Consider the following 288,358-nt stretch of genomic DNA (forward strand, 5'->3'; position numbering starts at 1 on the left):
AAATGGCAACCCGCTCCAGTGTTCTTGCCTGGAGAATCCCAGGGATGGCGGAGCCTGGTGGGCTGCTGTCTATGGGGTCGTACAGAGTCGGACACGACTGAAGCGACTTAGCAGCAGTAGCAGCAGCAGAAGAACTATATTAAGCTATATAATAATGATTTTAAAAAATCATGGCAAAAGCAAGTTCAAAAATTCTCTACTAATGTAGTCAATGGCAACCCAATCCAGTATGCTTGCCTGAAAAATCCCATGGACAGAGGAGCCTGGCAGACTATAGTTCATGGGGTTGCAAGAGTTGGATACGGCTTTGCGACTAAACCACCACCATAGGCCTAGTACTTAGTTGGCGTACAGTAGTTCATTTGAGCAAACTGGGTATTTCTGCATATCCAAGGAAAAGACCCTGCATAGTCTAGACTCCCCTGAAAGACAGTGTTGTACACATTACCTCAATACAGACGATCGCTGTAGAAGCAGAAACAGCTACTTATTTCATTTAGTCCAGCATTTCACAGACTTAAACATATCACTTTTTAAGTAGATACCAATACTAAATGATACCCATTCTAGGCCAGTTCTTCTATTTGACCTGGGCCCTAGAGCATTGGTCTTCAAATTCTAACCTGCATACTAATTACTTAAGGATCTTGTTGAATTATTGATTCTGATTCAGTAGGCTTGGAGTGGAGTCTGAGATTCTGCATTCGAATAAGCTCCTGGGTTATGCTAGCCTGCTGTGAATAGCTTCTACCAGAAAGACCCTAGATTAGAAGACAGGATGTAAGTCATGTCAAAGGAAGTTGTTTTAATCACAGGAAATGGCAGGAAGCGGAAATGAGATTGACATTTTAAATTCATTAAAGGAACTTTGACCCCTTTATTTTGTAGTGATTCATTTGTTGGTGCTTTACATTTGAGGGAATTTTTAGTGCTGTCTTTGAATATGGGTTAGGAAAGATCTCTAAGGGGAAGTAGCATGCTTAATATTTTATGTGGAATATTATTTAACAGAACCGTATTAGCCAGATTTGGGAGTAAGTAAGATAAATGAGCTAAGAGAGAAATGTTGTTGTTGTTTTATTCCCCCTGCCAAGTACCACTGTCCTTTGCCTGATATGTGTGGAGTTGCATGGCAGGCTTTTTAAAGTGGGTAAGCTGTTCGACATACATAACAGATGAGGTCATAACTTCCCAATTCCATAAACATGGTCTCCACTCCTGGAGGCAGTAATGTACTAAAGATGCTTTTTCAATGTTTATAGTAGGTGCATTGCCAGCATTTTACAAGTTATTGAAGCTCAAGGCAGCAATAACTTGTAATGTAGTTTTCAACACAGCTTCAATGTGTTTGTAGGGGTGAGGTACAATGGATAAGAAATACCTTAGTAAATTATTCTTTTTTTTCCTGTCAGTTGGTGCAGTTGTGCTCTGCCCTGGCATTTGAGTGGAAATTTTCAATTATTTTGGCATCGTTATTTTCATATTTTGTCTTTTGTAGGACAGTTTTGTCAGATTTTCAGTTACCTCTGGTAAATGACCTCGCTCTATAGGACATACATATTGCCCCCAAGATGGACAGAAGATACTACTCTCCAAAATCCAGTTAGCCTCAGTGGAGATTTGACATTCTTAAAGACAAGAAAAATATGACTCCTTTGAAACATGTGGAAAATATATTTCAGGAGGGTTAGTTTTATTTTAAGGTCTTTCTGTGAGTATTATCTTCGTCCATTGAGCAACAGTGTATATAAAATATCTAGCAAGCACAACAGGCCATTGCTGTGTGCTGAGTCATGTCCGACTCTTTGCAGTCTCTTGGACTGTAGCCTGTCAGACTCCTCTGTCCATGGGATTCTGCAGGCAAGGATACAGGAAAGGGTTGCATGCCCTTCTTCAGCGGATCTTCCCAACACAAGGATTGAACCTTCGTCTCCTGCACTGGCGGGTGGCTTCTTACCACTGAGCCACCTGGGAAGCTGCAATAGGCAGCTGATAATATTAATTTTTGTGTCTTTAGCATTCAAATGTCCAAAACTTGATTTCAAATAAAATGAAACAGTGATAAGAAAATAAGTACTGCTATCCAGAAACTCAAAGTCTAGTGAGGAAAGCAGAAAAGTAAAGAATTGGAATATATTAATATATTATAGCAAATGCTTGTATGTATTATATGTAGGGGTGTGTGTGTATATATATAGTGAAAGAGAAAATATCTTATTCAGTTTGAAATGTATCTGTTGATGGGAGAAGTGAATGGATAGGGAAGCAAAGATATTATTAACTATTATTACCTGGAATTGAGATGTGAAAATGCTTACCACCACCTCCACTCCTTTTTATTTCCCACATAAATACTATTCTGTGTTCCATAGACATAGATATTGCATTTTTGTTTATTCTCCATAATATTTGAGGCATTTTAACCTTTTATTACAGTGTTATACATGATTGATATCAGATTTAAGGACAATGACCAGAAAATTAGAGTTTACTTATTTACCACTATATCCTTGTCCCCACCATTTACCTTCCACCTTCAATCCTGAGTGCACACTAATGGACACTATAAATGCTCAGAGTTAAAAATGGTATTATTTCTGGTTTGATGAACTGTGATAAAATACATAAAGAAATGGTTACAGAAAATAGACCTATGATATTATGCAAAGTTTGACCAAGTTAATGGGGATAGCACTTTATAAAATTTTGGAGGTTAGTTGATTGAAATGAAAAATATTTTTCTTTGGCTTATAATAATTATTGTTTCTCCTTCTCTGGAGAATTCAGACTAACACAGCAAATATATGGTAAAAATTAAAAAGATGTTAAAGGCCATGGGGAGAGAGGTTTGGGGAAAATTAGGAAAGTTCAGATTTAAACATGTTGAATTAGAGACATCTATTAAATAAACTAGTGAAGATCACAGGAATGCATATTTTTGGAGAATCTGGCCTACATATAGACATTTGTTGTTCAGTCACTAAGTTGACTCTCTGCAACCCCATTGTAGCACACCAGTCTTCCATGCCCTTCACTATCTCACTAAGTTTGCTCAAACTCATGTCCATTGAATTGGTGATACTATCAAACCATCTCATCCTCTGTCACCCTGCTCTTCTACCCTCAAGCTTCCCCAGCATCAGGGTCTTTACCAATGACTTGGTTCTTTGCATCAGGTGGCCAGACTACTGGAGTTTCAGCTTCAGCTTCAGCGTCAGCCCTTCCAGTGAATATTCAGGACTGATTTCCTTTAGGATTGACTGGTTTGATCTCCTTGTAGTCCAAAGGACTCTCAAGATTCCTCTCCAGCACCATAATTCGAAAGCATCAAACCATGCAATTACTTTTATATTTATAGTAAAGCAGAGGATTAAAAGAGTAAGGTCTTTCAATCTTATAAACAGGGATGAAGAAGAGTCAGAAAAGATGACTGAGAAAAAAGTAGGGTAGGAGGTATGTCAAGAGGATGTAAAGTCCTGGGAACCAGATGAAAAGAAAAATCATCAAGAAGGCGGTAGTAATCACCTGTGTTGAATGCTGACTACTGGTCCAATGAGATGTGTAATGAGAGAGATAAACGCTGAATTTCACAGCATGAAGTTTATTGATGGCATTAACAACAAGAGTTTTAATCATATAACGAGGACAAGAGCCTAATTAGAGTTCGTCTATAAGAGGAAAAGGGGGAAGAAGAGAGGGAGAAGATATGTTCTAGTGGCCACAACTACTCACCACCTGCTGATTGGCTTAAACAACAGAAATTTGTTGATTCAGTTCTGGAGCCTAAATATCCAGGCTCAACATGTCAGCAGGGATGATTTCATTCTTAGGCCTCTTTGCCTGGCTGGTAGATGGCCATCTTCTCCCTGTTTCTTCACATGGTCTTCCTTTCCTGTATCTGTGACCTAATTTCCTCCTCTTATAATGATATCAGTCCTATTGGAATAGGGCCAACCCTAACCACCTCTTTTTAACTTAATTACCTTTTCAAAGACTACTTTCTGAGATACTGAGGATTATAACTTCGATTTGAATTTTGGAGGGAAATATTTCAGTCTATAACACTCCACTTTTTAGCCACTCAGACTTCATATCCTCATCTTCAAATTACCTTCACCCTATCCCAGCAGCCCCAAAAGTCTAAACCTATTCCAGCATCAATGCTAAACCCAAAATCTCGACTAAATCACCTATGGCTGAGAATGATTCATTCTGAGACAAAGTTCCTCTCTAGCTGTGAACCTGTGAAAGCAGACAGATAATCTGTTCCTCCCAAAACAATGATGGGACAGGCATGGGAATAGATACTCCCATTCTGAAAGGGAGGAATTGGAAAGAAGAAAAAGATCACAGGTTCTAAGCAAGTCTGAAACGTAGCAGGGAAAATTCCACTAGATTTTTAAGACTTGAGAAAATTTCTTTGTCTCAAGGCTCTGTCCTCTAGGTGGCACCGTTAGGGTGGCAGCTCTACTTCGTGTGCCCACGAGCGTGGTGGTCCCCTTCTCCTAATTTCCACTTACTTAAAGACCCTATCTTCTGATGTATAGAACAGTCTTTTGGACTCTGTGGGAGAGGGAGAGGGTGGGATGATTTGAGAGAATGGCATTGAAACATGTATAATATCATATATGAAATGAGTCGCCAGTCCAGGTTCGATGCACGATACTGGATGCTTGGGGCTGGTGCACCGGGACGACCCAGAGGGATGGTACGGGGAGGGAGGAGGGAGGAGGGTTCAGGATGGGGAACACATATACCTGTGGTGGATTCATGTTGATATATGGCAAAATCAATACAATATTGTAAAGTTAAAAAAAAAAAAAAACCCTATCTTCAATTACAGTATCATTGTAAGGTATGGAGATTAGGGAAGGCAAACGCAACTCAGTCCACAACAGACACTACAGACAATTTTGAGGGTTAATTTTAAAACGTCAGCAAGAATATAAAACAGTATCTTATAGAGAAAGGTGAGTGAAATAGCATGATGTAATGACAAAAAGATGAAGAATCCAGTAGAGGGATATATTGATGTTGTGGAATAAAGGGGGGCAATTGCTAGAATAATATTTAGGTATGAAAGAGAGGATGGAAAAGAGTATAAAATCAGAGGTTTTGGCTTTCCATGGGAACACAAATTTAGGGGATAGGTATGGATGTTATTGGGCTTCCCTGGTGGCTCAGATGGTAAAGAATCCACTTGCAATGTGGGAGACCTGGGTTCTATCCCTGGGCTGTGAAGATCCCCTGGAGGAGGGTATGGCAATACACTCCAGTATTCTCGCCTGGAGAATCCCCATGGACAGAGGAGTCTGGCGGGCTACAGGCCATGGTGTCTCAAAGAGTTGGACACGACTGAGCAAGTAAGCACAGCACATACAGATATTATTATGTGAGTTGATGTGAGATGGAATATGTAGAAGTTCTCTTCTGATCTCTTCTTGACTTTCTTTCAACCAAGTAAAAAGGGAAGGTCATAAGCTGTTGAGTGTGGCAGAGCAGAGAGGAAAAAATATGGTAATAGTCATATAGGATAATTTTAACCTAAACTTATAGTGGGAAGAGTCATCCTGATTTTAGGTTTATTTTTCTAGTCACTTTTGGTAAGACCAGAAACTGGGGATGATGAGCATTGTTTCTTTTCCAGTTTTTAGCTTTTTATTGCACAGCAAAGTAAAGGAAGAAAGGAGCAAGTGAGACCAGGATATTTGCAAGGGAGTGGTTTTAATATCTAAGCATATAATTTAACCTGTGTAAGAGGAGGAGAAAGACATAAATGAAACAAAGGATAGTGAAATGAGATAGAGGTACTCGCAGTGTCAAGAGGCTGTTGAAATCCATGTTCTACAGGAAGTAGTCTGAGAATAGAGGATGATCACCAGATCAATGAGTCATGTTGTGGAAAACTTGATCACTTGAGCAATACCACTTGTGGCAAACGATGTGCCTCCTTCATATGTAGCTGCAGTGTTTAATGTGGCTTATGAAAAGTTAGAAGCATTTGGGGCATTCATTATATGTTCAATAGAATTACATTATCTAATAGAGATACATTTGTATCTCATAGAGATTACAGTATTTTATAGAGATTACAGTATCTTATAGAGAAAGGTGAGTGAAACAGCATGATATAATGACAATAAGATGAAGAATCCAGTAGAGGGATATTTTGATGTTGTGGAATAGAGGGGGACATTTGCTAGAACAATAATTAGGTATGAAAGAGAGGATGGAAATGAGTATAAAATCGGAGGTTTTGGCTTTAGATGGGAACACAAATTTAGAGGATAGGTATGGATGTTATTGGGCTTCCCTGGTGGCTCAGATGGTAAAGGATCCACCTGCAATGTAGATACAAATGTATCTCTATAGGATACAAATGCTGTCTTGAAAGTGAAGTTGCTCAGTCATGTACGACTCTTTTCAACCCTATGGACTGTAGCCTACCAGGCTCCTCTGTCCATGGAATTTTCCAGGGAAGAGTACTTGGAGTGGGTTGCCATTTCCCTTTCCAGGGGATCTTCCTGACGCAGGGATCGAACCTGGGTCTCCTGCATTGCAGGTAAACATTTTACCATCTGTGCCCTCTGGGAAGCCCTATGCTGCGTTAGAAATTAATAAAAACTTAGTGACTTGAAACAGCAATTATTTATTATGAAACGATTTCTGTAGATCAGAAACCTGGGGTCTGTATAGCTAAGTTCTGTACTCAAAGTCTCTCTGTAATCACGTTACTGAAGACTGAAATCATGGTATTGGCTGGCTGCATTCTCAAGGAGGCAAGGACCTACTCCCAGCCTCTCTCAGGTTGTTGACTGATGTCACTTCATTGTGGGAGATTTCCTCGTACTTTTTTTCTTTTTTTTGGTGGGGGGAGTCGTTTTTTCAAGGCCAGACATAGAGTCTCAATATCAAGTCTCTGACTTCTAGACCATCTTTTAAATGACTTACCTAATTAGATCAGGATCACAAGAGTAATTCCCTTTAAAGTAAACGTATTAAGGTATTTAATTGCAGGCGAAATCTTTTACTTTTCCCATTTTCTATTGATTAGAAACAAATTACAGGTTCTGCTTGCACTCTCGGTGCTGCTGCTGCTGCTAAGTCACTTCAGTCGTGTCCGACTCTGTGCGACCCCATAGACGGCAGCCCACCAGGCTCTGCTGTCCCTGGGATTCTCCAGGCAATAACACTGGAGTGGGTTGCCAATGCATGAAAGTGAAAAGTGAAAGTGAAGTCGTTCAGTCATGTCCGACTCTTAGCGACCCCGTGGACCACAGCCTACCAGGCTCCTCCGTCCATGGGATTTTCCAGGCAAGAGTACTGGAGTGGGGTGCCATTGCCTTCTCCGGCACTCTGGGTGAGGAAATTATAAAAGGGTGTGATTCATGACTAAAGAGGTGGTGGTTACCTTAGGCTAGATCCATCACAATAATGAATATGTTGAACTACACATTTATGAGTAATTAAAGATGCATCTTCAAGAGTTTTGCTTTCACTCGTGGAGGGTTAATTGCAATAAGAATCACCCTGCCACCGTAAAATACTAGAAAACCCAGGGGGTGGAGGAAATAACTGTTTTCAGACTGGCTCCAGGCAGCACAAGTCTATGATACATGAGAGAAGAGAAATGGCAATATGATACCTAAGAGCTGATTACCTAGGAAGGGTCCATCCATGCCCAGAAAAAGGCAGGGGGAACCCAAGCATAACCCAGTTGAGTGTAGAGACTACAGTTTTTCAGGGAGGAATACCAGAAAAGGAAGAGACTAATGATTGATGGATAGGCCAGGTCAGAAGAGGAGAAAGGAAAGGGTAGTGTGCCATGGAGACCTGTAGAAGGATCCTTTCAAGTATTTGGCTAAGTTTTGACCAGCCTTCCAAGGAGATCTGGGATGAAACTACTAGAAGTGGAACCAACACAATTCATGGAGATCTCATAGGGCTCAGTATTGGCACTTTCATCAGTCAGGATAAAAATACTTCTTCATACATAGGGCATCATAGAGTGGTCAAAACAGTCACATCTTGGTTACTAGACCAAACTAATCCCAGAGTAAAATCTGCTCTAAAACTGCCCAAACTGAATTCAAGCAACAAAAGGAAGGAAGTGAGAGAATGTAAGCTAGCTGTGTGCTAGAACAAAGTTCAATAATCTTTGTAAAAAAAAAAAAAAAAAAAGAAATCTGGCATTCTATAACATATGACTCACAATTATTAGCGTACAGTCAAGATTCAGATCAGATCAGATCAGTCGCTCAGTCGTGTCCGACTCTTTGTGACCCCATGAATCGCAGCACACCAGGCCTCCCTGTCCATCACCAACTCCTGAAGTTTACTCAGACTCACGTCCATCGAGTCAGTGATGCCATCCAGCCATCTTATTCTCAAGATTACTAGATATACAAAGTAGAAAAATATGAACCATTATCAGGAGACAAATCCATCATTATAGACACAGAAAAATCAAAGATGGAATTAGTTGACAAGGATATTAAAAGAGCAATTATAATTCTAATGAGTCCAGGGATTTAAAGTAAAACATAAACATGAAGGAATAAAAGCCTTCCTGTTTCCTTCCTTTACCTGACAATATCCTCTGACCAATTTTTCTTTACCTCTCTAGGCCTGATTTATTTCTCTGGCAACAATTGATTCTAGTGTAAAGTTTTTCATAACACTCAAATATGATGGCTTAACTCAGAGGCAATGACAACGGTCAGCCAAATGAACTCAATTATGACGCAAGTTGTATAATCTCCCTGAGATCAGTTTATTTCACATGACAGTCTACAGGACAATATTTGCTTCTTAAAAAGTTAATAGCATGGAAAATAAAAATTGAAGGCTATAGAATCAATGAAACTTGAGAGAGAACTAACTCTAAAAAGCAGACAATCCAATTATTAAAAGGAAGTTATGTGAAAATTAGGAAAATGTGAATATAGACTGCATATCAGATGATATTAAAATATTTTAATTTAAAAACTTTATTTTACTTCTAAAATGTTTTTAATGTGTGCACTTTTTGAACTAGCAATTCCAGTTCTAAGAACTAATCCTACAAGTACTTGCACAAGTCAACAAAAATACATGTACATATATATAATGAATCTTGGTACATCTGTTGCAATGGCATGCTATTCAGCTATCAACCGATAACAAGATAGATTTACATGTACTAATGTAGAAATATGTGTTAAGTGAAAAAAGTAAATATCAGAACAGAATAATTTTGCAATAATTTATTTTTAAAATATATGTACATATTATATATTGGGCGTATTATATATAGTTCACTAAGCATAGAAACGAATCCAAGGTTAGTGTGGTTTACATTAACAAAAAAGACTTGTTAGCATGATACATACTGTACTTCAGGTATTTATGGATGAAATGACATGGTATCAGATTTGCTGAGAGAATTTAGCCATAAAAGGACAAGAGGTAAATGATAAAAGAAAATTGTTAATAAATGTTGAATCTGGTTAATAGCTACCTGAGGTTCATTATATCACGTCTACTTTGTGTATGTTTATAAATTTCCCAAACAAAACATTATAAATGGTAATGAGATAACATATTCTTTTTCCTAAAGTTTTAACTTATTTCATATAATCTCTAATTTTTTTGAAGCTGTGACTCAAAAGGGTCTTATAGTTTAAATCCTCTTTATAGAATCCTATTTTTAAATAAAGTATAGGCCCACAAGTACTGTAAACAGACCTTATTGTTTTAGAGAAAAAATTGCAAACTACCTATAACTGTAGAGAAGCCAGACCAAACAATCAGTAGCTAAACTGTGTACAGTTTTTATTTTATATTTTAAGAGTTGACTCAAGTATTTTTTAAAAAAAAAAAATATATACATTATTAAAAGCTTTAATATTTTGCCAAGGGTTTTAAATTTTTTCTGAATATTATTTTGAAAGAAATAAGCTGAGTGGTAATGCTTCCCTATTTCTAAAAAGGAAGACTTGTTCTTTTAGAATTGAAGTTCTGATTTTTTTTTTTTTTTTTTAACACACAGCTTCATCTCTTGTGTGAATAAGCCTCTAATGCAAGTTGATGTTGGTGATGGGGGACTTCACATGGTTGTTAATATATTTAGACTCTTTTCCTTCCATCTGTCATGGAAGCACTGAGAGGTGATGAAGGCTCAAGGGGGAAGTTTTAGAGCCCACGTCTGCAAGTGGTGTATATCACTTCTACTCACAGTCTATTCATCACAAATCAGTCTTACAATCCCACTCAACTGAAAGGGAGGCTAAAATATTTAATTTCCTGTTTGCTAGAATCAACTATGAGATTTATGGAACCCCAAATATTTTCTTTGCCATAAGAAACATTTTGTTTAATAAATGCTTTCATATGTTTACACTTGTAAACAATCCATTCAGCCTAATTTAATCTATCAAAAGATAAAGTGTTATAATAGAAGTGTGAATGGGAGGCTTAATGCATGAATTTGATTGGCAGTAAATGATGTCGAGTCATATGCCAGAATTAAAATCCACCATTCATGAAAGATTTATTGAGTGCCTAACATAAGGTACTACACTAGGCACTGGCAATGCCAATCAGAGATCCTGGAACCTAGGATTTCTTGTTCTACGAGGGAGAAGAAAGAATGCAGGTAAACACAGTCATGTGTGCTCTGAGAACAGGTGGAAGAATACTTACTTAAATATTGGTGATTCAAGGCAAATTCCACAAAAAAAAGTGAGGCGAAACCTTTAAATCAGACTAACAAGAAATGGGAAGATGAAGGGGTTAGCCAGATGAAACTGGGGTTTTCATGTGTGTCCCAATCCCAGGCTAAGGGAACGGCACGTGTTAAGTCTTGAATGTTGGCAGAGCATCTGAACATTTGATAAATTATAAGGGTTCAATATTTCTGGAGTCTAGTACATTGAAGAAAAAGCAAGAAATGAAACTGGAGAGAAAATAAAGCCGGCTGGTCAATTGCTTGAAAGTTATAGCTACTCAGTCACGTTGGATTCTTTGCTACCCTATGGACTGTAGCCCACCAGGCTCTTCTGTCCATGGAATTCTCCAGGCAAGAATACTGGAGTGGGTTGCCATTTCCTACTCCAGGGGATAGTCCCAATCCAGGGATCAAACCTGAGTCTCCTGTATTGCAGGTAAATTCTTTACATCTGAGCCACAGGGGAAGTCCAGTTAATTGCTCACTGGGATATAAATGAGGTGCAAACTTAAATTGTGAATAAGATTATTGTCATTAGTTGCTAAGTCATGTCTGACTCTTTGCAACTCCATGCACTGCAGCATGCCAAGATTCCCTGTCCTTCACTGTCTCCTGGAGTTTGCTCTAATACAGTCCATAAAGTCAGTGAGGCTATTCAATCATCTCATCCTCTGTTGTCCTCTTCTACACTTGTTCTCAGTCTTTCCCAACATCAGAGTCGTTTCCAATGAGTTTTTCACATCAGGTGGCCAAAGTATAGCGGCCACAGCATCAGTCCTTCCGATAAATATTCAGAGTTGGAGAAGGGAATGACAAACCGCTTCAGTATTTTTGCCTTGAGAACCTCATGAAGAGTATGATAGTATGAATAAGATTGGCTGCTTTCTGAAATTTTAGTTTATTTCGCAGACTCTGTACTTTTGTTAAACCTGTGGCTTGAGGGTCTTGTAATTAAAATATTTTGATAGCATTCTGTTAAAGATCACCTTTCCCTTTCATATCAGACATTATTTTCTTAGAAAAAATAGTTTACCTTTTTAAAAAGAGTTTATAAAGGCTAGAACTCTGTGCCTATTCCTTAAAGAAGGGAAATAAACACAAAATTTTTCAAGAAAGTTGACTACAAATATTTCAATTTCTTTGAAACAAGTAAATTCTGGCCTTGTACTAGTATTTGTCATTCAAACTCTTCTGTTGAGCTTAATAATTTGAAATTAATTTGATACAAAGCAATATTATAATCTTATCTGTAATACTTTAAGTTTAGATAATATAAGTAATTATTTTCTATTAGATTAAGAATTGTTATTATATTTTAAACCTCTTAGATTTTGAATACCATCCTGTAATAATGACATATCTGCATTTGCTTTGCTGTAATTTCTTACCTGAACAAAAATTACATACACACATATCTACATCTATACTTAAAAATGCATACATTGAGCCTTTTATCTCAGATTTTAAAATATCAGAGTGTATTGAATATACTTTAAGTTGCCACTCATACTACTTGATTTATAGATATTTGAAATTTACAGAAAGTAATTACTGAATAGAATTAGAAAATAGAAAATACCATTTATAATAATATACTGTATAGTAAAGTATTTAATTTTGACTTACTTGAACATGATTATTATATTATTGCTTATTGTCAAGTGCAAACAGTCTTAAATGCCCCAAAAAGCTTTTCAGAAGTTTAGTATCATCATGTAGCAGACATAAGTAGGTTATACATTGAATGATGCTGAATATTTTTATCTAATAGACTTTTTAAGACATTTGAGAAGATGTGAGTGCCAAAATATCCCAATGTCAATTTAGATGATACATTACTGATAATGTTTAGAAAATGCTTTTCATAAGGTATCATAATTATGAAAATCAAGTAAGCCAATCTTATACTTGATTTATATCTCCTGAGACATTTACAATAAAATTTCTGCATGTACATATATATAATATGTATATGTAAAATGTGCATATACTAAAAATATGGGCATATACAAACATATACATATATTTTTGACAAAGGGCAAAATAGACATTACTGTTTTATAACCAGTTTTTTAAAAACTTTAATTGTGTATCATGAACATATTTTCATGACATTCAATATTAATCTATAACTTCATTTTATTGACCAAAATGGATTCTATTCTATGGGGACAACTAATCCTTTTGCCAGTGTTCACACGGTAGCCAGGTAATGGTCAAACCTTGTTCTCTTTTCCCAACCTCCATTCCAAAATTAATACACGAACACATTTCTTTCCAACTGCCTACTAAATTTAATTCAGACTTGAGATTTTGCCATTAAAAAATAGAAAGGGTAGTTTATATTACCCTTGTCTTATTTATAACTCAATTTCCTGTATGCTTAGTATGTGCTAGAACAAATACTTTTGTGTTCTTAATTTATTTTAATCCTCAAACCTGGAAAATTTATTCTGTGAAATAACCTGCCTGTAGTAGAACCTAGATTTTTTAAAATTGGAATTTTATATAAGTTATTAGAACCAGAGTACTTGATGCAGATCTTTGAGGCTGTATGTATGTATTTTGAAAAAAACTATTCCACATCCACATGCCTACAAATTTTGTACAAATTTTATACCCTCATTTCAGATCACAATATTCAATGCTTTCTCACTGTAAGGAATTGCTGGCAATTTCTTTACCTGTGGGGTTAACAGAGTATTCTCTACTCTTTCAAAATCCCTTTATTGTGATCCATAAAATTTGTGTTTAGATGCTAACTTTCTACTTTGCCTTGATTCCTGAATTCTTACACCTGGAAATAGGCAAAATGATCTTAACAGATACATCCTTTTATCTACAGGCTTGATCTCCATCCAATATATTCTGGAATGTTTTAGTTTAAGGTAAAACCCAGCATGTATGGTAAAGGTTGGCTTGGTCTAATTCTAAGATATAGAGGCAAAATTATGGTCCTCCAAATACTTTCTGAGACTGATATGAGAATGCATAAATAATAGTAAAGGCAAATTTAACTGCTGGTAATATAATTTACTTGTTCACATTATGGGTTGTTTTATTTCTTCTAACCTAAGTACATCCTGTCGTCATGAGTCTCCTGCCAATGCTTTCTTTGCTACAATTAGAGTTCTGTGTGATAGGGCAATGAGAGAAGCATTTAAAACCCTCCCTTGAGGGGACGCATCATTTCTTGTTTGGGATCTGAGTTGAAATCAGATTGCTTGTTTTGTTCTGCCATCTCATTTCTTGGCATTAAAACTTCCCTTTGGTGGCAATATATTTCAGGGATATAAGTTTTAACCACTTCCTGTCTAATTTAATGAAATGTATGTCACTAAAACTTCTGTTTTGCAGATAAATAAATTGGTATTTAAAACAATCAAAGAATATTCTTTCTAAGGCAAAATGGCAAGTAAATGATAGATTGTAACCTGGGAATCCTATTCTAAGTCCAGTTTTTTTTTTTTTTTTTTCAAAAAAAAAAAAAAAAAATGATCCTGCCTACCATCCACTTTCCATTATTGAGCACTGGGTACAAAACAGATCCTCCTCCTTACAGACTTAATGTCAACTGAATTTTAGGGATTAATGTTTCTCCTATTCAGAGGAAATTAAAGAGGCCCTTGGCTTCAGGCTCAGCTATTTTTTCTGATTTACTTTCAAATACAATCCTCACCATAGTGGTTAGATTAAGGATTTATTTCTTGAGACCAAATCCCTGAGCCTTATCCCAGTTATAGTAATAACACTAGTATATTTATATTTATTAATCAACTTTTGCATTTAATACACTGTACTAGGAAAAATATTGCACATCTCACTATAATACCTGAAAAGACATAAAGCAAAGGAAAAATAAAAATTGTTACTGATTTTAAATGTATAAACTGTCTTAGTACTCTCTAGGTCCCCAAAGTCCTTCCTTCTTTTAAAACTGCTTTGCATCTCTGCTCTTACCATTCATTCATTCATTCAGTGAGCCTTATTGAAGTGCTTGGAATTCTGGCACTGATGATCAGACCAAACTACAGAGGAAATGAAAAGGAGTCTCAGTACCTCTACCCTTCAAAAATCATATTGTCCCCATTCACTTAAAATGCTAGCCCTAAAAGTGGAGTTCCTCATTCTTGCCTACCTGCCTTATATTTACTGGTTATTTAGTTTTGCTTCTCTGGATGGACATATTAGTCAACTCTGAAACTGTGCTTCACTGCTAAATATCTCTTTTTTTTTTGAAAAGAGTCAGACTATCCTATTTAATTCTATTATAAAATTGTTTTTTTGGTGTGTGTTCCATTACATGACCATTGTCACACCAATTTACTAGTATCTTTAAGCCCAGTTCAAGTAGCAGAGGTCAAATACTTTTCACCATTTTAATATCAACCAATTGCTTTCCTCTTTAATAAAAGGAAAATGTCCAAAATTGTGCTAAGGTGTTTGTAGATCTTCCCCAAACCTATGATAGTTAAAACAATCAACCTCTCTTATATAAAATATCTTGAACCATAGAAACCATAAAGAGATTAAAGCCTTTAAATTAGGGCAGGCTACACAGGCTTTTATCTCTAAAGTCACATAATATTCCCTGAGATTCATTAAAAGGAGTCTTAGGGCTTTCCCTATCCATGATCTTCATGTATATAAGGAATACAGAGAAAAACTCATATGCACAGTTAGTATATATCCATTGACCTCATTACTATTCCTGGATTTTCTACTGGCTCTCTGTGTCACATCTCTTAACCTCTGATGCCTCTTCTTCCATCTATAAAATGAGGACAATAATAACTACCTCCTACATCACAGGAAAAGCAGATTAGTGAGATGTCTAAGAAATATTTTAGCTATTTAGAAAATGTGTCAAGGAAAGTACATTTTGTAAAAGCAGTTTTTAAAAGTGGCATTTCCTATGGAAACATGGAAAGACTACTCTGTGAAATGTAAAGTTTTTGAGAAAATGCTTAAGATGAACCTACTGTTTAAGAGTATCTCAGTAAGTTTACATTTTATCTGAAATATGGTTAATGACATTGATAAGCTCAAAGTTTAAAAACAGTTTTTTTTTAAAATTTTATTTTATTTTTAAACTTTACATAATTGTATTAGTTTTGCCAAATATCAAAATGAATCCACCACAGGTATACATGTGTTCCCCATCCTGAACCCTCCTCCCTCCTCCCTCCCCATACCATCCCTCTGGGTCGTCCCAGTGCACTAGCCCCAAGCATCCAGTATCGTGCATCGAACCTGGACTGGCATCTCGTTTCTTACATGATATTTTACATGTTTCAATGTCATTCTCCCAAATCTTCCCACCCTCTCCGTCTCCCACAGAGTCCATAAGACTGTTCTATACATCAGTGTCTCTTTTGCTGTCTCGTACTCTTTGAGTGATAACAAGATCATTGAAAAGTAGACAATTTTATCTGAATGAAGGCTTGATGCATGAATAAAGAAAGATGAAGCAGATTGAATAGTAGAGTCTAAGAGCTGGTAGAAGAGTGGGAATTGCTATCTAGAATAACTGTTCTGAATGATTCACCACATTGAGGATATGTTCTAAAAAAAGTTGGAGGGGGGATTATGTGGACATTGAAAATATCCTCTGTACTTAAAGAGCAAGCAGCTCTCCTGTGGGATCTACTGAGTCAGGTCAGATCAGATCAGTTACTCAGTCATGTCCGACCCTTTGCCACCCCATGTATTGCAGCATGCCAGGCCTCCCTGTCCATCACCAACTCCCGGAGTTCACTGAGACTCACGTCCATCAAGTCAGTGATGCCATCCAGCCATCTCATCCTCTGTCGTCCCCTTCTCCTCCTGCCCCCAATCCCTCCCAGCATCAGGGCCTTTTCCAGTGAGTCAACTCTTCGCATGAGGTGGCCAAAGTACTGGAGTTTCAGCTTTAGCATCATTTCTTCCAAAGAAATCCCAGGGCTGATCTCCTTCGGAATGGACTGGTTGGATCTCCTTGCAGTCCAAGGGACTCTCAAGAGTCTTCTCCAACACCACAGTTCAAAAGCATCAATTCTTCAGCACTCAGCCTTCTTCACAGTCCAACTCTCACATCCATACATGACCACAGGAAAAACCATAGCCTTGACTAGACGAACCTTTGTTGGCAAAATAATGTCCCTGCTTTACAATATGCTATCTAGGTTGGTCATAACTTTCCTTCCAAGGAGTAAGCGACTTTTAATTTCATGGCTGCAGTCACCATCTGCAGTGATTTTGGAGCCAAGAAAAATAAAGTCTGACACTGTTTCCACTGTTTCCCCATCTATTTCCCATGAAGTGGTGGGACTGGATGCCATGATCTTCATTTTCTGAATGTTGAGCTTTAAGCCAACTTTTTCACTCTCCACTTTCACTTTCATCAAGAGGCTTTTTAGTTCCTCTTCACTTTCTGCCATAAGGGTGGTATCATCTGAATATCTGAGGTTATTGATATTTCTCCTGGCAATCTTGATTCCAGCTTGTGCTTCTTCCAGCCCAGTGTTTCTCATGATGTACTCTGCATATAAATTAAATAAACAGGGTGACAATATACAGCCTTGACGTACTCCTTTTCCTATTTGGAACCAGTCTGTTGTTCCATGTCCAGTTCTAACTGTTGCTTCCTGACCTGCATACAAATTTCTCAAGAGGCAGATCAGGTGGCCTGGTATTCCCATCACTTTCAGAATTTTCCACAGTTTATTGTGATCCACACAGTCAAAGGCTTTGGCAAAGTCAATAAAGCAGAAATAGATGCTTTTCTGGAACTCTCTTGCTTTTTCCATGATCCAGCAGATGTTGGCATTTTGATCTCTGGTTCCTCTCCCTTTTCTAAAACCAGCTTGAACATCAGGAAGTTCACAGTTCGCATATTGCTGAAGCCTGGCTTGGAGAATTTTGAGCATTACTTTACTAGCGTAGATATGAGTGCAATTGTGCAGTAGTTTGAGCATTCTTTGGCATTGCCTTTCTTTGGGATTGGAATGAAAACTGACCTTTTCCAGTCCTATGGCCACTGCTGAGTTTTCCAGATTTGCTGGCATATTGAGTGCAGCACTTTCACAGCATCATCTTTCAAGATTTGAAATAGCTCAACTGGAATTCTATCACCTCCACTAGCTTTGTTCGTAGTGATGCTTTCTAAGGTCCACTTGACTTCACATTCCAGGATGTCTGGCTCTAGGTCAGTGATCACACCATCGTGATTATCTGGGTCGTGAAGACCTTTTATGTACAGTTCTTCTGTGTATTCTTGCCACCTCTTCTTAATATCTTCTGCTTCTGTTAGGTCTATACCATTTCTGTCCTTTATCGAGCCCATCTTTGCATGAAATGTTCCTTTGGTACCTCTGATTTTCTTGAAGAGATCTCTAGTCTTTCCCATTCTGTTGTTTTCCTCTATTTCTTTGCATTGATCGCTGAAGAAGGCTTTCTTGTCTCTTCTAGCTATTCTTTGGAACTCTGCATTCAGATGTTTATATCTTTCCTTTTCTCCTTTGCTTTTCACTTCTCGTCTTTTCACAGCTATTTGTAAGACCTCCCCAGACAGCCATTTTGCTTTTTTCCATTTCTTTTCCATGGGGATGGTCTTGATCCCTGTCTCCTGTACAATGTCATGAACCTCATTCCATAGTTCATCAGGCACTCTATTTATCAGATCTAGGCCATTAAATCTATTTCTCATTTCCACTGTATAATCATAAGGGATTTGATTTAGATCATACCTGAATGGTCTAGTGGTTTTCTCTACTTTCTTCAAATTTAAGTCTGAATTTGGCAATAAGGAGTTCATGATCTGAGCCACAGTCAGCTCCTGGTCTTGTTTTTGCTGACTGTATAGAGCTTCTCCATCTTTGGCTGCAAAGAATATAATCAGTTTGATTTCGGTGTTGATCATCTGGTGATGTCCACGTATAGAGTCTTCTCTTGTGTTGTTGAAAGAGGGTGTTTGTTATGACCAGTGCATTTTCTTGGCAAAACTCTATTAGTCTTTGCCCTGCTTCATTCCATATTCCAAGGCCAAATTTGCCTGTTACCCCAGGTTTTTCTTGACTTCCTACTTTTGCATTCCAGTCCCTTATAATGAAAAGGACATCTTTTTTGGGTGTTAGTTCTAAAAGGTCTTGTAGGTCTTCATAGAACCATTCAACTTCAGCTTCTTCAGTGTTACTGGTTGGGGCATAGACTTGGATTACTGTGATATTGAATGGTTTGCCTTGGAAACGAACAGAGATCATTCTGTTGTTTTTGAGATTGCATCCAAGTACTGCATTTCAGACTCTTTTGTTGACCATGATGGCCACTCCATTTCTTCTGGGGATTCCTGCCCGCAGTAGTAGATATAATGGTCATCTGAGTTAAATTCACCCATTCCAGTCCATTTCAGTTCACTGATTCCTAGAATGTCAACATTCACTGTTGCCATCTCTTGTTTGACCACTTCCAATTTGCCTTGATTCATGGACCTGACATTCCAGGTTCCTATGCCATATTGCTCTTTGCAGCATCGGACCTTGCTTCTATCACCAGTCACATCCACAGCTGGGTATTGTTTTTGCTTTGGCTCTATCCCTTCATTCTTTCTGGAATTATTTCTCCACTGATCTCCAGTAGCATATTGGGCACCTACTGACCTGGGGAGTTCCTCTTTCACTATCCTATCATTTTGCCTTTTCATACTGTTCATGGGGTTCTCAAGGCAAGAAAACTGAAGTGGTTTGCCATTTCCTTCTCCATTGGACCACATTCTGTCAGATCTCTCCACCATGACCCACCCATCTTGGGTTGCCCCACAGGCATGGCTTAGTTTCATTGAGTTAGACAAGGCTATCGTCCTAGTTGGAGAAGGCAATGGCACCCACTCCAGTACTCTTGCCTGGAGAATCCCATGGACGGGGGAGCCTGGTGGGCTACAGTCCATTGGGTTGCTAAGAGTCGGACACGACTGAGCGACTTCACTTTCACTTTCATGCACTGGAGAAGGAAATGGCAACCCACTCCAGTATACTTGCCTGGAGAATCCCAGGGACAGAGGAGCCTGTTGGGCTGCCATCTATGGGGTCGCACAGAGTCGGACACGACTGATGCGACTCAGCAGCAGCAGCAGCAGTGGTCCTAGTGTGATTAGATTGACTAGTTTTCTGTGAATATGGTTTCAGTGTGTCTGCCCTCTGATGCCCTCTTGCAACACCTACCATCTTACTTGGGTTTCTCTTACCTTGGGCGTGGGGTGTCTCTTCACGGCTGCTCCAGCAAAGCACAGTCATTGCTCCTTACCTTGGACGAGGGGTATCTCCTCACCGCCACCCTTCCTGACCTTCAACATGGGATAGCTCCTCTAGGCCCTCCTGCGCCCTCGCAGCCACGGCTTCTTGGATGTGGGGTTGGTCCTCCCGGCCACTGCCCCTGGCCTCAGGTGTGGGGTTGCTCCTCCTGGCCGCCACCCCTGGCCTCGGGCGTGGGGTAGCTCCTCCCGTCTGCCACCCCTGATCTCGGGCTTAGGGGCGTGGGGTAGCTCCTCCCGGCTGCTGACCCTGATCTCGGACGTGGGGTAACTCCTCGTCGCCACCCCTGACCTCGGAAGCGGGGTAGCTCCTCTTGGCCGTTCCTGCGCCATTGCAGTCTGGCACTCTCGGCCGCTACCCCTGACCTCGGATGTGGGGTAACTCTTGGCCGCCGCCCTTCGGGTATGGGGTCCTCCGGGCTTCTGCCCCTGACCTCGGACGTGGGGTAGCTCCTCGGCCGCGCTTAGTGCACCGGTCGCAGTGGCCTGCGCTTAGCGCGCCGGTGGCAGCCGCGGATCTACTGAGTAGGGAAAGGCTACTTCATACTACAAAGAGGATTGCCAACCATTCATTACAATACAAATACTGAGAAACTATAGCTTAACAGAGACACCGTTCACTAAGGTCTCTAAGAAGGCAGTCAAACCTCAGCAGTGATTGCAGAATCTGCAACATTTGAGGTGAAGATGCCCTGCAGAAAGAGTTGAGGTCCTGAAAGTTCAAAGACCTAAAATGTATTTTAATTTTGGCCTTTAATTTGCAAATATCTGCTGATGAATTTCTGGGATGTTTATGGTTTATTTTAAACTATAGAATTATTAGTGGAAGATTGTTGTAATATTGAGGGGGAGAGTTCTACCATTCATATAAGTAACCTCAGTCCATAATTGACATAATAAAAGAAATGACCAAATAAAACCTATAATATAGTTAACAGACAGAACTACAAATTTAGTATTTACTTTGAAAACACTTATGTAACCTTATTTAGATATTGATATAAGTTTGTGGGAACCTTCAGTTAGTTTATAGTTTTATGCCAGTTGAAAGCAAATAATGATAAAGCCATATGATTATTACTATATTAAATATATGTAATCAGTGTTATGGGAGAGAAAAAAGTTTGTCAAGAGACTTCAGAAAGTATGCAAAAACTTCGACTCCTGCAAAATTTGGTGTTTTTAGGTGGTAAGAAACCACAGGGATGAGATTAAAGACACAAAATGAAATTACATCTTGATGAACCTTGTATGTTTTCCCTGTTTGGTAATTGGGAGCCATGAAATGGTAGATTTGCATTTTTAGAGTGATCCTAAATTAAGAGTTAAGACAAGAAATCTGTATTGTTTTGGTATTGCTGCTGTAATATATTACTAGTAACACATATACTGTAATAAAGTATCAAATTTAGTGTCTTTTTTTTTTTTTACTTTTATTTATTTATTTTTGGCTGAGCTGGGTCTTTGCTGCTGCTCCTGCTTTTCTCTATTTGCAGAGAGCAGGGGCTACTCTCTATTTGCGATGCTTCTCATTGCAGTGGCTTTTCTCTCCCTTTTTTTTTTTTTTTGCAGAGCATGGGTTCCATGGCACATGCTCAATAGCTGTGGCACATGGTCTCAGTAGTTGATGCTCCTGGACTGCAGAGCACAGGCTCAGTAGGGGTTGCACGTAGGCTTAGTTTTTCCTGGGCCTGTGGGTTTTTCCTAGACCAGAGATTAAACCTGTGTCTCCTGCATGGGTAGGCAGAGTCTTTATCACTGAGCTACCAGGGAAGCCCTCCTATTTAGTGTTAAAACAACATAAATGTTTTATACTACAGTTCTGGGTGTCAGAAGTCCAATACCAGTTTCAGTGGGCCAAAATCAAGGTGTTGACACCTTCTGGGGTGTTTGTAAGGATGCTTCATTTCCTTGCATTTTAAAGATTTTAGTGGCTGCCTGTATTGCTTGGTTTGTGTTCTCTTCCTCTGTCTTCAAAGTGCATCACTCTAATCTGCTCATATCACATTCTCCAGCTCTATGTTAAATCCTCCACTGCCATTTTCTTATAGGGACACTTTACATTTAGGGTATTCCCAGATATTCTAAGCATTTTCCCATCTCAAAATTCTTAAACTAATCATGTTTGCAAAATCCATTTTACCATGTAAGGTAACACAGGTTTCAGGGACTAGGATCTAGATATCTTTGGGGGCCATTGTTCAGCCTACCCCAGAGCTTATGTTCAATTATAAGGAGCACTCTTCACATATCCCTTCACATCCCTTCATAAAATTCTTCACATGTGCACAAACAAATGTGCGTACATACACACACGTGCATGCATACACATCAAAATGCATGCAACAAAAAATGCGCCAGAACAGGTACTTGCACTAAGTCAATGGCCATAGTAGATTTGATGAGTGAGCGGTTGTACAGAATATGGAAAATTAGACTTGAGATTTAGATGTATGGCTTGTATATTAAAATGTGTGATAGTACTATTAATCAAAATCAGGAATTGTACTCAAATGGAACTATATATATTCAGACAAATTAAAAAATAACCCTAAAGTACAGCTAGGCATTCAGTCAAATTCTCTGTATATTGGTCCTGGGATCATTTCTTTTAAAACCACTTCCCCAACAAATGTATGTATTGAACAATCACTCCCTCCATGGCAGTTCGATTTCATACAAGTAATGATGGAGGAAGTATTTCTAACTGCTCTGTCTCCATGGAATACAGTTCTATGTTCTGAAAAGGGTAGTGATTAATTTCAGATCAATGTATTTCAACTATGTGGATGTACTCAATGCTGTTACAAAGTCTGAACCATAAAATACATAGATTGCGGATTTTTATGGTTATATTTAAATTATGATTACTATTTTAAATTTTCATGTGCTGTCTCTTTATATTTTATAAAAGGCAAGTCCTAGAGATGAACTGCTATTTTATAAAAAATACCTCATCATTTCACAGCAGAAAACCACTCATATAAAATTTAATGTAAATTTTCCTCCAACTCAGTCCTCTACAAATATCAATTTTTTTGTATATTTGTCTGGTACAAATATTAGTTATAGCTCAACTTTTTAAATAACAAGATACTAGAGTTTTGAGGTTTTGAAAAGTAATCTTTTCGAAGAAGACAATTTAAGATACAGCATAAGTTTTACTGGTAAAAAGAGAAACCAAATATTTCTTGTTTATTATATGTAGTTTAATATGAATTATTTATAGGTACTTGTCTCTTGTAATATTATAATCTGAAAGATTCATTTGGATTTTCTTGTAATCTTGTCTTAGAATTTTTATAGAGGATTATTTTCTAGGAAAGAAAATAGTCATAATTTCAATATACAAAAAAAAAAAAATCCAGATGGGAAATATAGAAATAAAAAGGTCCATGTTTTCCTTTCTCCATAAAAATCTTCCTAATTTCTTACTTGTTTGATATTTCTGAACTAAGGGTTCAAGAGTTCTATGTAACTAACTTTAATCATATTTTATACACTCCAAATTAAGGCATGTGTCTCAAACCACTATTGACAATAAAGAAGAACTTTTGAAATTAGTAGATATTGGGGATGAAAACAACTTCTTTTCTGACAGAAATTTTTTAAGCCTGCAATTTGACCTCCTCAATAGTCTTAAAATATATTATCATATGGAATTCATTAGCTTTGAGTTCGACTCTTTTAGATACTTCATGTAAGTTGAATCATGCAGTATTTATTCTTGTCTCTGTCTTATTCTAGTTAAGATGGATAAACTTCCAGAACATTATGATATCAGATGCATCATGATATCCTTTATTTAAGCTGAATAATATGCTCTGGTATTCAGTTCACTCAGTCATGTCTGACTCTTTGCGACCCCATGGACAGCAGCACACCAGACCTCCCTGTCCATTATTAACTCCCAGAGTTTACTCAAACTCATGTCCTTTGAGTTGGTGATGCCATCCAACCATCTCATCCTCTGTCATCCCCTTCTCCTCTCCCTTCAATCTTTCCTAGCATCAGGGTCTTTTCAAATGAATCAGTTCTTCACATCAGGTGGCCAAAGTGTTGAAATTTCAGCTTCAGAATCAGTCTTTCCAATGAACATTCAGGACTGATTTCCTTTAGGATGGACTGGTTGGATCTCCCTGCTGTCCAAGGGACTCTCAATAATCTTGTCCAACACCACAGTTCAAAAGCATCAATTGTTCAGTGTTCAGCTTTCTTTATAGTCCAACTCTTATATCCATACATGACTATGGGAAAAAAACATAGCTTTGACTAGATGGACCATTTTCAGCAATGTCTCTGCTTTTTAATAAGCTGTCTAGGTTGGTCTTAACTTTTCTTCTAAGGAGCAAGTATCTTTTAATTTCATGGCTGTAGTTGCCATCTGCAGTGAGTGACTTTGGATGCTCTTGTATACATATACCATATTTTCTTTATTCATTCACATATCCATTGACATCCATTCTACATTTTTACTATATTGAAAAATGCTGCATGAACATGGGAATAAAAATAATTTTTTCAAGATCTAGATTTCAGTTCTTTTGGATAAATACTCAGAAGTGGAATTGCTGAGTTACATAGATTATGATTATTTTGAGGGAAATCTTTATAGTGTTTTTTATAGCAGCTACCCCATTTTGCATTCCCACCAACCATATATATAATTCCAAAATTCCCACAAGCTTGACAACACTTGTTACCTTTTGTGTGGTTATGTTTTTAAAAACAGTAGTCATCCTAACCAGTATAAGATGATATCTCATTGTGGTTGGTTTTGATTTGCAGTTCCCTGATAATTAGTGATGTTGAACATATGTTCCTATGTATTTTGGCTATTTGCCTCTATTCTTTGGAAAAGTGTCTATTAAAGTCCTATGCCCCATTTTAATTAGAATATTTCTTTTTATGTATTGACTTGTAGAGGTCACTTGCTTATTTTAGACATTAACTATCAGAAATATGGTTGGTAGGTATTTTCTCATACTCCATAGATTGCTTTTGTACTCAATTGTTTCTGTTTTGTGCAGGAGATTTTTAGTTTGATGTAGCCCCACTTGTCCAGTTTTGCAGCTGTTGCCCATGATTTTGGTTTCATTTCCAAGAAATCGTAGCCAAGACAAATGGCATGAAGATTTTCTTCTATGATTTCTTCTAGTGTTTTACAGTTTGAGGTATTATATTTAATTCTTCAATCCATTTTGAGTTTATTTTTTTGTATAGCCTAAGTGATGAATCTTTTTTTTGCACATAGATATCCAGTTTTCTCAACATTTGTTAAACAGACTCTGTAGCTATCATTTTTACTCTTGGAACCCTTGTGGAAGATCCCGTGGGTTTATTTCTGTGTTCCCTATTGTGTTCCATTTGTCTCTGTCTATCTTTATACCATTACCATACTGTTTTAATTACTCTAACTTTGTAACATATTTTGATGTCAGAAAGTGTTAGGCCTTCAGCTTTGTTTTTCTTTTCCAAAATTGTTTTGTCTAATGTGGCCTTTTGTGATTTATATATACTTTTTTTTTTTTCTATTTCAGAAAAAATACCATTAAGTTATAGAGCAGGATTGTATTGAATTTGTAGATTGACTTGGTTGGTATGGACATTTTAACACTATTAAGTTTTCCAATCTATGAATGTAGAATGTCTTCATTTCTTTGAGTCTGTAATTTCTTTTGTCAGTGTGTGTGTGTGTGTGTGTGTTTTTCCAGAGTACAAGTTCACCTTCTCAGTTAAGTTTGTTTCCAAGCATTGTATAGTTACTGATGATATTGAAATTGGGATTATTTTCTTAGCTTCCTTTCCAGATGGTCAACTGTTACTATATAGAAAGATGATTTTTGTAAATTGATTTTGAATCCTACAACTTTAATGAGCTTATTAGTTCTAAATTTTTCTTGCAAAATGTTTAGGATTTTTTACATATTAGTTCATGTCATCTTCAAATAGTGATAATTTTACTTCTCTCTTTCTGATTTGAATGCCATTCAGTATATCGTCTTGCCTAATTTCTCTGACTAGAATTTCCAGCATGATATTGAATGAAAGTGTCAAGAATGGGTATCCTTGCCTAGTTTCTGATCTTTTAGTTTTTAATCATTGAAGATGATATTAGCTGTGGCCTAGTTATATATGGCTTTATATTCCTAGTGTGTTTGAGTTCTGTCACAAAAGCCTGAGTTGTGTCAAATGTTTTTTCTGTAACTATTGAGATGATCATGTGATTTTTATCCTCTGTTTTGTAAATGTGATATAACAAAGTAATTGAATTTTCATATACCATACTATACATGAATCCCAGAGGTAAATCCCCACTTGGTCATGGTGTGTGATCCTTTGTGTGTGCTATCCTTTTTGTGTGCTATTTAATATACTTTGGTTGAGGATTTTTGCAGCTATGTTTATCAGGGATATTGGCCTATAGTTTTTTATTGGTAATATCTTTGTCTTTTGAGGAAGTTGATCCACTTTTATATAAAGGAATTATTGATAGAGAAGATTGTACTATTGCCAGATTGTTAATTCTCTTCTATCTTGTAGTTCTTTTCTCTTTATATTCTCCTTTGTATTTCATTGCTTATATATATATATATATATATATATATATATATGCTTTTATTCTTTCCTATTATTCTTTTGTGTATTTTTACATGTAATTTCTCTTAAGTTATTATAGGGCTTGCTAGAATCACTTTCATGCATTGGAGAAGAAAAAGGCAACCCACTCCAGTGTTCTTGCCTGGAGAATCCCAGGGATCAGGGAGCCTGGTGGGCTGCCGTTTATGGGGTCACACAGAGTCAGACACGACTGAAGAGACTTAGCAGCAGCAGCAGAATGTAGTTATCATAGTGTGTTTTAAACTGTAACAACTTATATCAGTAACATATAAGAAGTCCATACTGTTACTTATCCCCTTCATGTCTTTGATATTATATTTTTTATATATATATATATATATATTTAACATGTATTATTACCATACTTCTATAATTTTAATTTTTGTCTTTTAACTTTTATACTAGAATTGAGTGATTTTCCCTCCACCATTTCAGTATTTACAATACAGTCATCACTCAGTATCTATAGGTGATTGATTCTAAGACCTGTGACAAATACCCAAATCTGTGGATGCTTGAGTCCCATAGTTGGCCCTCCATATCTGCAGTTCCACAGCCACAGATTCAACTAACAATGGATTAAGTAGTACTATATGTATTTACTGGAAAAAAAAAAATTCATGTATAAGTGAATCGGTGTGATTCAAACCCATGCTCTTCAAGGGTCAATAATATTTTGTATTTATTTATGTATTAACTTTATCTGCAAATTTTATACTTTCATATGCTTTTCTATTGCTGTTTTGCCTCTTTTTACTTAAATTTGAAGAACTTCCTTTAGTGCTTCTTATAAATCCAGTCTAGCATCAGCATACTCCCTCAGCTTTTGTTCATCTAAGGAAATATTTTGTTGTTATTGTTTTAGTCACGTAGTCACACCCAACTCTTTGTGACCCCATGGACTGTGAGCCCTGCAGGCTCCTTATCCTTGGGCTTTCTCAGGCAATAATACTGGATTAGGTTGCCAGTTCCTTCTCCAGGGATCAAACCCATAGCTTTAGCAGGGAGCCACCAGGGAAACCCAACAAAGTCTTTATCTCTCCTTTTTTTTTTTTTTTTTAATAACAGGTTTGTCCGGTATTCTTGGTTGGTAGGTTTTATTTTTCCTTTTGGTACTTTGAATACATCAGCCTGCAAGGTTTCTGCTGAAAATTGCTGATAGTCTTACTGGGAGTTCCCTCATACATAACAATTCACTTTTCTCTTGTTGCTTATAGAACTACTTTTGCCTTTGTCTTTTGACAATTTAATTATAACATACCTTGATATGGATTTCTTTGGATTCATTTTGTTTGAAATCTGTTTGGCTTTCTGGATGTAAAATGTTCATTTTCCTCTTCATATTTAGGAAATTTGAGACATTATTATTTTAAATAATATTTCTGCCTCTTCCTCTTCTCCTTTTGGGATTAATTATGCATACTTTGTTTACTTAGTGGTATCTCATAAGTCCCTTAAGCTTTATTCACTCTTTAATTCTCTTATCTTTTTGTTCCTCTGACTGACTAATTTCCATTAATTGGTATTCAAGTTCACTGATCCTTGTTTTTGCTTGATCTAGTCCGTTGTTTAACCTCTATAATGAATTTTTTATTTCATTGTTGTATTACTTAGTTTTAGGATTTCTGTTTGGTACTTTTAAATATTTTATTTTTGTTGAAATTCTTACTTTGTTCGTGCATTGTTCTCCTGAATTCATTGAGCATTTTGTCAGTTATTTTTCTTTGTCAGGTAAATCATTTATTTATGTTTTATTAGTGTTTGTTTCCAGAAAAATATCTTATTTCTCTGCTTGGTGCATATTTTCCTGTGTCTTCCTTTTTATTGACTCTGTGGCTTTTCTCCCAGTCTTCACAAATGGGCCTTGTACAGAAGACCCTCCCTCAATCGGCCTATTTAGAGCTTCTGGGGCTTCTTCCGGAGAAGGCAATGGCACCCCACTCCAGTACTCTTGCCTGGAAAATCCCATGGACGGAGGAGCCTGGTGGGCTGCAGTCCGTGGGGTCACTAAGAGTCAGACACAACTGAGTGACTTCACTTTCACTTTTCACTTTCATGCATTGGAGAAGGAAATGGCAACCCACTCCAGTGTTCTTACCTGGAAAATCCCAGGGACGGTGGGGCCTAGTGGGCTGCCATCTATGGGGTAGCACAGAGTCGGACACGACTGAAGCGACTTAGCAGCAGCAGGGGCTTCTTCAAACTTTGTGCCAGTCCAAACAACTGCATTTATTCTTAGCAACCACCAGGTGTCTAGATTACACCAAGTTCCAGCACTTAGAGTCAGGCAAGATAGAAGTCAGTTCCTTGGGCAGCCCCTAAAGATGCAGGAACATTAGGTTTATAGTCCAATTCTTCCCCTGAAATAAGGAAGAGGTGATCTGACGTTTTTCATTCACTGACTCTGCAATGAATAGGGGAAGGGGCTACGGTGACAGCTTGCAAGCTAGATCAAATTACCATCTTTGTTCTCTGTCATCCCCGGGCATCTAGACTATATTAGGGCCCATTAGCACAATAAAAGAGGAAATACAGAAGCAACTCCCCTGTACAGCCTAGAAAGTTGGAATTTTGGGCCTGTAGCTCAAATCTTTCCATCTCCAGGGAGAAGCTGGAAGACAGATATTTCCTCCCATTGTATGACATTGTGCTCTGGTGGCAGGGATGATGAAGAAAGGGTGTTTTGAATTTTCCTACTAACTCTGACTCGACTGGCTTCGTTTTGTCTAGGATATAGAAATCTCTCAACTAGTTTCTAAATTTCTCACAAAGGAAACTTGTCCATGTACTGTTAAATTGGTGTGTCTGTGGAGAGAAAGAGGGTCCAGGGATTATTATTTGGAAAAAGTGACCTCAACAATATGGCCAAACTGCAACCTTTGAGCAGATATGCTCAACTATTAAAAGTAATAGTAAATTGTGCAGATTAGGGGTCAGTTCCTATATTTGCATAATCTCCCGCAAATAAGACTTTAATGGAACATAATCACACTCATCTCTTTGCTTACATATGAGCAAAAAAAGGTGGTAATAAAACTGCAGTGTGAATAAAACTGCTGTGTGATGATACACATTGCAATGTGTAATACACACTGTATTAATACATGATGTGTATTAATATAGTGTGTAATATACACTGTTTTACACACTATGTGATAATACACATTGCAGTGTGATAATACACACTGCAGTAATAAAACTGCAATGTGAATAATGCATACAGATAGGGTTTTCCAGGTGGCACCAGTGGTAAAGAACCTGCCTGCCAATGTGAGAGAAGTTAAGAGATGCAGTTTCAATCCCTGGGTCGGGAAGATCCCCTGGAGGAGGGCATGGCAATCCACTCCAGTATTCTTGCCTGGAGAACCCCATGGACCGAGAAGCCTGGCAGGCTGTGGTCCATAGAGTTGCAAAGAGTCGGATACAACTGAAGCGACTGAGGAGTAAGAGAGTAAAATGCATGAATTTTAGACTAACTTCTTTTGGAAGTTCAGAAATATTGCTGTATTTTCTCCAGACTTACATTAGAAGTAAGGATCAGCTAAATAAAATAATGTGAATGGTAAGCATGAATAAATAATTATTAATAAGTTTAGTACTGGTTAAATTTTTTCAAATCCTATTCCTCAGTAAGAAATTATGAGCACTATAAAGATATGATTTTTCTTTATGTCCATTATTCTCAGATCTAGAATACCCTTACAACTTGTGGGTAGTCAGTGGTTGATTTATTCATTCATTGTATGAATGGTCAAAGGTGCAAATAAAATCAACTGTCAATGTCCTGTCTATAATTTCAGTAACAAAGAAATAACTATTGTGTCATTTCAGTCATTACATGAGCACTCTACTTACACTTTTGATTTTAACCAAAGATATGTTAGCTTCAAAACATTTGACAATAGCTTGTGAATAAAATACAAAATTAGATAATCAAGTGATATCTGAAGTTGAGCTTATAAAATTTTTATTCTAAGGTCTTTTGAATAAAAATTGAAACAGAAACCGGATATGATGAATAGCAAAAAATCACTTCACCATTTTTAATAAAAACAGTCTGTATTTATCCTAGTCAGGAAAAAAATAAATTAGATTTGAAAATGAAGTTAAATGAGAAAAGCAGTTTCTCATTAAGTTAAATTTAAATTTAACATAATAATACAGTATTTTGTAACATGGGCATGGAAATTTCTGTAATGAAATCCTATTATGCACATAATTCTGAAGAAACAAAATACTGAAAAACCCCTGCCTGCAAAAAAGCACCATGTAGAATCGCATGCAATAAATCTACCCATCAGTGTTCTTTATAGGATAGGAAGTCCTTATTTTCCTGAGAAAAAAATAGAAATTACTGTCTTTTGTACCATTTTCCTTGCCACAGGAGAAAAAATAACACAAAAGACATCTACTGCTATATAATATTCTCTTGACATATTTCCACTTTCTTTAAATATTAAGGTAAAAATATGAAAATATTTCTAAACTTTTAACATCATGCAAGAACACAGAGTATAAGTTTTAGTATATCCAGTTCAGTCGCTCAGTCATGTACGAACTCTTTGCGACCCCATGAATCGCAGCATGCCAGGCCTCCCTGTCCATCACCAACTCCCGGAGTAAACTCAGATTCACATCCATCGAGTCAGTGATGCCATCCAGCCATCTCATCCTCTATCGTCCTCTTCTCCTCCTACCCCCAATCCCTCCCAGCATCAAAGTCTTTTCCAATGAGTCAACTCTTCGCATGAGGTGGCCAAAGTACTGGAGTTTCAGCTTTAGCATCATTCCTTCCAAAGAAATCTCTGGGCTGATCTCCTTCAGAATGGACTGGTTGGATCTCCTTGCAGTCCTAGTATAGTGAAATAAAGCAATATAGACATTGCTTACTTTTGAGTCCTTTATTTTTCATTCAAGTATACTTGATGTACAGAGAAGGCAATGGCAACCCACTTCAGTACTCTTGCCTTGAAAATCCCATGGATGGAGGAGCCTGGTAGGCTGCAGTCCATGGGGTCGCTAAGAGTCGGACACAACTGAGTGACTTCACTTTCACTTTTCACTTTCCTGCATTGGAGAAGGAAATGGCAACCCACTCCAGTGTTCTTGCCTGGAGAATCCCAGGGACGGGGGAGCCCGGTGGGCTGCCGTCTATGGGGTTGCACAGGGTCGGACATGACTGAAGCGACTTAGCAGCAGTAGCAGCAGCATACTTGATGTACAATATTGTGATTTGAGAAATTGAAAGATTATACTCCACTTATAGTTATTAAAAAATATTAGTTATCTTCCCTGAGGTCTACAATATGTCCTTATAACTTATTTTATATATGATAGTTTGTCCCTCTTAATTCCTACTTTATGTTGCCTCTTCTCCACCTCCCTCTCCCTACTGGTGACCACTGATTTGTTATCTTTGTGAGTATGTCCTTTTTTGTTATATTTAGGAATTTACAGTAGTTTTTAGTTTCCACTTATAAATGATAACATATAGTGTTTGTTGTTCTCTGTCTGAATTGTTTCACTTCACATAATACCTTCCAAGTTTATCCATGTTTTCACAAATGGCAAAATTTTGTTCACTTTTTTATATCTGAGTAGTATTCCATTGTGTATACTGTATCTTTTTATCCATTCATGTATTGATAGACAGTAGGTTGCTTCCATATTTTGGAATTGTAAATAATGTTGTTCTGAACATTGGGGTGCATGTATCTTTTGAATTAGTGCTTTTGTTTCTTTCATATATACTCAGAGTGGAATTTCTCAGTCATACGGTAATTCTATTTTTAATTTTTTGAGAAACCTTCATGATGTTTTTCACACTGGCTGCACCAATTTACATCCCCACAGCAGTGTACAAGAGTTCCTTTTTTCCACATCCTCAACAGCATTTGCTATTTGTGTTATTTATGATGATAGCCATTCTGAGAGCTAAGAGGCAATATCTTACTGTGTTTTTGACGTGCGTTTGTTTTAGTGATGTCTAGCATCTTTTCATGGAGAAGGCAATGGCACCCCACTCCAGTACTTTTGCCTAGAAAATCCCATGGACGGAGGAGCCTGGTAGGCTGCAGTCCATGGGGTCGCTAAGAGTCGGACACAACTGAGCGACTTCACTTTCACTTTTCACTCTCCTGCATTGGAGAAGGAAATGGCAACCCACTCCAGTGTTCTTGTCTGGAGAATCCCAGGGACGGGGGATCCTGGTGGGCTGCCGTCTATGGGTCGCACAGAGTCAGACAAGACTGAAGCGACTTGGCAGCAGCAGCAGCAGCATCTTTTCATATGCATGTTGACCATCTTTGAGGAATGTTTGAGAAATCTTTGAGAAAATATTCAGGTCTTCTGTACCTTACCTAATTGGTTTTTTTTTTTTTTTTAATGTGTTATATGAACCGTCTATATATTTTGAATATTGACACCTTATCAGTCATATCATTTTCAAATATTTTCTCCCATTCAGTAAGTTGTCTTTTTGTTTTGCTGTGCAAAAGCTTAGTTCCCATGTGTTTATTTTTGCTTTGCTTTAGGAGACAGAATCACAAGGTATGGCTATGATTTAAGTAAAAGTGTTTTTCTTATGTTTTCCTCCAGAAGTTTTATGACGTCATGTCTTTATTTAGGTCTCTAATCCATGAGTTTATTTTTGTATATGATATTAGATAATATTCCAATTTCATTCTTTTACATGTATTTGTCCTCTTTTCAAAACCTCTTATTGAAGTGACTTTCTTTTCTCCACTGTATGTACTTCCCATCTGACAGAAGTGCTTGGGTTAATTTCTGAACTCTCCATTCTATTTCTTTGATCTACATTTTGGTTTTTGTGCCAGTATCACATAAAGCTGATTACCATAGCTTTGTACTCTGAAATCAAGGAGTGTGTTTTCTCCAGCTCTGTTCTTTCTCAAGATTATTTTGACTATTTGAGGGTTTTTGCGTTTCCATATAAATTTTAAAATTATTTACTCCAGTTTTGTGAACATTGAGTCTGTAGATCGCCTTGGGTGAAAGTGAAAGTCACGCAGTCATGTCCGTCCATGGAATTCTCCAGGCCAGAATACTGGAATGGGTAGGTAGCCTTTCCCTTCTCCAGGGGGTTTTCCCAACACAGGGATGGAACCCAAGTCTCCTGCATTGCAGGCAGATGCTTTACCAGTGGAGCCACAAGGGAAGCCCAAGAATACTGGAGTGGGTAGCCTATCCCTTCTCCAGTGGATCTTCTCGACCCAGGAATGGAACCTGGATCTCCTGCACTGCAGGCAGATTGTTTACCAACTGTGCTCATTTAAACACTATTAATTCTTCCACTCCAGGGGCATGGTATATCTTTCCATTTCTTTGTGTCTTCAGTTTCTTTCATCAAGTTTTTATAGTTTGCAGTGTATAGGTCTTTTGCCTCCTTAGGTAAGTTTATTCCTAGATGTTTTATTCTTTTTGGCACAATGGTAAATAGGATTGTTTCTTTAATTTCTCTTTCTGATAGTTTGTTTCTAGTGTATAGAAGTGCCACAGATTTCTGTATGTTAATTTTGTATCCTGCAACTTTACCAAATCCATTCATGAGCTCTGGTAATTTCCTTGTGGTATCTTTAGAACTGTCATGTTATCTGCAAACAGTAGCAGTTCTACTTTTTCCTTTCCAACTTGTAGTCTTTTCTTTTTCCTGTCTCTTTGCTGTGGCTAGGATGTCCAACAATAGTGTTGAGAGTTGGCATCCTTGTCTTATTCCTGATCTTAAAGGAAATGCTTTTAGCTTTTCTGTTGAGTAAGATGTTAGCTGTAGGTATGTTGTATATGGCTTGTTATGTTGAGATGTGTTCCCTCTATGCCCACTTTCCTGAGAGTTTCTCTTTTTCTTTATTTTATTTTAAGAATGGTTGTTCAATTTTGGCAAAAGCTTTTTCTGCATTTATTGAGATAATCATAGGGTTTTTAGTCAATTTGTTAGTGTACTGTATAACATCAGTTGATTTGCAGATACTGAAAAATCCTTGAATCCTTGGGATAAATCCCATTTGATCTAGTTCAGGAGTCTAGCTGTATGGTCCAGGGATCGCAGAGCCAGTGTTAGATCACTGTGTAGGGCAGTTCCTGACACAACTGGGTACAGGATCCAGGTGTCCCAAAGCTTGTGTTGGCTGCTAGTGGGCAGGGCTTGGGCCCAGCAGGGACCCAGCTGACCTGCTATGGGATTGTGGTTTTCTTGAGTTTAAAAGTCTTTTCTCAGTGAGTGAAGCTGATCCAGAGGTAGAACAGGCTTCGTGGAGGGCAGGATTGGAACCTGTTCACTGATGGGTAGATCGGGTCCTGGCCCTCTGGTGAGCCATGTTGTGTCTAGAAGGGTGTCTAGAGGTAGCTAGGATTCTGGAAATCTTTAGGCATCCTGTCTGAAAGTTAGTTGCTTGGTCTGAGATCTCCCAACACGAGCCGAGTCTCTTTGGTGGGGCCAGACCTTGGCATTAGTGAGCAAGAGGGAAGATTACACAATGGTGCTCACCAAAACTAGCATCCGCTGGGAAGAAGGATCTACCAGGAATGGCTGCTGCCACTGACTGTATTCCCAGGGTGAGCTGCAGCCACTACCTGGCTCTCCAGGGGACTCTGAGTCCAACAAGTAGGTCTAGCCAAGGCTCCTATCAAATGACTACTTTTGCACTAGTTCCTGGAGTGTGTGGTTTTATGTGCTGTCTTTGAGAGTGAAGTCTTTACTTCCTCTTGTCCTGTGAGACTCTTGAAATTAAGACCCTCTAGCTTTCAAACCCTGGTGGGGTTCATCTTTGTGGTGCAGTACCCCTGTGCTGGGGAGCCTGATATAGGACTCCAAACTCTCACTTTTGTGGGGAGAACTTCTGGAATGTAATTATTGCCTAGTCTGTGGGTCACCCATTTAGGGGTATGGGACTTGGTTTATCATGAGTCAGCATTTCCTATCTTATTGTGGTTTCTTCTTTATGTCCTTAGTTGCAGATCTTTTTTGGTAGATTCTGTACTTTTCTGCCAGTGGTTGTTCAGCAAATAGTTCTGATTCTTGTGTGCTTGTGAAAGGAGGTGAGCTCAGGGTCTTTTCAATCTGCCATCTTGGCCAATCTCTCAGTCTTGTAAAATAAGGGTATTATGATATGCTGCTGCTGCTGCTAAGTCACTTTAGTCATGTCCGACTCTGTGCGACCCCATGGACGGCAGCCCACCAGGCTCCTCTGTCCCTGTGATTCTCCAGGCAAGAACACTGGAGTAGGTTACCATTTCCTTCTCCAATGCATGAAAGTGAAAAGTGAAAGTGAAGTCGCTCAGTCATGTCCGACTGTCAGCGACCCCATGGACTGCAGCCTACCAGGCTCCTCCGTCCATGGGATTTTCCAGGCAAGAGTACTGGAGTGGGGTGCCATTGCCTTCTCTGGTATTATGATATAATGATATCTAAATTTTATATAAAAATAATTTCCATAGACTTTAATGTTTTAAATGTGTACATTTTATCCTGACGTTAAACACAACATTGCCACATCAGAGACCAAACCAACTCTTGAGTATTAACAATAATGCCAGTCTCTCAGGATCTATTATTCCATGTGGCAAATACATGTTATTTGCATGTTCAAGAGAGGGTTTTTACCACAGTAGAGAAAACTGCAGTATGGACACTGAAGCTTCTATAGGGCAGTTTGCACAGCTAACCCAACCTTTGCTCCCTAGTATAAAAAAATTTACCTGGATGGAAGAATGGAATATTTTTTACAGCCCTTTAGAAAGTAAAGGAGTATCCCTGGAGAGTAAAAGAAAGGCCTCTCAATATCTCTCCTTAGAGTTCTAACTTATGAGTTGCTCTTCAGTCATTCTTTAACCCACATACCAACAACTTGTGCTCAGAAAGTCCTGACTGTGAAGAAAATAAAAACATTCACAACTGGTTCCAAAAAACTTTTGTGTAAAAAAAAAAAAAAAAATGCTATCTAGAGAGAGAATAAGAGGACGATAGGGATATTATTTACTGATTAAATAAAATTGATTAGTCAGTTTTACAGTTTCATAAAATTATTCTCTGCCTCATTTATTTTTATATAATGTCCCTGAAAGGGATCATATAAAATAAACATCAGGAAATTTGTGTTAAAAGACATGAAAACCTGTAGGAGACAGGCTTATGCTTCAGGGTTAAGTATTTAGGCTTTTGAGGAAGAGATAACTTGTCAACTTACAGCAAGAGATTTATATTAAAATGCTTTTTCATAAGTATGTTTGTAATTTTGGCTTTTCCATGAAATTCCTTACAAATATAGCTTAGGTAGTAAACAGTTATTAACAGAAGAATCATTTGGCTTAATTTCCTTGGATGCCATTTGCAATATAAAGTGTTTTCTGTTCTGAATAAAACTGGTACAACTACTCTGTTCCATTGAGGTGTATGTGCCCGACATTGTTTTAAGACTTTTTGTAAAAGCAAAGACTGAAATAAACGTGTTTATTATATATTTGATACGTCTCGAAGAAAATAAGTAACGCGAAAAGGTCAGCTGCAGGAAACTAGCCTGAAAACACCCCAGTGTAATGAATTATGACTTCTGCCTGCTATAGATGCAGAGGATGACTCCTGCAATATCTGAAAACATGTGCCTTGAAGTTTTCAATTACTCTCAGGAAACTGAACATTTCTTCTGAAAAATATTTGACAAGCCTGGCTGAAAAATGTGATTCTATAGAAGGAAATGCCATTGGATCACTGGAGTGTATTTGAAAGAAAAGCAAAAAAGCAGGATCCTAGCTCCTTGCAAATGAAAAGTAACTACTCATACTGTTAAGTCCTTGGAAGTAAAACCCCTGAGCCCTTTATCCTGACATCAAATGACATTTAATGCCAGAAAAATAAAGCAAGGATCATTGTTTTAAATGAGAAATAAAGGCATTTTATAATGTTATGCCTTCCAATTTAAAATTATGATATATTTATGAATTCCTGTATATAAAATTACATGTGTGCTCAGTCACTAAGTCATGTCTGATTCTTTGCAGCCCCATTGTGTGTAGCCTGACAGGCTCCTCTGTCCATGGGATTTTCCAGGCAAGAATACTGGAGTGGGTGGACATTTCCTTCTGCAGTAAAATTATATAGTAACAGTTTTAATAAGCAGAAGTTACAGAAGATACACGAAGATATAGACAGAGACATAGCCAAATCAAATGCTGAAGAAACTAGAAGAGGAGTGTCCAACTAAAATTATCAGTAACTTAGACCTGAAGTTCCTCAAACATCATTTCAGGAATGTCGCTTCTACTTTTTTTCAAAAGTCAACTACAGCCCCATCTTAACACAATTTGTGTTGCCACACTAAAACTCACAGCAACTTTATACAATGTATTGCTTATCTCATGTACTCCTGAGCAAGGGGAATCAGTGGAAGCTTGAATCACCTTCTAATACAGAGAAATTTGAAGCTGTTCTGAAAGTTGGAATGCCACCCCATCTGCATTCAGTGAAAGTATATTCTACCTATTTCAAAAATACAGGGGAATATAGTCTGTAATTACACTATATCTTTGTACAGTGAAAGCTGGTAATTAGACTTATTATGATTATTTTGTATTGTATGGGAATATTGAACCACTGAGATGGCTGGATGGCATCACCGACTCAAGGCACATGAGTTTGGGTGAACTCCAGAAGTTGGTGATGGACAGGGAGGCCTGGTGTGCTGCCATTCATGGGGTCGCAAAGAGTCGGACATAACTGAGCGACTGAAGTGAACTGAACTGAAGTTATACAGAGGAACTAACATAGTGTTGCAGGCTGATTATACTTCAAAAACAAACAAACTCACAGAAAAAGAGATCATTTTTGTGGTTACCAGGGGAAAGGGGCATGGAAGTAGATGAAAGTAGTCATAAGGTACAAAATTCCAGTTACAAATGGAACAATCTTAACAAAGATAAATAGTGCTAAGGATAAAACGTGCAAAATTACTATAGTTGACATTGGTTTATGTTATATATGAAAGTTAAAAGAGTGAATGGAGAAGGCAGTGGCAACCCACTCCAGTACTCTTGCCTGGAGAATCCCAGGGACGGGAGAGCCTGGTGGGCTGCCGTCTATGGGGTAGCACAGAGTCGAACACGACTGATGCAACTTAGCAGCAGCAGCAGCAAGAAGTTGAATGCTAAGAGTTATCAAAAATAAAGCAGATACACAATTTGTTGTTAATATCATTTCTGTAATAGTTTGTTTCCTTATAAATGCAATTTATTTGAAACTTTGTTTTTTATTTGGAATATAATCTTCATGACTAAGACATTTGCTACACTACCTTTACATTAGTAGAAAATAAAAGAACACACAGGGCAAAATACAAATGCATCTTTTTTGTGTGTGAAAGAATGAAATATCTTCTGTTGATATTTCAGCCTCATCTTAAGTTTTGGTTTTATTTCTTTTCAACAAGAGTAAAAGCAGTAATGATTTTTTTTCCTAATGAATAGAAGGGTTTATCCTTTTGTTTAATACCTTTAAATATGATAGTTTGGAATGCATATCTACTAAAATCTTCAACTTTAAAAAAAATTAAAGCTAAAATAAATGCCAATGACTGATTACATGCTAACCAAGACCACGTTCTAACATATTACTCAAAATTAAGGAAAAAAATAAAACTTTAAAGCAATTTTAAGAATGTCTCTTTTCATCTTGGGAATATGTCATAAATCTTGAATCATTTCTACCATTTTGTGTGTAATAGGAAATTTTAATGTCACTGACCAACTATGTCTCAATTGGCTTCTTGTTGCTCAGTCGCTTAGTCATGTTCGACTCTGCAATCCCTAGACTGCAGCATGCCAGGCTTCCCTGTCCTTTGGCTTACTGACATGGTTTTTAAAACTTCCCCAAAAGACTGCAGTGAATGTAGCATTGAACTAACTGTAGAACACTGAGCAGCATTTCATTCACCCTCATTTGTCCAGGAGATGAGAAACATCCTGTATTTGCATACATATCCCAGAAAATAAACGAAAGTAATTTTTCAAATAAAAGACAAATTTCCTATTTACCTCTGTTACCAATATATTGGGCTTCCCTGGTAGTTCAGATGGTAAAGAATCTGCTTGCAATGCAGGAGACCACCTGCAATACAGCAGGTCTGGGTTCCATCCCTTATTTGGGAAGATCCCCTGAAGAAGGGCATGGCTACCCACTCCAGTATTTTTGTCTGGAGAATTCCATGGACAGAGGAGCCTGGCGGGCTGTAGTACACGGGGTCACAAAGAGTCAGACACGACTGAGCAACTAACACACTTAACAATATATTATAATTTACATGATGGGCAATCATTCTCTGAAAACAATTTGATAGAAGTATATGTTTCAAGGACAATTTGAGAGACTTGAAATCAAATGAATATTTTAAATAAAATGTTCATGGTAAAATTATTCATAGAGATAGAAGGTGAGGGATGAGAACCTAAAGGACATCATGCTAATGAAATAAGCCAGATTGAGACAGACAAATAAATAATGTATGATCTTGGTTGTATGTGGTATCTTTTTTAAAAAGTCATAGAAACAGAACCAAATTGTTGCTATTAGTCCAATTATTTGTGGGACTGGGATGAGAAAGTTAGGGAGATACTTGCCAGAGGATGAAAAGCTTCAGTTAGAAGATGAATAAGTTCTGAGGATCTAACACAGAACATGGTGACCATAATTGTTAATATAACATTGAATACTTGAAATATGTTAAGAGTAGATCTTAAACATTCTCAACATACACAGAGTAATTATGTGAAGTGATAAATATGTTAATCTGATTGTTGTAATCATTTCACAATGTATACATATGTTCAGCTATCACATGTATACACATAAACACACACACACACACATATATAGTATATATAGACATATATATGTATGGGTGTGTGTATATATATATACGTATATATATTGTACTTGTCAACTATAAGTCAAAGCTGGGAGATCTTTTTTAAATAGTTTGTACAGATATAAGTAATTATTTCTATCTTATATTAACTCTTTACCTAAAATGTTTATTTTTTGCAAGATAACATTATTAGCAATAACATATGCTGTTTAATTACTCAGTGCTATTTTTAAGAATTCCCTGTTTAGGAATAATTGTGATTCTGTTGCTGTACTAGATTCTTTATGCCAGTGTATACCCCGTTTATGGCATAAACCTATTGTTCTAGCTTTTGAAACTTTATGATTTTATATAACTACATAAAAAAGTGCAAATAATAGACCACTGCATATTCTCAACTATTGAAACCTACTTAGGAAATGATCACGAAAGTGACAAAATCGTATGTTTCCTCTCTGCTTAATATTAGCAAAATTAACATAAATGTTGATTCAGTGAAATATAATCTCTTTACAAATACTTTTTATTGCATCAAATAAAGAATAAAGTGCAATCTTTTTCAGTTACAGTGGGCTAAACCAAGTATAATTTTGTCTTCCTAACTTAAAAGCATATATAATTTTCAAATTGAAAAAGTGAGAAACACTTCAAATCTACCATTTTACTTTATTTCTCAAGGTACTATTTTTGCAACTCACAATTCAAAAAGTGACCTACTTTTTTTGGAGAATATACAATAAAAATCATGCCTTTGCCCATGTTAACATGATTGTTATGCATTAGAAAAGCCAAGTTTAATTTTATACTGATGATTAGACTGATATCCTACCAGGCAAAGGAAATAAACTATAATCACTACCCTTGATGAAATGAAGCAAATAAAAATGATGATGTGCTAATCAGATCAGATCAGATCAGTCACTCAGTCGTGTCTGACCCCTCGCAACATGCCAGGCCTCCCTGTCCATCACCAACTCCTGGGGTTCACTAAGACTCATGTCCATCGAGTCCGTGATGCCATCCAGCCATCTCATCCTCTGTCGTTCCCTTCTCCTCCTGCCCCCAATACCTCCCAGCATCAGAGTCCTTTCCAATGAGTCAACACTTTGCATGAGGTGGCCAAAGTACTGGAGTTTCAGCTTTAGCATCATTCCTTCCAAAGAAATCCCAGGGCTGATCTCCTTCAGAATGGACTGGTTGGATCTCCTTGCAGTCCAAGGGATTCTCAAGAGTCTTCTCCAACACCACAGTTCAAAAGCATCAATTCTTCGGCGCTCAGCCTTCTTCACAGTCCAACTCTCACATCCATACATGACCACAGGAAAAACCATAGCCTTGACTAGACAAACCTTTGTTGGCAAAGTAATGTCTTTGCTTTTGAATATGCTATCTAGGTTGGTCATAACTTTCCTTCCAAGGAGTAAGCGACTTTTAATTTCATGGCTGCAGTCACCATCTGTAGTGATTTTGGATCCCAGAAAAATAAAGTCTGACACTGTTTCCACTGTTTCCCCATCTATTTCCCATGAAGTGATGGGACCAGATGCCATGATCTTCATTTTCTGAATGTTGAGCTTTAAGCCAACTTTTTCACTCTCCTCTTTCACTTTGATCAAGAGGCTTTTTAGTTCCTCTTCACTTTCTGCCATAAGGGTGATGTCATCTGCATATCTGAGGTTATTGATATTTCTCCCAGCAATCTTGATTCCAGCTTGTGTTTCTTCCAGTCCAGCGTTTCTCATGATGTACTCTGCATATAAGTTCAATAAGCAGGGTGACAATATACAGCCTTGATGTACTCCTTTTCCTATTTGGAACCGGTCTGTTGTTCCATGTCCAGTTCTAACTGTTGCTTCCTGACCTGCATACAGGTTTCTCAAGAGGCAGGTCAGGTGGTCTGGTATTCCCATCTCTTTCAGAATTTTCCACAGTTTATTATGATCCACACAGTCAAAGGCTTGGCATAGTCAATGAAGCAGAAATAGATGCTTTTCTGGAACTCTCTTGCTTTTTCCATGATCCAGCGGATGTTGGCAATTCGATCTCTGGTTCCTCTTCCTTTTCTAAAACCAGCTTGAACATCAGGAAGTTCACAGTTCGCATATTGCTGAAGCCTGGCTTGGAGAATTTTGAGCATTACTTTACTAGCGTGTGAGATGAGTGCAATTGTGCGGTAGTTTGAGCATTCTTTGGCATTGCCTTTCTTTGGGATTGGAATGAAAACTGACCTTTTCCAGTCCTGTGGCCACTGCTGAGTTTTCCAAATTTGCTGGCATATTGAGTGCAGCACTTTCACGGCATCATCTGCTAATATATACAGATAAACTTAAGTAATAATTTCAGTAACATACTATAGACTTGATAAATATAGGAAATTACTTTCATTCATTCAAAACAAGTGAACTAATCCTGATTGTAGACTATACAGATGAGATGATAAGACTGAAAGAGAAGTTAAACTATTTTGAGAACTTTATTAATTGCATTTAAATTCAATTAAATCATGTAAAATTATCCAACTAAATCTTAGTTGGTTCTGAAAAGATTACAAACACATAAATTACTTTTATATGGATCTCTTAAGACCATAGTTAAATTGATACTGAGAATTACTGGTGGTCCAGTGGATAAGACTGTGCTCCCACTTCTGGCAACTGGAGTTTGATCTCAGGTCAGCAAACTAAGATCCTGCAAGTTGAGCAGCCTGACAAAACACACACACAATCACACATAAAACAAACAAAAAGCCCAAACAAAGAGAAAAATTGGAACTACTTTACTGGAGTTCACCGTATTAGAATGATACAAAGTGTTTTTGCAGCTAGATTATTTCAATATTATATTGTATCATTGTGTTCTTTTTTATAGTTGGTTGCTTTTCACTGGTGGGGTGTTTTCCATTGCATGAATATATGATAACTTATTCTGCTGTTGATGAATATTCAGGTTGTTTCCAGTTTAGTGGTAAAATTCTGTGGTAAATTTGCTTGTGCATGCTTCTTGGTCACATGTGTGTGTGCATTTCTGTTAGAAATATACCTAGAAGTAGAATTCCTGTGTCATAGATTACATCTAGATTCAATTTTAAAAGTTAACAGCAAAGAATTTCCTGAAGTAGATGTCCCGATTTATGGTCCCAACTGCTTCTAGTGTAGGAGAATTTCTTTGTTATGCTTCATCCCTAAGGCATGGTACTCTCAGTCATCTTAGCTATAGACATTCTGGACTAAATATTTTGCATAATGTATAGTGGTTTTTAAATGGATTTTTAATTTCTGTTTACTCAAATTAAAATATATTCTTCATTTTTTCATGTATTTCTGGCTATATGGAAATCTCCTTTCTGAAATACGTCTTCAAATCTGTTGTGTAGTTTTCTTTAGGATTTCTGATCATTGTATTAGTTGCTTCTAGTTCTTTGTTTAGTTTAGATATGAATGCTTGTTGTATAATACATTGTCAACTTCCACTTTGCAACTTCTTTTTCGCCCTTTACTGGAGACAATTGATTAACACAAGTTCAAAATTTTGACATGGTCCAATTTATCAATCTACCTTTTTGGTTAATTTCTCCCCCAAATATACATACATAACTCAGGCTAGTTATGATATTCTCCTACATTATTTCATAAAATATTTATTGTTTTTCCTTTCAGAATTATATCAACAGTAGACATGGAAATGTGGTGTGAAGTAGGTATTAATATAGCTATCCTACATAGACATAATGTGGTCCCAGAACTGGTATTGAAAAGATCATTTTTTCCTCACTTCTTTGTAGAGTTAAATTCTTTATAACTGAAGAGCTCAAACATGAGTTGGTACGTCTAACCTCTTTATCATGTGTCTCTTTGCCTATCATTGGGCTGATAGCACACTGCCTTAATTACTATAACTTTAAGCTGCTGGTACTTGTTCTTTTTTCTTTTCAATATTGTCTTGTCTATTCCTGGTCTTTTGTATTTCCATATAAATCTTAGAACAGGATTGACATTTCTGGAAAAAAATTTTTATTGTCTAGTCTACAAATGAATCAGAATTTGGAGAGAATTGATATTAAAATGAATATTGTCTTATTTCTTAAAATGTGGTCTTATGATGTTTAAAAGATATAACACATAGAAATCATGTACATCTTTCATTTGTTTTTAGGGCCACCTTTAAGCTATTTTGGTGCCTCAGACAGTAAAGCGTCTGTCTACAATGCCAGAGACCTGAGTTCGAGCCCTGGGTTGGAAAGATCCCCTGGAGAAGGAAATGGCAACCCACTCCAGTACTATTGCCTAGAAAATCCCATGGACAGAGGAGCCTGGTGGGCTGCAGTCCATGGGGTCGCAAAGAGTCAGACATGACTGAGTGACTTCACTTTCACTTTAAGCTATTTTAAGTGGTATCTCTTAGAAAATGTTTATTGCATATATATAAAAATACAATTAATTTTGTCTAATAGTACTTTTGCCTGGAAAATCCCATGGACGGAGGAGTCTGGGGCTGCAGTCCATGGGGTAGCTAGAGTTGGACACGACCGAGCAACTTCACTTTCACTTTTCACTTTCATGCATTGGAGAAGGAAATGGCAACCCACTCTGGTGTTTCTGCCTGGAGAATCCCAGGGAGGGGGAGCCTGGTGGGCTGCCGTCTATGGGGTTGTACAGAGTCGGACACGACTGAAGCAACTTGGCGAATAGGACCTATATTGGGCTGGCCAAAATATTCTTGTGGATTTTTTCCAAAGATGTTATGGAAAAGCCCAAACAAACATTTTGGCCAACCCACATTGTCATGTCATCTGCCACAGCATTTCTTTACAATCTTTTCATTTAATTTTTTTCTTCTGTCATTGGATAAAACCTTCAATACAGTACATACCAAAAATGGTCATTGTGAGCGTATCTTACCTGTTACTTGACACACAAAAAAACTTTTAGCATTTTTTTTAATATTTAAAATTACTATATGTTTTTAAAAATTATTAGGTTTTTGTTATTGTTTTGTTTATATGTGAACTTTATCATATTAAGTAATTTATATTTTCTTCCCTCCTTAATAAGTATATTTAATAAATAAAACTGACTATAATTGACTAAGACTTTTCAAAACTCATAGATGTTAGATTTCATCAAATTCTGTATATATTCAGATAATCACATATTTTTTCATATGTATTAAGTCATACGAGTTGATTGAAGGCTGTGAAATCATCATTGCATTTCTGAGGTCATTGGCCTTGAGCCAAAGACCACCCTGAAGAAACCTGTCATTTGGACAGTATGGGTTTATTGATTGCTTCAGCAAAGGAGAATAAACACAGTGGAGAATTGAGGATGTTGTAGTAATGTACTGTTAGAAGAAGCATAAAGCGTTTGGGTGGGTTAGGTGATTTTTCAGGAGTGGACCAGGAAGCCAGAACTTGTTACATGTTGGATGTTTTCAGGACATCGGGACAGTATTATGATTGGATATTTTAGTAAGTCTTATCTATAAAGTGAAAGGAATGAGACGAGTCTAAAGCCATCAATTTGTCATTGTAATGGAATGGTAATAACTCATATTTACCTATTCAGGGGAATGTTTGGCTATTCTGTGGTATGCACAATTGTCATTTTTTAAACCACTTTATTGAGCCATGATTGACGTACAAAAAGCTATTTGATGTATAAAACTTGATGAGTTTGGAGTTAAGTACTTGTCAGACATGATAATAGAGTTTTGTCTTTTTTTTTTTTTTGGTTGTGATTTATTACAATTTCAGAGTTGCCTTGTCTGCTGTTGGTGTGCTGTGAAATTATTTATATTTAAACAAAACTAAAAATCTATCTTTTAGACATATCAAATCTTAGATGACAATATCAAGCCAGCTCCTGGGTGGCAGAGGCTGCTTTTCTCTTTATCATTGAAATTCACTGTGTAGTCTAGTTTAGGGAGTACCGAATTGGTTTGCTGATTTCATTTAGGATGTTTGCGTCTGAGTTCGTGAATTGCATTAACCTGTATTTTTCAGAATGTGCTGTTCAGGATTTGGTATCATGTTTATACTGGCCTTTGAAAAATAAATTTATGGCTTTTTCCCTTACATTTTGTGGATGAATCAGTATAGGTGTTTATTATACCAAAATATTAAATTTCCTAGTAAACAGTAGGGATAATGTGTTAAAAATAACAAAGTGGGTTAATAACTATAGGTCAACATGAATTGGCTTAAAGTAATACATTAAAAATATCCTCTACATTAATTTCCAGCAAGTAAATCCCATGTATTTCGATGTGTCATGTATTTATTTAAATAGACTTTACATACATTTTAATCTCAATTATAGTTGCCACACTGAAACTAGTGAAACCTGGAAATACTCTATTTGCAAAATAGCTAGTCGTTTGTTAGTCATTTTTCTCAGTCTGACAGAAAATATGACTCTCAAAATTTACTAATAAAAAATTCTCCAAGTTGGGATTTTACCAAACCTATGTTCAACTATTTTTGGTAGGATGGTTCTCATAATCAGTTAATAACATGACTAGAAAACCACAACCAGAATTCTGCAAACTCCCTTATGTGAATGGCTTTCAGCGATGATACTTTTGATCAAGAATAACAGTTGCATGCAACCCCAGCACCAAGTCTTTAGTTATCAAAACATAATATATGGCATATTTCAGCTGTGAAATAATCACTCCAAAATTATTTGCTTTTGAAACCAAGAGTGAAGAACTGCTGAAAGTTACCTGTTAATAAGCTATACCACTTACCACACTGATTCCCACTGCTTGTAACAGGCCAGAGTAAGATGGTATACATAAAAGAGTGCATGGTTAACTGGTGAGATCCTTTTAAGGTTGATAAATTATCTCAATGACAATGAAAGCAGTAGTTTAAAAATGAGACTAAGAGTTTTAACTCTTGTAGTTAATTTGAATAAGTGTTTTGTGATGTGATCCTTCAATTCTCTATTCATCTTATTTTCAATCTTTCTCTCAATTTTTAAAAATATATCAAGTATCCATATGGTAATTGACATTGCTGCTGCTGCTGAGTCGCTTCAGTTGTGTCTGACTCTGTGCGACCCCATAGATGGCAGCCCACCAGGCTCCCCTGTCCCTGGGATTCTCCAGGCAAGAACACTGGAGTGGGTTGCCATTTCCTTCTCCAATGCATGAAAGTGAAAAGTGAAAGTGAAGTCGCTCAGTCATGTCTGACTCTTAGCAACCCCATGGACTGCAGCCTACCAGGCTCCTCCGTCCATGGGATTTTCCAGGCAAGAGTACTGGAGTGGGGTGCCATTGCCTTCTCTGCTAGCTGTTCATAAATTAGGTAGGAAAAGCAGGAACGTAAATATTCTTGAGACCAGTGGGTATTTTATATATAACATGTATGTGCACGCATGTGTATGCAAACGTCTAATGCATTGTTGTTTACGGATGGAATCAACATTGAAACCAATTTTTCTTCTCTATATATTAACAACTATAATTAGTTTTTTTCATAATTCACAGTATAGTAAAAGAAAAAGAAATGTCACAGAAAGCAGGTTGATAATAGAAAAATGTGAAAGCTAAGGGAGGGATAGGAAGAGCAGGGGAGGAAAAGTCAGAAAGTCTAAACTGAACAGCCTTTAAAATAAAGGCAAATAGTCATCAATGGATCAATGAGAATGTGGATGCTTTACATGTGATAGCATTATACCCACATTGTTGATCTTGCATCATTTAAAGTTTAAATCATAATTAACAACTGTTTAAGAAGACAGCAAGTCACCTGTTTTGTGTACTTCTTTTACTAATGACAAAATTGCACAAAATATCTCAGTAACTTTTTTATAGTTTTTTTACTGTGTGGATATTATGTACCAGGAAGCTTCTTTTTGGGGGCCATAACAACTTTTTAAGGCAAAATATGCAGATATTCTCATTCATTTTGAAGAAAAACAAATTGAGGGAAGTTATTCCACAAGATAACTGAAAAATTGAAAAAACGAAATAAAATTGTTTATAGATATAAACATGTGTCAAAGTAAAATTTTTATTTTGCTTAAAGTACAACCTTTCTGCAGTTGTTAAAATTTTTCATCGGCTTGTTTTGTACTTGGCATTAGTGCTTAAAGCTTAAAAATTCAGTTGAGTAGAAAATTTTACTCTATATCTAATTATGGTCTTTGCCTTTAGCAAATTTAGCTGGAAGTATGTCTCAACTCATCTTGACTTTTTATGTGAGTTGAAAGGGCCATGCCATGAGAGTGTTTTAGAAAAAGATTGCCCACAAAAGTAAGATTAGTAATAGATTATTGAGGAACAGGAAAACTAAAACCATTCAGTTTGAATCTGGGGGCTCATACTTAAAATTCCTGATAAATCCCATCACCAGTAGGTTTCACTTGACCTGTGAAAATGAAAATGTTAGTTGTGTCCAACTACAGTCTTCCAGGTTCCTCCGTCCATGGGATTCTCCAGGCAACAATCCTGGAGTGTGTTGCCATTCACTTCTCCAGGAGATCTTCCCAACCCAGGGATCCAACTCAGGTCTCCTGCATTGCAGACAGACTCTGCACCTTCTGAGCCACCAGGGAAGCCTTTATTTGACCTAGGCAAGACTATATACTCCATGATACAAAGCCAGACCAATGAACTGTGCTTTGCCTGAAATAGTGACATCATGAGCTTTCTTTTAGAAAGAGAAATATCATCTCTGGTGAGGTTAGAGAGGGATTAGTATTTCAAAAGCAAAGAGGAAAAGAGCAAAGCTTTCTCTCAGCCTTGAATGAATGTAGCAAGAAAGAATTATAAAAACGGAAACATTTCCAGACTGATAATGGCATTCCTGCTGAGAGTGTCAGTTCCTGGAGTGTGCAAAGGAACTAGGAAGAGTGGTCTCTCAGACAAGAAGATTGATTCTGTAATTCTCTGTGAGCACTACAGGCTGTCAGCATGATTGCACTTGTTGCTCTAAAAGCATTAGCAAGACAATTACCAATTATTTCACTGTGGCATTTACATGTTTGTGTCCGTCTATCCCTGGAGCCCAGGATATTGATAATGTACTGCCGGGCATTTTTGCCGTCCTACGTAGGGTATTATGCAGCGAAAGTACAATCTGACAGCGCTGGGATATCAGGTGATTGAAAACTGATAAATTATGTATGCAAAAAGGAGAAATCCATGAAGTATGCTTGGCAAAGTTTAAGAAATCAGAGTGGACTTCTTTTTTTCTTAGAAGAAAATATTGTTTACTTGAAAGGGAATAAAACAATGTGTAGTTTCATACTTCATTCTTGTTAATGGACTAAATGTTATAACCATGTGTATGCTTTTCTCTACCTGAATTTTTCATTCTTTATTCTTTTTATAAAATATCAATTGATTGCCGAACTTTTTCATATGTTTGCTAGAAATGTGTATAAATTTAGTACAATAACATTTAAGCTATTTTTGTTGAATTTTTTCCTTTATTCATCATTAAATTTGACATTAAAATTTAATATTTGTGCCATCAAATCTATCAATAGTTTCATTAATAATTTCCCTGGATTTATGCTTAGGAAAGTATATCCTGTGAAATACACCAATAAATATTTATAAATATTCACCTATGTTTTCTTACTGTTTTAATTTTATGTTCCACTCCTCAGTATATCTAAACTTTAAAATTTAGCTTATGCTAGAAATAACCTAATTCTTTTCATATACATTGTTAACAATGTGACCCAGCGCCATTTACTAGGATGTCCATCATTTCACTAATTAATTTGTCTTTTTCACCCACATTCTCCCATTATTGCCACTATTCACTTATAGTTAGGTACTGAATCAAAATAGTAAAGAAGTCCCCAGAAGTGCTTTCAAATGATTAACCAATGCTCAGAGCTGAGGACTCACTCAGCTCAAGGACTGGCAAAAGGCCTGGAAGGAACTGTGTGAGGCAATAAGCCAGTCTAGGTTTCCAAGGAGAGAAGTAAAATAACTGTTAAAAATTAAATCACTCCTATTGCCTGCAGAGAGACTAAAACACTCAGTTCTATACAAGATAGAGAGGACTTAGTTCTCACTGGCCAGTATGATGTTGACCTTGAGACATAACTGAGTGGTGGCTCTGTGTTGAAAAACAATCACCCTTTACCCACACTGACACGCAGAGTATCATAGAAGCAACCATTTGTCTGGAAGTGACAGAGTGCAATTTTATAATGCCACATGCCAAATTGCATCATTCGGGTCTTCCTAGGTTACATGATTAGATAAATACAGATAAAGAAATATGTAAATATAATTGAAACCACCATTCCTATTTCTTATACATACTATTTCTTATATAACTGTTACTTGGTTACCTTTTAAAAAATTTATTCTGGAAAGGATGTTCAGTTACATCAAATTACTTTTTAGCATCTGTTACAATTGTATTTCTCTGAATTATGTATGGAAAATATTATTTACCAGCTCCTGTGTGCAATACAACTTGTACACTGAATCTTTTCTTCTTCCATGTACTGAAAACTTTGCCCTTCCACATGATCTTTCCCCCACCCTCTTTATCATCTAGTTTATTCTTAATTCTGTGTGTAGCAACTCTAGTGACTAACACAATGGTATTTTTATATTCACAAAATCATGATACAATATCTTCCAGCTTGAAATTAAAAAAAAAAATTGACTATCTCTTCAGCTTCACATGTGTCTATTCTTTCATAAATTAAAGCTTTCAAAAAGTGTGCATTCGTTTTTAATATTTTTACATTTAGAAAACAGTTACAATAAACATAGTCAGATGTGTGTTCAATTCCTGGATTGGGAAGATCCCCTGGAGAAGGAAATGGCAACCCACTCCACTATTCTTACCTGAGAAATACCATGGACAGGGGAGCCTGGTGGGCTACAGTCCATGGGGTCACAAAGAGTCGGACTAACTTAACAACTAAAAACAACAAAGACAGTTATATTTTACTACAAATCTTAAATTGAAATCAACTATCATTTTGGTTATCACTCTTCGTCTCTCAAGTCCCATTTTCAGTGTTTTAGTCTATTTCTGCTTGTATTTTATCTCCATAAATGTGTATTTAAATAAACAGCTCAACTTGTTTGGTACTTTCCTTACTCACATATAAAATCAAGATTATTGCCAAAATCTGTAAGGAAAGAGATGTAAAATCAAAAAAAAACCTCAGCTTCCCTAGGTTAATTAATGCAGGTAAAATATCATTAATATAAATTTCTTGCAGGAAGGATTGACAGTCCCTAGAGAGGTAGTGATGTCCTTGCTATCTTAATATGTTCTTGTCCTCAAGATAAATATTGATCAAATTCTCCTGAATTAAATCCCAAAAGATTATTTTACATTTCATCATCTGATACTGTTAATTACTATAATGAGTTAATTAGAGTCATTAAGTCTTATCATTAGCAGTTTTTTTTTTTTTTTACTATGAATACTTGTAGGTTCTGCTAAAAGCTCTAGGTTAGAAATTAAGTCTTAAACAAAGTAATACAGTCTCAGATGGATTACATTAGTTATCCTTAACTATTGATAACTGAAGAAATAAACTCTTGGGTACAGACATTGGAGTTCAAAGTGACAAAACTTAACTCTCAGACTGTACCACAGTATAGACTCAGAATTTCCAGGATTCTTGTTAGTTTAGAAATGAATAATATCATGAAAGCAGACTGTAAACAATGTTAATTACATAAGACTAAAGGAACGGATAAACTGATGAAATGCTACCAATTATGAATGTTAGCTTTGGAATATTTTTGTCATAGTTTTACATCCTGTATTCTGTGTGGGGGAAGCCTTCTTTCTTCACCTATTTTTATACCTCAACTTAGTAGACTATGCTTACTCAAACTATAGTGGAATGTCATTTCAATGATGAACTGTTACCACAGACCCCTTAATATTTTGGAACAGATACTGTAGTCTCTGCCTATCCACAATTTCACTTTCCATGGTTTTGGTTACCAGTGGTCAACTGCGGTCTGAAATATTAAATGTAAAATTCCAGATATAAACAATTTATCAATTTTAAATTGTGCACTGTTCTGATAAGCACGATGAAAACTTTACTATCCCACTCTGTTCCCCCAAGAATGTGAATATTCCCTTGGTCCAGTATGTCCCAGCTATTAGTCACTGAGTAACCCTGACATTTATCTGATTGGTTGTCATGATATGGCAGTGCTTGTGTGCAAGTAACCGTTATTTTACTTAATCATCTCTATGTGCAAGGGCAGTGATGCAGGCGATGTGAATATGCCAAAGGGAAGCTGTATAGCTTGTATGAAGCTTCCTTTAAGTGAAAAAGTGAAAGTTCTAAAGTTAATAAGGAAAGAAAAAAAAAGAATGCTGAGGTTGCTACAATCTGTAAGAACAGATCTGCTCTCTGTGAAATTATGAAGAAGGAAACATAAATTTGTACTAGTTTTCCTAGCATAAAACTGGATTCATTTTGATATTTGGCAAAACTAATACAATTATGTAAAGTTTAAAAATTAAATAAAATTAAAAAAATAAAAAATAAAAAAATAAAAGCACACCAAAAAAAATAATAATAATAAAAAAAAAAAAAAACTGTAAAAGCTACAGTCACCATATGTGATAAGTGTAAAGCCTTAAATCTGCACAATAAGATATTTTCAGACAGCACATTCACATAACTGTTATTTAATTGATTGGTAAAATTGCTTTATTAACAATTACATTGTTAATCTGTTACCATGTCTAATTTATAAATTAAATCTATCATAAAAATGCATGTAAAAGAAGAAAAAAACATAGTGTGTGTAAGGCGTGGTACTATCTGTGGTTTCAGGCATCCACTGGATTTCCTGACATATATCCCCCAAGGACAAGGGGAGGCTACTCTACTTTCAATTCAGTTCAGTTGCTCAGTCGTGTCCGACTCTTTGCGACCCCATGAACTGCAGCACGCCAGGCCTCCCTGTCCATCACCAACTCCCAGAGTCCACCCAAACCCATGTCCATCGAGTCAGTGATGCCATCCAGCCATCTCATCCTCTGTCATCCCCTTCTCCTACTGCCCCCAATCTTTCCCAGCATCAGGGTCTTTTCAAATGAGTCAGCTCTCCACATCAGGTGACCAAAGTATTGGAGTTTCAGCTTCAACATCAGCCAATGAACACCCAGGACTGATCTCCTTTAGGATGGACTGGTTGGATCTCCTTGCAGTCCAAGGGATTCTCAAGAGTCTTCTCCAACACCACAGTTCAAAACCATTAATTCTTTGGCACTCAGCTTTCTTTATAGTCCAACTCTCATATCCATATATGACTACTCTAAAAATCATAGCCTTGACTAGATGGACCTTTGTTGGCAAAGTAATGTCTCTGCTTTTGAATATGCTATCTAGGTTGGTCATAAATTTCTTTTCAGGGAGTAAGCATCTTTTAATTTCATGGCTGTAATCACCATCCGCAGTGATTTTGGAGCCCAGAAAAATAAAGTCAGCCACTGTTTCCACTGTTTCCCCATCTATTTGCCATGGAGTGATGGGAGCGGATGCCATGATCTTAGTTTTCTGAATGTTGAGCTTTAAGCCAACTTTTTCACTCTCCTCTTTCACTTTCATCAAGAAGCTCTTTAGTTTTTCTTCACTTTCTGCCATAAGGGTGGTGTCATCTGCATATCTGAGGTTATTGATATTTCTCCCAGCAATCTTGATTCCAGCTTGTGTTTCCTCCAGCCCAGCGTTTCTCATGATGTCCTCTGCATATAAGTTAAATAAGCAGGGTGACAATATGCAGCCTTGATGTACTCCTTTTCCTATTTGGAACCAGTCTGTTGTTCCATGTCCAGTTCTAACTGTTGCTTCCTGACCTGCATACAGGTTTCTCAAGAGGCAGATCAGGTGATCTGGTATTCCCATCTCTTTCAGAATTTTCCATAGTTTATCGTGATCCACCCAGTCAAAGGCTGTGGCATAGTCAATAAAGCAGAAACAGATGTTTTTCTGGAAGTCTCTTGCTTTTTTGATGATCCATCAGATGTTGGCAATTTGATCTCTGGTTCCTCTGCCTTTTCTAAAACCAGCTTGAACATCTGGAATTTCACGGTTCATGTATTGCTGAAGCCTGGCTTGGATAATTTTGAGCAGTACTTTACTAGCGTGTGAGATGAGTGCAATTGTGAAGTAGACTGAGCATTCTTTGGCATTGCCTTTCTTTGGGATTGGAATGAAAACTGACTTTTACCAGTCCTGTGGTCACTGCTGAGTTTTCCAAATTTGCTGATATATTGAATGCAGCACTTTCAAAGCATCATCTTTCAGGATTTGAAATAGCTCAACTGCAATTCCATATCCTCCACTAGCGTTATTCATAGTGATGCTTCCTAAAGCCCACCTGACTTCACATTCCAGGATATCCAGCTCTAGGTGAGTGTGAGTGATCACACCATTGTGATTATCTGGGTCTGAAGCTCTTTTCTGTACAGTTCTTCGGTGTATTCTTGCCATCTCTTCTTAATATCTTCTGCTTCTGTTAGGTCCATACCATTTCTGTTCTTTTTGAGCCCATGTTTGCATCAAATGTTCCCTTGGTATCTCTAATTTTCTTGAAGAGATCTCTAGTCTTTCCCATTCTATTGTTTTCCTCTATTTCTTTTCATTGATCACTGAGGAAGGCTTTCTTATCTCTCCTTGCTATTCTTTAGAACTCTGCATCCAGATGTTTATATCTTTCCTTTTCTCCTTTCTATTTTTTTTTTCTAGCAATACGGTTTTTTGGCAAGGTTCATTAAGAAATCATCCTCCTTTAATGGGCTGCTACTGCTGCTGAGTCACCTCAGTCGAGTCTGACTCTGTGCGACCCCATAGACAGCAGCCCACCAGGCTCCCCCGTCCCTGGGATTCTCCAGGCAAGAACACTGGAGTGGGTTGCCATTTCTTTCTCCAATGCATGAAAGTGAAAAGTGAAAGTGAAGTCGCTCAGTTGTGTCCAACTCAATGACCCCATGGACTGCAGCCTACCAGGCTCCTCTGTCCATGGGATTCTCCAGGCAAGAGTACTGGAGTGGGGTGCCATTGCCTTCTCCTCTTTAATGGGCTAAGTGTAATATGTACACACTCTTACATACATGTGTGTGTATAGACATACATTTGAATTGAGAATACACAATATGTGTATTCATGCATTGTGAATACAAACACAATTGAATTGAAATCTCAATTTCTCCTTTGAGCCAGTTTTATTCTGCTGAATTAAAAAAAATTTTGATAGACACCCCTAAAATACTTGTCTATGATTTAATGTAAAATTTTTAGAAAATAGGCATATATTCTTTCCAGTTTTTCAAATTTCTTAATTGTGTTGATGTTGATGAATGTGTTAAGAATGTATTATAGATAATGCCAATGTGTGATCTTGGTGAAAAGTTATATAAAACACATGATGGAATCTATTTAATTTCTCCCCTGTGGAACAATTTCTCCTAGAACCTTTTTATCTTTGGTTAAATTTGGTTTGTCTCTGGGTCTACAGCTTAGCTGTCATTGTTCTAGAAATTTTCTTTTCCTCTCACTGGAGTTAGATTCCTTGTTTCCTATAATCCTTTATATTGACTTTTCATTTTGGTAGAGCCAGTCTAATCAATCTTTTAATTTCCTAAGAACAAGGGAATGTAAATTTTGTTTCCTTGGGAAATTAAGACAAAACATCTATCCAAATGCTTTATTTGTAGTTTGATTTAGTATAGATCATATTCAATTCTTTTTTACTCAAAATCTTAAATTATTTTAAGATATCTTAGTTATAATGTCAGATATTTCTGATCCTTAACCATAGAAAGTCGAATTACTTTCTCTCTAGGAGCTTTCATGTTTTTTATCTTTGGTGTATATTATGAAATTTCGTGATCCCTATGTCTTGCGTGTCTTTGTGTATGTCTTTTTAATTGGAAAATTGGTGGGCCATTTAAGACTATCATTCATATATGTAATCCTTCAGACTTACCTCTACTTTTCCCAGAGCACTTGTCACTTTATAATATACCTTTTTATTACACACATAATTTTTGTGTCTGTGTCACTCAGTTTTAGACAGTAAATACAATAAGATGGGGATGTTTGACATTCCCTTTATTATAAATTAGAAAAATAGTGGATACTTAATAAATATTTGTTGAATGGGAATGGCTGAGCAGCTTGTCAACTCATCTCCCTGATACTCCCTTACGATATACTCAAATTCACAGTATATAATTTACCATTTAACAATACTGAGCAAAGATAGGTATTGCTGTTTCCAAAAGCCAGTGGATCCCATAAATCTTAATCCTCCCTATCAAATAGTATATATACTATACAATACTTGGCAATACTTGGAAGTTACCACTTTCCTTCATTAGGATGTAAGTTTCCCAAAGGCAATGATTTGTTTGTTTGTTTGTTTTTTTTAAATTGAGATATCCCAAATGCTTGGGGAAAGGTGATATTATGACTCCATCATATTTTTTTAAGAAAAGGAAAAAAAATAATATATACAATTTAATACTTTAAGTAATTTCCTTCTTTTGGTCTTGTACTGGTCATAGTAGTTTCAGTTCTACAGAAGATAGTTAGATGTATTGACTTTAAAATGTTCCCTGGACTTAGCCCTGACAAGTTGAGGTGTCTGCACAGCCATTTCGCATGAGAAACTTTGATCTGAAGTGCTGGTTCCAAGGCCTTTGCCTGCGGTGCCCTATGAGTAAGTGAAACTAGACAAAGCACAAAAGAAAAGAAAAAGGACAAGAGTTTCAAAATGTATGTGAAAAACCACCACCTGAGATCCATTCTGCTGATTCTGATCAAATAAGTTGAAGAGATCAAGCCCTGAGTCTTTGGAGTGGGAGCACTGACTCCAAGACCCTAGACTACCAGAGAACTAACCCTAGGAGGTATCAAATAGTGAGAACTCAGACAAAAGAAACCACTTGAATACAAGACCAGGCATCACCCAACCAACCAGTAGCACCCTGTGCAGGATGCCTCATCTAAACCACAAACAAAACAAAAATACAAACCCTATCATCAGCAGACGGGATTACCGTCTCACTCAGCCTTGCCCATCAGAGGAAAAACAAACAAGCAAACAAGAACTCAGCACAAATCTCACCCTGTAGGAAGCTTACACAAACAACTGGACCAACTTTAAGCAGGCAGAAACCAAAAGGAAGAAAGAATTCAACCTTGAAGCCTGGGAAAAGGAGCCCTCAAACAAAATAATGAATAATCAGAGAAATACTACACAAAAGAAGGAACAAACTGAAAACACAGAAGTCCAGGTAAATGAAGAGGAAATAAGCAAACTACCTGAAAAGAATTCAGAATAACGATAGTAAAGGTGATCAAAAGCCCTGAAAACAATGGAGAAAATGCAAGAATCAATTAACAAAGACCTAGATGAACTAAAGAATAAACATACAGAGATAAAAAGTTCCATGATGTAATATTATAGAATAAGTGTAATTTTCTGTTTATTTAAAATATCTGAATACCATTTGTAGAATATTGGATCTCATTATCACTTGATCAACTACTACAGAAAGTTACTAAGGACTTTGAATTATGTGGATAACTGAATGAGAAAAATAACTGATATCTGTTTTTTTTTTTTTTTTTTTTTAAACAAAAACAACAGAAAGTTTTGCTTAACTATGCTTTTAAGTGCCTAGTTTTAGCTTGGTTACTGATCCTTATCCTTTAGGATTTTATAAAAGATATTTCACTGACCAGAGAAATAAAATCCATGTCTGAGTTTTCCAGGTCTCTGAACATTTCTTTGCCTTAGTTTGTACTTTGAGACAAAGATTTGAGTACAAGTTGTTTGTTGGGAAATGCTGGTGGTGGATTGGGACATAGTGAGAAAAGATTTCAGGAAGCCAGCATAGGATGTATAATTCGGCTCGTATCCACTGTGGGCACCTGTAGACTAGTCCCTCTGTGGAACTCTGTGAGTCTATCCTCATAGCATCAGTTCCCAGATATTAAATCTGCCCTGTGGGCCTAGAGAGGAGCCTGAGGCAAAGTCCCAAATACTGAAGTCAGAAGTGGAACTGTATGTAGAAATATGCTATGCTGAGGCAGACTAGTAGGGCACTTACTCATGTAGTCCTCTGGAGCAGTATCCACAGTTTAACAATACTTCAGAATACTTTTGTTCTCAATGTTGTCTTAATGACTATCAGCTGGTGCCATAGAGAATAAAGAATAATCAAAGCTGTACCTTAGATGGGTTCAAGTTGTACATTGGCACAGGAGATTAGGCTCTCCTATATAAAGACTCTCCTTTATAAATAGGCTCTCCTATATAAAGACTCTCCTTTATAAATAGGGGACGTTAGGTCAGTCTTTGACCATAATATTTTTGAGCTTCAGTTCAGTTCAGTCGCTCAGTCATGTCTGACTCTTCGTTACCCCATGAATTGCAGCACACCAGGCCTCTGTCCATCATCAACTCCTATAGTTCACCCAGACTCATGTGCATCAAGTCAATGATGCCATCCAGCGATCTCATCCTCTGTCATCTCCTTCTCCTCCTGCCCCCAATCCCTCCCAGCATCAGGGTCTTTTCCAATGAGTTGACTCTTCCCACGAGGTGGCCAAAGTATTGGAGATTCAGCCTCAGCATCAGTCCTTCCAATGAACACCCAGGACTGGTCTCCTTTAGGATGGACTGGTTGGATCTCCTTGCAGTCCAAGGGACTCTCAAGAGTCTTCTCCAACACCACAGTTCAAAAGCATCAGTTCTTTCGTGCTCAACTTTCTTCACAGACCAACTCTCACATCCATACATGACCACTGGAAAAACCATAGCCTTGACAAGACAGACCTTTGTTGGCAAAGTAATGTCTCTGCTTTACAACATGCTATCTAGGTTGGTTATAATTTTCCTTCCAAGGAGTAAGCGTCTTTTAATTTCATGGCTGCAATCACTATATGATTTTGGAGCCCCAAAATAAAGTATGACACTGTTTCCACTGTTTCCCCATCTATTTCCCATGAAGTGATGGGACCACATGCCATGATCTTCATTTTCTGAATGTTGAGCTTTAAGCCAACTTTTTCACTCTCCTCTTTCACTTTGATCAAGAGGCTTTTGAGTTCCTCTTCACTTTCTGCCATAAGGGTGGTGTCATCTGCATATCTGAGGTTATTGATATTTCTCCCAGCAACCTTGATTCCACCTTGTGCTTCCTCCAGCCCAGCATTTCTCATAATGTACTCTGCATATAAGTTCAATAAGCAGGGTGACAATATACAGCCTTGACATACTCCTTTTCCTATTTGGAACCAGTCTGTTGTTCCATGTCCAGTTCTAACTGTTGCTTCCTGACCTGCATACAGGTTTCTAAAGAGGCAGGTCAGGTGGTTTGGTATCCCCATGTCTTTCAGAATTTTCCACAGTTTATTGTGATCCACACAGTCAAAGGCTTTGGCGCAGTCAATAAAGCAGAAATGAATGTTTTTCTGGAACTCTTTGGCTTTTTCGATGATCCAGCAGATGTTGGCAATTTGATCTCTGGTTCCTCTGCCTTTTCTAAAACCAGCTTGAACATCTGGAAGTTCACGGTTCATGTATTGCTGAGCCTGGCTTAGAGAATTTTGAGCATTACTTTCCTAGCGTGTGAGATGAGTGCAATTGTGCAGTAGTTTGAGCATTCTTTGGCATTGCCTTTCTTTGGGATTGGAATGAAAACTGACCTTTTGCAGTCCTGTGGCCGCTGCTGAGTTTTCCGAATTTGCTGGCATATTGAGTGAAGCACTTTCAGAGCATCATCTTTCAGGATTTGAAATAGCTCAACTGGAATTCCATCACCTCCACTAGCTTTGTTCATAGTGATGCTTTCTAAGGCCCACTTGCCTTCACATTCCAGGATGTCTGGCTCTAGGTGAGTGATCACACCATCATGATTATCTGGGTCATGAAGATCTTTTTGTACAGTTCTTCTGTGTATTCTTGCCACCACTTCTTAGTATCTTCTGGTTTTGTTAGGTCCATACCAGTTCTGTCCCTTTATCAAGCCCATCTTTGCATGAAATGTTCCCTTGGTATCTCTAATTTTCTTGAAGAGATTTCTAGTCTTTCCCATTCTGTTGTTTTCCTCTATTTCTTTGCATTGATCGCTGAGGAAGGCTTTTTTATCTCTCCTTGCTATTCTTTGGAACTCTGCATTCAGATGGGAATATCTTTCCTTTTCTCCTTTGCTTTTCACTTCTCTTTTCACAGCCTCTTATAAGGTCTCCTCAGACAGCCATTTGGCTTTTTTGTATTTCTTTTCCATGGGAATGGTCTTGATCCCTATCTCCTGTACAATGTCACAAACCTCCGTCCATAGTTCTTCAGGTACTCTGTCTATCAGATCTAGTCCCTTAAATCTATTTCTCACATTCACTGTATAATCATAAGGGATTTGATTTAGGTCATACCTGAGTGGCCTAGTGGTTTTTCCTACTTTCTTCAATTTAAGTCTGAATTTGGCAATAAAGAGTTCATGGTCTGAGCCACAGTCAGCTCCTGGTCTTGTTTTTGCTGACTATATAGAGTTTCTCCATCTTTGGCTGAAAAGAATATAATCAATCTGATTTTGGTGTTGACCATCTGGTGATGTCCATGTGTAGAGTCTTCTCTTGTGTTGTTGGAAGAGGGTGTTTGCTATGACCAGTGCGTTCTCTTGGCAAAACTCTATTAGCCTTTTTCCTGCTTCATTCTGTACTCCAATGCCAAATTTGCCTGTTACTCCAGATGTTTCTAGACTTCCTACTTTTGCATTCCAGTCCCCTATAATGAAAAGGACATCTTTTTTGGGTGTTAGTTCTAAAAGGTCTTGTAGGTCTTCATAGATCCTTTCAACTTCAGCTTCTTGTTGGATCATCATGATATTGAATGGTTTGCCTTGGAAACGAAAAGAGATCATTCTGTCATATTTGAGATTGCATCCAAGTACTGCATTTTGGACTCTTTTGTTATGTATGCCAATTTCCCTAATTCGTGTCATTGGAATATAAGCACTATGAAATTATGTCTTGATAGTTTAATCTTTCTCTTTACTAACTTTAGACAGATTTATAATTGTAAACTTCTATACTATTAAACAACATCATTCTTCCAAATTCTTTTCTACATTTTGTAAGCGTAGCATATTCAGGATAATAATTGTTTTCAGTAAAACAGATGGTAAGCTCATTACAGGACTATTAATGTTAGCATTCATTTGATAGATAAGATGAATGTGCATGAATTATATTCTTGGTTTAGATGCCCCCACAGTTTCTACTACTCACTCAAAAAAAAAGTTGCTTTAACATTGGTGTCAGTTACACTACACCACTTTGAATACAAAGTGACATTAAAAGAATAATTTGTAGAAGCCCTGATTCCAAGGCATTTTCACTCTTCTCCTCGGAAACCATCCTAATATGTCCCAAATTAGTGCCATGAATTCTGAGATAACATCTCAAATGTGCTCCAAAATCTCATTGTAGTTTTTTTTTCTACACAGCACTTCAGTTTTCCTTCTTTGCAGACCACTGGGTTGTGTCTCTTTTCATCAACAATTCCAAGTGACTATGACTGAAGCACTGATTATTCTTCTGAAATTTTGAAACTGAGAGTTATTAGAAAACTCTTTACAGTCAATTATTTCCAAAGAAAATGTAGCATTTGATTTAAGAAGTGCTGTAAGTATAAAATACAAACAAGATTTCCACGTTTTTTGTTTATATTTTTGTGGCTGCTATAAAATTTAAAATTACACATGTGGCTAGTATTACAATTCTGTTGGATAGCGCTGTTTTGTACTAAGACTTTCAATATCCTTTTTAGCTTAGTTTTTCTTTCTGGACCAGCAAATTTACCAAAATTTTCTTCATGATATATTTACTACTCTGTTTATTGCTAGTAAAATATTCAGTTTGTTTGTATAGATCTGAATCTCTTCATCATACTTACCTTTAAGATCAATGTATTACTGACTAGCATTACAGAGTGTGGAATACTGAGTTTGGAATATCTGTGCTATTCTAAGTCAAGTGATATCTCAATTGACATTATTCAGATTCATCTGTATTTGCAATACAGAAATAGAGTTGCAGATGTAGAAAATAAAATTATGGTTACTAAGGAGTAAAGGGAGGGAGGGATTAAACTAGAAAATTGCAATTGACATATACACATGTATAATATACAACTATTAAGAACCTATGGTATAGCACAGGGAACTCTGCTTAATACTTGGTAATGAGCTATATGGGAAAGAATATAAAAAAGAATAGGTGCATGTGTACATAAACAGATTCACTTTATTGTACACCTGAAACTAACACAGCATTGTCAATCAACTGTCCTTGAATAACATGTTTTAAAAAGCTGTGGGTTTAATTGAATTATTTTTATTATGATAATATTGAAAATATTAAAAAGTGTATAAATTATTACTATGGCTCTTATAACAATATTAAACCAAAATAAATTCTGATGCAAATACATATTCTAAAAATATCAATAATATATAAAGTATTTACATATATTATGTATGTTTTGGGGGTAGGGATCTCTAATCATAAAAACAATTTCTCTACATTATTCCAATATTTTTATAGATTTATCTGTGTGTTTTTGATATCAGTAATCTTTTGATTATTTGAGTTATATAGAGATGCTTATTTTAAATTACACACTTGACTGTCCCCAAGGCATTCATTTACCAGCCTATTCTTCCCATTCATTTGAAATAGGCACCTTTATATTTTCAAATACAGCATTTTCCCTTTACTATTTTGAAAAGATTCTGCCCTATTTTTCTTTCTGGAACAGCAAACTTATCAAAATTTTCTTCATGATATATTTAGTGCTCTGTTTAATGCTAATAAAATATTCCAGTTCTTTTTAATATAAACCAGAATCTCTTCAACATACTACTTTCAGGCTGAATATATTCATGTATGACAGATGTTTACTGAATTTGGCATATCTGTGCTATTCTAGGCCAAGTGATAATGCGATTGATATTCTTCAGATTCATCTAACAGTAACTTGGCATCTTCTGTGCCAAACTTTTCTCTTTCTCTCTTCTCTCAATGGATAGAAAAACACAATAATTCTCTTTCTTGAGGTCACCTTTGAAATTTTCTCTGTGTCTATATTGTTTTGTATTCTGAGATAGTCATTCAGATGCAGCCACAGGATGAGATGGAATGACTCAGGAAACTAGTTTAAAATACAGGTCCTTAAGACAGGAGGTGCCACATGCCATGCAACTGTCAGGCCACATGAAAAGCCTCAGGGTGGTCAGAGGCAGAAGACAGAGGGAGGGGACAGTATTAGGCCAGAGCCATCATTGGAGTTTTCAAGGGAAAGGCCAAAAAGGGCAGGGTTAGCAGTTTATGATTGGCTAGTTTGAATAATTCTGGCAGGACTTTGGCCGGCACTAAGCCGTGGGCGCCTGGTCCCTGGGCCTGGAATGATTAAGGCAGAAAAATATTAGCACTTGGGGTGCGTGGGTTAGACTGAGGAAGTGTGGCTCTGGATTGGTTAGGTTGCTCATCAAAGGCATATTCCTGGGGGCCTTTGCCTCTAGGAGAGCAGACTCTCCCAAAGCCAGAAATGTTCTATTTTTGTTTTTAATGTCAAAACACCATAAATACAGAACATTTTAATAAAACACACTATTACTCCCCAATTTAATGAGGATATATTTCATAATATCAGTTTTATTTATTTATTTATTTTTTTAGGCAAGTTGGATGTTCTTTCTGGGAGAGTACATCTTTGTTTGTTTATTTGTTACTTTAATGATGAATCTGCTTCTCTGTGTATTTATATGTATGCCTGTATTGGGGAAGGTGATCATAGGGAAGGAATTTTTAGGCCTAGGTAATTAAATTAACTCTTCTACACAGAATTTCAAATAGTCTATATCTGTTGAGTTTTAATAGAATGTTTCCATATGCTTTATGTATGTTGTAAATGTATACATGTATACACGTGTATATGTTCAGTTCAGTTTAGTTGCTCAGTCATGTCCGACTCTTTGCGACCCCATGAACCACAGCACACCAGGCCTCCCTGTCCATCACCAACTCCCAGAGTTCACCCAAACCCATGTCCATTGAGTCGGTGATGCCATCCAACCATCTCATCATTTGTCGTCCCCTTCTCCTCCTGCCCTCAATCTTTCCCAGCATCAGGGTCTTTTCAAATGAGTCAGCTCTCTGCATCAGGTGGCCTAAGTATTGGAGTTTCAGCTTCAACATCAGTCCTTTCAGTGAATACTCAGGACTGATCTCCTTTAGGATGGACTGGTTGGATCTCCTTGCAGTCCAAGGGATGGATATATATATATACACACACACACACACACACACACACATACACGTACGTATATATGTGCATAGAAAAAGATGTGTTCATATTTAAACATATATTTACATATATGGAAGTAATTGTGTGTTTACATACTTAGTACAAAAATTCCAACATTTTACATTTGTTTTACTTAGACTATTCACCTCAATTTAAACCAGAATCTTTTGCAGTTTTTCTTTACTGAAGAAAGTTTTTGTCGTCTAAAGAAACCCTAATGTTTCTGCCCATCATCCTGCAGACCTGCAGGAAGGTTTGAAATCTAGCAGTCCCATATTGTAGCTCAAAATTGGATCTTTGATATACTCTGCATTGTGCAGTAAAGGTACAAAAATTATTGAGCATTGTTTTCAGTGTTTAATGACATTTTGACCTCTACTTTTATTGCTGCTGCTGCTCAGTCACTTCAGTCGTGTCCAGCTCTGTGCGACACTATGGACTGCAGCCTGCCAGGCTCCTCTGTACATGGGATTCTCCAGGCAAGAATACTGAAGTGGGTAGCTATGCTCTTCTCCAGGGGATCTTCCTGACCCAGAAATTGAACCCAGATCTCCTGCCTTGCAGGCAGATTCTTTACGGCTGAATCACCAAGGAACTTTTATACTTCCTATCAAAAACATTGGGCTTGTCTGTCTACATTCTGAAAAAACCTCAATTCTTTTATTTTCGTTTGCTGTTGTAATTTTAAGCACTTAGTAGGTACTTATAATTCACAATATCACAATATATTTGTTTTTAACTTTCTACCTTGCTTTTGTATATATTTTATGGAAGTGTGTATTTTAGGACATACATTGACAGGACATTCAAGGTGGTATTTGTCAGTCTGGGAGACTTGAATTTTTTATTAAAATTGAATACCTAATAAATGTAAAACCAAGAAAATGTAGGAATAAGATTAAATATTTGTTTAACCTTCTGTGTGCCATGGAAGTAATCCATTTCCAGGTTTAGTGCATCATGATACAGTTTTTCCCTCAGACCTCTCCTTAAGTATAGATGTTTTTATGTGATGATTTTGCCATCAATTATGTCTATAGTCATAATATAACCGATTACATGAATTACATAAAAATGGATAATATTTTACATGATATTTTACATTTGTTTTCGTAAATTTTATTGGTTAACCATTTTCCATATGCTTAAATCTAAGATAACAGATAAAAGATTATTAATTGATATACATCACAAAAAATCATGCTTAAAAAGTTTAAAGGCTATAGGAATAGATTGAAGGATGGAAAAAAGATTTTATGATTTCTAAGGATTTCACAGTAAAGCAAAGTGATTGCAGATTGCATGGAGTGTGAAGGATAGTTTGACCCAGCAATCCCACTGCTGGGCATACACACCGAGGAAGCCAGAATTGAAAGAGACACGTGTACCCCAATGTTCATCACAGCGCTGTGTTTATAATAGCCAGGACATGGAAGCAACTTAGATGTCCATCAGCAGACAAATGGATAAGAAAGCTGTAGTACATATACACAATGGAGTATTACTCAGCCATTAAAAAGAATACATTTGAATCAGTTCTAATGAGGTGGGTGAAACTGGAGCCTATTATACAGAGTGAAGTAAGCCAGGAAGAAAAACACCAATATAGTATACTGACACATATATATGGAATTTAGAAAAATGGTAATGATAACGCTGTATGCAAGTTATCAAAAGGGACACAGATGTATAGAACAGTCTTTTGGACTCTGTGGGAGAGGAAGAGGGTGGGATAATTTGGGAGAATGGCACTGAAACATGTAAAATATCATATATGAAATGAATCTCCAGTCCAGGTTCAATGCATGATACAGGATGCTTGGGGCTGGTGCACTGGGATGACCCAGGGGGATGTTATAGGGAGGGAGGTGGGTAGGGGGTTCAGGATGGGGAACACATGTACACCCATGGTGGATTCATGTTGACATATGGCAGAACCAATACAATATTGTAAAGTAATTAGCCTCCAATGAAAATAAATTTATATTAAAAAAAAGAACTGGGAATATTAAAAAAAAAAGTTCAAAAGCAAAAAAAAAAAGAAAATTAAAAGTATATGCAACAAAAATTCAATAGAAATGTTATAGATTAGTTAGAAATGTGTGATAAAGTAAGCTCAAAATAACTATACTCTTCATAAGAATAGTTTGCAAACAGGAGAGGGTATTTAAGCAAATATTTCTGATTGAGTTGCTTTCAGGAGTAATAACTAAATTTACAGCTATTTTCTCATGCCTGTATTCATTAGGTAAAAAGAGTATTGGTACTAAGAAATGATTTTATTATGGTTTTCATCTATACTCTGCACCAGTGAATAAAGAAATAATCTTTTTATCAATCTAAGGCAGTAAATTCTGCAAAATGGATCTAGTCAAGTTATATAATACTTCTCTGATACTGATATTTTTCTTTCAGATAATTTTTATTAACATATAGCTGTTTTATAAGATTAATTAGTTTCAAGTCTACAAAATAATGATTTGACACTTTTATAATTAATATTAAACTCCATTTACAGCTTTATAACATATTGGCTGTATTCCCTGTGCTGTACAACATATATTTTAATGTATTTATTTTATACAGGGTAATTTATACCTCTTAATCCCTTAGCCTTTCACACATTTCTCTTCCCATTTGTAACTTGTTATAATATCTTGTTCTCTTTATCTGTGAACCTGTTTCTGTTTTGTTATATTTACTCATTTGTTTTATTTTTAGATTTTACATGTAAGTGTTTACATACAGTATTTATCTTCCTTTGCCCGATCTATTTCACTATGCGTAATAACCTCCAGGTCCATCCATGGAAAAACTTCATTATTTTTGTGGCTTAGTAATATTTCACTGTATGTATGTATGTGAGTGTGTGTATGCTACATCTTCTTAATCCATTCATATGTTGATGGACACTGTTACCTCCATATCTTGGCTATTGCAAATAATAATTAAGATATGGCTATGTGAGTAATGCTGCTATGAATGTTGGAGTGCATGTATCTTTTCAATTACTGTTTTTGTTTTCTTTGGTTACATACACAGGTGTGGAATTGATGGATCATCCAGGTAGTCCTATTTTTAGTTTTGTCAGGAACTTCCATACTGGTTTCCATAGTGGCCATACCAAGGCACCAATTTTCATTCCTACCGACAGCGTAAGAGGGTTCCCTTTTAACCGCATGTACTTTAACATTTCTTATTTGTGGTCTTTTCAATGATAGTCATCCTGACAAATGTGAGATGACAGTTCATTGTGGTTTTGGTTTGCATTTCTCTGATGCTCAGCTATGGTGAGCATCTTTTCATGTGCCTGTTAGCCATCTAACATGTCTTCTTTGGCAAAATGTCTATCCAGGTCTTTTGCTAATTTTTATTGGGCTTTTTGATGTTGAGTTGTAAGAGCTGTTTAGATATTTTGGATATTAACAACTTATCAGTCATACCCTTTGCAAATGTTTTCTCCCATCCAGTCGGTTATCTTTTCATTTTGTTGAAGGTTTCCTTTGTTCTGCAAAAGCTTTTAAGTTTAATTAACTCCCATTAAGTTTATTTTTGCTTCTGTTTCTTTTGCCTTAGGAGACAGATCCAAATAATCTTGTTGTGATTGATGTCAGGGTGCCCTGCCTGTGTTTTCTTTTTTCCTTCTAGGACCCCTATTATGTGACTGTTAGTATATTTGATGTTGTCACACAAGTTCCTTAAAAGGTTCTCATTTTTAAAATTTGCTTTTCTTTTTGCTCTTCTGATTGAGTGATTTCAATTGTTCTATCTTACCATTTGCTTGGGCATTCTTCTGTATCACCTGGTCTTCTGTTAATTCCTTCTGGTATGTTTTTTCAATTTAGTTATCATATTGATTCACTCTGGCTGATGTTTTTTTTATGTTTTCTGGTTCTTTGTTAAAATTCTCACTGTATTCTTTTATTCTTTATCCTATTTCAATTACCATTCTTATACTAATATTCTGAATTCTTTACCTGGCAAATTATTTATGTTTTCAGTTTTTTTTCCCTTATTCTTTTTTTTTTCCCCTTATTCTTTAGTTGAAAAAAAAATCTTTATTTTGCTTACCTTACTCTGTCTCTGTGAAATTCAGTGAAACAGTTACCAACCCTTTTTTTGAAGAGATGTTCAGTGTAATTGTGCCCATTGACACAATTTGATGGGAAAGTTTGATGGAAGAACTAGATCTGAAATAAGCTTAGGTCACGTCTCCCCCCCACCACCACCCCCAGCATTTGCTGACAGCTATTACCTTGTTGGGTGGTGGGGCTAGAGATAGAGGGACTAGAGCCAAAGCCAGATGTGAACTGAGGCTCCTATGCTCACTGGCTGACAGTGCCCTGTTACAGGTAAAAAGCAGGTCCCAAAGTGCCAGAGCAAAAGGCCTGAGGGTTAGGTCTGAGCTGCTGGTGTTCCCTCTAAAGTGTATACTCTGTTTCCTCCCAGCCTCAGCACTTTCATTCCAGAGGGCATTGGTGCAAGGGCATAGGATGTCTGAGTCAGTGCCCAGTACCTGCTGGGGCACACACTGATGTGGTCCCAGCCCACCAATCAGAATTCCAGGTGACTTCCTGTCCACTGAGAGCACCAGTAATGGCTGCTTGCCCAATTCAGATGCAGTACTAGGTTTAAGCCAGGGTTAGCTCCCACACAATGAAACTAAGCAATGCTGTGTGGGGCCACCCAAGACGGGTGGGTCATGGTGCAGAGGTCTGATAGAATGTGGTCCACTGGAGAAGGGAATGGCAAACTGCTTCAGTATTCTTCCCTTGAGAGTCCTATGAACAGTATGAAAAGGCAAAATGATAGGATAGTGAAAGAGGAACTCTGCAGGTCAGTAAGTGCCCAATATGCTACTGGAGATCAGTGGAGAAATAACTCCAGAAAGAATGAAGGGATGGAGCCAAAGCAAAAAATAATACCCAGTTGTGGATGTGACTGGTGATAGAAGCAAGGTCCGATGCTGTAAAAGCAATATTGCATAAGAACCTGGAATGTTAGGTCCATGAATCAAGGCAAATTGGAAGTGATCAAACAGGAAATGGCTAGAATGAACATCAACATTCTAGGAATCAGTGAACTAAGATGGACTGGAATGGGTGAATTTAACTTAGATGACCATTATATCTACCACTGTGGGCAGGAATCCCTTAGAAGAAATGGAGTGGCCATCATGGTCAACAAAAGAGTCCAAAATGCAGTACTTGGATGCAATCTCAAAACCGACAGAATGATCTCTGTTTGTTTCCAAGGCAAACCATTCACTATCACAATAATCCAAGTCTATGCCCCAACCAGTAATGCTGAAGAAGCTGAAGTTGAACGGTTCTATGAAGACCTACAAGACCTTTTAGAACTAACACCCAAAATAGATGTCCTTTTCATTATAGGGGACTGGAATGCAAAAGTAGGAGGTCAAGAAACACCTGGGGTAACAGGCAAATTTGGCCTTGGAGTACAGAATGAAGCAGGAAAAAGGCTAATAGAGTTTTGCCAAGAAAATGCACTGGTCATAGCAAACACCTTCTTCCAACAACACAAGAGAAGACTCTACACATGGACATCACCAGATGGTCAACACCAAAATCAGATTGATTATATTCTTTGCAGCCAAAGATGGAGAAACTCTATATAGTCAGCAAAAACAAGACCAGGAGCTGACTGTGGCTCAGATCATGAACTCCTTATTGCCAAATTCAGACTTAAATTGAAGAAAGTAGGGAAAACCACTAGGCCACTCAGGTATGACCTAAATCAAATCCCTTATGATTATACAGTGGAAGTGAGAAATAGATTTAAGGGACTAGATCTGATAGACAGAGTATCTGAAGAACTATGGACGGAGGTTCATGACATTGTACAGGAGGCAGGGGTCAAGACCATCTCAATGGAAAAGAAATGCAAAGATGCAAAATGGCTGTCTGAGGAAGCCTTATAAATAGCTGTGAAAAGAAGAGAAGTGAAAAGCAAAGGAGAAAAGGAAAGATATTCCCATCTGAATGCAGAGTTCCAAACAATAGCAAGGAGAGATAAGAAAGCCTTCCTCAGTGATCAATGCAAAGAAATAAAGGAAAACAACAGAATGGGAAAGACTAGAGATCTCTTCAGGAAAATTAGAGATACCAAGGGAACATTTCATGCAAAGATGGCCTCGATAAAGGACAGAAATGGTATGGACCTAACAGAAACAGAAGATATTAAGAAGACGGGACAAGAATACACAGAAGAATGGTACAAAAAAGATCTTCACGACCAAGATGGTGATGGTGTGATCACTGACCTAGAGCCAGACATCCTGGAATGTGAAGTCAAGTGGGCCTTAGAAAGCATCACTACTAACAAAGCTAGTGAAGGTGAAGGAATTCCAGTTGAGCTATTCCAAATCCTGAAAGATGATGCTGTGAAAGTGCTGCACTCAATATGCCAGCAAATTTGGGAAACTCAGCAGTGGCCACAGGACTGCAAAAGGTCAGTTTTCATTCCAATCCCAAAGAAAGGCAATGCCAAAGAATGCTCAAACTACCGCACAATTGCACTCATCTCACATGCTAGTAAAGTATCACTGAAAATTCTCCAAGCCAGGCCTCAGCAATACGTGAACCATGAACTTCCAGATGTTCAAGTTGGCTTTATAAAAAGCAGAGGAACCAGAGATCAAATTGCCAACGTCTGCTGGATCATCAAAAAAGCCATAGAGTTCCAGAAGAACATCTATTTCTGCTTTATTGGCTATGCCAAAGCCTTTGACTGTGTGGATCACAATAAACTGTGGGAAATTCTGAAAGAGATGTGAATACCAGACCACCTGCCCTGCCTCTTGAGAAACCTATATAGATCCGGCAACAACAGTTAGAACTGGACATGGAAAAAATACTTGTTCCAAATAGGAAAAGGAGTACGTCAAGGCTGTATATTGTCACCCTGCTTATTTAACTTTTATGCAGAGTACATCATGAGAAACGCTAGGCTGGAAGAAGTACAAGCTGGAATCAAGATTGCCAGGAGAAATATCAATAAGCTCAAATGCACAGATGACACCACCCTTATGGCAGAAAGTGAAGAGGAACTAAAAAGCCTCTTGATGAAAGTGAAAGAGGAGAGTGAAAAAGTTGGCTTAAAGCTCAACATTCAGAAAACGAAGATCATGGCATCCGGTCCCATCACTTCATGGTAAATAGATGGGGAAACAGTGGAAACAGTGTCGGACTTAATTTTTTTGTGCTCTAAAATCACTGCAGATGGTGATTGCAGCCATGAAATTGAAAGACGCTTACTCCTTGGAAGGAAAGTATGACCAAGCTAGATAGCATATTAAAAAGCAGAGACATTATTTTGCCAACAAAGGTCCGTCTAGTCAAGGCTATGGTTTTCCCTGTGGTCACGTATAGATGTGAGAAGAAAGCTGAGCGCCGAAGAATTGATGCTTTTGAACTGTGGTGTTGGAGAAGACTCTTGAGAGTCCCTTGGACTGCAAGGAGATCCAACCAGTCCATTCTGAAGGAGATCAGTCCTGGGTGTTCTTTGGAAGGAATGATGCTAAAGCTGAAACTCCAATACTTTGGCCACCTCATGTGAAGAATTGACTCATTGGAAAAAACTCTGATGCTGGGAGGGATTGGAGGCAGGAGGAGAAGGGGACGGCAGAGGATGAGATTGCTGGACAGCATCACTGACTCGATGGACATGAGTCTGGGTGAACTCTAGGAGTTGGTGATTGAATGGGAGGCCTGATGTGCTGCAATTTATGGGGTCGCAAAGAGTCGGCACACCTGAGCGACTGAACTGAACTGAACTAGCCCCCACAATTATGCACCATTCTCAGCAGTGATAGCCTTCACTCTCATGGAAATCTGTACCAGAGCAAGAGGGGCTGGATTGGATAGTGGGTGTCAGCGGGTGTACAGGCTGGGATGGTTCTGGCACACCAGTGAGAGCTTGAGATAGCCCATAATCCACTACCTTTGCAAGTGCCTGCAGCCTTTGCCCCCACCCTGTTCAGATGCAACGTCAGGTCCGAGCCTTGTCCACCTCCCTCGACTGCAAAGTTTCTTCTGCGATGGCAGCCTTCACCCTAGTGGGGAGCAATACCAAAGCTGGAGGGACTGGGCAATTGAAGAATAACTGGCCAGAGCCTTGGGCAATCTCAAACTGCTTCCTCTAACTTGTTCCTGGAAGTAAGCCAGCACGTGCATGTTCTTAATGAGCAGGGGCTAGGTTTCTTATTAGTCCCACTGGTTTTCATACCGGGTAAGGAAGTTCTTCTTCCTGGTATTGGACATCAGGGCTGGGGTTCCCAGCATGGGCTGCAAGCTACTCTCTCCCAGGGAGGATCTTTTAACCCACAGAATTCCTCTTGTCTTCTGTCCTCTCCTAGAGGTACAGGTTCTGAATTAATTGCTTGTCTTCACGTCCTACCTGACTCTATGTAGATCATTCTTTGTAACTTTGCAGCTTAAGATTCTTTCTGCTGGTATACAGCTTGTTTGCAGTGAGAATCGCTCTGTGTGTAGATGTATTTTTGATGTGTTCATAGGGTGAGGTGAGCCCAAGGTCTTCCTGATCACCATTTGATCTCCTCCTCCCAGATTATTTTTAAATCTAACTTTAGTTTTCTGCTTTCAACTATATTTAAACATATTTGGAAACATGCTGAATAGCATTTCCTAAATCATTTTAGGCTTCCAGGAATTGATTCAGTGCTCATAAATAAATGTTATTTTTAGATGAATATTCCAGTTTCATATTAGTAAAAATAAATTAAATAATCACCAAGTCAGTATTTCCTCATTTGATTGTGATATTTGTGTATCTTCTAGTAAGCTATTTGGACATTAAATTATTCTATATGAGGCATTCTAGAAATTCAATCAGAAAAAAACATTATTTTTCTGAGCAAATAAAAAGCTATTTCAAGTATCAAATTCTCATCAGTTTCAGATTTGTGCCAAGATGTATACAGAAAGCTAAAACATCTCAATATTGAAATTATAGTAAGCCACAATTTTATAGTGGAGGTAAATTATCTACATAAAACTGTGTACTTAAGGGTTTTCAAATAATTTTCCCAAACTCCATCTTCTTCTCATCATATACCTTAAATGCTTAGTTTAATTCTCCAGAATAAATTAAAATATACGTTTGAATGTCTAGGTAATTTAATACTTTATAATAAGAAATGAAAGATGAGAAGCACATGTTTAAAGACAATTATGACATATCTTTGGCTTAAATGACTTTCCAAATTAATAACCAAGAAATCACTACACAGGTAGTGTAAATAAATACAAACATAATATTGAAGGAAAATTGCCATCAATGTGTCAAGTACTTTGAGCATACTGATGATAGAAAAGTTTCTTCTTGGAGATTTTTTTGATTAAATTGCATTTGAATCAGACCTCCCACTAGCAGAGGACATTTCCAATGGCATTAAGTTGGAAAATAAATTGTTACACAGAAGGAATATTTTGAATCAAAAAAAGAAAACACTTTAGAGGATATTGGGGCTATTTTTTCATTTTTGCTAAGTGTTCCCATTTTCATTTTGGATCAGACAATTCTTTGCATGCTGTCACATGTACTTTAGGATGTTTTGCAGCTTCCAAGATCTCTACCAGCCATACTCATTCTCCAGTCTTGTCATCCATGAAGGTTTACAGACATGCCAAGTACCTCCTGGGGGGAAAATGCCTCTAGTTACAAACCAATGAGCCACAGTGCAGAAATACACACAGGGGATGGTGCTAAAGTGTAGGTTGCAATAACTAACTTTGGGTGAGTACTTTTTCTGGAATATCATTGGCTGATCATCTTGTGTTCATTATCTTATGTAATCTTCAGCTTGGCTTTATGAGATTATTACAGAAATTAAGAATGAGATGCCTAATGATTTTCCTAGAATCTCACATTTAACAAGTAGTAGATCTTGGCTTTAAACTGCTTTTTGCAAGATCCCCTGGAGAAGGGAACAACTACCTACTCCAGTATTCTTGCCTAGAGAATTTCATGGACAGAGGAGTCTGATTGGCTACAGTTCATGGGGTTGCAAAGAGTCAGACATGACTGAGCAACTAACACTTTCACTTTCTTTGCCTCAATAACCTGTGCATTTGGCTATAAGGATATACTCCCAGCAGACCATAAACATTGGCAAGCATACTGTGAAACTTACCAACTGCTTGATGTGAATTGGGTCATGGAAAAAGAAATGAGAAATTTCTCAGAGGTGTGAGAGAGTTTAAAAGATTAGTTGTTTAGTTCTTTGGCCCATTTTTTGATTGGGTCATTTATTTTTCTGGAGTTGAGCTGTAGGAGTTGCTTGTATATTTTTGAGATTAGTTGTTTGTCAGTTGCTTCATTTGCTATTATTTTCTCCCATTCTGAAGGCTGTCTTTTCACCTTGCTAATAGTTTCCTTTGATGTGCAGAAGCTTTTAAGGTTAATTAGATCCCATTTGTTTATTTTTGCTTTTATTTCCAATATTCTGGGAGGTGGGTCATAGAGGATCCTGCTGTGATGTATGTCAGAGAGTGTTTTGCCTATGTTCTCCTCTAGGAGTTTTATAGTTTCTGGTCTTACGTTTAGATCTTTAATCCATTTTGAGTTTATTTTTGTGTATGGTGTTAGAAAGTGGTCTAGTTTCATTCTTTTACAAGTGGTTGACCAGATTTCCCAGTACCACTTGTTAAAGAGATTGTCTTTAATCCATTGTATATTCTTGCCTCCTTTGTCAAAGATAAGGTGTCCATATGTGCGTGGATTTATCTCTGGGCTTTCTATTTTGTTCCATTGATCTATATTTCTGTCTTTGTGCCAGTACCATACTGTCTTGATAACTGTGGCTTTGTAGTAGAGCCTGAAGTCAGGTAGGTTGATTCCTCCAGTTCCATTCTTCTTTCTCAAGATCGCTTTGGCTATTCGAGGTTTTTTGTATTTCCATACAAATTGTGAAATTATTTGTTCTAGCTCTGTGAAGAATACTGTTGGTAGCTTGATAGGGATTGCATTGAATCTATAAATTGCTTTGGGTAGTATACTCATTTTCACTATATTGATTCTTCCAATCCATGAACATGGTATATTTCTCCATCTATTAGTGTCCTCTTTGATTTCTTTCACCAGTGTTTTTATAGTTTTCTATATATAGGTCTTTAGTCTCTTAAGGTAGATATATTCCTAAGTATTTTATTCTTTCCATTGCAAGAATGGAATTGTTTCCTTAATTTCTCTTTCTGTTTTCTCATTATTAGTGTATAGGAATGCAAGGGATTTCTGTGTGTTGATTTTCTATCCTGCAACTTTACTATAGTCAGTGATTAGTTCTAGTAATTTTCTGGTGGAGTCTTTAGGGTTTTCTATGTAGAGGATCATGTCATCTGCAAATAGTGAGAGTTTTACTTCTTCTTTTCCAATTTGGATTCCTTTTATTTCTTTTTCTGCTCTGATTGCTGTGGCCAAAACTTCCAAAACTATGTTGAATAGTAATGGTGAAAGTGGGCACCCTTGTCTTGTTCCTGACTTTAGAGGAAATGCTTTCAATTTTTCACCACTGAGGATAATGTTTGCTGTGGGTTTGTCATATATAGCTTTTATTATGTTGAGGTATGTTCCTTCTATTCCTGCTTTCTGGAGAGTTTTTATCATAAATGGGTGTTGAATTTTGTCAAAGGCTGTCTCTGCATCTATTGAGATAATCATAAGGTTTTTATTTTTCAATTTGTTAATGTGATGTATTACATTGATTGATTTGCAGATATTGAAGAATCCTTGCATCCCTGGGATAAAGCCCACTTGGTCATGGTGTATGATCTTTTTAATGTGTTGTTGGATTCTGATTGCTAGAATTTTGTTAAGGATTTTTGCATCTATGTTCATCAGTGATATTGGCCTGTAGTTTTCTTTTTTTGTGGGATCTTTGTCAGGTTTTGGTATTAGGGTGATGGTGGCCTCATAGAATGAGTTTGGAAGTTTACCTTCCTCTGCAATTTTCTGGAAGAGTTTGAGCAGGATAGGTGTTAGCTCTTCTCTAAATTTTTGGTAGAATTCAGCTGTGAAGCCATCTGGACCGGGGCTTTTGTTTGCTGGAAGATTTTTGATTACAGTTTCAATTTCCGTGCTTGTGATGGGTCTGTTAAGATTTTCTATTTCTTCCTGAATAGACATTTCTCCAAAGAAGACATACAGAGGGCTAATAAACAGATGAAAAGATGCTCAACATCACTCATTATCAGAGAAATGCAAATCAAAACCACTATGAGGTACCATTTCACACCAGTCAGAATGGCTGTGATCCAAAAGTCTACAAATAATAAATGCTGGAGAGGGTGTGGAGAAAAGGGAACCCTCTTACACTGTTGGTGGGAATGCAAACTAGTACAGCCACTATGGAGAACAGTGTGGAGATTCCTTAAAAAACTCGAAATAGAACTGCCTTATGATCCAGCAATCCCACTGCTGGGCATACACACTGAGGAAACCAGAAGGGAAAGAGACACGTGTACCCCAATGTTCATCGCAGCACTGTTTATAATGGCCAGGACATGGAAGCAACCTAGATGTCCATCAGCAGATGAATGGATAAGAAAGCAGTGGTACATATATACAATGGAGTATTACTCAGCCATTAAAAAGAATACATTTGAATCAGTTCTAATGAGGTGGATGAAACTGGAGCCTATTATACAGAGTGAAGTAAGCCAGAAGGAAAAACACCAATACAGTATAATAACGCATATATATGGAATTTAGAAAGATGGTAACAATAACCCGGTGTACGAGACAGCAAAAGAGACACTGATGTATAGAACAGTCTTATGGACTCTATGGCAGAGGGAGAGGGTGGGAAGATTTGGGAGAATGACATTGAAACATGTAAAATATCATGTAAGAAATGAGTTGCCAGTCCAGGATTGATGCATGATACTGGATGCTTGGGGCTGGTGCACTGGGACGACCCAGAGGGATGGTATGGGGAGGGAGGAGGGAGGAGGGTTCAGGATGGGGAACACATGTATACCTGTGGCGGATTCATTTTGATATTTGGCAAAACTAATACAATTATGTAAAGTTTAAAAATAAAATAAAATTAAAAAAAAAGAATACAAAAATATCTAGCACCCAGAAAGATATTAATAAAAGTCATAGTATGAATAAAAAAAATAAATAAAAGATTAGTTGTTAAGGAAAGTATTGTAAAATTCCTGACTGTGTGCCTTATATAATAGAAGGTCTTGTCATCCATGAAGGTCTATAGACATGCCAAGTACCTCCTAAGTACCAAATACCAAGTACCAATTCTCCAGGTACCAAAATAAATGCATATACAGTGCATTTATTTTCAGTTTTATAAATTTGAGGTGGTTTTATAACTTTTATTTTAAGGAGAGAAAATTGAGACTAATAAAGAGAAAAAGCTTTCCCAAGTTCACAAATTTATATACCACATTTGAAATTTGAACCCAGGCCTGATTTCAGTGATTACATCTATTCCCTGTTCTTCATTTAAATATATGATTCTGTCATATATTTCGGTATATGCATTTGTCAAACTGGTCCTGAACAATAGCAACATACCAGTACTATTTCTTAAAATACACATTTGCCAGTATTCTATCAATGGCCCCAAAAGCTTGTTCCAATTTTTTATGTAATTCTATAATAATGCTCAATTTTGGATTCTTTTGTGAAATATTTTAGTTCCTGACCTAGAATATATTTTTCTTGTTTACAATCACAAGCCAGATTTTGTTGACTCTATTCCATGAGTTCACTTTTAGACAGTCTGGTTCCTCAAGTTACATAGACACCTTACTGACATGAGTAAGTGTCCTGTAAGGTATATAATGGCTGAATTTGCAATGATTATTAGTAGGCACAACCATAATGAAACCAATTTTTTCTTCTAAGAAATCTCTGTTCACTTTCATTCAAAGATGAAATGGAAAATATAAATCATTCCATGCTGACACTGTAGTCATTTGACAACTCATTTTTTGATAAACCCTTTGAATGTTAAATTTCTCAGAATATTTTATTGTATTTACTGCAATTTTTAATCTACAATGGAAATAGATCAGCAAACATCAAATTGGTTAAAATTCTACATTCTCTGAAAGACAGATGAATTGGTACTTTTTTATTTTGTCTGACACTTGGATATAAGACTATCCTTTAAATATATTAAATAAAAGCAACAGTTACATAATAGTATGTCAACCTGTTTTCAAAAATGTGGAAGAGTTGATAAGTGGGTTGGCCTGGCTGAGGTTTAGAAACCATTGTAAACATGAAAAAGCACAGTTTTGATATATTACAAATTTAATTTTTCAGCATCTGTGAATAATGCATTTATTTTGAGCTATAAATTATTAAATTAATACTATTTTATAATTGATACCACAATATTATAATTCCAAATTGAAAGACTTGGTAATAGAAAGTCTTAATTACTGAACTACTTAAAAATCATTATGGCCTAATATGAAGATTAAAATAAATATATAAAAATAGTCATTATTATAATATATACTAGGGTGCAGAATTTCATAAACAAGATACAGATAGGCATATCATTTCATGGAAGTTTTCATTAGTTGGCTACAGACCAAAATATTGCTTATTTTTTTCTATTATATACACTGGGGTAAAGTTTAGTTCTAGTTGTGGCATTCAGAAAATTGAGTTTAAGCCATCATAAACTAGAAATGCAAGTATTTTTCTCCCAGGGAACTCTGTAAAACTATATTACAGTAGCAATAAACAAAATAACTTTTTGGTTTTTGTTAGCTTTGGGGATTATGAACTCCATTTCTGTATTTATTACAGTGGGCATTACATCCTTACAGTGACTCTGCCAAAACATGAAAGGTTGAACATGCCTTCTGATAATGTTATCTAAGTAAGTAGAATATTATTTAATAGACTGATTAAAAATTTTGGTGTTGCATAGGATTTGGGATGATAATGTAACATACTGAAATGCCTAGTTAGTTCCAGCAATATTCTGAAGGCATCCATCTAACCTGAATAGGAAGAAAATAGAGAATGTGGAAACAGGTCTTAATCATTGAAACATAGTTGTTATGATTTTCAGCTTCTTGTTAGCTGAAAATAAGCCTAAAATTAAAAAAAAAAAGATATACGACTTTTGGAATGCCACAGGGAAGATTTCCAAAATAATATATCAAGTGATGTCAGATATTAATATGAATTAATATCTACTGTGACTAGAGAATGATTAAAGAGAGTTGAGGAAATAAGGTCACAAAGAGAAAGTGAATTGTTTACCAAATTCTTGAGGAGATTATGGATCTGCATTGTTGGGGTGTGTAGAGTAGCCTTTTCAAATGACGCATACCATATCAACATACTATGAATTGGCAAACTGACATGAACTCAGTTTCTCTTTTACGTTTTATGCTATTGTGCCTCTCTCAGTCTGGATAGAAGGTATATTTCATCAACAGGTGAAATGATTTTATCAGGAAGACAAGTTTTAGTTTTGCTTTATAGAATCAGTTCAGTTCAGTCGCTCAGTCATGTCCGACTCTTTGCAACCCCATGAACCACAGCACACCAGGCATCCCTGTCCATAACCAACTCCCGGAGTCTACCCAAACCCATGTCCATCGAGTCGATGGTGCCATCCAACCATCTCATCCTCTGTCATCCCCTTCTCCTCCTGCCCTCAGTCTTTCCCAGCATCAGGGTCTTTTCAAATGAGTCCGCTTTTCACATCAGGTGGCCAAAGTATTGGAGTTTCAGCCTCAACATCAGTACTTCCAATGAACACCCAGGACTGATCTCCTTTAGGATGGACTGGTTAGATCTCCTTGCAGTTCAAGGGACTCTCAAGAGTCTTCTCCAACACCACAATTCAAAAGCATCAATTCTTCTGTGCTCAGCTTTCTTTATAGTCCAACTCTCACATCCATACATGACTACTGGAAAAATAATAGCCTTGACTAGACGGACCTTTGTTGCCAAAGTAATATCTCTGCTTTTTAATATGCTGTCTTGGTTGGTCATAACTTTCCTTCCAAGGAGTAAGCATCTTTTAATTTCATGGCTGCAATCACCATCTGCAGTGATTTGGGAGCCCAAAAAAATAAAGTCTGACACTGTTTCCACCATTTCCCCATCTATTTCCCATGAAGTGGTGGGACCAGATGCCATGATCTTAGTTTTCTGAATGTGGAGCTTTAAGCCAAATTTTTCACTCTCCTCTTTCACTTTCATCAAGAGTATCTTTAGTTCTTCACTTTCTGCCATAAGGGTGGTGTCATCCACATATCTGAGGTTATTGATATTTCTCCCAGCAATCTTGATTCCAGCTGTATTTCTTCCAGCCCAGAGTTTCTCATGATGTCCTCTGCATATAAGTTAAATAAGCAGGGTAACAATATACAGCCTTGATGTACTCCTTTCCCTATTTGGAACCAGTCTGTTGTTCCATGTCCAGTTCTAATTGTTGCTTCCTGACTTGCATAGAGGTTTCTCAAGAGGCTTTATAGACTATCCCTTGAAAAATATTGGTAAAACATAGTTACCCTGTGAGATAAAGGATACAGGATAATCTTTTTTAAAAAGTATGTCAACACTTTCATATTATTTTTAAGACAGAATGACTAAAACTGGGAAGCTTAACTGTATATCAGATTTTAAGTTTGGCCAAATCTGGATAAAACAACATTTATTTTTAAAATCAGTTTATTTCAAAACAATTTATCAAAGAAATATTTTTAAAAATCACTCATGTATATAGCAAAAGTTTCTACAAGTGATTATTTTGGGAAAGATAAATGTGTTGTAACAAAATTAATGTGTTTTTAAATAAAGTGTTTATTAGATTGTATCTGCATGTTTGCTCTTCAGCTGTCACTTTTGATTTAAAAATATATATTCTTAAGCAAAACATCCCAGGGCAATTATTATTCTTGTTTTGACACAAAATGAAGAAAGGCTTTGTAATGTCTATTCCAATTGTGTAAACTTTTTCAGTCCTCTACTTGTTTGATAAACTTGAGGTTAATTCTCCATGTAGAGTGCTGTCTTCTCTTGTCAATTGTGACTATTTCTGGATTACTAAAGTAGATAACTCTTATCTTTCCCAAGCCCATTTATTATATTTTTATTACTATATGACCACACTCTCAGGCTTTCTTACACTTACTTTATTGCAGATTTTTATTACTAGATTTTTCTCACACTAGTGATGGATTGCCACTGACCTTTTGTCTTTCAATTCTCTGTTACAATAAAAAAAAAAAAAAAACCCTCTACAATGTCACATTGGAGAATTTCAGTAAGATTAAGGCACAGTTCATAATCTTGTACCTTTATTTCTGAGTGAAATAATACCACATAGTTTCATGGTTGGTAAATTGGTGCAAATGGACTTCAAAAATCTTCAAATAAATTATAAAGACAATTATTTAACATGGTTAAAAAAGTTGTTTTTGAAACTGTCACCAGTTTACATACTGATACATTTTCTTATGATATTTACAATGGTCTCAGAAACTATTCTGCCATATACCATCATTTTTAATTTTCTTCCCATTCATATTCCTTTCTAAAAAAAAAAAAAAGGAAATTATTAGTTAATTGAAAGTAAGAGGCTCAAATGCTAGAGTAACATTATCCTTAAGGCAGACAGGAGAGAAATGGAATGAGGCTAAGTGCTGAAGGTTTAATGATAGTTTATCTATAGCCCTAAATATGATCAATCCTTTTCATCTGATGAGGCTACTTCTTATAGTGTTTCTAATAAAGTTACTACCTTTATTATCTAAGGACTTCCCTGGTGGCTCAGATGGTAAAGCGTCTGTCTACAGTGCAGGAGACCTGGGTTCGATCCCTGGGTTGGGAAGATTCCCTGGAGGAGATGGCAACCCACTCCAGTACTATTGCCTGGAAAATCCCATGGACAGAGGAACCTGGTAGGCTAGAGTCCATGGGGTCTCAAAGAGTCGGACACAACTGAGTGACTTCACTTTAACTTTTCACTTTATTATCTAAACAAGTTACTACCTTAAGAGTCTACAGTTATTTTCACAACAGATATAGTAAAAATGCTATTCATTATATACTATTAATGAAACATTTCCTAAAAATGTTTCAGGAAACATTTTCTATATATAAGAACATGTGTATGTATAAGTATATATACTATACACAGAAGTGTGTATGTGTGTGTATATTTGCATTATTTTTCTGTTACTGCCATTTACAAATTCCTGCAAACTTAGCCAGTTAAAAATAGTACAGATTTATTGCCTCACATTTCTGTAGGTCAGAAACCTTATATAGTTTTTGAAAGTCTAAAATCTTGGTGTTGACCGGCTACATTCCTTTTCTGGAGGCTCTAGGAGAGAATCTGTTTCCTTACAGTTCGAGTTTTTTGCAGAAGTCTATGCCATGTGTTCGACCCACTCCAGTGTTCTTGCCTGGAGAATCCCAGGGACGGGGGAGCCTGGTGGGCTGCCATCTATGGGGTCGCACAGAGTCGGACACGACTGAAGCAACTTAGCAGCAGCAGCAGCATGCCATGTGTTTACAGGACTGAGTTCCTATTTTCTGGCTGCTGTCAGTGTGAGAACTGTGTTTAGCTTTTGAGACCACTCACATCTCTTGGCCCATGATTTCTTCTCCATCTTCAAAGTGAGAAAAAGTGGTTCTAATTCCTCTCGTACTTTGTTTCCTGGTACCTATTCTATATTCACATAGTATCTGATTTTGGTTCTTCCTTCTTAGAGTCCAAGTGGGTATATAGAGTTTACCTGATAATCCAGAAAAAAAATCTCTCTGTTAAGATTAAAAACGTAATTTCATCTGCAAAGTCCCATGTGACTTATTCACTAACTCTAGGGGTTAGGTATAGCCATTTTGGGATTATCCTGCCTATTTCAGTCTACCATCTTGCCCCTAAATATTAATAACCAGAGCACATGAAAAATATATTCACCCCAATGCAGAAGCCCTAAAGGTTTCACTCTATGATAGTATCAACTCAAATTTTCAAAATCTTAACTAAGTATTACCAGTATTAAATTCCCAAATTTTATTAACCAATCCTCTAAATCAGGTGTGAGTGAAGCTCTGGATATAATCCATTGCAATTATAATTCCTATTTATATTTGGACTTGTGATACTAAATAAACAGACTGTGCATTTTCAAAAGGCAGTGGCAGAACAGGAATATGAAAACATTAGAGACATTCTGGTTCAAAAGTGGAGAAAATGGAAGAAAAAAAATGGGTCACTGTTCTCAAGCCATTTTGAAATCTAATGTGAAAACCCCATTAGGTTGTAAGGCCTGGGAATAATTCTTTACAGTTCTTGATTACACTCTCAGAGTACTCTTCTCCATCTTCCTAGTCATCTTTTTTTTCCCCCCACTGAAAGATAGAGGGGTTTTGTAGCAGAATGGTTTCATCATCCTATTGGTGTCAGAGATCTTTCATTTTGTATAGTCTCTGCCCCTTTTAGTCCAAGTTAGCAATATTTCTGCTGCTATATAATTCTCTAACTTTGTTCTTCTCCTGGCATGTCATGGGGATTCATGCCATTAAACAAAAAAAATCTTTCCTATGTCATATTATCTCTATTTTAACATTTACTGAGGTGACTAAGGGGATAATGAACCCAAGTTTCCCAAGATCACTGGTTAGATTAAGGAATGAGATTGTCAAACTTAACTTCTCAAGATTCTTCTCAATTCAATTCAGTTCTGTTCAGTCGCTCAGTCGTGTCCGACTCTTTGCAACCCCATGAATTGCAGAGTACCAGGCCTCCCTGTCCATCACCATCTCCTGGAGTGCACTCAAACTCACATCCATCCAGTCGGTGATGGCATCCAGCCATCTCATCCTCTGCCGTCCCCTTCTCCTCCTGCTCCCAATCCCTCCCAGCATCAGAGTCTTTTCCAATGAGTCAACTCTTCACATGAGGTGGCCAAAGTACTGGAGTTTCAGCTTTAGCATCACTCCTTCGAAAGAACACCCAGGACTGATCTTCAGAATGGACTGGTTGGATCTCCTTGCAGTCCAACGGACTCTCAAGAGTCTTCTCCAACACCACAGTTCAAAAGCATCAATTCTTCGGTGCTCAGCTTTCTTTATAGTCCAACTCTCACATCCATACTTTTTAATATGCTGTCTAGGTTGGTCATAACTTTTCTTCCAAGGACCAAGCGTTTTTTAATTTCAGGGTTCCAGTCACCATCTGCAGTGATTTAGGAGCCCCCCAAAATAAAGTCTGTCATGTTTCCATTGTTTCTCCATCTTCTCGTCATGAAGTGATGGGACCAGATGCCATGATCTTAGTTTTCTTAATGTTGAGTTTTAAGCCAACTTTTTCACTCTCCTCTTTCACTTTCATCAAGCGGCTCTTTAGTTCTTCTTCACTTTCTGTCATAAGGGTGGTGTCATCTACATATCTTAGGTTATTGATATTTCTCCTGGCAATCTTGATTCCAGCTTCTATTTAATCCAGTCCAGTATTTCTCATGATTACTCTGTGTATAAGTTAAATAAGGAGGATGGCAATATACAGCCTTGGTGCATTTCTTTCCCATTTTGGATTTGGGTAGGTTGAATTTTCAAAATCAAGATTTACTTTTTGTTTAAAAGTAATTTTTCCTTCATGTACCACTCTCCCCTCATATTTTAATAGGGCATCACTTGCTTTGTCCACAAAAGGTAACTAGGAATATCACTTTTAGATTGATGCACTTACAAATAGAGCAGTAAAATTATCCATGCTCTCCCATTTTCATTATGAAATTTTTTGTTGAGAAGTTACTTTTATAAATAAGTGAGGCTTCCAAACTGGGACCCTACCAACTTTGTGTAATAATTAAACTATTATTAATTTAATCTAATGAGTATTTGGGATTGTTTGTTATTGCAGCATAATGTTAGCTTATGCTCACTCTTAGATAAGTAATTTTAGTGGATTTCTGTTGCTTGGTATTTGATTGGTTGTAGTGGTTAAGTCAGTGGGAAGTTAAGAAAATACTGGTAGGATAAAAATCTTTTTTCCCCCTTTTTTAGAAACTTGACTATAAGGAAAAGAAAATAAGTTGAATGGGACTGTGAGTAGGCCAAGCAAAGGCAATTTAAATATGAATGAGTTTTTCGATATTAATATACCAGAGAGCAAATATTGTAATCAGTGCAGATGGTGATTGCAGCCATGAAATTAAAAGACGCTTACTCCTTGGAAGGAAAGTTATGACCAACCTAGATAGCATGTTCAAAAGCAGAGACATTACTTTGCCAACAAAGGTCTGTCTAGTCAAGGCTATAATTTTTCCAATAGTCATGTATGGATGTGAGAGTTGGACTGTGAAGAAAGCTGAGTGCCAAAGAATTGATGCTTTTGAACTGTGGTGTTGGAGAAGACTCTTGAGAGTCCCTTGGACTGCAAGGAGATCCAACCAGTCCATTCTAAAGGAGATCAGTCCTGGGTGTTCTTTGGAAGGAATGATGCTAAAGCTGAAACTCCAGTACTTTGGCTACCTCATGCGAAGAGTTGACTCATTGCAAAGGACTCTGATGCTGGGAGGGATTGGGGGCAGGAAGAGAAGGGGACGACAGAGGATGTGATGGCTGGATGGCATCATGGACTCGATGGACGTGAGTTTGAGTGAACTCTGGGAGTTGGTGATGGACAGGGAGGCCTGGCATGCTGCAATTCATGGGGTCGCAGAGAGTCAGACATGACTGAGCAACTGAACTGAACTGACTGAAATATTGTAATAAATTTAGGATAATGTATGGAACCAAATCTCTACAGTTGAAAAAGACTTTGAGGAAAAAGAGAATGATGATTTGCCTTAAGTAGTGGAGCAATTTAATTTTGTAAATAGATTTTTTAAATATGACTTTTTTAAAGGCTGGTTTGTGCCAGTTATATAACAGCAATGTAGTCTAGTCTTGCTGTTTTTATGGAGCCAAAGATGAGGATGGTAATATAGACAGATTTATGATTTTCAACTCCATGCTCAGAATCATTTTCATTTTTTTTTTTTTTCAAGTAGAAGATAAGAGCAACATTGACTAGAGAAAAATAAAAGCAAACTTGATATCCACATAAAACTTTCTTCAAATCTACATCAATTCAGTACAAGTTGAAATAAGTTTGGAATGAATTTCTGATACCATATATCCTTTTCTTTGAATGACATATTAAGTGTTCAGTATAATACTCATCATTGTCAAGATATCTTTGTAAATACTTCACACTTAATATATTGACTTTTAATTCATAAATGAAAAGGAATAATGAGTATTAATCCTCAGTTCTGGAATTATGAAAGGTTACAAAAGGTATTATTTTCTGTATTTGTTGTATGGCTGGTACAAAAAAAAAACTGCTTACAAGTTTAAAAGTGCTGATGGAAGGCTTTTCTTTTGACGTTCAGTGACAGAAAACAACCAAAGCAACAGTATCTCCTTAATTTTTATTTCAAATTAGTTCAATTTCTTTTCACCATTGGATCTAATATTTCTATTGTATCTTTGCATTCTCACCTCTGAAAATGAATCAGATTTATACTTGCTTGCTAAGTTGTTAAACTCTGCATGCCTCAGGGAAACCCAATTAAAAGTCTTGGCTGTTGCAAAATAATTTCTCTTTATTTAGCCTTCCAAGTTTCCCAGTATTTTGAACTTGGAAGAATGTAGTCAAGGAACAATTATAATTCTTCAATTTATTTTAGGTCTAATTGTATCTTTCTTTACTGTCGTATACATGGAAATCAAGCTTCTCTCAAGATTTTTTTCCTATACGCTTAATTGGGATCTTATAAAACTGTAAAATGAATATTCTATATGAAGTCTCTTTTTAAATAAAATTAGGTAAGAGTTAAGATTTCTGGCTTTCTCAGTTATCTGGGAGTAAGCTCAAAATCTTAAAGTACTATTTTTTTTTTTCCAATCTAGCTCTTTATTGGAGAAGGCAATGACACCCCACTCCAGTACTCTTGCCTGGAAAATCCCATGGACGGTGGAGCCTGGTAGGCTGCAGGCAATGGGTTTGCAGCGACTTCACTTTCACTTTTCACTTTCATGCATTGGAGAGGGAAATGGCAACCCACTCCAGTGTTCTTGCCTGGAGAATCCCAGGGACGAGGGAGCCTGGTGGACTGCCATCTCTGGGGTTGCACAGAGTCGGACACGACTGATGCGACTTAGCAGCAGGAGCAGCAGCAGCAGCTCTTTATTTATAGAAACTACTATTAAAATAAAAAAGATAATTTTAGAACTTAATAAATATGTGTTAAATGTATGTTAAAAAGTTGAGGATGAATCTGTATTAAATAGCTATATGTTATAATTTTTAAAAATTTAAATCATTTACTAAACTGTTACTGAATGAAGCACTATACTAAGACATTTACATTTAATTGCTCATCTTATCCTCATGATTCTGTAAAGTTTAGCTTACCTAAGAGGAATTTGCACTTTGGGTAGGTTAGATAACTTTCCCAAGGTCATGTGGTTAAGGATTCACATTTAAACCTCAGTGTGCCTGACCCTATGCTCTAGCAGAAGCATAAATGGCTCTACAGATCTGTGTTCTGCTTTAGTGGGCAGCAAAATCACTAGCAGCTTTCTAGTCATTAGATCTGAAGTGGGGCCTAAGATTTAACATTTAAAAAAATTTCCCAGTTGCTGATAATGATGGTTTGAGTATCACACTTAAGAACCACTTCTGTGTAAAAATTATAGAAGTTACAATTATTATTCATTATATTATGTTATTCATGTTATGGCTATGTTATTCATTCATAGCCATGAAGAAATATTCAAATTATATTCAACATACTCTGTAACAAAACAAGGAAATTTGCAATGCTTTTAAGAAAAGCTTTCATCGAAATATATAGAACAAATATTCTTGTTCTAGAAATTAACCTCTAGTTATATAGAACAATTTCACAAGTGAAAACCTTGTTTACAAAATTCATCCAAAGTAATGTGTTTCTCAGTTAAGAATTGCTCTTATGATGTATATAGTATTACTCATTTGTGGCCAGTGTGATTATGTCAGGACATCCTTGCACAAGATCAGTGATGCATATAACTTCAACCACCAATCTGAGAACCTTAGAATATAGAACCATGAATTCTTGAGTCAGTCTGTATTCTCAAGGAAATGATAATCCATGTTCCTAACTCCTGCTACTTTCACATACACACCATGTCATTTTTATTGGCCTGAGCACATTCATGCTTTTGTAAAGATAAAATTATTCTTAACCAAGCAGTGAATACTAAGTGATACCTGTAATTAATTTAGTGGTAGCTGACTCCTAAAAGCACAGGTTTTTTTTTGATCCAAAGACTATAGTCCCATGTAGATAATATCAAGCCATCATTTCCTTAAGAAATACACTGGGGAGTGTGTCACTAGCCTTCTTGACAAATCTCTAAAGTAAATGTCCTGTGTAGTGTACAAATGATAGGACTGCTGCAGTGGAGGTGGATTTCCTTATATCACTGAGAAAGGGATGTGTAAAAGCAGTAGTAGCCAGGTAGACGTGATTTATATTCAGAGACAAGATGGGCACAATTACCACAATAGTGGTGATCAGAATTGAATTTTTACATGCAAAAATCTGTGGTGATATACACTTGATTGTTGGACCACTAGAAATAACTGGATTTGACATTTATAAGCAGTAAATTCAAACTCCAGTTCTGGTAGAAGAAACTTATCTTGAGGTAACACTCTGTAATGGAAACTCATAGTGCTCAGGCCAGGACAGTTGGCAGACCCTGTGACCTTCAAATAATGCAGGGTGGGGTGAGGGGTCTACCTCTTTGAAATAGAACACAGCGGTTAATCCAGAAGTATGTGCATGTTAATCTTCCCATAATCTGTTGCCACTTGTTAGGATGAACGTACCCTTCAGTTCAGTTCAGTCGCTTGTTGTGTCTGACTCTGCAATCCCATGGACTGCAGCACGCCAGGCCTTGTCCATTACCAACTCCCAGAGTCCACCCAAAGTCATGCCCGTTGAGTCAGTGCTGCCATCCAACCATCTCATCCTTTGTCATCCCCTTCTCCTCCTGCCCTCAATCTTTCCCAGAATCAGGGTCTTTTCAAATGAGTCAGTTCTTCACATCAGGTGGCCAAAGTATTGGAATTTCAGCTTCAGCATCAGTCCTTCTGATGAACACTCAGGACTGATCTTTAGGATGGACTGGTTGGATCTCCTTTGCTGTTCAAGGGACTCTCAAGAGTCTTCTCCAATCAGAGCAGATCAGATCAGTCACTCGGTGGTGTCCGATCTTTGCGACCCATGAATCGCAGCACGCCAGGCCTCCCTGTCCATCACCAACTCCCGGAGTTCACCCAGACTCACGTCCATCGAGTCAGTGAGGCCATCCAGCCATCTCATCCTCTGTCGTCCCTTTGTCCTCTTGCCCCCAATCCCTCCCAGCATCAGAGTCTTTTCCAATGAATCAACTCTTCGCATGAGGTGGCCAAAGTACTGGAGTTTCAGCTTTAGCATCATTCCTTCCAAAGAAATCCCAGGGCTGATCTCCTTCAGAATGGACTGGTTGGATCTCCTTGCAGTCCAAGGGACTCTCAAGAGTCTTCTCCAACACCACAGTTCAAAAGCATCAATTCTTCTGCATTCAGCTTTCTTTATAGTCCAACTCTCACATCCATACATGACTACTGGAAAAACCATAGCCTTGACTAGACGGATCTTTGTTGGCAAAATAATGTCTCTGCTTTTTTTAGGAAAGAAAAATTCTGACTTTCTGTGGCTAGTTGATTTTGGCTCTAATTGATAATAGTCCGTAGAGACTTAATTCACCATTGTTTTCCAACTTCAAAATGAATCTTGAAGGAGTTTAAGCAATGGACTCTTGAATCTAGTTGATCTCACATTGTTCTCTCTTTCTTTCCTTCCTCTCTCTCTCTTTTTTTTTTTTTTTTTACTAGCATATAGTTGATTTACAGTGTGTTATTTTCAGGTATACAGCAAAGTGAATCAGTTATATATATGTGTGTATTGTGCATGCGAAATCACTTCAGTCATGTCTGATTCTTTGTGAACCCATGCACTGCAGCCTGCCAGGCTCCCTCACCCATGGGATTCTCTAGGCAAGATCATTGGAGTGGGTTGCCATGCCCTATGCTGTGTGTGTGTGTGTGTGTGAGTGTGTCTGTCTGTCTGTCTGTCTCTTCCCTGATGACTTAGTGGCAAAGAATTTGCCTGCCAAATCAGGAGACTCAAGAGTTATGGGTTCCATCTCTGGGTGGAGAAGACCACTGGGAAGAGGAAATGGCAACCCATTCAGTATTCTTGCCTAAAAACTCCCATGAGCATAGGAGCCTGGCAGGATACCAAAGGGTCACAAAGAGTCAGACATGACTGAGCAATCAAGCACATTTTATATAATTAGTGTGTATATATCAGTCCCAGTCTCCCAATTTATCCCTCCTCTCCTTTCCCCCCTGGTAACTGTAGGTTTGTTTTCTACTCTTTCTGTTTTGTAAATAAGTTCACTTGTACCATTTTTGAGATTCCACACGTAAGCAAGAGCATATGATATTTGTCTGACTTCACTCTGTATGACCATGTGTAGGTCTGTCCATGTTGCTACAAATGGCATTATTTCGTTCCTTTTAAGGCTGAGTAGAATTCCGTCCTATATATGTACTACATCTTTTTATCCACTCATCTGTCAGTGGTCATTTATGTTGCTTGCATGTCTTGGCTATTGTAAATAATGCTGCAGTGTACGTTGGGGTGCATATATTTTTTAGAATTATGGTTTTCTCCAAATATACGCCCAAGGTGGATTGCTGGGCTGTATGGTAGTTTTATATTTAAGCACTTTCATACTGTTTTCCAAAATGGTTGTATGAATTTACACTCCCACTGGCAGTGTGGGAAGGTTTCCTTTTCTCCACACCCTCTCCACATTCATTGTTTGTTGATTTTTTGATGATGTCCGTTCTGACCAGTGTGAGATGATACCTCATTGTAGTTTTCATTTGCATTTCTCTATGAATTAGCAATGTTGAGCATCTTTTCATGTGCTTTTCTTTTTGGCCATCTATATGTCTTTGAAGAAATGTCTAGATCCTCCACCCATTTAAAAAAAAATTTATATTGAGCTGGATGAGTTATTTGTGTATTTTGGAGATGAATCCTTTGTCAGTTGATTTGTTTCCAAATATTTTCTCTGATTCTGAGGGTTTTTTCCTTTTGTTTATGGTTTCCTTTGCTATGCAAAAGATTTTAATTTAATTAGATCCCATTTGTTTTTGTTTTTACTTTCATTACTCTAGGAGGTGGATTCAAAAAGATATTGCTGTGATTTATATCAGAAAGTGTTCTGCCTGTGCTTTCATCTAAGAGTTTTATAGTATCCAGCCTCTCAGAGACCTCTAGACTTCATATTGTTTCAATGAGACTATAGCTTAATTTTTGGTTCTTTGACCAGCGCTGAAATATATATCATGGAGAGAAATACTTGGGACCAGAGAGAATCCCCAAGTGATTCCCTGACCTGTAGAAGAGATTTTACAATAGGGGAAAATAAGAACCACTGGAACTTCCTCATTCTTCCCATATGTCAATCAAAAGCAAGTCTACACATTTGCCTGCATCGCAGAGATTTAGTGCTACCAGCAAGTCTTGAAAGATGCAGTTGTGGTGACTGCTACCACAGCCCATATTACCTCACATGTTTACCTGGTAAAAACCAATGTAATCATAGAAAATCACAGTAGGCTATCCTAAACTTAATGAGATGTTGATGCTAACTGCAGCTGTGATTCCGGGTGTATATATACAATAGTTGACCCCACCCCCATAGTATCTGGTATTTGTATCGAGCTTTTCACCTGGAAAATAACTTATTTCCACTTCTAATCAGCAAGGCAAATGATATAAAATCAGAAGTTTATCCTTCATGGGACTACATGGTAACTTTACTCCTTGTTGTAACATAGTTCAGACATCTTGGTCAGCTTCATGTACTGCAGAATACCATGCTGACCCATTTCAGTGTGGTAATGGGACCTGGAAAGGAGGAATTTGCAAATATTCTGTCTGCTTTATTAAGATGTGTGCCAGGGACCTCCCTAGAGGTCCACTGGTTAAGACTCTGCCTTCAATGAAAGGAGTGTGGGTTTGATCTCTGGTCACGGAGCTAAGATCCTACATACCTCATGGTCAAAAAAACCCCAAAACATAAAATAGAAGTGATACTGTAACAAATTCAATAAATACTTTAAAAGTGGTCCACATGAAAGAAAAAAAAAGACATGTACCAGAATGTAAAAAATATGCTTGGAAGTTTGGCCAAAATCACTAATGAAGTGCTTGAGGACTGAATATGTTGGGGGGTATCTTCTGAAGTGAGACAAGTTGCTGGGTGTCTGCATATTTGGGGCTACAAATAACATATGATGGCAAACTACTTCAGTTATTTATTTATTTGACAACTTGTACATCTCCTCATTTTAAAGAAGCCCAAATCTATGGGACACATTGCCCAATCAACTGGACCTCTTTTCCTATCAGATGTGATGGTAGTACAAGTGTCTGGGGCAGACCAAGGTGATCTGTGGCACTCTGCAACCTCAATAGACAAATAATGCTTAGACCTTTCAGTTTTGGAATATGGCCAAGCCCTCTGTTGTCTATTACTAACTTCTGGGTGAAAAATATCACCTTGTTAGCTCCTGGGCCCTAGTAAATCTGAATGGCTAACCATGCCTACTAAGGGACTGCTGCTAAGTCACTTCAGTCATCTCCGACTCTGTGCGACCCCATAGACAGCAGCCCACCAGGCTCCCCCATCCCTGGGATTCTCCAGGCAAGAACACTGGAGTGGCTTGCCATTTCCTTCTCCAATGCATGAAAGTGAAAAGTGAAAGTGAAGTCGCTCAGTCGTGTCTGACCCTCAGCGACCCCATGGACTGCAGCCTTCCAGGCTCCTCCATCCATGGGATTTTCTAAAGAGTACTGGAGTGGGGTGCCATTGCCTTCTCCGACTAAGGGACTAGGCAACCCAAACTGCTGTCATGAATGGGATTTATATAAGTTATCAAACTATAAAAATGGATGTGTGTAATTATATTTCATTATAAAAGGGATGTGCTACATAAATGGAAGGCTATAACTGGCTCAGAAGGCACAAATTTGTAGTTCACAAAAATGGTATCTAGTTCTATTACTTAGCTATATATCTCTGTCAAGTAGACTCATCGCCTCTGACCAGTTGATGGAGTGGATAATTAATAGCCCTAGTTTAAAGATGTATCTATTTCATCCATAGCCACTTCACTATGGCACTGCTCATCAGTGGCCCTGAAAAATTGTAAAGTGAAATTCTCCCATTAAGAAGAGTGTCAGATGATACTACTGATTATTTATTTTGTGTGCAAGATAAAATGGGAATAAGAAAGGAAAATAGATGACAGGTGCTTAGCAGAGTAGGCGTGTGACTGGACCTCTTGTAATGAGCTCCTAGTAAGAAGGTATTCATTGCATTTATGAGATGCACCTATTAAAGAAGGGAGTGGGAGGCTTCTCTAGATTCCTCATTTACTGTTTTTCATAAATGAAATATACTGCTTAAATGAAGTTTTTCTCATTATTTGAAAGAATTGTATATAAACAAATATTTCTGATTCCTCATCCATAAATCTTAGTTATCTTAATTTTGTCCAAAATTCTCTGCAGTACTATCTAATAAATGTATATATGGACTACAATATATAATTATGACTGATTTATTGAAAGAATATTTGGAAATATAATCAAAAGGCTGGCATCTATTAATACATATTTATTAACATTCAGGGATTCCTTTAATTTAGTACTCTCATTTAGTGACTCAAGCAACTTAATTGCTTAAATTTTATTAATTTTAATTGCTTAAATTCATCAAGCGACAGGATTTCAGGAAATTGTAACTGTTACAATGGAGAAAGTAGCAAGGCCATTTCAGACATTTGCAAGATGACCATGAGGAAGGAAACCCCCCACCCCATACCCAGAGTGTCTCTGTTACCCAGAGTAAATCATGACCCTGGCCTCTGAGTCAGTTCAAAAAACAGTTGGAGGGAAATCCTCTATATTGGCTACTTCTGGCATGATACATGATGTAACATTATCCATGCTGCTGCTGCTAAGTCGCATCAGTCATGTCCGACTCTGAGCGACCCCATTGATGGCAGCCCACCAGGCTCCTCTGTCCCTGGGATTCTCCAGGCAAGAATACTGGAGTGGGTTGCCATCTCCTTCTCCATAGCAGGCATGTTTTCATATCTTTAAACACAGGTAGAAGTCACTAAAGTGAATTTATTGATGAGAGTGTAAGAAATGCTTTGTAGCATTTTTTAATTGCAAATTATATTTTGTTTCTCATAAAACACATATCGTCATGAAGAAAAAATCATTACACTATGAGGCTTATAACTTGGATATGATAAGTGAAAAGTTGTGTCTGACTCTTTGTGACCCCATGGACTGTACAGTCCATGGAATTCTCCAGTCCATGGAATCCTCCAGAATACTGGAGTGGGCAGCCTTTCCCTTCTCCAGGGAATCTTCCCAACCCAGGGATTGAGCCCAGGTCTCCCACATTGCAGGTGGATTCTTTACCAGCTGAGCCACAAGGGAACTCCAAGAATACTGGAGAGGGTAGCCTATCCCTTTTCCAGGGGAACCTCCTGACCCAGTAATCAAACTGGGGTCTCCTACATTGCAGGCGGATTCTTTGCCAACTGAGCTATGAGGGAAGCCCATAAGAATAGAGGTTAATTCTCATTCTTTTCTGAGGTTTAATGATAAAATTCATTCTTATACTTAAAAACACCATTTCATTCGTTGTATCTTCTGTTTTTAAATGCATACATTTTGCTATTTCTCTCACTGTGCCATTGGTTGCATGCTTTTAACCTAGTAATGAAAGAAAGAGTCTTAGCAAGAACTGCTTTCAATTCAAATTGATTGACATAACTTATATTTGAGTAAATTAAAGTAGAAATAAATCGAACAGATACTTTTGGCACCATAGATGAGGAAAGGCCAGAGCAAATGTTATTTATTATCCATTTTAATCCTGTTTTGCACTTAATTAGGACAGCTTCATTCAGGAACAGTGATCTTACATTAATCTTGTTTTCTGAATATAGATGAAATATGAGCTTAATAAAAATGTTGTAACTTATCTTTATTTCAAACAAGATTTCTTACCCCTTACAGTTTTAGCTTTTCCTAGCAGTATGGTAATGTCAGTTATTATTTGTCTCTATAAAGAAATTTGAGAAGCAGAAGGATCCTGTTTTTTTTTTTTTTGCATAGAAGTATGTTTGAAACATTTCATTTATTTTCTAGCTTATCCAGAAAGCTTCACATAAAGTGTTACATTTGAGAGGTTTAAATGTGTTATATACGTATAAATAAGAACATTGTGAAATTATTTTTATTTTGGGATAAAGGAGATAAACAATATGGAGAATGATGTGCTTTTGTGCTTGAATTTTAGGAGTAATTTTTCTTAATGATTTTGTTAATTATTTACATATTTCCTTATTTTGTTCAGCTGCTCAGAGTCTTCTGTCTATGAAATTATCTATTTATGCACAGATGTTGGGTATAATACTTTTACTCCATTTCTGGAAATTCTATTTCTCAGAATAAAAATGATTAGTTAAAAGAAAGATATGAATGTGCTTTTTTCATTTCCTTAGACCACAAAGCATTTATTCAAAATGAATGTTTCTTGTAAACCTTTTACTAAAAATTAGACCATGTTTCTATTTCAAATTAAAGGACAGAAATTTGAATCAATTTTATGCCATCTCTGTATGTTTCCTGCTATCTACTACCTAAAATGACCCTTCATAATCTTTTAAATAAACTTCTGGCTTATCAGAATGTCCTGAGATTGCTTTTGGAGTTTTTATCACTAGTAAAATCATTTTCTTACAGACTTCTACCAAAGAAACTTCGTTACTATTTTCCCCTTATGAAAACATTGTAGAATTGATGGAAACTAGTATTTACATATTCTTCCTGTGAATAAAAGGAGTATTGCTTGTTATTTCAATATTCAACAGTTACATTCAAATAAGGTCTCTAATATCAATTATAGGAATAAGACAATGTGTGATCATGCTTCACAGAAAAGCACCCAAGATTGTAATTAGCATTTAGGTTTTATATTTAGTTAGTTTAAATCTTTTGTTTTCATTAGTGACAACTACTGGTTTAAAAAAAATCTACTAGAGGTTTTATGTATGATATTAACTGAAATATAATGTTTAACTAAAAGCTTCATCCAAACTTGTTCCTTTAAAACATTGTTCCTTCTCATGAATGGAATATTTTCCTCTGCTTTCCAGCATACATAGGTCTTAGACGACTTCTGTGGTAATTTTAACTTTTACCTCAGTCCAGTTCAGTCGCTCAGTTCTGTCCGACTCTTTGCAACCCCAAGAACCGCAGCATGCCAGGCCTCCCTGTCCATCACCAGCTCCTGGAGTTCACCCAAACTCATGTGTATTGAGTCAGTGATGCCATCCAACCATCTCATCCTCTGTCGTCCCCTTCTCCTCCTGCCCTCCATCTTTCCCAGTATCAGGGTCTTTTCAAATGAGTCAGCTCTTCGCATGAGGTGGCCAAAGTATTGGAGTTTCAGCTTCAACATCAGTCCTTCCAGTGAACACCCAGGACTGATCTCCTTTAGAATGGACTGGTTGGATCTCCTTGCAGTCCAAGGGACTCTCAAGAGTCTTCTCCAACACCACAGTTCAAAAGCATCAATTCTTTGGCGCTCAGTTTTCTTAATAGTCCAACTGTCACATCCATATATGACCACTGGAAAAACCATAGCCTTGACTACATGGACATTTGTTGACAAAGTAATGTCTCTGCTTTTCAATATGCTATCTAGTTTGGTCATAACTTTCCTTCCAAGGAGTAAGCATCTTTTAATTTCATTGCTGCAATCACCATCTGCAGTGATTTTGGAGCCCTGAAAAATAAAGTCAGCCACTGTTTCCACATCTATTTGCCGTGAAGTGATGGGACCAGATGCCATGATCTTACTTATCTGAATGTTGAGCTTTAAGCCAACTTTTTCACTCTGCTCTTTCACTTTCATCAAGAGGCTGTTTAGTTCTTCACTTTCTGCCATAAGGGTGGTGTCATCTGACAGAATGTGGTCCACTGGAGAAGGGAATGGCAAATGACTTCAGTATTCTTGCCTTGAGAACCCCATGACCAGTATGAAAAGCCACAAAGATAGGACACTAAAAGATGAACTCCCAGGTCAGTAGGTGCCCAATATGCTACTGGAGATCAGTGGAGAAATAACTCCAGAAAAATGCAGGGATGGAGCCAAAGCAAAAACATTACCCAGTTGTGGATGTGACTGATGATGATAGAAGCAAGATCTGATGCTGTAAAGAGTAATATTTCATGGGAACCTAGAATGTTAGGTCCATGAATTAAGGCAAATTGGAAGTCATCTAACAGGGGATGACAAGAGTGAACATCGACATTCTAGGAATCAGTGCAAACTAAGATGGACTGGAATGGGTGAATTTAACTCAGATGACCATTATATCTACTACTGTGGGCAAAATCCCTTAGAAGAAATGGAGTAGCCATCATAGTCAACAAAAGAGTCTGAAATTCAGTACTTGGATGAAATCTCAAAAACGACAGAATGATCTCTGTTTGTTTCCAAGGCAAACCATTTGTGTCTGACTCTTTGGCACCCCATGGACTGTATAGTCCATGGAATTGTCCAGGCCAGAATACTGAAGTGGGTAGCCTTTCCCTTCTCCAGGGGATCTTCCCAACCCAGGGATCAAACTCGAGTCTCTCACATTGCAGGCGGATTCTTTACCAGCCAAGCAACAAAGGACGTTCTTTAAGTAATTAAGTCTTCACTTACTTGAAGAACCAATGAAAATCATTTATTCTGTATCTTCTTGCTCTCTGGCCCATATGCAATGGTAATGATTCAATCATTCTCTTTAGAGATTTTGTAAGGAAAGACTACAAAATGTTAAGGTCATTAGAAAATGAAAATATTAAATGATATTGGTGAACCACTGATTAGCCTATGCATACGTGTGTGTGTATGTGAGTGTTGATTTTATGCTAACACATAACTGGAATCTCTTACATTTAGAATGGCAGCAGGATAATGTTAAAGTATACATGGAATTTGTATGTTAAATTATTGGATTACTTAAGTAGAATTTGAGACAAAGGACAATGTGTAACATTTGTGAATGTTTCTGTGCTAAAGCTTTTATTCACACACACATACATGCATACACAAATTAAACAATTAACTCTCCAGATGTGTTTTATATATTGCAGGGTTTCTGCCTAAAAGAGACCTCACAAAAGTCACAGTTCTGTTTTGTTAGTGTATTACAACTCTTTCTTGTTGATGCAGTTCAGAATTAGTATATTGTGTTCAGGTCCAGCTCTAGTTTACACAAGAGTTTCAAAGACAATTTAATAACATCATCATAGCCTCAGCAATCTTGTTGAGATTTAATTAGATTGGAAATAATTTAATATTTATTTTAGTGTTCTTACAGTGAATTTGTTTTTAATCGAAGGAATCAATTTTGTCATCATTAGTGTTCACTCTTCAGGGTTCATTTTGTTCAGAATTCATTACCTGGATGACTTCAGTCCTGTAATGCTATTACATAAATTTATTTGCCAAAAGTTTGCTTTTATTTTACTAAGTGGACTATGCCTACGAATTCTTTGCAAACTGATACCTGTGGTGGTGGGGAGAGAATGGAGGGAAATTCCTTTCCTTTGGGAACTAATTATCATTTTTAACCTACCATATAAAGATTATTAAAGATTTTTTGCTTCATAAAAAATGTGACATTAACTAATATGCATTGAGAAAGATTTCCTATGGCTTTATTCTTCATTTTCAAATGATTTAATTTCTGAGACTTACTACGGATCCACCTTTAATATAAATTCTTAAAGAATGAGCCTGCTCCATTTTACTGTTACTACTCATGCTCTTAATATGCCTTAAGGATATATTTATCATGCCTGATGTAGAGTGTGAGAGTGAGTGTTAACAGGATAAAAAGTGATAACAGTTGAAGTAGGAACTGACAGAAAGTATACGAAGAATAATGGCATAAATATAATTCTCATGCCTCCCTGAAATGAAATTTACTTTAAGATACTAGATAATAAATCCAGGCAAGAAAGCAGTTGTTCGAAGCAGTCTTATACATTGAATTAATTCACTAGCCCTGTAAGAATAAGTTTATTTATATTGCTGTAAGTCTATCACATATAATAAATTTCTTGAATAAGTATTAGAGTATATATGAAATAGCCATTTTGTTGAATACACATTTTATCATGACTTTTATATATAAAGTAACATAGTCAATATCTTTCAGCACATAATATTTCTTTGATAAGAGAGATGACCAGTTAAAACAGAATTTCTTGGTTTAAAGGCATTTGAAAAATGCTGGGTAAAAGAAATTTTCAAAAATCCCCTTACTAAAAATGTTTAAACCTTAAATTATAAAATTACTCAAAATGTGTAAATAGGATACAGTGTTTTCCCTACATATTTAACAGCAACATTATTAAAAATAAAACATTTAATGAGGTTTGGATTAACTTTTCATTTATGGAAAACAATTTGTTAACTATATTTTCCTGTAGGTTGATAATAAGATGCTGGAAAATAAACTACATGCCATATATTTACTTTATGAGCAGTACCTATAGTTTAAACATTCAATTGTTCAAGCTAGTTTAGTGTTACCCAGCTGAATAAGAACTCTCCATTGAAAAGCAGAATATTCTGGCTTTGGATATAATTTATCCAGTTTTTCTCTCTAGTATGTTATTAATGTGAAGTTAAAATTAAGACCAGTGATTAGTATAGAAAATTTTATCAAGAGATTTCAGGGCATGTATTTTTAAGTACCTACTCTGTGTAAAATTGTCTGTTGGAAACGTACATAGACAAAAATAATACAAAGATTCCTGATTTTAAACTATTGCATTCTTTTAGAGAAGCAGACTTGTGCAGAAAAAAATAAGTGAAGATAAACAAGCAAATAAAGATAAGTAGATAAAACATGAAGAATTATCTTGGTAAAGAGTAAGTCAATGTCAAGTTTCCAAAAATTTTTTAAATATCAGATGAGATCAGTCACTCAGTCAAGTCCGACTCTTTGCGACCCCATGAATCGCAGCACGCCAGACCTCCCTGTCCATCACCAACTCCCGGAGTTCACTCAGACTCAAATCCATCGAGTCAGTGATGCCATCCAGCCATCTCATCCTCTGTTGTCCCCTTTTCCTCCTACCCCCAATCCCTCCCAGCATCATAGTCTTTTCCAATGAGTCAACTCTTCCCATAAGGTGGCCAAAATACTGGAGTTTCAGCTTTAGCATCATTCCTTCCAAAGAAATCCCAGGGCTGATCTCCTTCAGAATGGACTGGTTGGATCTCCTTGCAGTCCAAGGGACTCTCAAGAGTCTTCTCCAACACCACAGTTCAAAAGCATCAATTCTTTGGCGCTCAGCCTTCTTCACAGTCCAACTCTCACATCCATACATAACCACAGGAAAAACCATAGCCCTGACTAGACGAACCTTTGTTGACAAAGCAATGTCTCTGCTTTTGAACATGCTATCTAGGTTGGTCATAACTTTCCTTCCAAGGAGTAAGTGTCTTTTAATTTCATGGCTGAAGTCACCATCTGCAGTGATCCTTACTTAAATAGGGGTATAACTAAAAACAACAACAAAATATTGAGTTTAGTGACAGAAGAAAAAAGGGCCAAGGATAAAACTTAAAAAAAAAAAAGGCAACATTTCATAGGTGAAAGTGATTAACAAGATAATGCCCAAGTTAAAAAGATCTTTTAGAAAAGGGACTTTTCAACAACAATTTCTAGGGATATTTTCAGGAATATAAAATATATAGAAATAAGTCGTTGCATTTTTCATTTCAAGTAATAGTGATGCATTAAAGGAAAATCTCGTAAGTAGAGTGATAGGGTCAGAGGGCATTTTAAGGTGTTGAGTAGTTGTTACAGATTCTTCTTACTAGAATTTTTCTGTTAACATGTACAGAAGAATAGAAAGAGTGAGTCAATATTACTTTGAGAGAGCTGAGAATTTGCCTAAGTAGAAGTTTGGAGAGAAGGATGAAGATGTGGGAAAAAAAAATCATTGATGACCTGAACTCTTGGAGAGTTTATGAGGGAACAGAGTTAATGTCCAGCTGAAAAATATTAACCCTGGAAAGGAAGAGTACTGTTTTTCTTCTGAACAGAAACAACATGACAATTGGTTAAATATGAAGAAAATGAGGTATAGTGTATAGAGAATTTTAGAAGATTTGCAGTAAATGACTTAATTATTTTATAAAACCAAGTAACAGCCTGTTTAAAAAAAAAGGAACAGACAAATTTGATTTGACAAGAATATAATACAATTAAAACATATAAAAGAAATTAAGATAGATTTAAAATTCAGTAAATCAGCTTTAGGTATTGGATTTTGTACCTCAAAAACTGTGGAACTTCTAAACTCCAGTACTTTAGAATGTGATTTACTTGGAAATATGGTTTATTGCAGATATAATTAATTAAGAAGAGGTCATATTGAAGTAGAGTGGTACCCTAATCCAATGTAACTGGGGTCTGTAAAAGATGATGGTCATGTGAAGACAGAGACCCAGGGATAACATCCTGTACAGATGAAGGATCAATATGATACACCTATAAGCCAAAGAATGCTTGGAGCTACTGTATGTTAGAAGAGAGGCACAGAATATATTACCCCACCAAGCCCTTAGAAAAACTAACCTGTACCTGACACCTTGATTTTGGACATCTATCCTCTAGAACTATGAAACCATAAATTTCTACTGTTTAAACCACCCACTTTTGAGAGCCCTTTAAACCTTAGGATTAGAAACATGTAAAAATGTGACTATATATATATATATAGATATCAGATCAGATCAGATCAGTCACTCAGTCATGTCCGACTCTTTGCGACACTATGAATCACAGCACGCCAGGCCTCCCTGTCCATCACCAACTCCCGGAGTTCACCCAGACTCACATCCATTGAATCAGTGATGTCATCCAACCATCTTATCCTCTGTCGTCCCCTTCTCCTCCTGCCCCCATCCCTCCCAGCATCAGAGTCTTTTCCAATGAGTCAACTCTTTGCATGAGGTGGCCAAAATACTGGAGTTTCAGCTTTAGCATCATTCCTTCCAAAGAAATCCCAGGGCTGATCTCCTTCAGAATGGACTGGTTGGATCTCCTTGCAGTCCAAGGGACTCTCAAGAGTCTTCTCCAACACCACAGTCCAAAAACATCAATTCTTTTGCACTCAGCCTTCTTCACAGTCCAACTCTCACATCCATACATGACCACAGGAAAAACCATAGCCTTGACTAGACAGACCTTTGTTGGCAAAGTAATGTCTCTGCTTTTGAATATGCTATCTAGGTTGGTCATAACTTTCCTTCCAAGGAGTAAGCGTCTTTTAATTTCATGGCTGCAGTCACCATCTGCAGTGATTTTGGAGCCCAGAAAAATAAAGTCTGACACTGTTTCCACTGTTTCTCCATCTATTTCCCATGAAGGGAGGGGACCGGCTGTCATGATCTTCGTTTTCTGAATGTTGAGCTTTAAGCCAACTTTTTCACTCTCCTCTTTCACTTTCATCAAGAGGCTTTTTAGTTCCTCTTCACTTTCTGCCATAAGGGTGGTGTCATCTGCATATCTGTGGTTATTGATATTTCTCCTGGCAATCTTGACTCCAGCTTGCGCTTCTTCCAGCCTAGCGTTTCTCATGATGTACTCTGCATATAAGTTAAATAAACAGGGTGACAATATACAGCCTTGACAGACTCCTTTTCCTATTTGGAACCAGTCTGTTGTTCCATGTCCAGTTCTAACTGTTGCTTCCTGACCTGCGTAGAAATATCTCAAGAGGCAGATCAGGTGATCTGGTATTTCCATCTCTTTCAGAATTTTCCACAGTTTATTGTGATCCACACAGTCAAAGGGTTTGGCATAGTCAATAAAGCAGAAATAGATGCTTTTCTGGAACTCCCTTGCTTTTTCCTTGATCCAGCGGATGTTGGCAATTTGATCTCTAGTTCCTCTGCCTTTTCTAAAACCAGCTTGAACATCAGGAATTTCACGGTTCACATATTGCTGAAGCCTGGCTTGGAGAATTTTGAGCATTACTTTACTAGCATGTGAGATGAGTGCAATTGTGTGGTAGTTTGAGCATTCTTTGGCATTGCCTTTCTTTGGGATTGGAATGAAAACTGACCTTTTCCAGTCCTGTAGCCATTGCTGAGTTTTCCAAATTTGCTGGCATATTGAGTGCAGCACTTTCACAGCATCATCTTTCAGGATTTGGAATAGCTCACCTGGAATTCCATCACCTCCACTAGCTTTGTTTGTAGTGATGCTTTCTAATGCCCACTTGACTTCACATTCCAGGATGTCTGGCTCTAGGTCAGTGATCACACCATCGTGATTATCTGGGTCATGAAGATCTTTTTTATACAGTTCTTCTGTGTATTCTTGCCATCTCTTCTTAATATCTTTTGCTTCTGTTAGGTCCATACCATTTCTGTCCTTTATCGAGCCCATCTTTGCAGTAAATCAGTTAGCATTGATATTTTAGCATCTCTAACAGCACTTTAGGAACAAAGCAGATAGAGTCACTTACCCAAGGTTGGGTATAGTAATGGAGAAGGCGATGGCACCCACTCCGGTACTCTTGCCTGGAAAATCCCATGGATGGAGGAGCCTGGTGGGCTGCAGTCCATGAGGTCTCGAAGAGTTGGACACAACTGAGCAACTTCACTTTCACTTTTCACTTTCCTGCATTGGAGAAGGAAATGGCAACCCACTCCAGTGTTCTTGCCTGGAGAATCCCAGGGACAGGGGAGCCTGGTGGGCTGCCATCTATGGGGTCGCACAGAGTCGGACATGACTGAAGCAACTTAGCAGCAGCAGCATCAGGTACAGTAAATATATGTATTATTTGTAGTTAATATGTCAGAATATTTGATTGATGGAAGAAAGTAAAAATTAGTAATATCTTATGTTATTTGTTTTATGTTTGTTAGAACTAAGTTTTAGAATTATTGATTATTCTTTCAAATTTTTATCGTTGTTGTTAAATATGTCAATATTTGACATTGGTATAAAATAGAGCAAAGTTCTTAGTACTATATTTTCATATCATTATAAATTACTTTGTCAATTTCAGTTTTTTGTAACCTGTTGTTAATGTCTACAACAATATTACTGCAGTTAGAAAATAGAGTAAGTTTGTATAATTTTCTGAAATGGCGTTGGGAGAGAAAATATTAAAATATTATTAGATTATATTTAATGTGTTATTTTCTCAGCCTAGAGTATAATTAGGGATAGAACAAAACATTGAGGTTGAAGAATATTTCAAGTACTGGAAAACATGTATCCATAGATGAGAGGAATTTGAAATGCAGTTACAAGAATAATTATCAACCTTATAACTATATAAAATCATTATATTAAGATTTAGGCAAGTTTCTAGGAACCTAATTTTCATCATGTGAACATGCTTTTAAAACATAAATACAGTGTACTAACGCATATATATGGAATTTAGAAAGATGGTAACAATAACCCGGTGTACGAGACAGCAAAAGAGACACTGATGTATAGAACAGTCTTATGGACTCTGTGGGAGAGGGAGAGGGTGGGAAGATTTGGGAGAATGGCAATGAAACGTGTAAAATATCATGTAGGAAACGAGTTGCCAGTCCAGGTTCAATGCACGATGCTGGATGCTTGGGGCTGGTGCACTGGGACGGCCCAGAGGGATGGTATGGGGAGGGAGGAGGGAGGAGGTTCAGGATGGGGAACACATGTATACCTGTGGCGGATTCATTTTGATATTTGGCAAAACTAATACAATTATGTAAAGTTTAAAAATAAAATAAAATTAGAAAAAAAAAAAAGAACAAGTTATACTAAAAAAATAGATTAAAAATAAAAATAATTTAAAAAAAAAAGAATATTAACTTAAAATAATAAAAACATTACCTTCCCAAAGTCCCTAACTCTCCCTTCCCCCAGGCAACTGTAAATTCATTTTCTGTTAGTCTCTGTTTTGTAAGTAAGTTCATTTGCATTGGTCACGTACCCACTGCTATATTTTAAAAGGGAAAACCAACAAAGACCTATTGTATAGCACATGAACTTTGTTCAACATTATGTGCCAGCCTGGATGGGAGTGGGGTTGGGGGAGAATAGATACATGTATTTGTATGGTTGAGCCCCTTTCCTGTTCAGCAGAAACTACCACAACATTGTTAACTGGCTATACCCGAATACAAAATGTTTTTGATGTTTAAAAAATAAAAATTTAAAAAAATGAAAAAATAATAGGACATTTAAGAAAACAATGCATAGATGCTAAAAATGAGATTGCCAATAAAGATGGAGATGAAGTAAAGTGGAAAAGGAGATCCATAAGCAGCTGGGCATGCCTAGATATTAAAAGGAAATTTCCTGGAAGTAGCAAAAGAAAGTAGTATAGAGGTTGTATTTACTATAGGCAAAGCATTTGTTTGAAAACATACTGACTTTCAAAGGTAATTTTATTGTTCCCTGCCTGTAAATACTTAGAGATCATGGAAATCTAATGTACCTTGTATTGACAATACTAAAAATTTAAACTGTTAATGGATCTCAAAGAGGGAAAATAGCTGTTAGAATTTTCAGGATCATCAACAGGGAACAAATATTATAGATTATTAAAACAGTTGTTCCCCCCAGTCTAGTTTTTGACATTTAATTTTATAACACTTATTGATAGTAGAGATGAGGTACTGACTATAGAATGTAGACTGTGCTCAGTTGCTTCAGTCGTGTCCGACTCTGTGACCTATGGACTATGTATAGCCCACCAGGCTCCTTTATCCATGGGATTCTCCAGGTAAGAATACTGGAGTGGGTTGCAATTTCCTTCTCCCAACCCAGCAATCGAACCCATATCTCTGGAGTCTCCTGCATTGTAGGCAGTTTCTTTACCCACTGAACTACCTGGGAAGCCCTTTAACCCCCTGCTGCTGCTAAGTCACTTCAGTCGTGTCCGACTCTGTGCGACCCCATAGACGGCAGCCCACCAGGCTGCCCTGTCCCTGAGATTCTCAAGGCAAGAACACTGGAGTGGGTTGCCATTTCCTTCTCTTTAGCACACTAAGACCCCCTAAACCTTGTTTCCGTCAGCTCATGGTATCAGAATGTGGAGAAGCAAACCTCCAGATCTGTCTCCTCACTACCTTGATAAGGCATGTAACTGGTCTGTTACCAACTGCACACAGGCCTCCTGAATGCATGGTTTCTCAGCCCTGCAGAACCGTTTAAACTGCTGCTGCAAGTGATATATGCAGTAAGCAAGGGCACCAGTATAGAGACAAACGCTAATTGAATAGTGTCGGAGCAGCATGTCACACACTCCCATCAAGCAGAGATATGACGTAAGTGAGGAACAGAACCAGCAGAAATCACGTCCTGGAGCAGGGCTGGTCGGCGCTGCGAGTGGGCTGTGCAGCGGTGTCCTGAGCACGAGCAGGAAGCCAAGAGACGCACTCCCTACCGTGTTTCTACCAAGAAATGGAAGGCGGGTCTGACAGGAAAACGTCCTATCCCTCAGCAAAAACAGAGCATGGTTCATGGACTCTGAATGCACATTTACGGCATAAAAGAATTCCAATCCTCTATTTTTATAAAGCAAAACTCCTTAAGTCTTTGTGACTGAGTTTCACATTAACTGGCACATTATTTTGCCTAAAACCTAAGCATTGTCAGTTTGAGAAGAAATCCACTGTGATATATAGATTCCCCATTTAAATTCTAGGGTTTCTTCTTTTGATCCTTTGTAAAATTTTTTATCCAAGAGACAGAATAGATACACACATATATATTTGGAATCACAAACCATTAAAGAATGAAATAGGAAATAACAAAGATATAAGTTTTGGCAGCCCTTGCTTTTTTTTTTTTTCGTTCTTTAAAGACTGTAGCAGAATAAAAGGATGACTGGCTCCTAGAGACAACAAGTGATGAAACTAAAAACAAACAAACAAACAAAGGCACATCCCAAGCAAGGTCAGGTAACCTCAATTCCCTGCCCTGCCCCACAGTAAACAAGATGAATACCTTTAGTAGCAGCTCAGAATTCATCTTTATAAAATGTAGGAAAAGAGTATTATTCTTTTCATCCTTTCTGAAAGTGATTAGAAGCTTCAGAAACTGAATTACCAATGAAAATTCCCAGCTAATTTTTCTGTGTCCTAAAGTTGCATAAAAAATAACGACACTCATGATAAGATATGCTCAACTCTTTGGTTTACTTGCTGAGTTATTACCAAGAGTTGAGGGTATAAATGAGATTGGGCCAAAGCAAAAGTCAAGATCTGAGATATAATTTGCTGCATTTCCAATAGTAGTTATGGATTTTTTTTTTTAATGTCTCCAATCATGGTAGAATGATGGTTGGTGGGAAACATTTGTCTCATTTAAAACACACTAACAAGTAAATCTGGGAAACTAATAACTTAATTCAGTATTGATTTACTTGATTTAAGTAATAGGTAGAATATAGCTATTCTTAGCTATTTTCTTTAGGGACACTTCTTGAAGTCTGATTCTTAGTATTTTTTAGACCATTTCAATCCTCATGTTATATCGATTATTCAGGAACTTGTCTTAAAATCACCTAGCCAGATCAGCTAAAGCTCATGATCATTTATGATCAAGCAAATGATTTTAAAATGTTATATAGGTATATATACATGATATAAGAGGGCTTCCCTGTTAACTCAGACAGTAAAGAATCTGACTGCAATGCAGAAGACCCAGGTTTGAACTCTTGGTCAGAAAGAGACCCTGAAGAAGGGAATGGCAACCCACTCCAGTATTCTTTCCTGGAGAAGTTCATGGGCAGACCATGGGGTCACAAAGAGTCAGACATGACTCAGTGACTAACACTTTCATACATGATATAAGAAATCCAGTCAAAGCCATTCTTCTTATTCCCAAGATATTCCCATAGGAAGCTTTCTGGTTCATTCAAAATCTATGTACATTTTAGTTTTGCCCTTCTCTACTTGTTCACATAAAAAAAAAAGGAAAAGAACTATTAAAATTGACTTTTTTCCCCATAGCATTTAGAATGTGCAATAACAGTTCAGTGTATAAAAAATAATATTCCTAGAAGCTCTTAGCACATTCTCCTCCTCAGGTAATCTGCTTCTGCAAATCATTCATGCATTCTTATCACCCAATGAATAATTAAAATGACCATTTAGGTTTTATTAATAAATATAGAGGAATAAGAAGAGAAAACTATTTATGCAGAAAGATAAAGGGGGAATACATAAGAAATGTGAAATGGAAAACTTTAAAAAATTATTATTAGGATTGGTTTATTTCCATTAGAGAATGATACATTTCATTAAAAGAATTTTTTTTCTAGAGAAGTGGAGAGAAAACTTAGAAAGACTTTGGGATATGAAAATTAAGTTAGAGTGAAATTGTAAGATAACTCTAAGCAATTATAGTTTATACTTTAGATTTGACTCCTATGTAATACAGTGACCTCTTTCAGCTATTTGCTATTTCATACATTCATAAATATAAAGGGTAGAATCTTTTAAGACTACATCAGAATGTTGTTTATAACAACTATTTGTTTTCAATATTTCATTTCTATGACCTGTGGGAAAAAATTGCTTTAAAAATATAAACAAAAACACAGCCTTCAAGTGTTTCATAATCTAACCCTAATCTACCTCTTTTCATCTTGTTCTCAAATTTCCATTAACCTGAATGTAAATGACTCCCATTTAATTTCTTCAAAATTACACATCTTCTGTGACTGTTCAGAAAAGTCCCAGCTCTAATGTCACCTTCTCCAAAATCTAATAGCCTTTGGTCATCTTCTTATGATAGTATTCATAACTTTGAATTATAATTGTTATTTATGTATTTGTTTTCTCCATGAAGAGGGCAATATCGTTACTTTTGAATCATTAGTTCTTGTGTAGTGCCTAACAATATACAATCAGTGAATACTTTTTGGATGAATAAATTAAATAACACCACAATCTTCTTTATGTATCTCTTCAGTTTTTCTATGCTACTTTTGAGCTTCATCTCCCAAATCAGAGATATAATAAACCTCAAAAAGCACTGTGAGTCACCGAAAGTTATAGAAATCTGTTTTACTACTCTAATCTTTTCAGTAAGTTCAAGCACAAAAGCCAAAATATATTGGTGTCTGGATACTCATCACTATTTTAAAAATGTTACCTTGATGAAATAGTACTTGTTAATCATATAATCTTTTCACCTTCCTTTTAGTTCTACAAGGTAAATGGCAGTTGTATATCTCATTTCTGCTTTTCCCTGTTCTTCTACGAGAAGTACTTGCTCATCCTCTCAGGGTTTAGGTGATTACACTGCAAGATTAATTATGTGCAAGGATTCCTATTTCCAGTTGCACAAGTGCTTGTATCTCTTTGTAGAGAACTTGACTTTGCTTTATGAGGTTATGACTATCAGATAGGTCATTCATTTGGATTCACTACTGTTAGGAAATCACTTTGTCTTTATACAGAGAAGAAAGTTACTTAACAGGTATGAACAGAACAATCTATGTGAGAAAAATGTTCACTTAAAAGCTTAAGAATATAAATGCTATTTGTCCCTTAATTCTATGAGTAACATTTTAGCTATTTCTTATTTTCATTTATCCCAATCTTTTTTTACTGTTACCAAAACTAAACAGATGAATAAAGTTTAAAAAATGTTTAAAAATTTTTTTCTTAAGATTGAAAAGAGCCTTCAAAGAGGATGGATCCTAAATATATCTCAGACTTTCTTCAGTACAGTGATAACATAATTTTTTTAGACCGTATATAATTTCTTAGTGTAAAGTCATTGGTGAACTCTCATATTAGAGAGATCTCCTGTATCTATGATTTATTGAAATTCCAGTATCATATCTTCCTTTTCCAACTTTGGCTTTTAAGTCATATGATGGTTAATTGTATGTGTCAACTTGTATGGGCTTTGGGATACACAGACCTCTGGTCAAAATTATTTTTAGAGTTTCTATGAGGGTTTTTTCTTTTTTGGATAATATTAACATTTAAATTGCTAGCTTGAGCAATACTGATTGATGTCCTTTATGTGAGTGGACCTCATCCCATCAGCTGAAAGCATTAATAGAGCAAAAGCCTTCCTTCCTTTATGTGTAAGAGAATTCATTTGCCTTGATTGTCTTCAAATTTGAACCATAATAAGTAAGTCTCTTTTCCTCCCTCTCTTTCCTACATTTCTCACCCCACTGAAACACAAAATACACATAATGAGATATAGCTCTCTCTATGTATCTCCTAGTGTTTCTGTTTCTCTGGAAAATCCTGACTATTATAGGCAGTTACAATTTACTTATTAGGTATTTGAATATGTTGTATGCTTTGAATCATGTCATTTCATGTTGTAAATGCTCTTTTTATGGAACTCAGCTTTGGCTGCTCACCATTTAAAAGCCAATAATTTGAGAAACAAGTGTCAGTAGAAAGGATAGGTGTGTTAATCAGAAAAGCTGGCAATATGGGCAGAGGGAAGACCATTTCCAAAGATTCTGCTCAGCCATGACAGTTTTTAAAGGGAAAATTGGAGGGGAAGAATCTCAGTTGAGAAATGGAATATTACTTGCCTTATCAGTAAACAAAGGATGTCACCCTCCCCAGCAAGTGTAGCCAATAGCCATGGTGAGCTGGTGATCCCTGAGGAAACTCAGGAAGAAAAGGAATACCAGTCATCTAGGTGTCATAAGACTGTAGCTACTACTAACAGTAAAACCTGAGGAAACTCAGGATGCAGAGATACTGCTGCCAGACAGCTGAGGTGCATATCAAAGGAATGATTTCTGTGAGCCCAGACTCTTGCATCTTCCCATACATGGAAAAGTGCTAAATTCCTTAACTTGAGATATTTAGGTTTTTCCTTTTTTCTATTAAAAGTCATCTTTTTATTACTATCTGCCTTTTGTTGCAAAACTCCTGTACATCCTGGCTTCCCTACCCCCTCCACCCCCCAAACCTCCTTGAAGCAGTTCTCTCAGAGTTTTTTGAGATGCTGCCTCCTGGGCTTGAAGTTCTAAAAATTTCCTTTGAATAAAACATGACTCCCAACTTTTAGGTTGTGAATAATTTCTTAGTCAACATGTGAATCATAGAGGCAGGAGGTTGGGTTCTGCATCATTCTAGTTGCACCCAGACAGGCTGACTCCCTCTACAGATGTTATCTTGCCAGCATGAACCTCCTGCAGGTTTCCTTAGGGGGCTGTTGAGGGTAAAGAGCTAATCATTCTTTAACTACTAATGCTTCATTCTTTCTTCTTGTTATCTAGGGAAAGAATCAACAAGTTAGACAAGGCATGGTGCACATTCAGGATAGCATAAGTTAGGAGTTAGGTTAAATTGCCTAGTGATCTCATTCCTATAATTAGGTTTTAAAGTTCAGAGGGGGACAGAAATAAGTAAGTAGGAAAGGGACAAAAGAGCTGCTTTTCCTCTGAAGGAAAAAGAGAGGAAATTAAGACCAAGACCAATTAAGACCAATAAAGCTGCTCCTTTATAGGAAAAATTTGCTTTAAAAACATGGAGATAATATTGTGGTCTTCACAACTTCTGTGATAGCTCAGTTGGTAAAGGATCCACCTGCAAGACACCCCAGTTCGATTCCTGGGTCGGGAAGATCCCCTGGTGAAGGGATAGACTACCCACTCCAGTATTCTTGGGCTTCCCTTTAGCTCGGCTGGTAAAGAATCCGCCTGCAACGTGGGAGACCTGGGTTCGATCCCAGGGTTGGGAAGATTCTCCTGGAGAATGGAAAAACTACCCACTCCAGTATTCTGGCCTGGATAATTCCATGGACTGTAGTCACAAACAGCTGGACATGACTGAGCCTCTTTCACTATCACGACTAATGTGAAACACAAGTAGACAAAGCCATGGCCTGGTTGTAACTGGTTGTGTCCCTAGTATTAGAGATACTGTGCTAGAGTTGAGTTTTCAGGGAAGCAAAATGTGCCACTTAAAAAGTCTCTTTGGCATACACATTATTTCAAGCTGAAAATCAAGACTCTAAAGACTCAGGACGAATCTTTGATCTTCTCCCTAACTGCCTAAAATGATGTATTGATAAGCTGCTTAGTATTGCTGCATAATTAACAAATTACCAAACATTTTGTGGCTTAAAATAACACACAGATTTATCATCTCATAGTTCTGATCAGGAGTCTTTTTTTAGTACTGTTGCATCCTCTGCTCAGTATCTCACAAGGTTTCAGTCAAGGTATTGCCAAGCTGAGTTTTCATCTGGAGGCTAGCATTGGGAAGAATACACTTTTAAGCACTGAGATTACTGCAAGATGTCATAGCTTTGTGTTTGAATGACTGAGGGCTCCAGCATTTTGCTCTCTGCCTGCTAGAGGTCAGTAATGCTGAAAAAGCTGAAGTTAAAATGGTTCTGTGAAGACCTCCAAGACCTTTTAGAACTAACACACAAAAAAGATGTCCTTTTCATTATAGGGGACAGGAATGCAAAAGCAGGAGGTAAAGAAATATCTGGAGTAATGGGCAAGTTTGCCCTTGGAGTACAGAATGAAGCAGGGCAAAGGCTAATAGAGTTTTGCCAAGAAAATGCACTGATCATAGCAAACACCCTCTTCCAAAAAACAAGAGAAGACTCTAAACATGGACATCACCAGATGGTCAACACTGAAATCAGATTGATTATATTCTTTGCAGCCAAAGATGGAGAAACTCTATACAGTCAGCAAAAATAAGATTGGGAGATGAATGTGGCTCAGATTATGAACTCCGTATTGTCAAATTCAGACTTAAATTGAAGAAAGTAGGGAAAACCACTACATCATTCAGGTATGACATAAACCAAATCTCTTATGATTATATAGTGGAAGTGAGAAATAGATTTAAGGGACTAGCTCAGATAGATAGAGTGCCTGATGAACTATGAACAGAGGTTCATGACATTGTACTGGAGACAGGGATCAAAACCATCCACAAGAAAAAGAAATGCAAAAAGGCAAAATGGCTGCCTGAGGAGGCCTTACAAATAGCTGTGAAAAGAAGAGAAGTGAAAAGCAAAGGCGAAAAGGAAAGATATACCCATTTGAATGTAGAGTTCCAAAGAATAGCAAGGAGAGATAAGAAAGCCTTCCTCAGCGATCAATACAAAGAAATAGAGGAAAACAATAGAATGGGAAAGACTAGAGATCTCTTCAAGAAAATTAGAGATACAAAGGGAACATTTCATCCAAAGATGGGCTCAATAAGGACACAAATGATATGGACCTAACAGAAGCAGAAGATATCAAGAAGAGGTGGTAAGAATACACAGAAGAACTATACAAAAAAGATGTTCACAACCCAGATAATCATGATGGTGTGATCACTCACCTAGAGCTAAATATACTGGAATGTGAAGTTAAGTGGGCCATAGCAAGCATCACTATGAACAAAGCTAGAGGAAGTGATGGAATTCCAGTTGAGCTATTTCAAAACCTAAATGATAATGCTGTGAAAGTGCTGTGCTTAATATGCCAGCAAATTTGGAAAACTCAGCAGTGGCCACAGGACTAGAAAAGGTCAGTTTTCATTCCAATCTCAAAGAAAGGCAGTGCCAAAGAATGCCCAAACTACCACACAATTGTACTCAACTCACATGCTAGTAAAATAATGCTCAAAATTCTCCAAGCCAGGCTTCAGCAATATGTGAACCATGAACTTCCAAATGTTCAAGCTGGATTTAGAAAAGGCAGAGGAACCAGAGATCAAATTGCCAACATCTGCTGGATCATCAAAAAGGCAAGAGAGTTCACATCTATTTCTGCTCTATTGACTATGCCAAATCCTTTGTGTGGATCACCATAAACTGGAAAATTCTGAAAGAGATGGGAATACCAACCACCTGACCTGCCTCTTGAGAAATCTGTATGCGGGTCAGGAAGCAACAGTTAGAAATGGACATGGAACAACAGACTGGTTCCAAATAGGAAAAGCAGTATGTCAAGGCTGTATTTTGTCACCCTGCTTATTGAACTTCTATGCAGGGTACATCATGAGAAATGCTGGACTGGGTGAAGCACAAGCTGGAATCAAGATTGCCAGGAGATCAATAACCACAGATATACAGATGACACCACCCTTATGGCAGAAAGTGAAGAAAAACTAAAGAGCTTCTTGATGAAAGGGAAAGAGGAGAGTGAAAAAGTTGGCTTAACACTCAACATTCAGAAAACTAAGATCATGGCATCTGGTTCTATCACTTCATAGCAAATAGAGGGGGAAACAGTGAAAACAGTGACAGAATATACTTTTGGGGCTCCAAAATCTCTGCAGAATATGACTACAGACATGAAATTAAGAGACATTTAATCCTTGAAAGAAAAGCTATGACCAACCTAGACAGCATATTAAAAAGCAAAGACATTACTTTGCCAACAAACGTCCATCTGTTCAAGGCTGTGGTTTTTCCAGCGGTCATGTATAGATGTGAGAGTTGTAGTGCAAAGAAAGCTGAGCACCAAACAGTTGATGCTTTTGAACTGTGGTGTTGGAGAAGACTTCACAGTCCCTTGGACTGCAAGAAGAATTCCAGCCAGTCTATCCTAAAGGAGATCAATCCTTAATATTCATTGGAAGGTCTGATGTTGAATCTGAAACTCCAATACTTTGGCCACCTGATGTGAAGAACTGACTCATTGGAAAAGACCCTGATGCTGGGAAAGATTGAAGGCGGGAGGAGAAGGGGACGACAGAGGATGAGATGGTTGGATGGCGTTTCTGACTCAATGGATATGAGTTTGAGTAAACTCCCGGAGTTGGTGATGGACAGGGAGGCCTAGCATGTTCCAGTCCAGACAGACAGAACTGAGCAACTGAACTGAACTTAACTGAACTGCTACAGGTCACCTTTATGTCCTAGAGGCCACTTATAGGTCCTTGTGGCCCTGCTCAGTTTTTCTTTGCCACAAAGAACTTCCTCAACATAGTAGCTTATTTCCTCAAACCTGCAAGTATAATTTTTCAGTGTAGTCTCTAAACTGAAGTCTTATATATCATGTAATCAAGGAAGTGACATCCCTATATCCCCACAGTAGTGCCACATTTTGTTGGCTAGAATCAATAGATAAGGGGCCTGTTTCAGGAAGGAATTACGACCATGGATAGCAGCAGTATGAACTAAGTGTTGCAGACAGGAACCTAACAAAGCCCATTTGTTAAAATTCCTTTCTGTGTCCCATTGTCTCTGTGGTCTTGGTGGTTGATTTAGTCTGTAAGTTGTGTCTGACTCTTGACTCCATGGACTGTAGTCTGCTGGGCTCCTCTGTCCATGGAATTTCTCAGGCAAGAATACTGGAATAGGTTTCCTTTTCCATTTCCAGGGGCTCTTCTAGACCCAGGGATTGCACCTGGCCCTCCTGCATTACAGGAAGATGGATTCTTTACTGCTGAGCCACCAGGAAAGCTCAATTGTCTCTGCTTGGCTCAGTAAACACTTGTTTACCAAACAATTGCTTTTCTATCTCCATGTCAATTGCCTCCCTCTCCTTTGATGCCCCAAACCATTATGACAACATTCTCTTTTGTCTTCAGCTGAATGATCTTTAGGATGAGGGTTTCACTTTGCCAAGCTACTCAAATTTTATATTATTAAACTTTTGTTTGTTTTTTCCCTGCTAATATTCCTAATGGCAATTTAATTCTTAGACTAACCAGAAGAACCCAGGAGAGTAGATGAAAATTTCTTCCTCTCTGACAAGGTTATTCCTTAAGGATATTTAATCAAAATAATTTACATTAAAATTTTTGTATCTTTTAGGTTTATGTTGATAATCTCCACATTATATAATATCCTGAGTGCTAGATACATAGCAGAGTCCATACATTGGAAAAAAGAAGTGAAATAACTGAAGTAATATTTAATGTAATGTACCATGGTAATAAATAAATCGTGTTCATAAAAAGCATATCCATTACTGCTAGAATAATTAGAGCAGATATTTACTAGGTAAATATTCCATAACTTTATTTCTTTTCAACATGTGAAAATATACATGTTACAGTATTATAGAAATCTATTTTTATAGCATGATTCCACATATGGGGAATGTCTTAAATTTGCATTGAAACCACCAGGTGGTGTGCCATGAGGCGGCTCCAAGGAACTCTGGTGCTTTTTGTTTCAGCACAGAAAGAATTCAGTGAGAGGCAAAGTGATAGATAAGAAGTGCTTTATTAGAAGTGGATGCTTATAAGGCTTACAAGTAGGGGGTGAGAGGGTGCCACACCCTAGGAACTTAGTGGGCTACAAAGGACAAGGGGTATGGGGAGAAGACCACCTTCTTTCTCATTCTTGAGTAGACGTCACACTTCCATTATCGGTGTCAGATGAGGGAGTTTTCTTGTCCCTACATAGTCAAGGCAGGACTGTCATGGCACTATGGAAAAATTGTTTCACGTCTCAATACAGTAAGGCTCTTTCAGTTTGAAATGTCACTTTCCATAAAATGTTTTGTATGTATTCAGAGAGCATCTCCTCAGTTCAGTTCAGTCGCTCAGTTGTGTCCGACTCTTTGCGACCCATGAATCGCAGCACGCCAGGCCTCCCTGTCCATCACCAACTCCCAGAGTTTACACAAACTCATGTCCATTGAGTCCATCATGCCATCCAGCCATCTCATCCTCTGTCGTCCCCTTCTCCTCCTGCCCTCAATCTTTCCCAGCATCAGGATCTTTTCAAATGAATCAGCTCTTCACATCAGATGGCCAAAGTATTGGAGTTTCAGTTTCAACATCGGTCCTTCCAATGAACACCCAGGACTGATCTCCTTTAGGATGGACTGGTTGGATCTCCTTGCAGTCCAAGGGACTCTCAAGAGTCTTCTGCAACACCACAGTTCAAAAGCATCAGTTCTTAGGTGCTCAGCTTTCTTTATAGTCCAACTTTCACATCCATACATGACTACTGGAAAAACCATAGCATTGACTAGATGGACCTTTGTTGACAAAGTAATGTCTCTGCTTTTTAATATGCTGTCTAGGTTGGTCATAACTTTCCTTCCAAGGAGTAAGGATCTTTTAATTACATGGTTGCAATTACCATCTGCAGTGATTCTGGAGCCCCAGAAAATAAAGTCAGCCACTGTTTCTACTGTTTCCCCATCTATTTGCCATGAAGTGATGGGACCAGATGCCATGATCTTCGTTTTCTGAATGTTGAGCTTTAAGCCAACTTTTTCACTCTCCTCTTTCACTTTCATCAGGCATCTCCTAGGGATCAACAACTTACTCACTGGGCAGGATACGGGTCATGTCACTACTGTTTATTGTTTGGGAGCATGGCTCATGCTTCTGTTGCATGGTTTTGTTGCTAAATAGGCCTTCTTGGTTTTGTGGTTAAGCAAACCTGCTTTCTTGAGTGATCATTAACTTACAGAGGTCTTCCATACCTTTTTCTTTACTTACAAACTTCTAGTGGGGTTAACTAACTACTTTCTTTGACCCTTAACTCTGCCTATCAGTATGACTTTATACAGTATGATAAATACTATCAGCTAGTATTTATATTGTAAGCGCTAAAATTGTTGATAACCAGTCTAACACTACAGGGAGCAAATGGGTGTGTTAGTGTGCTATTTTGTAGTTTGTTTTGCTTTAGCAGATTATAACATGGATAAATTAATTCCTTGAAATTGAACAAATTCACTTGTTTAGATATCTAGAACTAATATCATGCTGGGAAAACTTGGTTTCTTCATTCATCTTCTTCTTTTCTAATTCCATAGCACTGAAAAAACTGTAGTCTAAAAATTTTCGGGCTGAACTTTCTCATCTGTAAAATAATGTTGCATGAGGTGATCTCTAGAAATTATTCCAGTCTAAAATTTTGCTCCTTTACTATATTTTTATGTGTAATTCATTCAGCTTTGTCCTGCATTTATCAAATTTTTCAGACAATGGTAAAATAACATCCTTTTAAATGCATTTTTATGCATGTATAGTGATAATTATTACAGAGTATTCTCAATTATCTGCAATCTTCTTTGAAAATAGTGTATTGCTATGCTGAATTAGGGTAATAGGTGCGTCATTTCTCAATTTTGCTTCAAGTAGGCACTCTTAACCATTGGTTTTCTTCTCTTGGTCCCTTTGGGTAGATTAACACACAACAAAATAAAATAATTGCTAATTGCTGTTGCTGTGGCTATTCATAAGTCATCATTATTTCCATTTTAAGATTATTGTAATTTATTTATTTGTAGTTATAGTCTTCATTGAAATATGTATGCCATGCCTCCTCAACTGTTTTTTGTCTTCCAGCTATTCAGTTATTTTCAAATATCTTAGTGCAAAAAAAAAAAAACTTATCTGGATTTTAATCTTGAAATTCTACCAGTGTTTTTATTTTATTGTTGTGCTTTAGGTGTCATCCCCTTAAAAAATCAAGACCTACATCAAGGAGTTTTTTTCTCAATTTTTACTTCTAGAAGTTTTATGATTTCAGGTCTTACATTTAAGTCTTTGATACATCTTCAGTTCAATTTTGTTAGTGGTAGAAATTGTGGGTCTAGTTTCATTCTTTTACATAATAAATATCCAATTATCCGAGCTCCCCTTATTGAAGGGAACATCTTTTCTCCATTGAGTATTTTTGGCTTTCTTTTCAAATATTAGTTGACTGTATATGCATGGATATATTTCTGGGCTCTTGATTCTGTCCCTTTTGTCTGTCTTTATGCCAGTATTATACTAGTCTTTTGATGACTATAGCTTTATAATATAGCTAGAAATCAGGAAGTGTGATAACTTTGTTCTGGGGGATCATCAGCTCTACTTGCCCATCTCTAAGCTTGAGTGCCAGTGGAACTTTTTCTAAGAGTTGTCTCCAGCCCTTCTTGTCAGATGCAACTGGAAGACACTATCCACTTGGGTGGGAGGACTGTGAGTCAGCTCTTTGATTAGACATAGGCTCCCTGGGCTCTAGGGTTGGCAACATTTTTTGTTTGAGGATCCAAATCAGGCATATCTGCACCTTGCTGAGTTCCCAAGTTGGAGTATGCCCCAGACGTGGTTCTATAGATGAGCAAAGGTGATGGTTAAAAGTACCACTTGGGCACTACAGATATGGACTCAATAAGCCAAAATCTGGGTGCTGGTTGTTGCACACCACTCCCCTCTTCTTTATCACAGTCATATTTCCAGTGGTTGAATCCCACAGACTCCCCTGTGATCCCTGAATGCCACATCAGAGTAGGGACTCCCACCGAGTCACCCATATGCTGGTTTAGTGGCTGGTTTCCCCCCTAGGTTGTCTTTTTCACTAGAAGCTGGAGGATCAGGTGAAACCTCTCTGTGTGGTACTGTGCTTGCCTGAGAGAGGGGCCACTGAGTCAAGATAAAGCCATTTCTCTTATGCTTCTGATATGCTCTGTGTTGGGCTCTTCAGTGCAGAGGGTTGCTTCAGCCTCATGTCTGGTTCTAGAAAGCTTGCAGTGATTTCTTGCTCTTGAGCAGTTTTAGTTGTTCTTGTGATGTGACAGTCAGTCAACCTATATTTTTGGTGATGCTTCTCCTCAGAAATCCCTTTTTAAATAAACAACAGCCAACATCCTCACCTGTTATAGGGAAAAGTGAAACTCCTTCCCAATGCAGCCCCTCTCTCCTGTTAGTAGCATGCAGCCAGCTTCTTAGGGACTAGAAAACAAAAAAGGCATTTGGCTTCTAGTTTAATGTAGATACCATTTGCTCTGTGGCAAGTTTCAAAATAAACTTTTGGTGATGCCTCCTCTTTCCTCAGTTTTTCATGAAGGAAAAGTATCCCTCTCTTAAAATTTTGAAGATATTTTCTATAAATCATAGTCTGTGAAATGATTTTTTCAGATAAATCTTATTGTATACATTTAAAGGACAATACAAAAAGAAAAGGAGAATAGAAGGTAGGTTAGAGCAACCTAGAAGATTTTTTGTTAGAGTGAAACTTGAGTGAAGTTTATAATTTTTCTATTACTATAAAATAAAACCTACAACTTAAATATTATATCATTCACTTGGATGTATACATGTAACAAAGGAAAGAACACTTTATTTTTGGAACTTTCTAAGTAACTGCTTTTGAGTTACTTGGAAAATGACAGGCAGTCTTTTCTTGGGTATCAGTTGAGTCCCCATAACCCCCAAATCCTCTGACCTAATCTCCTAGGATGGGTCTTTTGAAATAGGTGTGCCATCTTGAAGAGACTGAGTTCTTGGAACCACGCTATGGTAATGGGTATACTAGTCAATCTCTGGAAAGAATTAGAGTGACTATAGATTTCTATAGAATCTTGGATTATGTTAGTTGTCTTGGTATAAAATTATTAATAGTCCCACTTCCTATCCTTTCATTATAAAGATTTTTCATGGTTTGGCAATAAATTATACAGTAACCTCATTCAGTCTTCCCAATCAGCATTTAAACTGCAGTGAGCAACTGCCAGCCAGTGAAGTAACACTATAGCCAGGACCCGGATATATTTGAAGGATGCTGAAAACCTGAATGGGGACTTTCCTAGTGGCTCAGATGGTAAAGCATCTGTCTACAATGCGGGAGACCCAGATTCGATCTCTGGGTCAGGAAGATCCCCTGGAGAAGGAAATGGCAATCCACTCCAGTACTATTGCCTGGAAAATCCCATGGACAGAGGAGCCCGGTAGGCTACAGTCATGTCAGAACTGCAGGTTACCAAGGATCAAGTATTTTATTGTATTTCAATGATTTAATCCCAAATGCTATCTGACTAAATATTATATGCCGTGTCCATTGAGTCAAGAAATAATGTATTATGTTTAATATGTTTGGGGGAGCCTTTATTTTAGTTAAGTTTTGTTTATTATCTCTGTTCCTCCTCTGTATAATAATACCTTTCAAAAAAGAATTTTTTCATTTTATTCACTGTTGTGTCCACAAAATCTGGTAGAGTGCCTGGCACATGGAAGGTACTGGGAATAAATATTGGTTGGAAGTAATAGAGGTTCTAGAGTTCATCTTATCTTGCCATTTCTAAAATCAATTTTATTCTTATGACATTGCTTACTGATAATTATAACTATTTTTAAAGAAATAATAACCAAAAACCCAGTTTGCTCATTTCTCCCACCTCCTACTCCTTACTCCACCTTGCAACCACCAGACTATTCTCTGTATCTGTGAACTTTTTAAAAAAATTTAGATTTCATATGTAAGAGAGATTTTAAGGTATTTGTCTGTCTACTTGACTTATTCACTTAGCATAATGCTTTTTTTCTAATATGCATTTTTTTCTTCCTAAAGACAGAGATGTAGTTTTCAAACAGATATGGGTATTTTAACAGAGGCTACTTCTTGTAAAATTTAGTTTATTACCTCTTGCTTGTGAAGCATTTAATTTTCCCAAAATCTCAAAGGTGTGGTAGTTTGTCTTTATTTTATGATTCATTTACTTTTATAAGCTAAGTAATAAGTACAAACTTGCAAAGAGAAACATTAAACGGGCGTAGAGTACCAATTCATGAGCTTTGGATTTTTTTTTTTTTTGAAAGTGTATTTGGATGTTATACAGATTTTAGAAACATAAGAATTCAAATTAAATTATGTTTTCCAGAAATGAAATAATACCAACAAAAACAGTTCAATTCAGATGTAAAACAGGGTGTGTATATTTTAAAGAAGTTTTTCAATTATTCTTATGTAACATATCCAAATATTTAGTTGTGTCATGTAAACCATATTTATGCAATTTGTTATGTTGAACTTGAAAGAGCAAAGTTAAGTAAGTAGAACCAATTATGAACCTGGGGAGTTTATGGTAAAAGAAATAATCAAGTTACAGAAGGACAAAAATTCATAATTCCATTTATATGAAGTACCTAAAGTAATCAGATGCACTGAAGCAGAGAATAAAATGGTGGTTTCTGCTTTATTGACTATGTCAAAGCCTTTGACTGAGTGGATCACAATAAACTGTGGAAAATTCTTTAAGAGATGGGAATACCAGACCGCCTTACCTGCTTCTTGAGATATCTGTATGCAGGTCAGGAAGCAGTAGTTAGAAATGGACATGGAGCAACAGACTGGTTCCAAATAGGAACAGGAATATGTCAAGGCTATATATTGTCACCTGGCTTATTTAACTTCTATGCAGAGTACATCATGAGAAATGCTGGGCTGGAGGAAGCACAAGCTAGAAATTTGAATAACCTCAGATATTCAGATGACACCACCCTTATGGCAGAAATGAAGAGGAACTAAAAAGCCTCTTGATGAAAGTCAAAGAGGAGAGTGAAAAAGTTGGCTTAAAGCTCAACATTCAGAAAACTAAGATCATGGCATCTGGTTCTATCACTTCATGGGAAATAGATGGGGAAACAGTGGAAACAGTGAGAGACTATTTTTCTGGGCTCCAGAATCACTGCAGATGGTAATTGCAGCCATGAAGTTAAAAGATTCTTACTCCTTGGAAGGAAAGTTATGACCAACCTGCTTGCCTGGAGAATCCCAGGGATGGGGGAGCCTGGTGGGCTGCCATCTATGGGGTCACACAGAGTTGGACATGACTGAAGTGACTCAGCAGCAGCAGCAGCAGACAGCATATTAAAAGGCAGAGACATTACTTTGCCAACAAAGGTCTGTCTAGTGAAGGCTATGGTTTATCCAGTAGTCATGTATGGATGTAAGAGTTGGACTATAAAGAAAGCTGAGCACCTAAGAATTGATGCTTTTGAACTGTGGTGTTGGAGAAGACTCTTGAGAGTCCCTTGGACTGCAAGGAGATCCAACCAGTCTATTCTAAAGGAGATCAGTCCTGGGTGTTCACTGGAAGGTCTGATGTTGAAGCTAAGACTCCAATACTTTGGCCACCTGATGCAACTGACTCATTTGAAAAGACCCTGATGCTGGGAAAGATTGAGGGCAGGAGGAGAAGGGGATGACAGAGGATGAGATGGTTGGATGGCATCACCGACTCAATGGACATGAGTTTGGGTGGGCTCTGGGAATTGTGTTGGACAGGGAGGCCTTGCGTGCTGCAGCTCATGGGGTCACAGTTGGACACTGAACTGAACTGAGGGAAAAAATAGGTAGGCATTGTTCAATGGGTACAAACTCAGTTATCCATGATGAATAAATTATAGAGATCTGTCGTACAACACTTTGCATGCACTGAACAATATTGTATTATGCTCTTAAAGATTTATTAAGATGATAAATTTCATGTTAAGGATTCTTACCACACACAGTAAAACAGACACAGTGAAATTTTGGAAATGATTTCTAGGTCTATTTAGATCTGTTAACCTTGATTTTGGTGATGATATTGGAGGTGTTTGCTTATATCTAAACTTGTCAAATTTTACATGTTAAATATGTGTTGCAATTCTTTGTATATCAAGTATACCTATTACTGTTATGTACATAAATAAAACTATTTTTCTTCTCCTCTGTAAGATGTACAAAACTAGAACAGCAGAGATAAGAACCAGAGCAGACCTTTTGATTACTGGTGAAGATTAAATAAAAATGCCTTAAGTCTGTACATCTTCACTCTTTCCATTTTAGAACTAAACATTATAGTTTGGGAATGAACACGAGTATGAGGCTTAAAAAACAGACCTCAGGCGTCATCTTTTAATTTTGTGTGCCTTAAAAGTCACTCATCTCAACACTTGGATTTTATCTGTTTAATGAGGCCAACTAAATTTTCTCTATCCCTTGATGATCTAAAATCCAATGATTAAATCAATGATTCACTTTAGTTCGGTTAGGTCGCTCAATCGTGTCCAACTCTTTGTGACCCCAGGGACTACAGCACACAAGCCAGGATTCCCTGTCTATCACCAACTCCCAGAGTTTACCAAACTCATGTCTATTGAGTTGGTGATACCATCCAACCATGTCATCCTCTGTCATATCCTTCTCCTCCTGCCTTCAGTCTTTCCCAGCATCATGGTCTTTTCAAATGAATCAGTTCTTCACATCAGGTGGCCAAAGTTTTGGAGTTTCAGCATCAACATCAGAACTTCCAGTGAATACTCAGGACTGATTTCCTTTAGGGTGGGCTGGTTGGATCTCCTTGCAGTCCAAGGGACTCTCAAGAGTCTTCTCCAACACCACAATTCAAAAGCATCAATTCTTAGGTACTCAGCTTTCTTTGTAGTCCACCTCTCACATCCATACATGACTACTGGAGGAACCAAAGTTTTGACTAGATGGATCTTTGTTGGAAAAGTAATGCCTGCTTTTTAATGTGCTGTCTAGGTTGGTCATAGCTTTTCTTCCAAGGAACAAGCATCTTAATTTCTTGGCTGCAGTCACCATCTGCAGTGATTTTGGAGTCCCCCAAATTAAAATCTGTCACTGTTTCCAATGATTAGGTGACAAAATTTGGATTTAAACTTATAAATTATTTAATGTTGACTATGTATGTGGGCTAAGTCACTTCAGTCATGTTTAACTCTTTGTAATCATGTAGAGCTGCCAGGCTTCTCTGTCCATGGGATTTTCCAGGTAAGAACACTGTAGTGGGTTGTAGTGCCCTTATGCAGTGGATCTTCCTAACCCAGGGATTGAACTGAGACTTTAGTCTCCTGCGTTGGCATATGGGTTCTATGTCCCTAGTGCCACTTGAGAAGTCCTAAGAAGATACATGTCAATACAAACAGTGAGTTTGTATAATTGGGCACTCATCACTGGCTGATGTTACCTTCACTAGGCCAGCTAGAACAAAGCTATCCTTTCATTAATGTATTCTTAAACTCTCATTTTCATTTAAATTCCTATAAAAATACACTTTGCAGTTTTTTTCAATAGTTTGTGCTGTAATTTTCAGAACCCCTAAGCTACCTGCCTTTAGTTCACATTGGCACTTATAATCTCATTCTTTTCTCTTGCCTTTTTAGGTGAAATGCACAGATTAAAATGTAGTGATACATTGAATTTTGCAATATAAAGCTTTTTCCATTGCACATTCTACCCACAGCCCTAGTATGAATACCACCTTTTTTTTTTCCCTATAAATTTAGAGTCACAGCTCATATTCTGAGATATTTACATTAGGTAGTGAATGAAGTAGGAGTGGGGAGTAAACAATCTGTGTGCCCTGGTACTTCATCAAGCTGACTTAGTCTCAGCCTCACAAATCATTGAGGAAAACTAAGCAACTGGATGGAAAATTATCTTCACAACACTAATTCCACAGTCTTACATACATCTGTTCTTATAAATGTGCTCCTTTAGTTATAGAAATCCCTCTTCTGCTAACAAAAGCAAGCTCTTCTGGTTCTCCCCACTTTCCTCTCTCTTCTCTAAGAACTTTATTCCTTTGTTTATCTCTCTCTCAGGAATCAGGAATCTCTCTTTCTTATGCTAAATCTTCCCATTTGCCAGTTTCAAATAATTGTACCTTTCTGTATCTACTGGTTCAGAATAAGGGTTTGATTTTTCTTCCGTGATTTTTCACATTGGTGGTCTGTTGTTCCCAGCTACAGCAGTGAGACACAAAAGGAGGCTATGCATCTGCCATTCATGTTAGGATTATTTGTAAACTGAATCCTCATAGGGACACTGGTTTCATAGCTTTTGCGGCTGAGGTCTAGTAAATATTGCAACACACTTTAGTGGCCTCTGTCTCTGGAGTTTCTATAAAAAGATTAAATGCCTAACTTGAGTTGTGAATGCCTTTTCTCCAGACTAGAGGGAATATATGCCAGCTAGTCACAGTAGCCAGTGCTAATGACATTTGAATGTATTGCTTTAAGACTGGACAAAAGACTACAGTTTTTTCTCCTCCCTTTAAGGTGGCATCTCGAACTTTTTCACTATGTCTGTCAGACTGACATGCACCAATTCCCTATCTCTATACAAGTATTGAGTATATCAAAACAATAAACATGAAATTAAATATGAAATACAGCCATAAGAATAAAAAGAATCCCTCAAGCTGAAAGTTGGTATTTGGAAAGTTCTACTTAGGAAACTTAACTGGCAGTCCCAAATTTGAAATGATATTTTCCAAAATTTAGTTTTATTGTCGCTGATGTCATTTCCTCATATTCATTTTGTTTGTAATTTATTATGGTATATTTAAAATACATATAAATTACAGAATGATAATGAACCTCCTGTATAAAAAGTGGCCAACTCTTGGTCAATCTTTTGTCCTTGCCACGCCTCCTGCCCCACCTGCCCCCGACTCCAAATCCTCAGCTGAATTACTTTGGAAATTGCAAGCATTGTATAATATAACCTGAATTATTTTAGTATACATCTAAAAATTAAAACAAAAAAACTTAAATGTACATAGTACCTTTTCACACTTTAAAAATCAACATCTCTTTATTTAAATTTGTTATTATTCTAAATATCCTGGTTATGTAATAAATGTTCAATAGTTGATCTGTTCAAATTATGACCCAAATTTCACACACTGAATTTATTAAATGTGTCTTAAATTTTCATCTCCATTTTCTTGATAAATGAGTAATGAATTGTTTTAAGTAAACAACTATTACCCAAGAAATAGAATATCAGCTGGACACAAGAATCATCCTTTCATCATCCTTTTAAGTCTTCCTCTAAAAACTAACAATTGTTTTGATTTCTACCACAGTAGATAAACTCTGCACATCTAAACAATTTCTGTAAGGTATATTTCAAGAGAGAACCACTGGGTAATAGCATATGTATGTATTAAAGTTTAATATATATTGCCAAGGATTTTTCCAAAGTGGTTGTAACAAATTGTATTGCCAGTAGCAGTACATGAAAAATTCAGTTTCTCCATAGGCTCAACAATACTTGATTTTTACCACTCTTTAAAAATTTGTCCTTCTAGTGGGTAAGAGTGTCACGTTGTAGTTTAATGTATATCTCTCTAATCGCTAATGATCTCTAATAAAGTTAGCCATTTAGATATTCTCCTGCCCTGTTAGTCTTTTTTTTTTTTTAATTAATAAATATAATAAAATGAATCCACCACAGGTATACTTGCATTTTGCTTACTTTGAGGCTTTCATTGGCCATGTGTATTGCAGAAGACTACTCCTACACTGTGCTTGCTTTTTCATTCTTGGAGGGATCTTTTTTGACTAACAGAGAAATGTATAATTTAAATAGTCCAAATTATTGATGCATTTCTTATTACAAATAAATTTTGCATCATGTTTAAATGAACTTTTCTCTCCTTAAGTTAAGAAAGTACTCATCATTACCTTCTGGAAGATTAATTTTATAATCTTTCATGTTTAAAGCATCATCTAGAATTTATTTCGGAGAAGGCAATGGCAACCCACTCCAGTACTCTTGCCTGGAAAATCCCATGGACAGAGGAGCCTGGTGGGCTGCAGTCCATGGGGTTGCTAAGAGTCAGACATGACTGAGCAACTTCCCTTTCACTTTTCACTTTCATGTATTGGAGAAGGAAATGGCAACCCACTCCAGTGTTCTTGCCTGGAGAATCCCAGGGACGGGAGCCTGGTAGGCTGCCATCTATAGGGTCTCACAGAGTCGGATATGACTGAAGCGACTTAGCAGCAGAATTTATTTAATATGGCATGAAGTATAATTTAAGCTTTACTTTTATACATGTGAATATCCAATTAAATCAGAACTAGTTGAAAATAATTGTCTCTGCTCTGTAGCATCAGTTTATATACAAATGAGTTGACTATTTGTGTGTTTTATTTCAGGATTCTGTATGTTGTTGCGTTGATCTTTCTGCCCCTCCTTTTATTATTACAGCACATTTTTATTTGGTGTCATGTCATAATAGCACTAGATTTCTGATATGTGGTTTCTCCAACTTTGACTTTTCAAAAGTTTCCTTGGCTCTACTTGGGCTTTTTTTCTTTTTGGTATGTACATTAGAATTATATTGTCATTTTCACTAAAATGACCCAGAACATTATCAACAATATCTTGAAGGGATCACACTGAATCTATATATATATACAAAAAGAAGTTATAGCTTTAAACACTGTTTCTTTAAATACAGGAACATGGCTTATTCCCTACTTAGATTCTCTTTAATCTCAACAATATAAAAAGTTTATTTTTAGAGTTTTAGAACGTGCTTCATTAGTTATTATCTATTATTGTAGCAAACTATTTCATGAAAATCACGATGGTTGAACATCCTTATTTCTTTTATGATCTCAACAGATAGCTTTCAGATATTTCAGAAATAAGTGATACTTGCTCTAAGTTCTTTGTAGAAATTTTTAAAAGTAACTAATTTCCTTTATATTATTGGTCAGATTAAAGTTTTTAAAATCATAAATAGAAACTGATTATTTAGCAAATAATTAAGTAATCAGAAACAAGATAATCATGAAATAATCATTGTTGTATTCTGTTTAGTTAATTCTATGTATTATTACAATGCAATATTATAAATATTAAATAAATTGAGCTTTCCTAAATAAAATATAATTTCATCAAGATGTATTATGTATTTGATTTTTTACTGGGTTCAGATTGCTTATTTTGGGCTTAGGATACTTTCTTATTTTTGTTTATGATCACAAGACATGCTTGTTACAATCTTTGTTGTATGGTTTTCCAATCACTATCTTTAGCATTTAAGGTGAAATTTATGCTGGGAGTGTTCTTTCATATCCCAAGATGTGGAAAATATCTATATTTCTATCAGTGAATAAATGGATAAAGAAAATGCAAAATTTATATACACACATATACAGAATATTATTCACACTTAAAAAGTAGGAAATCCAGTAATATGTGACAATATGAGTGAACAAGGAAGATATTATACCAAGAAAAAGAAGCTAGTTATGGAAGAAAAAACACTGTATGATTCCAGTCATGTAGAGTATCTAACATAGTCAAATTTATAGATACAGAGAGTAAGCGGTAATTGTCAAGGTCTGGGAGAAAGGGGATGTGGGTGTTGCTATACAGTGGGTATGAACTTTCAGTTATGTAAGATGAATACATTCTAGAGATCTCCTACACAATGGCAAATAGATGGGGAAAGAGTGGAAACAGTGAGAGATTTTATTTTTCTGGGCTCCAAAATCACTGCAGATGGTGACTGCAGCCATGAAATAAAAAGACGCTTACTCCTTGGAAGAAAAGTTATGACCAACTTATAACATATTGCATAGCAAAGACATTACTTTGCCAACAAAGGTCTGTCTAGTCAAGGCTATGGTTTTTCCAGTAGTCATGTATGGATGTGAAAGTTGGACTATAAAGAAAGCTAGGGCCAAAGAATTGATGCTTTTGGACTGTGGTGTTGGAGAAGACTCTTGAAGTCCCTTGGACTGCAAGGAGATCCAACCTGTCCATCCTAAAAGAAATCAGTCCTGAATGTTCATTGGAAGGACCGATGCTGAAGCTGAAATTCCAATACTTTGGCTACCTGATGCGAAGAACTGACTCATTTGAAAAGACCCTGATGCTGGGAAACATTGAAGGCGTGAGGAGAAGTGGACGACAGGATGAGATGGTTGGATGGCATCACCACTCAATGGACATGAGCTTGAGTGAACTCCGGGAGTTGGTGGTGGACAGGGAGGCCTGGCTATGTGCGGTTCATGGGGTGGCACAGAGTCGGACACGACTGAGCGACTGAACTGAACTGACACAGTGTTTTGCGTATAATGAAGAGATCTTTAAATGCACAATACAGTGTTGTAAGATGGTAGATCTCATATTGTATTTTTATACCACAGTAAAAAAGTTTGCACAGACAGTGCAAATACAGGCACTGACACACACATACACTTACTTACACATGTAAAACTGATGAACTCAGACTGAGATCATTGAATTGTATTATTGTCCATTTAAATTTTTAACTGAGATAATTTTGCTCTGTGGATTTAAATATTCTAATATCAGGATGTGTTCACCACACATTTCAAATTTATATATATTTAGGTATCTACATATTCACCTCTATGTATGTGTGTGTAGCCGTATATCATTCAACTGCTCCTTCATCTGGGCCATTTTACATATGCCACTTAGGTAAAGAGCTAGAAGCATAGTTATGATTATGACCACTCTTAGATTTGTGAAACTTTTAGTTTTTTACTAGTTGAAACTCAATTTAAAATTTCTGGCTTTAGGGTAATTATTTCTTAAACTGATCTAACAAGATTCTTGTTGAAGACACGGTAGGGGAGTAAGATATTGGGAGTGAGAGGATGGAGAATTGGACCATACAAATCTAGGCTGGATTTTAACTGAATGGACCTAGCAGAATTATAGCTAATACTAGATTAATAGGCCAGGGACAGAAGTCAAAGGTGAGGTCTAGTCAAAAAATAGGGACTCAAAGTTTCTGACTAAGGGTGGTAGTATTTGTCAACTCTGAGATGGACATTTTTGTGCCAAGTTTATTAGGCAGAGCTTTTGTAATCAATACCTGTGAAGAGGAAGAAGTAGAATTGGGAAAAGAAAGAAGGTACCATCACAAGTGAGACTCAGCTCTTCACCTGCAGAGCTTTGAAGGCCTGCATTTGAATGCAGAATTTTCCTGGATATGGAATGAGGGGGCCAGGCCTTTATACTCTCCCCTCTCCCAATATTGGATTCAGGCTGTCCCCAGAATGGATTGTGATCTGGGTAAGGCAGATCTCTTTGTTGGATCCCACGTGGGCAGTCAACCCACAGAACTCTTAGTATCTGGTCAAAACCATCCTTAATCCAGGAAGATTAGGGGAACAAAAACAGCATTTGTTGCAGCTAAGACCTCTGGTGCTCCGTTTCCTTCCTTCCTCGGGATTGTGAATTGAAGACAGTGAAACATGGAGAGAGCAACCTCTCTTCTGATGATTGGGATACCATCAGTTTGAAATGTGAGCTTCAAGGAAGATAGTGCTCTTATCTTGTTGCTGTTATTTAGTCACTAAGTCACACCTGACTCTTTGTGACCCCATGGACTCTAGCCCACCAGTTTCCTCTGTTCTTGGGATTTCTCAGGCAAGAATACAAAAGTGGGCTGTCATTTCCCTCTCCAGGGGATCTTCCCAACCCAAGGATCAAACCCATGTATCCTGCTTGGCAGGCAGATTCTTTACCACTGAGCCACCAGGGAAGCCAGTTTTCAATGGTTAATTAAAAAAAATTTTTTTTCTTTCCCCTCCACCTTTGTTGGTAGGTTTTGAGGATTTTTTTTTTTTAAATTCTATTTCTTCAACAGTACACAGCTTTCAGAATATTTTGTTTACTGTAGATTATATAAGTAATTATATCATTATTATTTCTGCTAAATCTCACTTTGAGAGAAATTTGAGTTTCTGACTTTTTAATTTCTAAGTATTGATTCTAGTACTTAAAACTGCTGAATATATATTTACTGAATAAATAAATACATGTATTTCTTCTGAGAAGTTCAGAGCTACAGGGGTATCGATCTTTGTTCCGTATCTTCAGGCTAGAAAATTGACAAGTGGTAGTGAAATATCTAGTAAATTAACCACTAGAAATACAATGAACTATTGGGCATTGAAATACATTGATGCTATGCAAATAGGTATATATTCACCTTCATATCAACACATCAGAAACTTAAACTGAGTAGGTACATGTGAACTAAAGCAGATATCAACTCTTAAGAATCTCAATATGTTTTAGGTCCCCATTTGTTGGTTTTATATATTCTTCAAATGTGTAAAATGTACAAGTAAATTAATATTGCATAATCATTTAAACTAATGTTTTTAAATATAGTATATTCTTTATGATTTATTTTAATGATTCATAAGAAAACAACATTTTCATATTTTTCCTCAGAGCCAATAAACATATCAACTTATTAATGTAGCTAAAAGTGAGAACCACACGAGCTTTTTTCTATATTTAAATTTTTATTTAAAACCATTATAAATTTTATGCATTTACATTATCTATTATATTCCTAAATAATATTTTATTGAAGTATAGTAATTTTATAATAGTATATTAGTTTCAGATGTATCCTTTTAAAGTTATTACAAAATAATGGCTATATTTTGCTGTTCAGTATATCTTTGATGCTTATTTATTCTCTATATAATAGTTTATATCTCTTATTTCCATAACCCTATCTTTCTCCTACCCTCTTCTCTCTTCCCACTGTTAACCACTAGTTTGTTCTTTGTATCTGTGACTATTTCTGTTTTATTATTTTCATTCATTTGTTTTAGTTTTTAGATTCTAGATATAAATAACATAAGAATTTTTGTGTGACTTATTTCAGTAAACCTAATATGCTCTAGACATTACTTTGCCAACAAAGGTCTGTCTAGTCAAGGCTATGGTTTTTCCTGTGGTCATGTATGGATGTGCGAGTTGGACTGTGAAGAAAGCTGAGTGCCAAAGAATTGATGCTTTTGAACTGTGGTGTTGCAGAACACTCTTGAGAGTCCCTTGGACTGCAAGGAGATCCAACCAGACCATTTTAAAGGAGATCAGTCCTGGGTGTTCTTTGGAAGAACTGATGCTAAAGCTGAAACTCCAATACTTTGGCCACCTCATGCGAAGAGTTGACTCATTGGAAAAGACTCTGATGCTGGGAGGGATTGGGGGCAGGAGGAGAAGGGGACAACAGAGGATGAGATGGCTGGATGGCATCACCGACTCGATGGACATTAGTTTGGGTGAACTCCGGGAGTTGGTGATGGACAGGGAGGCCTGGAGTGGTGCAATTCATGGGGTCGCAAAGAGTTGGACACAACTGAGCGACTGAACTGAACTGAATATGCTCTAGGTCCATCTACATAGTGGCAAATGGCAGAATTTCATTCTTGTTTTGTGGTTGAGTAATATTGTGTGTGTGTGTGTGTGTGTGTATGTATAGATAGCATCATCTTTTTCCATATCTGATGATGGACACTTAAGTTGCTTACATACCTGGCAATTGTAGATAACACTACAATGAACATTGGAGTGCATGTATCTTTTCAAATCCATGCTTTTGTTGGGGGGGGTGTATACACAGCAGTGAAATTGCTGGATCATATGGTAGTTCTATTTTTAGTTTTATCAAGAATGTTCATACTGTTTTCCATAGTGGTTTTACCAATTTACATTTTCACAGTATACAAGGTTTCCCCTTTTCCACATCCTTGCCAATATTTGCTGTTTGTAGACTTTCTGATGATAGCCAGTCTGACAGGTGTGAGGTAACATCTCATTGTGATTTTGATTTGCATTTCTTTGGAAATTAAGGATGAATTTTTTTTTATGTGCCTGTTGGCCATCTGAATGCTTCTTTGGAAGCATGTCAAGTCTTCTGCTCATTTTTAAATTAGGTTATTTTAAAAACTGAATTGTAAGATCTATTTATATATTTTAGAAATTAACCCCTAATCATTTTCTGCCATTCAGTGGGTTGTCTTTTTATTTTGTCAATTGTTTCCTTTGCTGTGGAAAAAAAAAGTTTGATAATATCTCATTTGTTTATTTTTGCTTTTATTTCATTTGTCTTAGGAGACAAATCCAAAAAATACCGCTGCAATTTATGTCAGAGTGTTCTGCCCATGTTTTCTTGTAGTTTTATGGGTTCATATCTTACATTTAAGCATTTAATCCATTCTGAGTTTACTTTTTAAATGATATGAAAGAAAGTTCTAGTTCTTTTATGAGTGTCCAGTTTTCCCAACACAACTTGTTGAAGAGATTGTCTTTTCTCCATTGTATATCCTTACAACCTTTGTTGTAGATTAATTGACCTTAGGCATGTGGCTTTATTTCTGGGCGCTCTACTCTGTTCCATTAATCTATATGTCTTTTGTGAATATGTGTGTCAATATCATGCTATTTTGATGAGTTTTGTGGAAGATTCTGAAGTCAGGGAGCATGATACCTTCAGCTTTGTCTTTTTTCCTCAACATTGCTTTCACAAAGCGGGTCTTTTGTGGTTCCATATAATCTGAGTTTCATTTGTTCTAGTTCTGTGAAAAGTAGGTGGATGTTTTGACAGGTATCACATTAAATCTGTAGACTGCTTTGGGTAGTATGGACATTTTGACAATATTGATTCTTCAAAACCAATCATTCAGGATATTATTCCATTTTTTGGTATCATCTTAATTTCCTTTGTCAATTCTTTATAGTTTTCATACTTTAGGGCTTGTGTCCTTGGTTAAGTTTATTCCTAGGTATTTTATTCTTTTTGATGTGACTTTAAATGAGATTATTTTCTTACTTTCTTTGATAGTTTATCATTAGTGTATAGAAAAGCAAGATTTCTGCATATTAGTCTTGTATCCTGCAACTTTATTAATTCACTTACTTTAGTAGTTTCTTGTTGGAGACTTTGGGGTTTTCTACTTATTGATAGTATCAAGTCACCTACCAACAATGGCAAGCTTACTTTTTCCCTTCAAATTTGGATTCCATTTATTGCTTTAGTTGGTCTGATATCTATGGCTAGGACTTCCAGTTCTATGTTAGGTGGAAGTGGTGAGTGTGGACATTGTTTTGTTCTTAAATTTAGAGGAAGTTTTTTAACTTTTCATTGTTGAGTATGTTAGCCGTGGGTTTGTCATAAATGGCCTTTATTGTGATGTGCTCTCTTATATCCACTTTAAAGAGCATTTTTTCAAACATGAATGGTTGTTGAATTTTGTGTAATGCTTTTTCTACATGTATCTATTGAGATGATCATAAGATTTTTATCCTTGCTTTTGTTAACATGCTGTATTACATTGACTTGTGAGTGTTAAACCATCCTGGCATCCCTGAATCAATACCACTTGCTCATGGTGTACATTTTTATATATTGTTGAATTCAGTTTGGTAACATTTTATTGAGAATTTTTGCATCTATATTTGTCAGAAATATTGACCTGCAATTTTCTTTCTTTGCAGTATCTTTGTCTGGTTTTGATATCAATGTAATGGCAGTCTCAGAATGAATTTGGGAGTGTTTCATCTTAAGTTTTTTGAATATGTTGAGTTTAGGTAGAAGCTCTTTTTATATGTGAAGTAGAATTTCTCTGTGAAGCTATCCAGCCCTGCCCTTTGGTTTATTGAGAGCTTTTTTATTACATATTCAATTTCACTATTAATGATTAATCTATTCAAATTGTCTATTTCTTTCTGATTCAGTATTAGAAGGTTGTATCTTTCTAGAAATGTGTCCATTTCTTCTAAGTTGTCCAATTTGTTGGCATGTAATTGTAGCATTCTCTTATGATTTTTTATTTCTCTGTGATACTGTTTGTTTCTCCTCTTTCACTTTTTGTTTTGTTTATTTGGGTCCTTTCTCTTTTTATCTTGATGAGCCTGGCTAAAAGCTTATCAATTTTAACTGTTCAAAAAAGCAGCTCTTCATTTTATTAATCTTTTCTATTTTTGTGGTCTCCATCTTATTTCTTTTTTTTCATGATCTTTATTATTTCCTTCTTTCTTCTGACTCAGGGCTTTTGTTGTTTTTAATTCATTTAGGTGGTTGTTTAGGTTGTTTATTTGAGATTTTTCATATTTCTTGGAGTGGGCCTGTATTTCTGTAAACTTCTTAGAACTGCTTTTGCTCTTTCCATACATTTTAAAAAGTTATGTATCCATTTTAATTTGTCTCAATATATTTTATGATTTCTTCTTTTTTTCTTCATTGACCCACTTTTTTTTGTAAGGAGCATGTTATTTATTATCCAAGTGTTTGTGCTTTCCCCATGTGCCTTCCCATATTTGATTTCTAGTCTTATACTGTTGTGGTTAAAAAAAAAAAAACAACTTGATGTAGTTTCTATCATCTTAAATTTGTTGAGACTGTTTCACGGTCTCGCATGTAATCTGTCCTGCAGAATGTTACATGTGCTCTTGAAGAATGTGTATTTTGCTCTTTTTGGATGGAAGGTCCTATAGGTTTCCATTAAGGCCAACTTGTCTAATGTATCATTTAAGACCACTGCTTTCTTATTGAGCTTATGTCTGGATAAGCTGTCCATTGTTGTGTGGGGTGTTAAAGTCACTTGCTATTATTGTATTAGTGCTAATTTACCCTATTACGTCTGTTAATATGCTTATATATTTAGGTACTCCTGTATTAGGTGCCTATGTGTTAATGAGAGTTACATCCTCTTCTTGTTTTGATCCCTTTATCATCATATAATGACATTCCTTGTCTTTTTTTATAACCTTTGCTATAAAGTGTGCTTTAGATGGCAAGAATACACAGAAGAACTGTACAAAAAAGATCTTCATGACCCAGATAATCACGATGGTGTGATCACTGACCTAGAGCCAGACATCCTGGAATGTGAAGACGAGTGGGCCTTAGAAAGCATCACTATGAACAAAGCTAGTGGAGGTGATGGAATTCCAGGTGAGCTATTTCAAATCCTGAAAGATGATGCTGTGAAAGTGCTGCACTCAATATGCCAGCAAATTTGGAAAACTCAGCAGTGGCCACAGGACTGGAACAGGTCAGTTTTCATTCCAATCCCAAAGAAAGGCGATGCCAAAGAATGCTCAAACTACTGCACAGTTGCACTCATCTCACACTCTAGTAAAGTAATGCTCAAAATTCTCCAAGCCAGGCTTCAGCAATATGTGAACCGTGAACTTCCTGATGTTCAAGCTGGTTTTAGAAAAGGCAGAGATCAAATTGCCAACATCCGCTGGATCATGGAAAAAGCAAGAGTTCCAGAAAAGATATCTATTTCTGCTTTATTGACTATGCCAAAGCCTTTGACTGTGTGGATCACAATCAACTGTGGAAAATTCTGAAAGAGATGGGAATACCAGACCACCTGAGCTGCCTCTTGAGAAATTTGTATGCAGTCAGGAAGCAACAGTTAGAACTGGACATGGAACAACAGACTGGTTCCAAAAGGAAAAGGAGTTCGTCAAGGCTGTATATTGTCACCCTGTTTATTTAACTTATATGCAGAGTACATCATGAGAAACGCTGGACTGGAAGAAACACAAGCTGGAATTAAGATTGCTGGGAGAAATATCAATCACCTCAGATATGCAGATGACACCACCCTTATGGCAGAAAGTGAAGAGGAACTCAAAAGCCTCTTGATGAAAGTGAAAGTGGAGAGTGAAAAAGTTGGCTTAAAGCTCAACATTCAGAAAACGAAGATCATGGCATCTGGTCCCATCACTTCATGGGAAACAGTGGAAACAGTGTCAGACTTTATTTTTCTTGGCTCCAAAATCACTGCAGATGGTGACTACAGCCATGAAATTAAAAGACGCTTACTCCTTGGAAGCAAAGTTATGACCAACCTAGATAGCATATTCAAAAGCAGAGACATTACTTTGCCAACAAAGGTTCGTCTAGCCAAGGCTATGGTTTTTCCTGTGGTCATGTATGGATGTAAGAGTTGGACTGTGAAGAAGGCTGAGCACCAAAGAATTGATGCTTTTGAACTGTGGTGTTGGAGAAGACTCTTGAGAGTCCCTTGGACTGCAAGGAGATCCAACCAGTCCATTTTGAAGGAGATCAGCCCTGGGATTTCTTTGGAAGGAATGATGCTAAAGCTGAAACTCCAGTACTTTGGCTGCCTCATACGAAGAGTTGACTCATTGGAAAAGACTCTGATGCTGGGAGGGATTGGGGGCAAGAGGAGAAGGGGACGGGCAGAGGATGAGATGGCTGGATGGCATCACTGACTCTATGGACGTGAGTCTCAGTGAACTCCGGGAGTTGGTGATGGACAGGGAGGCCTGGTGTGCTGTGATTCATGGGGTTGCAAAAAGTCAGACATGACTGAGCGACTAATCTGATCTGTGCTTTAGATGAGTATCATTACCCTCACTTTCTTATCATTTTTATTTCCATAAAATATCTTTTTCCATCACTCGGGTATTGGTTTTTAGGTTTGATAGGTAAAAATAATTTTTGTAATTTTTGCTGTATATTTAGACTTGGCACTGAGAATAGCATATTAAACACATAGTAAAACTAATGTTTTTAAATGGACACACATCATCTCTGCCTTATATTCCCAGAAAATATATTTTAAGGAAAGTGGAGAGTCACATTAATACATATTTGCTTTTACTCCATTTATTGCAGTATACAAGGTGAGATATTTTTAAGTATCTATACATGTATTTCTGCTAATGTTCATTTGCTGAGAAACTGAGCAAGTTGATACAAGTGGTTTTACCTAGACCAAAGTACCCTGGGAGTGTATTGTGACCAATTCTCTCCAAATATTATGTGTTATTGGAAATCAAAAACATTATTAAAATATGACCACTCTTATTTTACATATGCATTATTCTTTTAAAACTTCTTACCATTTACTACTTTGGAGATAAAAAAAAAAAATCTCTCTTAAGGAAAACCAACTTAGCATTCATAGTTTACTAAAAGTCTTAAGGTTTGCTGCTAAGTCACTCCAGTTGTGTCCGACTCTGTGCGACCCCCATAGATGGCAGCCCACCAGGCTCCCCGTCCCTGGGATTCTCCAGGCAAGAACACTGGAGTGGGTTGCCATTTCCTTCTCCATTCTTAAGGTTTACACTTACATCAATTATGGGCTTGAAGTGATAATGATGTGCCAAAACAGTTGTAACAAAGGTAACACTCTGATGCGGAATCTTGACAATGGGGAGGCTATGCATGTGAGGGGTAGTTGGTATATGGGAAGTCACTGAACTTCATCTGAGTTTTGCTGTGAACCTAACACTGACCTAGAAAAAAAATATTTAAAAGTAGGAGTTGGTATTCTAGTTATCATCTTTGGAATTAGTTTATTTTCAATGTGAGTAATAAAATCCTGAGGGCTTAGATGGTTGTAAAGATAATAAGAGAAGTACTAAAATACCTTAGGCACCTTGATAACTTTTGAAATGCTAATGACAACCCTTTCTGTTACCTTGGAATTCATTCTTACTAAAATTCTACATCCAGCTATATAAAGCTGGATCTGCAAACACAAAATATGAAACCAAAATGATGCAAACTATGAAAATAACTTCATTCTTTGCTTCAACTTTTTTCTACATAGTGGGAAAAGAGGTAGAATCATACCTAGCCTTACAAAAAAGTAGAATATTTAACAGACTGCACAGAATGCTAGAGATAAATCCACTCTATTCCTACACTATCTCTGTAAAATCTCAGAGAAAGAGTATTATCTCTGGGGTTGTTAGTATTTGCATGAACAGATTCCATAATGTTTTTCACTTGAAACTTCGATACTGATTTATAATTTTCAACTTCTGAAGACCTGGAGTGATACTGACAAGTTTATAAAAAGGGAAGTTAAAAATAGCCCTTATTATATTATCTAATTGGGAAATTTTTATGTGTTTGACCTTAAATAAAATAGAGTGCCAGGTATGTCTTCAGCAAAGATTGTTTCATTTAGGATCAGCAGAGTTGCAGTTTGGGATCTGCTACCATGATAAGTGAAGTGAAAGTAAAATCACTCAGTCATGTCCGACCCTCAGCGACCCCACGGACTGCAGCCTTCCAGGCTCCTCCGTCCATGGGATTCTCCAGGCAAGAGTACTGGAGTGGGGTGCCACCGCCTACCATGATAAGTCATATGCAAATTCCCATGCAGTTAGGGAAAGGGAACTCTTATAAAGGGGAAAAGGAGGTTGGGAGGGTTACAGTAAAGCAAGGATTCTTCGCTTCTCACCGGCTGTGTGTGTGTGCACTTAGACACTCAGTTGTGTCTGACTCTCCGTGACCTCATGGACTGTAGTTTTAGTTCTAAAACTAGAACTAAAATACTATGAATGCAGTGCCCAAATATAAATTACTAAGCATTTTATTTTCTTCTTATATTTGCTCTAGTACTTCTTTATAATTATATGACAATGTTGTATTACAGTAACTGAACTTTTTTGTCTAGGAACATACATTAACAAATTCAAAAATAAGTACACATGAATTCTGTTTTTAAGGCATTTTCATACTAGTGGGAAAGGATATAATGTTTGGGATAACTAATATAGAGCGTACAGTGACAATATGCAAAAGAGACATACTATCTGTGTCCAGGTGTCACGCAGTTCCTAAGCAGCAACTTGGTGGAAGCTGGCGGGTTGGCTTGCCACACTTCTGTAGATCTGGCTTATAAAGGACAAGATGCTCAAATGAATTTATATCATTTATTACTTATGGCACAACAGGTAGTATGACATTTTCATTTGCATTGTTTCCCTAGTCCCTGAGCTCCACTGAGACAAAGTAGGTGGATTCTGTGCATGCTAAAGGTCTGTGTCACAACTGACAATCACTGAATTTAGGAAAGCCCACATCTCATAAGAGGGCTTCTGGGAAACTTAAGCCCTCCCCTCTGGAAAGAGATATTATTTTTCACTTTTCTATAGATTATAAAGAAATCTTCAGAGAAGGGGGGAAGGGAAAGTTCTTTATCTTTACTAGCCTTGAATATCTCTAAGAATGGAGTTGTTCTCTTTCTTGTAAGCCTGAGCAAACTGACTGTTAATTCCTAGTTGTACAGAAATGTAAGAGATTTGTGGAGAATTATGTCTCAAAATAGGACGACTCTGGACAGACTCTACAGAAGGAAGAAAAACTAAAACTTGAAGCTTGTGAAAGAAGATGAAGTGTCCACATGTGTGCATGCTCAGTCACTCAGTCATGTCCGACTCTTTGTGACCCCATGGACTGTAGCCCACCAGGCTCCTCTGTCCTTGGGATTTCCCAGGCAAGAATGGAGTGGTTTGCATTTCCCACTCCAGGGAATCTTCCTGACTCATGAGTTGAACCCATGTCTCCTGTATTGCAGGCAGATTCTTTACCACTGAGCCCCACGGGAAGCCCAGAGGGTACACACGTTCCATCAAAAATATGGAGTAATAATTTTGGGTGTGACTGGAATATAGACACAATGCCTTGGCTGATTATATTGAAAAGACATCCAGCCATAGCCCTGTAGGACATACTCAGAGACTAAATATTAATAGTTTAGAGTTGGTCCTAAGGCTGATGGAGGGTCTTTGAGTGCTTTGACATGAAGGCATAAGTAGAATTGCTTTAAAGAATGCAACTATTTGGAAGTAGGACTAGTAGGAGGAAGTGCAGAGCTAATTTTGCCATTTCTTCACAAGCTTTGACAAAAATATAAGCAAACATTATGCCAAAGTAAGTCCTGAGCAACCTCACTTTCACTTTTCACTTTCATGCATTGGAGAAGGAAATGGCAACCCACTCCAGAGTTCTTGCCTGGAGAATCCCAGGAACAGGGGAGCCTGGTGGGCTGCCGTCTCTGGGGTCACTCAGAGTTGGACACGACTGAAATGACTTAGCAGTAGCAGCAAGTCCTTCAGGTCATATGTTCTTTCTCTCATCTTTATTTTTCCCTATTCTTACTTTCTTTCTAACACAAGTTTGTTGTTTTTCCCATCACTCAGCCCTGCCCAACTCTCTGTGACCCCATGGACTGTAGCACACCACCGTGGCCAGGAGTTTGCTCAAATGCATGCCCATTGAGTCAGTGGTGCTGTCTAATCATCTCATCCTCTGTCACCCTCTTCTCCATGTTACTACTTCCTTTATTTTCCAAAAATTTTATGCTATATGCTACAAGTCCTATATTTAATAAGAAACCAAATTTCCATTAGTTCAGTCACTCCCAAGGGTCCTTTTCCTCACATGACTATCATTTCTGCCTCAATCTTCTTGAGGGTGACTTGGATTTCTCACACAGGGCCTAGGTGTAGAGACTACATCCATCTAGCCCACGGTACTATTTTTATATTACATATATTATGCTCTTATAAGAATTTTTCTTATTCCTGGCATATAAAATTTGGCTATCCACTTTGTTGCCATGTGTAAATTTTTATATATTTATGGAAATTTTTGATATATAGTGTAATTGTATTTATCTGTCTCAAGTTGTAATATTGTCCCTGTTGATTTGTGTGCCCTTACGAAAACGCCTACAGCATTGGTAAATTCCATTTTTTACTTATTTAAGTCCAAAACATTTCAGTTATACTTCATTCCAGCTACTCAAACACACAGTCATATTATCCAAACATAACAGCACCAGCAGTTACTTATCTCCAGAGTAAGCCTGTCCAACCTATTTGTTAACAGTCTATTTCAATTGCATTTATTAATTCATCATCCATCAACCACCACTTATCTGATGTCTTGATTTCCTCCCAATGTAAAGTGCCCTCCTCTTCTTCAACTTCTTCTCTATGTAGACTGAATTTAAAGTACATAAATTCAATTTTGAGGATATAAATGCCCCAACTCTATTTTCCCCTTTCTTCATCTGCTGAGAAAGTTGATCAACTGTTTGTCTTTTAACATCCAAGTCTCTGAGTACTAAAGAAAATCATCCAAGCAAATACACCAGGGATGATTTCAGTTCATTGTGATAAATTTCACTGAGGTCCCAATCTATAATTTACAAAACCATTGATATTTAATTTAAAGCTCCATGGGATGTTATCTTTGAGGTCTTTGAACTAAGTCTAGCAAAATATCCATGAGATTCAGAAAACATTCTTTAATTCATTGAGTACTTGCAAATTGGAATAAGAGGGATTATTTCTTATGAAAAGCATAGTTCAATACAACATAATTCCTGAATATTTTGTATATTTATAGAAAGTATTCTTGCCTGGAGAATTCCATGGATGGAGGAGCCTGGTAGGCTATAGTCCATGGGATCGAAAAGAGTTGGACACAACTGAGCAACTAACACCTTCACTTTTCAAGAGTTCAAAGCCAGGTATTTCATAAATTGGTACCAAGACAATTTTAATTATTTCAAATAGATTTCCTTGTTCTTTAGTATTTCTGGGCATGGAAATTCTCAGTCTGTCACTTAACATTTATTCCTTGATGCATAATTTACTTATTTTAAATGTATTTTCTTTGAAATATAAGTCTCAACTATGTTTTATTTTCTTTGTGTTGTATGTGTTTCAGACCTGGTCTTATATTCATATACTATGGTATACAAATTTAATGTATTTATTATACTTATCACTATGACCTTTAAGATTATCATCACACTAGAAATGTCCACATTATTCTTTTGTTGATTGTAAAATACTAGTGGACAGAATATATGTTGAAAATATTCTTTGAAGTCCTTGTATTAACAGAAGACTATTTAATAACCTTTCAAAAATAATGAATTAATTATATTTTAAAAATTCTGATCTTGCTGTTATGCTCTTCTTACACTCTTCTCATACATGCGTACACAAACAAGAAATCTTTCTGTACAGCAAAAATTATTTATCAAGCCAGAATAATACAAACCATGTTTGCTTAAATTTTATCTGATATAGTAAGAGATCAAGATAAATGCCTTCAGATCAATAAAATAGATCTTCAGGGACATATATGAAAGACATATAAAGATTTTTCTTTAGATATTAGAATCATGTTTGGATATGTGATACTTAACACATTTTTTTCTTCCTTTATTTAGTTGGATATTGATTTTTAGTATGAATTGCTAAATTTGAATTTTTTTTTTGCTTTGCCTATACATTTAGCAGTTTTATAAAGACAGCTTGGTGGAGGCAGAATATTGCATGAAAGAAATAAACTTTATTCCATATTTAATCAGAGATAACCCAATTTTTTTCCTAAGTTTCATCAGCATCTGAAAGAAATATCCATTAAATTCTCTCATTCAGATATTTACAATTTATATAATTGACTAAAAGGAAAAAGAATGAGAAGCAAGAAGAGAAAAAAAATATTTTTATAACAAAAGTAGGGAGAAAAATTACCATGTTTTGGAAAATTACTATATTTTGGAAATTTGGCCAATGATCTATACAAAAACATGCTTGTTGACTCTAAACACCTTCCCCCCCCAACCATTTTAAAAACTAAAGATTATATTATTAATGCTTAAACAAAACTTATTAGTTAAGGAAAGAATCACTCTACATTTTCACACTAAAAGAAACTAGGGAAGAAGTTTACTTTTTTTCATTTTTTGAGACTAATTTGTTATCTAAGTTTCTGTTCTGTTCTACCTTCTCTCTGTTCAGTGCTCTGACTTCCCAGTAGTGCCAGGGTAGACCTTTATGTTACATACTCTGACAAGTTCAGTACCTAATTATTTAATCCATATTTCTCCTATTTCAAATATACAAAAAGGAAAGATGTGTTTGTTTGGCTTCCTAAATCTGCTGACCTTCATTAGACAAGTGTTTCCTTTTGGTACAATAATGCTCATAAATAAGCCTTAATTAATCTTAGCATTCTATATATTCACACTCTTTAAAAAATGTTATTTTTTGGCTTCTAATTAGTATGAATTAATGAGGTTCTTTAAGTCTGAATTTGGAAATAAGGAGTTCATGATCTTAGCCACAGTCAGCTCCTGGTCTGTTTTTGCTGACTGTATAGAGCTTCTCCATTTTTGGCTGCAAAGAATATAATCAATCTGATTTCGGTGTTTATCATCTGGTGATGTCCATGTGTAGAGTCTTCTCTTGTGTTGTTGGAAGAGGGCGTTTGTTATGACCAGTGCATTTTCTTGGCAAAACTCTGTTAGTCTTTGCCCTGCTTCATTCCGTATTCCACGGCCAAATTTGCCTGTTACTCCAGGTGTTTCTTGACTTCCTACTTTTGCATTCCAGTCCCCTATAATGAAAAGGACATCTTTTTTGGGTGTTAGTTCTAAAAGGTCTTATAGGTCTTCATAGAAGTGTTCAACTTCAGCTTTTTCAGCATTACTGGTGGGGGCATAGACTTGGATTACTGTGATATTGAATGGTTTGCCTTGGAAACGAACAGAGATCATTCTGTCATTTTTGAGATTTCATCCAAGTACTGCATTTTGGACTCTTTTGTTGACCATGATGGCTACTCCATTTCTTCTGAGGGATTCCTGCCCGCAGTAGTAGATATAATGGTCATCTGAGTTAAATTCACCCATTCCAGTCCATTTCAGTTCGCTGATTCCTAGAATGTCAACATTTACTCTTGCCATCTCTTGTTTGACCACTTCCAATTTGCCTTGATTCATGGACCTGACATTCCAGGTTCCTATGCAATATTGCTCTTTACAGCATCGGACCTTGCTTCTATCACCAGTCATATCCACAGCTGGGTATTGTTTTTGCTTTGTCTCCATCCCTTCATTCTTTCTGGAGTTATTTCTCCAGTGATCTCCAGAAACATATTGGGCACCTACTGACCTGATGAGTTCCTCTTTGAGTATCCTATCATTTTGCCTTTTCATACTGTTCATGGGGTTCTCAAGGAGTAGGGAAAACCACTAGACCATTCAGGTATGACCTAAATCAAATCCCTTATGATTATACAGTGGAAGTGAGAAATAGATTTAAGGGCCTAGATCTGATAGATAGAGTGCCTGATGAACTATGGAATGAGGATCATGACACTGTACAGGAGACAGGGATCAAGACCATCCCCATGGAAAAGAAATGCAAAAAAGCAAAATGGCTGTCTGAGGAGGCCTTACAAATAGCTGTGAAAAGAAGAGAAGTGAAAAGCAAAGGAGAAAAGGAAAGATATAAGCATCTGAATTCAGAGTTCCAAAGAATAGCAAGAAGAGATAAGAAAGCCTTCCTTAGCTATCAATGCAAAGACATAGAGGAAAACAACAGAATGGGAAAGACTAGAGATCTCCTCAAGAAAATTAGAGACACCAATGGAACATTTCATGTAAAGATGGGCTCAATAAAGGAAAGAAATGGTATGGACCTAACATAAGCAGAAGACATTAAGAAGAGGCGGCAATAATACACAGAAGAACTGTACAAAAAAAATCTTCACAACCCAGATAATCACGATGGTGTGATCACTGACCTAGAGCCAGGCATCCTGGAATGTGAAGTCAAGTGGGCCTTAGAAAGCATCACTACGAACAAACCTAGTGGAGGTGATGGCGTTCCAGTTGAGCTATTTCAAGTCCTGAAAGATGATGCTGTGAAAGTGCTGCATTCAATATGCCAGCAAATTTGGAAAACTCAGCAATGGCCACAGGACTGGAAAAGGTCAGTTTTCATTCCAATCCCAAAGAAAGGCAATGCCAAAGAATGCTCAAACTACTGCACAATTGCACTCATCTCACACGCTAGTAAAGTAATGCTCAAAATTCTCCAAGCCAGGCTTCAGCAATATGTGAACCGTGAACTTCCTGATGTTCAAGCTGGTTTTAGAAAAGGCAGAGGAACCAGTGATCAAATTGCCAACATCTGCTGGATCATTGAAAAAAGCAAGAGAGTTCCAGAAAAACATCTATTTCTGCTTTATTGACTATGCCAAAGCCTTTGACTGTGTGGATCACAATAAACTATGGAAAATTCTGAAAGAGATGGGAATACCAGACCACCTGACCTACCTCTTGAGAAATCTGTATGCAGTCAGGAAGCAACAGTTAGAACTGGACATGGAACAACAGACTGGTTCCAAAAAGGAAAAGGAGTACATCAAAGCTGTACATTGTCACCCTGCTTATTTAACTTATATGCAGAGTACATCATGAGAAACGCTGGACTGAAAGAAACACAAGCTGGAATCAAGATTGCCAGGAGAAATATCAGTTTCCTCAGATATACAGATGACACCATCCTTATGGCAGAAAGTGAAGAGGAACTGAAAAGCCTCTTGATGAAAGTGAAAGTGGAGAGTGAAAAAGTTGGCTTAAAGCTCAACATCAGAAAATGAAGATCATGGCATCTGGTCCCATCACTTCATGGGATATAGATGGGGAAAGAGTGGAAACAGTGTCAGACTTTATTTTTCTGGGCTCCAAAATCACTGCAGATGGTGACTGCAGCCATGAAGTTAAAAGACGCTTACTCCTTGGAAGGTAAGTTATGACCAACCTAGATAGCATATTCAAAAGCAGAGACGTTACTTTGCCAACAAAGGTTCATCTAGTCAAGGCTATGGTTTTTCCTGTAGTCATGTATGGATGTGAGAGTTGGACTGTGAAGAAGGCTGAGCGCCAAAGATTTGATGCTTTTGAACTGTGGTGTTGGAGAAGACTCTTGAGAGTCCCTTGGACTGAAAGGAGATCCAACCAGTCCATTCTGAAGGAGATCAGCCCTGGGGTTTCTTTCGAAGGAATGATGCTAAAGCTGAAACTCCAGTACTTTGGCTACCTCATGCGAAGAGTTGACTCTTTGGAAAAGACCCTAATGCTGGGAGGGATTGGGGGCAGGCGGAGAAGGGGACAACAGAGGATGAGATGGCTGGATGGCATCAGTGACTCGATGGACGTGAGTCTGGGTGAACTTTGGGAGTTGGTGATAGACAGGGAGGCCTGGCATGCTGCGATTCATGGGGTCGCAGAGAGTCGAACACGACTGAGTGACTGAACTGAACTGAACTAATGAGGTTCTTGCTATAAAATTCATTCCAATTTTCTTGCTAATCAGAATTCACTCGTACGTACTATGATGGTATATGGTTTGGATTTGTTGAATATTCTATTCTCGGTGGTTTCTCCAATCACAGGTTAATTGACTCCTTTGCTTCAACTCCTCTGTTTGGAAATGGCTCTCATATTGCTTGTAATTCAGCTTTCTCACAGGAATGCTGTGAAGTATCATGAAGAAGGAGCTAGCACTGACAAATTAAAATTGAATGGAACTGAGGGTTCAAGTATCTATGATTTGCACCTGGGTCTTGCTAGTTAAGAAACATTTTAGATTAAACTATTTTTCTATGCCTAAATTGTTCTTGTTTAAAATATTGGAATTAAATTTTCTGTTACTCTTTTGGAAAGACTTAAGTACCACCTGTGAGAAAATGAATAAAAAAAGATAAATAATAGCCAACAGTAATAGTAAAGAATATTGAAACACTGAAAGATGATTTTGGGAAGAAAAGAAAAAGGTGCGAGACGGAGAAGTTGAGAAGGAACATTGGCAAATCCTCCTGTTCAAGAGGGAGAGGATAGAACCTGGGACTCATTTTTCCTGCAGCGGTTGTAGGCACGTTATAGTAAAAATCCAAACTAAGAAGTAAGATGTGGAGACAGCTGGCAGTGTGAGTGTGTGAAAAGGTAGAATAGAATAAACAGAAAGCTGATCTTTCTCATGATTCCTTGGCTATCTGTTGATTTTCTTCTAACCAAAGAGGTGAAAAAGATAACTTGAGAAAGAAAAATAGCCATACAGGGAGAACATATAAGTCACCAGAACATCTAAAGGCAATCCTTCATCTGACCACATTCAGGGGAAATAATAATGAGTGAACCTCTGGATAATTTGATGGATATTAGTAATGCCTTCACAAGTGCTTTGGAATGGGAGAACATGCTGAAAATTCTAGAAATGAATGGATATATTTAAAAGAAGTATTGGAAGAAACATGATTGAATTCAAGAAATATATATAGTATTTTATTTTTCTTTTTTATTCCAGACTCTATCTGCATTGGCTTAATATTATCAAGGAGGATGAGAATAAAGTGTCTTAACATATTTAGAATTTTGTCACTTCCTCTGATGACAACTTCCTATTTAAAGAGATCAACTTCATTGCTATTCATGAGATTTCCAATGTGATTATTTGAATATGAAATAAGGCTGAATATAATAAAGTTATTAATATCTCATGCTTAATTATCCTCTTTTGGAGTAAAGAAAGCCTATCACAAGTATATTTGTGTCATGAGAGCAGCCATGAATACATAGAGTCAAATAAATATTCTTTATACTTAGGTATATCTGTGTCTAATGAAGATTATACCAAAGAGATTTTTATATCAGCATATATTTCTGGCTTTGAAAAACAGAGAAAACAGATATATGATCACTAAATCATAGGTTAATTTGAAAGTCACAGATTTGTATCAGAATTGATAAAAAGAACTACTTAAAATAAATATGAATATTTTTTATTCTTAAAACTCCATTCTTTAACAAACCCTTAGGTTTGTTCCTCCTGTTTAATAGGGGTGAAATTATCCACAATTTAATGTTGTTATTTGGTAAAATGTTCTCAGTACGGCAATTTTAAACCACTGTGCTTATTAAAATTTCATTTTAATTTTAAAATTTCATTTGGCAACTATTCAGTGAAATGTATCCAACTCTTATACTCTTACCATTCACTCTTCCAAGCATTTTCTCTTCTCCTGATTATTTCTGACCCTCAACCCCCAGACAGATTCTTGCAATGAGGATAATAAAATAGTAGAAGAAACTTCTTAACTAAGATTATGGGTCATGGAAGAATCAGGGACTTGTGTGGCTTTTGAGGGACATTACTTTTCTTCTCCAACTGCTGGAGGGGTTACCTATTCAGTTTCCATACTGATGATAATGGCTATAGGGATACGTATTCTATCTTATCTGAATACATTTGGCATTGCTTTCTCAGGCAAATGCCTGGCAAGTCCTAAAACTCTTCCTTCTTAGCTAATGTCTTCTTCCTTTCCATTGAACTATCAGGGATTGTTTTCTCTTTCTTTGAGCCATGAGGGACCAGAATGGTAGTGTTCTTTCAAGAGTAGCAAACCTCTTACATTCTGAAATCTCTGTAGGAAGAATGAGCTGGCTCTTGTTCAGGTGAAAAGGGAGTGCTAGTTGCTCAGTAGTGTCCAACTCTTTGTGACGCCATGGACTGTAGCCTGCCAGGCTCCTCTGTCCATGGACTTCTTTGGACAGAGCCCAGCAGGCTTCAGTGTAGTGGGGAGCCATTTCCTTCTCCAGGGGATTTTCCTGACCCAGGGATCAAACCCACGTCTCCTGCATTGCAGGCATATTCTTTACCACCTGAGCCACAGGTATTACTCCCAAATTCCAGGGATATTTCTGTGAATCACTATTTTTATCACCAGATAGGCAAACACAATCAAAGAGAAACTATTTTAAAAATCCAAGAACTTTGGTGGTGGTTCATTTTAGTTGCTAAGTCATGTCCATTTTTGTGACCCCATGGACTATATCCTGCCAGACTCCTCTGTCCATTGGATTCTCCAGGCAAGAATACTGGAGTGGGTTGCCATTTCCTCCTCCAAAGGAACCAACCAGAATCGAACCTGAGTCTCCTGCTTTGAAGGCAGACTTACTACCAATTGAGCTAGGAGGGAAGCCCAGAATCCAGAAATTTTACTGTATCCATTGTGGTGGATAGGCTCAAAGGTAGTCCCCAAGATTTCTACTGCTTGGTCTTGAAGTTCATGTGAAATTCTCTCACCCTGAGCTTTGATAGGACCTGTCAGTTCAGTCACTCAGGTGTGTCTGAGTCTTTGTGACCCCATGAACTGCAGCACATCAAGCTTCCCTGTCCATCAACAACTCCCAGAGCTTGCTCAAACTCACATTCATTGAGTCAGTGATGTCATCCAACCATCTCATCCTCTGTTGTCCCCTTCTCCTCCTGCTTTCAATCATTCCCAGCATCAGGGTCTTTCCAATGAATCAGTTCTTTGCATCAGGTGGCCAAAGTATTGGAGTTTCAGCTTCAGCATCAGTTTTCCCAAAGAATATTTAGGACTGATTTCTTTTAGGATTGACTAGTTTGATCTCCTTGCAGTCCAAGGGACTGTCAAGAGTCTTCTCCAATACCATAATTCAAAAGCATCAATTCTTCAGCACTCAGCTGTCTTTATAGTCCAACTCTCACAAACATACATGACCACAGGAAAAACCATAGTTTGACTAGATGTACCTTTGTTGACAAAGTAATGTGTCTGCTTTTTAATATGCTATCTAGGTTGGTCAGCGCTTTTCTTTCAAGGAGCAAGTATCTTTTAATTTCATGGCTACAGTCACAATCTGCAGTAATTTTGGAGTCCCCCAAAATAAATTCTCTCACTGTTTCCATTGTTTCCCTATCTATTTGCCATGAAGTGATGGGACCAGATGCCATGATCTTAGTTTTCTGAATGTTGAATTTTAAGCAAACTTTTTCACTCTCCTCCTTCACTTTCATCAAGAGGCCCTTTAGTTCCTATTTGCTTTCTGCCAGAAGGGTGGTGTCATTTGCCTATCTGAGGTTATTGATGCTTCTGCTGGCATTCTAGATTCCAGCTTGTGCTTCATCCAGCCCAGCATTTCTCATGATGTACTCTGCATATAAGTTAAATAAGCAAGATGACAATAAACAGCCTTAACATACTCCTTTCCAGATTTGGGACCAGTGTATTGTTCCATGTCCAGTTCTAACTATTGCTTATCGATCTGCATGCAGATATCTCAGAAGGCAGGTAAGGTGGTATTCCCATCTCTTTAAGAATTTTTCATAGTTTGTTGAGATAACACAGCATAGTCAATGAAGAATTAGATGTTTTTCTGAAATTATCTTGCTTTTTCTATGATCCAATGTATGTTGGCAATTTGATCTCTGGTTTCTCTGCCTTTTCTAAATTCAGCTTGAACATCTAGAAGTTCTTGGTTTACACACTGTTGAAACCTAGCTTAGATAATTTTGAGCATTACTTTGCTAATAATGTGTGAGATGAGTGCAACTGTGCAGTAGCTTGAACATTCTTTGGCATTGCCTTTCTTTGGGATTAAAATGAAAACTGACCTTTTCCAGTCCTGTAGCCACTGCTGAGTTTTCCAAATTTGCTCGCATGTTGACTGCAGCACTTTCACAGCATCATCTTTCAGGATTTGAAAGAGCTCAACTGGAATTCCATCACCTCCTCTAGCTTTGTTTGTAGTGATGCTTCCTAAAGCCCACTTGACTTCACATTCCAGGATGTCTGGCTCTAGGTGAGTGATCACACTGTCATGATTAGGACCTGTGTATTGTTTTTATTAATAATAGAATATTGTGAAGACAAGAGGATGTGTGTGATGATGTGAACTTTATTACAGTACATGAGCTTGTCACCCATCCTTCAAACAAACTGGCCTAATGTGAGCATCCATGTGGAAAGGGTCATATGGCAAGGAACTAAGGATAGCCTGTGACCAACAGCTAGGAAGAAGGAAATAATCTTTGCCCAGCAAGGAGCAACTCTTTCCCAAATCAAACCTTTGATTAGACTCTAGTTTTGATGGACATATTGATTGCAACTTTGTGAGATCTGGAAGAAAGGACTGAGGTAAACAGTGCCCAGAAGCCTGATCCACAGAGACTATGAGATAACACATGTGTTTTTAAGTGCTTAAATTTGTCACATTTTGGTAACAAAGCTGTAGATAACCAATACCTTGAGGAAAGACTAATCTCACTTCTAGCAATCTTTTTTTTTTTTTTTTCCTTTTCTAACTGGTGAGTGAGATATACAACTGGGGAAATACTAGTCTTCTTAGTTTTCATTGACCTTGCCTATCCATTGTGAAAAGTACTGCCCTGAGTCTTACTAAAAGACTCAGATGGAGGTGGGTGGGAAAGGAAGTGAAAATGGTCCTGCAGTAGAAATGGCTGCAGTTAGGTTTTAAAAAAGAGAGAAAGTTTTCACTTGAGACTGTATTATAGGAGGAACTGTGTGAAAAGGGAAGAGAAAATGAAAGGAAAAAATACCTGTTAACAGTGAAAGAATTAGTAACAGAAGACTGTCGGAAACACAATTGCATACTATAAAAAGTATGTCTTGTTGATCTCTGAAAATAAATAAGGAAAGAAACAGCAAGCAAGCGGAAAGCCATAAGACATCAAATTATATTTTTTAAATAGAGTTATAAGGAACAGAGGTTAGCCTGATGTTACTAGGGAAAAAAAATAAGGTCAAAAATAATCAGTGTAACTAAGAAATAAGCTTTCTAAACATAGCTGTGCATTGAATGAGGAAAATATTTTCACATGTTTACTCTTACAGTAAAATAAGCCAGATTCAAGGGAGCTTTGAAAGATAGGCATGTCAAAACCAGCTCAGAAATTGGTAAATGCCATTAACTGTGTGTTTCTCAGTTCAATCACTGAAAATGCAGGAGGCAGAAAACTGAAGTTTGGAGAATTTTGTTGACATGATATGGCTTCCTCCTCCCGTGTTGTAACACTCATAGTTTTGAAAGCAATAATAGATCCTCAGGAAGTAGAGAATGTCTTAAAATATTCCAAAGAAAGAAGGAACATTTCACTAAATTTAATATTTTCATAGCTGTTTATGTTAACCATTGGCAATATTTCCAATGTGATTTAATATTGGAGAAAGAGAAAATCAAAATATTAAGTGGAAACATTTGACAACTCTAAACCACATATAATCCAAAACATTATTTTAAAAAGAAAAGAGAAGGTGCAAAAGCTGAAGCTTAAAAGAAATTAAGCCTGTTAGTTATAACTCAATTAAACTAACTAAACTGCAACTATTAGATATCTGCAGGAATTTGCTGGAGTTCTGTTATTTCTGACAGAGTGATATATTTGATCTAAAATAACAAGTAAGGAAACATCACAGAATGCTTCATAAATTTAGCAGAAATAGTGCTTGGAAATATAAGAAAATATAGTACTTATGTCTGATTTCAGAATAGCTATTTGACAATATATCTGGGATTATGCTTCACAAAATATGTTACTACTAGTTTTCATCAAATTTGGTGTTGAGCTAGATATTAGCAAATGGAATAGGAAAGAGTCAAAGAAATTTGTAAATGCACATGTATTTATTTGTTACCTAAACAAAATTGATTCAGCATTTAAATCTGGACAAATATAATTTGTAAAGGAAAAGAAAGCAGTAGGTTGAAATCCAGTGCTAGCCTATAAGAATATGCTTTGTATGGTAGTGTTGTGAGGAAAATACACTATGACTTCCAAATTTTCAGTCTGTGTCTGGTCAGAGAAATAAGGAAACATAGATCATGAAGTCACTGAATATGCTACTATCCTCTATTGTTGCATTTTCTGAGAGTATGTGAAAAGCCCAAAGATAACAGGGAAAAATCATCAGTTTCCTTTGTAAGTGAAAGGTGGAGGGAATGATGCTTGAAGTAGAATTTGGAGATAAACAAAAACCAACAGGTAGAAAAAGGAAGGGCAATTTAGAAAGAGCAACAGTATATGCAAAGGGATGTTAATGGGAAATCGAAGTAGTTTCTTTTTGCTGATTTTGTCTGCTAACCAGTGATAGGAAGCAAAATGATAGTTTGGAAACTGACACAGAACAAAAATTCAAAAATGATTTGAGAGATAGTTACGTATCAACAGAACTTTGTAATTAATTAAATATGGCGTTGGAAGAAGAATGGAGTAGAGGATATCTAAAGATACAGATAAGGGCAGCCAGGTAGAGGGCAGTATCATCAACAGAAACAGCAAATGCAGGAAGATCAGTTTTGCATGGATCAGTTTTGGATAGATATTGTTAACTAAACTTGTCACAAGCATTTTGTAATATATGAAAAGTCATTTTCTGAAACACAGTGGATGTAGCCCAGGCTTCCTGGGTGGGTCAGTGGTAAAGAATCCACCTGCAACGCAGGAGCTGCAGGAGATGTGGGTTCGATCCCTGGGTCAGGAAGATCCCCTGGAGGAGGGCACAGCAACCCATCCCAGTACTTTTGCTTGGAGAATTCCATGGACAGAGGACCCTGGCGAGTCTCTTTTATCTCCCGCATTGACAGGGAGGTTCTTTACCACTAGTGCCTCCTGGGGAGCCCTACAATACTATTATATGACTGTACAAAATATGTTGTCTTCAAACTTGAGGAACATTTATTCTGAGACCCTTAAGGTTGCATATTTCTGGTGGGTAAAATTAGAACCAGTGGGAAATTACAACTGTTTGCTTTTCAGTTCTTCCCAATTTTTCTACCACAAATATGTCAGTTTGATAACTGTAAAAAAAAATCGTTAAAATTCTCCTTCAAATAATAATTCTAAATTGTGGAATGGTAAAGAAAATCATTAAAAGTAATTTTGAGAAATAATGATATTTCATTCATTTTAAATAACAGCTCTTTTGCTTTTATTGTGATCAAGTTTAAACAGAAATGATTGACTAAAACATGCCACTGCTGTTTTGTTAGAATGTATAAATTAAAGCAGAAAGAATCTGTAGTCACAGAGTGAATAAATGATTAAAATACGGTTACTAATTTTAAAAGACTAAAGAGAGGTTGGATTGTTCCTTTCTTTTGCCCGAGCCACTCTCTGCACTCCCACCAACTTCGTAAGCCCATAAAACCAGCTTATTACAGTAGATGGACTAGATAGGGTTTAGGCAGAAAGTAGTTGATTCTTTTTCTCTAGGTGCTATTGGCATCTTTTAGAAAAATATTTCCCTGACCTTTGTTGAAAAAGTATTTAACAATATTCAAATAATAAGCTCTTAATAAAACTCCAGTCTAAACAGAACAGTTACAGAACTTCAAACTTTCATTCATTTTATAACTTATAACCTTTTCCAGTTCAGTCTTACCCCAAGTCTGAAACACTTGCAGTGGGAAAGGTTTGTATGCTCCACATTTTTCTCCACTGACTATCATTGTTTTGGACCCTTGAGAGCTGGAGCTCAAAAAGAGAGGAAGTAAGAAGAAAGCCAAGCATTCTTTACCTTAATCTGCTGCTTCCTTCTGTACCTTCATTTCACAGTTTTTGATTCTTTCTTTCTTCTGTTCGTTTGGACATACCTACTCCACTCAGACTTTTTCATTAGAAGTTCCCTTCACGTAGAGCAAAACATTCTCAGACTTAAAATTTCCTCTTTAACTATTGGTCTCCAGTGATTCACTCCTTTCAAGGGTTACCTTGTTCTTCCAGCAGTTCTTGCATTTCAGTTTTTTTCCCTAAATGGACCTGTTTCAGCTTTTTTTTTTGTTGGCTCCACACTCATCTATGAGAAGCTAACCCACCATCTTTCTCCAAATTTTGAAAATACAGGTTCTTCGTAAAGGTTTTTTTTTTCTTTTCTTTTCTCTCTCTCTTTCCTCTGACATCAGGGAAGGCAATTCTAGTCACACACTCTTGCCTTCAGATTTCTCAAAAGTCAGATTCTTATCCCTATCCTTTATATTTGAAGGGCTGCATGGCTAACCATAAGATTTTGGCTAATCAAAAAAAAATTCCATTATCTTCTGGCATTTAATTTGGAATCATATTTGTTTATTCATATTTTATATCTCCCTGTCTTTCTATGCTACATTATGGGCAACATATTCCAACCTATCTACAAGTTGATAAACATTCTCTTCAGTTGGGTTCATTTTGCTATATAAGGCATCCCTCAACTTTTTAATGATAATGCTTATATTTTTCATTTCCAAAAATTAATTTCAAAAGTCTGCTTGCTGCTGCTGCTAAGTCGCTTCAGTCATGTCCGACTCTGTGCGACCCCATAGACAGCAGCACGCCAGGCTCCCCCATCCCTGGGTTTCTCCAGGCAAGAACACTGGAGTGTTTTGCCATTTCTTTCTCCAATGCACAGAAGTGAAAAGTGGAAGTGAAGTCGCTCAGTCCTGCTGGACTCTTAGCAACCCCATGGACTGAAGCCTGCCAGGTTCCTCCATCCATGGGATTTTCCAGGCAAAAGAGTACTGGAGTGGGGTGCCATTGCATTCTCGGAAAGTCTGCCTGGTTATGAATAATAACATCTTGTTTCTTTGTCAATTTTAATCACATTTTATTTATCTATATAATGCATATTTATGGTAATTTATATTCTATTTGCTTTTTAAAGTCCAATACTTGATGTCTTTGGAGAAAGGATTTTGAATAACTTCTTTTGAAACTTGCTCTTAGTTTTGTGTTTGTAGCGTTATTGTTTTGTTTGTTATCTAAACAGATAATACTTAGCTAAACTCAATCTAATGCATTTGCTTGACTTTTTTTTTCCCCCTAGAGAGAATTTGCATTTGCATTGCATCTGGAGGTGCTATAAACTTTAATTTACCTATCTCTCTTAAATATTTCCTAGAAAGTTATACCAGAAATCAGAAATCACTGGTATATGCCATTGTCTTGAAATATGACATATAGTCATCACTAACTATAAGCAAGGCTAATAAAATGTTATTTTTGTGTTTAATGTCTCCCAAACAAAATCCTTGTGGCTCAACTGGTAAAGAATCCACCTGCAATGCGGGACATCTGAGTTTGATCCCTGGTTGGGAAGATCCCCTGGAGAAGGGAAAGGTTACCTACTCCAGTATTCTGGTCTAGAGAATTCCATCAACTGTGTAGTCTATGGGGTCTCAAAGAGTCTGCCATGACCAAGTGACTTTCACTTTACAACAAAATCAGACTTACCTTAGAAAGTGGAAAAGAATGGATAGGGATAGGGGACTAACAGTCACAATATGGTCTATTTTGAGAATGGCATTATTTAAACACTCAAGATATGTTAGTTGCATGGAAATTTCATGTAAAATTCAAGGTAAACACAGAATGTATTTGCATTATCCCTCAACCCTTTTAATTAGGCTCAACATTTTTAGGATAGGGTAATCATGTACAAACATTTCTAAAAATATTAGACATTCAAATTCATCCTTTTGAAAATTGAGTTTAACTTCATATATTCTACTTCACACCGTGAAGATAAAATGTTGAAATATGTCAAAAACATATTCATAGTCAAAATTAAAGCTGTGTACTTTTTTAATTCATGAAAGTTAGACTGTTTTTTATTACCTATGATTTTCAAGAAAAATTCTTGTTATAAATATTTCATACTGATGACAGTTTCTGTGAGGAAATATTTAAGCCTTTAGTGTTTATATGTTCTATCCAGGAATTTTCAGTAAAACATTGAATAAGAGGATTGAAGGAGAAAGTTTATTGATTAAAATGAAACTTAAATAATTTATATTGTTTTGCTATATACTAAGAAAGTTTTTGAAACTCAGACATTATTCATCAATATTTTTAACCTGTGACATGAAACTCTTTGGCTCAGAAATATATATAGGTTTTATATTTTTAAAAATTTTTGCTATCATTGTAAGAGGCTGAAATTCCATAACTAAAATGAACTCTAGCAGATTAGTTATAAAACACAATTAAGGATGTATCCATAAGTAGAATATGAGAAATGTATGCCAATGTCTGAATCTATGTTCAACAAAGGTTTCACACTTCCTCCAGTAGAGAAGGAGTTAAAATGTTCCATGTCTAGAAGAGTGTGTTGAATAAAAGTCTTTCAAACTGAGAGAGCTCAAATATAAATGGGCACAGGCAAAGTGACCTATATTGTGGCTTCCAAGAAAAAAAGAAGCAGCTTGAGACCAAGCCTGTATCAGCTCACAATATAAAGTCATATGTAGAATTCAAGCTTTGTTATTTCCAAAGAACAAAGACATCAGACTTCCTTCACTGAACATAAACAGAATAATTTCAATAAGTAAGCAAGCTCATTTCCCTGAATCCATAAATACTGGGACTCTGTTTTATAACAGTTTTAAATCATTGATGGGTTGTAACCAGGGGAGAAATCATTACTGATTCACTCACAAATGTGTTCTGATAATTATCCCCTAGTGTGTATTGAATGTTCCACCTCTAGGTAGGAACTGAACAGGAGTGATGAGTAAGGTTTTGACATAAACTTGTTTGTCAAAAGGATCAAAAAAGTAAAGTATATGTATAGTTTTGGTAGGGTGCTAGCTGTCATTCGGAATCCTTAAAAGATCATTTTAGTATGAAGTCCATTGAAATGTGGGTTGGTAGTCAGAAGTTCTCTGAAGTTTCTCTGTATATGTGTATGATTTAGAAAGAAGCTATTAGAATGAGTGATGCTGAAGTTTGTTTGAAGACTTTCTTTAGAAATTATTACAATTATTTTGAAAAAATACGATGTAGTTAAATCATCGCAATTCTTAATGTTGTTTCTAATGGAATGATATTTTAATAAAATGGAGAGTGGAAGTTTGGAGATAGAAATAGCATAAGTTTGGAAATAGTACATCTGCTGTATATAAGCATACAAGATTGAGAAAAATGTACTCACCTGGGGAATGTATTTTAATCTCATGATAATTACAAACTTGTGGGACATTTCATTCTTTTCAACCTATTTGTACTTTTGGGTGTAAACTGTGTCTTTTATAGATAGTTTATATTTGGATTATATTTGTTTATCCCTTCCACCAGTTTTCTACTTTTTTCATTCAAGTGCTCAATCCTTTTGCATTTAATGTAATTATGTTACATTTTTTCTGTTATTTTACTATTATTTTATATATTTTAATGTCTTTTTTGTTCCTCTATTCTTCCAATACTGTTTTATTTTTTCTATATCAATGTTTTCTAATGTATTGGGTTGACCAAAAATGTCATTTGGCTTTTTCCATAAGGTGTTACAGACAAACCCAAATGAACTTTTTGGCCAGCCCAATATCATTTGAATTCTCTTATTATCTCATATATAATTTTTTTCTTCTTAAGTATTTCTTTTTTGTTATTTCTGTAGTGCTTACCTAGGGATTATAATTAACATGAGATAACATTTAGTTTGGTTTAATATTAATTAAGTTCAGTAGTATAAGAAAAGTTTCTCTTATATAGCTCCATTCTTCCTTTGCCTTTTGCTATCATTGTCATGAAAATTACATCTTTCTACATTATAATATGTCAATACAATTTTCTAGTAGTTGCTTTTTCAGTTGTTTTAAAAATTGCTTAAATTTACAATTTTAATGTTAGAAAAGGATATATAATTTAAAAGGGCATATAATTATCCCTCCGTACTCATGAGGGATTGATTCCAAGACCACCCTCACATGCCTCAAAATCTGTAAATGTTCAAGTCCTTTATATAAAATGACATAGTTTGCCTGTAACCTGGTACACTTTAATTCCTCTATAGATTACTTATAATACCAAATACAATGTAAATCCTATATAAACAGTTATAAACATTAAAGTAGCAAGTTGCCAGAGTGGAACAAGTTGAAGTTTTACTTTTGGGGAACTTCTGGAATATATATTTCATGTCTTGCTGAATATTTGGTGGGAAAAAAGTTCACTTCAATCGATCAGATTAAGGGTGATGGTGAGAATAGAGGAATTAGGAAGAGGAGTTGTAATGAGGTTAGGCATGCTAAGATCATAGACTCAGAAATGAAATCAGAAGAAGAAAAATATATTCTTGGTATTAGCAACATTTAAAACAAGTCCATCTATATCAGTTATTTATGCATTTATTTACATGTTATCAATTCTGTTAGTGTGATTTGGGTTTTTTGATAATCATTCATATTTTGACACATATGTATTTAGCACTTACTAACATTATACTTTGTGCTTGGGGCTCATTTACTAAAGTGGCCTGAAGAGACAGTCTCTGATCCTTATAAAACTAAAAGGTCAGTTTCTCAAAGCACTGGCAGTTTTTCATACTTTTGAAGAAAACATACTGCTATCATCTAATGGATATTCTCCTATGTAGTAAGAGAAGATAATATATTTTTTACTAAAATATTTAGGATGTTAAAAAATGATCATAATCAAAACATGAAATTGTCTTCACTATCACTAAAAAACACCAAGTGACTCCATCCCTGGTGGTGTTATTCTATTTTTAGAATATTTGTCTGTTATAGACATCTCAGATTTGTAATAAGTCCCAGATAAGATGTATGTCATATACTATTTTGTAATGAAATACTTTGTTTCCATTTTCTAGAACATATTCTAAAAATTAAATTTAAATCTAATAATGTGACCTACATAAGCAAAAATAATTTTCTTGTGTCTCAGATATGCATCTGACATAGCTCCAAGAGTTTTTGTAAATTCAATAGAAAAAAAATTATGTTTTGAAATGACCCCCTACTTTAGTAGTTTTATTAAAAAAGCTATATATTGCTGGAAACCAAGCAATTGATGAAATAAATTTAACTCTAGCAATTAAATATTCTAACTTTCCATTTATATGGCATATTATACTGTGCTTTATTTTCTCCAAAATTATATGTACACAAATTATATTTAGAAATAGTAATTTACTGGGATATAATAACACAGGATTGAAATGTGATAGTATATGTTTCAAAAATTTAGTTTTATTATTAAAAATTCTAGTTTTAACAGTGTAGCTTCTGTTTTATATGCTAATATGGCACAATGAAAAGAATATTTCATATTGCCTTACTATATCTCGACATATAATTTCTCTATCAGATAATTTTAACAAATCCACAGTGTCCATAGTTTTACTTTAGAGAAATCTAGTCTTTGGTTAAACATCAAAACTCCTCAAAATATTTAAAAGCAAATTCTAATATCACTTATATATCATTTTGTATCACCTAACAAAATTTCAGTTTTCAAATGTGCTCAAGGAACTCGGATGGGTGATGTGTGTAATATTATGAAACACAGCCAATTTCCAAATGTTACGGATGTTAAGTGTTAGTGATGTATTTTTCTGAGGTTTATTTTAGTGTTATATTCTAATAATCACTGAAAAAATGATACTAAATATAGATGGTTTTCAAGAAGTATTAAGGGCTTAGGAGAGCATGTTGACCTAGGTAGTATTGTTGGTTAAAGGGCACTGGTTACAAATAAAACTTAGAAGAAAAAAATTTTAAACTATAAAGGCAGTTTAATCTCAGACAGAAGAGTCTGAACCTTATTCATTTATTCATTATGTTCTCTTAGTTAAGAAAATATGAAATAAAAACCTGCCCTTTAGAAATTTTTTTATTATTATTATTATTATTGTACAGAGAAGGTTGGAGGAAATCTAGAGGCAAGAAAACAATTAGAGACTTGCATTAGTCTAGAAATATGAAAATAGCTTGGATTGGAAAATTAGCCACAGGAATAGGAAACAAAGCAGAGCTAATAGATACATTTCAAATATTTTACATTACTTCATAAAATATTAGCTATTAAGATGAAGAAAGAATTTTAGAATAATTTATAATTTTGAGCTTGATTGACTAGAGACATATCATAAATCCATAAAGGAGGAAGGTCAGAGGTTCTGGCCATGAGGTTTCAATATGAGTCTAATTTAAATGTGTTGAACTGGAGGGCACAACATATTGTGCAGTAATATATTTTCATAAGGAATTGGAAATGTGGAACTAAAACATGTAGAATAGTTTGTAGGATCCTAAAGAATAGATGAACTATATACAATTATGTAATTATACATGAACATCCCTACATATAGTTTTATTTTCATTAGTTACTTATTACAAGCTATAAAAGTGAAATTGAAGGATGTGACTGATTATATACCTGTATATGTCCTTATTTTTCTTTATCTCAGGGGGTGAAACTAATTTTTTTTTAAGATAATGAAATATGGTGACCTACTTTCCTTTTCAGAGGTCTTAGAAAGCAAGTTTATTTATATGATTCCAATAATTCAAGTAGTATTATAAACACTCTTGACAGTAATGGCATGCATGATGGACTCTGAAGAATAAGGCTTGTAGGGATTACATACTTTCACATCTTGTCTCCTATAAGTAGATAAAATGTTGAAAAGGAAAATAACTATGATGAATTAGGAATATTAAACAACATGTCACACTAATGAAGGAATTTATGTCACAGGAAGATTCATTTTGAATATATATGTACAAAAGACAATTGAAAGCAATAGGATATTTAGGGCAAAGGATATTTATGTCATACAAAGAATGTGGGTTCCTGTCAACTTCTTTTGTCAATGCAAATGAGTAATATGATCATTCTGAAGGCATGCTATTACTATGTTACCACTGCTAAGATAAAGATAAATTATTTAATTATTTGCATCAAAATTGTCTTACTAAATTGCCAATAGAGATTTTGCAAAGTAAGTAAATAATAATTTTTAACAATAGACAAAAAAAATCTTTGCGCAGTTTTGTTACCCACATCTGATTTTCTCTGCTGAGTTAAAGCTTTCTCTCCCCTTAAATCTAAGGTTTTTGAAAAAAATATGTTTCAGATATATTTAAGATTAATCACAGTGTGCTCAGAATTCTCTCCATACTTTTTGTCATGAAAGAGCTTTTATTCTTTGAATCAATATTTTTTAATCAATAGCTATCTCCCCATTGCTCGCATTACCATCTGGCGTATCTCCCCTTCCCCCCATTTGTGGAAAAATTATCTTCCACGAAGCCAATCCCCAGTGCCCAAAACTTTGGGGACTGCTGGCTTAGATCGTTATGGGAGGTGATGTTGGCTTGGTCAAATATAAGAGTATAGAAATTATAGAAAACTGATAATATTAGGGATCTAGTCTAGATTAGGATGACAAAGCATGCTAAGGTACAGGGAGACGTAGAGTATGAGAGAACAAGACAATTCAAGGATAATTCTGTTTGGTGCTTTGGGGTCTGAGTAACTGAGTAAGTACTTTTATTTAGTGAGTTAGAAAATAGTACAGAAGATGCTGGTTAGATTTGCTTATTGATATCAAAAGGAAGATGCTTAATATAAATATGGCAGAATGGCATAGTTTTGTGACAATTTCCCTTCCCATCACTCATGTAGATTACTTCATTTTCATTAAAGCAGCATCTAATTATTGTCCTCTATAAGAAAGTTTTTGATAAAAGCTCCATCTACAGTTAGTATTTAAAGCAATCCATGAAACTTATTTAGATTAAGCAGCTAGAAATATTTAATAAATAAGAGTATCTGAAGAGTTAGTCATGGGAAATTCTATCACTTGCTAATTAAAAAGAAAATAATCCAGCAAAATAAATGAGAAGAAACACATAATGAGGCAGGAAGAAGCCAAGAGAGTACAGACAGTGTTGTATAGAGTGAAGGAAAACATACTTTAAGAAAGAGGAAATGATCAACTATAGCAAATGCTGCATAACTGAATGTTGTAAGTACTGCAAATTATTTATTGAGCTTCGTGAAGTGGAAGTTATTGTGAACAATAAAATGTGTCATAGGAATTAGACACATAGGTTCGATTGAAGAGGGTTTAAGAGAAAGTAGGAGGTAAAACAATTGAAGTTGATGAATATATAAAAATTAGGGGGATTTGGATGTAAAGCACTATGAAGAAAATAAATGACAGTGAAGAGATACAGAGAACTAAAGCACTTGGTTTTCCTCTTATTGGGACATAATCTCACCATGTGTCTCTGCTCATAGAATGATTCATGTAGAACAAAAAAATAAAGCAATAGAGAGAGTGTTAAATACCGTATCAACATCCTTGTGTTGATGATAGGGAATGGATCCCAATTTCAAAGGGAGGGGTTGGCCACAGACCGGGCATATTGAGTATTGTTCTCAGTCGCTTCAGTACTGTCTGAATCTTTGTAACCCCATGGACTGTAACCCACCTTGTTCCTCTGTCCATGGGATTCTCCAGGCAAGAATACTGGAGTGGGTTGCCATGCCCTCCTCCAGGGGATCTTCCCAACCCAGGGAATGAACCCATGTCTCCTGTTTTGCAGATGGATTCTTTTTTTTTTTTTTTGCAGATGGATTCTTTAACCACTGAAATGAACACAAAACTTGTATGTGTGAATAATTAGGATTTAGGTGGGAAGATGAGTTTTTAAAAATTTTTTTAAGTGAACTACAAGAGAGGGCATTAGGTAAGAGTTAAAGAGTAGGGGAGGGTAAAGATTTCAAGAAAGAACAAAAGGTATGAGGTGATTGAATTAAAGGGTTGGAAGGTGTATTGTCTAAATTGGATATCAGTGTTATCAATGTGAGATTTTCCCCAAATACAGCAATTGGGTCTAGAAAAGTTTGGAATTATAGTAGGTTTTGTACTGGCTTGAGAGATTAAGGCCCAGGATTTAGTCTGTCCTTCAATATCTAATCAAGTAATCTCTCATTACTTGAGAGATCTAAAGTAATCTCATCTAAACTCAGCAAACCTCCAGTACCTTGTTTAACAACAAGATAGCATTTCCAAGATTTTACTGTCTACCAAGCCATGAGTTGAATATGGATCATAATGTCATCTATATTCAAAACCATCTGTGTCAGTGTTGTTAGTGTCTATTTTAAATATCAACTACAAATTTTAAAGAAAGTAAGTAACTGATTCAACAAACAACTTAGCTAGCAAGTATCAGAGAGAAGGCAATGGTAACCCACTCCAGTACTCTTGCCTTGAAAATCCCATGGACAGAGGAGCCTGGTAGGCTGCTGTCTATGGGGTTGCATAGAGTTGGATAGGACTGAGCGACTTCACTTTCACTTTTCACCTTTCATGCATTGGAGAAGGAAATGGCAACCCACTCCAGTGTTCTTGCCTGGAGAATCCCAGGGACGGCAGAGCCTGGTGGGCTGCCATCTATGGGGTCGCAGAGAGTTGGACACGACTGAAGCGCCTTAGCAGCAGCAGCAGCAGCAGCAAGTGTCAGAGTTTGGAATATCCCCCTGATATAGAATTCTAATGCTTATTCTCAAATCCTTACTGCATTTTAGTCTCACAATAAGGGTCAAAAATAAAGCACAATTAAAACAAAACAAAACAAAACAAACACTGCCCATTGGTTTAAAGGAATAGATGCCATTGGTTACTTTTGAGAAAGAGTTGGCAAGCCTTTTCTGTAAAAGTCCAGATGTAAATATTTCAGTCCTTGGGTAAAATGTGTCTCTGCTGCAACTATTTAGCTCTGCCATTGTAGCAGAACAACAGCCATAGATAATATGAAAATGAATGGGCATGTCTATATTCTAATAAATAATTGTTTACTATTGAACATGATCTGCTTCCTACTGAACAAAGTGATAGTCTTTGGTGAATTAACTTAAATGAGAACCATTGTGAAATTCCTTAAGGATGAGACTTACAAATTTAATAATTCCCTATTTGCCAGCCACTAGGTTCAAAGACAGCCTTACGGTTGAGTTATACTGACAGAAATGTTTGACTCTAGGAGTTTTATTTAAGGTATTAAGAAAATAAAAAATAGGAGATACTTAAGAGAAAGGGAAGATATAACAAGGAAATAGAAATTAAATTCTAGAAAAAAAATGTAATCCGTAAAGTAAAAAAGGGTATGAGACTATAAGTGAAAGAACTTGATATAGCATCAAATATTTTAATTGATTTTGCTTTGAATTGTTACATAAGAGTTTAAAGTAAATCAGCATGTTAATTTTAGAAGGTATTAAATGATATATCAAATGCTACATTATAAAACTATAGACTATTAGGTTAAAAAGACTTTAAAATTGGTAATACAGTAGCTTCAAATATTTTATTTGGTATGTACTATCATATTCAGAGTTTTTACAGGTGTTTTCAAGATGGTGTTAAATAATTTATAATGATGGTAACATCAACATCTTCCAAGGTGTTTCATTCTGTCTTTGGAGATGCCTAAGAGAAAGTTTTTCCACTATGATTAAAGATATCTAATCTTCTTCCCTTTAACAGTATTTCAGATATTTAAATATATAGCATAATTTAAACCATTAATGAAAACTGCAGTCAAGTAGACTAACCATAGAAAAATAGAAACACATAAAACTTTGAATTCCACTTCAGCTATTTAAATAGATAAGATAGAAGTCACACATTACAATATGATTTATTGGAAACCATGAAGATAAAAAAATTTGATAAAGTATTTTTGAGTATTTTGGTAAAGTTTTTTTGAGAATGCTGAAAAATAAGAAGTTATTCATTAACATTGCTGTAAAGATAAACCCTGTTGAAGACTATTAATAAATCAGTTACCATAAAGATTCAAATAATAAAATCATGGGGGACACAGTGAATTTTCAAATTTATTATACCACTAAATAATCTGTATCTTGCAATTATGGACTTTTTTTTGCAGAAAATGCAAGCAGTCTCTTTCAATAGTGTTTCTTACAAAAATATATGTTGTGATAGCCTTTGTAATAGAGCTATTTTGTCCATGTAGTAGTCATTACATTCTTGCTTTATAAGTCTATTATAAAGAAACTGAACTTGGAGAAAATTGGACCTATACACTCAGGCTATAATGTACACACCATCTGTATGATGACTAACACAGTATCTGAAATATCATTAAATTGTAGCTTTAATTCCAATAATATTAAGGTATATAAATCCACTTGGTAGATAGAAAAAAATTTTAAGTCCTTTGTTTCCATGTCCTCTCTAAATTCTCTTGAGAGATTAGATAGGCAATTTTAACAGATGTACATTAAACTCATAAGAATTTTTTTTTCTTTTGACACTCTATGTCAGACTGTGATTACCCTTTAAGCAATTTCTGAACTATCGCTACAGTTTTTAAAATTACATTTACTGAGGTGTATATATATATATATATATTGTGTGTGTATATAGATACACACACAATAGTGATGGTGGTTTAATTGCTAAGTCCTGTCCAACACCAAGGATGGTAGCCTGCCATGCTCATCTGTACATGGGGTTTCCCAGGCAAGAATACTAGAGTGGGTAGCCCTTTCCTTCTCCAGGAGATCTTCCCTGATCCAGGGATCAAATCAAGGTCTCCTGCATTGCATGTGGATTCTTTATCAACTGACTACTAGGGAAGTATATATACAGTAAATATTTCTAAGATTTTCATTTATTTAAGCTCTTGCTTCCTGTTGGTATCATTTCTTTTCAGTCAGAAGTAATCCATTTAGCATTCCTAGGAGGTCAATCAATTGAGAATAGTAGCTTTTGTCTTCCTTTACCTAAAAAGGGTGCAAGGAGATCCAACCGGTCCATCCTAAGGGAAATCAGTCCTGAATATTCATTCGAAGGACTGATGCTGAAGCTGAAACTCCAACACTTTGGTCACCTGATGTGAAGAGCTGACTCTTTGGAAAAGACCCTGATGCTGGAAAGGATTGAAGGCAGGAGGAGAAGGGATGACAGAGGATGAGATGGTTGGATGGCATCACCGACAGGATGGACATGAGTTTCAGCAAGCTCCGAGAATTGGTAATGGACAGGGAAGCCTGGGGTGCTGCAGACCATGGGGTCGCAAAGAGTCGGACATGACTGAGCAACTAAACTGACCTAAAATTCTCATAATTTTGCCTTCTTTGTTGATAGATATTTTTAATGGACAAAAAATTATGAAATCTATATTTTTCTTAAGGACTTTAATGATGTTCCATTGTTTTATGATCCACCATGTTTGTAATGAGAAGTCTGCAGAAGAAAACACCCTTTTCCTATCTTCCTTACCTCCCTCTCCCTTCTTAAGGCAGCTCATAAAAGCTTTTACTGAACTGAATAAATGAGTAGCCACTGTGGACCTCACAAGATTATTTAATTCTCAAAAATATGTAGACCTTGATGGTAGGTGTGACACATGTTAGTGTCCCTTTCTTTCATTTATTTAAAATATTGTTATGGAGATATTGTTGTCTTATTCTGAGGCACAATCTTGGAAGGGAGAGTGCATTTAGCCCCATGTACAGCTGTACAAATTGTGGTGTGGCTGAACAGAAAGCCATGTGCCAAGAATAAACTCTGTTTAGAAAACAAACAACAAAAAATTGAATTGTTTCTATGTATGTCATTTTCCTCTAGCTGCTTTCAAGAATTTTTTGTTTTGTTTTGTTTTGATTGATTTCATTTCTATGGCTTGATTAAAATTTACCTAATAATTTTCTTGGTATTTATTTTATTTTGGGTTCACTGACCTTCTTGCATCTGTAATTTTTTTGACTTTTACAAATTCTGGATAGTTTTTAGCCATAATAACTAATTTTCAGCCCCTTTCTCTTGCTCTCATTCTCTAGTACTCAAAGTACATGTACATTTCATTTTAACGTACTCCCACAGATTCATAGGTTTTATTCATTTTTTAGAACTGTTCCCACCTGGATTGGATAATTTGGGTCAATTTATCTTTAATTCTTTCTTTGCTCTATTCTGTTTTGAAATTTACTCAATTTTAGTATTAGTCATTGGAAATTTCAATTTCTAAATTTTCAATTAAAAAATCTATTTTGCTATTTTTTAATCATTTTATGTATTATAAATGTTTGCATTTCTTTAACTCATTGACCATAGTTATAATATGTGCTTTAAAGTTTTGTTTGATAATTCCATCATCTGAGTGATACCAGGGTTGGCATCTTTTGAATCTTGTAATATTTAGTATGTCAAGTTATTTTAGATTGAATCCTGATCATTGTAAAAGATTATGTTGTGGGGACTATGTATACTTTCATATTCCTCCAAAATGGTGATGTGTTTGATTTTTATAATTAATGTAGACTCAAACCCAGGTGTAGATTTTGTTACACCTGTGTAGAAGAGCTATTCAGATTATAGTTTAGATGTTTTTAACCTCCTTATATGTTAGTGGTTCTCCTTTATCAGCTATATCTTACCCAGCGATTTTCTCTCATGCTCAAATGGCTCTTTTCTGGGCTTTTTTCTCCTATTACTATGTCCTGAAAGATGGTGAGCTTTCTCTCAAAGCTTTAGTGACCTCAGTAACATACAACTATGATTCAGTCTGCCTGTAGATCCAAGTCAAAGAAATGGAATATTTAATTTTGCTAGTCATTTCCTCTAATTATAGCTTCCTTTCCAAAATCTACATGCATTTCATTTTCCTGTAGAACCCTCATGTTCTTGAGTTTTGTATTTTAGCCAGAATTTATAGTTGATATTTACAAGAGTGATACCCTCCCCACGTGGCACATTGGTAAAGGTCACCAGTGGTAAAGGATTGCCTGCCAGGACAGGAGATGCAAAATATATAGGTTTGATCCCTGGGTTAGGGAACATTCCTTGGAGTAGAAAATGGTGACCCACTCTATATTCTTGCCAGGAAAATTCCATAGACAGAGGAGCCTGGTGTGCTACAGTCTGCGGGGTTGCAGAGTCAGACGTGACTAAGCACACAGGTCACCATGCCACAAGAGTGATAATTTTTTTATGAACTTTCTCTGCTTTATACACATATTCGAATTTGAATAAGTTATGCTTCCATTCATATTTACTACAAAACATTTCCTGTTTTCTGGTTTTTTTTTTTCTTTTACTTTACCATGAATCATTTAGTAGTATGTTTATTTTTCAATGGGCTTCCCTTGTGGCTCAGCTGGTAAAGATCCATCTGCCATGCAGGAGACCTGGGTTCAATCACTGGGTTGGGAAGATCCCCTGGAAAAGGAAAAGGTTACCCATTCTAGTAGTCTTCAGACAAGTGGGGATTTCCCTGTGGTGTTTCTAATGCATAATAATAGTTTGATATTGTTTTTTACAAATAACATACTTTGAATAAGTTCAGTCTTTTTATTTTTTCCCAGTTTCATTGAGAAATAACATATAAAATTGTATAAGTTTAAGGATCACAATAATGGTGATTTGATATAAGTGTATATTACAAGGGCGCTCCCCTGGTGATTCAGAGGGTAAAAGAATCTGCCTGCAGTACAGGAGCCCTGGGTTTGATCCCTGGGTCAGGAAGATCCCCTAGAAAAGAGAAAGGCTACCCATTCCAGTATTCTTCCCTGGAGAATTCCATGGACAGAGGAGCCTGGCAGGCTACAGTCCATGGAGTTGCAAAGAGTCACTTTTCATATTTCACAAATGCTTGTGATAAGTTTGCTTGTGACAAGTTTTTTTGTAACAATATCCATCACATCACACTTTTACACTTCTTTTCTTCATGAAACATTCACAGTATACTCCCTTAGCAAATTTCAAGTGTATGACAGATTATTGTTTACTATAGTCAACATTCCTGCATATTAGATTCCTAACACATTTATCTTATAACTGAAATCTCATATCTGTTTAGCAACATCTCATCATATCCCCCACTCTCCATCCTCTAGTCTTACTCCCAGTTTCTGTGGTCTGGTTTTTTTTTTTTTAATATTTCATATATAAGTGAGATCATATACCATTTATCTTTCTCTGATTTATTTTACTTAGTATAATCACCTCAAGGTACATCCATCTATGTTTCCACAAATAGCAGAGTTTCCTTCTTTCTCATGGATGAATAATACCCTTTTTAAATATATATCACATTTCTTGATTCACTTTTGAGTGGGCACTAAGATTGTTCTCATGTCTTGCCTATAGTGAATAATGCTACAACAATCACAGGTGTGCAAATCTCATTGAGATTTTTATTTCATATCCTTCAGATGCATACCTAAAGGTAGAATTGCTGGGGTATGTTTTTCAGGAATAAGCATACTGCTTTCTATAGTTGTACCAATTTATAGTCTCACCTACAGTGAACAAGGTTCCCTTTTCTTTGTATCCTTGAAAACACTTATCTTCTTTCTTGATGATAGTCTTTCTAGCAGGTATGAGTCAGAATCTCATTGTGGCTTTTATTGGCATTTCTGTGATGATTATTGATGTACATCTTCTCTGGTATCAATTATCCAAACATGTTTTTTGGGAAAATGTCTGTTTAGGTCCTCTGCCAATTTTTAACTTAGATAATTTATTTTTTTTTTGAGTAGTATGAGGCCTTCATATATTTTGGATATTAACTCCTGATTAGGTATATAGTTTATAGATATTTTTTCCCATCCCATAGGTTGCCTCTTTGTTGATTATTTCTCTTGCTATTTAGAAGCTTTTTAGTTTGCTATAGTTCTTCTTGTTTATCTCTACTTTTGCTGCTGTGCATTTGGTGTCATTCCAAAAAACAAAAAAATGTTGCCCAGAATAATGTCAAGGATATTTCCCCTATGTTTTCTTTTAGGAGTTTTATGGATATAGGTATTTGAATCTTTAATTCAAGTTAATTTTTGTGAGGGGTGTTAGCTAGTAATCTGATTTCATTTCTTTGTTTGTAGTTATCTTGTTTTACCAATGCCATTTATTGGAGTAACTCTTCTTTCTCCTTTGAGTATTCTTGAAAGTGTTAGTCGCTCAGTCGTCTCCGACTCTGCGACCGCATGGACTGTAGCCCAGCAGGCTTCTCTGTCCATGGAATTCTCCAGGCATGAATACTGGAGTGGGTTGCCATTTCCTTCTCCAAGGGATCTTTCCCACCAAGGGACTTAACTCGGGTCTTCTGTATTATAGGAAGATTCATGACCGTCTGAGCCACCAGGGAAGCCCTCCAAATCACTGAGAGATGAATTTAAATGGAAATAAATGTTTGGTAAGGAGTGGTAAATGTATCACGATAAAAACTTTGACAATATTGTTTGTTTTGGGTTCATTAATGAAGCTGTGGTTATACAAGGTTATAGAATCAGATACAATCAAATGGATAAAGAAAACTTAGATCATTAGTGGAGAAGACATGGAAGTTTGCTGACTTTTTTTTTTTTTCTTTTAGCTGTTCCACATGGCTTGCAGGACCTTGGGTCCTTGACTAGGGATAGAACCCAGGCCCAGGGCAGTAAAAGTGCTGAGTCCTAAGCACCGGACCTCTAGGGAATTCCCTGGTGACTTTGCATGTACTATTTGCTTGTATAACTGAATATTCAGCACTTACGTTTTTGCTATATTTCAAAAGTTACTTTCTTCAACTTTTTATAATTTTTTAATAGTTAAGGACTAGAAAGAATTTGCTCAATATTTTAAAAATACTAAATGCTGGGAGGTAGTGGCAAGCATATGGAAATTCCTAACAATGCCAGAAGTAGAAGTTTAACCAGTAATTGGATAATTAAAAGAAAAAAAATCAATGTTAAGGTATTTCCTATCCAGGTTAATGTTAGCACAGGGAACATTCCTTACATACTACTTATCCTGGGTTATACTTACCAATTTAAATCATTTTCCTGAAATAATAGGTCCTGTATTCCTTACAATGATTAGGATTAGTCATTGATTAGGACTGTATTTGATTTTTCCCATGTTCTGATTTCACAGCAAGGACCTAGTTTTACTCAACTGCATTCATTTGCTACCAAGACACAATGACCCAAGTAACTCAAATCACAGTGATTGTTACATTTTAATTAGAGTGGAAAGCAATGATAGAAAGACTTAAAATTCTTTGTCAGTCTTCTCAGATCTCCTTGATCTTGGGCCAAAATTGTTTCAACACATTTTTTGTAAAAACTCAAATGTTTGCAACTTTTAATGGCATCCTAGTGAACAAGTAGAACTTTTATTCATTGGAAAAGTCTATTAATTTGGATTTGAGGGATAACCGTTTGTTTACTTGAATATTCTTGACTTTCTTGTTAAATATTGGCATATACGTGGCACCACCACATACATGGCAATGTATTCTGCAATTGGTATTCTGTTCTATTGATCCATGTATCTGTTTTTATTCTATTACCATATTGTTTTAAATATTATAGCTTTTAATAGAAGTTGAAATAAGGAATTGAGACACATTCATCTTTGTTATTTTTTAAGTATTCTTTAGCTATTCTGGGTCTTTGTGGTTCCATATGAATTTTAATTTTTCCTTTTTTAACCTCATTGCTGTGAGACATGTCATTTAATTTTGACAGTATTACATTTAATCTGTAAATGGCTTTGAGTAGTATGAACAGTTTAAAAATATTAATTCTTCAGGTCCATAAATATAACATATTGTTCTGTTTGTGCTTTCATCAGTGTCTTTCAACAATGTATTATAGTGTTCAATTCAGTTCAGTTGCTCAGTTGTGTCTGACTCTTTGCGACCCCATGAATCGCAGCGTGCCAGGCCTCCCTGTTCATCACCAACTCCTGGAGTTCACTCAGACTCACATCCATCGAGTCGGTGATGCCATCCAGCCATCTCATTCTCTGTTGTCCCCTTCTCCTCCTGCCCCCAATCCCTCCCAGCATCAGAGTCTTTTCAGATGAGTCAGCTCTTCACACCAGGTGGCCAAAGTATTGGAGTACAGCTTCAGCTTCAGTCCTTCCAATGAACACCCAGGACTGATCTTTAGAATGGACTGGTTGGATCTCCTTACAGTCCAAGGGACTCTCAAGAGTCTTCTCCAACACCACAGTTCAAAAGCATCAATTCTTTGGCACTCAGCTTTCCTCACAGTCCAACTCTCACATCCATACATGACCACTGGAAAAACCATAGCCTTGACTAGATTGACATTTGTTGGCAAAGTAATGTCTCTGCTTTTGAATATGCTATCTAGGTTGGGTCATAACTTTCCTTCCAAGGAGTAAGCATCTTTTAATTTCATGGCTGCAGTCACCATCTGCAGTGATTTTGGAGCCCAGAAAAATAAAGTCTGACACTGTTTCCACTGTTTCCCCATCTATTTCCCATGAAGTGATGGGACCAGATGCCATGATCTTCATTTTCTGAATGTTGAGCTTTAATCCAACTTTTTCACTCTCCTCTTTCACTTTCATCCAGAGGCTTTTTAGTTCCTCTTCACTTTCTGCCATAAGGGTGGTGTCATCTGCATATCTGAGGTTATTGATATTTCTCCCGGCAATCTTGATTCCAGCTTGTGCTTCCTCCAGCCCAACATTTCTCATGATGTACTCTGCATATAAGTTAAATAAGCAGGGTGACAATATACAGCCTTGACGTACTCCTTTTCCTATTTGGAACCAGTCTGTTGTTCCATGTCCAGTTCTAATTGTTGCTTCCTGACCTGCATATAGGTTTCTCAAGAGGCAGGTCAGGTGGTCTTGTATTCCCATCTCTTTCAGAATTTTCCACAGTTTATTGTGATCCACACAGTCAAAGGTTTTGGCATAGTCAATAAAGCAGAAACTTATAATGTTCTTTGTAGGGAAATTTCATTTCCTTTTTAAAATTGATTTTTATATATTTTATTCAACTTGATGCTATTATAAATGAGTTTTTTTGTTAATTTCTATATTTGACCATTTACTGTTAGTAGAAATACAGCTAAGTTTTGAATGTTGATTTTGTATTCTGCAACATTATTGAATTTATTTATTAGTTCCAACAGTTTTTGATGGAGAATATAGGATTTTCTATATATGAGATAATCTCATCTGCAGATACAATTAAAACTTACATTCCAATTTGAATCCCTTGCCTAGTTGTTCTGGCTAAGGACTTCCATTATTATATTAAATGAGTGGTGAGAAATCTTCCTGACTGTAGAGGTTTTTTTTTTCAATTTTCACTGTTGAATGTGATATTAAATGTGGTTTTGTCATAAATGTCCTCTATTATGTTGAAGTTAGTCAGTCTATATCCATTTTGTTGAGAACTTTCATCAGGAAGGGTGTTGAAGGGAGTCAAAAGGTTATAGTTATAAATGAGTCATGGAAAGGCAATGTACAACATGATGACTGTAGTTAATAATACTGTATTGCTATTTGAAAGAGATTTTAGATGTCATCATAAGGGAAGAACTGTTTCTGTAACTGTTTTATGGGACAGATGTTAGGTAGGCCTATTGTGATCATTTCACAAGGGTGAACAAAATTGTTGAATCATTTTGTTGTACACTTAAAAGTAATATAGTATTAAAGGTCAATTGCAACTCAATGAAAAAACAGTAAAATAAAAAGGAAAGAAAGTGTTGGATTTTGTCAAACACTTTTACTGTATCTATTGATAGACTCATACAATTTCTATCTTTCATTCTGTTTATATAGTGTATCACATTTATTGACTCACCTATGTTAAACCATTCTGGCATCACTTGAATATTGTATATGATCTTTTTACTGTGCTGTTGAAATGGTTTGATATCTTTGTTGAGAATTTGCACCTGTATTCATCAGGGATATTGTCTTGTATTTGTTTACAGTGTTCTTATCTGACTTTTGAATCAGTGTTATGCTGGCCTTATAATATGGGTTTGAGAATATTCCATCTTCAGTTTTTTTTGAAAAACTTTGATAAAGATAGGCATTAATTTGTCTATAAAATGTTGGTAAAATTCACCATTGAAACCATCTTGTCCTGGATTTTTCTCTATTGGGAGGTTTTGATTGCTGTTTAATCTCTATAGTCATTATTGTTCTCCTCAGATTTTCTATTTTCTTATGATTTAGTCTTGGTAGTTTGTATATTTCTAGGAAATTATCTATTTCTTCTAGATTATTTGTTTTTGCATAATTTGTTATTGCATAATGCATTGAAGTATAATGACATATAAAATTATATTAGTTGTACATGTACAGCATAATGATTCAATATTTGAGTACAATGCAAAATGATCACAATTAGTCTATTTAACATCTGTCATAATACATAGTTAAAAATTAAAAAAAAAAAATTTTCCCATAATGAGAGCTTTTAACATCACTCTTAGCAGTTTTCAAACATGTAATACAATATCTTTAATTATGGTCACCGTGATGTATATTACACCCCCATGACTTCTTTACTTTATAACATAATGTTCATACCTTCTGACCACCTTCACACATTTTACCTGCTCAAGTACATCCCTTGCCTCTACTACGGCCAATAAATGAGATCCTATGGTATTTGTCTTCCTGCAGGACCTTGAGGACCTAGGAAAGAAAGAATGGGAAAGACTAGAGATCTTTTCAAGAAAATTAGAGATACCAAGGGAACATTTCATGCAAAGATGGGTGCAATAAAGGACAGAAATGGTCTGGACTAACAGAAGCAGAGGATATTAACGAGGGGGCAAGAATACACAGAACTGTAAAAAAAAAAAAAAAAAAAAAAAGACTTCCATGACCCAGATAACCACAATGGTGTGATCACTCACCTAGAGCCAGACATCCTACAATGCAAAGTAAAGTGGACCTTAGGAAGCATCACTACAAACAAAGCGAGTGGAGGTGATGGAATTCCAGTTGAGCTATTTCAAATCCTAAAGGATGATGCTGTGAAAGTATTGCATTCAGTATGCAAGCAAATTTGGAAAACTCAGCAATGGCCTCAGGACTGGAAAAGGTCAGTTTTCATTTTAATCCCAAAGAAAAGCAGTACTAATGAATGCTCAAACTACCACACAATTGCACTCATCTCACATGTTAGCAAAGTAATGCTCAAAATTTTCCAAGCCAGGCTTCAACAGTATGTGAAACGTGAACTTCCACATGTTCAAGATGGATTTAGAAAAGGCAGAGGAAGCAGAGATCAAATTGCCAACATCCATTGGATCATCAAAAAAGCAAGAGAGTTCCAGAAAACATCTACTTTTGCTTTATTGACTGTGCCAAAGCCTTTGACTGTGTGGATCAGAACAAACTGTGGATAATTCTTCAAGAGATGGGAATACCAGACCACCTGACCTGCCTCCTAATAAATCTGAAGCAACAGTTAGAGCTGGACATGGAACAACAGACTGGTTCAAAATAGTAAAAGGAGTATGTCAAGGCTATATATTGTCACCCTGCTTAATTAACTTATAGGCAGAGTGCATCATGCAAAATGCTGGGTTGGATGAAGCACAAGCTGGAATCAAGATTGCCAGGAGAAAAATCAATAACCTTAGATATGCAGATGACACCATGCTTATGGCAGAAAGCAAAGAAGAACTAAAGAATTTCTTGATGAAAGTGAAAAAGGAGAGTGAAAAAGTTGGCTTAAAACTCAACATTCAAAAAACGAAAATCATGGCATCCAGTCCCATCACTTCATGGCAAATAGATGGGGAAACAATGGAAACAGTGACAGACTTCATTTTTAAATGATGCTTTTTCCTTAAAAGAAAAGGTATGACCAACCTAAACAGCATATTAAAAAGCAGACACATTACTTTTCCAACAAAGGTCCATCTAGTCAAGGCTATGGTTTTTCCAATAGTCATGTATGGATGTGAAAGTTGGACTATAAAGAAAGCTGAGCGCTGAACAATTGATACTTTTGAACTGTGGTGTTGGAGAAGACTCTTGAGAGTCCCTTGAACTTCAATGAGATCAAACCAATCAATCCTAAAGGAATATTGAATATGCATTGGAAGGACTGATGCTGAAATTGAAACTCCAATACTTTGGCCACTTGATGCAAAGAACTGACTCATTGGAAAAGACCCTGATTCTGGGAAAGACTGAAAGCAGGAGGAGAAGAGGACAGCAGAGGATGAGATGGTTGTATGGCATCACTGACTCAATGGACATGGGTTTGAGCAAGCTCCGAGAGTTGGTGACAGACAGGGAAGCCTGACGTGCTGCTCCATGGGGTCACAAACAGTCGGTCATGACTGAGTGATTGAACTGAACTGATGACCTATTTTACTTAACAAAGACCCTCAAAGTCTATTCATGTTCTCTCAAGTGGCAATATTTCATTCTTTTTTTATGGAGGCGTAGTATTTCAAAATGCACACACACACAAACACACATACACAGTCTTCTCTCCTTTGTCTTCTTTAATCTAGTTAAAAGTTAATCAATTTTATCTTTCCAGTTTTTCACTGCCTACAGTAGGGTCTACAGTTTGTCAGCTTGTTACCAGGGGCTTGGTCTGATGTGAATCCTACCTGGTCACTTGTTGGATGACTACCATTGTTCAATAGGGTGGCACAAGAGCCTGCTCTAGATCCACAGTTGGGGCCTCAGACATGGGCCTATTGCCTTGTCACTGTGTGAGTCCCTGCAAGGGGAGGACTGTCCTGAACTATGGCTGAGAGAGGCTGGAACTCATGACAGAGCTGTTTCAGGTTCCACAGCCAAAACTGAAGTCTGCAAAACTGGCTTTGGAGGCATAAATAGATGTGCCTCCTGCCAGGTCCATGAGTGGGTTGACCTGATCCTTGATCATGGCTGGAGAGCTCAGAGATGAATAAATGTCCCTTTCCAAATTTCCTGAGGCACAGATATGGGAGTCTCCGACAGCTGTCCCTGTGCTGCAGGACAGCTCACTTTCTACACAGGTGAGGGGCTGAGGCCTAGTGTAGCACCCTTTCAGAATCTTCTGGATTGTAGACAGGACTGTTTCCCACTGGGGCCTATTGGCTCCTCAGGACTGCTGCAGACAATGGGTGTGAGGAAGCTGGAGCTGCGTGCAAAGCCCTTTTCTCATCTCTGGGGATCCAAATGGGAATTTCTCCGGCCTGGTCTCTGTGTCAGAAGACTTGCTCACAGGCTACTGCCACCTAGTTCTACGTACCCTCTCAGGATCTCCAGAGAAGTACATGAGAATGTCTCCTGCAGGATCCCTGTGCCAGCAAGACAGGAGTGCCTCCAGCAAGATTCTTGTTTCTGGGTTGTGGCTGAGATGCGTTAGAGTCCAGCTACACGGTCATTTGAGAATTTACAGTCTGACCAAGTTCAGTGAGCTTATCTCCAGAGGTTCCCAGACTGTAGCCAAGAGGGACTGAAGATGGTTCACAATGCACTTCAGGATTCACAGCTGGGATTGAGGCCTATAAATCTACTTTCTGCTGTACAATTGGGCATGACTCCTCCTAGATCCCTTAGTGCTGGTGACAGACCCAAATCCAAAGGTGGCATTGACCAAGTTCTTGGGGGAACAAAACTGTTTCTGTCTCTGAAGTCAGTATCATAGTCACGGAGTCAACTACTTGGGTGTGGACCTGTCTTCAATAAGATGGCTCTCAGATTTCAGTTACATAGGGTTTCACAGTCTCCCAAGTGGAACTCAATGCTCTCATGAAGGCACTTTTGTCATGGATGGGTGCCAAATTATTATGTTGGGGGGAAGATAGGTGGAAGGGATTTCTTATTTGGCCATCTTGCTGACATCACTCTCCTCAATCCTTTCACATTTGCTGAGGCTTGACATACGCCTCAGCATATGGTTTGTCTTGACAAATATTCTGTAACAAATTGAAAATAATTTTATTCTGCTCTTTTTAATTGGAGTTTCCTACAAATATCAGTTAGGTCAAGTTAGTTGATAGTATTCTTCATATCTTTCTTATTTTTACTGATTTTCTGTCAATGAGTTTTTATTAATTACTGAAAGACAAATGGTATAATTTCCAATATTTGTATATATGTCTATTTTTTTGCAAGTCTATCAGTTTTTATTTCATACATTTTGAAGTCTTGTATTTAGGTGAATTCACATTTCAGATTTTTGTGTCCTCTTGATGATTTGCACATAATTTTGAAAAGTCCCAGTTAATAGTTCTTTTTCTTAAATGTAGTTTATCTCATTTAATTCATTTTCTTTAGGTGCTTGGCCTATCTGTGTTTAAATTGTTAAAGAATTGGATTTGCCTTATCCTTCAGGTTTTTAGAAAATATTATTACAAAAATTTAAAGAGTTTGGACCATTTGCATTTGATACAGTTATTGATAGGGTTTAGTTTGTATATTCCATCTTGCTATTTGTTTTCCATGGTTCTATCTGTGTTTTGTTTCCTTGGTCTTTTTTTTTTTTTTTAATAACTTCTATTTGAATATTTTTAGTGCATTCTCTCTTATCTCCAGTACTGGCTTCTTCAGTTCAATCACTCAGTCATATCCAACTCTTTGTGACCCCATGGACTGCAGCATGCCAGGCTTCCCTGTCCATCGCGAACTGGCTTCTTAGCACAGATTTTATGAGTGTGTGGTCAGTGTGGTAATATAAACCCCACCGTCAAAAGAGCTGCATGGTCCGTTTAATGTTCTGATGCTGCCATCTTGAAGTTCTTAGTAATGTTTTTAAAAAGGACTCAGAATTCTTTTGTTTTGAACATCAGATTTTATATAGATGGCCTCCACACAAATATTTTACTTTTTAGTGTTTAAGATTTGCCATATTCGTCTTTAACTTTTTATAGCCTGGGGTCGCGAAGAGTCGGACAAGACTGAGCGACTTCCCTTTCACTTTTCACTTTCATGCTTTGGAGAAGGAAATGGCAATCGACTCCAGTGTTCTTGCCTGGAGAATCCCAGGGACAGGGGAGCCTGGTGGGCTGCCGTCTATGGGATCACACAAAGTCAGACATGACTGAAGTGACTTAGAAGCAGCAGCAGCAGCAGGTAGTACTATATTATTCAAAATTGTAGAATAGTATTTGCCTTCTCTCAATTTTTTGTGTTACTATTTGGCAGAAAGTGAAGAGGAACTAAAAAGCCTCTTGATGAAAGTGAAAGTGAAGAGTGAAAAAGTTGGCTTAAAGCTCAGCATTCAGAAAATGAAGATCATGGCATCCAGTCCCATCACTTCATGGGAAATAGATGGGGAAACAGTGGAAACAGTGTCAGACTTTATTTTTCTGGGCTCCAAAATCACTGCAGATGGTGACTGCAGCCATGAAATTAAAAGACGCTTACTCTTTGGAAGGAAAGTTATGACCAACCTAGATAGCATATTCAAAAGCAGAGACATTACTTTGCTGACAGAGGTTCATCTAATCAAAGCTATGGTTTTTCCAGTAGTCATGTATTGGATGTGAGAGTTGGACTATAAAGAAAGCTGAGTGCCGAAGAATCAATGCTTTTGAACTGTGGTGTTGAGAAGACTCTTGAGAGTCCCTTGGACTGCAAGGAGATCCAACCAGTCCATTCTGAAGGAGATCAGCCCTGGGATTTCTTTGGAAGGAATGATGCTAAAGCTGAAACTCCAGTACTTTGGCCACCTCATGCGAAGTTGACTCATTGAAAAGACTCTGATGCAGGGAGGGATTGGGGGCAAGAGGAGAAGGGGACGACAGAGGATGAGATGGCCGGATGGCATCACTGACTCTATGGACGTGAGTCTCGATGAACTCCAGGAGTTGGTGATGGACAGGGAGGCCTGGCGTGCTGTGATTCATGGGGTTGCAAAGAGTCAGACACGACTGAGTGACTCATCTGATCTGATTGCCATATACTTTACTTCTTTTGTTTTAATTTTCTTTCTTTCTTTTATACATGTTTTAATGCCACTCTCCCAAATCATCCCCCCCTCCCCCCACAGAGTCCAAAAGACTGTTCTGTACATCTGTGTCTCTTTTGCTGTCTCACATACAGGGTTGTTGTTACCATCTTTCTAAATTCCATATATATGTATTAGTATACTGTATTGGTGTTTTTCTTTCTGGCTTACTTCACTCTGTATAATAGGCTCCAGTTTCTTCCACCTCATTAGAACTGATTCAAATGTATTCTTTTTAATGGCTGAGTAATACTCCATTGTGTATATGTACCACTGCTTTCTTATCCATTCATCTGCTGATGGACATCTAGGTTGCTTCCGTGTCCTAGCTATTATAAACAGTGCTGTGATGAACATTGGGGTACATGTGTCTCTTTCCCTTCTGGTTTCCTCAGTGTGTATGCCCAGCAGTGGGATTGCTGGTCGTATGGCAGTTCTATTTCCAGTTTTTAAAGGAATCTCCACACTGTTCTCCATAGTGGCTGTACTAGTTTGCATTCCCACCAACAGTGTAAGAGGGTTCCCTTTTCTCCACACCCTCTCCAGCATTTATTGCTTGTAGACTTTTGGATCACAGCCATTCTGACTGGCGTGAAATGGTACCTCATAGTGGTTTTGATTTGCATTTCTCTGATAATGAGTGATGTTGAACATCTTTTCATGTGTTTGTTAGCCATGTGTATGTCTTCTTTGGAGAAATGTCTGTTTAGTTCTTTGGCCCATTTTTTGATTGGGTCATTTATTTTTCTGGAGTTGAGCTGTAGGAGTTGCTTGTATATTTTTGAGATTAGTTGTTTGTCAGTTGCTTCATTTGCTATTATTTTCTCCCATTCTGAAGGCTGTCTTTTCACCTTGCTTATAGTTTCTTTTGTTGTGCAGAAGCTTTTAATTTTAATTAGGTCCCATTTGTTTATTTTTGCTTTTATTTCCAATATTCTGGGAGGTGGGTCATAGAGGATCCTGCTGTGATGTATGTCAGAGAGTGTTTTGCCTATGTTCTCCTCTAGGAGTTTTATAGTTTCTGGTCTTAACGTTTAGGTCTTTAACCCATTTTGAGTTTATTTTTGTGTAAGGTGTTAGAAAGTGTTCTAGTTTCATTCTTTTACAAGTGGCTGATCAGATTTCCCAGCACCATTTGTTAAAGAGATTGTCTTTAATCCATTGTATATTCTTGCCTCCCTTGTCAAAGATAAGGTGTCCATAGGTGCGTGGCTTTATCTCTGGGCTTTCTATTTTGTTCCATTGATCTATATTTCTGTCTTTGTGCCAGTACCATACTGTCTTGATGACTGTGGCTTTGTAGTAGAGCCTAAAGTCAGGCAGGTTGATTCCTCCAGTTCCATTCTTCTTTCTCAAGATTGCTTTGGCTATTGGATTGGAAGAATCAATATAGTGAAAATGAGTATACTACCCAAAGCAATCTATAGATTCAGTGCAATCCCTATCAAGCTACCAACGGTATTTTTCACAGAGCTAGAACAAATAATTTCACAATTTGTATGGAAATACATATACTTTACTTCTACATAATCCCCATTTAAAAATTGTTTTAAAATAATTTTCTCTTAAACACATTAAGATAATTTATATACCATCTGTTTACTGTATCTAACATTCTTCTTAATTTGAATTGTTTGGATTTATTTATTTTGTACTTATTTTATAAATTTACTTTGGAGTTATATATGGGCAAGATCTAAATGAGTAAGGCACTTAAATGTAGCTTTATGTAAATGAGTAAGGAGCTTAAATGTAGTTTTATTTATATAGTAACATTTGTCACCATAGGGGTTCCATGGAGATTACCTTCTTTTTTTCCTTTAGTTGAAGTATAGTTGGCTTCAATAACAATATTATATGGTTTCAGGTATTCATATAATGGCTCGATATTTTTAAAGAATATACTCCATATAAAGTTATTATAAAATATTGACTATATTCCCTGTGCTGTACATTACACCCTTGTATCTTATTTATTTTATAGGTAGTAGTATGTATCTCTTCATCCCTTTTAATTATCTTGCCCTTTCTCTACCTTCTCACTGGTAACCACTAGTTTGTTCTCTTTATCAGTTTGTTTCTATTTTGTTATATTTGTTAATGTGTCTAATATCATGGTTATCCTGGTCATTACATTCTTTTTTTTTTTTTTTTTTTTTGTATAGTTCTTCTGTGTATTCTTGCCACCTCTTCTTAATCTCTTTGGCTTTGTTAGATTGGATGAAATAGTCCCTTGATATCGCCAGTGTGCTTGAAGAGATCCCTAGTCTTTCCCATTCTGTTGTTTTCGTGTATTTCTTTGCATTGTTCATTTAAGAAAGTGTTCTTCTCTCTCCTCACTATTCTCTGGAACTCTGCATTCAGTTAGGTATATCTTTCCCTTTCACCTCTCTTCTTTTCTCAGCTATTTGTAAAGCACCCTCAGACAACCACTTTGCCTTCTTGCATTTCTTTTTATTTTGGATGGTTTTGGTTACTGTCTTCTATACAATGTTAAGAACCTCAATCCATAGTTCTTCAGGCACTCTGTATATCAGATTTAATCCCTTGAATCTTTTTGTCACTTCCACTGTATAATGATAAAGGATTTGATTTAGGCCATACCTGAATGGTCTAGTGATTTTCCTTGCTTTTCTTCAATTTAAGTCTGAATTTGGCAATAAGGAGTTCATGGTCTGAGCCACAGTCAGCTCCCGGTCTTGTTTTTGCTGACTGTATAGAGCTTCTCCATCTTTGGCAGAAAATAATATAATCAATCTGATTTTGGTATTGAACATCTAGTGATGTCCATGTGTAGAGACATCTCTTTTCTTGCTGGAAAATAATGTTTGCTGTGACCAGTGTGTTCTGTAGGCAAAACTCTATTAGCCTTTGCCCTGCTTCATTTTGTACTCCAAGGCCAAACTTGTCTGTTATTCTTGGTGTCTCTTGACTTCCTACTTTTGATAAGAAGGAAGTCTCTTTTTTTCATGTTAGTTCTAGAAGGTCTAGTATGTCTTCATAGAACCAGTCAACTTCAGCTTCTTCAGTATTAATGAGTGGGGCATAGACTTGGATTACTGTGATGTTGAATGGTTTGGCCTGGAAATGAATGGAGATCATTCTGTTGTTTTTGAGAGTGCACCAAAGCACTGCATTTCAGAGTTTTTCATTGACTCTGAAGGCTATTCCATTTCTTCTAAGGATTCTTTCCTACAGTAGTAAATATAATGGTCATCTGAGTTAAATCCCCTTCATGAATCTCAGCCTTGTCAGCATGAAGAGGTTTGTACAATTCAATGAACCTATGAGCCATACCCTTCATGGCCACCCAAGATGGACAGGTCATAGTGAAGAGTTCTGATAAAATGTGGTCCACTGGAAAAGAGAATGACAAACAATTCCAGTATTCTTGCCATGAGAACCCCATGAGGCAGTATAAAAAGGCAGAAAGATGTGGCACCGGAAGATGAGCCTTCATGTTGGAATGTATCCAATATGCTACTGGAGAAGAGCAGAGAACAATTATGAATAGCCCCACAAAGAATGAAGTGGCTAGGCTAAAGTGGAAATGATGTTCATTTGTGGATGTGTCTGACAGTGAAAGGAAAGTGCAGTGCTGTAAAGAACAATATTGCAGAGGAACCTGGAATGTTAGGTCCAGTTGGACATGGTTAAGCATGAGATGGAAAGAGTGAACATAGATATCTGAGGAATCAGTGAACTAAAATGGATGGGAATGGGAGAATTTGATTCAGATGAGTAAATAGACAATTATAATAATTGAAGTATGTATATCTTTTCAAATTAGTGTTTTTTTTTTTTTCTTCTTCAGATATCTATCCAGGAGTGGAATTGCTGGGTCATTGGTAGTTCTATTCTTAATTTTTTGAGGGATCTCCATACTGTTTTTCATACAGGCTATACCAATTTACATTCCTACCAAGTGTATTAAGTTTCCTTTTTCCACATTGTCATCAACACTTCTCATTTGTTGTCTTTTTGATAACAGCTATTGTGACAAATGTGAGGTGATATTTCACTGGGGTCTCAATTTGTTTTTCCCTGATAAATAGTGATGTTGAGCATCTTTCCATGTTCCTGTTGGCCATATTTATGTCTTCTTTGGAAAAAATGCCTATTTAGGTCTTTTGCCCACATTGTATCAGGTTCAGGATTTTTGATATTGAGTTACATTAATTCTTTATATATTAATCTCATCAGATATATCATTTGCAAATATATTATTTTGTTTAGTAGGTTACCTTTTCGTTCTGTTCATGGTTTCCCTTACCGTGCAAAGGATCAGCTCCCATTTGTTTATTTTTGTTATTGTTTCCCTTGCCTGGAGAGAAAGTTTCAAAAAAACATTGTTAAGACCAATGTCAAACATTGTGCAGCCCATGTTTTATTCTAGGAGTTTTATTTTATGGTTTTAGATCTTATATTTATGTCTTTAATCCATCTTTAGTTTATTTTTATAAATAGTATGAGAAAATGTTCTAATTATATTCTTTTACTTGTATCTGTCCAGTTTTCCTAACATAACTTATTGAAGAGAAGCTCTTCTTTCTCCCATTGTATATTCTTGCCTCCTTTATCTTCGATTAATTAATCATAAGTTTGTGGATTTATTTCTGGATTTTCTATTTTGTTCCATTGATCTTCACTTCTGAGATTCTTTATACCTTTTTGGAAAAACTTCATCTTGTAGCATGTTTCCTCAGTCTCAAAAATTGTCTGATTTATTTTCTGTAGTGCAAGTCTGGTGCTGAAAATTTTTTTCTTTTGTTTGATTTTAAAAATCTTTATTTTGCATTATTTTTTAATGATATATTAAGTTGGTAGTTGAAAGGTATCATTTCATTGATTTTATTTTTGATTTCTGATGGGAAGTTGTGCTTATTATCTGTCTGTTCTACAGAATGTGATATGACATCTACCTCTCACTTCTTTTGTAGTTCTATCATTGTCCTTGGTTTCCATATTACATTACATTTTATCTTCTAACTAGTATTTGTTTTATATTTATTCTGCCTAAGGATTTTTGAGCATTTTGGTTGAGTTTAGGCATTTCATCAAGTACTGAATTTTTTACACTACTTTATGTAATAACTTTTTTGTCTCAAACTTGTATAGGACTTTAATCACACACACATTAAATTACTTGAATTGTCTCATCAGTCACTGAAGTTCTTTTTTCCGCCTTTTCTTCTCAATGCTTCAATTTGCATAATTTCTGTTGCCAGGTTTTTAAGTTTGCTGGTCTTTTGTAGATTTTTATCTGTCCTTAATCTGATCCCATTATATCTTCATTTTAGATATTGTATTCTCCATATCTAAAATTTTTCCTTGCAGTATTCCCTTTCTGTTTTCATTTTGTTCTTTACTTTTAAATCATCGATCCCATCACACATATTTCTAATACTGATTTAATGACATCGCACCAGTCATTTCTCATTTTTTTTCTATTGATATACCTTTCTCATTCCAATAAGTTACTTTTTTCATATATTATTATCTGTAATAATATATAACTGGATACTAGACATCACAATTTTATATTCAGTGCTGGAAATGATTTCTTTCATTTAAACAATTTTGATCTTTTAGTGAGTTAATTTTCTTGAAGATAATTTTTATTATTTTGAGGTTTATTTGTAATGATCTCTTAGGGATGGTTTAAGATAGCCTTAACCCTGGCCTGGTTTATATTTACTAGTTAGGCATGACCCCTCTGAGACCTCTCTTAAATGTTAATAGAGTTCTTCAAGTACTTTCTACCATGACTATTCAGAGCTCAACTGTCAATCCTTCACTCTGGGAATTATTTATCTCATTCCATTTGGTATTCTCTTGACCTCACAAGCTGTGTTAAACCTTTCTGATATGGAAATACTGTGTTAACACTTGTAACGTATATTCCCTATTCAAATTTCTATTTGTTGATTATTCACATCCAGTGTTTCTGCATGATTAGTGTCTTATGTTTCTCTACTCTTTGTTCTTCAAAATTTATTCTCTTTCTTCAAAGTTCTCTTTGATTATGCCATTCAAGAGTTTTGCTTCAGTCTAGAAGCATATAGTTGTCATCTTTGTATCTATGTTTTATTGAAATACAAACATTTTACTGAAATACAAAATTTTAAATTATAAAACACATTTTAATATAATAAATGTTAAAAAGTTTTAAATTTTATTTTAAAATTAATTTCATTAAAATCAAATGAATGATTTTTTTCATTAAGGAAATAAATGCATTGTACGGTAAAAAAAAAAAAAAAACTCTTTAAGAATACTATCTACCTGCCATCTGTCAAGTAAACTATTATTAAATAATAGTGCTATTTTCAATGATAAATGGATCTCTATCAATTGATTATCTAGAAAGATCCTTTAAAAACACCATCGGGCTTTATCTTGTAGAATCTTGACTTCACAATTTACATAGCAATGTTGTCCCTATTCTCTAATTCAAATTGTAGATATTTGGTAGATACTGTCTTTGTCTCTCTTTGAAGAAAACCAAGACTTTATGTTTAACAGTTAATGAAAGAAAATCAAGACCATATGTTTGAACAAAGAATTAACCATGGTGACTTAATTCTAATGACATCTTTTCACAAAACTAATGATATATTTTCATTATTTTTCACTTTGGTGTCAAACACAGTTATTGATTCTAAAGCATTCTGAAGTGACCTCTCAACTGCATGACTGGAGAAAGACTTTTAAGTAACAGTTTAAAAATTTAGAACTCCTAGAGATATAAATTCAGATTTAGAAATGTTTTACTTTTTTTTTTTTTTTGTCTCAGTTTAAGCTACTGCAAAGCATAGTCATTTGTTTCACTTCTGGTCATTAGTATCACATGAAAAGGATAATCTTAAATGAAGTCCACTCTCATGTACTGCTGACCAGTTGATGCTGAAATAAGATTGCTTCGGGAACTTTGACACAATCAGCCTGTGAAAAGCATGTTTCCACGTGAAACTTAAGAGGTCATAGCATTATACACTGTTTGGACAGGGACAAAATTGATGTGAATCTGAGGGGCATTCTGTCACCAACAGTTTATTGTTTCTTTTTCACTTGAGTTGAGTGAATGAATTTTTTAAAAGAAACATTTTTTAGTGTTTCCTCTAGAGTATAGTAGTCTAAATAATACTGAAAAGAATATAGTTGTAACTAAATAATAGAAACTAAGAATCAAATGCTTGTTATGGGTTTACATGGAAGGCCTTGATATTGAGATTAGTTTCTCTACATCAATGTGTCAAAAACAAAACTGGGTCTTGCACAGTCAGACTAACTGATTTTTTATCCCCAGATATCCAGTTTTACATTTTAGTAAACAATTCTCCTCCAACATCCCATCAGTTATTCTGTTTGTCTTCTGCAGAATCCAAAAACTCTTTATATGGTTAAGCTAATACAGTCACTGTTTTTAATAGGCAAAGTTCAATCTTTCTTAGTATTCCAATAAATCATGTGAATATTACTGAACTTAATAATTTTTTCTCAAATGAAAATTATATATTAAAACATGAATATATTTCTTATTTCCCATGAAATAGGGATTAAGGTCACACTCAAGCTTACAGTTTTCATGAATTCATTCATACAAATTAATAAAGACTAGTCTTACTTAATATTTTCTAAATACCAGACACTCTTCTAAACAATTTTTAAGCACCAACTTATAGAAACCTCATAATGCCTTAGAGGATAAGAATAATTATTATTTTCATTTTCACTGGAGCAACTCACTCACAGAAAAGTTGAAATTGTTGCTGGGATCACACAATTGGTGAAATTGAAATTCACACCAGAGTTTCTGGTTGCTAAGCAGATGCTTCACCCCTGTGATAAAACTCTGCTTACTGATACTTCACAAATCATAGCTCTCTGTGAAACTCATCAGATTTCTTCATAATGCACAAACCAAAACGTGGTAGGTCATACATGAAAGAGCAGAGTGTTACTTCATTTGTTCTCACTTTTTATCAACCACATAGCTATTGCATATTTTGATCCTAGAAGTTATATGTGTGGAGTTGATGTTGTTTTCATCAGAATAAAGCCAGATTGATATATTTTAACTAGTTATCCTAAGTGATATACAAAGTCATTTACTATATGTATGAATGATTGAATATAACTATAAAATAATTTTGTAAAATATATTCCATAAATTCACTTAACACTCCTTTTTTCTTTACATTTCCTCTCAGTGAGTCAAAAAGCCATGTATAATTTGACTGAATTTTCCTTTAGAGAAATGTTTCAGTTGAAAAAAATGGTTCTACTGTGTGGAAAGATAACTGTGGAAAAAGTTATTCAAGGAAGTTTTGGCATGTCAACAGACATTTTCTGTAATGTTGTGTTTGTCTCACTGTCCACAAGATCAGGGACTTATATTTGACAGACTACATGATCAAAGAAATCAGCTGTAAATTGCTAATTCTTGGTCTATGTTAGGATGAAATACTTAAAAGAGTATCTTCCTTAAATTTCTTTAGTTTGTAATTCTTTGCAGTTTGCCTTAATTTAATTGGCTAGACATTTCAAAACATGTTTTTGTTTTTTTTTTTCCCCTAATGAGGAAAGAGGCAAAGATAGTTTAAAAGGTTCTTCTATAAGCCTTAAAGTTAAACACAATTATTGCTTCTGCCTCTTATTAATATATAGAATAAAGTTTATTTGGAAAACATAAAGCTTTAAATTTTGAATTTCAGTCCCAACTGCGCTAGATTATACATTTTACTGAATAGATTATGCTGTCTCTGAGTGTGGAAAGTAGTTTTAAATTTAGCAAGTAAAAATAAACTAGAGCAATTCTAAGACTCCTTTCTAGATTCAGACTCAACATTTTGGTTTGAAGGCCTATTACACATAAAAAGGCTTAACTGTATCAGTGATTAAGAGAAAATTGAGATGCCTGACTATTTTTTAAAATAAATTCAATATTTTGCTGATGGAGCTTTTTATTACATGAACCTTCATTAAGTTGATTATATTAAAACTTATAACCTGTTTCTTATTTATTTGAATTATGTTAGTTCTAGATTAATTTAGCAAGCTTATTTCATAGGCAAATTAAATTACCAAACTTTAATTTGCCTAACCATTTAATATGATATCCCAGAAACTTTAAAATGGCTTAAATGAATTTTACAATTAAACTTAATTAGAGTTATCATTTCAGTGTCACAAAAGTTGCATAATAATGTAAAGTAAATGAACTCTATGAAAATGTGCATTAAGTTATTTCATTTAAGTTCATTTTCTTACAGTAAAATAATTTTTCAGTGATTTAATATTTATCAAGCTTTTAAAGAAAATCATTTGACTTTTTTAAAAAGCTAATTGAGTGCAAACTATGAATTTTATATTATTATCATTCTATATGTGCATGTGTGTGTTTATAAACCTGGGAATTATGTATGAATAAAATGTTTTAGGTGTCCCCTAGGTTTTATTGTTAGAAGAGTAAATACATGAGCATTATTTGGGTATATACGACATTGCCTCTCTGAGAATAGATGTTAATTCTTTCTAAAGTATTGAGTGACAGATACAATAAAAGAAATTTAACTCAAACATTTTAACTAATAAATTGTAGTTTCTAAAAAATGAAAACAATTGTATTTAATAAAAAGGGGGAACCTAATTCAATGACAGATATAGTAGCTTATCAAACCTCACCTGGTTAATTATTAGCAGAAAGTAGCTCTTGATTCTGTGAAAAGTGCTTTTACAGAATGAGACAAACTAGAGTACACAGGAGGTGAAAGCTGGTTTGTAAATCTTGCTGCAGTAACCAGTATAAAGAATTAGTACAGGCATATTTTGGAGACTGAATGTTCAATCTCAGACTACCACAATTAGGGGAATATCACAGTAAAGTGAGTCACGTGAACTGTTTTGTTTCATAGTACATAAAAAAGTTATGTTTTTCATATAGTATAAAACACAATACTATAGTCTTTTAAGTGTGCAATAACATTATATCTCAAATGTGCATACCTTCATTTAAAAATATTTTATTGCTCAAAATAATAACCATTGGCTGACAATGTAGAGTTACCACTAATCTTCAGTTTGTAAAAAATATAGTATCTGTAAAACACAATAAAGCAAAGCACAATGAAATGAGTATACCTATCAAGATGATTCAACAAAGATTTGCTTATTATGTTACTTGAGAAAATGGGTATCTCAAGTTGTACACATAAACTATACAATGGAAAAGCTTATTTATATATTTGCGTGATTGTATGTGTTACGTCACTCAGTTGTGTCCAACTCTTTGCAACCCCATGGACTGGAGCCCACCAGGTTCCTCTGTCCATGGGATTCTCCAGGCAAGAATATTGGAGTGGGTTGCCGTTCCCTACTCCAGAGGATCTTCCCGACCAGGGATCAAACCTGGATCTGCTGCATTGCAGGCAGATTCTATACCTATTGAGCCACCAGAGAAGCCCTTGATTTCACATACACAAAATGCCTCATTCTTCATTCAAAAAATAAATAGTTTCATACTTTGGAATATTGTATAGGCCTTGGGTCAGAGAAACCTGGGATTGGATTATCTGCCTGATATTTCCTATTATATGTTTTGGAAAACAGTGCTATGTCAATTGTAGTGGATTCATGTTGATATATATGGGTCTTTTTGCACTATGTCTGGTATATGATCAGAATTCAGTGAAATTTTTGTTATTATTTTTAATAATGCTGTTTGTGTCCATTTTTTAACAGTTCTAGATATACTATTAGGTTTTTTTTTTTTTTTTTCCTCCCTCGATCTCTCTGACATTCTTAGCTACCTTCACACTTTAAAACTTTTTTAGTTTTTGGTATGATTATACTACTGTCTTACTGATTTACTTTTTTCTTATTGACTAATTTTACTCATTCCCACTTAACATCCCTACTTAATGTTTGGTCCTTCACTCTCATGATTTCTCCTTCCCTCTAAATTTGACCTCTTTTTACAGATTTCATACTTTAAACTAATATGTGCAATTGTATCTGATTATCATAATTTTAGAAATAACCAATACTGAATTCCCTCCTTGGAGTGCTGTTTCCAACTGACTGATTTTTTAAATGCAATCTCAAACTAACATACTCCAAATCACTCATTTTCCTTTATTTCATTTCTCTGCTTTGTTTCATTGAGTTTATGGAGATTAAAAATCTCAAACTGTTTTATAAATTATTTCTTATGAACTCTTATGAGACCTCAGTCTTCACATCCTGACATCTCTAAGGGAGAAAATATAATTTGGTTATTTTGCTTTATTTATTACCAAAGAATTTTTAGAAGTTAAATATTTAGCATCATTCTATATGCTTTGTCTATTTTTAATATATCATTCAGATTATGTCATCTTCTGTTCAGACATATCACAATGCTAGTTCCACATTACCTAGAGCTAACTCCTTAAAATGAAATTGTAGATTGTCCAGCCTTTCCTAACTTCTCTTCTAATATCTCATTTTATCTAAAATCTTAATATATGATATTACAGTAAACAAACTGTTATCTAAATAAAACTAGTGCTTTCACATCTCCTTGATTTGTGAACTTTGTTTTCAGCCTCTTTCTCATGTCTCTAGGCAAATCTTACATGATATTGAAAGACAAACTCACAAGTCTACTATTTACTAAAATCTCTGTGTGGAAGCAGTCTCTTCCTTTAAAATTTTCTGTGATAATATCTTATAACTATATTAGCTTTATTGCTATTATAATAGTCATTTTCTACTCTTTTTTGGCTACTTGGGCAAATGTATTATTTCCTCTTTTATACTCTAAGCTTAAATGTAGAAAGGATTCATGCATGATTAATTTTCCAGTGTTAGCACTATGCCATGCACCTATTAAATGCTCAAAAATTGTTTGTTGAGTGAACATTTCAATTCTATTTATTATATATATATATATATATATATATATATATATATAAATAATAAGTGAAAGTTAGTTGCTCAGTCATGTCCAACATTTGCAACCCCGTGGACTGTAGCCCACCAGGCTTCTCCGTCCATGGGATTCTCCAGGCAAGAGTACTGGAGTGGGTTGCCATTTCCTTCTCCAGGGGATCTTCCCGACCCAGGGATCCAACCCAGGTCTCCCACATGAAGGCAGACGCTTTAGCCTCTGAGCCACCAGGAAAGACATATATATTCTCATAAATGGATTTAAGATTATAACAAGGAAAAGACAACATTTTTAAAATAACACACTGAAGGGTATGACTTAAAGAGAATGGACTATATCTTTGAATAAGAATGTATTTATTAAGTTTAAAATGAAAAAGAAACTGAAAACAAGAGTCACTTACTCGTGTCTGACTCTTTGTGACCCCACGGACTGTAGCCCACCAGGCTCCTCCGTCCATGTAATTCACCAGGCAAGAACACAGGAGTGGGTAGCCATTCCCTTTTCCAGGGGACCTTCCTAACCCAGGGATCAAACTTAGGTCTCCTCCATTGCAGGCAGATTCTTTACTGTCTGAATCACCAGGGAAGTTTAAAAGATGGAAATTCAAATAGTGATATTAAAAATCACTAGAAAAGAAAAGGATTAATGCAGCATGTAAAAAATTGTATTAAAATAGTTGGTTTATAATGTGTTAGTTTCAAGTATACAGCAAAGTGAATCAGTTATACATACATCTACTCTCTTTCTTTATAGGTATTTTCCCACATAGGCTATTAATTCAGCATTTAAGGAATAAAACAAATGAATATATTTATCAATGTAGATATGATGTATTCTATATATATATTTATTTCAGTTATGGATATTTAGTCATACTCTTCAAGTGTCATTGTTAAACAAATCAACTGAGTACATTTTACAGATATTATGAATCTTCAGTGATGAATGAATTGGGAAGTATCCAGTCTAGCAGATAGAGGGAGCTCCAAGGAACTGTACAAAATGAAAGATTTTTGTAGGCAGAAGAGAGCAGGAACCAAAGTAATATAATGTTAAGTAGAGGATTGGTTATTATGTTTACTTTTCTTTTGGGGATAGCATTGATCTATCAGACAGATTATGTAATGTGTGATCACTAGATGATTCCTGATTGACTTGTAGAAGATTCTATTTTAAGGAGACTGCAACTGTAGTTAAGTCTTGGCTTGGTGAGTGGGATGTAGTATATGTGACTCCATTCGGGCTTGCTGTTTTTTTTTTATTATTATATTATATATCCCATGACTTATTTATTTTATAATTGTAATTTTATGCTTTTGACCCTCTTCACCAATTTCTCCCATCCTCCACCCCTCACTTCTGGCAACCATCTTCTGTTTTCTGTATCTATGAGCTGAGCTTAATTCTTTTTGGTTTTGTTGTTGTCTCTTTAATGCTCCACATAGAAGTGAAATTATATGGTATTTGTTTTTCTGTATTACTTATTTTACTTAGATGGGCCTTGAAGGCATTATACTGTGCTTTTGCAAAGGGGAAGATTTCATTTTCTTATGGTTGAGTAATATTCTATTGTATATACATGCCACAATTGCTTTATCTATTCATCCATTAATGGATATTTAGGTTGTTTTCATATCTTGGCTATTGTAAATAATTTTGGAAAGAACATGGGGGTGCATATCTTTTCAAATTAGTGTTTTCATTTTATTTGGGGAAATACCTAGAAGTGGCACTGCTGTGTCATATACTATGGCCCACCAGGCTCCTCTGTCCATGGAATTTTCCAGGAAAGATACTGGAGTGGGTTGCCATTTCCTACTCTAGGGGATCTTCATGACTCAGCGATTGAACCCACATCTCTTGCACCTCCTTCACTGGCATGTGGATTCTTTACCACTGAACCTGGGAAGCCTCTTGTTCACCACTGTTTTCTATATTATAAAATGTTCCTTTCTGGAACTATACACTCAAATAATACATAAGCTGACTGTTCTTAAATATCTTCCTTTAGCCCTTCCTTTTCTGTTGAGCATTGGGAGAGTTCTTAGATACATACAGATATTTTTTTCCTAACATATTTATGGTCTTGCCCATAAGAAACGGCACTCTTTGATGGGTTAAAATGGAAAAGAGAGTTTAATGAAGGGACTGTTTCCTGAAGTGTGAACAGAGTAGGGAAATAACAGCATTGGTGAATTACTCAAAAATACATAGCAACTTAAAGTTCTATTGCACTCATCTCACACACTGGTAAAGTAATGCTCAAAATTCTCCAAGTCAGGCTTCAGTAATACATGAACCGTGAACTTCCAGATGTTCAAGCTGGTTTTAGAAAAGGCAGAGGAACCAGAGATCAAATTGCCAACATCCGCTGGATCATGGAAAAAGCAAGAGAGTTCCAGAAAAACATCTATTTCTGCTTTATTGACTATGCCAAAGCCTTTGACTGTGTGGATCACAATAAACTGTGGAAAATTCTGAAAGAGATGGGAATACCAGACCACCTGACCTGCCTCTTGAAAATCTACATGCAGGTCAGGAAGCAACAGTTAGAACTGGACATGGAACAACAGACTGGTTCCAGATAGGAAAAGGAGTATGTCAAGGCTGTATATTGTCACCCGGCTAATTTAACTTACATGAAGAGTAAATCATGAGAAACTCTGGGCTGGAAAAGCACAAGCTGGAATCAAGACTGCCGGGAGAAATATCAATCACCTCAGATATGCAGATGACATTACCCTTATGGCAGAAAGTGAAGAGGAACTAAAAAGCCTCTGGGTGAAAGTGAAAGAGGAGAGTGAAAAAGTTGGCTTAAAGCTCAACATTCAGAAAACGAAGATCATGGCATCTGGTCCCATCACTTCATGGGAAATAGATGGGGAAACAGTGGAAACAGTGTCAGAATTTATTTTTGAGGGCTCCAAAATAACTGCAGATGGTGACTGCAGCCATGAAATTAAGACGTTTATCTTTGGAAGGAAAGTTATGACCAACCTAGATAGCATATTCAAAAGCAAAGACATTACTTTGCCAACAAAGGTCCGTCTAGTCAGGGCTATAGTTTTTCCATTGGTCATGTATGGATGTGAGAGTGGGACAGTGAATTAAACTGAGCACTGAAGAATTGATGCTTTTGAACTGTGGTGTTGGAGAAGACTCTTGAGAGTCCCTTGGACTGCAAGGAGGTCCAACCAGTCCATCTTAAAGGAGATCAGTCCTGGGCATTCTTTGGAAGGAATGATGCTAAAGCTGAAACTCCAATACTTTGGCCACCTCGTGCGAAGAGTTGACTCATTGGAAAAGACTCTGATGCTGGGAGGGATTGGGGGCAGGAGGAGAAGGGGACGGCAGAGGATAAGATGGCTGGATGGCATCACCGATTCGATGGACGTGAGTTTGAGTGAACTCCGGGGGTTGGTGATGGACAGGGAAGCCTGGCGTGCTGCAATTCATGGGGTCACAAAGAGTCGGACATGACTGAGCAACTGAACTGAACTGAACTGAAAGTTCTATTGTCCTTAGATTTGAATGCCTCGTGGAAGCGGAGAGTGTATTTAGAGTTCAGAGTGAATGTGGAGCCATGAAAAAGGCAGCCACTGTCAGAATCTCAGTGAGATAGGGAGGGCGGGACATACCTAGCAATTCAGTAAGGTTGCTTTCAGGTCTCATGACGAAGTCTTCTTTTGCCTTACTCAACTTGAAGACTCTTGAAAACAAAGGATTTTGGTGATGTGAGTGTGCGTCGGGGGTGTGGTTAGCCTCTAGGGCAGGAAAATAATTCTGAAAACGTTTCTGGAAAAGTTTTTCAAGATCACATTTAACAATGGCCTGATTAGCGACAAAGCAGGACAATCTTTCTTAAGTAGTAGTTTGAAAAAATCATCTTTTTTAAAAAATCCATACATAAGGAGATATCACATCTTGCCTAATACAATGAGAAGAAAAAAAAAGCTTCACTATATTGGTCAATGCAATACCTTTACAAGATTCTACAGAGCTGGTAAATGATAAGAACTTACTCTGTGTCCAAATTGTATGTACTTCAATCTCCTCTTCTATAGTTCACAATATCTACAAAAATTAAAAGTAAGGCAAATCTTTATCAGAAACAGATGCTAGTGTTTTACCCTCTTTAAGATAAAATATAAAACTTAAAAAATACATATTTTCTCATAAAGAGACGGGTGTGTGGGGGGTTGAATCTCTCTGCAGATACATTTGTGATGTGCAGAAATAAATATAAGCCTAACATATTTTCATATCCAATATATGCTTCTTTAAAATATATTTAGTGTTGGAAAAGTTCATGAGAAATTTGTATAGAAATATGTAGGTCTGGTTACAGAGTGTTTTGTAGATAGCAATAGAAACTTTTAAGGATTTCCATATAAACAACTTTTTTCTCTCTTTTAACATGCAAATTGTATATATTGAAGCAATTGTAAGGATATGAAAAATATGCCAAATACTAGGGAAATTGCTTAGAATCTGTTGAAAGAACATAGGATAAATGTCACAAAAAATAAAAATTATTGTGTGAATGTTGCTTTGGTTTACTAGGATTACACCTCATATCATTGCTTTTGTGTTTGATGCCCTTTATGGAAAAGACAACATATTTTGCAAATATTTAGCCTCCTTTTAATGGGCACTGTAGGACTGCTTATACCCACAGACTGTCTATGAGAAAATGGATGCTCAAAGTTTAGTGTAATCAAGTAGCAATTTTAAAAATTCTAATATTTCCAGTTCTATTTCTACATTGAATAAAATTTACACTAGGAGTCCTAATATGGGTAAGTTCTGAATAGCTATTTAAAAAACATTTTCCAGGTTCTTTTTATTCATCAATAGTTTCTAAATTTGAATTCAAATATTAGAGTAGCAGAGAAGGTTGTTAAAGCAAGAATGTAGTTGAGATTGACTGTACTCTATTCCTACAGCCTAGTGGGGAAGATGTTAGATACAAAACTGTCTTTCTTATAAGTAATTTATACATGATCCATAGATCTGAAAACTGGACTCACAAACTCGACAGAATAAACAGTTTCCACTGTCCCATTTGCCTGGTTCATTTTTTGATTTCCTCTCTGAGGTTGGAGGATTGAAACAAACGCTCAAAAGAGGCTGTGCAACTCTACCTTCTTCCCATGTCTTTGCCAGGACTGAATTTTATACCATCGATGCTTATTTTGCTGCCTAAAGCTGTCTTCAGAATCAATAGGTAGACTGGGACTCTTAGCAGAGATGTATACATAAACACTTAATTTTACTGAACAATAAAAAAAAATGCATAAACTATGGTAAGTGGTATAGACATAACAAAGTATTGATTTTAAAAATATGTATATATTGTAGAAGCTGAGAATAGAGGAAAGAAAGAAAAACTGTTAAAGTATTAAATAGCTTGTTGGAAAGTGATTTGTGGAATCTATATTCTGCATTCCAAGAGGGATTTTATGCAGCATAAAATAAAATATAAGGTATATTTGATAGCAAAGGATGAAAGCAAGATACAGATATGCTTTGGAAGTCTTCAAAGCAGTATTTCCAGGAATATGAGCTAAATCTTCCTTATAAGTGGATATATATTTTAACACTCTATTTCCTGCTGACTAAGTTGAAAGAGGAAATACTCTGGTCTAAATAGTGATCATTGCTGACAAAAGGAGAATGGAGATTTATATGCAGAGATACTTTTTGTCCCAGAAATAAATTTAAGATCTTATTATGTGGCTGCTTTCTTTAGGGATATTTTGAAATGTAATGAATATTGCCTCCTCTACCACCAATAACTTATTTTTGTTTTTGGTTCAGTAGTTGCAATATAAGATTTAATTAAAATTTTAGAGCCAGTTACTTCAGCAAACTAAGCACATTTTTTTCCTTCACTCACATGGTTATTGCATGGGACTTCCAAACTCCAGCCATATTCATGCCCATGTCACTCTTTCATGATGCCACCCTGTCCATTTATTTCAATATGGTTAAGTCTTACCTTTCTTCACAATGCTGTAACTTGTCTCATCATAAACTTGGTTTTTGTGTTTGTGGATCATGTAATCTCTTTTGAAGAAAAAAAAAATCTATTCTTTACTTCCAGTAGTATTTCATATCCTCACTGCAGGGGAATAGTTTTTCTCAGAAAAAATAAAATGACAGTTCTTTCAAAGACTCTTCTACATTCACTTCCATAAAATTGAAGGGAAATTATGTAAATGATTTGTGAGTAATACAGCCTGCCTCTTGTGTTAAACAAAGTAGCATTGTACTTCCGCATTTTTCTTCTGCCTTTTCAAAAGGCTCTTTCCTCTTATATTCAGGCTAACCACTTTTCTCTTTTTACTCTTGTGATTGCCTGCTATGCTGTAAGATACACATCTCTCTTCAATAAAGATTTTAGACCACATTGCTTTGCTTTTAAGCAGTCAGGAAACTATTCTCAAAAAATTCAACACTTGTTTTGGTAATTTTTTCCTCAATGTCTGTTGCACAGAGTTCTTTGAAACCTTTAATTTCTGTTCTATTTTATTTATTTGCTTATAGGAAGGTGACAACAAAATTATCATTAGTGCTTAATATTTTAGCCTACCTAAGACCTTGGTGGAATTCCTCTCTTGATTTACTATGTCTTAGGCTTCCCTGGTGGCTCAGAGGGTAAAGCTTCTGCCTGGAATGTGGGGGACCGGGGTTCAATCCCTGAGTCAGGAAGATCCCCTGCAGAAGGCAATGGCACCCCACTCCAGTACTCTTGCCTGGAAAATCCCATGGAGGGAGGAGCCTGGTTGGCTAAGGTCCATGGGGTTGCAAAGAGTCGGACACGACTGAGCGATTTCACTTTTCTTTCAGCCTTCCTTTATTAGGATTACATTGCCTCAGCGAGCTTTTAATCACATTATCACAATATCTCTCTCTCAAATGGGGTTTTCAGACTCCATCAACCTTTGTTTCCTCATTTAGTCAAGATTCCATTAACATGTCCTTCAGAAACTGAAATTTTTAACTCTGATTCCTTTTTCTCTATAACTGCCAATCAGTGCAAAATGTTAGCAATAAGTATTCATATTTTGTAAATTTATGGAATGCATTTTACCAGTTAACTTATAGATGGTTCAATGCAGAATAAGGTTAATGTTTGGGGAAATTGATATAGAAACATAACTAAAATGGGTAAATAAGTAATATTATCTAATTGGGAAGGATATTTTCATATTACTTGTATAATGTTTTTAATTGCCACATTCATTAAAATTACCCTTTTTGTGTCAATAGTGCGTGTATTATCTCTAAAAGAAAGGCTAGAGAAAAACTCTAAGTGTAGAGTTAAAGCCTCTGGCAAAATATAAAGTCAGAATAATACCAGACAAAACAGACAGTAATAGAAAACCAGTACTAAATAGAGGACAATTTAATAATGATTAAATGGCTTCCCTGGTGACTCAGTGGTAAAGGATCCACTGGCAATGCAGGAGATGCAGGTCTGATCCCTGGGTGGGGAAGATCCCCTGGAGGAGGTCAAGGCAACTCACTCCAGTATTCTTGCCTAGAGAATCCCATGGACAGAGGAGCCTGTCGAGCTGGTCCGTAAGGCTGCAGAGTTGGAAATGACTGAGCAACTTAGCATGCACAGAGGCACACACGCACGTGTGCAATGGCACATGTATCAGAAAGATGCAGCTACAAAGAAAAATAAAATAATCTGTGATGTAAGATTTTAAAACACCACTCTCAGTAATTAATATAAGAATCATACAAAACAGCAAACATGAAAGTTTAATCAATTTAATGAGTAAACATGATCCAGTAGACCACATACAAAATACTATGATAATTCTTGCAGTGTAACTTGGGATGGTTTTTAAAATTGACTGAATGCTCAGCCACAGAAAAAGTCTCAATACATTTCAAAGGGCTAAATTAGTACATCATATTGTCTTTGATCAGATAGCAAATACCAATATCTGGCAGTTGATCAATGTACTCTTAAATATTGCTTGAAAAAAGTTAGAATGGATATTTTAAAATATATTTACCTGGAAAAAAAAAAACCACAAAATTTGTTGAATCCATCTGGAGTAATTTTAAAGATAAATTAATGGCTGAAAATTCACATGCTAAACATTTTAAAGTCTAAAATACCAATGTTATTCATCCATCTTAAGGAAACAACATGCAAATTAAACAATTAGAAATCAGAACAATGGCAATAATAAAGAAGGAACAGAAATTAATGACAAATGATACAATAGAAGAAATCAACAGAAAAAATGGCTCTCTGAAAAGGTTAATAAAATGTCTTTACACTCTAAGACATATCAAAACCGATGAGAAAAGACAAAAATATCTAATATCAGATAAAAGAGACGAGAACGCTGTAAATGCTAGAGATATTAAAAAGATAGAACTTAATGTCAGCAAATTTAAAACATTCAGATTTGAACATATTCCTGAAATTACGTAACATCAAAACTGAGAAAATAGAAATCTTGAATGGCTTAATATTTTTGAATACTGAAGCATCTTCCTACAAAGGAAACCCCATAACAAAATAATTTTACCCATTATTTCTGGCAAATGTTTAAGGAGCAGATATTCTGAAATCATTCAAGTATTTATAGAGAATAAAGGAAGGAAGCATCCAGATACAGTTGACCCTTGAGCCATGCAGGACGTAGGGGTGAAAACCCTCCATGCAGTTGAAAATCCACATATAACTTATAGGCAGTCTGCCATACTTGCAGTTGTTATATATCCTTGGTTACTCTGTATTCATGGTTCCACATTCATGGATTCAGCTGACCACAGATGGTGTAGTAATGTAGTATTTACTATTGAAAAGTCTTCTTTTAAGTGGACCTGTGCTGTTCATACCCTTGTTATTCAAGGGTCAACTGTGCTTCCTAAAAAAATAAATTGGACATGTAGCATTATGTAAATTTAAGGTGTGCAACATGTTTCTTTGATACATTTAGGATTACATATGATTGTCATTGTAGCAATGTGTAATATATAATTATTGTCCATATACATTATATTCTGCATCAGATTTTGATGACTTATTTATTACTTCTTGCAAGTTTGTACCTTTAACACCACCAGTCTTATTCCCCCAACCTCCATCCACTGGTAAATACCATTTATCCTCTTTTTTTTGTTTGTTTTCATGAGTTTGACTTTATTAGGTTTTATGTAATAATGATATGTAACACTTCTCTTTCTACCTTTCTGTCTGACTTACTTCACTTAGCATAATGTGCTCAGGGTCCATGCATATTGTCACAAATGACAGGGTTATCTTTCTTTCTCATCACTGAATGATATTCCACTGTGTATTTCTGCCACATTTTTTTCATCCATTATTCCACTGATAGGCATTTAAGTTGTTTCTATATCTTGGTTATTATAACTAATGCTACAGAAAACATGGGGATACATTAAACTGAAATTCTGTTCTCAATTTCTTTGGGTATATACCCATTGGTGGAGTTGCTGGATCATATGATAGATCTATTTTAACTTTTTAAGGATTATCCATATTATTTTCCATTGTGGTTCGAGAAATTAACTTTCCAGTTAATGGTTTTTGTATGTTAATTTTGTATCCTACAACTTTACTAAAATCATTGACTGCTGCTGCTGCTGCTAAGTCGCTTAAGTCGTGTCTGACTCTGTGTCAAACCAGAGATGACAGCCCACCAGGCTCCCCTATCCCTGGGATTCTCCAGGCAAGAACACTGGAGTGGATTGCCATTTCCTTCTCCAAGTTACCACCAATTTTTGGTTGACTTTTTGAGGACTTCTATATAAAATTATATTAGCTAATAATGACAATTTTACTTTTTCTTTCTAATTCAGATACATTTTCTTTCTTTGTCTTGCCTAATTGCTCTAGCTAGGATTTCTGGTACTATTTTGAATAGGAGTAGTGAGAGTGGGCATCCTTGTCTTGTTCTTGCTATTAGAGGAAAGGCTTTCAATTTTTCTCCATTGACCATAATGTTAATTTGTTATATATGACCTTTGTTACGTTAAGTATGTTCCTTTATATCTATCTATCTATATCTATATATGTATGCATATATTTTACATATATGTAATATGTAATATTTATATATAACATTTATATACATGTACTATGTAATATTTATATATGTAGTATATATGTATATGCATCCGATCAGATCAGATCAGTCGCTCAGTCGAGTCCAACTCTTTGTGACCCCATGAATCGCAGCACGCCAGGCCTCCCTGTCCATCACCACTCCTGGAGTTCACCGAGACTCACATCCATCGAGTCAGTGATGCCATCCAGCCATCTCATCCTCTGTCGTCCCCTTCTCCTCCTGCCCCCAATCCCTCCCAGCATCAGGGTCTTTTCCAATGAGTCAACTCTTCGCATGAGGTGGCCAAAGTACTGGAGTTTCAGCTTTAGCATCATTCCTTCCAAAGAAATCCCAGGGCTGATCTCCTTCAGAATGGACTGGTTGGATCTCCTTGCAGTCCAAGGGACTCTTGAGAGTCTTCTCCAGCACCACAGTTCAAAAGCATCAATTCTTTGGCGCTCAGCCTTCTTCACAGTCCAACTCTCAAATCCATACATGACCACGGGAAAAACCATAGCCTTGACTAGATGGAACTTTGTTGGCAAATAATGTCTCTCCTTTTGAATATGCTATCTAAGTTGGTCATGACTTTCCTTCCAAGGAGTAAGCGTCTTTTAAGTTCATGGCTGCAGCCACCATCTGCAGTGATTTTGGAGCCCAGAAAAATAAAGTCTGACACCATTTCTACTGTTTCCCCATCTATTTCCCATGAAGTGGTGGGACCGGATGCCATGATCTTCATTTTCTGAATGTTGAGCTTTAAGCCAAATTTTTCACTCTCCACTTTCACCTTCATCAAGAGGCTTTTTAGTTCCTCTTCACTTTCTGCCATAAGGGTGGTGTCATCTGCATATCTGAGGTTATTGATATTTCTCCTGGCAATCTTGATTCCAGCTTGTGTTTCTTCCAGTCCAGCATTTCTCATGATGTACTCTGGATACAAGTTAAATAAACAGGGTAACAATATACAGCCTTGACGAATTCCTTTTCCTATTTGCAACCAGTCTGTTGTTGCATGTCCAGTTCTAACTGTTGCTTCTTGACCTGCATACAAATTTCTCAAGAGGCAGATCAGGTGGTCAGGTATTCCCATCTCTTTCAGAATTTTCCACAGTTTATTGTGATCCACACAGTCAAAGGCTTTGACATAGTCAATAAAGCAGAAATAGGTGTTTTTATGGAACTCTCTTGCTTTTTCCATGATCCCGCAGATGTTGGCAATTTGATCTCTGGTTCCTCTGCCTTTTCTAAAGCCAGCTTGAACATCAGGAAGTTCACGGTTCACATATTGCTGAAGCCTGACTTGGAGAATTTTGAGCATTACTTTACTAGCGTGTGAGATGAGTGCAATTGTGCGGTAGTTTGAGCATTCTTTGGCATTGCCTTTCTTTGGGATTGGAATGAAAACTGACCTTTTCCAGTCCTGTGGCCACTGCTGAGTTTTCCAAATTTGCTGGCATATTGAGTGCAGCACTTTCACAGCATCATCTTTCAGGATTTGGAATAGCTCAACTGGAATTCCATCACCTCCACTAGCTTTGTTCGTAGTGATGCTTTCTAAGGCCCACTTGACTTCACATTCCAGGATGTTTGGCTCTAGGTCAGTGATCACACCATCGTGATTATCTGGGTCATGAAGATCTTTTTTGTACAGTTCTTCTGTGTATTCTTGCCATCTCTTCTTTATATCTTCTGCTTCTGTTAGGTCCATACCATTTCTGTCCTTTATCCAGCTCATCTTTGCATGAAATGTTCCTTTGGTATCTCTGATTTTCTTGAAGAGATCCCTAGTCTTTCCCATTCTGTTGTTTCCCTCTATTTCTTTGCACTGATTGCTGAAGAAGGCTTTCTTATCTCTTCTTGCTATTCTTCGGAACTCTGCATTTAGATGTTTATATCTTTCCTTTTCTCCTTTGTTTTTTGCTTCTCTTTTTTTCACAGCTATTTGTAAGGCCTCCCCAGACAGCCATTTTGCTTTTTTGCATTTCTTTTCTATGGGAATGTTTTTGATCCCTGTCTCCTGTACAATGTCACGAACCTCATTCCATAGTTCATCAGGCACTCTATCTATCAGATCTAGGCCCTTAAATCTATTTCTCACTTCCACTGTATATGTGTAATATATACACATATATATGTATATATTCTACATATATATATATATATATGTAAAAGTTAAGGCTTATTATAGCAAACAGACAAAGGACAATAGAAACAGGAAAAAAAGCATTGGGCACATTTCTGAGGAATAAGATGCATATATTGATGTTCTTCCAATTCTGGTATTCAGTAGAATTCATTTATCTTCAGCCTGTGACTCTCTGGGACACCCTTTCCAGAGAAGCATGCTTGAATCTGAGTCCAGGACATCTATGGAAGGCAGGTCATAAGAGCATATCCTGTTATGTGACCCACTATGGGAAGTGAGACTAAACTAGAACATATCATCAGTCTTTGGTGTTTGTGAAAAGCAATATTGACAAGTTGATATGACATGAATTATCATTCCAGATGTCAAGAATCATCAGTCATTGACATAAGGAACCTTCTAAGGGTCACATTTTCAGGAGTTGGCGAAGGATCCATGAAGGTTCTAGACAGTTAGAAGATGTGAGGACTGAGAAACACAGACCTACTGCGCTAATTGTTTCTTTAATGGCCCTTACCTCGCACCAAAAATTAATTATAAATAGAGTGTAGACTTAAATATAAAATCAAAGTAAAAAAATTTATAGACAGTAGTAGAAATCTCCTTTAGAATAAGGAATGATTTCTTAAATGGGGAACACAACGTATAACCATAAAGCAATGACTGTCAAATTGGGTTTAAATTAATAATTTTTATTCATCAAAAATAGAGTTAACACTTGTAAAATGAAAAGCACAGATTTGGGAAGGTATTTGGCAAACATTTACCTAATGAAAAATTTGAAGCTAGTATACGTAAAGAAATCCTAAAAATCAGTGATGAATCAAGAGAGAAAATGTGCAAAATACTTGAACAGGCTTAATTTTACTCAGTTTCATTACTTATCAGTGGATTGCAAATTTAAAACCATAATTGTATGTCACTGCTTACCCATCAGATAGGCTAAATTAAAATGCTTAAAATTAAGAGACATCAGTGAAAATATGGACAAATTAAAATTCTTATGTACTGCTAGTAGAAATGAGATTTTATGTAGTCACTTTGAAAAGCTGTTTAGTTCCTTAGTTCTCTTTAGTTCTAAACTAAAGAAGTTCTAAAGAACTAAAGAGGCTGTTGATGAAAGAGAGGGGAGTGAAAAAGTTGACTTAAAACTCAACATTCAGGAAACTAATCATTCAGTGATGGCATCTGGTCGTATCACTTCATAGCAAATAGATGGGGAGACAATGGAAATAGTAATAGACTTGATTTTGGGGGCTCCAAAATCACGGCAGATGGTGACTGCGGCCATGAAATTAAAAGACGCTTACTCCTTGGAAGAAAAGTTATGACCAACCTAGACAGCATATTGAAAAGCAGAGACATTACGTTGCCAACAAAAGTCTGTCTAGTCAAAGCTATGGTTTTTCTAGTAGTCATGTATGGATGTGAGAGTTGGACTACAAAGAAAGCTGAGAGCCGAAGAATTGATGCTTTTGAACTGTGGTGTTGGAGAAGACTCTTGAGAGTCCCTTGGACTGCAAGGAGATCCAACCAGTCCATCCTAAAGGAAATCAGTCCCAAATGTTCATTGGAAGGCCTGATGCTGAAGCTGAAACTCCAATACTTTGGCCATCTGATGGCAAGAACTGACTTATTTGAAAAGATCCTGATGCTGGGAAAGACTGAATGTGGGAGGAGAAGGGGATAATAGAAGATGAGATGGTTGATGGCCTCACCGACTCAATGGACATGAGTTTGAGTAAACTCTGGGAGTTGGTGATGGACAGGGAGGCCTGGCGTGCTGCAGTCCATTGGGTTGCAAAGAGTCAGACACGACTGAACCAGTGAACTGAACTGAACTGGAAAAGCTGTTTGTCATTATCTACCAGTGTTAGTTTAGTAATATCCTTTGGTCTAAAAAATTGTTTCCAAGAGTATAGCTAACATAAATACGTCTATATACTTGCCAAAATACATATGAGAGACTGGATAGTAGCATTGTTCACACAGGGCAAAGCTAGCAAAAGCTACACTGTATATTGATGGAAGGACAGATAAATTATTTCTTATTTATAAAAAAATATTTTACACAGTGTTAAAATGAAATTTACTTGCATATATCCACATGGAAGAATTTTCCAACATAATGACGAGTGACAAAACTATACAATAGATGTATATTATGTAATTCAGTTTATGTAACATTAGAACAGGCAAAATCATAAATGCAGTTTTTGAAAACTGATTAGTGACTAACTTTATGAAGAAGGAAATAATAAAAATTGGCTGTAAGAAGGGAAACTCAGGAATGCTGGTTTTGTATTATTCCTTTTCTATGTTACATTGTAGCATCTTTGTTAGTATAAAACGTTTATTGAGAAAATTGCTTGCTTTATCTCATTTGCTTTTAGAAACTGTCCAGGAAAGTAAGTTATATGTTTATTTAAATGTGGGAAATTCAATACAAGTATGGTTGATCTGATTAAAAATCAGTTTCGTCATAAGGGTATGAGCTAGCTTAAAGAACTGAAGGAAAAATTCAACCACACTTTGGAAACAACACAAACCATGGTAGATTTTAGAATCTAGTTTTCAGCAGTAAATCAACATGTTCTTCTAAAGGCAACACTGGAAAAAATCAGCTCATTTCCTTCCTTTTGCCACAATATTAATTTCTTACTGCAGTTGTAACAAATTACCATGTACTAAGTGGCTTCAAGCAACACATATTTATTCTTTTAAAGTTCTGGAAGTCAGAAGTAAAAACAGATTTGCAAGTCTGTGTTTTTCCTACAGGCTCTAAGTAGAGACAGTGTTTCCTTGTCTTTTCCAGATTCTAGAGATTTCCTGTATTTCTTAGCTCATGGCCCCTTCTTCATCTTCAAAGTCAGCAGTATAGTGGCATCTTTTCTTGGCATCTATTTTCATTCTTATGTATTCAAACTCTGATTTTCCTGTCTCTCTCTTATAAGGAGCTTTGCGATTGCATTGGTCCTGACCAGACAATGAAGGATAATCTTCTCAAGATCATGCAACATCCCTTTATTTAGGAAGATAATATATTCACAGTTCTGGAGATTAGGATATAGACATCTGTGTGTGTGAGTGTGTGCATGTGCTCAGTCATGTCCAGCTCTTTGCGGCTCCATGTAGCCCTCCAGGCTCCTCTGTCCATGAAATTTTCCAGGCAAGAATACTGGAGTGGGTTGCCGTTTCCTCCTCTAGGGGATCTTCCCAACCCAGGGATCAAATCCATATCTCTTGCATCTCCTGCATTAGCAGGTAGATTCTTTATCACTGTACCACTCGGGAAGCATAAACATCTCTAGGAGTCATTATTCAGCAAACTGCCATCATTTAGGGCCTTTTAAAAGGGAGAATTTATAATTCCATAGGCCTAATTTTCCATGAGGAATGGCAAAGTGCCAAGATTGAGCAGACTATCAAATTCGTATAATGATATTTCAGGAATTGATATTATCATGTGTGTTTGTGTGTGTATATGTATATATAATGAAATCTTATTAGTTTTTTAGGTTTTGTAGGGTGTGATTCCTAATGGCTCAGATAGTAAAGAATTTGCCTGCAATGCAAGAGACCTGGGCTTAATCCCTGGGTTGGAAAGATCTCCTGTAGAAGGAAATGGCTACCCACTCCAGTATTCTTGAGTGGAGAATCCCATGGACAGAGGAGCCTGGTGGGCAACAGTTCATGGGGTCTCAAAGAGTTGGACACAACTGAGTGATGAACACTTTCAGTTTCAGATTGTGATTAGGTTAATATTACACCTTATGGTGTGATCATTTCCAAGAAGTATGATAGTCACACCACACAAAATTTAGTGTGGATATCAAGACTGATGATACAAATTAGGTACCAAGAGGACAGATAAAGATCTGTTACTGACATAATGAAGCTTCCTGGGAGGAACAGGCTAACTCTCTAGCATGTTTAAAACGGGTTGAGGTTGCAAGGAAAGGAGACTGAGTGGGAGTTGACTGCAATTAGAGAATAGGACTAAGTTGATGGCTCTCCTGCACAAGCACCCTGGGGCCAAAGGAAGGAGTTCTCAGGCTTTTCTATCAGTTTGCTAAGATGAGAGGCCCAAAGGAAAGGGGTTATTAGGCTTGAAAACTCTTAAGAAGTGAAAAATAGAAAATAGACTCGGATTTTTAAATTACATAACATAATGGCATTTCCCAAGAACACATATGTCTTTTATTCAACCAGCTCTCTTTTCCAAAAGAAAAAATAGGGAAATTTCTGCACAAAAATGTAAGACACAAATTAGAAACACTCTGCTGTCAACAGAAACTTCATCCTGATGATAATATGGTTATTAAATACTTAATCCTAAATTTAGTATTGAATTCCAATTTTTCTCCCCAAAGTTATTTATAAAATGACACCAAGATTGTATTAGAATATGTGTCATTAGAATTGTTAAACCTAATGATCTTCTTTGATTGGCCTCTACTGACATCTCATTATATACATAAACCATTTCCTGATGGCTTTTCCAATTTTTTAATCAGTTGATTCATTGACTGGACCTTTTTATTATCAACAGCTACTCTACTTCTGAAATCTGATTGCAGGTTTTCAAGGTACAACCCATAAGACTTGAAGCTATATACCTACCTGAAGAAAAAATTGGGGAGAACATAGTCTTGGTCTTGGCAATGATTTCTTGGATATGACATCCAAAACATAAACATGAAAAGCCAAAATAGTCAAATGGGATCACATCAAACTAAAAGCTTCTACATAGTAAGAGAAAAAAAAAAAAATTAAGAATAAAAGACCATCTAAGGAATGGAAGAAGTATTTGCAAACCATGTATCTTGTAAGGAATTAATATCTAAAATACATTTTAGGACTCCTCGTATATATATTGCAGGACTTCTACAACTTAATAGCAAGTGAACTAATAATCTGACTTAAAAATGAGAAAAGGTCCCAAATAGAAATTTTCTAGAGAAGATATACAAATGGTCACTGGGCATATGAAAAAATATTCAAAATTGCTAATCATCAGGAAGATGCAAATCAAAATTTCATACCTGTTAGGGTGGCTATTACATTTTAAATAATAACAAGCGTTGGTGATTAAGTGGACCAATTTGAACCCTTTTACACTGTTGGTGGGAATGCAAAATGGTGCAAACATTTTGAAAAATACTGTTGAGATTCCTCAAAAAATAGTAAAATATTATCCAGTAATTTTACTTCTAAATATATATTCAAAAGAAATGAGATAAAGTATTCAGGATATACCTACATTCTTATATTTATTGCAGCATTATTTACAATAATCACAATAGAGGAACAACACAAATGTCTATTAAAGATGAGCAAATAAAGAATGTGGTATATACATATGATGGAATATTATTCAGCATTTAAAATAGAAAAGTATGCCATATACAACATGGATGAACCTTGAGAATATTCAGTTCAGTTCAGTTGCTCAGTCGTGTCCGACTCTTTGTGACCCCATGATTTGCAGCACGCCAGGCCTCCTTGTCCATCACCAACTCCCGGAGTTCACCCAGACCCACGTCCATCGAGTCAGTGATGCCATCCAGCCATCTCATCCTCTGTCGTCCCCTTCTCCTCCTTCCCCCAATCCTTCCCAGCATCACAGTCTTTTCCAATGAGTCAACTCTTCGCACAAGGTGGCCAAAGTATTGGAGTTTCAGCTTTAGCATCATTCCCTCCAAAGAAATCCCAGGGCTGATCTCCTTCAGAATGGACTGGTTGGATCTCCTTGCAGTCCAAGGGACTCTCGAGAGTCTTCTCCAACACCACAGTTCAAAAGCATCAATTCTTTGGCGCTCAGCCTTCTTCACAGTCCAACTCTCACATCCATACATGACCACAGGAAAAACCATAGCCTTGACTAGACGGAACTTTGTCGGCAAAGAAATGGCTCCGCTCTTGAATATGCTATCTAGGTTGGTCATAACTTTCCTTCAAGGAGTAAGAGTCTTTTAATTTCATGGCTGCAATAACCATCTGCAGTGATTTTGGAGCCCAGAAAAATAAAGTCTGACACTGTTTCCACTGTTTCCCCATCTATTTCCCATGAAGTGGTGGGACCGGATGCCATGATCTTCGTTTTCTGAATGTTGAGCTTTAAGCCAACTTTTCCACTCTCCTCTTTCACTTTCATCCAGAGGCTTTTGAGTTCCTCTTCACTTTCTGCCATAAGGGTGGTGTCATCTGCATATCTGAGGTTATTGTTATTTCTCCCTGCAATCTTGATTCCAGCTTGTGTTTCTTCCAGTCCAGCGTTTCTCATGATGTACTCTGCATATAAGTTAAATAAGCAGGGTGACAATATACAGCCTTGACGTACTCCTTTTCCTATTTGGAACCGGTCTGTTGTGCCATGTCCAGTTCTAACTGTTGCTTCTTGACCTGCATACAGATTTCTCAAGAGGCAGGTCACGTGGTCTGGTATTCCCATCTCTTTCAGAATTTTTCACAGTTTATTGTGATCCACACAGTCAAAGGCTTTGGCATAGTCAATAAAGCAGAAATAGATGTTTTTATGGAACTATATTGCTTTTTCCATGATCCAACAGACGTTGGCAATTTGATTTCTGGTTCCTCTCCTTTTCTAAAACCAACTTGAATATCAGGAAGTTCACGGTTCACATATTGCTGAAGCCTGGCTTGGAGAATTTTGAGCATTACTTTACTAGCATGTGAGATGAGTGCAATTGTATGGTAGTTTGAGCATTCTTTGGCATTGCCTTTCTTTGGGATTCAAATGAAAACTGACCTTTTCCAATCCTGTGGCCACTGCTGAGTTTTCCAAATTTGCTGGCATATTGAGCGCAGCACTTTCACCCATCATCTTTCAGGATTTGGAATAGCTCAACTGGAATTCCATCACTTCCACTAGCTTTGTTCGTAGTGATGCTTCCTAAGGCCCACTTGACTTCACATTCCAGGATGTCTGGCTCTAGGTCAGTCATCACACCATCGTGATCATCTGGGTCGTGAAGATCTTTTTAGTACAGTTCTTCTGTGTATTATTGCCACCTCTTCTTAATGTCTTCTGCTTCTGTTAGGTCCATACCATTTATGTCCTTTATCGAGCCCATCTTTGCATGAAATCTCTCTTGGTATCTCTAATCTTCAAGAAGAGATCCCTAGTCTTTCCCATTCTGTTTTTTCCCTCTATTTCTTTGCCTTGATTGCTGAAGAAGGCTTTCTTATCTCTTCTTGCTATTCTTTGGAACTCTGCATTCAGATGCTTATATCTTTCCTTTGCTCCTTTGCTTTTTACTTCTCTTCTTTTCACAGCTATTTGTAAGGCCTCCCCAGACAGCCATTTTGCTTTTTTGCATTTCTTTTCCATGGGGATGGTCTTGATCCCTGTCTCCTGTACAATGTCACGAACCTCATTCCATAGTTCATCAGGTACTCTATCTATCAGATCTAGGCCCTTAAATCTATTTCTCACTTCCACTGTATAATCATAAGGGATTTGATTTAGGTCATACCTGAATGGTCTAGTGGTTTTCCCTACTTTCTTCAATTTAATACTGAATTTGGTAATAAGAAGTTCATGGTCTGAGCCACAGTCAGCTCCTGGTCTTGTTTTTGTTGACAAAATGGTTACTTGCATATTAATACAAGGTTGAATCATTATAAAGCCATGTGAGTCATGAAATGCTAAGCAGAGGAAAATAGCATCATTTTGTGAAAAACAAGAGTCATTAGAAATATAGGTAGATACATGACTGGTATTAAAAGTTCATGCATTCATGTAATTCTCTGGTAGGCTATGGAAACAAAAATAAATAACTAAAAACATAAATGGCAAATAGATGGGGAAACAGTGGAAACAGTGTCAGACTTTATTTTTTTGGGCTCCAAAATTACTGCAGATGGTGACTGCAGCCATGAAATTAAAAGACGCTTACTCCTTGGAAGGAAAGTTATGACCAACCTAGATAGCCTATTGAAAAGCAGAGACATTACTTTGTCAACAAAGGTCCGTCTAGTCAAGGCTATGGTTTTTCCAGTAGTGATGTATGGATGTTAGAGTTGGACTATAAAGAAAGCTGAGTGCCGAAGAATTAATGCTTTTGAACTGTGGTGTTGGAGAAGACTCTTGAGAGTCCCTTGGACTGCAAGGAGATCCAACCAATCCATCCTAAAAGAGACCAGTCCTGGGTGTTCATTGGAAGGACTGATTTTGAAGCTGAAACTCCAATATTTTGTTCACCTGATGTGAAGAGTTGACTCATTTGAAAATACCCTGATGTTGGGAAAGATTGAAAGCAGGAGGAGAAGGGGAAAACAAGGATGAGATGGTTAGATGGCATCAGTGACTCAATGGACATGAGTTTAGGTTACCTCCAGGAGCTGATGATGGACAGAGAGGCCTGGCATGCTGCAGTTCTTGGGGTCGCAAAGTCGGACACCACTGAGCGACTGAACTGAACTGAAAGACATAAAATACTTGAATTATTTAATGTTTGTTTATCTATATATTCATATAACCTTACACCTTAAGAACAGGAAATGTATCTCCTCAAGCATCATATACCACTTACAATCATTGATTATAATGTTATAATGAAGTTTTTCAGTACATTTCTAAAGTAATAATTTTACTACTTCATCATCTTAAAAATAAAATACAAAAAAATCAGTGTTGGGATATTACAGAAAAACATCCTAAATTACTTGAATATTTGGAAGTAGCTGCATGATTAACTGAGTTATTAGAAAACACTAAAAATGAGAAGGGCTTCCCAGGTGGCAGTAGTGATAAAGAACCCTCCTGCCAATGCAGGGGATGTTAGAGATGTGGCTTAGATCCCTGAGTCGGGTAGAGCCCCTGGAGAAGGTCATGGCAGCCCACTCCATGATTCTTGCCTGGAGAATCCCATGGACAGAGGAGCCTGGCAGACGAGAGTCCATGGGGTTGCAAAGAGCTGGACATGACCGAAGCGACTTTGCATGCACAAAAATGAGAAAGTTACTGAACAAAAATGTGTGAGATACATTCAAAGTTGCTTCATGTAGTAGATTCACAGCATTAAAAGCTTTTTAATAAAAGGTATGAGAAGAGAGCTAAGCATTCTGTTCAGGGAACAAAAGACCAAAGATTTTAAGGAAAGCTGGAGAAAGAAATTAAAAAAGAAGTAAAAGAGCTACAGGATTATTCACTATCCATATTTAATTTCTGTAACATGGTCATAAAGAAAGCTGTTTGAAAAGGGGGGAAATAGGAAAAGGTAAAACTACACATTTTCACGAAACCTTTTTTACCATTTGCTATTAAAAGTTCTTATTTTAAATGCTCATTTTGTCATTTATAGGGCTTGCCTGGTAGCTCAGATGGTAAAGATTCTGCTGCAGTGCGCGAGACCTGGTTTTGATCCATGGGTGGGGAAGATCCCCTAGAGCAGGAAATGGCAACCTACTCCAGTACCCTTGCCTGAAAAATTCCATGGATGAAGTCGCCTGGTGGGCTACAGTCCATGGGGTCGCAAAGAGTCAGAGATGACTGAGGGACTTCTCCTTCCTTTTGTCACTCATAAGAGCCCCTCCCACATTTGTAAATTAGGTCAAGGTTGCCACTAGGTTCTGAAAATGAAGACTGAATTATAATCCCTCATGTTCCCGACAGGGGAAAGGAAAAGTGACCATTCAAAATATTTCAGAGGGTTCTCCTTAACAAAAGCCTGCCTTCTAAGTAAAATCACCAGAATCTTATCAGACCTAGGGTAAATGCAGGTTGCTGCCTAATAGAGGAGGTCTCATTGCAGTAGGTGTTTTTTTGTGTGTGCTCCTCAACTGAAGATTGAAAACATCAGGCCTCTGATCCCCACTCAATGCTATACATTATGTCTCATGACTGCTGATAATTTTCCAGGTTGTTATTACTGTTCCGATTTGACCAACTGACCAGAGCTGCAATGTGGTGCCCTTTGAAAGTAATCTGTATCATTTTTCTATTTTTATTAATCATTTACAGTTTAACAATGGTACTTTTTCTTTAAATCATAAAAGCAATTAAATAGTAAGGTGATAGGATATTCAGTGGATCTTCTCTACTCCCTTTCATTTACTGGTATCTTTTACCATTGCATGTGGGTCATTTCATAACTTTGCAGTTTATATGGGCTCACTTTCTCTCTTTAATTGACCTTAGATTTTAGATCTATTTCTCTTGGGACTAAGCTTTTTGTGTGTGTACTCATTTCCAATGTTGCTGGATTTTTTGTTTGTTTTGTTGCCTTAGTTTGGCAGTCTTGATTCTGGACCAAACTTCTGATTCTTCACTAGATAGGATCTTGTAACAGCATTTGATTTTCATTATTTCTTGGTTATGGTGTCCTGGTTTATATCTGTTTGAATTTTATCTCTAATATTTCCCTACCTTTATGGATATAGACCAGTGCTCAAAATATTTTCATAATTTATTAATAAATTAATTAGTAAAAAAAAAAAAGCCCTCACAAGTGTTTGACCCCCCCTTCTTTAATTTTTCTACCTTACCTATTATGACTAAGGGGTAGGAGAAAGGAATAAATTTATAGTTCCAGGAAATGATTGGGACTAAGACCATGAAGAAGGAGAGAAAGTATTAATAGATTTCAAAGGCATTCGTTTTATTAGGAAAGCCAAACCTGTCAAAATACTGTTTATGTCTTGATATCTGCACATTCCTTGTGCAGTTAATCAAAATTGTATTTTGATGATACTGAGTAAGAGGACATACTCAGGGTCATTATCTGTACCTTCCCTAGTTACTACAGAAAAAACTAAGTGACAATTTTTTGTAATGCTTTATTCCACCAATGCATGTATGTTTTGAATGTTTTTAAGTCAACATATCAAAAGTTAAATTGATAAGAATTTATGATATATTCAAGGATGATTTTAATAAAGTTTGAAAACTAATCTTCAGAATCCCACGCTTCTTAAGCACATAAATCTTGGATGAAATTTAGCCTGGTATAACTGAGAAAAACCCTAATATATATGACTTTTGAGCAGTTTCCCACATCTTGTTCTCCTTTCCTCTGTCATGATTTACCTTACTACAAACTCTGAGAGTCCCATCATTTTCTAAAATAACTATTTAAAAATTACTTTATGCAAATGTGCTAGTCATTTTCTGTCTCTGCTAATATAACTGCTTTAGAACATGGTCATTCTGGAGATACAGTAGTTCACACCACATGATTGACAGTAGCAGGGAATTTACAGTTTCCACATAACAGTGGGTCATGTCATACTTTTGTTCTTCATAAAATATGCCCCCAAATGAACAGCTACTGTGAATTTATAACTGGCACTTTTCTAACCCTTATAAATTGAATGGAAGTTGTTTTTGCTTTTCTTTTTTAAAAGTTATTTATTTTTGGTTGTGCTGGATCTTCATTGCTGCGTGGGCTTTCCTCTAGCTGTGGCAAGGGAGGGCTACTCTCTAGCTGTAAAAATAAAGCAACATTTTCATATATTGCTGATTTATTTCATTCATAGGAAATTTATCATCAGTTTTGTTTGGGAAAAAAAAAAACCAGAGGACTCGGAGAGTCAGAAACACTTGGATAACTACTCTCTGGTTGTAATGTGCAGGCTTCTCATTGTGGCGGCTTCTCTTATTGCAGACCTCGGGCTCTTGGGAATGCAGGCTTCAGTAGTTGCGGAGCTGTGGTTCCTGGGCTCTAGAGCACAGGCTCAACAGTTGTAGTGGGTGGGCTTAGTTGTTTTGCAGCACGTGGGATCTTCTCAGACCAGGGACAGAACCTGTGTCGTCTCTATTGACAGGCAGATTCCTTACCACTGAACCGCCAGGGAAGCCCTGTTTTGTTTTCTTGCCCTTGGTTTGTCTCTCAACTTATAACTTTCTTAAATTATACTTGTAAATACTGACATGTATAATACAAATGACTATTAAACACACAACTAAGTATTAAACTTTGAACTAATTAGGAAATAAAATAAGACCATAACAGATATATGTCATTTAAAATATTTTAAAATATGCAGTTGACCCTTCAACAACATGGGTTTCCCTGTGCAAGTCCACTTACACACAGACTTTTTTTCAGTAATAAATACTACAGTACTACATGATCCCTGTTTGGTTGAATCTGAGGATACAGAACCTCAGATAAGGAGGAAGCATGTATATGGTGGAATCTTGAATATGAAGGGACAACTATAAATTGAATTTTTGACTGCTTGGAGTGCTGGCATCACTATCCCTTCCACTGTTCAAGGATCAACTGTATTTTAATTGTTACTGTATATACTGATAAATGTCTACAGAAGATACACTTTTCTTCCTCCTTAGGAAAAAAAAAGTTTTCTTCATTTTTATTAATAACAATGAATCCAGGAATGAATTTAGGAAATTTTTTTTTTTAATTTTACTTTCATGATGTATAGTTGAAATACCAGAAATTGCATGCATTAAAGGTGTACATCTTGCTGATTTTGGATGTAAGCATACACTGGTGATATTATCACCACAGTTACTAAATATATCCATCACTTTCAAAAAACTTTCTCCAGTTTGTGTGTATATGTGGTAAGAACACTTAATGTGATATCGTCCTCTTTAAAGTGCACAATACTATATTGTTAACTGTAAGTACTATGTTCTATGGTAGCTTGCCTCTGGGTTTGATCATGTGATGTAGTTCTAGCAAATGATGTGTGAAGGTCATAGTGGCGAAGAGATTTCGGGTAAGCCTGTTAAAGAAAGTATACTGGCAGAATTTCCTAGAAGGTGATTCTCTTTGCCCTTCCTTTCTTTCTTGTTTCTTCCTGTAAACTGAATTACATATATAGTGTGAGAGTAGACTTCTTACATCAGAGTAGTAAAACCAGTAAATGATAGGATGCTAGTGCAAAGAAACAGAAAGAGCCTGAGTCTCTGATAACCATGGAGAGGCTAAAGAAGCCTTGTATTACCTATTTCTAGACTTCCTTTATATAAAAATTAAACATTTAGTATATTCATTCAGTTTTTTCTTAGGCTTTTTGTTTTATGTAATTGCCTAATTCAAATGCATGCACTAATTCAGGGAAATAGATTAAACAATCTCATTAGTGGGACTTCTTATTTCTGTATTTAAAGATAGTTACTCAAATGTTTTAAAATGCTTAAGAGTTGTGCATGGATAATTACCTTTATGCAAAAAAAGATTTTTTCTCTTTAATTTCTTAGGTTATGGATGTTTTTCTCCAGCCTTTTGAGATAATTTACATATAACATTGTTCATTGTTTAAGGTGCACAATATGTTGATTTGATGGACATAGAGGGCAAAATGACTACTACCATAGCATTTATTAATACCTGCATCAAAATTCATAATTACCATTTTCTTTTTTTGTGTGTGAGAATATTTAAGATCTACTCTGTAGCAGCTTTAGTGTATTCATTATGCGGTTCATTAGATGCCCAGATCTTATTTATCTTTTAGCTGAATGTTTGTACTCTTAGACCAACTTCTCTACCTTTTCCCCACCCTCTAACTCCCGGTAACCTCCATTCTAGACTATTTGCATGAACTTGACTTTTTTTAGATATTGTGAGTCAAAGAGGAGAGTGAAAAAGCTAGCTTAGAGAGTCAACACTAAAAAATAAAAAATAAACTAAGAGTGTGGCATCTGGTCCCATGACTTCATGGCAAATAGATGGGGAAAAAGTGGAAGCAATGACAGATTTTATTTTCTTGGACTCCAAAATCACCATGGAATATGACTGCAGCCACAAAATTAAAAGAAGCTTACTCCTTTAAAAAGCAGAGACATCACTTTGCTGACAAAGGTCTGTATAGTCAGAGTTATGGTGTTTCCAGTAGTCATACAGAGGTGTGAAACCTGGACCATAAAGAAGACTGAGCAATGAAGAATTGATGCTTTTTAGTTGTGGGCTGGAGCAGACTATAGAGAGTCCCTTGGACTGCAAGGAGATCCAACCAGTCAATCCAAAATGAAATCAACCCTGAATATTCATTGGAAGGACTGATACTGAAGCCCAATACTTTGGCCACCTTATGCAAAGAGCTGACTCATTGGAAAAGACCCTGATGCTGGGAAAGATTGAAGGCAAAAGGAGAAGGGGGTGGCAAAGGAAGAAATGATTAAATAGCATCACCAACTCAATAGACATGAATTTGAGCAAACTCTGGGAGATAGTGGAGGACAGAGGAGCCTGGAATGCTGCAGTCCATGAGGTTGCAAAGAGCTGGACATGGCTTAATGACTGAACAACAACATATAAGTGATATCACACATATTTCTGACCTATTTTACTTAGCATAATGACCTCAAGTTTTATTCAACGATAGGATGTTTTTTTTTCATTGCTAAATAATGAAATATACACACATATACACACACAACATTTTCTTCATAAACTTATACATTTACTCTCACACTTAGGTTATTTTCCATATCTTGGGTGTTGAGAATAATGCAGCAATAAACATGATAGAATGATATCTCTTCAATATCTGATTTTTTTTTTTTGAACTATACTCAGAAGCAGGGTTCCTGGATAATAGTGAGTTTTGTTTTAAATTTTTTGAGAAACCTCCATACTGTTCTCCAGAGTGGCAGAACAAATTTACATTTCCACAAACAATGAAACAGTGTTCCCTTTTCCCACCAATATTACTATTTCTTACCTTTTTGATGATATCCACTCTAATAGGTATGAGATAATATCTCATTGTGTTTTTGATTTGTAGTTCCTTGATGATTACTGATGTTGAATACTTTTTCATGTACTTGTCCATCTGTATATCTTCTTTGGAAAGATGTCAGTTCATACCTTTGCCCATTTTTTTTTTAAACAAGACCGACACACACATTAGACTAGATAAACTTAACATTGAATGTTCCATCCAACAGTAGCAGAATACATATTTTTCTCAAGTGCATATGGAATATTCTCCAAGATAATTTATATGTTAGGACACAAAACAAATCTTAAATTTAAGAATATTTAAATCATGTCAAGCATCCTTCTGATCACAGTAGTTTGAAAGTAGAAACTAATTACAAGAAGCAAAATAGAAAATTTACAAAATATTAAGAGTAAACAACATGCTCCTGAACATGTTCTAGTTCTGTGAAAAATGCCATTGGTAATTTGATAGGAATCACATTGAATCTGTAGATTGCATTTGGTAGTATATTAATTTTGACAATATTGATTCTTCCTACCCAGGAATATGGAATATCTCTCCATCTGTTTTTGTCATCTTTGATTTCTTTCATCAGTGTCTCATAGTTTCCTGTGTACTGTTCTTTTGTCTCCTTAGGTAAGTTTATTCCTAGATATTTAATTCTTTTTGTTGCAATGGTGAATGGGATTGATTTCTTAATTTCTCTTTCTGACTTTTCATTGTTAGTATGTAGAAATGCAAATGATTTCTGTGTATTGATTTTGTATCCTGCAACTTTGCTAATTTCACTGATTAGTTCCAGTAATGTTCTGATACTGTCTTTAGGGTTTTCTACGTACAGTATCATGTCATCTACAAACAGAGCTTTGCTTCTTCTTTTCCGATCTGGATTCCTTTTATTTATTTTTTTCTTCTCTGATTGCTCTAGCTAGAACTTCCAGAGGAGAAGGCAATGACAGCCCACTCCAGTACTCTTGCCTGGAAAATCCCATGGACGGAGGAGCCTGGTAGGCTGCAGTCCATGAGGTCGCTAAGAGTCGGACACGACTGAGCGACTTCACTTTCACTTTTCACTTTCATGCATTGGAGAAGGAAATGGCAACCCACTCCAGTGTTCTTGCTTAGAGAATCCCAGGGACAGAGGAGCCTGGTAGGCTGCCGTCTATGTGGTGGCACAGAGTCGGACACGACTGAAGCGACTTAGCAGCAGCAGCAGCAGCAGAACTTCCAGAGCTATGTTGAATAATAGTGCTGAAAGTGGCCACCTTTGTCTTATTGCTGATCTTAGGGGGAAGGCTTTCAGTTTTTCACCCTTGAGAATAATGTTTGCCATAGGCTTAAAATATATAGCTTTTACTTTGTTGAGGTAGATTCCTTCTATGTCAATTTTTTGAAGAGTTTTAATCATAAATGGGTGCTCAATTTTGTCAAAGGCTTTTTCTGCATCTATTGAGATTAGCATATGGTTTTTATCTTTCAATTTGTTAATATGGTGCATCACACTGATTGATTTGCATATATTGCAGAATCCTTGCATCCCTGAAATAAACCCAACTTGATTATGGTATATGAGCTTTTTGATGTGTTGCTGAATTCTGTTTTCTAAGATTTTGCTAAGGATTTTTCCATCTATGTTCATCAGTGATATTGGCCTGTAGTTTTCTTTTTTTGTGTTGTATTTGTCTGGTTTTGGTATCAGGGTGATGATGGCCTCATAGAATGAGTTTGGACGTGTTCCTTCCTCTGCAATTTTTTGAAAGAGTTTTAGAAGGATAGGCATTAGCTCTTCTCTAAATGACTGATAGAATTCTGTGAAGCCATCTGGTCCTGAGCTTTTGCTTTTGGGGAGATTTTTGATCACAGCTTCAATTTCAGTTCTTACACTTGGGTTGTTCATAATTTCTATTTCTTCCTGGTTCAGCCTTGGAAGATTGAACTTTTCTAAGGATCTGTCCGTTTCTTCCAGGTTATCTATTTTATTGCCATATATTTGTTCATAATAGTGTTTTATAATCATTGTATTTCTGCATTGTCTGTTGTAACCTCCCCTTTTTCATTTCTAATTTTGTTGATTTGATTCTTCTCTCCTTTTTTCTTGATGAGTCTGGGTAAAGGTTTGTCAATTTTGTTTATCTTCTCAAAGAATCAGCTTTTAGTTTTATTAATCTTTACAATTGTTTCTTTCATTTCTTTTTCATTTATTTCTGCTTGGATCTTTATGATTTCTTTCCTTCTACTAATTTTGTGGGGGATTTTGTCCTTCCTTTTCCAGTTGTTTTAGGTGTAAAGTTAGGTTGTCTATTCAATGTTTTTCTTGTCTATTGATGTAGGATTGTATTGCTATTAACTTCCCTCTTAGAACTGCTTTTGCTGCATCCCACAGGTTTTGAGTTGTTGTGTTTTCATTGTTATTTGTTTCTAGAAATTTTTTGATTTCCCTTTTGATTTCTTCAGTAATCTGTTGGTTATTTAGAAACATGTTGTTTAATCTCCATGTGTTTGTGCTTCTTACAGTTTTTTTTTTTTTTTTTCTTGTAATTGATATCTAGTCCCATAGCATTGTGGTCAGAGAAGATGCCTGATACAATTTCAGTTTTCTGAAATTTACTGAGGTTTGATTTGCAACCCAAGATGTGGTCTATCCAAGAGAATATTCCATGTGCACTTGAGAAGAAGGTGTACTCTGGATTTGGATGGAATGTCCTGAAGATATCAGTGAGATCCATCTCATCTAATGTATCATTCATTTAAGATTTGTTTCCTTATTAATTTTTTGTTTTGAAGATCTATCCATAGGTGTGAGTGTATTATTGTGTTACTGTCAGTTTCTCCTTTTATGTCTGTTAGTGTTTGTCTTATGTATTGTGTTGCTCCTATGTTGGGTGCATAAATGTTTACAACTCTTATGTCTTCCTTTGGATTGATCCCTTGATCATTATATAGTGTCCTTCCTTATCTCTTGTAATCTTCTTTCTTTCAAGGTCTATTTTGTCTCATGTGAGGATTGCTACTCCAGCTTTCTTTTGCTTCCCATTTGCATGGAATACCTTTTCCATCCTTTCTCTTTCAGTGTATACATGTCTTTTTAACTGCAAGGGGAAAAGGACAGTAGGAAAAGCAAACAAAAGAATAAATATAGAAAAATAATAATAATAGGTTTAAAAATTAAAATTAAAAAAAGAAAAGAAAAAAAAAGAAAATTCCACAGAACTGCAAAAGTCCAAAGTAGAGGCAGAGGTTTTATAACAACAATGACAAATGTGACTGAGAAAGGAAAAAAAAAAAAGCTCAAACTCTTAATTGAATTTTATAGTGCCAATAAAATCAACAACTACAACAGAGAAGGGAAAAAATGTGGGGCAGGGGGGAATCCAAAGAATCTACAGAAGAAGTCAAAACACAAGAATAATAAATATTTTTCTTGAGTCACTGCTGTCTGAGTCCTTTCCCTTGCTGGGAGTCAGTCTACCTCACCTCCCTAGGATGCCCTCCAACACTGTGCTGAGCTCTGGATCTGCTGTGGGGGCAGCTCAGATTCTAATCTGGTCCTACTCCTGTGTTTCTTGCCTCCAATGTCCACAGCTATCAGAACTAGTATGTTTTCTTTTGTGGGAGCTCTCAGTGACCTTTTGTATATTTCATAGACAGTGTCTGCCTAGTTAATCGTGTGGATTTAATCTGCAGCTTGTACAGCTGGTGGGAAGATTTTGGGTCTTCCTTAGCCACACTGCCCCTGGGTTTCAATTGCGGCTTTATTTCCACCTCTGCATATGGGTTGTCCACTGGGGTTTGCTCCTGAGGCTGCCCTGGAGGACTTGGGTTTGCCCCTGTGAGGGCCAGGTGTGGAGGTGGTGCAGCTGCTTGGGTTGCAGGGGTTCTGGCAGGTATTTAGGGGAGTTGGTGGCTAGGGCAGCAGGAAATATAGTGCTCTAGAAGGGTATGGAAACCAGTATTGACCAATATGCTCCAGTGTTCTTGCCTGGAGAACTCCCCTCCCTGACAGAAAAGCCTGCCAGGCCACAATCTACAGGGTTGGAAAGAGTTAGACACAACAGAAGCAACTCCGTATGCATAGATGCAAGACTTTTTTTGCCTGTGGCAGCTCTGCCCCAGTGAGTGTTGAGCATGAAGGTGGTGTAGCTGCTTGGCTTGCAGGGACCCTGGCTGTGCCAAGTGTGCAGGGACATGGACTGCCTCCACTGCAGGAGTTATGGCCCTATCAGAGTCTTTTTTCAAGCCTCTTGTAGCTGGCAATCAGAAGGCCTCTTTGGCCAGTCTTTCTCCATAGCTCCTCCCATTCAGGCACTTAGAGAGATCCCTTGCCTGGGGTCCTTCTCTGTTGCTTGGCGCCTCAGGCACTTAGAGGGATGACCCTGGCTGGAGTCATATTCTGTAGATTGCAACATTAGTCACTTAAAGGAGCACCCTGGGTGGGGTCCTACTCTGTAGTGCAGTGCATCAGACATTTGATGGGCCAGCCTCTCTGTTGTTTCAGCTGCAGATGCTGGCATGTGGGAAGAAAGAAGCTATGGTGATGGTTCCACCCCCTACACGTGATTCAGCAGTATCACCTTGCTTCAAAGGCTGCCTGGCTTTCCTCCACAGACATCTCCCATTACTATCTCCTCCCTCACATCCCCTTGATCCGGCTCTCTGCAGTCAACAGCAGCTCTTGCCCTGAACTGAGGGATTGGACCCCTGCTTAAGTTTCCCCACCTGCTGAGGGCAGGCCAGTCCATCTAACACTCTTGTTTTCCACCCTAGTTCCTTTGTCCTACCGAGTTTTGCATGGTTCTATATATTCTTTTCCACTGGTCAGATACTCCTGATGGCTCTCAGCTGGTGTTCTGCATGCACTTCTAGATCTGAAGGTGTAATTCCTGATGGATCCCTGGAGAGAGATGTACTCCACATCCACCTACTCCTCTGCCATCTTCTGTATTCTACCTCTATACCTGCTTTTATTTTTAATTTATTGTCTTTACTTCAGTTTTATTTTACTTATCTTTTGCCTCTCTCCCTCGCTATATATTAGCATAGCGGGCTTATTTCTATTTTATTTCTTTGTTGAATCTCAAATCTTACTATAGCATCTGACAAAGCTTTTAATACTTGTTTGTTGCATGAATGCATGAATTGTAAAAATTTGACATCAATGTGAAATGTTTAATACCAGCTGAGTGTTTAAGTTTTGAGAAATCCATTTAATGAACACTTTTCTGCTATCTAAGTAATTATGTAGAATATTTTTGTTTTATTTTAAATAAACTTTACTTTTTAGAAGAGTTTTAATTTTAAAAATGTGAAGATGTACAAAGTTCTCATGTAAACCCCACATGATTTTAGCTGTTAACATTATTACATTTGTAAGATATATTTGCTACAAATAATGGATGACTATAAATACATTATTATAAGCTAAATATACTTTATTCAGATTCCTTAGGTTTTATTTAATGTAATTTTTGCTTCCAGGATCCCATCCAGAATACCACATTGTTTATTTTTCATCATTAATCATCTCATCATTCAAATTTCATCATTTCTCTTTCAGGTACTCTTGGCTGTGAAAGTTTTCCAGATGTTCCTTGTTTCTGATGACCTTGACAACTTTGAGGAGCACTAACCAGGTACTTTACAGAATGTCCAGCTATTGAGATATTTAGCTGATACTTTTCTTACTGTGAATCCAAGGTTAGAGCTTTTGGGGGAAAGAACACAGAGGTAAAGAGCCATTTTATCACATGATATTAAAGGCACATAGTATCAACACGGCTTCTAACAGTTGATGATGACATTGAGCATTTGGGTGACATAGTGTTTGTAAACCTTTGTTGTAAAGGAACTCTTCTTTACCTCTTTTCATGCTGTACTTCTTGGAAGAAATTTACTATGCTCAGCCCACAGGTGAGGAGTAGGGAATTATGTTCTGCCTCCCTGAAGACAGAGTATCTACATAAATTATTTAGAATTTATCTACATTGTGGATTTACTCTCATTTTTATTCAAGTTATTTATTTATATAAGTATGAACTTATATGTTCTTAATCTATGTTTTGGGTTATACTTATATAGTTAAATTATAATAAATTACTTTATTTTTGCATTCAAATTACAGAATTGCTTTTACCTTTTGGAGGTTTCTCAGTTGTCTCTTGTGTCTTGGGCATAAAACAGTCATTGTGGGTGTTGTTTTGGGTGCCATCTTACTTTCTGATATTATGAGTTCTCCAAGCTCATGTGTGTTTTGTAGAATCAAACATTTCTCTGAGGAACATAGTTTTTTAAAATTGGAGAATGTTAGAAAGCAGGATATAGGTGCTAGGTGTACTTCTTGCCTATTGTCATTGCTTTTGGTTGTCAGCTGGCAGAGCAAGTAAATAAATGTTTCCATCCTAACCCACGTGTCTATGCATATCATATACGTGTACGCTCAGTCGTGTATGACTGTGACTCCGTGGCCAGGCTCCTCTGTCCCTGCGATTTTCCAGGCAAGAATACTGGAGTGGGCTGCCATTTCCCACTTCAGGGGATCTTCCCAACCCAGGGATCAAACCCACATCTTTTATGTCTTCTGCATGGGCAGGTAGATTCTATATCACTGGCAACACCTGGGAAGCCCTATGTACACATATACCTATCAATATTCTATATTTAAGTCTGTATTTACGCTAAGCTAAACTTGATCTCATAGTGACTTTTCAAACGTTTAATGAATCCATCACCAAGTGAATCATTTTGGTCCTCTCCTTGCTTATCTATAATTTTCCACTCTAGTAGTGATAAACCAGACTTCAAATGTTTGATATCCATTTACCTAACTGTTCATTTCTAGTATATATTTATAGTAGTATCAGAATTGCTAACGTATACCCTCTGGTTTTTAGCTTTATCAACTAGAATGCATTGCTTATATATAATTTGTTTTCTCTTTAATTTTATGGATTCATTTCTAAACTTAGGTCAGCACCTTTTTACCCTACTCATTTCAGTGAGATTGCTTCATACATTTGTGGTATATTGTGGATTCTTGCTTACTTCGTCTTATGTTAGGAAGTGTTCCCTCTGCTTTTACTTTCTAGAAGAGGCTGTGAAGAATTGCTATTTTTTCTTAAATGTTCTTTAACTCATCTGTAAAACAATCTAGACATAATAATTAATTACTATATCAATTTCTTCAATAGATACAGGCCTATTAAGATAATATATTTTTCCCTGCCTGACTTTTGGTAGCATGAGTCCTTCAAAGAATTGGTCTATTTTATCTAAGATATAAAGTTTGTGGACATTGTGTTGTGCATAGTGTTCCTCACTGTCCTAACAATTGTCCGAACAATTTTAACAAATAGAAATATACTAATGATGCATGCTTTGAGGGAGAAACTGTCTAATATGTCCCATTTTTGCTTGCAGTTGATTCAATTGAATTGATGGAGAAAAACATTTTTGTTGGGTTATGAAAAACAAAACAAAACTAAGTTTCATTTTGGATTCCAGAAAACATCTTAGTCACGAGTAATTCCAAGAAAGATAATCAGATCCTATATAAATGTTCTTTCTTCTAATTGTGTAAACAAAATAATGGGACTTACACATTAAAGCAAAAGTCTTTTAAAGGTCTTCCTGAAATTCAAATAAGGGAATAGTCACAAAAAATTAAAGTTCAAAATAAAATTTAAATCCCTTATTGAATATACTGATTATCAGTACAGAAATCCTGCTAAATTGCCTTTCTTCAGGAACTAAGCTTATACTGCTAAATTAGAGTAATGTGCTACCATGGTAACGCAAGAATTTATATTTTGTGGCTGAATTTCTAAATTGATATAATACAATTCATTAGTCATTTTTATTTTCACAAAGTGATCAATAGGATCTTTACATTTCACATTTGCATGTAGCATAAAATATACATTCATATACATGGCAAAAGATACTGCATTTTGATTAAGTACAGACATCATAAACCATTAGAAGACTCAATTCAGTACTCAAATTTCCTTGGCTAAATTTAGAACTATCTTCACCTGTATGGATGACATTTGTGTTTTTAAACATACAGCTATCTATAGAAATAAAATTAAATGATTATAATTTTATTATACACTTACTCTGAGCCAATAATTAATATATTTTTTGAGATGTTATCATATTTAATTTCATTAAAAAATTTTCTGTTAGGTATTATTATCTCTTTCTTGGCTTAAATGGGTATTACACTTGCCAAATTATGCAATTAATAAATGTATGGGCTCTGCTTTAAATCCAAGTATTCTTGATCCAAACTGTAAAGCATTTTACAGTACCATTTATTATAATAGATTTTCCAAATACATAAAATAGGAATTTGAAACTTATACTTTTTTGGTAATATTCTATTATATCCCTTTGAAAGTTGTTACAAGTAAGCTTATAGTGAATATGAAATTCACCATTAAAGTGTAGAAGATAATTTTTATAAAGTATTAATCTCATTTATAAACATAGATTCATATAGAAGATTCATTTATAGAATATTATGCCTGTATCTATCAAAACCTATGCCGCATCCTTAGCTTTATCACTTAACAGCTAGGTGACATGAGGCAATTTATTCAGATGTTTTTTTCCTGGTTTTATTAAAAACAATATAAATATAATAAAAGCACACTTATTACGAGCTTTTTGGAAGAGATATTAAGGCTATCCAAAGAAATAGAACAAATAAAGTGGATGGATGGATGGATAGATAAACAGATAGATAAAGAAGAGATCTATGATTAGAGTTGGCTCAAAGGATAATGCAGACCAAAAAGTCCCATCCTTTGATACCTGAAAACTGAGAAATAGGAAAGTCAGTGATGTAATTCAGTACGAGTTTGAAGGCTCAGAATCAGGACTGATGTCAAAGGGCGGGAGGTGTGTTTCCCAACTCAAGGGAAAAAAGCAAATACACTCTTCCTACGTCTTTCTGTTCTATTCAGGTACTCACTGGATTGGATGTTGCACAGTCACATTGGTGAGAGTGATTTTTACTCAGCGCACAGATTCAAAGACCCTCATAGATGCGTTCATGCAATAGATCATACAGTGCATGATAGATTCATGTAATACATGATTCATAGATTATTCCTGCAAAATAATGATTTTATAACTATCTGAGAATCCCTTAGTCCAGTCAAATTGACACATTAAATTAACCAACACAGGTGAATTAAGTGAATTAATACATATAAATTACTTTTGAAATTGCTTGCCATGAAATAAGCAATAATAAATATTCACCATTATCTATAATACATGCTATCAAATTTCTTGAGTTAGGATAATAAAAAGTTAATCCACGTGTTTTGTGGATTTGCTTTATGAGATGTTTGACGTATTACTTCACTAATGTGATTTGACATACAATTCCCTTGAATTATTTACACAGACTTACTGGGAAATACAGGAGATAATTAATATAATGAGTGGTATCATCATGTAGCAACAATTTAGTTGGAATTACAATAGAAGATGCAGCCTGGGAATAAAAATTATGAATTTTACATATCTAAATTTGTCTTTATGTAATGGAAGAAATATCCCATACAATGGAATGAATTACCATTGTACTCTTTGCAATAAAAAGATCATTTTTCAGGAGTAGCATTATATTCATTATTTTATATTAGCTAATCATTTAATTATGTATCATATTTGCAGGATCTGACTTGAAGAGAACAGATCATACTTTTCATATATTTAATTCTGAACTCACTAACAGCATGACCACCCCAGCTTCTGTGAGAGAACAAGAAGAGTTAAACATTGGCAGAGTTTTAGAAGAGGATTTTGATGCATAGATGAATATAATTATAAAAAAGTAGTAAGCAACTAATAATTAATTACAATTAGTAATTAGAAGCTGTTTGGACCAAAATCTTATTACTAGAAAAGGAAAGCATCAGACAAGAAAAGTAAATTAGTCACTTAATATTTCTCAGTGTTTGCGCTGAGACACAGAAATACCCCACTGTTCAGTTCAGTCGCTCAGTCATGTCCGACTCTTTGCAACCCCATAATTGGAGCACACCAGGCCTCCCTGTCCATCACCAACTCCCGGAGTTCACTCAAACTCATGTCCATCGAGTCAGTGATGCCATCCAGCCATCTCATCCTCTGTCGTCCCCTTCTCCTGCCCCCAATCCCTCCCAGCATCAGAGTCTTTTCCAGTGAGTCAACACTTCACATGAGGTGGCCAAAGAATTGGAGTTTCAGCTTTAGCATCATTCCTTCCAAATAACACCCAGGACTTATCTCCTTTAGAATGGACTGGTTGGATCTCCTTGGAGTCCAGGGGACTCTCAAGAGTCTTCTCCAACACCACAGTTCAAAAGCATCAATTCTTCGGTGCTCAGCTTTCTTCACAGTCCAACTCTCACATCCATACATGACCACTGGAAAAACCATAGCCTTGACGAGATGGACTTTTAGGCACATCTAATTTCAAGGTCTTGGCAATCTTGGTGAATGAGGGCTTTTATTTCTACCAACTAAATTATTTTAAAAACTTTACCACGGATTCATTTCGATATTTGGCAAAACTAATACAATATTATAAAGTTTAAAAATAAAATAAAATTAAAAAATAAATAAATAAAATACGTGGTTCAATTTTAAAAAAAAAAAAAAAGCTTTACCAGACACCCTCTTTTGACCTATTGAAAAAGAGAAACAGCACATTTCCCCTACTGATCTTCTTGATCAAGTCTTTTTTCACTCTGTTATAGATAGTGGCAGATGAGTTTCAGAGGATAAACTCAACATAAGCAGAGTGGCATCTTCTTCCTTTCCAGAAACTACTTTAATTCCTTCTTAGATTTTAGGGAAATGTATCCTAAACGTTTATTATTCTTTGTCTCTAGAGTCCCAACACTTACTCATTCTTTAACATTTCAATATTTATGTATTCTAAACATAGCTCTGCTGCCCAGTATTTACGTACTCTAAACATAACACACTTCCATGAGTTGTCTCCAACTAGTTTGCTTTCTCATTTGCCTACCATTATTTTATATTAACATTTACAAAGCATCATTATGTTTAGCTGTTGTTGCTGTGTATTGAAAGTAGTCAACTTAAATCTTAGGTTCAGGTGTACAACATAGTTATTCAACATACATTATGTACCATAAAAAGTTATTACTATATTATTGACTATATTCCCTTGTGCTATACCTTGCATTCCTGGGACTTGGTTTATAATTGTTAGTTTTCCCCTCTTAACACAACCCACTCCAGTACTCTTGCCTGGAAACTCCCATGGACAGAGGAGCCTAGTAGGCTCCAGTCCATGGGGTCACTAGGAGTTGGGCACGACTGAGTGATTTCACTTTCACTTTCCACTTTCATGGATTGGAGAAGGAAATGGCAACCCACTCCAGTGTTCTTGCCTGGAGAATCCCAGAGACAGGGGAGCCTGGTGGGCTGCCGTCTATGGGGTCGCACAGAGTCGGACACGACTGAAGCGATTTAGAAGGAGCAGCAGCAGCCCTCTTAATACCCTTCACCTGTCTCAAACATAAGTTTGTTCTCTGTATACATTCATCTATTGATGGACACTCAGGTTGCTTCTATATCTTGGCTAGTATAAATAATGTTACAATGAACATTGAGGTGCATATATCTTTTTCAATTAGCATTTGTCTTTTCTTCAAGTAAATATCCAGAAGTGAAATTCCTGGATCATATAGTAGTTCTGCTTTTAATTTTTCAAGGATCCTCCATAACTGTTTACCATAGTGGCTGCACCAATTTTCATTCTCACCAATAGTGCACAAGGGTGTCCTTCTCTTCGTATTCTGAGCAAAACTTACAGTTTATTGTTTTTTTGATAAGTGTGAGGTGTTATCTAATTGTGGTTTTGTTTGTATTCCCTGGTGATTAGCAACGTTAAGCATGTTTTCATGTGCCTGTTGGCCATCTGTATGTATTCCTTGAAAAGTGCCTATTTAGATCCTCTGCCTATTTTTAAATTGGATTTTAATTGATATTGGATTATATGTGCTTTTATATACTTGGGGGATAAACCCTTTATTGCACATATACTTTGCAAGTTTCTTTTGTTGTCAGTATGTTCCCGTTTGTTTGTTGATGGGTATTTTTGCTAGGTAAAAAATTTAGCTTGATGTGTTTTCATTTGTTACTTTTTGCTTTTGTTGCCCTTGCCAGAGGAGACATAGCCAAAACATATTGATAAGACCAATGTCAAGAATGTACTGTCTATGTTTGCTTCTAGGAATTTTATGGTTTCAGGTCTTATTTTCATATCTTTAATCAATGCTGAGTTTAATTATATATGTGCTGTGTGAAAATGGTATAGTTTCATTCTTCCTCTTGTAGCTGTCCAGTTTTTTCATCACTTGTTCAAATGTATATGTGTGAGACAAAGCTTGTTATTTCTGTTTAATCCAGAGAATTTTGAAATTCACCATCAATTATTAACTCAACAAATTATGTATAATGTGTTATATACTAAGTATGTCTACCAACAAAGCTAGTGGAGGTGATGAAATTCCAGTTGAACTATTCCAAATCCTGAAAGATGATGCTGTGAAAGTGCTGCACTCAATATGCCAGCAAATTTGGAAAACTCAGCAGTGGCCACAGGACTGGAAAAGGTCAGTTTTCACTCCAATCCCAAAGAAAGGCAATGCCAAAGAATACTCAAACTACCGCACAATTGCACTCATCTCACACGCTAGTAAAGTAATGCTCAAAATTCTCCAAGCCAGGCTTCAGCAATACGTGAACCATGAACTTCCAGATGTTCAAGGTGGTTTTAGCAAAGGCAGAGGAACCAGAGATCAAACTGCCAACATCCGCTGGATCATCAAAGAAGCAAGAGAGTTCCAGAAAAACATCTATTTCTGCTTTATTGACGATGCCAAAGCCTTTGACTGTGTGGATCACAATAAACTGTGGACAATTCTGAAAGAGATGGGAATACCAGACCACCTGACCTGCCTCTTAAGAAATCTGTATGCAGGTCAACAGTTAGAACTGGACATGGAACAAAGACTGGTTCCAAATAGGAAAAGGAGTACGTCAAGGCTATATATTGTCGCCCTGCTTATTTAACTTATATGCAGAGTACATCATGAGAAATGCTGGGCTGGAAGAAGCACAAGCTGGAATCAAGATTGCCGGGAGAAATATCAATAACCTCAGAAATGCAGATGACACCACCCTTATAGCAGAAAGTGAAGAAGAACTAAAGAGCCTCTTGGTGAAAGTGAAAGAGGAGAGTGAAAATGTTGGCTTAAAGCTCAAACTTCAGAAAACTAAGATCATGGCATCTGGTCCCATTACTTCATGGCAAATAGATGGGGAAACACTGGAAACAGTGGCTGATTTTATTTTTCTGGGCTCCAAAATCACCGCAGATGGTGACTGCAGCCATGAACTTAAAAGACGCTTACTCCTTGGAAGGAAAGTTATGACCACCCTAGATAGCATATTAAAAACCAGAGACATTACTTTGTCAACAAAGGTCTGTCTAGTCAATGCTATGGTTTTTTGAGTAGTCATGTATGGATGTGAGAGTAGACTATAAAGAAAGCTTAGTGCTGAAGAATTGATGCTTTTTAACTGTGGTGATGGAGAAGACTCCTGAGAGTCCCTTGGACTGCAAGGAGATCCAACCAGTCTATCATAAAGGAGACCAGTCCTGGGTGTTCATTGGAATCACTGATGTTCAAGCTGAAACTGCAATACTTTGGCTACCTGTTCTGAAGAGCTGACTCATTTGAAAAGACCCTGATGCTGGGAAAGATTGAAGGCAGGAGGAGAAGGGGATGACAGAGGATAAGATGGTTGTATGGCATCACCGACTCAATGGATATGAGTTTGGGTTAACTCCAGGAGTTGGTGATGGACAGGGAGGCCTGGCATGCTGCGGTTCATGGGGTCACAAACAGTCGGACATGACTGAGTGACTGAACTAACTAAGGATTTCTACACTAAGAGTACTATGTTAGGTAATGGAATGGAGATTTTCAAAAAAAGGAGAAAATTAAAAACCACAAAGATTTTGGAGTAAGGTAGGCCTGGCTTTTGAATATCAAGTTTGAAAATAGAAGTGTCATTTGAGTGCATTTCACCACCTTTCCTTCTACTGCTGCTGCTGCTGCTAAGTCACTTCATTCGTGTCCAACTCTTTGCGACCCCACGGACTGCAGCCCACCAGGCTCCTCCGTCCATGGGATTTTCCCGGCAAGAGTACTGGAGTGGAGTGCCATTGCCTTCCTTTTACTACTATGATTCAAAACCCTGTCATCTCAAACTTGAATTATTACAACAGCCTCTTATAGCTCTTCCTGCTTTAGTGCCTGTCCTCTAAGTTCATTTTCAACACTGCACAAAGAATGATTCTTTAAAACAAAGTCAGATCTTTTTTTCTTCTCAGAAGAGTATACTCTGGTGTGGAATTCCTCTCACTCATGATAAATGCTAAAATTCTTAGAATGGTTTATGAGATTCTACAAATTGTGCTTTCTCTATCTCATCTCTAACTCTTTGATCTCATCCTTTACTACTTTTTCCTGAGTCTCCCTCAGGCCCCGCATCTACTTCAGATCTTAACTCAAAAGACACTATTTCACAGAGCATCTCCTAGCTACACTATCAACATTGCAATTATTTTCAAATACTGTCTGTATACTGATGGAAATCTGTAAAAATCTCATCTCTTTTAATGTACTTCTGAACCATACTGAGTTCTCAATTCCAGTGGTTTTTCTTGTATGAATCCTATTATCCTTCTAGAAATCCTCTTTTCATGGGGATTTCAGAGTCCACTGCACTCATCTGTCTTAATTGTACACACCTGAGTAATAGAAAAACGGTAGAGTCAGATTCTTTCCTTTTGCCCATGCAAAGCAGGGTGTGTGACCAAATTTGTGTTCATAGTGTTTTTAAGACATTAGTCAGTGAAACCAGGAAACAAAATACATTGATTCCAACTACTCCAATTTAACTATTGAGATGATCATCTTGATCAGGCAGCTTCTGATCAATGGTATAATAGAGTTGTAAGTGATACACTAAGTGGAATTATTTCTAGATGTGTGTTAGAAGAGGAGGGTGAGGAGAGGGAGATGAAGGCTTCTTGAAATAATTCTCAGGGCAAAACGTTTTATGATTTACTTATTGTTTATAAGATTTGATGAGATAAAGATAAATAGAATGATTCCTCTCGCTTAAAAGAATCCCGGATTTGAACAGCAAAGGGGAAAGAAAGAATATAGCAAAGTTATGACAGTAAATGATTCCCTTGTCATGTTTCTTATCTTATAGGTTTATATCTTTTATTAATAGAAAATGAATATATCTTACATTCTAGTTAAGAATATTAGTAAAAAATATGACAATGATATTGGCTTAAAAATAAACTGTAAACTCCTTTCTCTTCTTCTCTTTTCTTCCCTGTTTTCCTTCTTCTCTGTTTTTGAGCCTTACATTTTTTTCTACCTTTTGACAATTGGAATAAATTAAAGAAGCACTGGGAGGGATTGGGGCAGGAGGAGAAGGAGACGACAGAGGATGAGATGTCTGGATGGCATCACCGACTCGATGGACATGAGTCTGAGTGAACTCCAGGAGTTGGTGATGGACAGGGAGGCCTGGCGTGCTGCGATTCATGGGGTCGCAAAGAGTCGAACACGACTGAGCAACTGAACTGAACTGAAAGAAGCACTAGTTTAGTTCAGACTGAAAATTTGAGTTCTTGAGACCATTTGAGGTAGGGGTTGGAGGAAAGTGGCAAATAATAGAGATACGCTTCTATAGATCAGGGGTGTAAAGATAAATTAGAGAAAAGGAGTGATTCGAGGAACTGTCAGAAAAAGTGAAACTTTGGAGACAAAGGCTTTTTTGGCAATATTTGCTGTTATTCTCTGCCTATTCCTCAAAATCCAGAGGGGACCTTCAGTACAATGCTATGTTTATTTTTATAATAGTTATCGTTCTTCAGGTTTGACACCCAGTAAAATTTGTCTAAATGTATAGTTCAGAAATTTTTGATAAATTTATACACCCATGCTATGACAACCAAAATCAAGATATAGAACAGTTTCACTGACCACTCATACAATTTTCAAGTTATTTTAGAGTAAATCCCTGCCAGGGACCAGCCCCAGCTGATCCAGGGTATTCGAAGCGGGGACGGCGTCGGCGAGGATCAGGAAACAATTGCTTAATTAAACGTTAATTAAGGATATAAAGAGTAATAGAATGAGGATAGCTCAGTGAGGAAATTCATTGGAGAAAAGAGGCTGAATAATTCAGCCAGAAGGTAAGAGAAAGAACTACATGGTGAGACCAAGTTTCGGTGAACAAGGCCCGCACTTTATTTTCCAAAGTAGTTTTTATACCTTAAGTTATGCATAGAGGATAATGGGGGAAGGGGTAGAGTCATGCAGTAAGCCAGGCTTTCTTCCTGCAAACTTATCATATGCAAAAGCTTAGGTAATTTGCATCATCTTCTGGCCCGGAGGCCTGTTAACATTTTAAGACCCTTTCTTCAGAAAACTTATTTTTCTCTAAAGGTGATTGGTCAGGAGCCACCCTCCAAAAGCATTAGATAAAGTTGCATTCCTACAGAGCAAAGGTGTGGTGGGCTATAACAAGAAAAAGAATTAACTCAAGGGTCCCAGGTTACAAACATTAAAGCTACTATTTACACCAATTATATTAATCAATACACTGCCAGGGACACAGCAGGTAAGGGATATGGAGACTTAGCAGCAAACATTGGCCCAACAAGTGAAAATCCCTTCACCAATACAATTTCTAATCAATCTTTTAACTGCTCAAAGGAATCTGTATTTAGACAGTTTAGAACATCTCATGCCTCTCACAGTTTGGAGGCTCTGAGCAATCACATGTGGCCGGAAAAACCTATTCAGGCAGGCTAGAGGACTTCCAAGGGAGTTTGTAGGTTGAACACTGTCACACCCAGGAATTATTAACTGGAGCTGTAAGCTAACTCTTTTTTCAGAGAGAGGTAGTGGGGGACAGCCCCCCGTAAAGTCAGAGGTGTAGGTGAAAGCACAAAGCAGAAAGTAGGCAGACTCTGGTTTTGGGGGTAGATTGCTCGAGAATTTCCAGGGAGACTCCTGAGGCTTGATCCCGCCTTTGCGTATGCCAAGCCTCCTTCCTCATGACCTTTGCCAGGGGTGGAGCTCGCTCCCCGCAAATCCCTATATCCCAATAGTCTCCCATAATCCTGCCCCGAACACACACACCCATCAACCAAAGCAAAATAGCATCTACTTTATTTCACCATAGGTTGTTTGCTTTTTGTAAAATTTCACTTTGATAAAATTATTCTGCTTTCTCTTTGCTCAGCTTCTTCTTTCAGCTATGGAGATTCATCTCCATTATCATGTGTTATGAGGAGCACATCAGCTTTTAGATGTGATGGGTATCTCCATTGTATGGTTATATCACAATTTGTTTATCCATTCCTCTACTGGACATTGTGGGTCCCCCCCACACCCTGTTTTTGGCCATGAAATTTTCTGAATTTAAGCAATGTGTATATAAAATAATTTTTACTATTAACAACCTAAGTGCAAAATTATTATACTGTCAAATTAATAAATAGGGATGCACCAATTAGGATAAATATATGTATTATAAAAATTCAACTTTAATTGAAATGTTGTATGTGTCAATAGTATGCACTTGAACTATGCAAGAAACAGGAGTTTTGAGTTTTACATAAGCCATTGAAGGAGTGTGAAAATTAAGGTAATAGATTTCTGGAACAAAGGGATTCCACTCATCAGTATTCCATTTTGTAGTTACTTTACAGGAATATAAATTGGAAAAGATTCTTTGTGACTGTTACTCATTAACATTTTTCATTTTAGCAAAAGGCCTGGTGATTTTTAAAAGTTGAGTAAACATGGACACCATTGGTACCACATTGTATTAAAAGAGCTATCAATACAAATAATGTTTCAGTATTTCTATGAATAAGCATGACACAATTTGCATAACCTGACGTTGACCCATTGGAGCTGTTTTGGTTGGATACCACAATAGGTAATTCAGGTTTATATTGGTTACTCCACTCAATCTATATAAATGTTTTGAAACTTTATCATTGGGTGGTCCAGATGGACCACTAAGATAGCTAAACTGAATAGTTTAGCAGAGTCACAGCTCATTTGTATATGTTTATACTGCTAAGTCACTACAGTCATGTCCAACTCTGTGCGACCCCATAGACGGCAGCCCACCAGGCTTCCCCATCCCTGGGATTCTCCAGGCAAGAACAGTGGAGTGGGTTGCCATTTCCTTCTCCAATGCATGAAAGTGAAAAGTGAAAGTGAAGTCGCTCAGTCATGTCCGACCCTCAGCGACCCCATGGACTGCAGCCTACCAGGCTCTTCCGTCCATGGGATTTTCCAGGCAAGAGTACTGGAGTGGGGTGCTGTTGCCTTCTCCATGTTTATACTAAGCAACCTATAATAGGAACGTCAGAGAATAAAATGGTCACTGCACATATGTCAGTTCTATTGAAAGTGATTTAGAGAGCTCAAGGGATTATTTGATAACAATAGGACCACAGAATTGAAATAAAATTTCAGGTCTATTGCTTTTATTCTGTTATTCTGCTCTGATAGAGAGTCTTACAATGGACTTGGTTAGTGGAAATCTAAATGAGGGAAAGAGTGGTTCTCTTCTGTGCATCTTATCTGGGCAAGTTAGAATTATACAATATGTGATCTCTATGTAAACTATGTTACCTAAATTATAGGAATACCTCATTAATTTAGAAAACCTTTTAAAACGCTTTTTATGCCTCTAGAATATACAAACACTTGGATTCCTGTTGTTTGTTAAATCACTTCCCTGATTCCCTGTGCTTTGTAAAAAAATTCTTAATCCACTGAACCAAGCATGTAGACTCATCAAAACTTTGTTTTGGGTAACAATCCCTTCATTATCTTTAGTTAACTTTAAGTCTGGCCTTCAGAAGTCATTCTTTCCTTGAGATGATGTTTTTCAAACTTTCCTGGCATCTTTGGTGTTTGCTTTTTTCCCTGAAATGGAAAGGACTCCATTGTATGGTGAGGTTGGGGTGGGGTGAAGGTTATGAATGGATTGGATTAACTTCCTGCCTTCCTCTCACACCAACTAAAGAGGTAGCTGCTGTTGTTTTTTTTTTTTTCTTTTTCCAAACTGTATTTTTTGCCTATTCATTTCCTGCCCTAATTTATTGTGGACATTTTTGGGGTAAAAAAAGAAGATTATATTTTCTTTTTCTTTTTAACTTTAAACTTTTTTATTTTGTATTGGAGTAAAGTCAATTAACAATATTGTGGTAGTTTCAGGTGAACAGCAAAGGGACTCAGTCATACATACACATGTATCCATTCTCCCCCAAACCTCCCTCCCATTCAAGCTGGCACAACTCTGCTCAATGATATGTGCCAGAAGAGTCTATTTTCAAAATTTAAATTTCATTCCATAAATTTCTTCCTTTCTACTTATGCACATCAGCTTATATGTTTTCTACAATTTTCTGAATCTCTTTTAGTTTGAGAAAGCATAAATTTATTTTTAAAGTTGCATAGTTTGTTTTCAGATTATTTAAAAACGTTACATATGTCAGCACTGATCTCTAAGCAATTCACTCATTGCATAAATATTTGATTACAACTAAATGTAAGCACTGTTCTAGGTGTAGTACATACTGGAGTGATTTAACAAAGACTTCTACCCTTGGAGACATGATATAGTCCATCAGGAAGAGTATGGCTACTTCACCATAAGCATGATAAATAAGTAAATGTTACAGTATGTTAAAAGGAGAAAAGTGTCAGGAATAAAAGAAAAGGTAGAATAAAAATAAAAGGGAATAAAGATTATTGGTCTAAAAAAGATTGAGGGAAGGCCAGAGTTTTAAGTAGAATAATCAGGAATATATCTCATTTAGATGTTGCTGATAAGCAAAGGGTTGAGAAATATAGCCAGGTGGATAATCTGAAGAGAGAAATTTCAGGCAGAAAGAAGAAACAGAGCAGTATGTGGAGAGTAGGTTTATTGAGAAGAGTAAGATTACTGGAAAAGGTCATTTATCTATCCAATGAAATGAACATTTAGACACATTTTCTGTTTCTTATCTCTACACATAATCATAAATATTAATGCTGAAGGGAATCACAGAGATAAAATCTTAAGTGTTCAGAGAAAGGAAATTGTTCCAAGAGGCTAAGTGACACCTAGTGGCTGAACAGCACTGACTCCGATTGCTTACTCTACAGACGTATGATGCTCTAAGGCTTCTAAAATGGTGAAATACATTTTTTTTAAAGCAGTAGCTTTTAATAAAGCCTTGGACAAATCTAAGTAAATTGCTTTCACTTGAAGGATACCTGGCTTACCAATATGTAACACCAGATCTACTCAATGTTAAAATGTTGTATTATTTGCAATAAAGAGCAGGTGTATATGTGAAATCCGTCATGGACCTGAATCCCCTGACACCTATAAAAAGCCTGTGAGCTGGAGGCACTGTGTTAAAGCCAGATCTGTTCACTCTCTTTAAATTCTCCAATGGATCTGTGTTCAGAAGGAATAACAGCTTATTTTTTGATGGTATTTCGTGTAAAACATTTGATTCTCATACTGACTTTTTTTTTCCCTAAAATATAAAAATGTGGCCACTTTGAAATTATAAAACAGGAGTGGAGCTACTAACATCTGTTGTTATTTTTGGAGAAAAACATACATTTATGACTAATTTTCCTTATTGTTAGAGGAGCCTACACATGTGTTAGTGTTATTAAATATTGTCATTGCTGACACTGACACATTAAATGCAAACAAGAAGAATATTGACAAATCCAGTGAGGAGCTAATGTATATAATTGGTAGCTTTATATTATGTGGTTCAGCTGGTAAAGAATCTACCTGCAATGCTGGAGATCTGGTTTCGATCCATGGGTTGGGAAGTTGCCCTGGAGAAGGGAAAGGCTACCCACTCCAGTATTCTGGCCTGGAGAATTCCATGGACTGTATAGTCCATGGGGCGTGAAGAGTCTGACATGACTGAGTGACTTTCACTTTCACTTATGAACAGTAACAAGTAGAAAGTGTGTGAATTAAAGATATAAAATGCTATCCATTTCTGCAAATATAGATGCTGACATAAAATAAATGCAAATAATAATATGAAACAGCCCAACAATATGATAGATATTTTCATTTTTATAACAAACAGTCATAGAGTTTTCTGAATTGATAATGTACTTTTTTCTATAATGAATATTTTTAAGTAAATAATAAATACTAATATCCACAGAAAACTAAAATTTAAACTCTCAAAAGTGAAAAAAATAGGTAAGTTATAAAACTATTAAAAAGAGGTAAAATTCTTAGTATACCTTTTTTTTTTTGTGGATGATAGAAGAGAATTAAACATTGACAAAAACATAATAAAATGTTCAGTTACATCACTCAGTCATGTCTGACTCTTTGAGAAACCAGAATGGCTGCACGCCAGGCTTCCCTATCTATCACCAACTCCTGGAGTTTGCTCAAACTCATGTCCATCGACTCGGTGATGCCATCCAACCATCTCATCCTCTGTCATCCCCTTCTCCTTCTGCCTTCAATCTTTCCAGCATCAGGATCTTATCAAATGAGTCAGTTCTTCACATCAGGTGGCCGAAGTATTGGAGCTTCAGCTTCAGCAGCAGTCCTTGCAATGACTATTCGGGACTGATTTCCTTTAGGATTGAAGGGATGGATCCTTTGCATTCCAAGGGACTCTCTAGAGTCTTCTCCAACACCACAGTGCAAAAGCATCAATTGTTCAGTGCTCAGCTTTCCTTAGAGTCCAAATCTCACATCCATACATGACTACTGGAAAAACCATAGCTTTGACTAACTAGATGGACCTATGTTGGCAAAGTAATGTCTCTGCTTTTTAATATGCTGTCTAGGTTGGTCATAGCCTTTCTTCCAAGGAGCAAGCGTCTTTTAATTTCATGGCTGCAGTAATCATCAGCAGTGATTTTGGAGCCCCCCAAAATAAAGTTACTCACTGTTTCCATTACTTCCCCATCTATTTGCCATGAAGTGATGGCACCAGATGCCATGAATCAGTTTTTTGAATGTTGAGTTTTACCAACTTTTTCAGCCTCCTATTTCACTTTCATCAAGAGGCTCTATAGTTCTTTGCTTTCTGCCATAAGGGTGGTGTCATATGCATATCTGCGGTTATTGATATTTCTCCCGGCAATCTTGATTCCAGCTTGTGTTTCATCCAGCCCAGCATTTCTCATGATGTACACTGCATATAAATTAAATAAGCAGGGTGACAATATACAGCCTTGACGTACACCTTTCCCTATTTGGAAACAGTCTATTGTTCCATGTCCAGTTCAAACTGTTGCTTCTTGACCTGAATACAGATTTCTCAGGAGGCAGGTCAGTGGTCTGGTATTTCCATCTCTTGAAGAATCTTCCATAGTTTGTTGTGATCCACACAATCAAATGTTTTGACGTAGTCTATAAGGTAGAAGTAGATGTTTTTCTGGAACTCTTTCTTTTTTGATGATCCAGCGGATGTTGGGAATTTGACTTCTGGTTCCTTTGCCTTTTCTAAATCCAGCTTGAACATCTGAAAGTTCATGGTTCACATACGGTTGAAGCTTGGCTTTAAGAATTTTGAGCATTATTTGCTAGTGTATGAGATGAGTGCAGTTGTGTGGTAGTTTGAATATTCTTTGGCATTGCCTTGAGACTGAATGAAAACTGATCTTTTCCAGTCCTGTGGCCACTGCTGAGTTTTCCTTATTCGCTGGCATATTGAGTGTAGCACTTTCATAGCATCATCTTTTAGTATCTGAAATAGCTCAACTGGAATTCCAAAACCTCCACTAGCTTTGTTTTAGGGATGCTTCCTAAGGCCCACTTGGCTTTGCATTCCAGGATATCTAGCTCAAGGTGAGTGATCATACCATTGTGATTATCTGGGTCATGAAGATATTTTTTGTATAGTTCTGTGAGTTCTTGCCACCTCTTCTTAATATCTTCTGCTTCTATTAGGTCCATACCATTTCTGTCCTTTATTGACCCCATCTTTACATGAAATGTTCCCTTAGTATCTCTAATTTTCTTGAAGAGGTCTCTAGTCTTTCCTATTGTATTGTTTTCTTTATTTCTTTGCATTGATCACTGAAGCAGGTTTTCTTATCTCTCCTTGCTATTCTTTGGGACTCTGCATCGAAATGGGTAGATCTTTTCTTTTTTCCTTTGTGTTTTGCTTCTCTTCTTTTCTTAGCTATTTGTAAGGCCTCCTCAAACAACCATTTTGCCTGTTTGCATTTCTTTTTCTTGGGGATGGTCTTAATCACTGCCTCCTGTACAGTGTCATGAACGTCTGTCCATAGTTCTTCAGGCACTCTATCAGATCTAATCCCTTGAATCTATTTCTCACTTCCACTGTATAATCATAAGGGATTTGATTTATGTCATAACTGAATTCTCTAGGGGTTTATCCTACTTTCTTCAATTTAAGTCCGAATTTGGCAATGTGGTGTTCATGATCTGAGCCACATGATCTGAGCTCCCAGTCCTATTTTTGCTAACTGTGTAGAGCTTCTCTATCTTTGGCTGCATAGAATATAATCAGTCTGATTTCAGTATTAACTATCTGGTGATGTCCATATGTAAAGTTTTCTCTTGTGTTGTTGGAAGAGGGTGTTAGCTATCACCAGTGTGTTCTCTTGGCAAAACTCTATTAGCCTTTGACCTGCTTCATTTTGTACTTCAAAGCCAAATTTGCCTATTTCCTGAGATGTGCTGACTTCCTACTTTTGCATTCCAGTCCCCTATAATGGAAAGGATATCTTTTTTTGGGTGTTAGTTCTAGAAGTTCTTGTAAGTCAGTTTAGTTTGCGACCCCATGGACTGCAGCACATCAGGCCTCCCTGTCCATCACCAACTCCCAGAGTTTACTCCTGAAGAAGGTCTTGTAGGCCTTGTAGAGCCATTCAGCTTCTTCAGCATTACTGGTTGGGGCATAGACTTGGATTACTATAATACCGAATGGTTTGCTTTGGAAACAGAGATCATTCTGTCATTTTTGAGATTGCATCCAAGTACTGCATTTCAGACTCGTTTGTTGATTATGATGGGTACTTCATTTCTTCTAAGGCACTCTTGCCCACAGTAGTAGATATAATGGTCATCTGAATTAAATTCACCCATTCCAGTCCATTTTAGTTCACTGATTCCCAAAATGTTGATGCTCACTCTTGCCATCTCCTGTTTGAGCACTTCCAATTTGCCTTGATTTACGGACCTAACAATCCAGATTCTTATGCAGTATTATTCTTTACAGCATCAGACTTTACTCCCATCACCAGTCATATCCACAACTGGGTGCTGTTTTTCACTGTGGCTCTGTCTCTTCAAAGAATGCTCAAACTACTGCACAATTGCACTCATCTCACATGCTAGTAAAGTAATGCTCAAAATTCTCCAAGCCAGGCTTCAGCAATACATCAGTCATGAACTGTCAGATGTTCAAGCTGGTTTTAGAAAAGGCAGAGGAACCATAGATCAAATTGCCAACATCCGCTGGATCATGGAAAAAGCAAGAGAGTTCCAGAAAAACATCTATTTCTGCTTTATTGACGATGCCAAAGCATTTGACTGTGTGGATCACAATAAACTGTGGAAAATTCTTCAAGAGATGGGAATACCAGACCACCTGATCTGCCTCTTGAGAAACCTGTATGCAGGTCAGGAAGCAACAGTTAGAACTAGACATGGAACAACAGACTAGTTCCAAATAACAAAAGGAGTACATCAAGGCTGTATATTGTCACCCTGCTTATTTAACTTATATGCAGAGTACATCATGAGAAACCCTGGGCTGTAGAAAGCACAAGCTGGAATCAAGATTGCCGGGAGGAATATCAATAACCTCAGATATGCAGATGACACCACCCTTATGGCAGAAAGTGAAGAAGAACTAAAGAGCCTCTTGATGAAAGTGAAAGAGGAGAGTGAAAAAGTTGGCCTAAAGCTCAACCTTCAGAAAACTAAAATCATGGCATCCGGTCCCATCACTTCAAGGCAATTAGATGGGGAAACAGTGGCTGACTTTATTTTTCAGGGCTCCAAAATCACTGCAGATGGTGATTGCAGCCATGAAATTAATGATGCTTACTCCTTGGGAGGAAAGTTATGACCAACCTAGACAGCATATTAAAAAGCAGAGACATTATTTTGCCAACAAAAGTTCATCTAATCAAGGCTATGTAGTCACGTATGGATGTGAGAGTTGGAGTATAAAGAAAGCTGAGCGCAGAAGAATTGATACTTTTGAACTGTGGTTTTGGAGAAGACTCTTGAGAATCCCCTGGACTTCAAGGAGATCCAGCCAGTCCATCCTAAAGGCGATCAGTCCTGGATGTTCATTGGAGGGACTGATGTTGAAGCTGAAACTCCAATACTTGGCCACCTGATGCGGAGAGCTGACTCATTTGAAAAGACCCTGATGCTGGGAAAGATTGAGGGCAGGAGGAGAAGGGGACGACAGAGGATGAGATGGTTTCATGGCATCACTGACACAATGGACATTGGTTTTGGTATACTCCAGGAGTTGGTGATGGACAGGGAGGCCTGGCGTGCTGCAGTTCATGGGGTCGCAAAGAGTCAGACAACTGAGCGACTGAACTGAACTGTTTCTTCATTCTTTCTGGAGTTATTTCTCCACTGATCTCCAGTAGTATATTGGGCACCTACCGACCTGGGAAGTTCATCTTTCAGTGTCCTATCTTTTTGCCTTTCACACTGTTCATGGAGTTCTCAGGGCACGAATACTGAAGTCGTTTACCATTCCCATCTTCATTGGACCACGTTTTGTCAGAACTCTCCACCATGACCCATCAGTTTTGGGTGGCCTTACACAGCATGGCTCATAGTTTCATTGAGTTAGACAAGGCTGTGATGAGTTTGTTGAGTTTGATGTGATGAGTTTTCTTAGTTTTCTGTGACTGTGGTTTTCATTCTCTTGGCCCTCTGATGGATAAGGATAAGAAGCTTATTGAAGCTTCTAATGGGAGAGATTGACTAAGGGGAAACTGGGTCTTGTTCTAATGGGTGGGGCCATGCTCAGTAAATCTTTAATCCAATGTTCTGTGATCAGAGGGAGGCCATGTTCCCTCCCTGTTATTTGACCTGAGGCCAAACTATGGTGGAGGTAATAAAGATAATTGAGACCTCCTCCAAAATGTCCCATGCTTACACTGCTGCACTGAATGTCCTCGACCTTGCAGCAGGTCACTGCCAACCCACACCTCTGCCAGAGACTCCTGGACACTCATGGGCAAGTCTGGGTCAGTCTCTTTTGGGGTCACAGCTCCTTTCTCCTGAGTCCTGGTGGGCACAAAGTTTTGTTTGTTCCCTACAAGAGTCTGTTTTTCCAGTCCTGTGTATGTTCTGGCAGCTCTATGGTGGGGTTAATGGCAACCTCCTCCAAGAGGTCTTATGCCATACCCAGGTCTGCTGAACCCAGAGCCCCTGTCCCCGTGGCAGTCCACTGCTAACCTGTACCTCCACAGGAGACACTCAAACACAGTTCTGGCTCAGTTTCTGTGGGGTCTCTGGGTCCTGGTGCACAAGGTTTGTTTGAGTTCCTCTAGTGTCTCTGGTGGGTACCAGGTTTGATTCTAAACCTGATTTCGCCCCTCCTACTGTCTTGCTGGGGCTTCTCCTTTGCACTTGGACAGGGTGTGGTTTTTTTTTTTTTTTTTGGTGAAATTAAATATTCTCCTGTCAACAGTTGTTCAGCAGTGATTTGTAATTTTGGAGTTCATGCAGTAGAAGATGAGTGAACTCCTTCCACTCCACCATCTCCCTCTGCCACAGGTAACCCACTCCAGTATTAAAATAGAATGCCCTCATTAAACAAGTTTAATAAGCTCAAACTTTCAGAGTGTCTACAAGGCCAAATACGTATACCTCCCTCTCATCAACTGTTACAGCTATCAAATGCAAGTTGAAAAGCCTTTCAGAACTGTATCAGAATGACGAGTTAAACACGTGTATATTCCTAAGAAATAATAAAATTATCTCTTTTAAAATTATGCAATACCATATAAACAGTCTGTCAATAGCATGATATGTCTGAGGAAGTGTTAAGCATAATGGGAGTATTCATTGGAATCAAATGTAAGTTGGTGATATTTATTTAGATATTTCTCTCTCAATAGAAAAGTGAATTTAGGAGCTATCATACTAATTAAGTATAGATAGATAATAGCTTTAACTTTTTTATAATACATAACTTCAACCTATGGATAAAAATAATGAATAATATCTGTGCCTTCCAGAAATCAGAAAGAATATAGTGAAAGCTGTCTGTACAAAGCAATCACAATAATACATTTAAAATGTTTTAACAAATACTGAAGCCAAATTCCTAGAGAAGGGAATTTGAATTAACAATCTGCACATATTTTATGGTAATGATAAAAAGAACAACAAACACAGATAAAGATTTCAGTGATTGAAACCTTTCCTTCACCCTCCACTTTCTGTTCCCACTCTTCAGTAAAAGTCTACATGAGATTACATGTGGTAAAAGACAGGCATAAATTAAGGGCAAGTAAGTAAGACAGTTCCGGCATCTATGAATTGATGCAACAAAGGAAAAATGAGTCATTTATGGCCCAAATAGGACATTACAGGCAGTTATGAAGGCTCTAGAACCTACAAAATATTTTAAATAAAAAAATCTTATTAAATCCCTTTCTCATGTACAAATTGGCATTCCTTTTTTCTTCAGATAAAAAGTATAGTACAAATTACTTTATACAAGCATCAATTATCTCTCCAATGCTTTGTTATGAAATAAAATGGTCACTTATCATCACCAAATATGTCTTCATGATAATTTTAAAGTCATATTTTAAAAAATTTGTATTTGTACTCTACCAAAAATATTTATAGCGCTGAAGAATTGATGCTTTTGAAGTGTGGTGTTGGAGAAGACTCTTGAGAGTCCCTTGGACTGCAAGGAGATCCAACCAGTCCACTCTGAAGGAGATCAGCCCTGGGATTTCTTTGGAAGGAATGATGCTAAAGCTGAAACTCCAGTACTTTGGCCACCTCATGTGAAGAGTTGACTCATTGGAAAAGACTCTGATGCTGGGAGGGATTGGGGGCAGGAGGAGAAGGGGAAGACAGAGGATAAGATGGCTGGATGGCGACACTGGCTCAATGGACGTGAGTCTGAGTGAACTCCAGGAGTTGGTGATGGACAGGGAGGCTTGGTGTGCTGCAATTCATGGGGTCGAAAAGAGTCAGATACAACTGAGCGACTGAACTGAACTGAACTGAATGAGAAATATTTATAAAATAAATCTGTACTACCATAGCTTCAAGTAACTCCTACATACCAAATTATTAGACATTTTTTAAAAAATGATGTACTCCATGATTTTCATTCAAAATGTAAATTTATCGATTTAATTACTTTAAATTATTTTAAGATCTTTAACAAACATAAAAATTTCTGAGCTACCATTATAGCATCTTTATCTTGACTTTTATTGTAATTATGTTTTACAGTTCTCAGTATTTTTCTAATCCTATGTCTGAATTGTTTCTATCATTGCAATCCATCACTTCTGATTTTAATGTTGAGCTGAAGAGATCCAGTCAAAAATCAATAATGCACAAAACACATGAATTTTGAATATATCTTCAAAGTATTATGATAATAGTTAAAATTTACTATAATTTTAGGTTTAGTTAATTCATGTGAAACATGTTCATATTCACTATTTTGTTTTCTAAATCTATATTACAGTATTTCCATTGCTTAACCCTGTTAGGATTCTTTGGTATAAGAAACAGAGAAATCAAACTCCTATAGACAAAAACATGATTTTCCCCCTCACTTAGAAGAATCCCAAGGACGGCGGAGCCTGGTGGGCTACTATCTATGAGGTCTCACAGAGTCGGACACGGCTGAAGCGACTTAGCAGCAGCAGCAGAAGACTAGAAATGTGGTTTTAAGCAGAATTTCACGCAGGTATTTAGAGAAATCATCAAAATCCGTTTGACCTCTTTTTCTGTCTCTCTCCCACTTCTCAGTTTTCTGAGAAAAAATGTGGTTGATAATTCCTGATTCACATTCTGCTAGCTATATTATCCAAATCTGCTTTTTCCTTAAACTTCTAAAATGATAAAATAAATATCTGGGAAGAATGAAGATCTGGCTTAACTTAATGAATGCCGTGTTTACACAGCTGCATATGATATTATAACTGGAATGTCCTAGAACATGTTCTTAAAATTAAGGCCAGGAAGAAATATACTAGGTAGGCAGCCCCACCCCTTCCACATGAATGGATGGGGAAAGGAGTCCTTGTCCGGAGAAGGAAGAGTGAGTCTCTGAACAAACAAAAATCAACTCTAACTGTGATATTAAAATGCAAACTTTGAACAGTTAGAAGCATTAATGATAAAAATAAACATGTCAACCATTTATTAACTAACATTAATAAGAAGACTAGTGCGATGGTATGAAAGTGAAAGTGAAGTCGCTCAGTCGTGTCCAACTCATCGCGACCCCGTGGACTGCAGCCTACCAGGCTCCTCCCTCCATGAGATTTTCCAGGCAAGAACACTGGAGTGTGTTGCCATTTCCTTCTCCAATGCATGAAAGTGAAAAGTGAAAGTGAAGTCGCTCAGTCGTGTCCGACTCTTCACGACCCCATGGACTGCAGCCTACCAGGCTCCTCCGTCCATCGGATTTTCCAGGCAAGAATACTGGAGCAGGGTGCCATTGCCTTCTCCTGCGATGGTGTAGCTGGTTCAAATATCACTTGAAGAGCTGAGATACATATAAGTTAATTAAAATAGCATGCAGAAATAAGGTGTTTTAATAAAGAAATTTACAGTTAATGTAGTACAGGATACATAACCTTTATTATCTTTTCTACTAGAGAAGAGATATTTACATTACATTACTATTGGGTCTATATACTAAACCCATTTGAACATCTGGAAGTTCTCCATTCACATAGTGTTGAAGCCTACCTCAGAGAATTTTGAGCATTACTTTGCTAGCATGTGAAATGAATGTGATTGTGAGATAGTTTGAACATGCTTTGGCATTGCCCTTGTTTGGGATTGGAATGAAAACTGACATTTTCTAGTCCTATGGCCACTGATGAGTTTTCCAAGTTTTCTGGCATTGCTTCTTAGGAAGAGCAACTGTTTTAAACTATGGTATACACCTAACATTATTATTATACAGAATAACATTAGTGTTCCTCAACAGACTGGTTCCAAATAGGAAAAGGAGTACGTCAAGGCTGTATATTGTCACCCTGCCTATTTAACTTCTATGCAGAGTACATCATGAGAAACACTGGGCTGGAAGAAGCACAAGCTGGAATCAAGATTGCTGGGAGAAATATCAATCACCTCAGATATGCAGATGACACCACCCTTATGGCAGAAAGTGAAGAGGAACTATAGAGCCTCTTGATGAAAGTGAAAGAGGAAAGTGAAAAAGTTGGCTTAAAGCTCAACATTCAGAAAACGAAGATCATGGCATCTGGTCCCATCACTGCATGGGAAATAGATGGGGAAACAGTGGAAACAGTGTCAGACTTTATGTTTTTTGGGCTCCAAAATCATTGCAGATGGTGACTGCAGCCATGAAATTAAAAGACGCTTACTCCTTGGAAGGAAAGTTATGACCAACCTAGATAGCATATTGAAAAACAGAGACATTACTTTGCCAACAAAGGTCCGTCTAGTCAAGGCTATAGTTTTTCCAGTAGTCATGTACAGATGTGAGAGTTGGACTGTGAAGAAGGCTGAGCACCGAAGAATTGATGCTTTTGAACTGTGGTGCTGGAGAAGACTCTTGAGAGTCCCTTGGACTGCAAGGAGATCAGCCCTGGTATTTCTTTGGAAGGAATGATGCTAAAGCTGAAACTCCAGTACTTTGGCCACCTCATGCGAAGAGTTGACTCATTTGAAAAGACTCTGATGCTGGGAGGTTTTGGGGCAGGAGGAGAAGGGGAAGACAGTGGATGAGATGGCTGGATGGCATCACTGACTCGATGGACGTGAGTCTGAGTGAACTCCGGGAGTTGGTGATGGACAGGGAGGCCTGGCGTGCTGCAGTTCATGGGGTCGCAAAGAGTGAGACACAACTGAGCGACTGAACTGAACTGAACTGATACCCAACTGTGTTCAGGCCTAAATAAAGGATGTATTTTTGTAACAATTATGTTTCAGGTACTACACTATGCTAGAAATATATAAGTGGTTAAAGAATGAGGTTGCTCAAAATAATGTAAGGTCATTTATAATGAAAAAATGTATGAATAAGTATAATCAACAATACTCATTTACAGCTTAGCATTCAACAATAATGATTCAAATTAAAAGTGAAACAAAGCCTTACTATATATAATAGGTGTTATATGTACTTAAAAATATAGTGAGAACAGACCAGACATTTATAAGTTTTAAAAACTCATGGGGTTAGTGTGATTTATACTACATAATCAAAGATGCACATATTATACTATTAATAATATAATAATATATTTCAAAACAATATTTAGAATGGTAGATTTATTCTATTTACTTCTGTAAGGAATGAGTCAAATTTATTTCTCACTTTCCATCACCAGGTAGCAAATAGCCCCTAAATACTTATCAAAACCCAAAAGCAAATCTCTTAAGTAGTGGAAACTATTTTTTTAATATTATGGGATACTGTCTCCAGTTTCATGTCCTGACTTGATTTGATGGAAACAAAAATCACCTGGAAATGATATTTTTCCAGCTGGGAACACCTTTCAATACAGTTCTCACCCCTTCCCTGTTAGATCTCATTTTATTCCTATATCCTTAAACACTTCAATAGCTTTTTGCTCTCTTTCCATTTACGAGCATGCCAGTGGCATCCCCAAGTTTCTTCTCATCTCACTTTTGATGTTCCTGTACAATTTTATGCCTCATCTTTTTCAGCAAGCACAGGGAATATTTTCAAACACATTAAAAAAAAATATCTTCCTCAATTTCAAATTGGCAAAATGTATTGTACAACAAGGGATATTCTCCCTAGATTAGCAATTCATTTTATTTGGTGTTCTAGTTGTTAGTTTTAAGTCTTATAATTATTTTACCTTTTTTTCTGTAAAATTTTAAGAAGAATAGGCATGTATTTTTATAGGAATATTTGCTTCCTTATGATTATTTATCTCTTTAAGTTGAGATTATTATTAGAGAATCTAAGTCATTTTTACAGAATCACTGTTGGACATAACTTGCCAGCATTCTGATAAAATGAAGCAAATGAAATATAAATTGGTATAATTTTTAAAGCTCTAAATATTGTGTTTGTTGTAGACATTTTTCTTATGGTTTCTGTGGTCTTGCTTTCAGACAGAATTAAATATTGTTAGATCTGAATTTAATTTGATACTCATTTTCTGCTTTCAGCATTGCTACATGAGGCCATGGCCTAATGAGACCAAAATTATTTTCATTTTTATTCTTTAATTCATTTTGTATATTGTCAAATTCAAAACCAGAAAAGCATCTTAAGGAAGTTTTCAAACTTCCACTTATATTTTTAATACACAATAGAAATATATGTGCTATCAACTATCATTCATAAATCACTGAGTGCACTCTTCTTTAGATTTTTTTCCCTATGGAATGTTGATAAAGCATTTGAAAAAAGAAGCAATTAAGATATATTATCTGTTTTTATTGCTGGCTAAATGAAAACAATACCTGTGAGATAATAATTGAAACATTTTATAAATCAAAATGTCTGGCTATTGACAAAGAAGAGGATTTACATACAAACCTCATTTATGAGTGTCTCACTAATGCCAAGTATATTGCTCAGGAAATCTCAAAGTTACAATGTTAAAATATGGCTCTGCAGCCATTCAGTTCAATTCAGTTGAATTGCTCAGTCCTGCCCAACTCTTTGGGATCCCATGGACTGCAACATGCCAGGCTTCCTTGTCCTTCACCAACCCTCGGAACTTTTCAAACCCATGTCCATTGAGTCGGTGATGCCCTCCAACTATCTCATACTCTGTAGTACTCTTCTCCTGCCTTCAATCTTTCCCAGCATCAGGGTCTTTTCCAATGAGTCATTTCTTCTCAACAGGTAGCCAAAGCATTGGAGATTCCAGTACCTACAATTTTGATGTTTTGAATTAGCAGCTGAATAACTTTTGGTGATTGCCACTGGGTGCAACTTCCAAAAAGGGCTTGATAAGTAAGGGGATAAAAGGATAGTTATATGAGGGATTAAAACTCACTTTTTGTGAACTACTTCATACCTGGGGCTGAGTTTACAAAATCTGTTAATCAATTGAAGATTCCTTGAGGTCACTTTTCCCTCTCAATTTATACTACTTAGCATACTCATAAAATCTATCTACTCTTTCTAAATTATAAAATATTTAAGTGATCAGTATCTGAAGTTGGACAATTTGACATTTAAATCCAGCTGCCTTTGTCTTTTTTCTTTCATTCTTGCCTTAAGCATGCCTAATTTGTCCAGCTGTCTCAAACCATCTTTCTTATCTCTACATATCACCCTTAAGCTGTTATTTTATCCTCAGGATTGATAGTGTAATAATAGTGAGAGTGCTTTCTTTCCCAGAAACATTTCATTTAAAGGTAAATCCTTGTACGAATGTCACCAGCTAGTAAATGAGGAAGGGCATGGTATGTTTTGGAGCTTTAGATACCTCTATTTGTTACAGTCACATTTCTTATTGTAGGGCCAACCATCTACTTCATACAGACATTGGAATTTTTATACCATTCTCCTAATAGAATAAGCAATATAGTGAATTAATTTTAATAAAAAGCTTTGTATGAGGATATCACACATTCAGTTCTGAGCTCAACTAACTGATACCTTTGTGAACTTTTGAAATTTGCTTGAATTTTCAGAGCAACCACTGCCTTTGTTGCTTCATTGGTCAAAAGATTTTCTCAAATCATTGTTTGGAGAATTTGTGACAATATATTCAAAGGTGACACTGCTTAGTGATTAAAGGCACCATGTGCACAGGAAATAATATACTAAAGAACAAATAAATCTATTATGTACCAGGCATTATTCAAGTCTAGGTAATAGATGCCGAAGATATGTCTTGATTAAGATAAACCTTAAAAAAAAAAAAAAGTATTCTTTTTAATGGCTGAGTAATACTCCATTGTGTATATGTACCACTGCTTTCTTATCCATTCATCTGCTGATGGACATCTAGGTTGCTTCCATGTCCTGGCTATTATAAACAGTGCTGCGATGAACATTGGGGTACACGTGTCTCTTTCCCTTCTGGTTTCCTCAGTGTGTATGCCCAGCAGTGGGATTGCTGGATCATAAGGCAGTTCTATTTCCATTTTTTAAGGAATCTCCACACTGTTCTCCATAGTGGCTGTACTAGTTTGCATTCCCACCAACAGTGTAAGAGGGTTCCCTTTTCTCCACACCCTCTCCAGCATTTATTGCTTGTAGACTTTTGGATCGCAGCCATTCTGACTGGTGTGAAATGGTACCTCATAGTGGTTTTGATTTGTATTTCTCTGATAATGAGTGATGTTGAGCATCTTTTCATGTGTTTGTTAGCCATCTGTATGTCTTCTTTGGAGAAATGTCTATTTAGTTCTTTGGCCCATTTTTTGATTGGGTCATTTATTTTTCTGGAGTTGAGCTGTAGGAGTTGCTTGTATATTTTTGAGATTAGTTGTTTGTCAGTTGCTTCATTTGCTATTATTTTCTCCCGTTCTGAAGGCTGTCTTTTCACCTTGCTAATAGTTTCCTTTGATGTGCAGAAGCTTTTAAGTTTAATTAGATCCCATTTGTTTATTTTTGCTTTTATTTCCAATATTCTGGAAGGTGGGTCATAGAGGATCCTGCTGTGATGTATGTCAGAGAGTGTTTTGCCTATGTTCTCCTCTAGGAGTTTTATAGACAGCAAAAGAGACACTGATGTATAGAACAGTCTTATGGACTCTGTGGGAGAGGGAGAGGGTGGGAAGATTTGGGAGAATGGCATTGAAACATGTAAAATATCATGTATGAAACGAGTTGCCAGTCCAGGTTCGAAGCACGATACTGGATGCTTGGGGCTAGTGCACTGGGACGACCCAGAGGGATGGTATGGGGAGAGAGGAGGGGAGGAGGGTTCAGGATGGGGAACACATGTATACCTGTGGCGGATTCATTTTGATATTTGGCAAAACTAATACAATTATGTAAAGTTTAAAAATAAAATAAAATTAAAAAAAAAGATATACCTTAAAACAATATTCCCAGGGACTCAGTTTTGAAAAGGCCAGTGTCTTACCCATCCTTCCTTCTCTCCCTTTCTTTTTTCCTTCCTTCCTTCCCATTCTCATTTGACTTTTTATACTCTTCCACTAAATAATCCTAATTAAAACATATTTAGTAATAGCTGAAAATAATAAAGTATGTTCAAGGAAGCATAGTTAATAACCAGAAAATAGACAAAAACATAGTTGAACCTTCTCTGCACGTATGAAATATAATCTTTTATATATATATATACATGCATAGACACACACATATGTATATGAGCATAAAGATGGATTTTTATTGCTACTTTGACCTATTTATATTACATGCTATTAAACATAATAATTGATTTATACTGATACCACTATATAATATTGTAAGACCTGAAAATATAATTCACAGTCATTATTCTTATTTATTAACTTTTTGCTGTAGGCATAGAGTATAATTTCTTAAAATAATTTTTAAGATACCTGCAGAGGCAGGAATTAGGATTATAGCTGGTTGTAATATGAAGAAATGTTACTTATGACAATCCCTGATATTAACAGAATCTAAATCATTTGGGTGACAGAAATTCCTAATAACAGTCTATCATGAGTTAAACTATAGCTTTAATTATGAATTTTGCAAATTAGAGTCGCTTAATTTATGATATTGACAAGCAGCTTAATATTATCATATTTTAAAACTCAACCTCACTATTTTCATATCTTGTAAACTAAAATGTGTTTCAGGGATATTAAAGTCCTTTTCATGCCAGATTTTTCATTTTACATAGAAAAAGAAAGCATACATATCATATAGTTTCCTGGAGATTTGTTTCACATTGCTTTAATAGTAAAAGTACAGATGTAAAAAATTCATCTAAGTATTTATCATTAGTTAACTGCTATTTCAAGACAATGTACTCATTATAGATATTTGTTACTGAATTTGGAGAATTATTTATCAGGCTGTAAACCTGCTGAACAGATATAATTTTGGAGGTTGTTGTATTCACACATTTGGCCAATACTGGGAGTTTTTCATCAGTCAAATTCTTATAATGTCATTGAAAGTGAGAATCTAAAAGATAATTGTTTATCTTTACACAGATAATTATTAATTTATTAATATTCATGGAAAATAGGGAAACAGTGGAAACAGTGTCAGACTTTATTTCCTGGGGCTGCAAAATCACTGCAGATGGTGACTTTAGCCATGAAATTAAAAGACACTTACTCCTTGGAAGGAAAGTTATGACCAGCCTAGACAGCATATTCAAAAGCAGAGACATTACTTTGCCAACAAAGGTCCATCTAGTCAAGGCTATGGTTTTTCCGGTGGTCATGTATGGATGTGAGAGTTAGACTGTGAAGAAAGCTGAGTGCCGAAGAACTGATGCTTTTTAACTGTTGTGTTGGCGAAGACTCTTGAGAGTCCCTTGGACTGCAAGGACATCCAACCAGTCCATTCTAAAGGAGATCAGCCCTGGGATTTCTTTGGAAGGACTGATGCTAAAGCTGAAATTCCAGTACTTTGGCCACCTCATGTGAAGAGTTGACTCATTGGAAAAGACCCTAATGCTGGGAGGGAATGGGAACAGGAGTAGAAGGGGACGACAGAGGATGAGATGGCTGGATGGCATCACTGACTCGATGGACATGAATGTGAGTCAACTCCGGGAGTTGGTGATGGACAGGGAGGCCTGGCGTGGGGTGATTCATGGGATCACAAAGAGTTGGACATGATTGAGCGACTGAACTGAATATTAATACATAATTATTATTTTTCTCTTTTTAGGGTTTAAACATATTTTTCATATATTTTAAAAAACTAGGATAAAATTCCAAATGTTGTCTTTCTTGAAAGCAATTTAACCATTACCCCTTAGCTAATCATTTAATGCTGATGATCTCCAGAATGGGATTTGGTCACTTTGTGATTTCATTCACAAGGCTTATTATTACAAGAAATCAAATCAAAGGCTTAGGTGAAATAAAAATATTCTTCAAAATGTGTGCCATATTTCTATTCTTCTGTCTACACTTTTATCTATATCTCTAAAATCACTTATATTTAGCAAGAGATACCATAAAGTACTGAGCAGAGAAATGGTAAAATATACATTTTTTATATGGATTGCAGCAAAAGATGTAGTAAAGTAAATTGTGGGAAGGTGAAAATTCATTAGTTGTATGAGATAAGTAAATTATTGTAAACTGATAACTCTTTCAACATATCAGACTGTTAAAAATGAAACAATTAAAAACTATGCTTTCCAGAGGCATGAGTTGAAGAGTATTCTTATACTTGGCAGCTTCAGGCATTGTTTTGAAATTAATCAAGCAACATTTATTAAAACTAACATCAAAATAAAAATATAGATGGTCTGTGAACTAGCCTGTCCTAAGTCTTGGATCAGTTAAAATGAAGGCACCAAATCCTACAGATTCAAGCAATAATATTTATTAAATGTATTCAAGAAAAACTAAGCAAAATACAAGCCCATCAAGGTGTTTACTGAATAGGGAGAAGGGTAAAGTGAACGAGAAGAAGAAATGAAAGGAAAAAAAACAGTGCATTTCATTACTGTGCACATTATGATACTCTACATACTTCTTTTGGTTCATCAAATGGATAACATTCTGAATGTTCCATGGACAATGTATTGTGTTTCTGTGTGTGTGGTGAAGGGAGGGAAAGGAGGAGGGAGGGAAGGATGTAGGAAATGTACTGGTAAAAAGAGAGAATGTGTAGAAATTATTTTTTAAATAAAGTAAAAATAAATAATTGAACAGAATGAGTTCTACTTTTCATTAGCTAATTTAGTATTGCAAAGTAGCTCTCAAATTCTGTCTATGGGGTCGCACAGAGTCAGACATGACTGAAGCGACTTAGCGGTAGCAGCAGCAGAGGGGTAAGACATTTAAGAGAGGAATTGCTAGTGTTTAAGTGTGTGAGGGTGGTATAAACTGATTAATCTTACATCGGCTTAACTATTTAATATTATTTAGGATGATATTTGACAAGAGAAATAAAAATTCTCTTTGGTCAGAATAAGCTGATCAGGATCAAAGTATCTCAATTCTGTTGTGAATGTAAAATAATGACCTTTTCACTTTTAGCATATGCAATGTGGCCAGTGCTTCTATTTGTCATGATTAGGAAAGTATGAACACTATTTTCTAGGGTTAAAAAGCCTAATGCAAAGGCCAACACCTGTTTTACCTTTGATCATTTCAAAGGTAAAAACCTTTAGAAAAACCACACACACACACACACACAAAACCAGAAGAAAATATTCTTTGTACATCGATACAAAAATCTATGGCTTTCTTATAGTTCAGTAATAACCCAGAGTGAAAAAAAGTAGATACACACCTTTTTCTTCTCCTACAGCATAACATAGATACACATTGCCTTTTTCAAATGTTCAAAAAAGTTAAAAGTTACGTCTTTACATCAGATGAGCTGGAAACTCAAAGGGAGGACCTGAGCCTGATATAACTGTTTCTTTTAAATCGTGTCATTTTGATGGAGCATGAAAAAATGACAGAGGTAGTATTTGCTGAAGCAAATGGTGGTAGCTTCAAAGATTCAGTCATCCTAGAACCACTGCCACATTTCTGTATGCTGATGTAGATGTTAGGGCTATTGGAGCACAAAAGCATTCCTAAATCTCAATAAAAGAATCTATAAGCAAATTTTTTTTCCCAGATAAAAGTACAGAATTAATTCTCACAGAAATATAAAGAATGGAGATTTCTAAAGTTTAAGTTATTTATTGGTTAGATATATGCACATATTTACATTCTTATATCTTTAAATGAGGCTAGAAGTCCTTAAATATTTAGAATATAAATAATAAATGTTTATGGATATTATCTAATTTTATGAAGAATTATTTCCATTGCAACCTTAGACCAAAGCTTTAAGTCCATAAGGTAGAATTTTGCTCACTAATAATGCCTTTTTTAGTTTTAGTAATTCATTATTTTAATGTATTCTAAAATGTATCCACATTAACATGATTTCTGACCTGTAGAATTATGAATTTCTAGGAAGCTTTCCATTGTTTACAGTGCCCAAAACAGCTTGATAATATCTATGATGTACAGAATGGCATTTAAGTTATTCAAAAATTTTAGACCAAATTCTAATATGTTGTCAGTAGAACCACCCTACACGGAATGCGTTGCATGAGGAATTGAACACTAGCATAAATTTCTTCTTCATTCTACATCTTGCCTTTCAATTGTATTATATCTTTATGGATGGGTCACTTTGCTGTGCACCCAAAGTATCACAACATTGTTGATCAGTTACACTCCAATATAAAATAAAGGTTTTTTTTTAAGACATTCATATATGTGTCAGTATGGCATGCTGAAATAGTTCTATTGTTTTTAAGCAAATTACGACTCCGCTGCTATAATGAGGGCTTCTCTGGTGGGTCAGAAGGTAAAGAATCTGCCTGCAATGTGGGAGACTGGGTTCTAAGCCAGGGTTGGGAAAATCCCCTGGAGGAGGGCATGGCAACCCACTCTAGTATTCTTGCCTGGAGTATCCCCATGAACAGAGGAACTTGGTTGGCTACAGTCCATGGGGTCGCAAAAAGTCAAACATGACTGAGTGACTAAGCACAGCACACTGCTATAATGAAAAATGATACAATCAAAATAGTCCCATATGTAATCAGTATTTTATTATAGAGGCTACATTTTTAAAGGTATGTAGTGCCCTAATTCTTTTTCTCTTCCTGAAGATAACCTTCATTAAAAGTTATTTCTTTCCTTGAACAGGTAAATGGCATATTTGTAAGTTGACAATATGTAAGCTTGTGGTAGGATACCTAATGGAGCATAGCAAAAAACAAATGAAGCAATTTGACTGCCTGATAACCATTTCAAGCTACGCTAGTTTCAAGGCAATTATAGCAGTTAGAACATATCCGAATATTCAAACTGTATTTCTGTTAGTGCAAATCTATAACCATTATGTGATTTAAGTAATCTCCAATACTATGAAACATTTCCCATTACTTTATATGGCATGCAGCTAACTGGCGAAGAAAAACTATCATATACTGAGAATTTTTTCTCTAAATTTGATCAGATTAATTCTTGTGGGTAGTCTCAGGAATCTAGTTCAACTGCCTAAATACATTAATTTCATCCGAAAATCAAAGAGAATGGCAGAAAATAATCTCTAGAGATAAGGAATTTCTTCACTGTCAGCTTTTCTTCATTGTGTAAAAACCCAATGAATAATTTTACATAAGTGTAATTGCAGGGTTTGCATATATGTATTGAAAAACTCTAGAGCAGTTACACTACTATTTTAAAAGCATTACAAATTGTATTGATAATGTTACAACATCTACTTTGGTTCTTGGGTTAGTGACAATGTACTTAATTTTCTTTTTCAAAAAGATAGGCTGATGTCTATACTGTGCAGTAATAGAATTATCAAGCAAATACTTCTATAACATTCTAATATATTAGTTATACAATCATTGTTTAATTTCCTAACATTTTCCAGGGATTCATCTAGGCACTAGGGAAATATGGTAACCGAGTTATAGGCCCTATTTGTAAAGTTTCTGTATTATATAGAAATGCAACAGAAAATGAACTTTCCACTGCTTTATATGACTTGATGCTATGTACAGGTAACATGAAAAGAAATGAAAATAAGATGAAGAGCAGTGTCCAACTCTGTGCGACCCCATGGACTGCAGCCCACCAGGCTCCTCAGTCCATGGGATTTTCCAGGCAAGAGTACTGGAGTGGGGTGCCATTGCCTTCTCCAGAGCTAGGGAGGGAGGAGAGCAAAAGCCAGAGCCTTATGATTACATTGAGAATTCTGACAGAAGAGTTTTTTAAAAATTAAGAACCAATTAGAAGGATAGGCACAGTGGTATGCTGGTAAATGTTTAACAACCGACTTGAAAAAGGGCAGAGGGGAATGACTTTATACTGTGTGTCGGTTCCTGTAGTGCCAACCCTCCCACTATGGCTTATTTCAGCCTATCAGAGCAGAGTCCCTGGAGGCAGACTTGGGGAAAGACGTGCAGCAGGATACTATAGAGTATTTTCACCATACATGTGTAATAGACCTAAATACCCTCAAGAGCATCGTATTAGTAAAATGTGTAAAATAATTAGGACTAATAAGTTTTGAGTTTTCACTATTTTAATATAATCTATTCAGTTCAGTTCAATCGTTCATTCGTGTCTGACTCTTTGCAACTCCATGGATTGCAGCATGGACATCCTGCATGGTTTCCCTGTCCATCACCAACTCCCGGAGCTTGTTCAAACTCATGTCCATCGAGTCTGTGATGCCATCCAACCATCTCATCCTCTGTCATCCCCTTTCCTCCTGCCTTCAATCTTTCCCAGCATCAGGGTCTTTTCCAATGAGTCAGTTCTTCACATCAGGTAACCAAAATTATTGGAGTTTCAGCTTCAGCATCAGTTCCTTCCAATTATCAGTCCTCACATCATTTATTGGGTTTATATAATTTAATTTTTATAAACAGCTCACAAAATGCATGAAAATTTAAAGATGAGTTCCAACGAGCCAGTTCAAGCCAGAAAGTACACCAGTGAGCAGGATACATGTAAATGATAGAGACAGGTTGAATCTCTAGAAAACAGACACTGAGGTAAAAGTCAGGATTTCAAAAGGTTTGGGGTAATTAATATTTCTGAAAGAAAAAGTGGAGGAAGCAGGATTTTGCAAGAGGGGCTGTCAGATTGATATGGTCCTGACAGAATCACAGCCAGCCCATGAGTGAGCAAAGATTTCCTGTTACTGGAGTCCCATATGGGGAAAATTGGCTGAGCTGTATACCATTGCCTCTGTTGTTGACCAGGGATCATTTAAGAAGGCCATGACTGAGAAAGAGCTAACAGTGGGATGTTGTTAGCCACTTTCCCTACTACTGGAATAGCCTTCCTTTTGCACCCCTTCATCAGAGGGGTATATTTGCCACCTTTACCATGAGGTAGGAACGACCAATCATGATACATTATTCTCTGTAACAGAATGAGATAAAAACAGAAGTGACTATTGGGAGTAATGAGATGTAAGTCATGGGCAGCCTTCATCAGTGGTTTTCAACTTGATCTGAGAAAGAATAGAAGGTGAAGAATGGAAACTTCGGGCACATGTGTTTCTTTCAAGTATGAAAATGTATATATTCAAGCTGATTTATGTATCAAAGAAGCAGAGTGGTAGTAGAGACATAATAGGGCTAGAAATGTTCCAAAACATTTGAAAATTCGCAAAAGCAATTTAATAGGAAAGTGTCTTCGAGAAGAAAGATCATTTAGTTGCCTAGTTTATTACAGTTTCCCTAGATTATTGAAAGAAATAGATGCATCGGTAAATAGTTCTTGGTTTTCATTATATTCATCTTGTGAAGAAAATCAGGAATAAAGAGCTAGTGGGTTTTGTCCAAAAATGACGATAGGTCTAGACTGGAAACCGTGGGGAAATGACATTTGCTCATAGTGTCCCTTTTGGGGGGTCAGAAATTCTTTGATTGAATTTGGCGATTGAATGACCTTTGTATTGAACAGATGTTTCTACTCCAGTAGCCCTTTGGTGGTAAAGATATTTTTAGTGAAATAAAAAGGGTTCTGTTGGAAATGCTTGCACGTGTTCTGTCATTAAACTAACAAGTGTGGCTGGCAAACACTAAAACCTGTTACTTGCTTAACTGATGCTAAGCTGTGCCTGGCTCCCAGTGCTGACACAAAGATCTTGGTGAATGCATATTGGTAAAATTATACTAAAACACTAAGAAAAGAAGAGGAATTTCCGTGCATCTATATCTTATTCCTTTAGAACTGACTTGCATTTGTCCCTCAAACATGTCGAGTTTGCCTCTGCATTTGCTGTGGCCACTGCTACCCAGAATGTCCCCCACTAGAACTTCACCATGACTGCCTCCTGCTCATTCAGCTATCAGCTTACATTTTACCTGCTCAATAAGCCTGACATAGATCACTCAGCTGAACTAGCCTTCTCCTCCTCCCCAATCAAGCTCTAGTACTCCCCCCCGCCCGCCCCCGGCACTTACCAGCTTCTGAAATTATCTAGTGCATTCTTTCATTCTTCACTATCCAAATGAAAACAATGGCCTTCTCCTGTCCTTCACTAGTCTATGAATGTTGCTCTCAGCAAGTAGAACAGAGTGGGACACATCAGAGAACTTAAAGAAAAAGGTGTCGAATGAATGGCAACTATTTAATACTTTATAGTGTAAAGCTATTAACATTTGCTGATGTTTAAATTTTATAAGCAGCCCATTTTTCTCATTGCCAAGAAAGGATATCATTTTAACTTCTCTATTGGCTTATCCTCTGCACCTGGTACATTGTCTTTGCGAGTCGGACACGACTGAGCGACTTCATGTTCATGTCGATTATTTTCAGAAGTGCTTGAGGTTGTTGACAGCTTAAGCCTGGTTACTGTGTTTTGATGAGTAAATAGAAGGTGAGAAAATGACGACAATGTACCAGGTGCAGAGGATAAGCCAATAGAGAAATGAGAAAAATGGGCTGCTTATAAAATTTAAACATCTGCAAATGTTAATAGCTTTACACTATAAAGTATTAAATAGTTGCCATTCATTCTGAAAATAATCAACAATAACCTCTAATTTAAAAGCTGAAAAAATTGAAAGCAATTTTAAGTTATATTTTTTATTGAATTGAACTTTTGGTTCTCGTCTTGCCTTACCCACCCTACCTTAAGTTAACACCATAGGTCTTTCTTCTCTTGATATTTCTGCACTGGCTTCTGGATGCTTCTTGATCAAGTTTCCCTTCCAACAGCTTTATTAAATGCAAGTCAGTATCTGAAATTGGTTACCCCTCTGCCCACTGTTGGACTTCCCGGTGGCTCACATGATAAAGAATCTGCCTGCAAGGCAGGAGACCCGGATTTGATCCCTAGGTCAGGAAGATCCCCTGGAGAAGGGAAAGGCTACCCACTCTAGTATTCTTGCCTGGAAAATTCCATGGATAGAGGAGCCCAGTGGGCTACAGTCTGTGGATTACAAAGAGTCAAGACACCACTGAGCAACTAAAAGTTTGACTTTTTGCTACTGTGAGCTGTCAGTATTAGTCCAGTCCGTATTCTTATTTTCCCTTCCATTCTAGCTTCTTTATTATCCTGTTCCCTATTCCCCCTGCATTATATTTTCCTAAACTCTTTCAGTAGTCACTAAGCTGGCCTCCCTGAGACAGGTTTGCCTCTATTCTCGACAAAGTTGTCGAAGAATCTTGCTGAAATAATAGTCATACTCTAGCTTGAAACTTTAAAATGGTTTTCTTAACCAGTTAATACATCAAGAAACATGAAAGATTTTGCTCTTCATCCTCAGCATGTAGTTCACAGAGGGCATTTAATAAATGTGTAAAGAAGAAAGAGAAGGAAGAATAATTCTTCAGACAATGCCAAATTACTATGAATAATAAAGTTTATTTTCTTCTTGAGATAAGAAATTGGAAAAAGAGCTTTAAACAAAAAGTTACTAACCTGGTATTTCCAACTAGTGGTTAAAAGCTTGCAAAATACAAAAAGTTGAGAAAAGTGGACTTTACAGGTTTAATGAAATTAATGAATATATGTACATATTTATGTACCTGCATATATACATTACACATCTACTCAAAGCAGGAAATAGCAAAAGTAATCAATGATTTCTCATTTTATGCCTCTTCCATATTGTATTCATAGAAACTAGAATCAGTGAAAAGAAAAGAAATAGAAGAGTTAGACAAGGGTGGCAAAGTTCTAGAGGGGAAAACTGGGATCAAGGGGGAATTTGTCATTTAAATAGAAGAGAATGGAGCATATATTATTGCTATAGGTAAGGTTCCATTAGAAATGGAGCAAGTGAAGGGAGGAGAAGAGATAATCTCACACATACCTATGATATTTAACCTAGACGTATTCCTAGATGTTTTTAGATGCACTTAGATATCAATAATCAGTAATCCTTAGGAAGACAGCAAAAAGATGTTTTACTTGTCAGTATGTATAATCTTTTAAAATTATCATGGTTAATATTTTAGACTATTTTGTATTTCCTGAACAGATCATGAGATATAAATATTAATCCATTGTATTTATTTGAAAATGAATATAGCTTGTATATTCCAGTGCAAGCCAGTATGAGAAAATTATTTTTTTGTATAGCAATTTCATAAAAAAAAAAAAGCAATATGGCCTTCTTATACATTCTTATTTGTCCAAAGGTAAATTTTAAAGATCCCTTTTAACCTTAGGGTTCTCATTTTCTGTGGATTTTAAACATTTTAGAAGCTTTTATATATAAAATAGTTTCATTAAATTGTTTTCTTGAGTGCCTTGATCAAGAGTGATGTTAAAAAACATAATATTAGTTAAAATGGCTTATTTATACTAGACATTTATAATAAATGTAAATAAATAAAAATTTATACTTCTGTTCAAACATGTAACAAATAATATGTCAATATATTTCCATGGACTTTCTCATGATAATTTTTATATCTGAATATATAAAGGCAGAGAGGAACTTGGATTCAGAAAATCCAAAATACAAATAATTATGTCTTATTCCTAAACAAAATACAGTTTCAGGGCCAAGGAAACCATTGAGTTTTGACAGAAGAATTCAATGTTAATTTCATATCAAGAAATAAAGCTGTTTGTTGTCTCTGAACTTTGAGGAGTAGAGCCTCTTTATAATTCTTCATAAGACCTACAGCTGGATTATTAGAATAATATCACTTGTGTCTACGCTGTACCTCTCATCTGCAGCTGAACACAAGAAAGAAAAAAAGAATTGTGACACAAATGATAGTGTTTGCATGTCTGATTTTTTGTGAACTTGAACTATTATGGTCTATTGAGATGTCTTTCTGTGTATTTAAGCTAAAAATATCAAATTGTTTCTTAAACTACTTAAAAGGCCACTGAGCTCAAATTGTGTATTACAATCCTTTCTTTCCCTAAAACTGCAACAATATTACAATGGAACAAATATGATAATATTGCTATTGCATGTAGAGCTAGAGTTGCATTTTATAAGAAATAATAAAAAGTCAATGACATTTACTATGACTTTGCCATATGACTTAAGCTAATGAACATATTATCCAGAAGTATACTGGGCTTCCCTTGTGGCTTAGTTGGTAAAGAATCCACCTTCAATGTGGGACCCTTAGTTTGATCCCTGGGCTGGGAAGATCCCCTGGAGAAGGAACAGCTACTCACTCTAGTGTTCTGGTCTGGAGAACTCCATGGACTCCATGGGGTTGCAAAGAGTTGGACATGACTGAGTGACTTTCATTCACTCACTCGAGAGTCATATTAAATGTGTGATTTGAATGATAAATATATTCTAGTTTATTTTTAAAAGAAAGATTACAAACTGTACTTCAATGACTATTTGTCTTTATAATTATACAAATTTTAGAGATATAATGTATAATGGGTATAGTTTAAAATTTATGAAATAAGGAGAAAATAAATCTAAAATTATATATTTATTTATTTATATTTTTAGTTTCTCATACTTTTTATTTTTTTAATATAAATTTATTTATTTTAATTGAAGGTTAATTACTTTAAAATATTGTATTGGTTTTGCCATACATCAACATGAATCTGCCACAGGTGTACACGTGTTCCCCATCCTGAACCCCCCTCCCACCTCCCTCCCAATACCATCCCTCTGGGTGGTCCCAGTGCACCAGACCCAAGCATCCAGTATCATGCATCAAACCTGGACTGGCGATTTGTTTTATATATGATATTATACATGTTTCAATGCCATTCTCCCAAATCATCCTGCCCTCTCTCTCTCCCACAGAGTCCAAAAGACTGTTCTATACATCTGTGTCTCTTTTGCTGTCTTGCATACAGGGTTATCATTACCATCTTTCTAAATTCCATATATATGAGTTAGTATACTGTATTGGTGTTTTTCTTTCTGGCTTACTTCACTCTGTTTAATAGGCTCCAGTTTCATCCACCTCATTAAAACTGATTCAAATGTATTCTTTTTAATGGCTGGGTAATACTCCATTGTGTATATGTACCACAGCTTTATAATCTATTCATCTGCTGATGGACATCTAGGTTGCTTCCATGTCCTGGCTATTATAAACAGTGCTGCAATGAACATTGGGGTACACGTGTCTCTTTCAACTCTGGTTTCCTCAGTGTGTATGCCCAGCAGTGGGATTGCTGGGTGTTCAGTTCAGTTCAGTTCAGTCGCTCAGTCGTGTCTGACTCTTGGCGACCCCATGAATTGCAGCATGCTAGGCCTCCCTGTCCATCACCAACTCCCGGAGTTCACCCAGACTCATGTCCATCGAGTCAGTGATGCCATCCAGCCATCTCATCCTCTGTCGTCCCCTTCTCCTCCTGCCCCCAATCCCTCCCAGCATCAGAGTCTTTTCCAATAAGTCAGCTCTTCGCATGAGGTGGCCAAAGTACTGGAGTTTCAGCTTTAGCATCATTCCTTCCAAAGAAATCCCAGGACTGATCTCCTTCAGAATGGACTGGTTGGATCTCCTTGCAGTCCAAGGGACTCTCGAGAGTCTTCTCCAACATAACAGTTCAAAGGCATCAATTCTTTGGCACTCAGTTTTCTTAACAGTCCAAGTCTCACATCCATACATGACCACAGGAAAAACCATAGCCTTGACTAGATGGACCTTTGTTGGCAAAGTAATGTCTCTGCTTTTGAATATGCTGTCTAGGTTGTTCATAACTTTCCTTCCAAGGAGTAAGCATCTTTTAATTTCATGGCTGCAGTCACCATCTGCAGTGATTTTGGAGCCCCCAAAAATAAAGTCTGACACTGTTTCCCCATCTATTTCCCATGAAGTGATGGGACCAGATGCCATGATCTTCATTTTCTGAATGTTGAGCTTTAAGCCAAATTTTTCACTCTCCACTTTCACTTTCATCAAGAGGCTTTTTAGTTCCTCTTCACTTTCTGCCATAAGGGTGGTGTCATCTGCATATCTGAGGTTATTGATATTTCTCCCAGCAACCTTGATTCCAGCTTGTGTTCCTTCCAGTCCAGCATTTCTCATGATGTTCTCTGCATATAAGTTAAATAAGCATGGTGACAATATACAGGCTTGACGTACTCCTTTTCCTATTTGGAACCGTCTGTTGTTCCATGTCCAGTTCTAACTGTTGCTTCCTGACTTGCATACAGATTTCTCAAGAGGCAGGTCAGGTGGTCTGGTATTCCCATCTCTTTCAGGATTTCCCACAGTTTATTGTGATCCACACAGTCAAAGGCTTTGGCATAGTCAATAAAACAGAAATAGATGTTTTTTTGGAACTCTCTTGCTTTTTCCATGATCCAGCGGATGTTGGCAATTTGATCTCTGGTTCCTCTGCCTTTGCTAAAACCAGCTTGAACAACTGGAAGTTCATGGTTCACGTATTGCTGAAGCCTGGCTTGGAGAATTTTGAGCATTACTTTCCGAGCATGTGAGATGAGTGCAATTGTGTGGTAGTTTGAGCATTCTTTGGCATTGCCTTTCTTTGGGATTGGAATAAAAACTGACCTTGTGCAGTCCTGTGGCCACTGCTGAGTTTTCCAAATTTGCTGGCATATTGAGTGCAGCACTTTCAAGGCAGTTCTATTTCCAGTTTTTTTTTTTTTTAATTTTATTTAATTTAACTTTACAATATTGTATTGATTTTGCCAAATATCAAAATGAATCTGCCACAGTTTTTTAAGGAATCTACACACTGTTCTCCATAGTGGATGCACTACTTTGAATTCCCACCAACAGTGTAAGAGAGTTCCCTTTTCTCCACACCCTCTCCAGCATTTATTGCTTGTAGACTTTTGGATCACAACCATTCTGACTGGCGTGAAATGGTACTTCATTGTGGTTTTGATTTGCATTTCTCTGATGATAATGAGTGATGTTGAGCATCTTTTCATGTGTTTGTCAGCCATTTGTATGTCTTCTTTGGAGAAATGTCTCTTTAGTTCTTTGGCCCATTTTTTGATTGGGTTGTTTATTTTTCTGGAATTGAGCTGCAGGAGTTGCTTGTATATTTTTGAGAGTAGTTGTTTGTCAGTTGCTTCATTTGCTATTATTTTCTCCCATTCTGAAAGCTGTCTTTTCACCTTGCTTATAGTTTCCTTTGTTGTGCAGAAGCTTTTAAGTTTAATTAGATCCCATTTGTTTATTTTTGCTTTTATTTCCAATATTCTGGGAGGTGGGTCATAGAGGATCCTGCTGTGATGTATGTCAGAGAGTGTTTTGCCTATGTTCTCCTCTAGGAGTTTTATAGTTTCTGGTCTTACGTTTAGATCTTTAATTCATTTTGAGTTTATTTTTGTGTATGGTGTTAGAAAGTGTTCTAGTTTCATTCTTTTACAAGTGGTTGACCAGTTTTCCCAGCACCACTTGTTAAAGAGATTGTCTTAATCCATTGTATATTCTTGCCTCCTTTGTCAAAGATAAGGTGTCCATAGGTGCGTGGATTTATCTCTGGGCTTTCTATTTTGTTCCATTGATCTATTTTTCTGTCTTTGTGTCAGTACCATACTGTCTTGATGACTGTGGCTTTGTAGTAGAGCCTGAAGTCAGGCAGGTTGATTCCTCCAGTTCCATTCTTCTTTCTCAAGATTGCTTTGGCTATTCGAGGTTTTTTGTATTTCCATACAAATTGTGAAATTATTTGTTCTAGCTCTGTGAAAAATACCATTGGTAGCTGATAGGGATTGCATTGAATCTATAAAATTGTTTTTTAAACATTTATTTATTTTTAATTGAAGAATAATTGCTTTACAGTATTATGTTGGTTTCTGTCAAACACCAACATGAATCAGCCATAGGTATACATATGTTCCCTCTCTCTTGAACCTCCTTCCCACCTCCCTCCCCATCCCACCCCACTAGGTTTGAGTTCCTTGAGTCATACAGCAAATTCCCATTTGTGGATTAAAGGAAGCAGTCTATGATAATTCTCACCACTCAGATTAACACATTGCTTTACAAAAGGGCATGCTGTGAAGGAAGAATATATAATTTGGAAAAGATTTTTGAATCTTATAATAATTTTCTAAGATATAAGTTCTACAAAAATATTCACATAATCAAAACTTCAGAAACTATAGCTTCACAAAAATCTTCTGAGCTAGTGGTAATGGACAGAAAGTGCAATAGGAAGGCCATTTAATGCAAATTGTGAAATTCCCTTGATCCATGGATGACACATATGAAACAGGCAATGGGTTCAGATGGACCTGAATTTGAATTCTGGATATTCCATTGACCAGCTCTGTAACATGGAACAGTAGCATGGGTCACTTTATCTGACTTCTGCTAAGTTTTTTTTCTTTTCTTTTTTTTTTTCATTTATTTTTAAAATTTTATTGTAGTATACCTGGTTTACAATGCTGTTAGTTTTAGGTGTACAGTAAAGTGTTTCAGTTATACATATATTCATTCTTCTTCAGATACTTTTCTCATATAGATTATCACAGAATATTGAGTTGAGTTCCCGGTACTACACAGTAGGTCTTTATAGGTTACCTGTCTTATATATAGTACTGTGTGTGTGTTAATCCTAAACTCCTGATTTATTATTCCTCCAGACATTTCTCCTTTGGTACCACATGTTTGTTTTCAAAATCTGTAACTGCTACTGCTTTGTAAATAAATTCATTTCTGTCACTTTTAAAATTAGATTCCACAAATGAATGATATCATATGATGTTTGCCTTTATCTGAATTTCTCCAAGTAGTGTGATAATCTCTAGGCCTATCCATTTGCTTCAAATGGCATTGTTTAATACTTTTTATGGCTGAACAATAGTCCGTTGTAGTATATGTACCATATCTATTCATTCCTCTGTTGATGGTATTTAGTTTGTTTCCTTGTCTAAGGATTGTTAAGTAGTGTTACAAAGAACACTGAGATGCATGTATCTTTTAAATTATGTTTTTTCTCCAGATATATGCCCAGGAGTGGGGTTGCTAGATCATTTGATACTTCTATTTTAGTTTTTTAAGGAACCTCCATACTGTTCTCCATAGTGGCTACATCAATGTGCATTCCCACCAACAGCGTAGGAGGGTCCCCTTTTCTCCACACCCTGTCCAGCACTTATTGTTTGTAAAAATTTTGATGATAGCCATTCTGACCAGTGATACCTCATTGTAATTTTGATTTGCATTTCTCCAATAATCAGTGCCTTTCATGTGCTTTTTGGCCATTGCATAACTTCTTTGGAGAAATATCTATTTCGATCTTCTAAGTGTTGTTATCTAAAAATGAACCACATGAAAATTCAATGAGTAGTGCAGGTAAATGACTTAGCATTGTTCTAGCACAAGAAGGATATTCTAAGTAAACTGGCTTTTTAAAGACTTTTTAAAAAATTGGTGATAGATGCATTGGATATGGTATGCAGAATGTAATACGTTTTTATATTTAATGCAATATTATAGTTTTTTATTTTTAACTTATTTTGTATTTGAATGATTACTGAACATGGTTTCAGGTCTCCAAATTTATTCAATTAATTTCTCACTTCATCTCTTCCATTGATTACTTTTTAACTGCTTTGTTAAAAAAGAGCACTTTTAAATTGTTCAGTATTTATATTTGCTGCATACTCTGCCAAGCTGTGGTGGTTGTTAGACTGCCAACATAGGTATTTAAAGAAAGTAGGACTAACCCTTAGCTAGATAGATGAGGCTATTTATAAACCTACCAGGCTTCACTTACCATGCTAGTATATAGCTAGTATGAATGCAATATCTCTTATTATTCTCACTTAAAATGTAGCTTTTAAATAATAAAAACTAGAAAAATAAAAATTTTATGCAAGTGTAGGTTCTCAAATTTTACAAATAGGCCCAAGAATCAAGGAGTGTTGTCTATCAAAAAAACACATTTCAAGGTGATAATATTTTAGTCCAATATAAGATTTATTTTTAGGACATCAGAGGTGTTTTTTTGTTTTTTTTTTCAGGTTGTATGCCATGATATTGTGGCATATACATCATTAGGAATGATCAGAAGTGATTCACATATTTTCTTTCATATTGAAGCAAAACTTTCCTTGTTTTAAAAATGAAGAATCTGTAATTTAGAAGTAAATTCACATTTCCAAAGTCAAACAGAAAATGATCTACTAGAATTTTAAAATAATTCTCATTCCAAAACTTTCATTTCTGTCAACATTGCTATAGAGCCTCTGCAAGCCAATGAACAAAATGTTATATTATTACTTAATATTGAGATTTTTCTTGTTTTAATATAGGAATCTCATAATTAATTTTATTCACCAGTAGAGTGAAATAATTTCATAAAATCATCATACTTTGATTTTGAAAATATATTCTGAATAATTCAAATCTAAGGCTCACAAGTATAATTATTTGTAACTCTACTTATGCTGTGTAGGTATAATTCTTTGTTTTTCTTTGAAAAAACTTTTAAAATAAAGTGATAAAACGTTGTTCTTATAGATGTGAAGAAATGTGATATCGAGGTGAAAGTGAAAGTCTCTCAGACTTGTCTGACTCTTTTGACCCCATGGACTTTATAGTCCCCAGTATAGTCCATGAAATTCTCCAGGACAGAATACTGGAATGGGTAGTCTTTTCCTTCTCCAGGGGATCTTCCCAACCCAGGGATCAAACCTAGGTCTCCCTCAGTGCAGGTGGATTCTTTACCAGCTGAGCCAGAGGTGAAGTGATTTGTTAAAGGTCAAATAAAAAGCCATGGCAGAGTCAGAATTAGAGTCTGTTCTTAGTAGGCCATTTTCCTCCAGCAGATTTAGATGCATTGTGGGAGAGAGAAAGGGAGGAAGGTAAGCAGGGATGGATAGAGAGATTGAGAGAAATTAAAAGGAAACTTTGTAATATCAGAGTAGAGTCAAAATAAAATTAATGGTCTTTACCATCACTAAAAGCTGATATGTTTCTAGGATAATCTTTAATGAAAAAGGAACAAAAAATACATTTAAAACACACATAGAAAAGTACATTACTTTACAACACCAGAACTACATCATGATAGACATGTGAAAGACAGGATGATTTTATGAGAAAATCATGCAGGACTTTCAGATAATGAGGCCTATTTGAAGTCCTGTGCTCAAGAAGGTAATCCAGTTCTAAAGGCTTTTACAAAAAAAAAAAAAAAAAAACTGACTCAAGCCAAACACAGATGCTCTGATATCAAATAGACAAATAAGCATGACAGCCTAGAGTATTCTGAAATCTAGATGATAACTAGCTTCTCTAGTTTGGGAACATGGAGTTAGTTCATAGTGATTTATTTAACTAATACAGAAGCAGAAGATATTAAGAAGAGGTGGCAAGAATACACGGAACTATACAAAAAAGATCTTCATGATCCAGATAACCACAATGGTGTGATCACTCACCTGGAGCCAGACATCCTGGAATGCAGAGTCTAGTGGGCTTTAGAAAGAATCACTGCAAACAAAGCTAGGGTAGGTGATGGAATTCCAGTTCAGCTATTTCAAATCCTAAAAGATGATGCTGTGAAACTGCTGCACTCAATATGCCAGCAAATTTGGAAAACTCAGCGGTGGCCAGAGGACTGGTAAAAGTCAGTTTTCATTCCAATCCCAAAGAAAGACAATGCCAAAGAATGTTCAAACTACTGCATGTTGCACTCATCTCACATGCTAGCAAAATAATGCTCAAAATTTTCCAAGCCAGGCTTCAACAGTATGTGAACCATGAACTTCTGGGTGTTCAAGCTGGATTTAGAAAAGGCAGAGGAACCAGAGATCCAATTTGCAACATACGTTGGATCATCGGAAAAGCAAGAGAGTTCCAGAAAAACATTTACTGTTGCCTTATTGATTATACCAAAGCCTTTGACTGTGTAGATCACAACAAACTATGGAAAATTCTTCAATACATGGGAATACCAGACCACCTAACCTGCCTACTGAGAAATCTGTATGCAGGTTGAGAAGCAACAGTTAGAACTGGACATAGAACAACAGACTGGTTCCAAATCAGGAAAGGAGTAAGTCAAGCCTGTATATTGTCACCCTGCTTATTTAACTTATATGCAGAGTACATTATGTGAAATGCCAGGCTGGATGAAGCAGAAGCTGGAATCAAGATTGCCAGGAGAAATATCAATAACCTCAGATATGCAGGTGACACCACCCTTATGGCAGAAAGTGTAGAGGAACTACAAAGCCTCTTGATGAAAGTGAAAGAGAAGGGTGAAAAAGCTGACTTAAAACTCAACATTCAAAAATTAATATCATGGCATCCGTTCCCATCACTCCATGGCAAATAGCTGGAGAAACAACGGAAACAGTGACAGACTTTATATTCTCGGGCTCCAAAATCACTGTGGATGGTGACTGAAGCCATGAAATTAAAAGATGCTTGCTCCTTGGAAGAAACTGAAAGTGAAAGTCGCTCAGTTGTGTTCAACTCTTTGTGACTCATGGACTATATAGTCTATGGGATTCTCCAGGCCAGAATACTGGAGTGGGTGGTCTTTCCCTTCTCCAGGGGATCTTCCCAACCAGGGATTGAACCCAGGTCTCCTGCACTGCAGGCAGATTCTTTACCAGCTGAGCCATGAGGGAAGCCCTGGAAGAAAAGCTATGACCAACCTAGAAAGCGTATTAAAAAGCAGAGACGTTACTTTGCCAACAAAGGTCCATCTAGTCAAAGCTATGGTTTTTCCAGTAGTCATGTATGGATGTGAGAACTGGACTATAAAGAAAGCTGAGCATTGAAGAATTGATGCTTTTAAACTGTGGTGTTAGAGAAGACTCTTGAGAGTTCCTTGGACAGCAAGGAGATCCAACCAGTCAATTGTAAGGGAAATCAGTCCTAAATATTCATTGGAAGGACTGAAGCTAAAGCTCCAGTACTTTGGCCACTTGATGCAAAGAATCGACTCACTGAAAAAGACCCTGATGCTGGGAAAGATTAAAGGCAGGAGGAGAAGGGGGCGAAAGAGGATGAGATGGTTAGATGATATCACCAACTCGATGGACATGAGTTTGAGCAATATCTGGGAGTCGGTGATGGACAGGGAAGCCTGGCATGCTGCAGTCCATGGGGTTGCAAAAATTTAGACATGACTGAGTGACTGAACTGAATTGAACCTTTCCAACCAAAACTGCCATTCCCATCTTTCCATAATTTTTTTTTTCAGTGTCTCTCTAAACAGTTAATTGGGTTTCTCTGGTGGCTCAGTGGTAAAGAACCCAGCTACTGATGCGGAGGGCATGGGTTTGATCCCTAGATCAGGCGGATCCTCTGGAGAAGGAAATGGCAACCCACTCCAGTATTCTTGCCTTGGCAATCCCATGGACAGAGGACCCTGGTAAGCTGCAGTCCATGGGGTGGCAAAGAGTTGGACAAGACTTAGCAACTAAACAACAACAGCAAATATTTAATTAACAAATATTATTGAGAATTAAATGGCCAGAAATGAGAACACTAGCATTCTTCCTGTTTTGTTTATCACCACACAAGTTTCTGGAAATATCAATAGCATTTAATGCTTTTCTAAAAGGTATTTGTGATATAACTGAGTAATATCAAGACATAAATAAGCAATATGGATCAAAGAAGCAGTACACTACAGGGTAGCCCCTGAAAATCCTAGTGAATCATCCTAATCTAGATATTTTGCACCAGCTACAGGCCACGTCCTTAGAAGTAGACTGGGTAGAGTTTAGAAATCTGTGACTTTAAAAGGCATCAAGTAGGAATTAACAGAAATTTCAAACATCTGAATTCAAGAAAAGAGCTTATAGAAAATAGAATTATTTTCTTTGGATTCTAGCAGAGATTATATATCTGTCAGTAAATTAAAGAAATTGACTTTTGAATCTTGTCTGGAAAATATCCAAAAGAGCTGAAAGTGGGAAAAAAGCAGAGCAAAGGTCTTTGAGTTATAATTTTAGGTTCTTTATCCTCCTTATTGCTAGTAGGCTTTGTGATCTGAGAAGAGCAACTTAGCCTCTTTGAACATTATTTTGAATACTTAGGTAATTATACCTGTCTGATAATCTTGTTACAGTAAATTTATTAAATAAATGAAAGTGTTTGCAAATTTTTTAATACTTAGCTGTAACAACTCAGATTGTGGATCTTTAGTTCCAACACCGGGCTTAAAATCCACTACTGAGAATATTTTGGGTGTCTGATCTTCAGCCTGTAGATGAGGCTTCCAGAAGTTAGCTGTTTCACTATTTTTTCTACTCTTTGATGGGTTTTAACTACTACAACAGAAAACTTAATAACAGCTGCCCAGAAAATATGAGTGTTTTTAATTCCACAGAAGATACTGATAAGTTTTTCCTAACAGTTAAGAAGTAGAATGTCTGACTTGGTTAAATGTTCTGTAATAGACTAAGTTTCTAGTCTTGGATTTACTTTATTAGCTAATAAAGAATTTTATATGTTTACATGAGATAGAAATTATATATATATATATATTCTCTTCAGGTAAACTTGGACATTCAGAGAAGAAATGCTATTGCTGGGTCATATACGCAAGGTAATTGGAAGAGTTTTGGATATTTTTTTCAATCTGGTTGATACAGAATTAGCAGTGTAACATATCTGCACCTGGAACTTTCTGCTCATTGAAAAATATTGGCAGTTATTGAAGCAGCAGGTTGCAGGACATGTGGCTTCAGTTCATGGAAATGTTCCGACCACACATAGGCTTTGATATTCTACAAACAGGAATGTTCTATTTAAGGGAATCTGACTAAATTGTGCCTCTGCAGGGTTGGTGTCTACAGGAACAGAGAGTAAGAGTCCTTGTCATGTAAATATATTTGGCCTGAACTCTGCCCAAATGTCAGGGCTCTTTCATTTCTCATGGATTTTATTTAGACGCTCATGAGTAAAACAGCTGTTGTTTTGTAGGAGATGGTATACAGCTTTAGGCAAGAGATTTTAAAAACAAAACCTATTTCAAAGAGAATATCTCTTTTATCAGTAGGTGAATTTATAATTAAAATGTTTGATTCATCAAATTAAACCACATAGGTAAAATTCCCTAAAAAATGAACTATAAAATTACACTGCCATCATTTATTCTGTCTTCATTTTAATGTCACATAAATTGTTTATTAAAAACTGCCTATAAACCAAGGTAAGAGTTAGTTGCAAAATCAAACCATAAGCTAAGTAGTATTGAATATTTTCTCTATCTTGTTTCAAAGATATTAACAAATATTTGAGTACTGGAATTCAAAGATGACTATTTTCTTCCTTTATCTATTAAAAATGTAAAGAATTGAAGTATGAAGATGATGCAGGATTTTGCCATAGATTTAAAGGATAATTTTGTGGACTTAAAAGAGTACAATGACCCTAATGACCTTGAGAACATGTGCCAGGGTAACAGATGATTATATGTGTTTACATTTTCTCTTTTGAGGGGGATGTGGTGAAGACATAAATCCTGATTTGATAAGAGTGGTATTTTAATCTGATGATGCTTCAGCTATTTATTCTTTATATCTTAAATACCAGTAATTAGTGAAAATATCAATATTTCTGGGATTGTTGCTGTTTATTGTTAAATTGTGTCTGACTCTTTGCAATCTCATGGACTTCAGCACACCAGGCTCCTCTGTCTTCTACCATCTCCCAAAGCTTGCTCAAATATATATCCACTGAGTTGTCAATGATGCTATCTAACCATCTCATCCTCTACTGCCCCCTTCTCCTCCTGCCTTCACTCTTTCCCAGCATCAGGGTATTTTCCAGGGAGTTGGCTCTTCCCATTGGGTGGCAAAAGTATTGGAGCTTCAGTATCAGTTCTTTTGATGAATATTCAGTGTAGAATTCCTTTAGGATTGAATGGCTTGATCTCCTTGCTGTCCAAAGGACTCTCAAGATTCTTCGCCAGCACTGCAATTCAAAAGCATCATTCTTTATGGTCCAACTCTCACATCTGTGTGTGACAACTGGAAACATCGTAACTTTGACTATACAGACCTTTGTCTACAAAGTGATGTCTTTGCTTTTCAATACACTGTCGAGGTTTCTTATAGCTTCCCTTGCACAGAACAAGTGTCTTTTAATTTCATGGCTGCAGTCACCATTCACAGTGATTTAAAACCCAAGAAAATAAAATCTGTTACTGCTTCCACTTTTTCCCCTTTTATATGCCATGAAGTAATGGGGCTGGATGGAATGATCTTAGTTTTTGAAGGTTGAGTTTTAAGCCAGCTTTTTCACTCTCCCCCTTCACCCTCATTGAGAGGCTCTAATTCTTCACTTCTGCCATTAGCGTGGTATCCTCTGCATCTGAGGTTGTTGATATTTCTCCAAGCAATCTTTATTCTAGCTTGTGATTCACCCAGCTCAGCGTTTCACATGATGTACTCTGCATAGAAGTTAAATAGCAGAGTGACGATATACAGCCTTGTTATACTCCTTTCCCAATTTTGAACAAGTCAGTTGTTCCATGTCTTTGGGATATTTTCATCTAAACGCAAAAATCATTGAAAATTTTCCTGAATATCTTTCTAAATTTTTCTTTAACAAACTTAAAATTTTTTTTGTAAAATAGTATCATTCAATCACAAAATTAACAACTCCCATAAACTGTATTATTTCTCTTTATTTCTAAGACAACTAGCTAAGCTAATCATACTTCAAAATATACTCTTTTAAAAAAATCTTGTTTTGAATAATGAGCTATTTGGAAAGATCAAAATAAATCAATTAAAATATACATAATAAAACTCTCTAGAACTTAGTTTTGTCTGTTTAGCTTTTTAAAATATCTGTGTTTACCAAGTAAAATAAAATATGCTTTGGGAGGAACAAGCTTTTCTGAAAAATGACCTTACCAGAGAATCCTAGGTGGCCCAGACCACAAGTTCACAGGGATGGTTCAGCTTCTTTTCTCCCAACAGCAGGGGTGGTGTTGAAGCTTAATTTCCCACAACACTCCTGACTTCTTCAACTTGGCAGAGATGTTTGTAATCACATACAGGTTCCAATAGCCTGTCTGCTCTATAGTCTCCAGGTACAGAGCAGCTGGCTTTTCCAGCAATTCCTGTAAACAGCTGCCACCTAAATCAATATTGCCCAATGTCAAGCAGCCCATATATTCTCCAAATATAAAGTAGCATTCTTTTGATTACCATATTGAGGGTGCTCACAATGTTGAAACCCACACCAGGTCCAAAGATGGCCTGAGCCTGGCACCCCTTTCCATGAGTTGGTAGAGAAACTAGGGGATCTTCAGGCTAAGTTGATCTTGCAATTTTTTTTTTTCCTTTTCCCAAAAAACCCTGTTCCTTATCCCAAGCCCAAATCCTGTATGACAGATAATTGTCCTAAAAGGACCTACCCTCCACCATAATACATTTTTTCTTAATTCTATACATAGTATCCTTTTCTGAGAAAATTTCTATTTTCGGGGAAAACATGAGTTTAAACATGTGAAAAAGGTTAATAATATATCATTTAAACTACTTAATGACATTAAAACCATAGGAAGAGATCTCGGTTGTAAAAATTTCATTTCACATGTGGACACTTTCTATAAATATTTCTGTAAATATTTGAAACAACAAGTAACTTGAGAGAATAACAGCCATTTTTACTCTTTGTAAAAGGATAGTCAATACTGGACACACCTCTAAGAGTCTGTGCCAGTGAGGACAATGTGAAAACCTGACCAGGGGTGCCTATGGAGAGCACATGTCCTGCCAAGAGGAGTCAGACCATATTGAGTTCTACCTGAAGTATGTTTACATGAATATTTAAAAAGCAAACACTGGCTTATTTGGGGGCCTTTAAAGCAAACAACAGCATCGCATCTCTGCATGCAATTGGAGGAAGATTAAGACCAGCTGAAATACTTTGACTTTCAAAATGCAGAAGTTAGTATATTGTACCTTTTTAAAGAATTTCTTTTCTGAGTTAATACCTTAAAGAGTGATTAACAAATGAAAGACATCTCATTTTCAGTTGTCAAAGCTAGTGTTTTAACAAGCATCCTTTTGACATTGTTAAAATAACACAAAACGGAGATCAAGCTTGAGAATCTCTCAAGCCGAGAAAACTATTTAACCCACGTAAGGAAATGTAACTTATTTCATAATGTAAGTGAAATAGCTTATTTCTTAGAAATATTTATTATCATCATAATCTTAAATAATCTTCCTAAAATGGTATGCGATCATTACTTTTAATCAATCTCCTGCAGTCTGGAAAACCCCATTCTAATAATCAATCATTGTAAAGGTTAAGCAACTAACCTTTCAGTTTATAAGCCATCCTGTAACATCATGCCGCAGAATATCACATCACTTTTGGATTTGAAAGCTCCCAGTTCTCAAGCTTTTCTTACATACACAATAAATCCCTGTGAAATACAATTTTATTGACCTAGTGTTTTAAATTTCGCTATTTTTAGATTTTTGACAGTATGCTTGCTGACCTAAATGAAGAGTGCCAGGAAAGGATAGTGAAAGTCGTTCAGTTGTGTCTGACTCTTTGCAAGAATTCTCTAGGCCGGAATCCTTGAGTGGGTAGCCTTTCCCTTCTTCAGGGGATCTTCCCAACCCAGGGACTGAACCTAGGTCTCCTGCATTACAGGTGGATTCTTTATTAGCTGAGCCACAAGGGAAGCCCAAGAATTCTGGAGTGGGTAGCCTATCCCTTCTCTAGCAGATCTTCCAGACCGATCCAGGAATCCAACCCTGGTCTCCTGCATTGTAGGTGGATTCTTTACCATCTGAGCTATCAGGGAAGCCTGATATTTTAAACAGAAGAGTGCTAAGGGAATATATTTATTAAATAGGAAATAGAGAGTCAAATTACACAGCTGTTATATCATTGTCAGAAAATTAATTTGCACTAAAAAATTTAATGCCTCTCAGATATAAAGTACGTTTTCAGATATATCTCCAGAGAAGTCCATAAACAGAAGAGAATAACTATAGCTATAAGTATTGTACATTATGGTATATAACTGAAATATTTTGATATTTTTCTTAGTAAAGATGAAAAGGGACAAGTTTTGGTGAAATTATAGAAAAGATATGTATTTTTTAATTTTATTTTTAAGAAATAAAGCTAATTTATAAGCTTAGCTCCCCTCTTAAATGTGGAGAGGATCTCTCTTATAGATTTATGGAGTGGCTATTTAATTCAAGAATATATATCTGTTTATATCACATGCTCAAATGTAGAAAATACAGGTATATTCTTATGCAGCATATGAAATACTAGATTATTGGTCAAAATGTGTGAGCTTTTTCAGTATATCATGTAATATATCAAATACATCACTTAATACTATGAGTTTTAAAAAGCAACAAGATTTTAAGAAGTATATTTTGAAATTACGCTGAAGCAAGTGAAATTTTGTATTCACAAGGAATTAAACTCTGACCCTGGTAGAAAGATTCCATTTCAAAATGCAAATCTGAAGCCCTCTACAATGTCAGGAAACTCTTGATAAAGTTTTGGTTCTTAAAAGCAAAATCTCCCATGTATCTAGAGTGATTATACCAAGTATTTTGTTCAATTTAATAGAAAAATCTAAAATCTAAATGAACAAAAATAAGAAAAATTTCAGCTTGACTTGACTTTGATTTGATGAAAGCAGTCAAGTTTCCCATTTCTGTTCAGTGTATATTTGGATTTGTCTTTTCAGTTCACTAAGCCCAGCTAGTGAATCAATACAAATTAACAGTGATTTGTCAGCATTTGATAAATGACTTAATGTCAGTGAGCTGCCACTGATCCTATGTCATCTGCCTCTGTCTAGGTCAGCACATTTTCTTAATGCTCTAAGAATCTTAAAAAAAGACAGTATAATAAAAATCATTAATTAAGACCTTAACCCAAATTTGTCCAATAAAATCTGCTTAATCTGAAAATAGTACATTATGTAATAAAATACATTATATTTGACTATATGATAATCTATGGTTAACCATAATGTTAAATTACTAGGAAACATGTAACAAACAGGAAAAAAAAAAGATAAAGCATTCATTTTTTCATACATTTTTCCCCAAATAATTGTTTACCAAGTGCAAGGAATTTTTTCATTGTTATCTTATTTTCTAATTTTTATTCATATGAATTATGAGTTGTTTTTTGTTTTGTCCTAGTTCTGTGAAAAATACCATTGGTAATTTCATAGGGATTGCACTGAGTCTTTTTTTTTTCTACTTTACAATATTGTATTGGTTTTGCCATGAGTCTTTAGATTATATTTGGTAGTATAGTCATTTTTACAATATTGATTTTTCCAACCCAGGAGCATGTAATATCTCTCCATCTGTCTAACATTTTATTCATAACTTACACTAGCTTACTTACCTAACACAAGTGACTAATGTAACAAAAAGGGCTGCTGTTCTATCACTATGTAGGATTAATTTCTAAAGCAGAAAATCTCCATTTTAATATAACAACCATTACCTATTAATCCTGTTGACATTTAGAAGACAGACTATAGAAAAGTGGCATGAATGAATGACTTAAACTGGGCTCCCTGAAAACACAGGCCCTGAAGCCAAGGCTTGGATGATAATACTTTATGGGAAGGATGCAACCCCAAGGAAAATGTACTGAGAAATTGGAAGAAAAGAAGGGAAGACCAAATATAATGTGGTATGTTAACCAGTTGGCTAGAGCTTCCCAATAAACACATGTGCTTTTGCAGTCAAGTTCCAGGTCTCCAGAGGTGGATTATGGCATCACTGAGTTTCTGGATGGCCCTAGATTCCCTTCTCACTTATTCAGAGTCACCCCAAGGGGCATAACCTCCACGGCCATTCTGTGTTCTGTTGCACAGCCCTTCCACTACCACCGAAGAAGCCAGAGCTTCTGTGCAGGCAGTTTGGCCAGGGAGAAAGCAGAGTATTCTCTCTTGTCAGCTGGCACTGTGTATGAGGGCTTCTAGTTCTATGGTGGTGTGGCAACTGTGGTGTGGCAACAGAGAAAGCAGCTGGGGATTTTCAAGTACTGAGATGACTCAAGGCAATGGAAGGATTATTTTGGCCTAGAAATAATGCAATTGACTAAAACTTGTCAGAGCGGCAGGTGAGCCTATCTGGAAGAAAGAATAAACTGATCCTGGTATAAAAGTATGATTTAATCCATAATAATTGAGGCAAAGAGGTCAATATACATCACTTTCAAAATGACATAATGTAATATAACTTACCTTAAAAGGAAAAAATAAAGGTATAGGAATGGAGCTGGTGAATATCTGAGAGAAAAGGAAAGGGAAAATAAACATGAAAATTTCACATATTTTTCACTTGTGTTCAGAGTGAAAAATCATTTGATGCTGAAATTTCTCTTACCCTCTTTCCAAATAAGGGTGAGACATGTTCCCACAGAAGAGTCGCCAACGAATCTCAGGTCCACGGGGTATTTGGCTTATAATATGCTCAAGGTGATTTCCCTGTGCTATTTCCATTGTGGGAAACATACACTTCTCCATCCCAAGTGGCTACTAGGCTCTCTGTCACAGTGGATTAGTTTATAATTTATAGAATTTTACAAAAATGAAATAAAACAACATTTAGTATTTAAGAGGCTTCTTGGACAGGCATCATTCATCTGATGTTACTGGCTTAAGATTCATTTCATGTCACATTTGCTTGTTTCTTTAAGGCTAGGCGGTACCACATTGTTAATCTATTCGCTTCCAGTTTTGTGTTATGTTTGTGTTATGTAATGCCCAAATTTGCTGTAAGCATTCAAGTGTGAGACCTTGTGTGGACATATGTGTTCATTTATCTTATGCAAACACCCAGGGGTAGAATGCGATTATACTATTTTATGTTTCTAAAAGCAATGCAAGAAAATTGCACTGGCTTTATCCAATTATTCTATCACCATTGCTGAAAAAAATTATTCTTTCCTCGTTAAATTGTCTTGGCACTTTTTCCAAATCTGTTGAACATATGTGTGTGGATCTATTTACATATTCTCTACACTATTTTTTATTTTCTATATATTTTTCTTTATGCCAATATGACACTGTCTTAATTACTGTAGTTTTATAATAAGTCTAAAATCAAGACTTGTAGAAGTCCTCCAGTTTTGTTCTTTGGGCTACACTAGAATCTTTGCATTTCATCTAAATTGTAGAGCCAGCTTGCTATTTTTGTTTAACCAAAAAACCTGCAAGGTTTTGATCAGAATTGCAATGAATATTTGGAGAATTTAATATCATAATATTGAATCTTCTACTGCATGTCCACTTCACTTTTTTTAGTTCATGTTTAATTTCTCTCATCAATTTTTGAAAAAATTCCAATGCATATTTCGTTCTTTTCAAATTTATCCTAAGCATTTAATTTTATGATGTGGCTGTACCTAATATGTCTATTTCAATTTCCTTTTATTCATTGCTATAGCAGTACAATTTGTTTTTATAAAAATGTTAAAATTAGCAACCTTATTAAACTTATTCTTTAGCTTTTTATACTTATATTTTGTGTATAAATATAGTTATGTCTTTTTGAATAAATACAATTTACTTCTTTTTAAAAATTTTGAGTTGTATTATATTTATTCCTTTTTTAATGCCATATACACTTCAGTACAATGATAATGAGGGTGGCAGAACAAACTTCCTTTCCTTGTGACTATTTTAGGTGGGAAACATACAGTAGTTTTTTTTTTTTTTTTTTTTGCTAATATGTGTGGTTACTGCCTCATTTTTACAAGAAAGTATCATCAGAATGCTATGAATTTGAAGGGAAGATTATTTCTTAACCAACCTCTGTGAATCTGGATGAGCTGAAAATATTCTTTTCATTTTAATTGTTTACGCTAGATGAAAATATTTACAATTACCTAAACATTCAGATGGCTAAGTTAAACTATTCTAGGATTCCTCACAATAAGAAATTTCAACTTTAGTTAAGGATATGCTAGAAGCAAGTCTTTATTCATACTCACATATTTTTATCTAATAGTTTAATATGGTCAATGAGAATAGCTGATTGATCTTAGAGATTAATTGTACACTATACAGGATTAAATAATATCATACATCTAATAGTGTTGGTTGACGCAAACTGTGTAAGAAGCTGAAGGAGATTGTTAATTTGTGATTAATGGGTGGAGAAGGCAATGGCACCCCCTCCAGTACTCTTGCCTTGAAAATTCCATGGATGGAGGAGCCTGGTAGGCTGCAGTCCATGGGGTCGCTGAGGGTCGGACATGACTGAGTGACTTCACTTTCACTTTCCACTTTCATGCATTGGAGAAGGAAATGGCAACCCACTCCAGTGTTCTTGCCTGGAGAATCCCAGGGACGGGGGAGCCTGGTGGGCTGCCGTCTACGGGGTCGCACAGAGTCGGACACGACTGACGTGACTTAGCAGCAGCAGCATTCTTTAATATCTATCTCAAAAAAGCTAATATTTTGCATTTGTGTGGGACAAATTTTAAATGCATATGTTTTTTTCTCATGGGAATTTTGAATTATTGTTTGTTGTTACAACCCAGAAAGAAAGAAACTGAGGTTTTATTTATTTTTAATTATATTGATACTGTTGATGTTTCAATGTGAAGTTCAAAGACCGTGTTACAAATGATTGATAATCAGTTAATAACAAAGCCAGGCTTAATTTTATGACTAAAGTAGAAGGCCCAGGGCTAATAGTTAAGTCCTTAAACCTAAGTTAGTTGAAATGACTTGAAAAATTTGAGTTTATATTATAGTCTCCATCTCTGCTGAAATTCCCTATCTGTTCATGCAATGCATCTACCTTTTCCTTTAGACCCTTTAACATGTAAATCATAGTTATTTTAAATGTCCTAGCTAATAGCTCAAACATGTAGCAACACTATAAATCTGGTCCTGTCATTGTTGATGGTGGTTATGTGTGTGTGATAATTGTTGATTCTTGCCCGGAAATGTCACATCTTCTCTTATACTAGGCTGCTAGTGTAAGGATTTGACTTATTAACCTAGCGATGGGTTAAACCACATTTGTATTTTGTAGTGTTTATAGTTAAATTTAGTGCACGAATGGCTTTACATTTCTCTTGCAGCTAGGGTAATGAAGGGTTTTTCTTGGTGTGTCTGCTTGCGTTCAGTTTTTCAATTATTCTTTGCACCTGCACTTCAGTGGAAAGTCTCTCTTCATCCTCTTGCCCCTTCTCCATTGCAGTCTGCTATTTTGGTTTCCTGGTGTTTCCTGGCTTGATGCTGGTAAAGAGCTATGTTCTCTATTATCTTGTTCAGCCTCACTGCTAGGCAGGCTCTGTGTTTCTAGATCGCAAAGATTCAGCCTTCACAGTGATCTTGCCTCTTTCCCATGGTAGTCAAACTCTGTCTTGTATCTTCAAAAAGTTTATGTAGAGAATTTCCTGTTATTCCTTCAAAGGTTGGAGGCTTAAAATAGCATTGGTGTAGGATGCTTGTCACACTTTAGCCACAGGGATGGTGGTTTTCTTGTTTGTTTGTTTTTATTTTTTTTAGTTTGGTTTTCTTTTACCATTTTCCCACTGCCAAGAGTATTCCTCCACATACTGAGAGTTCATTAATTTTCCTCCAGGAGCTTAAGGCTTATTTTCTTTGGATGGAAATTTCTAAGCAAAAGTATACTGCAACATTGGCGGTATCCTTCTCCAGGCCTGCATCCTAACAGAGGCCACTTTGTACCTGACATTCTTGTGAGCATCCAGTCAAAGGCCTGCAGAGTAGTAGGTCCTGG

Source organism: Bos mutus, chromosome 21 (assembly GCF_027580195.1).
Source record: "Bos mutus isolate GX-2022 chromosome 21, NWIPB_WYAK_1.1, whole genome shotgun sequence".
NCBI lineage: Eukaryota > Metazoa > Chordata > Mammalia > Artiodactyla > Bovidae > Bos > Bos mutus.